Here is a 215,922-nt window from a genome sequence, read left to right as displayed (position 1 = left end):
GCTGGGAACCACGCGGCTGGGATCCACGCGGCTGGGATCCACGCGGCTGGGAGCCACACATGTGGGAATCATGCAGGTGGGAACCACATGGCTGGGAACCACGCAGCTGGGAACCACGCGGCTGGGAACCACGCAGCTGGGGACCCCGCAGCTGTGAACCATGCATGTGGGGATGCACTGCCGATGGGTCCAGTGAATCTAGTAGCCAACAAGCGGCAATAGGTGGCTCGCTACAATCAGTAGACATAGCTAATTGCTCTGTATGTCCCAGCAAGGGAGAAACAGGGTAAATCCATGAAAACGTGGTAAAATAGTGCACACCCTCTGCAACGTGCCTGCCTGTGATTACCACCAGAGTTCATAATAAATTGTCTGTCTGACGTTTGAGCTCACACCAATATATATCTCCCTCGACTCTATCAATTCCAAAGGCACCAATAACACACAACAGCCTCCTCTCAGCGGAGACTGTGCAGGAACTAATCACGGATTCTTTATACCCACCCTTATAAAGAAAAGCAAACATAAAAAATGGGGAAAAAAACAGTTTGATGAGTGTGATTCTCCAGCCTCGTGGCGCTCTCACTCAAGTGTACCCAAGCCGATGAACAGCGGGAGAGGTTGAAAATGAGAACCGTGCCAGGCGCCAAACAGTTTGCGATGCAATCGGCCCACTCCCTGAGCGAAATTGGGATCCTACCGCAGTACAGCGAGAAACCAACTATCACCAGATAAGCCCTATTTCCATTCAATTAACAGAAGCGTCCACAGGTCCAATGGCCTCCCACCATTCAGTGACCTCCCCAGCAAGTGGTCACTCTGGTGCCGATTAGCGCTCCTTTTGAAAAACGTGAACCTGGCGGAAGGGCTTCTGCGGGGAGCCGAGGAGGTGAGTAGCCATCTTTGCTCACAGGCAAAGAGCCCGGGGCGCTGGTTTTGCCATCCCAGTACTTAGTGGGGGACCCTGGGCTGGGGGGGAGGGGGAGGGGCACCATCAGCAGGGGTGGGGGAGGCGCTGGGGGGGGGGGGGGCAACCCCATGCTGCTCCACCATACCAACCCCTGGATCAACATCTCCCATGCCCAAAGCATCTGAGACTCCGCCAATCAGCTATGGACCTGCTGGAGCGTCGCCGACATATCCCTCTAAATGTCCCAGCCGCTCCCTAACATCTCCATCAGCTCCAGGTATACCTGTTCCATAGGCTCGGCATCTGACTGGGACTCAGCTGAGTCCTGGGATCCAGCAGACCTCCGATTCTCCTGGAGGGATCCTGCCTCTACCTGATGTACTTCAGCAGCTGCGTGGGTCCCACCAGATTGTGCCCAGCAACTTGCCCACTAACGTTTCCCACTGAGCTGCGTGTATCTGCGCTGGTGGAGGGTGGGGATGACAGCTGTGATATGTCGATCGTGGCATCCTCGGAGCTCCCCTATGAGGTGGTCTTGTGGGGCCCACCCTGGGTGGGCCGGTGCCGTCGGCTGGAGGACCCGCGGGAGAATGGACATGTGGTCAGTGGGAGGGATGGGTCAGTCAGAATGGCAATAACAACTCATCTTGACAGGTCCTCCGGATGGTGCCTGGTCGATCCTCACCCCTGCCGCGTGCGGCAACCTCCCCATTGGTGACTGCTCTGTCCTTGGCCATCCGAGCCACCTCCAGGGTCCGTTTCTTGAAAGTGGTGAAGATCCATATGTCCAGCACTCCTCCACCAGTCTGGGCCTTCTCCTGGCCATTGTGGGAGGACCTCTCCTCAGAGACACAGAGAGGGCATCATTAATGTGGTTCAAAGTGGTGGGTGGGGGGGGGGGGGTGAAGGAAACATTGGGGGGAGTTAAAGGTTAAAGGGAGAGTGAGTTGAAGGGAGGGTTGGGGAGTAGATGCTTGCGAGGGGGTGGAAAGGTCTCGGGGGGGGGGGTTGGGGCGTTGGCATCAACCTACCCGTTCTGCCTGTTGACCGTGCGATACTGGAGGCCAGGCCACCTGGTCACACTCCCCGAGCTCACGGCTGCCGCCACTTGGCCCCAGGCAGCTCTGTGACTCACCCTCCGGGACTCTCGGGGCCCAGGACAGAGCCAACATCAATCCATACAGTTATACAGAGAGGGCCAGCACCAACATGTCTGGATGATGATCCAGAGAGCCATCCAGGGCCTCCAAAGACAAACAGAGAAGAAAGAGAATAGAGCTACCAGGAGTAAACTACAGGATAATAATCTTTATAATTGCCACAAGTCGGCTTACATTAACACTGCTGTGCAGTTACTGTGGAAATCCCTTAGTTACCACATTCCGACGCCTGTTGAGGGAGAATTCTGAATGTCCAATTCACCTAACAGCACGTCTTTCGGGAAACCGGAGCACCCGGACACGTGGAGAACATGCAGACTCCGCACAGTGACCCAAGTCGGAATTGAACCTGGGACCCTGGTGCTGTGAAGCAATAGTGCTACTTTGCTACTTTGCGGTGCACTGCCCTGATGTGGTTGGAGGTCCAGCTGGGGTGTGGGTGCACGCCGACCACCCATTCATTTTTTAATATATACATTTAGAGTACCCAATTCATTTTGTTCCAATTAAGGGGCAATTTAGCGTGTTCAATCCACCCACCCTGAACATCTTTTTGGGTTGTGGGGGCGAAACACACGCAGACACGGGGAGAATGTGCAAACTCCACACGGATAGTGACCCAGAGCCGGGATCGAACCTGGGACCTCGGCGCCGTGAGTCAGCAGGGCTAACCATTGCGCCACCGTGCTGCCTTCGCCAACCACCCATTCATGAGGACAACAAGCTGCTCATTCCACCAAGTCAACGTCCTACACCCCCAGCGGGCAACAGGACGTCAACCAAAATACAGGACTCAGCTTGACCCTGCCCCCCACCCCCCCAGTAAAGTGAAGAAGCAATACCCCGCCTCTCAGGATGTCCCGAATACGCACATTCAAGAAGGGACATCCCAAGCACCAGGGGGCAACAGGTTACCAGCCACAGCAACGAACTTGGCTGAACTCAGTACCTCCCCACACACAGGAATCAATGCCCCAGGAGCTGCAGTACACTACCCAACACCCACACCCCAGCTGGACCTCTAACCACATCAGGGCAGTGCACCGCATCCATTGACACTGTAAAGAAAAAGGGACGACTACGCCAGTCCCAGGCGGGGAGACCCCATCACCGAAGACAAGAGAGAGGGCCGATAACCTCCTCCTCAGTACAACTAGCCCGGAACCACTGGACTGGACCACGGTTAGTAACAGCACCACAATGACCCAGATGAAGAGAGGACAAAAAAAAAGGTGGGAAAACCCTGATGGGAAAAATGCCCAGACTGATCTGAAGATATCGGGCTGAATTCACCGCCGCCGGAATTTTCCGTTTCACCCACAACCTGGGACGCGGGGGTGGGGCTGCGCCACAATTGGAAATCCCATTGACCAACCGGCGAGATGGAGAATCCCGATGGCGTGTCTCACCAGAAATCTGGAGCGGCAGGACAGAGAATCCCACCCACAAACCGTCACCCGGCACTGTCCACCATGACAGAAAGGAGACTGAGTACAATCTCTCTCTTCAACAGACCAGCCAAGGTTTAACCAAACCCACCTCAGTGTGTACAACAATCATATCCTCCTCAGTGTGTACCAATATCATATCCTCCTCAATGTGTACCACCATCACATCCTCCTCAGTGTGTACCACCATCATATCTTCCTCAGTGTGTACCACCATCATATCCACCACAATGTGTACCACAATCATATCCTCCTCAGTGTGTACCACCATCATATCCACCACAATGTGTACCACCATCATATCCTCCTCAGTGTGTACCACTATCATATCCACCTCAATGTGTACCACCATCATATCCACCTCAATGTGTACCACCAACATATCCTCCTCAATGTGTACCACCATCATATCCTCCTAAGTGTGTACCACCATCATATCCACCTCAATGTGTACCACCATCATATCCACCTCAAGGTGTACCACCATCATATACTCCTCAGTGTGTACCACCATCATATCCTCCTCAGTGTGTGCCACCATCATATCCTCCTCAGTGTGTACCACCATCATATCCACCTCAGTGTGTTCCACCATCATATCCACCTCAATGTGTACCACCATCATATCCTCCTCAGTGTGTACCACCATCATATCCTCCTCAATGTGTTCCACCATCATATCCACCTCAGTGTGTACCGCCATCATATCCTCCTCAGCGTGTACCACCATCATATCCTCCGCAGTGTGTACCACCATCATATCCTCCTCAGTGTGTACCACCATCATATCCTCCTCAATGTGTGCCACCATCATATCCTCCTCAATGTGTACCACCATCATATCCTCCTCAGTGTGTACCACCATCATATCCACCTCAGTGTGTACCACCATCATATCCACCTCAGTGTCTACCACCATAATATCCTCCTGAGTGTGTACTACCATCATATCCTCCTCAGTGTGTACCACCATCATATCCTCCTCAGTGTGTACCACCATAATATCCACCTCAGTGTGCACCAACATCATATCCACCTCAATGTGTACCAACATCATATCCTCCTCAGTGTGTACCACCATCATATCCACCTCAATGTACCGACATCATATCCTCCTCAATGTGTACCACCATCATATCCTCCTCAGTGTGTGCCACCATCATATCCTCCTCAGTGTGTTCCACCATCATATCCACCTCAATGTGTACCACCATCATATCCTCCTCAGTGTGTACCACCATCATATCCTCTTCAGTGTGTACCACCATCACATCCTCCTCAATGTACCACCATCATATCCTCCTCAGTGCGTGCCAGCATCATATCCTCCTCAATGTGTACCACCATCATATCCTCCTCAATGTGTACCACGATCATATCCTCCTAAGTGTGTACCACCATCATATCCACCTCAATGTGTACCACCATCATATCCTCCTCAGTGTGTACCACCATCATATCCTCCTCAGTGTGTACCACTATCATATCCACCTCAATGTGTACCACCATCATATCCTCCTCAGTGTGTACTACCATCATATCCACCTCAATGTGTGCCACCATCATATCCTCCTCAATGTGTACCACCATTATATCCTCCTCAATGTGTGCCACCATCATATCCTCCTCAATGTGTACCACCATCATATCCTCCTCAATGTGTGCCACCATCATATCCTCCTCAATGTATACCACCATCATATCCACCTCAGTGTGTACCACCATCATATCCACCTCAGTGTGTACCACCATCATATCCTCCTCAATATACCACCATCATATCCTCCTCAGTGTGTGCCAGCATCATATCCTCCGCAATGTGTACCACCAACATATCCACTTCAATGTGTACCACCATCATATCCACCTCAATGTGTACCACCATCATATCCACCTCAATGTGCACCACCATCATATCCTCCTCAGTGTGTACCACCATCATATCCTCCTCAGTGTGTGCCACCATCATATCCTCCGCAGTGTGTACCACCATCATATCCAGATCAGTGTGTGCCACCATCATATCCACCTCAATGTGTTCCACCATCATATCCACCTCAATGTGTACCACCATCATGTCCTCCTCAGTGTGTACCACCATCATATCCTCCTCAGTGTGTACCACCACCATATCCTCCTCAACGTGTTCCACCATCACATCCTCCTCAGTGTGTAGCACCATCATATCCTCCTCAGTGTGTACCACCATCATATCCTCCTCAGTGTGTACCACCATCATATCCTCCTCAGTGTGTACCACCATCATATCCTCCTCACTGTGTACCACCATCATATCCTCCTCAATGTGTACCACCATCATATCCTCCTCAGTGTGTACCTCCATCATATCCTCCTCAGTGCGCCACCATCATATCCACCTCAACGTGTACCACCATCATATCCTCCTCAATGTGTACCACCATCATATCCTCCTCAGTGTGTACCTCCATCATATCCTCCTTGGTGTGTGCCACCATCATATCCTCCTCAGTGTGTACCACCATCATATCCACCTCAATGTGTACCACCATCCTATCCACCTGAATGTGCTACCATCATATCCACCTCAATGTGTACCACCATCATATCCTCCTCAGTGTGTACCACCATCATATCCTCCTCAATGTGCCACCATCATATCCACCTCAGTGAGTACCACCATCATATCCTCGTCAGTGTGTACCACCATCATATCCTCCTCAATGTGTGCCACCATCATATCCTCCTCAATGTGTACCACCATCATATCCTCCTCAGTGTGTACCACCATCATATCCACCTCAGTGTGTACCACCATCATATCCACCTCAGTGTCTACCACCATCATATCCTCCTCAGTGTGTACTACCATCATATCCTCCTCAGTGTGTACCACCATCATATCCTCCTCAGTGTGTACCACCATCATATCCACCTCAATGTGTACCACCAGCATATCCTCCTCAATGTGTACCACCATCATATCCACCTCAATGTACCGCCATCATATCCTCCTCAATGTGTACCACCATCATATCCTCCTCAGTGTGTGCCACCATCATATCCTCCTCAGTGTGTTCCACCATCATATCCACCTCAACGTGTACCACCATCATATCCACCTCAGTGTGTACCACCATCATATCCACCTCAATGTTTACCACCATCATATCCTCCTCAGTGTGTGCCAGCATTATATCCTCCTCAATGTGTACCACCATCATATCCTCCTCAATGTGTACCACCATCATATCCTCCTAAGTGTGTACCACCATCATATCCTCCTAAGTGTGTACCACCATCATATCCACCTCAATGTGTACCACCATCATATCCTCCACAGTGTGTACCACCATCATATCCTCCTAAGTGTGTACCACCATCATATCCACCTCAATGTGTACCACCATCATATCCTCCACAGTGTGTACCGCCATCATATCCTCCTCAGTGTGTACCACTATCATATCCACCTCAATGTGTACCACCATCATATCCTCCTCAGTGTGTACTACCATCATATCCACCTCAATGTGTGCCACCATCATATCCCCCTGAATGTGTACCACCATCATATCCTCCTCAATGTGTGCCACCATCATATCCTCCTCAATGTGTACCACCATCATATCCACCTCAGTGTGTGCCACCATCATATCCACCTAAATGTGTACCACCATCATATCCACCTCAGTGTGTACCACCATCATATCCACCTCAGTGTGTACCACCATCATATCCACCTCAATGTGTACCATCAACATATCCTCCTCAATGTGTACCACCATCATATCCACTTCAATGTGTACCACCATCATATCCACCTCAATGTGTACCACCATCATATCCACCTCAATGTGTACCACCATCATATCCTCCTCAGTGTGTACCACCATCATATCCTCCTCAGTGTGTGCCACCATCATATCCTCCTCAGTGTGTACCACCATCATATCCAGCTCAGTTTGTGCCACCATCATATCCACCTCAATGTGTTCCACCATCATATCCACCTCAATGTGTACCACCATTATGTCCTCCTCAGTGTGTACCACCATCATATCCTCCTCAGTGTGTACCACCATCATATCCTCCTCAACGTGTTCCACCATCATATCCACCTCAGTGTGTACCACCATCATATCCTCCTCAATGTGTACCACCATCATATCCTCCTCAGTGTGTACCTCCATCATATCCTCCTCAGTGCGCCACCATCATATCCACCTCAACGTGTACCACCATCATATCCTCCGCAAGGTGTACCACCATCATATCCTCCTCAGTGTGTACCTCCATCATATCCTCCTTGGTGTGTGCCACCATCATATCCTCCTCAGTGTGTACCACCATCATATCCTCCTCAGTGTGCACCACCATCATATCCACCTCAATGTGTACCACCATCCTATCCACCTGAATGTGCTACCATCATATCCACCTCAATGTGTGCCACCATCATATCCTCCTCAGCGTGTACCACCATCATATCCTCCTCAATGTGTACCACCATCATATCCTCCTCAGTGTGTACCACCATCATATCCTCCTCAGTGTGTACCACTATCATATCCACCTCAATGTGTACCACCATCATATCCTCCTCAGTGTGTACTACCATCATATCCACCTCAATGTGTGCCACCATCATATCCCCCTGAATGTGTACCACCATCATATCCTCCTCAATGTGTGCCACCATCATATCCTCCTCAATGTGTACCACCATCATATCCTCCTCAGTGTGTGCCACCATCATATCCACCTAAATGTGTACCACCATCATATCCACCTCAGTGTGTACCACCATCATATCCTCCTCAGTGTGTACCACCATCATATCCACCTCAATGTGTACCATCAACATATCCTCCTCAATGTGTACCACCATCATATCCACTTCAATGTGTACCACCATCATATCCACCTCAATGTGTACCACCATCATATCCACCTCAATGTGTACCACCAACATATCCTCCTCAGTGTGTACCACCATCATATCCTCCTCAGTGTGTGCCACCATCATATCCTCCTCAGTGTGTACCACCATCATATCCAGCTCAGTTTGTGCCACCATCATATCCACCTCAATGTGTTCCACCATCATATCCACCTCAATGTGTACCACCATTATGTCCTCCTCAGTGTGTACCACCATCATATCCTCCTCAGTGTGTACCACCATCATATCCTCGTCAACGTGTTCCACCATCATATCCACCTCAGTGTGTACCACCATCATATCCTCCTCAATGTGTACCACCATCATATCCTCCTCAGTGTGTACCTCCATCATATCCTCCTCAGTGCGCCACCATCATATCCACCTCAACGTGTACCACCATCATATCCTCCGCAATGTGTACCACCATCATATCCTCCTCAGTGTGTACCTCCATCATATCCTCCTTGGTGTGTGCCACCATCATATCCTCCTCAGTGTGTACCACCATCATATCCTCCTCAGTGTGCACCACCATCATATCCACCTCAATGTGTACCACCATCCTATCCACCTGAATGTGCTACCATCATATCCACCTCAATGTGTGCCACCATCATATCCTCCTCAGCGTGTACCACCATCATATCCTCCTCAATGTGCCACCATCATATCCACCTCAGTGTGTACCACCATCATATCCTCGTCAGTGTGTACCACCATCATATCCTCCTCAATGTGTGCCACCATCATATCCTCCTCAATGTGTACCACCATCATATCCTCCTCAGTGTGTACCACCATCATATCCACCTCAGTGTGTACCACCATCATATCCACCTCAGTGTCTACCACCATCATATCCTCCTCAGTGTGTACTACCATCATATCCTCCTCAGTGTGTACCACCATCATATCCTCCTCAGTGTGTACCACCATCATATCCACCTCAATGTGTACCACCAACATATCCTCCTCAATGTGTACTACCATCATATCCACTTCAATGTGTACCACCATCATATCCACCTCAATGTGTACCACCATCATATCCACCTCAATGTGTACCACCATCATATCCTCCTCAGTGTGTACCACCATCATATCCTCCTCAGTGTGTGCCACCATCATATCCTCCTCAGTGTGTACCACCATCATATCCACCTCAGTGTGTTCCACCATCATATCCACCTCAATGTGTACCACCATCATATCCTCCTCAGTGTGTACCACCACCATATCCTCCTCAGTGTGTACCACCATCATATCCTCCTCAATGTGCTCCACCATCATATCCACCTAAGTGTGTACCACCATCATATCCTCCTCAGCGTCTACCGCCATCATATCCTCCTCAGTGTGTACCACCATCATCTCCTCCTCAGTGTGTACCACCATCATATCCTCCTCAATGTGTACCACCATCATATCCTCCTCAGTGTGTACCACCATCATATCCACCTCAGTGTGTACCACCATCATATCCACCTCAGTGTCAACCACCATCATATCCTCCTCAGTGTGTACAACCATCATATCCTCCTCAGTGTGTACCACCATCATATCCTCCTCAGTGTGCACCACCATAATATCCACCTCAGTGTGCACCAACATCATATCCACCTCAATGTGTACCAACATCATATCCTCCTCAGTGTGTTCCACCATCATATCCACCTCAATGTACCGCCATCATATCCTCTTCAATGTGTACCACCATCATATCCTCCTCAGTGTGTGCCACCATCATATCCTCCTCAGTGTGTTCCACCATCATATCCACCTCAATGTGTACCACCAGCATATCCACCTCAGTGTGTACCACCATCATATCCACCTCAATGTTTACCACCATGATATCCACCTCAGTGTGTACCACCATCATATCCACCTCAATGTGTACCACCATCATATCCACCTCAATGTGTACCACCATCATATCCTCTTCAGTGTGTACCACCATCACATCCTCCTCAATGTACCACCATCATATCCTCCTCAGTGTGTGCCAGCATCATTCCTCCTCAATGTGTACCACCATCATATCCTCCTCAATGTGTACCACCATCATATCCTCCTAAGTTTGTACCACCATCATATCCACCTCAATGTGCACCACCATCATATCCTCCTCAGTGTGTACCACCATCATATCCTCCTCAGTGTGTACCACTATCATATCCACCTCAATTTGTACCACCATCATATCCTCCTCAGTGTGTACTACCATCATATCCACCTCAATGTGTGCCACCATCATATCCTCCGCAATGTGTACCACCATCATATCCTCCTCAATGTGTGCCACCATCATATCCTCCTCAATGTGTACCACCATCATATCCTCCTCAATGTGTGCCACCGTCATATCCTCCTCAATGTGTACGACCATCATATCCACCTCAGTGTGTACCACCATCATATCCACCTCAGTGTGTACCACCATCATATCCATCTCAGTGTGTGCCACCATCATAGCCACCTCAATGTGAACCACCATCATATCCACCTCAGTGTGTACCACCATCATATCCACCTCAATGTGTACCACCATCATATCCTCCTCAGTGTGTGCCACCATCATATCCACCTCAATGTGTACCACCATCATATCTACCTCAGTGTGTACCACCATCATATCCTCCTCAGTGTGTACCACCATCATATCCACCTCAATGTGTACCACCAACATATCCTCCTCAATGTGTACCACCATCATATCCACTTCAATGTGTACCACCATATCCACCTCAATGTGTACCACCATCATATCCACCTCAATGTGTACCACCATCATATCCTCCTCACTGTGTACCACCATCATATCCTACTCAGTGTGTGCCACCATCATATCCTCCTCAGTGTGTACCACCATCATATCCAGCTCAGTGTGTGCCACCATCATATCCACCTCAATGTGTTCCACCATCATATCCTCCTCAGTGTGTACCACCATCATATCCTCCTCAGTGTGTACCACCATCATATCCTCCTCAATGTGTACCACCATCATATCCTCCTCAATGTGTACCACCATCATATCCTCCTCAGTGTGTACCTCCATCATATCCTCCTCAGTGCGCCACCATCATATCCACCTCAACGTGTACCACCATCATATCCACCTCAGTGTGTACCACCATCATATCCTCCTCAGTGTGTACCTCCATCATATCCACCTCAGTGTGTACCACCATCATATCCCGCTCAGCGTGTACCACCATCATATCCTCCTCAGTGTGTACCACCATCATATCCTCCTCAGTGTGCACCACTATCATATCCACCTCAATGTGTACCACCATCCTGTCCACCTGAATGTGCTACCATCATATCCACCTCAATGTGTACCACCATCATATCCTCCTCAGCGTGTACCACCATCATATCCTCCTCAATGTGCCACCATCATATCCACCTCAGTGTGTACCACCATCATATCCTCGTCAGTGTGTACCACCATCATATCCTCCTCAATGTGTGCCACCATCATATCCTCCTCAATGTGTACCACCATCATATCCTCCTCAGTGTGTACCACCATCATATCCACCTCAGTGTGTACCACCATCATATCCACCTCAGTGTCTACCACCATCATATCCTCCTCAGTGTGTATTACCATCATATCCTCCTCAGTGTGTACCACCATCATATCCTCCTCAGTGTGTACCACCATCATATCCACCTCAATGTGTAACATCATCATATCCTCCTCGGTCTCTACAACCATCATATCCACCTCAATGTGTGCCACCATCATATCCTCCTCAGTGTGTACCACCATCATATCCTCCTCAGTGTGTACCACCATCATATCCTCCTCAGCGTGTACCACCATCATATCCTCCTGAATGTGTACCACCATCATATCCTCCTCAGTGCGCCACCATCATATCCACCTCAGTGTGTACCACCGTCATATCCTCCTCAATGTGTACCACCATCATATGCTCCTCAGTGTGTGCCACCATCATATCCTCCTCAATGTGTGCCACCATCATATCCTCCTCATTGTGTACCACCAACATATCCTCCTCAATGTGTACCACCATCATATCCTCCTCAATGTGTCCCACCATCATATCCACCTCAGTGTGTACCACCATCGTATCCCCCTCAGTGTGTACCACCATCATATCCACCTCAGTGTCTACCACCATCATATCCTCCTCAGTGTGTACCACCATCATATCCCCCTCAGTGTGTACCACCATCATATCCACCTCAGTGTGTACCACCGTCATATCCACCTCCATGTGTACCACCATCATATCCACCTCAGCGTGTGCCACCATCATATCCTCCTCAGTGTGTACCAACATCATATCCACCTCAGTGTGTACTACCATCATATCCACCTCAATGTGTACCACCATCATATCCACCTCAGTGTGTACCACCATCATATCCTCCTCAGTGTGTACCAACATTATATCCTCCTCAATGTGTAGCACCATCATATCCACCTCAGTGTGTACCACCATCATATCCACCTCAGTGTGTACCACCATCATATCCTCCTCAATGTGTACCAACATCATATCAACCTCAGTGTGTACCACCATCATATCCTCCTCAGTGTGTTCCACCATCATATCCTCGTCAGTGTGTACCACCATCATATCCTCCTCAGTGTGTACCACCATCATATCCCCCTCAGTGTGTACCACCATCATATCCACCTAAGTGTGTACCACCATCATATCCACCTAAGTGTGTACCACCATCATATCCTCCTCAGTGTGTACCACCATCATATCCACCTCAGTGTGCACCAACATCATATCCACCTCAATGTGTACCAACATCATATCCACCTCAGTGTGCACCAACATCATATCCACCTCAATGTGTACCACCATCATATCCACCTCAGTGTCTACCACCATCATATCCTCCTCAGTGTGTACCACCATCATATCCCCCTCAGTGTGTACCACCATCATATCCACCTCAGTGTGTACCACCATCATATCCACCTCCGTGTGTACCACCAGCATATCCACCTCAGCGTGTGCCACCATCATATCCACCTCAGTGTGTACCACCATCATATCCACCTCAGTGTGTACCACCATCATATCCTCCTCAGTGTGTACCAACATCATATCCTCCTCAATGTGTAGCACCATCATATCCACCTCAGTGTGTACCACCATCATATCCACCTCAGTGTGTACCACCATCATATCCTCCTCAATGTGTACCAACATCATATCAACCTCAGTGTGTACCACCATCATATCCTCCTCAGTGTGTTCCACCATCATATCCTCGTCAGTGTGTACCACCATCATATCCTCCTCAGTGTGTACCACCATCATATCCCCCTCAGTGTGTACCACCATCATATCCACCTAAGTGTGTACCACCATCATATCCACCTAAGTGTGTACCACCATCATATCCTCCTCAGTGTGTACCACCATCATATCCACCTCAGTGTGCACCAACATCATATCCACCTCAATGTGTACCAACATCATATCCACCTCAGTGTGCACCAACATCATATCCACCTCAATGTGTACCACCATCATATCCACCTCAGTGTCTACCACCATCATATCCTCCTCAGTGTGTACCACCATCATATCCCCCTCAGTGTGTACCACCATCATATCCACCTCAGTGTGTACCACCATCATATCCACCTCCGTGTGTACCACCAGCATATCCACCTCAGCGTGTGCCACCATCATATCCACCTCAGTGTGTACCACCATCATATCCTCCTCAGCGGGTATCACCATCATATCCACCTCAGTGTGTACCACCATCATATCCTCCTCAATGTGTACCACCATCATATCCTCCTCAGTGTGTACCACCATCATATCCTCCTCAGTGTGTACCACCATCATATCCTCTTCAGTGTGTACCAACATCATATCCACCTCATTGTGTACCACCATCATATCCACCTCAGTGTGTGCCACCATCATATCCTCCTCAGTGTGTACCACCATCATATCCAGCTCAGTGTGTGCCACCATCATATCCACCTCAATGTGTTCCACCATCATATCCTCCTCAGTGTGTACCACCATCATATCCTCCTCAGTGTGTACCACCATCATATCCTCCTCAATGTGTACCACCATCATATCCTCCTCAATGTGTACCACCATCATATCCTCCTCAGTGTGTACCTCCATCATATCCTCCTCAGTGCGCCACCATCATATCCACCTCAACGTGTACCACCATCATATCCACCTCAGTGTGTACCACCATCATATCCTCCTCAGTGTGTACCTCCATCATATCCACCTCAGTGTGTACCACCATCATATCCCGCTCAGCGTGTACCACCATCATATCCTCCTCAGTGTGTACCACCATCATATCCTCCTCAGTGTGCACCACCATCATATCCACCTCAATGTGTACCACCATCCTGTCCACCTGAATGTGCTACCATCATATCCACCTCAATGTGTACCACCATCATATCCTCCTCAGCGTGTACCACCATCATATCCTCCTCAATGTGCCACCATCATATCCACCTCAGTGTGTACCACCATCATATCCTCGTCAGTGTGTACCACCATCATATCCTCCTCAATGTGTGCCACCATCATATCCTCCTCAATGTGTACCACCATCATATCCTCCTCAGTGTGTACCACCATCATATCCACCTCAGTGTGTACCACCATCATATCCACCTCAGTGTCTACCACCATCATATCCTCCTCAGTGTGTATTACCATCATATCCTCCTCAGTGTGTACCACCATCATATCCTCCTCAGTGTGTACCACCATCATATCCACCTCAATGTGTAACATCATCATATCCTCCTCGGTCTCTACAACCATCATATCCACCTCAATGTGTGCCACCATCATATCCTCCTCAGTGTGTACCACCATCATATCCTCCTCAGTGTGTACCACCATCATATCCTCCTCAGCGTGTACCACCATCATATCCTCCTGAATGTGTACCACCATCATATCCTCCTCAGTGCGCCACCATCATATCCACCTCAGTGTGTACCACCGTCATATCCTCCTCAATGTGTACCACCATCATATGCTCCTCAGTGTGTGCCACCATCATATCCTCCTCAATGTGTGCCACCATCATATCCTCCTCATTGTGTACCACCAACATATCCTCCTCAATGTGTACCACCATCATATCCTCCTCAATGTGTCCCACCATCATATCCACCTCAGTGTGTACCACCATCGTATCCCCCTCAGTGTGTACCACCATCATATCCACCTCAGTGTCTACCACCATCATATCCTCCTCAGTGTGTACCACCATCATATCCCCCTCAGTGTGTACCACCATCATATCCACCTCAGTGTGTACCACCGTCATATCCACCTCCATGTGTACCACCATCATATCCACCTCAGCGTGTGCCACCATCATATCCTCCTCAGTGTGTACCAACATCATATCCACCTCAGTGTGTACTACCATCATATCCACCTCAATGTGTACCACCATCATATCCACCTCAGTGTGTACCACCATCATATCCTCCTCAGTGTGTACCAACATTATATCCTCCTCAATGTGTAGCACCATCATATCCACCTCAGTGTGTACCACCATCATATCCACCTCAGTGTGTACCACCATCATATCCTCCTCAATGTGTACCAACATCATATCAACCTCAGTGTGTACCACCATCATATCCTCCTCAGTGTGTTCCACCATCATATCCTCGTCAGTGTGTACCACCATCATATCCTCCTCAGTGTGTACCACCATCATATCCCCCTCAGTGTGTACCACCATCATATCCACCTAAGTGTGTACCACCATCATATCCACCTAAGTGTGTACCACCATCATATCCTCCTCAGTGTGTACCACCATCATATCCACCTCAGTGTGCACCAACATCATATCCACCTCAATGTGTACCAACATCATATCCACCTCAGTGTGCACCAACATCATATCCACCTCAATGTGTACCACCATCATATCCACCTCAGTGTCTACCACCATCATATCCTCCTCAGTGTGTACCACCATCATATCCCCCTCAGTGTGTACCACCATCATATCCACCTCAGTGTGTACCACCATCATATCCACCTCCGTGTGTACCACCAGCATATCCACCTCAGCGTGTGCCACCATCATATCCACCTCAGTGTGTACCACCATCATATCCACCTCAGTGTGTACCACCATCATATCCTCCTCAGTGTGTACCAACATCATATCCTCCTCAATGTGTAGCACCATCATATCCACCTCAGTGTGTACCACCATCATATCCACCTCAGTGTGTACCACCATCATATCCTCCTCAATGTGTACCAACATCATATCAACCTCAGTGTGTACCACCATCATATCCTCCTCAGTGTGTTCCACCATCATATCCTCCTCAGTGTGTACCACCATCATATCCTCCTCAGTGTGTACCACCATCATATCCCCCTCAGTGTGTACCACCATCATATCCACCTAAGTGTGTACCACCATCATATCCACCTAAGTGTGTACCACCATCATATCCTCCTCAGTGTGTACCACCATCATATCCACCTCAGTGTGCACCAACATCATATCCACCTCAATGTGTACCAACATCATATCCACCTCAGTGTGCACCAACATCATATCCACCTCAATGTGTACCACCATCATATCCACCTCAGTGTGTACCACCATCATATCCTCCTCAGTGTGTACCACCATCATATCCCCCTCAGTGTGTACCACCATCATATCCACCTCAGTGTGTACCACCATCATATCCACCTCCGTGTGTACCACCAGCATATCCACCTCAGCGTGTGCCACCATCATATCCACCTCAGTGTGTACCACCATCATATCCTCCTCAGCGGGTATCACCATCATATCCACCTCAGTGTGTACCACCATCATATCCTCCTCAATGTGTACCACCATCATATCCTCCTCAGTGTGTACCACCATCATATCCTCCTCAGTGTGTACCACCATCATATCCTCTTCAGTGTGTACCAACATCATATCCACCTCATTGTGTACCACCATCATATCCACCTCAGTGTGTACCAACATCATATCCACCTCAGTGTCCCACCATCATATCCACCTCAGTGTGTACCACCATCATATCCTCCTCAGTGGGTACCACCATCATATCCACCTCAGTGTGTACCACCATCATATCCACCTCAGTGTGTACCACCATCATATCCTCCTCAATGTGTGCCACCATCATATCCTCCTACATGTGTACCACCATCATATCCACCTCAGTGTACCACCATCATATCCTCCTCAGCGTGTACCAACATCATATCCTCCTCAGTGTGTACCACCATCATATCCACCTCAATGTGTACCACCATTATATCCTCCTCAGTGTGTACCACATTCATATCCACCTCAGTGTGTACCACCATCATATCCACCTCAGTGTGTACCACCATCATATCCTCCTCAGCGTGTACCACCATCATATCCACCTAAGTGTGTACCACCATCATATCCTCCTCAGTGTGTACCACCATCATATCCACCTCAGTGTGCACCAACATCATATCCACCTCAATGTGTACCAACATCATATCCACCTCAGTGTGCACCAACATCATATCCACCTCAATGTGTACCACCATCATATCCACCTCAGTGTCTACCACCATCATATCCTCCTCATTGTGTACCACCATCATATCCCCCTCAGTGTGTACCACCATCATATCCACCTCAGTGTGTACCACCATCATATCCACCTCCGTGTGTACCACCAGCATATCCACCTCAGCGTGTGCCACCATCATATCCACCTCAGTGTGTACCACCATCATATCCTCCTCAGCGGGTACCACCATCATATCCACCTCAGTGTGTACCACCATCATATCCTCCTCAATGTGTACCACCATCATATCCTCCTCAGTGTGTACCACCATCATATCCTCCTCAGTGTGTACCACCATCATATCCTCTTCAGTGTGTACCAACATCATATCCACCTCATTGTGTACCACCATCATATCCACCTCAGTGTGTACCAACATCATATCCACCTCAGTGTCCCACCATCATATCCACCTCAGTGTGTACCACCATCATATCCTCCTCAGTGGGTACCACCATCATATCCACCTCAGTGTGTACCACCATCATATCCACCTCAGTGTGTACCACCATCATATCCTCCTCAATGTGTGCCACCATCATATCCTCCTACATGTGTACCACCATCATATCCACCTCAGTGTACCACCATCATATCCTCCTCAGCGTGTACCAACATCATATCCTCCTCAGTGTGTACCACCATCATATCCACCTCAGTGTGTACCACCATCATATCCACCTCAGTGTGTACCACCATCATATCCTCCTCAATGTGTGCCACCATCATATCCTCCTACATGTGTACCACCATCATATCCTCCTCAGCGTGTACCACCATCATATCCTCCTCAGTGTGTACCACCATCATATCCTCCTCAGCGTGTACCACCATCATATCCACCTCAATGTGTACCACCATCATATCCTCCTCTGTGTGTACCACCATCATATCCACCTCAATGTGTACCACCATCATATCCACCTCAATGTGTACCGCCATCATATCCTCCTCAGTGTGTACCACCATCATATCCACCTCAATGTGTACCACCAACATATCCTCCTCAGTGTGTACCACCATCATATCCACCTCAATGTGTACCGCCATCATATCCTCCTCAGTGTGTGCCATCACCATATCCTCCTGTTCTAATAGCTCCAGGAAAAAAACGACCTAGAGGAAAATCTCCAAACTCAACGAAGAGTCAGAAGGAACGTTAGGGCAGCACGGTAGCTCAAATGATTAGCACTCTGGCTTCACTTTGCCAGGGTCCCTGGTTTGATTCCCCACTGGGTCACTGTGTGGAGTCTGCACTTTCTCCCTGTGTCTGATGTGCAGGTCAGGTGGATTGGCCACGCTAAATTTCCCTTGGTGTCCAAAAGGTTAGGAGAGGTTACTGGGTGACGGGGATAGGGTGGAAGGGAGGGCGTGAGTGGGTCGGTGTAGACTCGATGGGCCAAATGGCCCTCTTCTGCACTGTATGTTCTATGCTATCCTTCCCAGCAAATGTAATCCGCCCAGGCTATCGAAGGGGAGTCGTAAATGCAAAAAAAAAACCTGATAGGGTTTGCTCTAACTGGGGAGGCTAAACTCAATTTCAGTGAGGACTCGCCTAAAGCTATTATCCAACTCCACCCCTCCCATCCACTCATCACCCCACCCTGCTCCACACATCTTCATTAGGCCAGATAAGGGGTGTCAAAAAGACACTCACCTCACGCAACCGCAAAGATTAGAACACATTATGACAAAAAAGGAAGAAACTGTGCACACACCACATTTCACAGTCGACCCAGTATGATTTTTGCTAGAACTGGGTAACAGATAACTCTCGGCCTCATGCTCACATCTCGCACGTCCTTGGAGGAAAAAAGGCAAGAACAAATAATCAACAGCGTAATCCCAAGGATGTAATATCCAGGATTATAGAAGAATTTCAGGATAATGACACCATCTATGTTGCTCGAGAAGGCCGACATCACTTCAATAAGTTTGAAGGTGCTGTTGGGTAAAGTTAAGCGTCCTAGGGTGAATGTGCTAAATTGGGGGAAGGCTAATTCTAACAATATTAGGCAGGAACTGAAGAATCTAGATTGGGGGCGGATCTTTGAGGATCAATCAACATCTGGCATGTGGGAGGTTTTCCAATGTCATTTGATGGGAATTCAGGACCAGCATATCCCTGTGAGGAAGAAGGATAAGTATGGCAAGTTTTGGGAACCTTGGATAACAAGGGATATTGTAGGCCTCATCAAAAAGAAAAAGGAGGCATTTGTCAGGGTTAGAAGGCTGGGAACAGACGAAGCTTGTGTGGGATATAAGGAAAGTAGGAAGGAAAGAGTCAGGAGGGCTGGAAGGGATCACGAAAAGTCATTGGCAAACAGGATTAAGGAAAATCCCAAGGGTTTTTATACGTATATACAGACCAAGAGGGTAGCCAGGGAAATGTTGTGGCCCTCTGACGGACAGGGGAGGGAATCTATGTGTGGAGCCAGAGGAAATGGGTGACATACTAAATGAATAATTTGCATCAGTATTCACCAAAGAGAAGGAATTAGATCATGAGACCATAAGGCCATTATGGGCAGCACGGTAGCACAGTGGTTAGCACTGTGGTTTCACAGCGCCAGGGTCCCAGGTTTGATTCCCGGCTTGGGTCACTGTCTGTGCGGAGTCTGCACGTTCTCCCCGTGTCTGTGTGGGTTTCCTCCGGGTGCTCCGGTTTCCTCCCACAAGTCCGAAAGACGTGCTGTTGGGTAATTTGGACGTTCTGAATTCTCCCTCTGTGTACCCGAACAGACCCCGGAATGTGGCGACCAGGGGCTTTTCACAGTAACTTCATTGCAGTGTTAATGTAAGCCTACTTGTGACAATAAAGATTATTATTATCAAGACATATGTAGTAATAATCATGGCCTAGTTTTAAGGCCGATGAAATTGGAAATCTTAAATTAAAGAATTGGGCCCTTTAAAAACCACAGTCTGCAGAAGCCTGCAGAATCCGAATATACAGAACTCAGACAAGCTGCCGGGGTCTGTATGAAGCAGCCCCTGAATAACCCATTAAGTAATTATCATTGCTACTAGAGATTCACTGGCCTATTGTCCACAGTTCCTGATATCCCATCAACTGATAGTCGCTCCTACTTAAGATGCATTGGCCTATTGTTCACAGTTCCTAAAACCCATCAAACAATCATCACCCCTCCCAGGGTGGGCTCAGGTGACCTGTCAATAGGTCATCAACCAGACCATTGGGCACTGAGACCCTGCCTCCTGAGACGCCATTGGTCGAAGGCCAAGGGCAGGTGGAAAAAGGAGGTGGGTGGCGACAGGGGATAAAAAGAGGCATTTTCCAGACATATAGATATAGAGAAATACAGCACAGAACAGGCCCTTCGGCCCACGATGCTGTGCCGAACTTTTGTCCTAGGTTAATCATAGAATTTTGGACAATTTTTCATGGCCAATCCACCCAACCTGCACATCTTTGGACTGTGGGAGGAAACCGGAGTACCCGGAGGAAACCCACGCAGTCACGGGGAGGATGTGCAGACTCCACACAGACAGTGACCCAAGTCGAAATCGAACTAGGGACCCTGGAGCTGTGAAGCAATTGTGCTACCCACAATGCTACCGTGCTGCCCTTAAGAAGTTAACCTACATTCCCTTATTCTACCCTAATCCAAGTACCTATCCAATAGCCGCTTGAAGGTCCATAAATTTTCCGACTCAACTACTACCACAGGCAGTGCATTCCATGCCCCCACTACTCTCTGGGTAAAGAACCTACCTCTGACATCCCCTCTATATCTTCCACCATTTATCTTAAATTTATGTCCCCTTGTAATGGTGTGTTCCACCCGGGGAAAAAGTCTCTGACTGTCTACTCTATCTATTCCCCTGATCATCTTATAAACCTCTATCAAGTCGCCCCTCATCCTTCTCCGTTCTAATGAGAAAAGGCCTAGCACCCTCAACCTTTCCTCGTATGACCTACTCTCCATTCCAGGCAACATCCTGGTAAATCTCCTTTGCACCTTTTCCAAAGCTTCCACATCTTTCCTAAAATGAGGTGACCAGAACTGCACACAGTACTCCAAATGTGGCCTGACCAAGGTTTTGTACAGCTGCATCATCACCTCACAGCTCTTAAATTCAATCCCTCTGCTAATGAACGCTAGCACACCATAGGCCTTCTTCACAGCTCTATCCACTTGAGTGGCAACTTTCAAAGTTACATCTGGAGAGAAAGGAAATTAAAATCGCTTATTGTCACGAGTAGGCTTCAATGAAGTTACTGTGAAAAGCCCCTAGTCGCCACATTCCGGTGCCTGGTATAGGAATTGAACTGTGCTGCTGGCCTGCTTTGGTCTGCTTTAAAAGCCAGCGATTTAGCCCCATGTGCTGAACCAGCCCTGGTTTGCTAGGAAGGACTAGAAGCTAAGACTCAAAATAAAGACTCAAAGTAAAAGACTCGAGGCCAAAGACTGGAAGCTTGGTATGTGAGGTGACCTTGACCAGACCAGAAGGAAGGAAGCAAGCAAGGAACAGCCAGCGAGAATCACCTTTACAAAGAGGAACCAGAGGGACTCCGGGATCGGATCTACAGCTTACCAAATCACCTTTACGGGAAGTATAGTCGAATCCTGGGTGCTTCTTGTATGTATAGTGGGTAATTTATGGGTTAGCTATATTTAATAAAGTGTGTTGCATTATATCTGTGTCCTACTTTGTTCTCCTCATAAATAAAGACACCTGGGTAAACTTTAATTAAAGAGCTGGTTGAAGTATCTGAATTGGACAGATATAACACATAGGAGCAGAATTAGGTCATTCAGCCCATCGAGTCTGCTCCGCCATTCAATCATGGCTGATAGTTTTCTCATCCCCATTTCCCTGTCTTCCACCCATAACCCCAAGATCCCCGTTTAATCAAGAACCTATCTATCTCTATCTTAATAACGCTCCATGATGTGGCCTCCACAACCTTCTGCGGCAAAGAGTTCCACAGATTCACCACCCTCTGGCTGAAGAAATTCCTCCTCTTTTCTGTTTTAAAGGATCGACTTGGGGGATGATGAGTCTGGGAAAGGGTGTGTAGATAGTCAGGGTCTCATTGAGATCAAAAAGAAGGACGTATTGGGCGTCCTGAAAAAAATTAAGGCAGATAAGTCCCCAGGGCCTAATGGGATTGACCCCAGAATACTGAGGGAGGCAAGGGAGGAAATTGCTGGGGCCTTGACAGAAATATTTGTATCCTCACTGGCTACAGGTGAGGCCTCAGAGGACTGGAGAATAGCTAATGCCATTCCTTTGTTTAAGAAGGGTAGCAAGGATAATCCAGGAAATTACAGGCCAAGGACACTTACATCAATGGTGGGGAAATTAGTGGAGAGGTTTTGTCAGATAATGAAGCAGTTGTGTCCACCTGCAGCAAGACCGGGGCAATATCCAGACTTGGGCTGACAAGTGGCAAGTTACATTCATGCCATACAAGTGCCAGGCAATGGTCATCTCCGACTAGAGAGGATCCAACCAATGCCCCTTGACATTCAATGGCATCGCTGAACTGAATAGACAACACTTAATGAGCAAGTGTTCATTATTGGGCCTAATGTTGCCAATAATTTATTAAATGTATCCTTGGGAGGCTTCATCACATGGCCATTCGTCAAGGACCAGCTATTAGTTGGCCGGCACATCCATCCTTTTGACGCAGTGCCCTCCTACTCCAGTTGGAAAGCACAAATGGGTGATCTTAGAATCATAGAGTTTACAGTGCAGAAAGAGGCCATTTGGCCCATCGAGTCTGCACCAGCTCTTGGAAAGAGCACCCTACTTAAGCCCACACCTCCACCCTATCCCTGTAACCCAGTAACCCCAGCTAACATTTTTTGGACACTAAAGGCTGGTTTAGCTCACTTGGCTAAATCACTGGCTTTTAAAGCAGACCAAGCAGGCCAACAGCACGGTTCGATTCCCATACCAGCCTCCCCGAACAGGTGTTGGAATGTGGCGACTAGGGGCTTTTCACAGTAACTTTGTTGACGCCTACTTGTGACAATAAGCGATTTTCATTTATCATGGCCAATCACCTAACCTGCACATCTTTGGACTGTGAGAGGAAACCGGAGCACCCGGAGGAAACCAACGTAGACACGGGGAGAACGTGCAGACTCCGCACCGACAGTGACCCAAGCCGGGAATCGAACCTGGAATCCTGGAGCTGTGAAGCAACTGTGCTTGCTACTGTGCTGCCCATAATGCTTGTGTAGTGTGATGTTTGTCTGTCAGCCAAACGGCCTTTTTCTCACTCATTTCTCTATCAGGGTTGCACATGGCTGTGCCCTGCGGGTTGATCTTTAATTCCTGGAGACCCTAATCCCGTGCACAATACCCCCATGCACCATATGGAACCCTTCTTGGATTGGGAACGCCACCGCCCCACCCCCCTGCCCCCACACCCCCAATATCCCGGCCCCACGACTCACGGTTATAACTTATCCTTATGTTCCTTACATCCCATGCTGGACTTCTATTGTCATTTGTACCTTGGAAGAATGCTGTGATAACAAACATGCACCTTTTCTCCAATTGCTACTTCTAAAAGACCTGACCTCAGTAAAGTATCATGGGGCAGACTTCTCCCATCTGGGACTTAGTCCCATGGCGGGGGGTGGGTGGGAATGGGATGTGCTTCCTGCTGTAGAGGCTGGTGGAAGCCACAGTGTATCTTCCAGCCCTGATATCATTAATAATCTACCTGAGGGTTTATAGAATTTACAGTGCTGAAGGAGGCCATTCGGCCCATCGAGACTGCACCGGCTCTTGGAAAGAGCACCCGACTTCTGCCCATGCATCCACCCTATCCCCGTAAACCAGTAACCCAGTAAGTTTAGTGGCCATATTCCGTGGCAGGGTGTCATTGGTCCCGCCATCATATCTGGGCTCCATATTGGAAAGGTGCCCGATATCACTGACCCATTGTTGAAGAAAGAAGCTGAATCCGGGAACACTCTGAGGCTGGAAGATGGGCCTCCTCGAAGACACTGAACCTGGAGTGTAGTAATCCACAGGAGGCAGGAGTTCCGTCACCACACCAATATTTATTTACAATAGCGATATTACAGGAGCAGCTACAAACAGTGCTGCTAGCAGTCCACTCAACTTAAGACTGACTCACAAAGCCTACACAGGTGATTATATGGGCCCCCTCAATGAGCTATCATTGAGGGAGCTCATACTCCAATTGGCCAACCAATAAAGCCAATTGGAGTTCATTAAATGGAGGAACTGGCTGTAGATGTCCCCCCCCCCCCCCCCCCCCCACCCCCCCCCATTGCTGTGGTGTTCCGGGGTCCAGGGTTGCTGGCAGCCTCCATGGTGACCTCCGGAGGCAGCACCAGGTATTGTTCAGGTGAGTCCGGACTTCTCCGCAGGCGTGTTCTGGACTGGCATGTTTTCCCGCTGGGAAAATTGAGCGGGGGTGGGAAAATCCGGTCAGGCCTTCATTTGCATCCCATTAGCAGGATGCAAACCAATTTCATGGTGGCTTCCAGCGGGATTCCCGCTCCACCATGGGGGGGCACTGGCGGAAGATCCTGCAGGAAATTCACATCGATTTTTTGGTTTCCTGCTGAATTCTCTCTCTCTCTCTCTCTCTCTCTCTCTCTCTCTCTCTCTCTCTCTCTCTCTCTCTCTCTCTCTCTCTCTCTTTCCCCCCCCCCCCCCCCCCCCCCCCACCCCGCTGCCATTGAACCCGCCGGGGAGAATTCCACGCACAGACTCATAGCAACGTTGGTCCAATCATCTGTCAGGTTTAGAGCTTACTGTAACGCTCTTCCAAACAGCGGGCCAGGCAGCGTTATTTACTCATGCCAAAATGTCTTTGCGTTTTCTGCAAATACAAATCATAACAAGTTATCAAATATCAGCTTCACTAATAATGCATTTGTAATCAATTTGGAACAGATCAGGACTCATGTGGAAACATGAGCAAAACTAGGTCTCTGTCAAAGTGCAGGCAGCAGCCGTATTCTATTACATTGCAACTGGAGACGAGCATTTGATGAGAAACATTATTCAGCAAGAAACAGAAGTAAAGGAAAGCAAAAAGAAAGATATCGACATTCCTGGGATATGACATCTGGACTTTTGGATTCCCAACTTCCAGCATTTTGTGTTGGAAGTGGTGTCAGTGTAGATTAGAGTAGTTTTTGTTTCAGTGCAGGCTCGATGGGCCGAAGGGCCTCTTCTGTATTGCATGATTCTGTGGGTGTGATTGAACAGAAATGTTTCTACATATCATTTCCGGCGGGTTTTGCTCAGGGTTTCCTGCCGGTTCTGTTGGCACGTTCCCCACCGCTATCTAACGTCAATTTTTCGGGCCCTGGGGAGTTTCTCTCCGGGCTGGACCACACTGAGAATTGTTCCATCACTGGGGAGCTGAACTCACTGACCAGACCCGCTCCTCAGAGGTCAGGGTGCCATTGTGAAAGGGTGGCCCCCCATCTCGAAATAAGCCAGAGGGTCCCACCCCAACCCCCCACCCATGGGAAACGTCAACCACCAAACACATGGGCATTACCCCCAAACCCCCAAATGAGGGCACCCAGGTATGGGGTGGCTGAGAACCTCCTCATTTTCAGGCCTTCCCACACCCCCTTCCGCCCCCCCCCCCTCCCTTCCAGGACCTCCCCCTTTAACCCCCAACCTTCCGGAGCCCCCTTCATACCCGCACTTCACCCCCACCCGTCATTACGCCTTCATCTCTCTTTCATGGGCATGGCCCTCCCCTCAGGCCCTGAGCCTTGGCAGTGCCACCCTGGCACCTGGGGACCCTGACACTGCCACCTGGCACCCTGGCAGTGTCAGAAGGGTGCCCTGTGGCAGTGCCATGATGCCATTCTGGCAGTACCCTGGTGCCCAGGTGCCAGGGGGGGAGCCAGGGTTCCACCTGCTCAGTCCCTGACCACCCATGGGCCTCCAATGGCCTGGGAGACCCCCCCCCCCCCCCCCCAGGTGCTGTTCCGCTGGCTAGATCCAGCGTCAGCGAGGCGCACCGGCCTCTCCCCCCATTTACTGGCCACAACCCGCTCTGATTCTGGGGGGACGTGGCTGGTACATCACGCCCCACGATTCTATGACTTGGGCCTTATTTTCATCTTGTAATCCATTACAACACAAAAACCAACTGCAATTTATCGCAACTTTAACATGTTGCAGGTAGTGCAGCAGTACACCCAGGATTGCCATGTAACCTGGTGGCTTTAGATGGTCAAGGGAATCCCGATCTTGCTAATATTCTCTGTCCCGCTCCCCGCCACCTGCAGACATGGATATCGGACAGTTTGCTGGCTATCTACCCTGGCCGCTACTGCTGTTATGGGTACATGTGAGGCTGCACCAAGAGCAGCCTGCCCCAGATGAATAGGGACCAGTCGATGAGGCCCAGTTGTCATTGGGATTTCACAAACGTCGGCACACAGGGCTGTGATGGATGCCCTATGTGCCCAGGCGGCTAACTACATCACCTTCAACCTGAACCAGGCCTGACATGATGCCTGGGCAGGAGGATTTACCACCATCGCTGGCATGCCCCAGGTCTAGGGGGCGATAGATGGAACACATTGCACCTTCCAAGCACCGATTTGACAAGGGGCGCCCTTGTTCAACAGGAAGGGCTTCCACTCCATGACTGTGCAGTTCGTGTGCGACCACTAGCTGTACAGCATGTCTGCGTCCAATCTCCAGGCAGCGTGCAGGTCACACACAACCTGAGGTTTCTGGGACCTTAGAGGCACTCCCTCGGGTAAGGGGTTGGCTATTGGGCGACGCCCATTGAGTCATGGCAAATGACGTCTGTCCGGAGGTTTTAAAGTATGCATGTTTGTGTCCAGGTTGGGACATACAACAGAAGCACGACTCGGAAAGACGTCCTGCTTGGGGACTGTCATGAACTAGGAACAAAATTAAAGAACAGGTCCTCAAGGGTTATAATCTCTAATTACCTGAGCCACATGCAAATTGGCATAGGGATGAGAAAATTAGGGAAGTAAACACGAGGCTAACGGAAAGAGGAGATCCATTCATAGGGCATTGGCATCAATATTGGGACCTGTACCCTTGGGACGGTCTCCACCTGAACCGATCTGGGACCAGTGTTCTAGTGGAAAGGATAAATAGGATGGTCTCCAGGACTTTACACTAGCAAATAAGGGGAAAAGGATGGGTAAGTCTACAAGAAGTATAATGGTTAATAGGAATCAAAGCAGCAGGTCAGCATATGAGGAGAAGGTAGAGGTTATTCAGATGAACAGGAAGGGCCAGTCTAACGACTATAGAGGGGAAAGGAAATGTAAAAAAAAACAAAATGTAAGGTGACTGTGGGAGTGAAAGTTGGGGATGGGGCTGAGTGTCATCAGAGATTAATAAAGGAGGCCGGAATGTATGGAAAGTGTAGTACACAAGAAAATCCTGTAAGGGAAAGACAAATCAATAGGATATATTTAAAATATTGTACCTAAATGCACGCAGTATTCGGAATAAGGTCAATGAGCTGACAGCACAAATAGAGACAAATGGGTATGATTTGGTGGGGATTACTGAAACATGGGGCGCGATTCTGTGCACCCCACGCCGGGTGGGAGAATCGTGGGAGGGCCGGGTGAATCACACCACGCCGCCCTGGCACCCCCTCGCGATTCTCCCACCCCCCCCCCAAAATGGCATGTCGCGTTTTGTGACAGGCCGCTCGGAGAATCACCGCTCGCCGTTTCTCACAGCGACTGGCGATTCTCCGGCCCGGATGGGCCGAGCGGCCTGCCGAACCCGACCGGTTCATGCTGGCGCCAACCATACCTGGTCGCTGCCGGCATGAACATCGCATGACAGCTGTGTGTGGGGCCTGTGGGGGGCGGAGGGAGGATCGAGCACCAGGGGGGTGCTCAGGAGATGTCTGGCCCGCGATCGGTGCCCACTGAACGTCGGGCCGGCATCTCTAAAAGACGCACTCTTTTCCCTCCGCCGCCCCGCAAGATCAAGCCGCCACGTCTTGCGGGGCGGCGGAGGGGAAGATGGCAACCGCGCATGTGTGGGTTGGCGCCGGCCAATCTGCGCATGCGCGGCTGACGTCACTTAGGCGCTGCCGGCCGCATCATTCCCGGCACGCCGCTTTGACGCAAGCATTAAGAAATTATATTAGCACTAAGGGCCAAAACGTTGAATCGATCTGGGTGGAAATAAAAAACAAGGGAAAAACCTCCTTGGTGGAGTAATTTACAGGCCTCCGAGCAATACTTCCAAAGTTGTTTATAGTATAAACCAAGAATTAATGGGGACTTCTGAGAAGGGTCCATCAGAATCATGGGTGATTTTAATATGCATATTGATTGGATTAATCAAATTGGCAAGGGTAACCTCGAGGAAGATTTCATCGAGTCTATGTGGGATTTCTTTCTCAGAGCAATAAGGAGCCAGCCAGGGAGCAGGCTAGTTTAGATTTAGAATTATGTAACAAAGAAAGGTTGTTAAATATTCTTATCATTAAGCATCCTCTTGCAAGGAATGATCACAGCATGCTAGAATTTCAAATTCAGATTAAACGAGAGAAGGAGTGTCATATTGGAGTTTTAGCGTTGGACAGAGGTAATTGTACAGGCCTGAGGAAAGAGACAGCCCAAGTAGATCTCTGAGCAGGGACAGAGTGTTACATAGCAAAATTTGCAGATGATACTAAAGAAGGTGGGGAAAGCAGGCAGAGATAAAGAGTTTACAGACGGATAAGCTCGGAGATTTGGCCACAATTTGGCAGATGGAGTTTAATGTAGATAGGTGTGAGGTAATCCATTTTGGCCAAAAAAAATAGAAAGGAAATTTATTATCTAACTGGAAGCAGATTCAAAATGCATCTGGGTAGAGGGATCTGGGTGTCTTTACTCATGAATCACAGAAAGTCGGTATGCAGGTACAGCATGTAATTAAAAAGGCAAATGGAATGTTAGCGTTTACTGCAAAAGGACTGGAGTATAAAAGTAGGGAGGGGTTGTTGTAATTGTACAGGGTGTTGGTGAGACCACATCTGAAATATTGTGTCCAGTTTTGGTCTCCTTATTTAGGGAAGGATGTAGTGGCATTGGACACAGTTCAGAGGAGGATCGCCAGATTGACTCCGGGGATGAAAGGGTTGATGTATGAGGAGAGATTAAACAGTTTGGGCTTAAGTGGATCAGTGCAGACTCGATGGGCCGAATGGCCTCCTTCTGCACTGTACGGATGTTCTATTATCGCTGGAGTTTAGAAGAATGAGAGAGGATCTGGTCGAGGTATATAAAATACAGAAAGGGATTGATAAAGTCAGCGTAGATCAACTGTTCCCCCTTGTGGGGCAATCGAGAATGAGAGGTCACAGAGAGGTCCGATGTATGGGGAGTTTGTAGCTGGTGACATGTACATGCGAGGTTCCTGGCTAAAGAGACATTACATTGTGGTACAATTGCCAACAGCCTGAATCTTAGGCCCATTACTGAATTGGATAGTTTAAATGAAAACCGGTCAAAACCACAGTCAGGCATGATGGGAAGTCAAACAGCCAAGCTGAAATATACTGGACAGAGACAGACGGCCGGTGAAAGTCTGGGCTTGTCCTTAAGACAGGAGATCGGGTGATAATCGGCCCCATTCAAATGGATTGATTGTTGTGGATTGCCCAGAAGAAACCACACTTTGTGGCACTTAGACTTCCCACTGTTATCTTATATGGGATAAGGTTACGTGCGGACAATGCTCCTGTGGATGGTACTCTGCATGGGGGGAGTTCCTGGGGTCCTGCACAGTTGCAATGGGGGGGGGGGGGGGGGGGGGGGGGGGGGGGGGGGGGGCGACAGCTCCCCGTGCAGCCATTTTCTTTGCTGTAAAGAGAGTGTCTGGTGACTGGAGCACTTATAAGCAGCTCCAACTTGTCAGGCTCTTTAACGCCAATTCCGGCCACAGTGAAATCGGACAGCAGTGGTGCCGGGAATTGCTTACAGTTCACGTGGGCAGAGTGCTGGCCCATTTGCATCACCTGAATTTTGACTGAACTGCGCACCCCCCCCCCCCCCCAGCTGGAACACCAATTCCACGTGATTCACTTCCCGCAGGACAACATAGTCTCCCAAACGGAGAACCCCGCCCACAATATTTTGGCCTCAACTGCTTTCTGTGGTAGTGAGTTCCACAGGCCGACCACTCTCTGGGTGAAGAAATTTCTCCTCAGCTCAGTCGTACGGTACGTTAGCTTTTATTGGCAGAGGGATTGTGTTTCGGACCCATGAGGTCATGTTGCAGTTGTACAAAACTCTGGTGCGGCCGCATTTGGAGTATTGCGTGCAGTTCTGGTCACTACATTATAGGAAGGATGTGGAAGCATTGGAAAGGGTACAGAGGAGATTTACAAGGATGTTGCCTGGTATGGAGGGAAGATCTTACGAGGAAAGGCTGAAGGACCTGAGGCTGTTTTCGTTCGAGAGAAGAAGGTTGAGAGGTGACTTAATTGAGGCATACAAGATGATCAGAGGATTAGATAGGGTGGACGGTGAGAGCCTTTTTCCTCGGATGGTGATGTCCAGCACGAGGGGACATAGCTTTAAATTGAGGGGCGATAGATACAGGACAGATGTCAGAGGTAGGTTCTTTACTCAGAGAGTAGTAAGGGCATGGAATGCCCTGCCTGCAACAGTAGTGGACTCGCCAACACTAAACGCATTCAAATGGTCATTGGATCGACAAATGGATGATAAGAGAATAGTGTAGATGGGCTTTAGAGGGGTTTCACAGGTCGGCGCATCATCGAGGGCCGAGGGGCCTGTACTGTGCTGTAATGTTCTATGTTCTATGTTCTAAAGAGGTTTAGCAAGGGGTTGGTTTAGCACAGTGGGATAAACAGCTGGCTTGTAATGCAGAACAAGGCCAGCAGCGCGGATTCAATTCCCGTACCGGCCTCCCCGAACAGGCGCAGGAATGTGGCGACTAGGGGCTTTTCACAGAAACTTCATTGAAGCCGACTTGTGACAATAAGCGATTATTATTAGTTGGTCTACCCCGTATCCTTAGACCCTTTGTTCTCGACTCTCCCGCAATCTGGAACAACCTTCCTGTATTCACCCTGTCTGTCCTGTTAGAATTTTATACATTGTGGCGCAGTGGTTAGCACTGCTGCCTCACGGCACTGAGGTCCCAGGTTCGATCCCGGCCCTGGGTCACAGTCTGTGTGGAATTTGCACATTCTTCCCGTGTCTGTGTGGGTTTCACCCCCACAACCCAAAGATGTGCAGGGTAGATGGATTGGCCATGCTAAATTGCCCCTTAATTGAAAAAAAAATAATTGGGTACTCTAAATTTCTTTTTAGCAAAGATTACTGGGATCCCCAACACCATCCCTAGTGCAGACACCAGGGTTCCTCTACAGCTGTCGTTAGACCAGATCTTGGTGATTTGCCGCAGTTGGCAGCTAGTGACATTGGGATACCTCTTTCCCCAGTACAGGTGTTCAATTTGTTCATCACTGATCCAGGATGGAACCTTCTCCCTGCTAACCAGGTGGAGGTTTTCTCTTAATTGTTTGGCCGTCCATTGCCCAAAGATGCTACACAGGTTTCAGTTCTGTTGGCTGGGATCATTCTCTATCCTCCCTTGGGCGTGTCCTTCGAGTAGAGCAACCATAAAGCTAATTGCCCTGTTCCCAGCCAAATCTCCCCTGGCGTCCTGCCAGTCATTTTTACTCAACCTGCCCAAGGTCTATTCAACTAGTCAGGTTAGGACTCTGAGCTTATAGTCCAAATCAGACCAAATCAAGCCTGTTAATGGTGGATAACCCTGCTCCATACGTGGTCCCCAAGTCATTCAGGATTTACCTCCTCTTGTACCCCCTTGACCTGGGTGCCTCCACTCCCTCGTCTCGCCCAGTCTTTTTGCTTAGTAACCTTCGGGTCAAGTTGGAGGTCTCGTTTCCTGAGGAGTGAGGAGGGACCTCAGTGTGTAATTGTGTTCCGGCTAGGTCTAGCACCACTGGTATGGATTCGTAGTGGGTGTTGTCGAATAATATCTTGACCGTGTGTTTTAATCTTAACCCGTTTTGGGGCCCAGGGGTGACTTCAGGACAAGTGGGGAGGGGTGCGCCAGCTGTTGGCCTTAACCCATTTCTAATTACATAATAAATGTGCTCATTCTGAAGTACTTTACCGTGACACCAGTGTCCTAATCCCAGCCCTGTCTCCGGGCCAAGGGCGAGATCGGCCAGCTCCATACACCCATGGTTAGTGTATACCCACCAGTCACCTGTGAGGGGCATCTGAAGGGTAGCAGTAATTGGAGCTTCCATTCTCCTTCCTGTACACCACCCTTTGGTTGTTGCACCTATGGGTGACACACTTATTGGGGCCTACCCAGAGGATGCCATCCTCACACTTGCCTGCATCTGGTGACGTGAATATATATTCGAGGTATCATCAGCTGATCTCCTGGTCTTCGATCGGTGTGGCATCTGTAGCCTGGGGTTGTTGTGTCCATTCCGGGGAAAGTAGGCCCAGGTAGCAGAGCTATATATAGTTTATTCTGGAGAGGAGACCAGAGTAGCATCTGTTATCTTGATCAATTCCTGATTCCATTCCTCCCCACCAGGATATCTTGGGCTGGATTCACCATTTTTGAGCCTAAGTGCGGAGGGTCTGTGGCGCTTTACGTCAAAAACATCGGCGCTGACCCCTCACCGATCCTGCGACCGGTGAGGGGCTAGAATCCAGGACGCGTAAACCCCCCCCCCCCCCCACCCCCACCCCCACCCCCCGGCTCCCACGATAAAAACGGCTGGAGAATGGCCAGGTCCATGGTCGCGCATGCGCACGACGACGGCCTGCAGCGGTCGCACCGGAACACATGGCCGTGCGTGGACCCGACCTGCTAGATGGTGCCCCCCCCCCCCCCACCGGCCACCTCCTCGCTGACCCCCCCAGTCCCCCCAGCCCTCATGGAAGCCCCTCCCCCCATCCCTGGCCAGCAAATCCGCACAATCTGCAGCCGCCACGCCGGGTCCCCAACCACTGAGACCACACGTCAACCGCGTGGGCAAGAACTTGGGTCCATCGGGGGCGGAGCTACGGGGGAGGGACTTCAGGTGACATTTCGGAGGGGGCAAAGAAATCAAAACCTGCATTAACAGCCGGCGCCCCCCATTTCAGAGTCAAAAGGAATTCTCCGCCCGATTACCAGTTACGAAATCGGCTTCGGGGAACGAAGAATCCGCCCCTTATGTCTCTCCCTGCCCCTTTTTTTAAAAAAAAAATGACAATGTTGTTATCAGTCAGATTTCCTTTTGAAATCCGTGTTTAGTTTGGTTGCATTTCCTGGGGTGATGGTTTGGCACAACTTGGAGAAGAGCGTGACTAGCGGGAAGGATTTGTTGACAGCAGAGGCAGCCTGAGCCATCCTGTGGAGTCAGGTAGGCACAGAGCTTCGCAGTTGGAAGTGTACCATGGGGTATAGATGGTGATCTAGTGAAGTGGGAAATGGTTCAGAAGGGCATTTGGCACAGAAGATGGCTGCCTGACACACAAGATGGAGACACAGAGAATAAAGCAGACATAAAGGGTGACAGTGGGACAGATAGGAACAGATCCAGGACAAAGGGAGCCAGATAGGAAGATTAAGAAATACATAAATGCAGGACACCACTTGAATAAAGCTGACTTCAGCCAAGGTGTACACAATGATATGCTAATACGAATGTCTTGGGCCATTTCCTAAAACAAAGGGACAATCGATACTGCTCTCCTGTTGCTACCTGTAACCTGTTTGACCTCTTTAACTATAACCACGTGTAAATGGCAAAACGCTTACAAATAGCGATGTACAATCTATAAAATGTTTAAAAATAACAAGGTGATAATTGTTTTGTATCTGAACTCATTGTGAACCCAAAGTACCTGCAAAACCTCTTTAACTATAACCATGTGTAAATGGCAAGACGCTTACAAATAGCGATGTACAATCTATAAAATGTTTAAAGATAACAAGGTGATAATTGTTTTGTATCTGAACTCATTGTGAACCCAAAGTATAAAATGAATGACTGCCATTCAAACCACGAGAACAGTTGGCTACCGTACCACGGGGTACGTACGCTTTCACCCGAAGCTTCGTGTAACAATAAACTTCACTGATTGAACACAGCAAGTCTGACTCCTGAAGTGGTTAATTTTCCCACAACACTAGGAATTAAGGTTGAAGGAAATCTTGCATCCTGGGATTTAATGTACCTGTGATTTGGGATTTTAATGCAGGATGCAGAATTCCGCAGCTTAGAAACTGCCTTCGGAGAGTGTTGGGGATAGTACAGCTGGAGGTTGTCACGGATGAGTGTTGGAACCCCTTCCCCTGTTCCCTCAAACTTCCTGTTTGGGGATAAAGGCTGGCTTCCGTGAGATGGGGCAGCATGGAAATAAGGGGCTGAAGGTGGTAGATATATTCTTAACTCTACAACCAAAGTACTGTTTGTTGGAGGATCAGGACACAGGATAGCGGACACTGTTTGAGATGCATGGGGTGGGCGGAAATACTTTACAATTAGGACCGAGACCTCCTGATTCCTCCTCAGGGAAGGGAACTCTATGAGGGTGGATCAGTCCCAGGGGCAGAGGGTGGGAGTCCAGTTCCAGTGGTGCGGGGTGGGGGTTAGGAGGGGCCTGGGGTGCAGTTGTGTTGGGAGCCGAATGCCTTCATTTGGTTTACATGTCACCATCCGGCTTTCTTGTGATCTACGATGACCTGAGCTGACAGAGGGGCTGGCCTTATCCATCACCAGATAGGGCCCGACGTATTTGGGGGACAGGAAGGCCAGGCTGGAACACCCGGAGCAAGTTGTTCCACTTCATACTCGATGGGATTCACTTCCCATCAAAGTAAGTCTTATTTTGTTGTTTTCATTTCCCGACCTTAACGGCTGCAGCCGGGATGTTTTTTATTAACGATTTCAAGGCTCTTTCGTGTGTGAGGGCCGCGACTTCGCATCCAGACAGTTCCAACCCAAGTATAGGTTCGATTACAGATGTGTTACAGACTCCTTTGGGCTAAATGGCTAATTCCTTTGCGCTGTGGGGCCAAATTCCCCTCCAGCTCGATTTTCAAATTTGCTGATGAAACCACTGGGGTGGGTCGGATTTCAAACAATGCCGAGGCAGAGTACAGGAATGAGATAGAGAATCTGGTGAACTGGTGCGACGATAATAATCACTCCCTCAATGTCAACAAAACGAAGGAGATTGTCACCGACTTCAGGAAACATAGTGGAGAACATGCCCCTGTCTACATCAATGGGAATGAAGTAGAAAGGGTCGAGAGCTTCAAGTTTGTAGGTGACCAGATCACCAACAACTTGTCCTGGTCCCCCCCACTCCAACACTATAGTTAAGAAAACCCACCAACGACTCTACTTTCTCAGAAGACTAAGGAAATGTGGCACGTCAGCTCCGACTCTCACCAACTTTTACAGATGCACCATAGAAAGCATTCTTTCTGGTTGTATCACAGCTTGGTATGGATCCTGCTCTACCCAAGACTGCAGGAAACTACAAAAGGTTGTGAATGTAGCCCAGTCCATCACGCAAACCAGCCTCCCATCCATTGACTCTATCTAGAATTCCCACTGCCTCAGAAAGGCAGCCAGCATAATTAAGGATCCCACACACCCCGGACATACTCTCTTCCACCTTCTTCCATCAGGAAAAAGATACCAAAGTTTGAGGTCACGACCAACAGACTCAAGAACAGTTTCTTCCCTGCTGCCCTCAGACTTTTGAATTGACCTACCTCGTATTAAGTTGATCTTTTCTCTACACCTTGCTATAACTGTAACATTATATTCAGCAGTCTCTCCTTCCTTCCCTATGTACGGTATGCATTGTTTGTACAGCATGCAAGAAATAATACTTTTCACTGTATACTAATATATGTGACAATAATAAATCAAATCCTTTCAATCTTATGCTTCGCCTTAGTACATAGAACATAGAACAGTACAGCACAGAACAGGCCCTTCAGCCCTCGATGTTGTGCCGAGCAATGATCACCCTACTCAAACCCATGTATCCACCCTATACCCGTAACCCAACAACTCCCCCCCTTAACCTTACTATTAGGACACTACGGGCAATTTAGCATGGCCAATCCACCTAACCCGCACATCTTTGGACCGTGGGAGGAAACCGGAGCACCCGGAGGAAACCCACGCACACACGGGGAGGACGTGCAGGCTCCACACAGACAGTGACCCAGCCGGGAATCGAACCTGGGACCCTGGAGCTGTGAAGCATTTATGCTAACCACCATGCTACCGTGCTGCCCAGGAGACTCAAAATCTAGGCTTTCTTGGGATTTATTTTTAAACCTAATGCAGTGAGGAGGTTCAACAGTTCTTTAATAGTTTCAGATGCTCCCTTCTTTTCTCTGTGAAAGGAGATCGTCTACATACTGCACCAGACATTCTCACAGATTCATAGAATTGCTACAGTGCAGGAGGAGGCCATTCAGCCCATCGATTCTACACCGATCCTCTGATAGAGTACTCTACCTGGGCCCACGCTCCCACCCTATCCCCAGAACCCAGTAACCCCATCTAACCTTTTGGACACAAAAGAGCAATTTAGCATGGCCAATCCACTTTGGACTGTGGGAGGAAACCGGAGCACCCGGAGGAAACCCACGCAGACACTGGGAGAACGTACGTACCCCACCCAGACAGTCACCCAAGACTGGAATTGAACCCGGGACCCTGGTACTGTGAGGCAGCAGTGTTAACCACTGGTTTAGCAAAGCATCCCTCTCACTGATGACGTGCAATGTTTTTTGATTTGCCTTATCATACGGAGTCAGGAACTGGCTCATGTGTATCATGTTAACATGGTTCCGCTCCTCTCTCATTCCTACCTCTGTCTCCCATTGTAGAATGCATGCTGGAGTATCCACCAGGTCTTGCTTTAATTGTGTAATCTGATTTAATTAATTAAGATGTGCTTCCCTATCTAATCTGGACTGGATTATCTGAGTTTCTTTCTCGTGTCTCAACTGTACTATTTGCGTCTCTTTATCCCTTTTTAATTGACTAATCAGCTCTTCTCTGTGTTACTTTACTCTCTGGACTTCTCTGTCCCATTTAACCTTGATTATCTCTGTCTCTCTCTTCCACGGAGCCACTTTATACAACTTGCGATCGCAATGGCCTGACTGAGTTTGGGAGCCCATTTACCCACCTCAGTACGGGCATAGCTCCACCAAATTCCTCCCTCGGATTCCAGATTCCATCTCAGGGCATCACCTGGTTCAATGAAGAGTGCAGGAGAGCATGCCAGGAGCAGCACGGTAGCATTGTGGATAGCACAATCGCTTCACAACTCCAGGGTCCCAGGTTCGAGTCCGGCTTGGGTCACTGTCTGTGCGGAGTCTGCACATCCTCCCCGTGTGTGCGTGGGTTTCCTCCGGGTGCTCCGGTTACCTCCCACAGTCCAAAGATGTGCAGGTTAGGTGGATTGGACATGATAAATTGCCCTTAGTATCCAAAATTGCCCTTAGTGTTGGGTGGGGTTACTGGTTTATGGGGATAGGGTGGAGGTGTTAACCTTGGGTAGGGTGCTCTTTCCGGGAGCCGGTGCAGACTCGATGGGCCGAATGGTCTCCTTCTGCACTGTAAATTCTATTTTTAAAAACCCAGTGAAGCTACAACACAGGATTACTTGTGTGTGCCAAACAGCATCAGCAGGAAGTAATAGGCAGAGCTAAGTGATTCCACAACCAACGCATCAGATTTAAGCTCTGCAGTCCTGCCACATCCAGCCGTGAATGGAGGTGGACAATTAAACAGCTCACTGGAGGAGGAGGCTCCACAAATATCCCCATCCTCGATGATGGAGGAGCCCAGCATGTATGTGCAAAAGACAAGACTGAGGCATTTGCAACAATCTTCGGCCAGAAGTGCCGGGTGGATGATCCATCTCGGACTCCTTCAGAGGTTTCCAGCATCACAGCTGTCATTCTTCAGCCAATAGAATTCACTCCGCGTGATATCAAGAAATGGCTGAAGGCACTGGATACTACAATGGCTATGGGCCCTGAAAATATCCCGGCAATAGTACTAAAGGCTTGTGCTCCAGAACTTGCCACACTCCTGGCCAAGCTGTTCCAGTACAGCTGCAGCACTGTTATCTACCCGGCAATGTGGAAAGTTGCCCAGGTGTGTCCTGTACACAGAAACAGGACAAATCCAACCCAGACAATTACCGCCCTATCAGTCTACTCTCCATCATCAGCAAAGTGATGGAAGGGGTCATCAACAGTGCTCTCAAGCAGCACTTACTCAGCAATAACCTGCTCCCGGATGCTCAGTTAGGGTTCCGTCAGGGTCACTCAGCTCCTGACCTCATTACAGTCTTGGTTCAAACATGGACAAAAGAGCTGAACTCCAGGGGTGAGGTGAGAGTGACTGCCCTTGATATCAAAGCAACATTTGACTGAGTGTGGTATCAAGGAGCCCGAGCTAAACTGGAGTCAATGGGAATCAGGGGAAATCTCTCCGCTGGTTGGAGTCATACCCGGCACAAAGGAGGATGGTTGAGGTGGTTGGAGGTCAATCATCTCAGCTCCAGGACATTACTGCAGGAGTTCAGGGTAGTGTCCTTGGCCCAACCATCTTCAGCTGCTTCATCAATGATCTCCCTTCCATCATAAGGTGAGAGGTGGGGATATTTGCAGATGACTCCACAATGTTCAGCACCATTCACAACTCCTCACATAATAAAGCAGTCCATGTCCAAATGTAGCAAGACCTGGATAATATCCAGGCTTGGGTTGACATGTGGCAAGTTACATTAGCGCCACACAAGTGCCAAGCAATGACCATCTCATGCATGAGACGATCTAATCACTGCCCCTTGACATTCAATGGCATTGATTTCTCCCCTTCCACAAACATTCAAACCCTCCACCACCGACGAACAGTGGCAGCCGTGTGTACCATCTACAAGCTGCACTGCAGTAACTCACCAAGGTTCCTCAGACAGGACCTTCCAAACCCACAACCACTACCATCTAGAAGGACAAGAGCAGCAGATACCTGGGAACTCCACCACCAGGAAGTTCCCCTCCAAGTCACTCACCACCTTGACTTGGAAATATATCACCGTTCCTTCACTGTCGCTGGGGCAAAATCCTGGAACTCCCTCCCTAACAGCACGGTGGGTGTACCTACACCTCAAGGACTACAGCAGTTCAAGAAGGCAACTCATCACCACCTTCTGAAGGGCAACTAGAGATGGCCAATAAATTCTGGCCTAATCTGCGACGCCCACATCCTGTCAATGAAGTTTTTAAAAAACACTGCCCCCATTTGAGCCATTTGTTATTCAAATATGTACGGAGGGCTTCTTTGCACTCGGCATAACTGGCCATTCCTATTCTTTCCTTATTTTGTGAATTGCTGGGGCTGAAGCACTGATCCCCGTGGTACCCGACTAGTCACTGCTGCCAATTTGGAAAAATACCTGCTTATTCCCATTCTTTGTTTCCTGTCTGCCAACCAGTTTTCTATCCATCTTAATACACTACCCCTAATCCCATACACTTCAATCTCTTATGTAGGACATCTCGAAAGCCTTCTGAAAATCCAAATAAACCACATTCTTTGGCTTCTCCTCATCAACCCGACTAGTTACATTCCCAAAGAATTCCTGTAGCTTTGTCAAGCATGATTTCCCTTTCATAAATCAATACTGACTCTGTTTGATCTTGCCACTGATTTCCCAGTACTCTGCTATTAAATCTTTAATAATGGACTCTAACATTTTCCCACTACCAATGTCAGGGTGACTGGTCAATAATTCCTCCCTTTTTTATCTCCCTTTTTTAAATAGTGGGGTCACGTTAGCTACCCTCCAGTCTGTAGGAACTGTTCCAGAGCCTGTCGAATCCTGGAACATGAGCACCAATGCATTCAATATTTCTAGGTCCACTTCCTTAAGTACTCTGGGATGTAGTTTATCAGGCCTGGGGATTTATTGGTCTTCACTCCCATATATTTCCCCCAAACCATTTCCCTACTAATACTGATTTCCTTCAGTCCCTCCTTCTCACTAAACCCTGTTTCCCCCAACGTTTCCGGGACATTATTTGTGTCCTCCTTTGTGAAGACAGAACCAAAGTCTGTATTTAGTTGGTCAGCCATTTCTCTGTTCCCCATTATTAATTCCCCTGTTGCTGACTGTAAGGGGCCTACTTTTGGCTTCACCAATCATTTTCTCTTCATGTAACTATAGAAGCTTTTACAGTCAGCGCTTATGTTCCCCACAAGCTCACTCTCAATTCATTTGTCCTCTTTTGTTGAATTCTAAATTGCTGCCAAAACTGCTGTTTTTTTCTGGCCAATTTGTATGCCTCTCCCTTGGATCTAATACTATCTCTAATTTCCCTCATAAGCCATGGTTTGGCCACCTTTCCTGTTTTATTTTCAGGTCTGGAATGAATAATTGCAGTTCTCCTTTGCGCTCTTTGAATGTTTGCCATTGCCCATTCACTGTCATTCCTTTAAGTAACGCTTCCCAATCCACTATAGCCAACTCACGCCTCATACCATCATAGTTTCCTTTATTTAGATCCAGGACCCAAGTTTCAGAATCAACTACTTCACTCTCCATCTTGATGAAGAATTCTATCGTACTATGGTCGCTCATTTCCAAGGGGCCTCACATAAGTAGATTGCCAATATATTTCTTTCTCATTGCACAGAACCAAGTTGAGGATGGCCTGTCCTAGAACATAGAACATAGAACGATACAGCGCAGTACAGGCCCTTCGGCCCTCGATGTTGCACCGACATGGAAAAAATCTAAAGGCCATCTAACCTACACTATGCCCTTATCATCCATATGCTTATCCAATAAATTTTTAAATGCCCTCAATGTTGGCGTGTTCACTACTGTTGCAGGTAGGGCATTCCACGGCCTCACCACTCTTTGCGTAAAAAACCCACCTCTGACCTCTGTCCTATATCTATTACCCCTCCTCTCATTGGTTCCTCGACCTATTGGTTCAGAAAATCATCCCATACACTCTCCAGGAATTCCTTCTCTAGGGTATTGTTACTAGTTTGATTTGCCTCATAGGTATGCAGGTTAGAGTCACCCATTATTACTAATGTTCCTTCATCGCATGTGTCTCTAATTTCCTGTTTAATGCCATCCCCAACATCACCACTGCAGTTTGGGGGTTTATATACAACCCCTACTAATGTTTATTGCCCCTTGGTGTTTCACAGCTCTACCCACACAGATTCTACATTGTCAGAGCTAATGCCTCACTATGGCATTAAATTCCTCTTTAACCAGCAATGCAACTCCACCTCCTTTTCCTTTTTGTCTGTCCTCTGAAATACTAATACCCCAGGACACGCAGTTCCCATTCCTGGTCACCCTGCAGCCATGTCTCCATAATCCCAATTATAACATATCCGTTTATATCTATTTGCGCGACTAATTAATCCACTTTATTACAAATGCTCCGCATGCTAAGGCACAAAGCTTTTAGGCCTGTCTTTTTAACATTCCTTGTCCTTTCCTGTTATTTTCCACTATGACCCTTGATTTCTCTCCCGTTCACTTTTCTTATTCCCATTCTCTCTTTCATTCTATTCTTTGTTTCCCCCTCCTCTGGCTCCTTGCATTGGTTCTGAACCCCCTGTCATTTTAGTTTAAACTCTCCCCAGCCACTTTCGTAAATTGCCCCCCCCAGGACATCAGTTTCAATCCTGCCCAGGTGTAACCTTCCAATTTGTACTGGTCTCACCTCCCCCAAAACTAGTCCCAATGTCCCAGGAATCCAAAACTCTCCCCACTCGGACAATATCTTCAGCCAAAATTAATCTGATACACCCTGCCATTTCTACTTTCTATTCCTTCTCTGCAGCGGAGGCAACAGTGGTGCAGCAAATTTGGCTGCTGTTGTTTTCCCCTTAGAGGCCATTCTCCCCTACAAAGCGGTATATCTGTTTTACATTGGAATGGTCACAGGAAATTCCTGCACTGCCTACCTTGTCCTCTTGCTCTGTTTGGTGGCTACCCATTCCCTTCTCTCCTGTGGAGTCCTTGGCTGCAGCATGACCACCTCGCTGTGCATGCTATGCATAATACTCTCTACCTCACGGATGCTCCACGGTGTCTCCAGCCGGCATTCCAGCTCTGAAACCTGGGCTTCCAGGAGCTGCATCTAGAGACATTTCCTGCACACATGCTGATCCCGGGCACTAGAAATGCTCCTGGCTTCCCACATAGCGCAGGAGTTGCACACCATGGCTTTGCATTCTTCTGTCATGTCATGCCCATTTAAATTAAACTTCCTGGAAGATACGTAATATAAAATATCAATTACTCTGGTGGCCGGCTTCCCTGGTCCTTGTTTCTACAGAACATAGGCCTTATAAAGAACAAAATAAGAACTGTATCATATATAAGTGCTAAAAGTAGTAAATACTTACCCAATTGTACTCACTCAGTCATAGAATCATAGAATTTACAGTGCAGAAGGAGGCCATTCGGCCCATTGAGTCTGCACCGGCCCTTGGAAAGAGCACCCTACCCAAGCCCACACCTCCACCCTGTCCCCGTAACTCAGTAACCCCATTTAAACCTTTTTGGACACGAAGGGCAATTTGGCATAGCTAATCCACCTAACCCGCGCATCTTTGGACTGTGGGAGGAAACTGGAGCACCCGGAGGAAACCCACGCAGACACGGGGAGAACATGCAGACTCCGCACAGACAGTGACCCAAGCTGGGAATCAAACCTAGGACCCTGGAGCTGTGAAGCAACTGTGCTAACCACTATGCTACTGTGCTGCCCAATCAGCTGCTTCCACTTGCCACATGTAACTTTTGAATCCTGATGTCACCTCAGGAGTTCAAAACTGCAACCCAGCACTGAGATTTCTCAATGCACTCTCGCACTGTTTTCAATCTCCTCTCGCACTCTACTCCAGATGCTGCTGATTGTCTGTCCCAGTGTCCTCCTCTCGCACTCTGCTCCAGGTACTGTTGACAGCCCTGGTGTCCTCCTCTTGCACTTTCCTCTGGGTGCTGCTTACTGTCTGTCTCGGTGTCCTCCTCTTATACTGTAGCCATCTGGGATGGCCACTTCCAGAACACAAAATGGATATTTGCAAAGACTATAGGGAAACATGGACAGTGCTAAGAAAGCAGGCAGGCACCCGGTGGCGGCTATGAGGGAGTAAGTCGCACATTTGGTGGCTCTCGCTCCGGTCTGACTTTAAGACCTTTTCCCCCGACTTTTTTGAACTTTTGAGCGTGGAGTGAAAAGCAATAGCACTCTAGACCTGAATCCATAGAGTTATATGGACTTAAGTAGCAGAAGGGAGCGAAAACAGGCAAAGAAGGGGCTGAACAAAGGTGGTGTGGAAGCTCAAGTGGGAGGAAAGATGGCCGATGAACGGACCACGGGTAGGAAGGTCCAGACAGCACTGGGCAACATGCTGCAGGTCATGAAAGAGAGCTTCGCAGCACTGAAGCGGGATAATCTGGAACCGCTCCAGAAAGCGGTGGTGCGAATTGACCAGAGGCTGGATGCTCAGGATAAGATGGTCCAGGCACTGGAGAAGACAGTGGAAGAGCAGGTGGATTTCCAAACAGTAGCGGACGTGGAAATTAGTAAGTTGAAGGAGCAGCAAGCAAGGCTGATGGACAAGCTGGAGGACCTGGAAAATAGGTCTCGCCGGCAAAATCTGAGAATCATTGGGCTCCCAGAGGGGGCTGAGGGAGTGGATGCCACGGCATATGTGGCAGACATGCTGCAGAAGCTGGTGGGGGATTATTTCTTCCCGCCTCTGTTGGAGCTGGACGGGGCACACAGAGTGCAGGCGAGGCAGCCACGAGGGGGGGCCCCCCTGGGCGATGGTGATCAGGTTCCATAGGTTCATGGACAAGGAGCGGGTTCTACAGTGGGCCAAGAGCACGAGGAGCTGCTCATGGAACAACAGTGTCCTGCGCATCTACCAGGATCTGAGCCAAGAGGTGGCCAGAAGGAGGGCAGCCTACAGACAAATTTAAAAGATTCTGTTTAAAAAGGTCAAGTTTGGGTTACTTTTCCCGGCGCGGCTTTGGGTCACATACCGGGAACACCAACATTATTTTGACGACCCGGAGGAAGCGATGGACTTCGCTAAGGGGCATGGACTGGCGCCGAACTGAGGACCCATGGACTCGAGTTAGAGTGTACTAAGGGATGTCTGCAGTTGTTCACAGATTGCCCTTCGTGTTAGCGATGTCGCTCGGCATGCTCTTTTATTTAAAATTGGGGGTGTTCCTGTGTTTGTGTTTGCCTGTTTGAAAGTTTGAAAGTTAAAGCCAAAGTGATAGTTAAAGTTTAAGTTGCTGGGTGCTGGGGGGCTGTTCGGGTTCTCTTTGCTTTTTTTTCTTCTGGGAATGTTGCTTCGTTCTTTGTTTGTTTTCTCTCTGTCTCGGTCCCAGAGCGATTGCTCGAACAGGGCTGTTCTGGGGAGGTGGTGTTGATGGTCAGGGGGGAGGGGAGCAGGGGGACAATAGGTGGGAGACATGGTGGCGCCGGAGTTGAGAGCCACCAGGCTAGCTGCTTTGAGCTAGTCAACGGGAGCGAGGTGGGGGGTGTGTATACAGCCAGTATATGGCAGGGGTTAGGTTACAAGGGGTTGTTGTTGGGGAGTGGGGGGGAAGATGATCTGCAGACAAGGGAGGGAACTGAACCAGGTTACAGGGAAGGGGTCGGGGGTGGGAGCTGTCAAGAGGCGGACCAGGGGAGGCGCGGCACATGGGCAGGGGGTGGGCCCAAGAAGGGGGATGGCTGATTGGCGTGGGGGGGGGGCAGGGTGCCCTCCAACCAGGCTGATCACCTGGAATGTTTGAGGATTAAACAGGCCGGTCAAGAGGACACGTGTGTTCGCGCACTTACGGGCTCTGAAGGTGGATGTAATGTTAGTGCAGGACCAGATTAGATTAAGGAAGGGCTGGGTTAGCCAGGTCTTCCATTCGGGGCTTGACGCTAAGACCAGAGGGGTCGCGATCATGATTAACAAACGGGTTAAGTTTGAGACGGACAGCACAGTTGCGGATGGAGGTGGTAGATGTCTTATGGTCCGGGGCAAGCTTGAGGGGGTGAGGATGATCCTAGTGACTGTTTACGCTCCAAACTGGGATGATGTAGATTTCATCAAAAGACTTGGATTCGCACAAGTTGATTATGGGTGGGGACTTTAATACAGTCCTCGTCCCCGACCTGGACCGGTCGTGCTCCAGAACGGGCAGGGTCCCGGTAATGGCAAGGGAACTGAGAGGGTTCATGGCACAAATGGGGGGGGTAGACCCCTGGAGAGTCAGCCGGCCGACGGGAAAGGAGTTCTCGTTCTATTCACATGTTCACAAGGTTTATTCTCGTATTGACTTCTTTATTATGAGTCGGGACTTTTTGGAGGGGATGAGGGATACTGAATACTCGGCGATCACTATTTCGGACCATGCTCCACATTGGGTCGACCTGCTGGTCTGCAAAGAAAGTTACCAGCGCCCACAATGGAGGTTAGAGGTGGGATTGTTGGCAGAGGAGAGGGTGCGTGAGAGAGTGGGGAAATGCATGCAGGACTACCTGCAGGTCAACGATACAGGGGAAGTCTCAGCAGCGGTGCTCTGGGAGGCGCTGAAGGCGGTGGTGAGAGGGGAACTAATCTCAATCCGAGCCCATAGGGACAGAACGGACAGTGCAGAGATGGACAGATTGGTGCAGGAGATGACACGGACGGATAGAGAATATGCGGACTCCCCAAGGGCAGAGCTGCTAAGGGAACGACGGAGACTGCAGGCGGAGCTGGGAGTGCTATCCACTGGGAAGGCCGTAGAGCAGCTCAGAATGGCCAGGGGCGCGGTGTAGGAGTATGGAGAGAAAGCTAGCAGAATGCTTGCACAGCAACTTAGGAAGAGGGAGGCGGCCAGGGAGATAGGGACGGTAGTGGACGGGGCAGGGAACCGGGTGGGAGACCCAGCAGAACTGAGCAGGGTATTCAGGGACTTTTACAGTAAGCCGTATACCTTGGAACCCCCGACAGGGCTGGAGGGGATGAGGCGCTTCTTAGATGGGCTGACCTTCCCAAAGGTGGGCAGGGCGGGATGTTAGAGGGGCTGGGGGCCCCAATTAGAGCTGAAGAAGTAATGGGGGCCTGAAGGCCATGCAGTCGGGTAAAGCCCCGGGGCCGGATGGGTATCCAGTGGAGTTCTACAAAAAGTTTGTGGGTATACTGGGGTCGGTGCTGGTTAGGGTGTTTTTTTTTTTTTAAAATAATTTTTATTGAAATTTTTCGACACAAACATTTACCCCTACTACATTTTAAATTATAACACAACAAATCCCCCCTGGAAAATCCTCCCCACGCCCTCCCTCGCGCGCACCCCCCCCCCCCTCCCTCCCCCCCCCCCCCCCCCCCCCCCCGCGCTATCAGTCTAGCAACCAAACCGTTTTTCCCTTTCTGCCGATGGCCTCGGGCAGTCATTGCCCGCGACCCCCCGCTGACGTGCTCCCTTCATTGCTATCCCCCCCCTCCCTTCCCCCCCCCCCCCTTTCTCCCCGGGTTGCTGCTGTTTCGGCCTCCAGTTCCTATCTCTGATCCAGAAAGTCAAGGAAGGGCTGCCACCGCCGGAAGAACCCCTGTACCGACCCTCTCAGGGCGAATTTGATTCTTTCCAATTGGATGAAGCTTGCCATGTCGTTTAACCAGGTGTTAACACTTGGTGGCCTTGTGTCCCTCCACTGAATCAAGATCCTTCTCCGAGCTACCAAGGACGCAAAGGCCAATATTCCAGCCTCCCCTGCCTCCTGTACTCCTGGCTCCACCCCAACCCCAAAAATCGCTAGCCCCCACCCTGGTTTGACCCTGGTTCCCACCACTCTCGCTACCGTCCCCGCCACCCCCTCCCAGAACTCTTCCAGTGCCGGACACATCCAGAACATATGTACATGGTTCGCAGGGCTTCCCGAACACCTAACACACCTGTCCTCACCCCCGAAGAACCGACTCATCCTAGTCCCCGTCATATGGGCTCTGTGCAGCACCTTAAATTGGATGAGGCCCAACCTTGCGCACGACGACGACGAATTGACCCTCTCTAGGGCATCCGCCCATGTCCCATCTTCTATCTGCTCTCCCAGCTCCGCTTCCCACTTGTCTTTCAGCTCCTCTATCGGTACCTCCTCCACCTCCTGCATTATTTTGTAGATGTCCGAGACCTTCCCTTCTCCGACCCAGACCCCTGACAGCACCCTATCACTCGCCCCTCTATCGGGAAGCAAGGGAAATCCTTCCACCTGTCGTCTGGCAAATGCCTTCACCTGCAGGTATCTAAACGTGTTCCCCGGGGGGAGCTCAAATTTCTCCTCCAGCTCTCCCAGGCTCGCAAACCTCCCCTCTATGAACATGTCCCTCAGTTGCCTGATGCCCGCCCTGTGCCAGCTCTGGAATCCCCCGCCAGTGTTCCCCGGGACAAATCTGTGGTTCCCTCTCAGTGGCGCCGCCATCAGACCCCCCACTTCCCCCCTGTGTCGCCTCCACTGCCCCCAGATTTTAAGGGTGGCCGCCACTACCGGACTCGTGGTATACCTTGTGGGGGGGAGCGGCCATGGTGCCGTTACTAGCGCCCCCAGGCTTGTATTGCCGCAGGACGCCCTCCCCATACGTTTCCAAGCTGCCCCCTCCCCCTCCATCACCCACTTGCGCACCATCGATGCGTTCGCCGCCCAGTAGTATCCGGAAAGATTGGGTAGCGCTAATCCTCCACTGTCCCTACTCCGTTCCAAGAAAATCCTTCTCACTCTAGGGGTGCCATGTGCCCACACATAGCCCATAATGCTGCTAGTTACCTTCTTGAAGAAGGCCCTGGGGAGGAAGATGGGCAAGCACTGGAACAGAAACAAGAACCTCGGGAGGACCGTCATTTTGACTGACTGCACCCTCCCTGCTAGCGACAGCGGTACCATGTCCCACCTCTTGAACTCCTCCTCCATCTGCTCCACCAGCCTTGAAAAGTTCAGCTTGTGGAGGGTCCCCCAGTTCCTTGCCACCTGCACCCCCAAGTACCTGAAGCTCTTTACTGCTCTCTTAAAGGGGAGCCGCCCAATTCCCTCCCCCTGATCTCCCGGGTGTATCACAAAGACCTCACTTTTACCCACATTTAATTTATATCCCGAAAAGTCCCCAAACTCCGCTAGTATTTCCATTACCTCCGGCATTCCCCCTTCCGGGTCCGCCACATATAACAACAAATCATCCGCATAGAGTGATACCCGATGTTCCTCCCCTCCCCTTGTCAGTCCTCTCCACCCCCCTGAACCCCTCAGTGCCATCGCCAACGGTTCGATCGCTAATGCAAATAGTAAGGGGGATAGGGGGCATCCCTGCCTGGTACCTCGATGGAGCCCAAAATACTCCGACCTCCTCCCGTTTGTAACCACACTCGCCATCGGGCCGAATACAGCAGCTTCACCCACTTGATAAATCCCTCCCCAAACCCAAACCGTTCCAGCGTCTCCCACAGGTATTCCCACTCCACCCTATCGAATGCCTTCTCCGCATCCAGTGCTACCACTATCTCAGCCTCCCCCTCCACTGCTGGCATCATAATCACATTCAACAGTCTCCGGACATTTGTGTTAAGTTGTCGTCCCTTTACGAACCCCGTCTGGTCCTCATGGATTACCCCTGGCACACAATCCTCTATTCTGGTTGCCAGGACCTTTGCCAACAGTTTAGCATCTACATTCAAGAGGGAGATAGGCCTGTAGGACCCGCACTGTACAGGGTCTTTGTCCCGCTTCAGGATCAAGGAGATCAGGGCCTGTGACATTGTCGGGGGCAGAGCCCCCCCCTCTCGCGCCTCATTGAAGGCTCGCACCAGCACTGGGCCCACCAAGTCCACATACTTCTTATAAAATTCCACCGGGAACCCATCCGGCCCCGGCGCCTTCCCCGCCTGCATCTGGCCTATCCCTTTAACTAGTTCCTGCAGCTCTATCGGCGCCCCCAGCCCCTCCACCCGTTCCTCCTGGACCTTTGGGAACCTCAATCTATCGAGGAAGTTCTCCATTCCCCCCCTCCTCCTGGGCGGCTCAGACCGGTACAATTCCCTGTAGAAATCCCTGAAGACCCCGTTCACCTCTTGCCCCTTCTGCACTACGTTCCCTCCCTTCTCTCTCACTCCCCCAATCTCTCTGGCTGCATCTCGCTTGCGCAGCTGGTGTGCTAGCATCCTGCTCGCCTTTTCCCCGTACTCATAGACCGCGCCCTGTGCCCTTCTCCATTGCGTCTCCGCCTTCCTAGTGGTCAGTAGGTCAAACTGGGCCTGTAAACTGCGCCGCTCCCTCAACAGCCCCTCCTCTGGTGTCTCCGCATATCTCCTGTCCACTTCTATAAGTTCCCCCACCAGTCTCTCCCTCTCCTGCCTCTCCTTCCTTTCTCTGTGTGCCCTTATGGAGATCAGCTCTCCTCTGATCACTGCTTTCAGGGCCTCCCAGACTACCCCCACCTTCACCTCGCCCGTGTCGTTCGTGCCCAGATATCTCTCAATGCCCTTCCGGACCCTTCCGCACACCTCATCGTCCGCCAGCAGCCCCACATCCAGGCGCCACAACGGGCGCTGGTCCCGTGCTTCCCCCAGTTCTACCTCTACCCAGTGTGGTGCATGGTCCGAAATCACAATGGCCGAGTACTCCGTGTCCTGCACTCTCGAAATCAGCCCCCTGCTCAGTACAAAAAAGTCTATTCTGGAGTACACCCTGTGGACGTGGGAGAAAAAAGAATACTCCCTCGCCCTTGGCCTGCCAAATCTCCAAGGGTCTACCCCCCCCATCTGCTCCATGAACCCCCTTAGCACCTCTGCCGCTGCCGGCCTCCTATTCGTCCTGGAACTCGATCTGTCCAGCCCAGGGTCGAGCACTGTGTTGAAGTCCCCCCCCATGATCAGGCCTCCTGCCTCCAGACCCGGAATGAGGCCCAACAGGCGCCTCATAAAACCCGCGTCATCCCAATTCGGGGCATATACATTTACCAGCACCACATTCTCTCCCTGCAGCCTACCCTTCACCATCACGTACCTACCCTCCTTATCTGCTACCACCTGCGCCGCCACGAACGACACCCTCTTTCCCACCAAATCGCCACCCCCCCGGTTCTTTGCGTCCAAGCCTGAGTGGAACACCTGTCCCACCCACCCCCTTCTCAGGCGCACCTGGTCTACTACTCTCAAGTGAGTCTCCTGCAACATTGCCACATCCGCCTGCAGTCCCTTTAGGTGTGAAAAAAACCCTTGATCTCTTGACCGGGTCCGTTCAGCCCCCTCACATTCCAAGTAATCAACCGGGTCGCGGAGCGACCCGTCCCTTTCCCCTGTCTATTAGCCATGTCCTGTCCCCTGTTCGCCCCGGGTCGACCCTCCCCTTCTGACCCGTTCCCCATGGCGATGGCCCCCCCCCCCCTCTCTCCTCCCGTTCTTCCCTTCCCGTCCTCGGCCTTTCCAGCAGCAACCCGGTATCCCCCCCCCCCCCCCCCCCCCCCCCCCCCCCCCCCCCCCCCCCCCCCCGGCTAGGACCCCTCCTAGCCGCGGTGTATCCACCATCGTACTCCCGAGAGTCAGCTGGTTTTCGCTGACCCGGCTGCCCCTGCCACACTCCGACTCCTCCCGATGTGGGGGGGGAGGGGCCTCCCCCCCCCCTTGCCATCCCTCTCTGACCCCGCTTCAGCGCGGGAAAAGCCGCCATTGCTGGCCACACCCCACTCTTCTCTCCTCCCCCTTCCTCCGTCCCGCGCGCGGGAAACAGGGGAAAGCCCGCGCTTTTGCCCGGCCACACCCTACCCCGCCATCTTCAATTCCACCCCCGTCCCCATCCACGCCGATAAAAAAGCCCCCTTAAAACGAGAGGAAGAAAAAAGAGAAAAAGAAAACACGCATAACCAACTTGCTCCCCCCCCGTCCCGCCTTCCCAACTTAACAATATAAATAACAAATCGCAAATAAATACATAAATACATAACTATGCCTGCATAACTAAATAACTAAATAACTACCCAATAATAACGTACTTAACCATCACCCTCCATCGAACAGAACAGTAACCATAACCCTTAAAGAACAGTCAAAAAACAGTAAAAAAGCCCCCCCTACAACAACAATAATTAAGGGAAGTTGGCAACGGAAGAGACACACAAAAAGGAACAAAGAAACCCCCCATAACACAAGTTTCAAAGAAACCAAACGATCCATCAACTTTAACCAAGTTCCGACCTGGCCTAAGAAAGACATGGGCCACTTGATCAGTCAAGGGTACTCGGGCGGCCTCGACCGCCGGCGTTCCCAAGTTCTAGTTCAGGTCCAGCTTTTCCTCCCGAACAAAAGTCCATGCCTCCTCTGGGGTCTCAAAGTAATGGTGCTGGTCCTTGTAGGTGACCCACAAGCGCGCTGGCTGCAGCATTCCGAACTTGATCCTCTTTGCGTGCAGCACCGCCTTCGTCCGGTTAAACCGGGCCCGCCGCTTTGCCACCTCCGCACTCCAGTCCTGATATATCCTCACCGTCGAGTTCTCCCACTTACTGCTTTTCTCCCTCTTGGCCCACCTCAGCACTTTCTCCCGATCGCAGAGACGCTGGAACCGCACCAGCACCGCCCTCGGGGGCTCGTTTGCCCTAGGCCGCCTAGCCATGACCCGATATGTTTCTTCCAGCTCCAGGGGCGATGGACCGGCCCCCTCTCCCATCAGGGAGCTCAGCATCTCCGCTACATATTTCGGGAGATCAGGCCCCTCCAGGCCTTCTGCTAGGCCCAGGATCCTCAAGTTCTTCCGCCTCATTCGCGTGTCCAGCTCCTCAAAGCGGCTCTGCCATTTCAGGTGGAGTGCCTCGTGCACCTCCACCTTTCCCACGAGGACCGTGGCCTCCTCCTCCCTTGCAGTCATCTCCTGCTGCAGCTCTCTTATCGACGCCTCTTGGGTCGCCTGGGCCCCCATCAGCCTTGTGGTCGTCGCGTTCATGGACTCTAAGAGTTCCACTTTCAGCTCCGTAAAACACCGGAGGAGAGCGGCCTGCTGCTCCTCCGCCCATTTTCTCCAATCTTCTAGTGCGCCACCGGCCGCCATTTTGGTCCTCTTCCCCCGCTTTTTTTGGGGAGCTGCTGCCGCTTTTTTTGTTGCCCCACTCCGAGTACCGACCATAAAGTTGGTCTCACTCTCCTCAGGGAGCCTTCCCCCACCGGGATTCGTCTTTACAGTACCGTCGGGGCCCTCCAATCGGCCCTTAAACACCTTTGTCGCAGGAGCTGCCAAATGTGCGACTTAGCTAGTCATAGCCGCAACCGGAAGTCTGGTTAGGGTGTTTAACGAGGCGAGGGGCAATGGGGTGTTACCCCCGACGATGTCGCAAGCCACCATCTCGCTGATATTAAAACAGGTTAAGGATCCAGAGGTCTGTGGGTCCTTTAGGCCAATCTCCCTGATTAATGTAGACGCTAAACTGCTGGCCAAGATCCTGGTGTCCAGAATCGAAGACTGTGTATCAGACGTGATTGTGGAGGACCAAACGGGGTTTGTTAAGGGCAGGCAGCTAGTAGCCAATCTAAGAAGGCTACTCAATGTGATTATGATGCCCCCGGAGGGCAGAGAGGTGGAGGTAGTGGTGGCAATGGATGCCGAAAAGGCTTTTGACCGGGTGGAGTGGGACTATTTATGGGAGGTGCTGGGACGGTTTGGGTTTGGAGAAGGCTTTGTGGACTGGGTTAGACTGCTATATCAGGCCCCGGAGGCTAGTGTAAGAATGAACAGGACGACATCTGAGTATTTTAGACTACACCGTGGGACAAGACAGGGATGACCCCTCTCTCCACTGCTGTTTGCGTTGGCCATAGAACCGCTGGCAATTGCTCTGAGAGCAGCAAGGGGATGGAAGGGAATGGTCAGGGGGGGGATAGAACACAAGGTCTCGCTCTACGCGGATGACCTGCTTTTGTACGTGTTGGATCCAGTGGCAGGGATGGACGGGATTATGGTAATCCTAGGGGAGTTTGGCCGGTTTTCGGGCTACAAGTGGGCAGCACGGTAGCATGGTGGTTAGCATAAATGCTTCACAGCTCCAGGGTCCCACGTTTGATTCCCGGCTGGGTCACTGTCTGTGTGGAGTCTGCACGTCCTCCCCGTGTGTGCGTGGGTTTCCTCCGGGTGCTCCGGTTTCCTCCCACAGTCCAAAGATGTGCGGGTTAGGTGGATTGGCCATGCTAAAGTGCCCGTGGTGTCCTAAAATGTAAGGTTAATGGGGGGGGGGGGTTGTTGGGTTACGGGTATAGGGTGGATACGTGGGTTTGAGTAGGGTGATCATGGCTCGGCACAACATCGAGGGCCGAAGGGCCTGTTCTGTGCTGTTCTATGTTCTATGTTCTATGTTAAGTTGAACATGGCAAAAAGCGAGATGTTTGTGGTGCAGGCGAGGGGTCAGTAGACTAGGCTGAGGGAGCTACCATTTAGGCTGGTTGGGGAAAGTTTTAGGTATTTAGGGATACAAGCGGCATGTGACTGGGGTAAGATGCATAAGTTGAACTTGTCTAGGCTGGTGGAGCAAATGAGGAGCGAGTTTCGGAGGTGGGATGCTCTCCCGCTGTCACTCGCGGAGAGAGTACAGACGGTGAAGATGACGATCCTCCCGAGATTCCTGTTTATTTTTCAGTGTCTCCCTATTTTCATTCCGCCGTCCTTCTTTAAAAGAATCAATAAAATCATCCTGGGATTTGTTTGGGTGGGGAAGTCCCCGCGGGTAAAGAGGGGGATGCTGGAACGGAACCGTAGCGAGGGGGGGCTGGCGTTGCCGAACCTCAGCAACTACTACTGGGCGGCTAACATAGCCATGATAAGGAAATGGATGGTGGGTACGGGGTCGGTTTGGGAGCGGGTGGAGGCTGCTTCGTGCAGGGGCACCAGCTTGGCAGCCCTGGTCACGGCTCCCCTGCCGTTCCTGCCGGCCAGGTACTCCACCAGCCCTATAGTGGTGGCGGCTTTGTGGATTTGGGGCCAATGGAGGAAGCATGCGGGGGAAGTGGGAGCGTCGGTCTGGTCCCTAATATGTGACAACCACCGATTTGTCCCGGGGAAGATGGATGGCGGGTTTCGAGCGTGGCGGAGGGCGGGGGTGGGAAGGATGGGCGACTTGTTCCTGGAAGGGAGCTTCACGAACATGAGGGCGCTGGAGGAGACGTTTGGGCTGGCGAGGGGGAATGACTTTCGGTACTTGCAGGTGCGGGATTTCGTACGTAGACAGGTCCCGTCCTTTCCACGCCTTCCACCAAGGGGGATCCAGGACAGGGTAATTTCCAGGGGTGAGGTAGGAGAGGGGGGAGTCTCAGATATTTATAAGGAGCATACGGGAGCGGAGGACACAGGGACAGCAGGGTAGCATGGTGGTTAGCATAAATGCTTCACAGCTCCAGGGTCCCAGGTTCGATTCCCAGCTGGGTCACTGTCTGTGTGGAGTCTGCACGTCCTCCCCCTGTGTGCGTGGGTTTCCCCTGGGTGCTCCGGTTTCCTCCCACAGTCCAAAGATGTGTGGGTTAGGTGGATTGGCCATGCTAAATTGCCCGTAGTGTCCTAATAAAAAGTAAGGTTAAGGGGGGGGTTGTTGGGTTACGGGTATAGGGTGGATACGTGGGTTTGAGTAGGGTGATCATGGCTCGGCACAACATTGAGGGCCGAAGGGCCTGTTCTGTGCTGTACTGTTCTATGTTCTATGGACCGAGGATCTGAAATTCAAGTGGGAGGAGGAGCTTGGTGGGGAGTTAGAGGGAGGCGTATGGGCAGACGCTCTGAGGAGGTAAATGGAACCGCAACATGTGCCAGGCTCGGTCTGATTCAGTTCAAGGTGGTTCATTGGGCCCACATGACGGTGGCCCGGATGAGCAAATTCTTTGGGCTGGAGGACAAGTGTGCTAGATGTGGGGGAGGACCAGTGAACCATGCCCACCTGCTCTGGGCGTGTCCAGATCTCAGGGGATACTGGCAGGGATTTGCGGACGTCATATCCCGAGTCCAGAGGTGGTGATTTTTGGGGTGTCGGAAGACCCGGGGGTACAGGAGGGGATAGAGGCCGACGTTGTGGCCTTTGCTTCCCTGATAGCCCGGCGACGAATACTGTTGGCATGGAGGGACTCAAAGCCCCCAAAGACCGAAGTATGGCTGTCGGACATGGCAAGCTTTCTCGGCTTGGAAAAAATCAATTTCGCCTTACGAGGGGTGGGGGGGTGGGGGGGGGGGGGGGGGGGGGGTGGAATAGTGTATAGTAGGGGGGAAGAATAGGCGGGTCTATCTGCGAGAGTGGTACTGTTATTGCACTATGTTTTTTGTAATTGGTATCTGCACACTAATGCATATTGTTGCTGTTTACAATGAAAAAAAACCTCAATAAAATTGTCTGTTAAAAAGAAAGAAAGCAGGCAGGGCACAGAGCCTGTATGCATATTGGAGAAGGCAACTGCCAGACGAGACTGAAACTGTAGGTCAATTAGCATATTGATGGCCCATCTCCGGGAACAAAGGAATTACATTCAAGTAACCGGTACTAAGGCAGACACCCCGGCGCCAGAAAGACACAAACAAAACAAGGCCAACGGCCACCTAGGACATGCCCAGCTATCAGGGCACCCACCCCTTTATTGGTCGAGATCGATACCAATGATCAAGATGCGGTCCAATTGATTGGGGCCAAGTTCAAGGCCCGCCCAAAAGCGCGCGAAGCCCCTTTGGGTATAACAAGAAGCCCCCAAGAGAGAATCGCTCTCTTGGACTCGGCTCTCGAAACGGAGAGACCCGTCCACCAGCTGCATCAGAACTAAGTAAGTCCAAGGTCAACGCTCGCCATCAGACGGACGACCTTAGCTGTTCTCCTGTCACCTCTTCGTACCCAACAGCCTCAGATCCGAACAACGGCCATTGTTCCTCTGACTGAGTGGGCACCCAAAGTTAAGTAGAGGAGTTAGCGTTAGAGATAGTTTCCATTCGTATTGTTTGCAATTAGGGATGCACCTAATGCGTCTACCAAATTTAGTCCTTTTGAACTAATTTTTGGTCATGAGGTAAGAGGACCACTTAAATTGATTAAGGAAAAATTGGTGGGTGAGAAATCGGAAATTACAGTATTGGATTTTGTGTGAAATTTTAGGGAACGATTAAATAGAGCAAGTGAATTGGCGAGACAACATTTGACAGTTGCACAAAATGTGATGAAACGGGTAGCGGCCAAGAAATCCAAAGTTCGTAGTTTTGTCAGTGGGGATAAAGTTTTAGTGTTGTTACCAGTGGTAGGGGAGCCTTTAAAAGCTAGGTTTTGTGGACCGTATCAGATTGAAAGGAAAGTAAGTGAGGTGACTTATGTGGTAAAAACACCAGATAGAAGGGAGACTCACCGGGTGTGTCATGTGAATATGCTTAAATGCTGAAAGGGAAGGAGAGAAAAAGGAAGTTTTAATGATTCTAACTCAAATTGACGAACCAAATCCAGATGACTGTGAATTTGACATACCTCAAATTAAATTGGAAAATGAGGATGCTCTTAAAAATTGGGATGAATTGTTAAGTTACCTTCCAGAGGAAAAACAAACTGACCTGAAAGAGTTATTGATATCACATGGGCAAGTTTGTAGAGATAAATTGGGAAGTACTAAAATGGCTACACATGATATAGATGTGGGAAATGCTGTTCCTATTAAACAACATCCATGTAGACTTAATCCTTTAAAATTGGTACAGGTTAACAGAAAGATTGTGAGTATGCTGAAAAATGGTATAATTGAAGTGAGTTGCAGCCAATGGAGCTCACCCATAGTGATGGTACCTAAACCAGACAGCACCCAACGGCTGTGTGTGGACTATCGAAAGGTGAATGAGTTACAAGAACAGATTCTTACCCTTTCCCACGTTTGAAGGATTGCATTGAGAAAATGGGACAATCTGCTTTAATTTCCAACTTCCAGACATGGAAAGAACATTTAAAACATCGTATGGAGTTCTTCGATCGACTTCAGGAGGCGGATTTGGTGATGAACCTAGCCGAAACTGAATTTGGAGAAGCCCGAATCACTTTCCTTGAGGAGTTTCCGATACCCTCAAGACAAATGGAAATAATGCGATTTCTTAGCGTGAGTGGATTTGATCGAACCTTTGTGCAAAAGTTTTGTGGCGTGATTACTCCACTGATGGACTTGCTAAAGAAACGTCAAAAATTTCAATGGACAGCGGACTTTCAACAGGCATGTGACTGCCTGAAAGCTGTGATCACCAATGCTCCTGTATTGGAGAATTGCAAGGGGCTCTGTGATCAGATTGAACTGAAGTATCTAACTTTAAAGAGAATTGCCGAGGCGTAGAGGAATGGATGGATCGTGCATTGACTTTCTTGTTCAAAGAGACTGTCAATCGAGAAGGAATTCAGTTGGAGGAAGAAGAACGGGAAAGATGGACTTTATTAATATGCCTGTTTGCGTGTGTTGTTTTTTTTTGTGAAACGAAAAAGTGTATTTACTGTGTACATTTCTTAGTGGATGGTGCAAAAGTGAAAAATGAAACCATCTTGAAGTTGATGGTTTATTTTTTTCTTGGGGGGAGGTGTCATGTGAGAGTACCTTTAAGAAATAGATGTTTAAGCAATGTACCTTTGAGAAATGAAGCAGCTCATATTACTGGACTGATGTCAGAGGGTGGGGGTAGCTGAGTTGAGCTCACTTCTGCTTTTAGTTTCAGTTTTGAGAAAAAGAGCTTGGGTGTGTCTGTGTTTGAAGTAAGCTGGATCTGCTGTGATCAGGGCCGGCTCAAGGCACCGGCAACTCGGGCAGTCGCCAGGGGCGCCATGTACTAGGGGGCGCCAGAGACTCGGGTCCCGCGCATGCGCAGTTGGGCCGGTGCCAACCAGCGCATGCGCGGTGGCCCCCCCCCCGTCCGCTCCCCTCGGTCCCCCCGGGTCCGCCCCCCCTCGGGTCCGTCCGCCCCCCCTCGGGTCCGTCCGCCCCCCCCCCGGGTCCGTCCCCCCTCAGGTCCCCCCCGGGTCCGCCCCCCCTCAGGTCCGCCCCCCCCGCCCACGGGTCCCCCCCCCCGCGTCCGCCCCCCCGCCCACGGGTCCGCCCCCCCCGCCCACGGGTCCCCATCCCCCCCCCCCAAGGGCGCCGAAGTTCAGCTTGCCCGGGGCGCCAGCAACCCTAGCGCCGGCGCTGGCTGTGATCTCTGCCAGGAAAGACTATCTCTGAATCATTTGGGTAATTTAAACTCATAATAGTAATGTCTTTAACCTGATGTGTTTCTGTTGTTAAAGGTGTTAAGTCTTTTGGAGGTTTGACGGAACATTTTGAGGGATTATTTAGTGTTGTATTATTTTCGGGGTTATCTTTCAAGTAAGAAGTGTTAAGGGATCCAATGTTTATTTAAAAAGGTTAAGTTGAATTCATGGAATAAACATTGTTTTGTGTTTAAAAACCCAAGTGCCCATAATTGTAATGCCAGACCTGGAGAACAAGCCGTGTGCTTCAAAAGCAACAATACATTAAAGGGAGAGGTTGGTTGAACTCCATGATACATTTTGGGGTTCTGAAAACGCCGTTCCCATAACAAGTCCAAGGTCAACGCTCAACATCAGACGGACGACCTTAGCTGTTCTCCTGTATACCTTCGCACCCAACAGCCTCAGATCCGAACAACGGCCATTGTTCCTCTGACTGAGTGGGCACCTGAAGTTAAGTATAGGCGTTAGCGATAGTTTAGTTTGTGATATTTTGTGCATGAGTAGATATTACTATGTGTGTAAATAAATAGTATTCATAGAATTTACAGTGCAGAAGGAGGCCATTCAGCCCATCGAGTCTGCACCGGCTCTTGGAAAGAGTACCCTACCCAAGGTCAACAACTCCACCCTATCCCCATAACCCAGTAACCCCACCCAACACGAAGGGCAATTTTGGACACTAAGGGCAATTTATCATGGCCAATCCACCTAACCTGCACATCTTTGGACTGTGGGAGGAAACCGGAGCACCCGGAGGAAACCCACTCACACACGGGGAGGATGTGCAGACCCCGCACAGACAGTGACCCAAGCCAGAATCGATCCTGGGACCCTGGAGCTGTGAAGCGATTGTGCTATCCACAATGCTACCGTGCTATTGATTTTGAACTAACTAACTGGTGCATTGGTTCTTTGATCAGTATTCGGGTTTGAACCTTGTGGCAGTATCGAGAGATAGCTGGCGACTCTAGAGCAAACATAATTAAGATTAAGGAGGGTGACCATATTGACCGCTATATTTAGAACCAGATAAACAGAGCAAATGTACTCTCCTCTAGGTGTGCTTACCTCGAGAGACTAGAGAGAGACACAAAACTAATGTGCAGAGGAATTTGAATGCCTTGGTAGGCAAAGTACAGAGAGCTGACATGTCAGGACAGCATGCACTTAGGAAGGCAAATGGTATGTTAGCCTTTATTGCAAGGGGCTTGGCGTAAAAGATGTAACGGACAGGAGAGCTTAGTTTATTTGCACACACTCAGAACGCAGGCAGAGGGTTTGCAAGAGGGATAGAAAAAGTAAGGTTTTATAGAGCACAGAGAAAATAAATTTTGGTTGATGTGAGGTCCAGAGTCCAGAATCAAAGCAAAATGAGGTATTTCTTCACAGGTGTGGGTGGGTTGAAAACCAATGCTGTATAATTCACTTTACCGGGGCTGTTGATTTTGTATGATGAGATAATGGTAACATCACTGGACTATTTAATCCAGATTAATACTCTGGGAACAGGAGTTCAAATTCCACCATGGCAGCTGGTGAAATTTAATTTCACGGGCAATTTAAATTCAATTAATGAATCTGGCATTGAAAGCTAGTCTCAGTAATGGTGACTGTGAAACTATCATTGATTGTTGTAAATTTAGGGAATGAGTCTGACATCCTTACCTGATCTTGCCTACATGGGTCCTCAGGCCCACAGCAATCTGGCTGACTTTTGACTAACCTCTGAAATAGCCTAGCAATCCGCTCATTTCAAGGGCATTTCAAGGGAATGGCCAATAAATACTGGCCCACATCCCATGGAGAAATCATAGAATCCTAGAATTTACAGTGCAGAAGGAGCCCATCGGAGGTCTGTCCTCGGTGGAGATATTGAGTAATATTTAGAAGAATGAAAATGAATGACATAATTGTACACGGTTCTTAGAGGCCTTGCCAACTTGTTCTCCCTGGATGAGGTGTCTGGAACTAGGAGTCATGGTCTCAGAATTGTGGCTGGCCATTTTATACTGAGGTGATGAGAAACTTCTTCACCAAGAGGGTTGTGAAGCTTTCGAATTCTCAACCGCAGAGAGCTGTGAATACTCACTTTTTGAATATATTAATATTGAATATATTATGTGGGCAGCACGGTAGCATTGTGGTTAGCACAATTGCTTCTCAGCTCCAGGGTCTCAGGTTCGATTCCGGCCTGGGTCACTGTCTGTGCGGAGTCTGCACACCCTCCCCGTGTGTGCGTGGGTTTCCTCCGGGTGCTCCGGTTTCCTCCCACAGTCCAAAGATGTGCCGGTATGATGGATTGGCCATGATAGTGTCCAAAATTGCTCTTAGTGTTGGGTGGGGTTGCTGGGTTATGGGGATAGGGTGGAGATGTGGGCTTGAGTAGGGTGCTCTTTCCAAGAGCCGGTGCAAACTCGATGGGCCGAATGGCCTCCTTCTGCACTGTAAATTCTATGATAATCTATGATTAAAAGCTGAGATCAATAAATCTCTGGTAAGTCCATGATTTTATGTAAGGCTGATCAATCTGTTAGAATGTCTCTCCATGTTTTCTCCATACTTTCACCACCACCCCTTTCTCATACCTATTGGGAGATAATCCATATTGTAAGCACATTTCAGATACTCGTGACCCTCTGCTAATTGTCCAAGTGTCTATTTTCCACTTGTAAAGCTAAGAGAGAGAATCAGCACTATATCCCATCAGGGTGATGCTGGAGGGAGAGAGAAAGACATAATTGCTGGGTCAACCCTTGTCTTCAACTGATGTACATTCTCCAGTGGGGGTGAAGGGGGGCAAGGTGGTGGCAGGGTAAATGAATGGCAGAACAAAAACTGAAAATGCTGGAAAAGCTCAGTAGGTCTGACAGCACCTGTGGACAATGAAAATAGAGTGAATGTTTTGATTCCATGTGTCTCTTCTTCAGAACTGAAGATAGAATCCCTCCAGTGCAGAATATTATTATTGTTATTAAGGAGGCCATTTGGTCCATTGAGTCTGCACTGACCTTCCGAAACAGCACTCTACCTAGACCCACTCCACTCCACCCTATCCCTGTAACCAGGGTAACTCCCCTTTCCCTTCTCCAGCCGCTGCAAGGAGCCGCTCAAAGGGGAAGCAAGTGTGGCGGAAGAGCGATCCGGTTTGGCGCTGGACACGAAGGGGCAAATTTAGCATGACCAATCCACCTAACCAGCACGCACATCTTGGGACTGTGGGAGGAAACCGGAGCACCCGGAGGAAACCCCAACGCAGGAGAAACGTGCAAACTCCACACTGACTGGTCACCCCAGGTTGGAATCGGAGCCGGTCTCCTGGCGCAGTGAGGCAGCAGTGCTAACCACCTTGGTGTCAGAGCCAGATGGGGGCGGCAGGAGAATGTATAGTGTGGTGAGGGGGGAGGGGGGTTGAGTGGAGGGTTGGGTAAGTACCCACTAACAGCTGGCATGGTCTGGCACAGCAACAATAAAACTGGAGGCGTGTGTGTGGGGGGGAGGGGCAGAGCAGCTGTACAGGCCGCTACGCCCCCTGATTGTGATGGACAATCGGGGTAACCAATCAGGCGAGGTTGAAAGAGGGGGCGGGGCTGTGAGCGGCCAATGGACGGGTGGCGGCTGGAGGGGAGTCCCGCCCCCGGAGCTGTGACCATTTAAAATGGACCAAGGCTGGGCTGCGCTGCAGTGGAAACAGAGGGCACAGCACAGCCTGGATTGCCATCTGACAGCATCCAGGCGGCAGCCAGTGAGTGTATTGTGTTAGTCTGGATGTGGGATGGGGAAGAGGGCAGTGTGAGCTTGGTGCTGGGATAAGAGGCTGAGGGACACAGACTGGGACATCCACAGAGACACAGACTGGGACAGCCACAGAGATACAGACTGGGACAACCACAGAGACACAGACTGGGACACACAGATAGACAGTCACACACACACAGACTGGGACACACAGGCAGGGACACAGAGATACACACAGGCACATACACACAGACTGGGGAACACACAGACAGGGACACACAGAGACAGAGACACTCACAGACTAGGACACACAGAGACAGACACACAGGCACAGGCACATACACAGACAGACACACACAGACTGGGACACAGTGACACAGAGAGAGACGCACACAGAGACAGTGACACAGAGACACTGATACACATACACACAGTGACACAGAGAAGGGACACAGTGGATACACAGATAGAGACACACACAGTGACATAGAGGCAGACACACACAGTGATACAAAGACAGACACACACAGACAGACACACACAGAAACAGGCACACACACATCGGCACACACGGTGACACAGAGGCAGGCACACACACACAGGCAGCCGGATGCCCTTTGATCTGCGGACGTCCCGTCCTGACTGAGGCAGAGAGATGACAGCAAAGGGCCTGAGTGGCGAGGACGGCGACCCTCTGGCGGCAGGGCCGGGGAAGCAGCCGGAGCCGGAGGAGGGGGAGCCCGGCAGCAGCCAGCCGGCCAGCCCGCCGCTCAGCCGCCACAAGGAGCCGCTGAACGGGCGGCTGAGCTCGGCCGAGGAGGGCTTCAGGCTGCAGGTGGGGGCGGGCGATGGCGACCACTGCCCCGGCGGCCAGGCTGCGGACGGCGAGCCTGCCTGCCCCCCGCCCTTCGTGCACCCCGAGGGGGGCTGGGGCTGGGTGGTGATGTTCGCCTCCATGTGGTGTAACGGCTCGGTGTTTGGCATCCAGAACGCCTTCGGGCTGCTCTTCCTCACCCTGCTGGACAACTTCGGAGACTCCACCGACAAGCATCTGCGCTTCAAGACAGGTAAGCAGAGTCTGCCACGCAGATGGCATACTGAAGGTTAGAGTTGGAACCACAGACAGGCCTGTCCCAAGCTCCCCCCCCCCCCCCCCCCCCAGAAACTTTACACCTCACCTCCCGGTGTGGCACAGGGCACAGGCTCTCGTCCCTGCCTCCCTTTCCCAATGATGGCTCCATCCTTTGGGGAGGAGATGTCCATCTAATAATAATAATCTTTATTGGTGTCACAGATAGGCTTACATTAAGGCTGCAATGATGTTACTGTGAAAATCTCCCCCCCCCCCCCCTTGCCACATTCGGGCACCTGTTCGGGTACGCAGGGAGAATTCAGAATGTCCAATTCACCTAACACGTCTTCCGGGACTTGTGGGAGGAAACCGGAGCACCCGGAGGAAACCCACGCAGATACGGGGGGAACATGCAGACTCTGCACAGACAGTGACCCCCCCAAGCCGGGAATCGAACCCGGGACCCTGGTGCTGTGAAGCAACAGTGCCAACCAGTTTGCTACCATGCTGCCCACACTGAGGCCCTGTCTGCTGCTGCCTCAGGTACACCAGGTTGGTGAAGAGAGAGTGGACTTGCCCCCGGTATCCTGGCCAATGTTGGTCCCTCAGCCAACATCGCAATCGCAAATCCTTTGTTTGTGCCTCAATTGGCTGCCTGGTTTTCTCCATTACAACACTGACTATCGCTTCCAGAGTATTTACTTACTCGTCTGTAAAGTGCTTCGAAAACGTCCTGTGCACCTTGAACGATGCTACATAAATGCATTTATTTTATTTTATTTTGCATCCTTTGGGGTGCAATGCCCAAGTGGCCGGTGGGTGAGTGTGAGGGATGTTGGCAGGCGAGGTGGTGGGCAAATAAGTGGTCTCATAATTTTGTTGCCATTAGTACATGAATGTTACTGGTCAGTGATCGAGAGTGCCAACTCTCCCCGATTCTCTCCTGCTAAGGGTAGAAGTTACAATGCAGCTTTTGGTAAACCCAGACCTTTCAGTTCCTTAACTCTTGTTATTCCATCCAATTTGTCCGGCCGGTTCTCCAATTCTCTTGACATCCTTTTCTTTTTTTAATATAAATTTAGAGTAACCAAGTCATTTTTTCCAACTAAGGGGCAATTTAGCATTGCCAATCCACCCACCCTGCACATCTTTTTGGGGTGTGGGGGCAAAACCCACACAGAGACAGGGAGAATGTGCAAAATCCACATGGACAGTGACCCGGGGCCGGGATCGAACCTGAGACCTCGGCGCCGTGAGGCAGCAGTGCTAACCACTGTGCCACCGTGCTGCCCTTTGATGTCCTTATCTAACAGAAACGCATTGATCAGTCTTGAAAATTTCAGTTTACCCAACACGCGCAAACTTTCTGGGAGGAGGTTCCTCTTGACCTCTGTGAGGGAAGAATTCACTCCTAAATAACTTGGCTCGAATTTTAAAAATGAATTTGAAACAGTTTTGAAGCCCCCTTGCTCTGGTTTCTTGCCCTCCCTCCCCAGTAATAATTTTCTGCTGATGGAATCTCTTTATCATTTTTAAGACCTTGAATAAATCACTCATTAAACTCCAAAAGGTATGAGAATATCAGCCATGAATTTGCAGTGCCTAACATGTTACCATTATCTTGCTTTTCCTATATATATGTTAAAGTCCTAGACTGTGACATACAGCGCACAATTTCAAAATCGGCAGATGATACGAAACTTGGAAGCAGTGTGAGAACCGTGTAAACCTTTTTTAAAAGGACAAAGACAGATGAGGTTGAATGCGGAGAAATGTGAAGTGATTCATTTTGGCAGGAAGAACTTGGAGAGACAATATGAAATAATGGGTACAATTCTATAAGGGGTCCTTGAGCAGAGGCACCTGTGTCTGTGTGTGTATAAGTGAGTAAACCATTGAAGGTGGTAGAATATGAAAATGACGGTCCTCCCGAGATTCCTGTTTATATTTCAATGTCTCCCAATCTTCATTCCGCGGTCCTTTTTTAAGTGGGTCAATAAAGTTATAGCGGGCTTTATATTGGGGGGCAAGTCCCTGCGAGTGAGGAGGGTAATGCTGGAGCCGTCGGGGAGAGGGAGGGCTGGCGCTGCCGAACTTTAGCAATTATTACTGGATGGCTAACATAGCCATTAGGAAGTGGCTGGTCGGGGGGGTGGAGGGGTCAGCGTGGGAGCGTATGGAGGCGGCTTCTTGCAAGGGCACAAGTTTGGGGGCGCTGGTAACTGCGCCGCTGCCATTCCCGCAGGCGCGGTACTCCACCAGCCCCGTGGTGGTGGCGGCCTTGAGAGTCTAGGGGCAATGGAGGAGACATGTGGGAGCAGTGGGAGCATCGGTCTGGTCCACAATCTGTGATAATCACCGGTTTGCCCTGGGGAGGATGGAGTGGGGGTGTTCTGAATATGAATATGGCGAGGATTGAGAGGATGGGGGTCTTGTTTATAGAGGGAAGCTTTCTGAGCATGAGGGTGCTGGAGGAGAAGTTTGCATTGGCGGGTGGGGAAACAAATTTTGATATCTGCAGGTGCGGGACTTTCTGCGTCGACAGGTACCAACCTTCCCACTCCTGCCACTAAGGAAGATTCAGGACACGGTAGTTTCCAGAGGATGGATAGGTGAGGGGAGCATTTCTGACATTTATAAGGAACTTATGGGATCAGAGGAGACGCAGACCGAGGAGCTGAAGCGAAAGTGGGAGGCGGAGCTGGGAGGAGAGATAGAGGAGGGCCTGTGAGCGGACTCATTGAGTAGAGTCAACTCGACCACAACTTGTGCCAGGCTCAGTCTGATACAATTCAAGGTTGTTCACCGGGCCCACATGACAGTGGCTGGGATGAGCAGATTCTTTGGGGTGGAAGACAGGTGCGCAAAATGTGCGGGAGGACCAGCGACCATGTCCACATGTTCTGGGCATGTCCAAAGGTGAGGGGATTTTGGCAGGGGTTTGCTGACATCATATCCAAGGTATTAAATACAAGGGTGGCGCTGAGTCCAGAGGTGGCGATTTTCGGGGTGTCGGACGTCCCGTGAATCCAGGAGGAGAAAGAGGCAGACGTTCTGGCCTTTGCTTCCCTGGTAGCCCGGAGGCGGATATTACTAGCATGGAGGGACTCGAGGCCCCCGAAATCGGAGACCTGGCTATCAGACATGGCTAGCTTTCTCTGTTTGGAGAAAATTAAGTTTGACTTGAGAGGGTTACTGTTAGGGTTCGCCCGGAGGTGGCAACTGTTTGTCGACTTCTCCGCGGAGAATTAATCGTCAGCATGGGGGGGGGGGGGGGATTAGTTTAGTGTAGATTAGGGGATTAATTAATGGTGGGACCTGTTGGGGAGGGAGATGGTATTTGCACTATGTTTATATTTTCATGTACATTGTTTGCATTGCTGCTGTTACAATGCCAAAATAACACCTCAATAAAATGTTTATTGAAGTATATGGGGCGGTATTCTCCCCCCCCCCCCCCCCCACGCAGGGTGGGAGAATCGCCGTGGCGCTGCGTGTGCCCTGTCACGCCGCCCCGGCACCCGCACGCGATTCTCCCACCCCACCCCCCAAACTGGCGCGGCGAGATTCACGGCTGGCCGCTGGGAGAATCGCCGTTCGCCGTTTGCTAAAGGCGAGCGGCGATTCTCCGGCCGGATGGGCCGAGCGGCCTGCCCAACACGACGGGTTCCCGCCGGCGCCGTCCACACCTGATCGCTGCCGGCAGGAACAGCGTGGGAACACTGGGGGGGCAGTCTGTGGGGGGGGTTCCTGCACCGGGGGGGGGTCTCAAAAGGGATCTGGCCCGCGATCGGTGCCCACCGATCGGCGGGCCGGCCTCTCTGAAGGAGGACCTCCTTTCCTCTGCCACCCCGCAAGATCCATGCAACATCATCTTCCGGGGCGGCCGCGGGGAGGACGGCAACCGGGCATGCGGGTGACTTCATTTACGCGGTGCCGCTTTTACGCTACGCCAAGGTCCGGCGCGTGTAAGTGACGCAACGCTGCTCCTAGCCCCCCAGGGGCGGGAGAATAGGGGGCTGAGAGCGGGCTCCGACGCCGGAGCGAAACACTCCGGTTTTCACTCAGGCGTCGGCACTTAGTCTCCCGATGGGAGAATTGCGCCCATTGTATCCTAGGCTTTATTGAGCATTTTTTGTGAAGGTGTTCGGCCTCAGCTGGCGGATTGTGTTCAGTTCTGGGCGTCACACTTTAAGAGGGGTGTGAGTCTAATTGTAATTAGTGTCTAGTTGGCTGGAGCTGCCCCCACCCTAATTGCTAAGATCTGTCAATCACCTGAAGCCAATTTAGAGGCAAAGGTGTAAATTGCATTCTTCTGCTTGAAGCTTATCTAGTGTGAGTCATCTCAGTTTAGCTGGGTTCTTTTATAAGAAAGAGGCATAAAGCGCACACTTAGTACGCTTTGTGCACGTGACGTTCGTGAGAGCCTGATTGAGGCAGCCAGAGTGAGGTTGAAAGTTGGTAATTTGGAGCAGAGCGGGAGGAGGTGCTTTTTCCCTTTTGTTTTGATTTCTTTCTTCTGGCTTTATAACTGGTAATCTGCACTCTGCAGGGAGACATCCAGAGAGCATTCTGGGAAGGTAAGTGATATAAAGACCTTTTCAAATTTGGGGGGGGGGGGGAAACTAAGGTGACATCACAGTGAAGTAATGACCTGATTGGCTGGTAGGGAATCTGTTTAAAAAAACATTTTAAAAACTAATTTAAACTGACTAATTAACTAGGTAGTGGAGTAAGTAAACCTGAGGGCAGAGATTAGTATTTAGCATTTAATTTTACAGTAAAAATCTAGCACCAGGGCCATATAGTAACTTAATCTAATAACAATTTCAGAATTTAATTTGAATTAATTAACTAGTGCTTAAATATCACTCAGCGGGGTGCAGTGCTCTAAATGTGAGATGTGGCAGATCCGTGATGCTTCCATCGTTCCGGTCGACTATATCCGCAGGAAGTGTAACCAATGGCAGCCGCTCACAGACCACATAGTTCGGTCGGACCAGCAGTTGGATGTACGTAGGAGAATGCAGGTGGCGAAAAGCGTCATAAATAGGAGTTATAGAGACATGGTCACACCCAAGGTGCAGGCAGACAGATGGGTGGCCGCTAGAAATGGCAGGCAGTCAGTGCAGGAATCCCCTGTGGTTGTCCCCCTCTCTAACAGGTACACTGTTTTGGATACTGTTTGGGGGGGTAGCCTATCGGGAAAAGAACAGCGGCCAGAACAATGGCACCACAACTGGCTCTGTTGCTCAGCAGGGGAGAGCAAAGTGCAGGAGAGCGATAGTTATTGGGGACTCTATAGTAAGGGCTTCTGTGGGTGTGAAAGAGACTCCAGGATGGTGTGTTGCCTCCCTGGTGCCAGGGTCAAGGATGTCTCTGAACGCACACAGGACATCCTGAAGGAGGGGGGGGAGTGAACAGCCAGAGTTTGTAGTACACATTGGTACTAATAACATAGGCAGGAAGAGTGATGTGGTCCTGCAGATGGAGTTCAGGGAGTTCGGCAGTAAGCTAAAAAGCAGGACTTCCGGGGCAAGTGGGACCAGTACAAGAAGGACGGGTTGCATCTAAACTGGAGGGGCACCAATATCCTGGCTGGGAGGTTTGCGCGAGTCACTCTGGAGGATTTAAACTTTATGGCAGGGGGGCGGGTACCAGAATGTGAGCTTAGAAGGTGTAATAACTGAAGGGGAAATAGTGAACAAAAATAAAAGAACAACATCACCCTCAGGCAGAACAAAAAAGGTGACAAGTGTGAAAAGGGAGGTGGTCAATGCAGGATTGAGGGTGCTGTACCTAAATGCGCGCAGTATACGGAACAAGGTAAATGAGCTTGTTGCGCACACTGAAATTGGCCTGTACGATGTTGTGGGCGTCACAGAGAAGTGGCTGCAAGGGGATCTGGGCTGGGATCTAAATATCTAATGATATGTGTCTTATCAAAAGGACAGGCAGATGGGAAAAGGGGCGGGATGGCATTGTTTGTAAGTGAGTGCAGTGGCCATCACTAAGGAGGAGGTTCTGGGGAAACAATGGTTTGAAGGTTGATAAATCACATGGACTAGATGAACTACACCCCAGGGTTCTAAAAGTGATAGCTGAGGAGATTGTGGAGGCATTGGCATTGATTTTCCAGGAATCCCTGGAAGCTGGAAGGGTCCCAGAGGACTGGAAAGTGGCTAATGTAACACTGCTGTTTAAGAAGGGAGGGAGGCAGAAGATGGGAAATTGAAATGAAATGAAATGAAAATTGCTTCTTGTCACAAGTAGGCTTCAAATGAAGTTACTGTGAAAAGCCCCTAGCCCCTAAATTATAGGCCGTTAGCCTGACTTCAATCATTGGTAAGATTTTAGAGTCTGTTATTAAAGATGAAATTGTGGAGAACTTGGAAGTGCATGGCAAAATAGGATTGAGTCAGCACGGCTTTGTCAAGGGGAGGTCGTGTCTGACAAATTGGAGTTCTTTGAGGAAGTTTAAAGGATGTTGGCCAAGGAGAACCAGTGGACGTGGTTTATTTAGATTTTCAGACGGCCTTTGACAAGGTGCCGCTTAGGAGACTGTTAAATAAGTTAAGAGCCCATGGTGTTAAGGGTAAGATCCTGGCATGGATAGAGGATTGGCTGACTGCCAGACGGCAGAGAGTGGGGATAAAGGGGTCGTTTTCAGGATGGCAGCCGGTGACTAGTGGTGTGTCTCAGAGACCACAACTTTTCACAATATACATTAATGATCTGGAAGAAGGAACTGAAGCTTGCTAAGTTTGCAGATGATACAAAGATCTGTAGGGGGACAGTATTGAGGAAACAAGGGGGCTGTAGAAGGACTTGGACAGGCTAGGAGAGTGGGCAATGAAGTGGCAAATGAAATGCAATGTGGAAAAGTGTGAGGTTATGCACTTTGGAAGGAGGAATCTAGACATAAACTATGTTCTAAATGGGGAAATGCTTAGGAAATCAGAAGCACAAAGGGACTTGGGAGTACTTGTTTATGGTTCTCTTAAGGTTAACTTGCAGGTTCAGTCGGCAGTTAAGAAGGCAAATGTAATGTTAGCATTCATGTTGAGAGAATACAACATGAAGAAGGATCTGCGCTCCGAAAGCTTGTGTTTGAAACAAACCTGTTGGGCTTTAACCTGGTGTTGTAAGACTTCTTACTGTGCTCACCCCAGTCCAACGCCGGCATCTCCACATCGAGAGAATACAAGATCAGGGATGTATTTCTGAGGCTGTATAAGGCTCTGGTCAGACCCCATTTGGAGTATTGTGAGCAGTTTTGGGCCCTGTATCTAAGGAAGTATGTGCTGGTCTTGGAAAAGGAGAGAGGTTCATAAGAAAGATCCCTGGAATGAAGAGCTTGTCGTATGAGGAACGGCTGAGAACTCTGGGTCTGTATTGGTTGGAGTTTAGATGGATGAGGGGGGATCTAATTGAAACTTATAGGGTACTTCGAGGCCTGGATAGAGTGGATGTGGAGAGGCTATTTCCACCTGTAGGAAAACTAGAACCAGAGGACACAATCTCAGACTAAAGGGACGATCCTTTAAAACAGATGTGGAGGACTTTCTTCAGCCAGAGGGTGGTGAATCTGTGGAACTTTTTGCCGCAGAAGGCTGAGGAGGCCAATTCACTGAGTGTCTTTAAGACAGAGATAGAAAGGTTCTTGATTAGTAAGGGGATCAGAGGTTATGGGGAGAAGGCAGGAGAATGGGGATGAGAAAAATATCAGCCACGATTGAATGGCGGAGCAGACTCGATGGGCCGAGTGGCCTAATTCTGTTCCTATGTATGTTTTATTACAGGGGATGCAAAAAGATTTGGGCGTGGTTCCAGCGATAAGAAACTTTCGATTATATAGCACAGAAAAGGCCCATCGCATCTGCACTGGTCAAAAACAATCACTGAACTATTCTAATCTTATGTTCCAGCACTTGGCCCATTGGGATCGCAAGTGCGCATTTAAATACCTGTTAAATGATATGAGGGTCTCGGCCTCCAACATCCTTTCAGGTTCCCAACTCCCACCACCCTCTGGGTAAAAATGTTTTGCCTCACATCCCCTCTAAACCTCCTGCCTTAAATCGATGCCCACTGGTCATTGATCCCTCCACCAAGTGGAAAAGTTTCTTCCTGTCTACTCTTATCTGTGCCCCTCAGAATTTTAAACATCTGAATCATATCTGCACCCAGCCTCCTTTGCTCCAAGGGAAAAATCCAAGTCTTTCCAATCTCTCTTCGTAGCTAAATCTCTCCAGCTCCAGTCCTGGTAAATCTCCTCTGCACGCTTTCCAGTGCTATCACATCTCTTCTATAATGTGGATTTGGGGGGGGGGGCTGGTTTAGCTCACTTGGCTAGGTAGGCTGTTTCATGGTGTAGAGCAAGGCTAGCAGCGTGGGGTCAATTCCCGTACCGGCTGTGGTTATTCATGTAAAGGCCTCACCTTATCAACCTGAGGTGTGGTGATCCTCAGGTTAAATCACCACCAGTCAGCTCCCTGCCCTCAAAGGGGCAAGCAGCCATGGTCATCTGGGACTACGGTGACTTTACCTTTCCTTATAACTGTGGCACCTCTTGAGGATTGTTTGGAGAGAGGAGGCTGAGAGGAGATCTTTCGAGGTAGCCCACATCACGAGAGGGGACTCTGCCCCCACTCCTGAAAGGATTGAGAATGAGTGGGCACAGATTTTAAAGTAATTGGCCCACTGTGACACAAGAAGACACTTTTATTTCACGCAGTGAGTGATAAAAGGTCTGGAATCCACTGCCAGCGTGTGTGGAGGAGGCCGGTTCAATTGAAGCATTCAAAAGGGAAGTTGATGGTTATCTGAAACAGAATGTGCAGGGTTACGGGGAGAAGGAATAGCACTCTGTGAAATGCTCATTCGGAGAGCCCGTGCAGAGAGGATGGGCTGAATGGCCTCTTGTACTGTAGCAAATTGTGACATTGCTGCCCGCACTGCTTCAGCATTAACTTATTCATTTTATCTGGGTAAGTGTTTGGTTAATAATAAGGGAAAGCAATGGTGCAGTGGTATTGGTGCACTGCTTCAGCATTAACTTATTCATTTTATCTGGGTAAGTGTTTGGTTAATAATAAGGGACGGCAATGGTGCAGTGGTATTGGTGCACTGCTTCAGCATTAACTTATTCATTTTATCTGGGTAAGTGTTTGGTTAATAATAAGGGACGGCAATGGTGCAGTGGTATTGGTGCACTGCTTCAGCATTAACCTGTTTATTTGACCTGGGTAAGTGTTTGGTTAATAATAAGGGAAGGCAATGGTGCAGTGGTATTGACACTGGACTAGAAACCCGGGTTAATGCTCTGGGGACCGGGTTTCTGGGCCACGGCAGATGGTGAAATTTGAATTCCGTAAAAATCTGGATATAAAAACTCTAATGATGACCATGAAACCATTGTTCATGTCGGTTAGGGAAGGAATCTGCCGTCCTGACCTGGTCTGACTTGCATGTGACTCCAGACCCACAGCAATGTTGTTAAGAACAAAGAAAATTACAGTACAGGAAGAGGCCCTTCGGCCCTCCTAGCCTGCACCGATCCAGATCCTTTATCTAAACCTGTCTCCTATTTTCCAAGGTCTACTTCCCTCTGTTCCCGCCGTTCATATATCTGTCTAGATCAGGGGTGGGCAAACTTTTCCGTGCAAGGGCCACATTCAGAAATTCACAATTCACAAAGGGCCGCATAGTATATTAAGTAAAATAATTACTTCACCCGGTTATGATTCTGGGCGCCTCATATAGAACATAGAACAGTACAGCACAGAACAGGCCCTTCGGCCCTCGACGTTGTGCCGAGCAATGATCACCCTACTCAAGTCAACGTATCCACCCTATACCAGTAAGTAACCCAACAGCCCCCCCCCCCATTAACCTTAAAAAAAAAATTAAAAAAAAAAAAAAAAACATTTTTCAAAAAAAAATTTTTTTTTTTTTTTTTTTAAAATGACTTGGTGGGCCGCAGAAATACCTTTGGCGGGCCGCATGCGGCCCGCGGGCCGTAGTTTGCCCACCCCTGGTCTAGATGCCTCTTAAATGATGCTATCGTACCCGCCTCTACCACCTCCGCTGGTAAAGCGTTCCAGGCACCCACCACCCTCTGCGTAAAAAACTTTCCACGCACATCTCCCTTAAACTTTCCCCCTCTCACCTTGAAATCGTGACCCCTTGTAATTGACAACCCCAATCTTGGGAAAAGCTTGTTGCTATCCACCTTGTCCATACCTCTCATAATTTTGTAGACCTCAATCAGGTCTCCCCTCAACCTCCGTCTTTCCAACAAAAACAATCCTAATCTACTCAACCTTTCTTCATAGCTAGCACCCTCCATACCAGGCAACATCCTGGTGAACCTCCTCTGCACCCTCTCTAAAGCATCCACATCCTTCTGGTAATGTGGCGACCAGAACTGCACGCAGTATTCCAAATGTGGCCGAACCAAAGTCCTATACAACTGTAACATGACCTACCGACTCTTGTACTCAATACCCCGTCCGATGAAGGCAAGCATGCTGTATGCCTTCTTGACCACTCTATCGACCTGCGTTGCCACCTTCAAGGTACAATGGACCTGAACTCCCAGATCTCTCTGTACATCAATTTTCCCCAGGACTCTTCCATTGACCATATAGTCTGCTCTTGAGTTAGATCTTCCAAAATGCATCACCTCGCATTTGCCTGGATTGAACTCCATCTGCCATTTCTCTGCCCAACTCTCCAATCTATCTATATTTTGCTGTATTCTCTGACAGTCCGCCTCGCTATCTGCAACTCCACCAATCTCAGTATCATCTGCAAACTTGCTAATCAGACCACCTATACCTTCCTCCAGGTCATTTATGTAGATCACAAACAACAGTGGTCCGAGCACGGATCCCTGTGGAACACCACTAGTCACCTTTCTCCATTTTGAGACACTCCCTTCCACCACTACTCTCTGTCTCCTGTTGCCCAGCCAGTTCTTTATCCATCTAGCTAGTACACCCTGAACCCCATGTGACTTCACTTTTTCCATCAACCTGCCGTGGGAAACTTTATCAAATGTTTTACTGAAGTCCATGTACATGACATCTACAGCCCTTCCATCATCAATTAACTTTGTCACTTCCTCGCCTATGTCGCAAGCATGAAATCGAACTACATCCGCCAGCGATTGCAAGAAAGGGGTACACTTGGCCTCCGAGAGACGGTGCAGCTCTCAAACATGCTGGCCTTCCAGAACATGGAGGCCGACACCTCTGACCATGCGGCACTCTCGTGGGCGCCGACACCATCTGACTCGAGTGCTGCGCAAGGCCATTCCGCGCAGCAGCCCGCCAACGCCGGAAGCCTGAAGTGCTACTTTTACGGCCAGGATAAGCATCCCAGACAATGCTGCCCTGCACAGACCGCGACCTGCAACTGGTGTGGGAGGAAGGGCCACTTTGCAAAAGCCTGCCAGGCCTGATCTCGCCCCACAACTCCGAGGTCCAGCAGCGCTGCCTGTTGCCTGTCAAGGCTGTGCTGCCCGCCATGTGCTACCCATGGGGACTGTCATCTTGGGACCACTCCACAGCCTCCTGGGAGCCCTGCTCACCAAGTCGGGTGCTGTCACCACTACCTCTGACCAGTCTACCCATCACCTTCTGAAGCTCGTCTCCGTCACACTCGACCAGTCCCGGCCTCATCGCCTCACAAAATCTACGATGACTGTCCGGATCAACGGGCACGAGACGGCCTGCCTTTTCGACTCCAGGAGCACAGACAGCTTAATACACCCAGATCGTGCCTTGGGTATTTGAAGATTCCAGTGTTACTTGGAGGTGACGATTTGACAACAGCAACAATACTTGCTAAAAATAATAGTGAATCCATGTTCATTTGCTGAACAATTTGCACAAATAAAGATAAATAGCAGTGTAAAAAAAAAAAAAACTTTGTCACTTCCTCAAAGAATTCTACAGTATTAGGTTTGTAAGACATGACCTTCCCACAGCCTAGCGAGCCAAAGAGCAATGAGGGATGGGCAATAAATGCTGGCCCAGCCAGCGACACCCACATCCCATAATGAATTTAAAAACAACATTGCCATGACACTTGTTCTCCCATTTGAAAATTCTACCTTGAGTTACAGTAACACGATGCCCCAGCTGAGGCCGGCCATCTCTGCATCTGCAACAACTGGGAACATATCTGGAGCTTCGCTAGACCATGACCAGCTGGACAAAGTCAAAGAAGAACCAGCTGTGTTGATTTTAATACACAATCCTTTTTAATCTTGAAAGTAAATAAGAGCCATAGAAATGCCACAGTGCAGAAGGGGGCCATTCGGCCCATCGAGTCTGCACCGATCCTCTGAAAGAGCACCTTACCTGGGCCCACTCCCCTGCCCTATCCCCGTAACCCCACCTAACCTGCACATCTTTGGACCAAAGTTATGGCAAAGTTTATTGGATGCTGTAAGTTTATTGGGGGTGGGGGGGGGGTGTGATCTGGCCCCGGTAGGTGCACCCACGGTGGCCTGGCCCACGATTGGGGCCCACCGATCACGGACGGGCCTGTGCCATTGGGGCACTCTTTCCCTCCGCACCGGCCGCTGTCAACCTCCACCATGGCCAGTGCGGAGAAGAACCCCCCCCTGCGCATGCGCTGGGGTGACGCCAGCGCATGCTGGCGCTCCCGCACATGCGCCAACGCACGTCGGCCGGCGGAGGCCTTTCGGCGCCGGTTGGCGTGGCACCAAGCCCTTCCGCGTCGGCTGATGCGGCGCCAAACACTCCGGCGCCGGCCTAGCCCCTGAAGGTGCGGAGGATTCCACACCTTTGGGGCGGCCTGATGCCAGAGTGGTTCACGCCACTCCTACGCGCCTGATTGGCCCGCTGGTTCGCAGAGAATCCCGCCCCAGTATTTTCCCAAACAGTGTATACTCTGGGGGAACATAGGTAGCTCCTTTTGCCCAAAGTCCCACGCCTGCCAGTACCCAAACTCACTCCCCCTCTGTAACTCAAACCTCCCCCCACGGCTCATCCAACCCATGGTTCGCACACAATGGCATCAACACCGACATTTGATCTGATTTAAAGTGGCCCTCAGCTGATTCCGAATCTTTCTAGTCGACTCCACCACAGGACTCCTCGTATACTTCCTCGCAGCCACTTACAGGTCTTCTCCACGCCACCTTTTAAGATCCCCCTTAACCTCTTCCACTAACCCCGTCAAGGTCCACCTATGCATTGTGGCCCACTTGTGCGTCACCTGAATCCCCAGATACCAAAACCGTTCCCATGGTATGGTAGTGCCCGAGTTTGCCCCCCACCCTGCCACCTTCACCGGGAACACCTCGCTTTTCCCTACATTCAATTTTTAACCCGAAAATGTCCTGAATCTCTCCAATAAACACATTATTCTGCCAGTGAGTTCAACACAAACAGCTCCAGATCGTTCTCATAGTGATACCTGGTGCTCCCCACCTCCCCTCACAATCCCTCGCCACTCAGACAACGCCGGAAGGGCTATTGCCAAGGGCTTGATCGTCAATGTGAATAGCAACGGCGACAGCGGGCACCCCTGTTTCGTCCCCCTATGCAACCAAAAATACCCCAAACTCGTCTATTTTGTTTGCACAGTAGCCATGAGGGACGAATACAACAATCCAACCCACGCCCAAACCTTCCCAGAACCTCAAACGTGTACCTCCACTGAACCCAATCAAATGCCTTCTCCACATCCATGGACATTATCACCCCTGGCACCCGCACCCCTGACGGAGTCACAATTACATTCAACAACCTCCTAATATCACTGGAGAGCTGCCTCCCCTTTGCAAAACTGGCTTGGTCTTGAGAACCCACCTCCGGCACATACCTACTCAGCAGCACCTGTGCCGGGATTTTCACGTCCGTGTTTAGCAGTGAAATGGGCCTGTAGGACCCACATTCCAGTGGGTCCTTCCACTTTATCGGGATCGACGCCTGTGCCAACGCAGCTCCTCCCTTTCCATCGCCTCACTAAACATACTCAACGAGTGGGGGGCCAATTCTGTCTCGAACTGCTTGTAAAATTCGACCCTGGCGCCTTCCCTGACTGCATCCTACAAATACACTACATCACCTTCCTTAACCCCAATGGCCCCTCTAGTGCCGGCCTCTTTCCCCTCCTCCAACTCTGGGAACTCCAACCCATTCAGAAACCGCGCTCATATCTGCTGCTTTCATTTCTCCCCGGACCACTGCTTTCCAGGCCTCCCACAGCGTGGCCGCTGACGCCTCCCCCCACCCCCCCTCCCAACCCTTAGGGTCTGTCTCCCTGTCCTCAGCCTGAACCGGGCCCACCCAAGGTGGCCGCCCCCCCATCCTGGCCATGACCAAACTCATTCTGCATGTCACTTCCCCCTCCCTCCACCTCCCCCACACTGGCTAAGCATCGCAGCCCCCCCCCCCCCCCCCCGCATCCCACTCCACTTCCGTTCACTAGCATTGCTTGCTAGCGTGGCGACTGCCACTCCAATAATCTGTGCATCCACTCAATCACTGCTCGTGGCGGCTCCCCGCTCTTGGCTTCTGTCTCATGGACCTATGGGCCGGTCCACCTCTGGAGTTTTGCCCAACTCCTTCTCATCCACTGACCAACATTGTCGCGACGTTGCTCATAGCTCCTGTCCCCTCCACTCCCTCTGGCAGACCCATAATTTTGCCACCTTGTCCTATTTTCCTGGTCTTCCACCTTCGACTTGGATAGATCCCCCAGGATTGCTATCACCGCCTCCAAAGACATAATAAGGGCACTCTGGTCAGCCATTACCTTCTCCAGCTCTTGGATCGTCCTGTGACTCGAGGCACTTCTCCACCCATTCTAGGGTCCCGTGAAAGGGTGCCACTGCTGCCCCTCAATTGTCTTCGACCAGTCGCTCTGCATTTCCTTCCTTTGCTGCCGAAACCCCTCTTCAGTGAAGCCCATCGATTGCTCCATCTGCAGCTTTCCTGCTGACCCCCCTTCCCCCTCCGCCATTATCATAATTGGTGCTCTGCCACCAGTCTCCTCCAACTCCTTCGCCAGGTCCCGCACTGTCTGCAGACGGGTCTGATAGCCGGTAGACATGTCAATTCATGGCAGAACGTCTTCCCCTATACTCTCCGCTCCACCTTTCCACCCAATCTCCCCAGAACCTGGGTACAAAGGGCCAAACCCAACATCTTCAAGCAGGAGCGCCCTGTGTGCGACCATTCACTCAGCTATGGTCGCCTTCGGAGGTCCCAGAGAATACAATCATAGCTACTGCCTGTAATGGAAAGGAAGCTTTCATCTCTCCTGTGATGTGATTGCCAATTACCTTGCATCTGTGTTCTCTGGCTATCAGCTCTCCTATCAGCGGAAACCGCTTCTCTTTGTTTATTCTATCAAAACCCTTTTGTCATTTTGAAAGCCTCTATTAGATCTTAACAGGAATTGTCAATATTTTTTATGTACACAACCCTTTCTCAAAGGCAAGCCAGAAAACATGGGACTGGCCCCAGTTAACAGAATCAAATCTGCATCTTGTAACTCATTTCACATCGTTGCCCTTGTGTATCAGTGAATAGGTAAACAAAACCATGTTGTTTAGTAACAGTTCCAATTTGGGCGGCACGTTATCAGCCTCCCCGAACAGGCGCCGGAATGTGGCGACTAGGGGCTTTTCACAGTAACTTCATTTGAAGCCTACTTGTGACAATAAGCGATTTTCAATTTTCAATTTTAATAGTGGCTAGCACTGTTGTTTCACAGCGCCAGGGTCCCAGGTTCGATTCCCGGTTTGGGTCACTGACTGTGCAGAGTCTGCACGTTCTCCCCGTGCCTACGTGGGTTTCCTCCGGGTGCTCCGGTTTCCTCCCACTAGTTGCGAAAGACGTGCTGTTCGGTGAATTGGACATTCTGAATTCTCCCTCCGTGTACCCGAACAGGCGCCGGAATGTGGCGACTAGGGGATTTTCACAGTAACTTCATTGCAGTGTTAATGTAAGCCTACTTGTGACAATAAAGATTATTATAACTATTTCACCCAAGTGCCTTCTATTGTAATTACAAAAACAGAAATTGCTGGATAAACTGCAGTCTGGCAGCATCTGTGGAGAGAGAGAGTCAGTTAACACTTCGAGTCCTGATGATACTGATCAACACTGATGATATGAACTGGAAATGTTAAATTTGCTTCTCGCTCCACATACGCTGCAGGGCGAGCTCGGTGTATTCAGGATTTTCTGTTTTTATTTAGATTTCCAGTACCTGCAGTGTTTTGCTTTTGTTGTCTTCTATTATAGTCTGCTAATTATGGATGTCCATGGATATTTGTTTAAGAAATAAAGTCAGAGTACCCAATTCTCTTTTTTTTTCCAATTAAGGGGCATGGCCAATCCACCTGGCCTGCACATCTTTTGGGCTGTGGGAGGTGAGGCCTACGCAAACACGGGGAGAATGTACAAACTCCACACGGATAGCGGCCGGGATTGAACTCCGTGTCGTGAGGCAGCAGTGCTAACTACTGCGCCACCGTGCTGCCCTATTTGTCCTCATTTACTAGAATAATCAGCACTTGGACCATTCTTAAGCCTGTTATATCTTAGGGTGCCATCTGATGGCCATGTCAAGCCTGACTTTGGACACGACGAGGCCGGTAAGTCTAGCCAGGGGACTCTTGCGAGATTTACGATGCCCGTTATGCCTCGCGAGATCTAATGCAGCCTTGTGAGGCACCGCAATCTGGATCTCACCCTCAATGGGTGTGATCCAGATTTGCATATTCCGTGCCGCCCTAGATTTGCATATTCAAGTAAATAGTTCGTCTGACTTGAATACAGCTACGCTGGAGTTACCCAAGGTGCGGGATCGAACGGAGACCCAAGTGGGCCCCGATTTACACTGGTTACCACACATGGGTGGGGTCTGCAGGCAATGGGGGGGCGGGGTCGGCCCTGGTGGTCGGGCTCTGGTGGTCGGGCTCTGGCAGGATGCTCAGTTGGCATGTTGCCCATACCAGGGATCCGGCCTGGGGGGGGGGGTGCCCTGCTCTTATGAGGTGGGTTGTGGGGGGCTTGAGGACCCCCTAATAGGTAAGGTGGGATGGGGAGGGTCAGGTGACCGCGGTGAGAGGGGGGGGGGTGTCCAGAGAAGTGGCACCCCGATCTCTTCCTACCCTGTGAAACTGAACTCATTAGTGCAGGAAAGTGCAGCCTCTGTGGGGCATTCCTCACGCAGAAACGTTTAATAGCGGGGTCGTTCCCGACTCTGCAAATACCAGGAAACACCCTGCTAAACGTGCCCAAAATGGGACTCTTTCATTTCCACTAAATCGTGCCATATTAAGTTGATCTTTTCTCTACACCTTGCTATAACTGTAACATTAAATTCTGCAGTCTCTCCTTCCTTCCCTATGTACGGTATGCATTGTTTGTACAGCATGCAAGAAACAATACTGTTCACTGTATACTAATACATGTGACAATAATAAATCAAATCAAATCAAAAAGCCTGCTTTGAGACATGTGACAGACATCACCAGTAATAAAAGTGCAAACCTTTTGCTTTTACTTCTTGTCATGAAGCTAGAATTTCCTCAACATTAGTGCTGTTCCTATGCCTTGTATAACAGCTGGTGCCTTGACATGACCCTGCTGATGCTAATCTGTAACCAAAGTGTTCCTATCGTCTCTGCAATGCACTTTTAGAAAACAGGAAATCTCGTACAACCCAGCAGCAGTGTGTTTTAAGGCTAAAATAAACATCTGAGTGAGGAAAGCCACACTGTCAACTCGTGTTGCTGAGTAGTAAAAAGCCCAGCGATGCAGGAGTTTTGCACTCTCTGTCCTCTGAATTAATGTCAAACGTTAATAACTGGATGGCGTTCCGAACCCCCTTGCAGGGGCTCATTGAGGCCCAGTCTCGCACCTCCTCTTCCACAGCAGTCATTGTGTTGTTTGGAGTCCTTTATTCCCTGCGGCCCACTTATATCAACCGGCCGACCTTAGTGACAAACGGCGGCTGACCTTCGCGACACACCATTTTCAATTGCCTTTAATGTGACAGGTGAGCCTGCTTGGTTATCACGATCTAACTCGCTTTGTCATTCAATGTAACATTTCTGCTAAGGACTTCAGCTGATGATTTAAGTTCTCGCTGCATCCTTCGAAAAAAATCAAGAGGTTTGTCCTGGAACTCGCCATGCTTTTTTAAAAATAAATTTAGATTATCCAATTATTTTTTCCAATTAAGGGGGCAATTTAGTGTGGCCAATCCACCTACTCTGCACATTTCTGGGTTGTGAGGGCGAAACCCACGCAGACACGGGGAGAATGTGCAAACTCCACACGGACAGTGACCCAGAGCCGGGATCGAACCTGGGACCTCAGCGCCGTGAGGCAGCTGTGCTAACCACTAGGCCACCGTGCTGCCCCTGAACTCGCCATGCTTAAGTCATCAAATGCCTTTGAAATTTGAGGGTTGTAAACTCATTTGCCAGTACTTCCCTGCATATAACACACATGGGCTTTGCATCCTGATTTCCATTGGCACAATTAACATTGCCATCCCTCAAGAAATCATCTTTATGCTGCTTTGTTCCCAATGTCAGTTTCTTCTTAATTATTTGTTCACCAGAGGCCGTGTAGCTCTGAATACAGCTCACACCAGTCCTGCTGTGGACTCTCCTTATCAGCTCTCTCCAGCAGATTCAGTTGAGATCCTGGCCTGTTTGTGACTCGAGCTCTCTCTTTCTTTATTACAAAAGAATCCATCTTCAGTTCTTCACACAGTCCTGTTGCTTGCTTGCTGGCAGCTACAAATTGGAGGAATCTCTGTGATTTTGCACCCAGACGATGTGATGTCAGTGTACGGGGAGCCTGACCTGCTCTCTGCCGCCAGTGTTGTGTTTGTGTTCAAATGTTCCAGTTACGTTTTGGACAAAGGTAATAGCAAGTCTGTCAAAGTTTCGACTAAATGTTATTTGGTAACCCGTAGCTTCCACTCAGCCAAGGTGGTAGAGTGGTTGTTGACTGTTTTATATTTACCTCCATTTGCTTCTTGACAACAAAGGGAACCACTCAACTGATGGCACTTCTGGGGCGAAATTCTCCGCCACCCGGGAATTGGCGGGGGCGGGAATCACGCCCCGCCGATCGGCGTGCCCTCCGCAACGATTCTCCTGCCGCTGAGAGGCCTCTCCCGCCGCCGTGGTTGAAACCACCTCTGGTGCCGGCGGGATTGGCGACGCGAGCGGGCCCCTGGGGTCCTGGGGGGGGGGCGCGGGGTGAACGGAACCCGGGGGGTGTCCCCACGGTGGCCAGGCCCGCGATCGGGGCCCACCAATCGGCGGGCGGGCCAGTGCCGTGGGGGCACTCTTTTTCTTCCGCCGCCGCCATGGTGGAGGCGGAAGAGAATCCCCCAGCGCGCATACGCCAGTGGTGATGTCAGCGGCAGCTGACGCACCGGCGCATGCGTGAACTGGCGAAGGCCTTTTGGCCAGCCCTGGCGCCGGGCGGTGGGCGTCAAAGGCCGCTGGCGCCGGTCGGCGTGGCGCCAACCACTCCGGCGCGGGTCCGCACCTTTTGGGGAGGCCCGACGGCGGAGTGGTTGGCGCCACTCCGCTACGCCGGGACCCCCCGCCCCGCCGGGTAGGGGAGAATCCCGGCCCTGATCTCTCTCTGCCTTCTCTCTCTCTTTCTCTCTCTCTCTCTCTTCTCTCTCTCTCTGCTTTCTCTCTCTCTCTCCTTTCTCTCTCTCTCTCCTTTCTCTCTCTCTCTCTCTCTCTGCTTTCTCTCTCTCTTTCTCTCTGCTTTCTCTCTCTCTCTCCTTTCTCTCTCTCCCTCTCTGCTTTCTCTCTCTGCTTTCTCTCTCTCTCTGCTTTCTCTCTCTCTCTGCTTTCTCTCTCGCTCTCCTTTCTCTCTCTCTCTCCTTTCTCTCTCTCTCTCTCTGCTTTCTCTCTCTCTCTCTCTCCTTTCTCTCTCTCTCTCTGCTTTCTCTCTCTGCTTTCTCTCTCCTTTCTCTCTCTCTGCTTTCTCTCTCTCTCTGCTTTATCTCTCTCTCTCCCTCTCTTCTCTCTCTCCCTGCTTTCTCTCTCTCTCTCCTTTCTCTCTCTCTCTCTGCTTTCTCTCTCTCTCCTCTCTCTCTCTCCTTTCTCTCTCTCTCCTTTCTCTCTCTCTCTCTTCTCTCTCTCTCTCCTTTCGCTCTCTGCTCTCTCTTTCTCTCTCTCTCTTCATTCTCTCACTCTCTCTCTTATCTTCCCACTGGTTGTCAGTGAAGTCCCAAAAGGAAACAGAGTTTTGCACAATTAATTCAAGCAACATAGAACACTGGGAAAAGCTAAAGAGTCACTTCAAAGAAGTTGGCACAGCTTTAAAAGCTTTTTAGGTCAATACAAGGGACAAATAGTGAATGTAGGAGATTGTTTATATGGTGTCCTATCGATGCACTAGGTGCTCCCAAGTGTTTTGCCTTGAATAAATTATTCTCCACTTGGTCGTGGCATCTGATTTATGTGGGGCCAATGAGATAGATGGCTGGTTAATCTGTTCTCGGTGAAATGGATTGAGAAAAGAATGTCAACCAGGGCAACTCTTTACTACTTTTTGTGAACCTTTAAATTCTCCATCTTGGAGAGGTGTGTGTGCACAGTCTTGAGCACAGTCAGAGATCGACAGATTTGTGGATAATAAGTGAATTGAGGGGTATGAAGATCAGCCACAAGCTTGGCGAATGAACTGGCCTCGGGAGCTAAGGTAAACCGCAGCAAGAGCGAGGCCATGTTTTTTGGTAACTGGGCTGACCGGTCCTTTGCCCCCTTCACCGTCAGGTCAGATTACCTGAAGGTGTTGGGGATATGGTTCGGAGGGGCTGGTGCGTGCACCAAAAACTGGGAGGAGCGCATCGCCAAGGTAAGACCAAAACTGGGCATGTGGGAGCAATGCTCCCTCTCCATTGCGGGCAGAAACTTGGTCATCAGGTGTGAGGTACTCTCGGTGTTACTGTACGTGGCGCAGGTCTGGCCCATTACCCGACCCTACGCCGCAGCAGTCCCCCAGGCCATCTTCAAATTCACCTGGAGATCCAAGATGGACCGTGTCCAAAGGGACTCCATGTACAAATCTCTGGATAAGGGAGGGAGAAACGTACCTATTGTTTCCCTCATCCTGATGGCCCCTTTGTGTGTGGCTGCATCAAGCTGTGCGCGGACCCCCCGGTACGCAAATACCAAGTGTCACTACATACTGAGGTTCTACCTGTCCCCAGTGTTACGAAGGATGGGTCTGGCCTCGTTGCTGCGGAATGCTCCAAGTAGTTGGACCGTGCCATATCACCTCTCCCTCGTGGAAAAATTAATAAGGAAAAACACTTTTTTGACCACCTTGGCAATCAAGCAGTAGTCTGCACGTAATGTCCTCGGGGCCCTTAGGGAAAAGGAGACGGTAGTGAGAAGGGCCCTCCCCAAACCCAAGGTCTCAGCGCCATCACACGCTGCCCTGGGAGTGGCTGTGGGGGAAATGAGACAGTCACCCACCTCCTTGTGGAATGTGCCTTTGCAAAGAAGGTCTGGAGAGAGATGCAGTGATATTGTCGAGGTTCGTCCCGAGCAGCTCTGTGACACAGCACTCTGTGCTCTAAGGACTGTTTCCAGAGACACACACCGAGACAAACGTCAACTGCTGCTGGAGGGTCATCAACTCGGTGAAAGACGCTCTTTGGTCTGCCCGAAACTTGCTGATCTTTCAGTGCAAAGAATTGTCCTCGACCGAGTGTTGCAGACTGGCACATTCCAAGGTCCAGGACTACATGCTGAGGGACGCACTCAAGCCTGGGGCAGCTGCCGCCAAGGCGCAATGGGGAAAGACCACTGTGTAAGGTCTCACCAGCAAATGTACACTGAGGGGTGGGTAACAGTGTAAAACCCCTCTGTCTGGGTCATTAACACTCTAATGTAATAAGCTATAGAAAGTAACATGATGATTTAAATAGTTAAGAAAGAATTGTAACGGAAACAAGAAAATGTGTATAATATGAAAAAATGAAAATCGCTTATTGTCACGAGTAGGCTTCAATGAAGTTACTGTGAAAAGCTCCTAGTCGCCACATTCCGGCGCCTGTTCGGGGAGGCTGGTGCGGGAATTGAACCGTGCTGCTGGCCTGCCTTGGTCTGCTGTAAAAGCCAGCGATTTAGCCCAGTGTGCTAAAATATCCCTATTGAATTGAAGAAAGTGAAGTAAATATGGAACTCTGGAGAAAATGTACAGTTATGACAATTTGAAATGTTCTGTAATGTTTATTATTAGAGATTTTATGAATAAAGTATATATTTTTGAAAAAACAAAATCCTGTCGAATGACAGAGCAGTATTGAGCAGCCAAGTGGCTGCATTTCCTGCATTCTCATGTTTCAATTATTCATGCTGATGCTCTTGTGGAAGCAGCTTGGGAGGTTTTAACAATGTGAAAGATGCTAAATGCGGTATGTTGTTGGTGAAAGTGATTGGGGGACTAAAAGGGAAAGTTTATCCTGGGTTTTGTGCCGGTAGCCTGGGGATGAATGTTGGCGATTGCAGGATGATGGGGATGTAAATTGAGCTGGTCGGTTGTGTGTGGGAAGACTGAGTAGGCAGAGGACAAGACGGGAACTGATGTGGTTCGGTTTCCAAGTTTATTGAAGGTCGGGGCAGGTCTGGGAAGCTGATGGCCACTTGCTCCTGATTTTTATATTTGTTTTAACCGCGGTGGCTTCCTGACGTTTTTTTACGCCCACCTGAACAGCCATTGGTTTAAAATTTCATCTCTGCAACAGCACCTCTGTCAGTGCATCCTTTAACTCCCTTCAGTACTGCAATTAGAATACTGTGAGCAATTTTGGGCCCCACACCTCAGGAAGGACATACTGGCACTGGAGCGGGTCCAGCGGAGATTCACTACGGATGATCCCAGGAATGGTAGGCCTAACATACGATGAACGTCTGAGGATCGTGGGATTATATTCATTGGAGTTTAGGAGGTTGAGGGGAGATCTAATAGAAACTTACAAGATAATGAATGACTTGGATAGGATGGACGTAGGGAAGTTGTTTCCATTAGCAGGGGAGACTAGGACGCGGGGGCACAGCCTTAGAATAAAAGGGAGTCACTTTAGAACAGAGATGAGGAGAAATTTCTTCAGCCAGAGAGTGGTAGGTCTGTGGAATTCATTGCCACAGAGGGCGGTGGAGGCCGGGACGTTGAGTGTCTTTAAGACAGAAATTGATAAATTCTTGATTTCTCGAGGAATTAAGGGCTATGGGGAGAGAGCGGGTAAATGGAGTTGAAATCAACCATGATTGAATGGTGGAGTGGACTCGATGGGCCGAATGGCCTTACTTCCGCTCCTATGTCTTATGGTCTTATGGTCTTAATGACGTTTCAGCCTGGGTTGTATCCAAGACCTGGCGTAGAGCTTGAGGCCATGATGCTTCTGACTATAGAAGAAAAACCGCGTTTGGGAGAGCTCGAGACCAGCCCCGAGTACAATCCCATGGCCAGAATACTTCCAGCAGAGGGGCCCAGAGTATTTACTTGTTACTTTGTTGCTTGTTAACTTTGCAGAAATTATACTGCTATTTACCCTGTGCATTCTAACTAAAAGGTGAATATTATGTGTCCTGATTGTTATCAGGTGATGTTTGAAACGTGTTTTTGGCTGAGTGAGGTGTTAAAGGATTAATATAAAACTGGAATGATTTATTGAATTTGGAAACATGAATATCAGCCTGAATTTAAATATTGTCAGGGTATGTTCCACAGGAAGACAGCGGCTGGGAAGTTCTTACTCGACGTTAACAGCTCGATAGCCGATCTGTCAAATCTTTCTTCATATCAATATTTAGAATGCAGTCATGGTTTTGAAAATTTCACTGAGATTTGGGTAAAGGCTGCTGTACGTTCTCATCCTTGTTTTCAAATTTATCACTGGCCTTGCCCTCCCCATCTCCCATCTCTATGCCCCTCCCTATCTCTCTCCATCCCCCTCCATATCTCTCTCTCCATCTCCATCCCCCTCCCTATCTCTCTCCATCCCCCTCCATATCTCTCTCTCCATCTCCATCCCCCTCCCTATCACATTCTCATCTCCATCCCCCTCCCTATCTCTCTCCATCCCCCTCCCTATCTCTCTCCATCACCCTCCCTATCTCTCTCTCCATCTCCATCCCCCTCCCTATCTCTCTCTCGATCTCCATCCCCCTCTCTATCTCTCTCCATCTCCATCCCCCTCCCTATCTCTCTCCATCTCCATCCCCCTCTCTATCTCTCTCTCAATCTCCATCCCCCTCCTTATCTCTCTCCATCCCCCTCCCTATCTCTCTCTCCATCTCCATCCCCCTCTCTATCTCTCTCTCCATCTCCATCCCCCTCTCTATCTCTCTCCATCTCCATCCCCCTCCCTATCTCTCTCCATCCCCCTCCCTATCTCTCTCCATCCCCCTCCCTATCTCTCTCTCATCTCCATACCCCTCCCTATCTCTCTCTCTCATCTCCATCCCCCTCCCTATCTCTCTCATGTCCATCCCCCTCCCTATCTCTCTCCATCCCCCTCCCTATCTCTCTCTCATCTCCATACTCCTCCCTATCTCTCTCTCTCATCTCCATCCCCCTCCCTATCTCTCTCATGTCCATCCCCTCCCTATCTCTCTCCATCCCCTCCCTATCTCTCTCATGTCCATCCCCCTCCCTATCTCTCTCCATTCCCCTCCCTATCTCTCCCTCTCATCCCCATCCCCCTCCCTATCTCTCTCTCCATCTCCATCCCCCTCCCTATCTCTCTCCATCTCCATCCCCCTCCCTATCTCTCTCCATCTCCATCCCCCTCCCTATCTCTCTCCATCTCCATCCCCCTCCCTATCTCTCTCCATTCCCCTCCCTATCTCTCCCTCTCATCCCCATCCCCCTCCCTATCTCTCTCTCCATCTCCATCCCCCTCCCTATCTCTCTCCATCTCCATCCCCCTCCCTATCTCTCTCATCTCCATCCCCCTCCCTATCTCTCTCCATCTCCATCCCCCTCCCTATCTCTCTCCATCCCCCTCCCTATCTCTCATCTCCATCCCCCTCCCTGTCTCTCTCCATCGCCATCCCCCTCCCTATATCTCTCCATCCCCCTCTCTGTCTCTCTCATCTCCATCCCCCTCCCTATCTCTCTCTCCATCTCCATCCCCCTCCCTATCTCTCTCCATCTCCATCCCCCTCCCTATATCTCTCCATCCCCCTCCCTATTTCTTTCATCTCCATCCCCCTCCCTATCTCCCTCCATCTCCATCCCCCTCCCGATCTCTCTCCATCCCCCTCCTCCCCCCCTCCCCCCCCCCCCCCCCCTCCCCCTCCCTATCTCTCTCCATCTCTCTCAGCTCAGAATTGGATATATTCCGAGTGTGGTATAATTAAGAGCCTATACAGCTGCAACATGACTTACCAATATTTGTATTCCATGCCCCAGCCGATTGAGGGCAAGCATGCCGTATGCCTTCTTGACTACCTTCTCCACCTGTGTTGCCCCTTTCAGTGACCTGTGGAACTGTACACCCAGCTCCCTCTGCCTGTCAATACTCTTAAGGGTTCTGTCATTTACTGGATGTATTCCCAGCTGTATTAGACCTTCCAAAATGTATTACCTCACATTTGTCAAGATTAAACTACATCTGCCATCTCTCCGCCCAAGTCTCCAATCGATCCGTATCCTCTGACAGTCCTCATCGCTATCTGTAATTCCACCAACCTTTTTCAGTAACTTCAGCCTACTTGTGACACTAATAAAAGATGATTTATTATTTGTGTCTCCGCAAACTTACTAATCAGACGAGTTACATTTTCCTCCAGATCATTTATATATACTACAAACAGGAAAGGTCCCAGCAGTGATCCCTGCGGAACACCACTAGTCACAGCCCTCCAATCAGAAAAGCACCCTTCCATTGCTACTCTCTGTCTTCAATGACAGAGCCAGTTCTGTATCCATCTTTTAAAAAAACATTTTTTTTAGAGTACCCAATTATTTTTTCCAATTAAGGGGCAATTTAGCATGGTCAATCTACCTACCCTGCACATCTTTGGGTTGTGGGGGTGAAACCCACGCAGACACGGGGAGAATGTGCAAACTCCACACGGGCAGTAACCCAGGGCCGGGATTCGAACCCGGGTCCTCAGCGCTATAGGCAGCAATGCTAACCACTGTGCCACCGTGCTGCCCGTTCTGTATCCATCTTGCCAGCTCACCTCTGATCCCATGTGACCAGTATAATGGACCTTGTCAAAGGCCTTACTGAAGTCCATGGAGACAACATCCACTGCCCTACCTTCATCAATCACCTTTATCACTTCCTCAAAACTTGATCAAGTTAGTGAGACACGACCTCCCCTTCACCAAACCATGCTGCCTCTAACTAACTTGCTTCCAAATAGGAATGAATTCCCTCCAATAATTTCCCCACCACTGATGTAAGGCTCACTGGCCTGTAATTTCCTGGAATATCCTTGCTACCCTTTAAAAAAAATATATATTTAGAGCAGCCAATTGTTCTTTTTTCCAATTAAGGGGCAATTTTAGCATCCCTAATTCACCTAACCTGCACATCTTTGGGTTGTGGGAGTAAGACCCACGCAAACACGGGGAGAATGTGCAAACTCCACACGGGCAGTGACCCGGGGCTGGGATCAGACGCGAGTCCTCGGCAGCGTGAGACATCTGTGCTAATCACTGCATTACCGAGCCACCCCCTTGCTACACTTCTTAAACAAAGGAACAATATTAGTTACTCTCCAGTCCTCTGGGGCCTCACTTGTAGACAGTGAGGATATAAATATTTATGTCAAGGCAATTTTCTCCTTTGCCTCCCTCTGTATTCTGGGGTAGATTCCATCAGGCCCTGGGGACGTACCTACCCTAATATTTTTCAAGATCCCCAACACATCCCCCGTTTTTTATTTCAATGTGACCCAGGCTATCTACACACCCTTTCCCAGACTCATATACATCAATCCTTCTCTTTGGTGAATACTGATGCAATGTACTCATTTAGTACCTCGCTCACTTCCTCTGGCTCCAGGCATAGATTCCCTCCCCTGTCCTCGAGTGGGCCAACCTTTCCCTGGCTATCCTCTTGCTCTTTATATACATACAAAAAGCCCTGTGTGCTTTTCCTTAATCCTGATTGTCAATTATTTTTCATGACCCCTTCCAGCCCTCCTGACTCCTTGCTTAAGTCCCTTCCTACGTTCCTTATATTCCTCTCAGGATTTGTCTGTTCCAGGTCTTTTGGCCCTTACAAATGCTTCTTTTTCACCCTCGTCATCCAAGGTTCCCAAAACTTGCCATAATTCTTCTTCTTCTTCCTCCCAGGAACATGCCGGTCCTAAATTCCTATCAACTGACATTTGAAAGCCTCCCACATGCCAGATGTTCATTTACCCACAAACATCTGGGCCCAATCTAGTTTCTTCAGTTCTGGACCTTTGAACTGGTCCATTTAACTTTTTCACATTCCAACCCTGACCAACCGAACAGGGGACGCCCCCCCCCCCGGAGGGCATCATAATCACGTTCAGGAGCCTCCGCACATTCGTATACAGATGCCTGCCCTTCACAAACCCCGTCTGGTCCCCATGTATCACTCCCGGGACATAATCCTCAATCCTAGTGGCCAGGATCTTTGCCAACAACTTAGCATCCACATTGAGGAGTGAAATCGGCCTGTACGAGCCACACTGTAGCGGGTCCTTGTCCTGCTTGAGGATAAGCGAGATCAGAGCCTGCGACATCGTCGGGGGAAGGATTCCTTTTTCTTTCGCCTCGTTAAAGGTTCTCAGCAACAGCGGGCCCAACAGCTCCGAGAACTTCCTATAGAACTCAACGGGGAACCCATCTGGCCCCGGGGCCTTGTCCGTCTGCATACTCCCCAACCCCTTAACCAGCTCCTCCATACTCAGCTATTCAAATGTTTGTGATAGAACATAGAACATACAGTGCAGAAGGAGGCCATTCGGCCCATCGAGTCTGCACCAACCCACTTACGCCCTCACTTCCACCCTATCCCCGTAACCCAATAACCCCTCCTAACCTTTTTATAGATATATATTTGCTACGTTCATTTATTTTGCTACTTTGAGCAGCAGAGGTTGTCCTTTGGGGGCTCGGTTCACCTGCCTATTAGGTTGCAAATCTGGAGTTGCAACATGTGGTGAGCACCAGGATCTCTCTGCAGCGTGTCTGAAACTAGTACTTGCTGTTCGGGTTATTGTTTGAACAGTATGAATGTGGGAGTGAGTGTAAGTTCACTGTATTGTGTGTGTAAGTTTGCCAGGATGTTGAGCACTCCAGCAGTTTTGCTACATAACTAAATCAGAGTTCAATCCCAAAGCGAAGGTCTGAACTTTGTCTAAATTGGTGGCAGAGAGATGTAAAGTCTGTTACTCGCTATAATTGCCTAGTGCCAAAAGGAAACATTGTGTAATCTAAAGGTTCATTTAAATTGCACAATTTAAAAAATGATAAACAACTGACTTTGATGTTTTGAAGGTCAAATGATGAAATTGTACGGGCTATTGACCCTGTACCTTTGTTTCTTGATTTTCTTTTTGCACCATTCATTTTTCTTGCTCTGAAGGTTATGATGGCCAGGGTAGGATTTCCTGGGTGCCTTAGCCAAGTGACCATTCTTCGCACGTGAATCTGAAGGTTCAGTTGTACAACATGTAGAACAAAGAAAAGTACAGCACTGGAACAGGCCCTTCGGCCCTCCAAGCCTTCGCCGACCATGCTGCCCGTCTAAACTAAAATCTTCTACACTTCCTGGGTCCGTATCCCTCTATTCCCATCCTATTCATGTATTTGTCAAGATGCCCCTTCAACGTCACTATCGTTCCTGCTTCCACCACCTCCTCCGGCAGCGAGTTCCAGGCACTCACTACCCTCTAAAAAAACTTGCCCCGTACATCTCCTCTAAACCTTGCCCCTCGCACCTTAAACCTATATGTATCCCCTCTTCAGTGTACGTTAAAAAGACCTTATTACATGAGTTTGAACTAGAGTGAGGAAGTTCTCCTCCTGGGCATCCTGGCCAATATTAACTCTCTACCAACATCGCCAAAAAGATCTGCTCGGGATTGTTGGACCTTGTTTCGCCAAAATTAGCTGCCGTGCTTTCTCTAACAGTGTGTAAGGAGGCCATTCGGCCCATCAAGTCAACACCAACCCTTGGAAAGAGCACCCTACTTAAGTCCACACCTCCACTCTATCCCAATTACCCCACCTAACCTTTTGGACATGAAGGGGCAATTTAGCATGGCCAATCCACCTAACCTGCACGTCTTTGGACTGTGGGAGGAAACCGGAGCAGACACAGGGAGAACGTGCAGACTCCACAAAGACAGTGACCCAAGCCAGGAATCGAACCCGGTCCCTGGAGCTGTAAGGTAGCAGTGCTAAACACTCTACCATTGTACCACCCTTCTGAGGTTGTGAAAGTTGCTTTATCAATGCAAATCTTTCCATTTTACTCTTCCATGCGCAAGCTTGTGGTGTGGGTGAAATGTAATACTCGCTCACTGGTTTGCTGTATCCATGGGGCAAGGAATGTTTTCCAGTAGGGAGCCTCAGTGGCCTTGTTGATTGTGGTGAAACAGGAGATGACGCTGGTACCCCTCGCTACAACCTAGAAGGGGCAGGTTTTAGACGGGGCAGTGTTGTCCGTGCCCTGGTTTGAGGCTGATTGGTGGCATAACTCAATTTTTACCTCCTTTTTGAAGGATTGCTCCTCTCAGAGATGTCCATGTAGATGTGCTCTTTAACCCACTATGGGAGTGGCCTCTGTACAGAATCCTACAGTGCAGAAATAAGCCATTCAGCCCATCAAGTCTGCACAGACCCTCCAAAAGAGCACCCTACCGAGGCCCATTCTCCCGCCTTATCCCCATAACACCACCCAACCTTTGGACACCAAGGGGCAATTTAGCATGGACAATCCATCTAGCCTGCACAATTTAGCATGGCCAATCCATCTGTCCTGCACAATTTAGCATGGCCAATCCATCTGTCCTGCACAATTTACCATGGCCAATCCATCTAGCCTGCACAATTTAACATGGCCAATCCATCTGTCCTGCACATTTTAGCATGGCCAATCCATCTAGCCTGCACAATTTAACATGGCCAATCCATCTGTCCTGCACAATTTAGCATGGCCAATCCATCTGTCCTGCACAATTTAGCATGGCCAATCCATCTGGCCTGCACAATTTAACATGGCCAATCCATCTGGCCTGCACAATTTAGCATGGTCAATCCATCTGTCCTGCACAATTTAGCATGGCCAATCCATCTAGCCTGCACAATTTAACATGGCCAATCCATCTGGCCTGCACAATTTAGCATGGCCAATCCATCTAGCCTGCACAATTTAACATGGCCAATCCATCTGGCCTGCACAATTTAGCATGGCCAATCCATCTGGCCTGCACAATTTAACATGGCCAATCCATCTGGCCTGCACAATTTAGCATGGCCAATCCATCTAGCCCGCACAATTTAGCATTGCCAATCCATCTAGGATGCACTCCGGGTGGAGAGGTGGGTAGGGTTATAGAACATCGAACATAGGACATTACAGCACAGTACAGGCCCTTCGGCCCTCGATGTTGCGCCGACCTGTGAAACGAATCTAAAGCCCATCTACACTATTCCCTTATTGTCCATATGCCTATCCAATGACCATTTGAATGAGTTTAGTGTTGGCGAGTCCACTACTGTTGCAGGCAGGGCATTCCACACCCCTACTACTCTCTGAGTAAAGAACCTACCTCTGACATCTGTCCTGTATCTATCTCCCCTCAATTTAAAGCTATGCCCCCTCGTGCTGGACATCACCATCCAAGGATAAAGGCTCTCGCTGTCCACCCGATCTAATTCTCTGATCATCTTGTATGCCTCAATTAAGTCACCTCTTAACCTTCTTCTCTCTAACGAAAACAGCCACAAGTCCCTCAGCCTTCCTCATATGATCTTCCCTCCATACCAGGCAACATCCTGGTAAATCTCCTCTGTACCCTTTCCAATGCTTCCACATCCTTCCTACAATGAGGCAACCAGAACTGCACGCAATACTCCAAATGCGGCCGCACTAGAGTTTTCTACAGCAACATGACCTCACGGCTCCGAAACTCAATCCCTCTGGGTGTGTGGGACGGGGGGTTGATGCCAGGGGCACAGTGTTGCCTACTCGGCCTGGCAGCCCTGGGGAGGTTGTACAGTTTTTTATGGCACTGCTGGCCATTCTGGATGGTGTTGCTGGTACGGCTGACCACCTGCGCCCAGGCACGGCGAATGTCGATGGATGATAGGCCTCCTTCCCAGGCTGGGTACAGGGTGGCTCCGCCTCTCCTCTACCGCGTCCAGCATGGTCTCCAGCCCGGTGTCCGTAAATCGTGGGTCTGCTCTCCGTGCTGCCATCTTGTTGGCTGGGTTGGTGTGTGGGGATTGAAGTGTGTATATGAGGCTTGTCAGCCTCCTGAGTGTCAATCATTAGAATCAATTGTGCTCCACGTGGCACTGGCGCTAGTCCCTTGCCAATAGGAGAATCGGTCCGTGCGGCACCCGTTTTCCTGTGGTGGAACTCCCCAAATTCTGCGCTGGCGTCAACACTCAGGGTGGGATTCTCCGATTGCCGACACCAAAATCATGTTCGGCGATTGACCGGAGAATCCATTTTTACGGCGAAATCGGTGGCGACCGCCGTTTGTCAGACGCTCCGCCACCTCAAAAGCAGCGTAATCGCGGAGTACGGCACAAGCCATTGGGACGGCCTCAGGACGTCACCTGAGGCACCCCCACCCCCCAATACTCCGCCCCGATGGGCCAACGGCGTCAGTCGCGTGTCCTCTCTGTTTTCGGGGACCTCACGTGGCTGCGGACTGTGTCCAGCGCGCCATTGTCGGCGGGGGTGTGTGTGTGTGTGGGGGGGGGGGGGGGGGGAGCCGTTTTGCTGTCGGGGGGGGGGGGGGGGGGATTTCGGTGGGGGCTGGGGGGGGTAACAGAAGGGGGTGGCGAAGGGGGTTACGGGATCTGACAGGCCGGGTCCGCATGCAGCCGCCGTCATGTTGAACTGCGTGGCCACGGACCGCACATTCTCCGTCCGTATCTGCTGGTAAAGCCAGGAGCTTTACGTGGCGAGGCTGCAAGCCCCCCCCACTACGCGGAGCATCGGTGCGGGGGCGCCGCCGACATTTTGGCCGTAAGACCAGACGCTTCCTCCAGACACAGCCTCAAAATCGGAGAATCCAGCCCTTAATCTCCGGAACGGAGAATCCTGCCCCTATTCTTCCCCTTTGGTTACCGTGTGAACCAAAGAGGCTTCAGCAGATCAGCATCCAATGCATTTTTTTTCCTTATTAGTTCATGGCATAGCTGCAGCATTTATGGCCCATCCCTGAGGGCTTTGTAAGCCTGAAATGTGTTGCTGTGGATCTGGAGTCACATGTAGGCCAGATCCCTGAAGGACACGGTGAACCAGATGTGTTTTTACCACAATCTTGATCATCATTAGACTTTTAATTCCAGATTTTTATTGAGTTCAATTTTGATTCAAACCCGGGTCCCCAGAACATTAGCCTGGGACTCTCTGCCTTACTAGTCCAGCGACAATATCACTTCACATCTGCCTCCCCAGTTAATGCACACAGGAGAGGGTGAAGTCCAACCTAACAGCAGAACATAACCTTGAAAGCTGATCACTTTGTGGCAAGTATTGCGAACACTACTCCAACGGACTGGTTCACCTTTTAGCAGATCCTGGGTTATAATTGGAGCAACTCCAATGCCTCATGCCACTCAATGGCAATTTGCATCTGTGGCGGGGATCCCCCCCCCCCACACCGTGACAGGAATCATCATGAGTGGTGTCATGATATGCAGGCATGCACATAATGAGATACAGACAGGCAGCTAATGAACACAGAGAACAGGACATAACCAATTAGTAGGCAGAACACTTGGGGGTGGGATCTGACTATAAAAGGCACTCGGCACTCACACTCCGCCTCTTTCCACTGGGGACATCTACAAAGTGAGTCATGATGTATATATCACATAACACCTCCAGCACGTGGCTAAGAGCTAGTCTGGTTCAGTCAGACAGAGTAACCACACTTAGGTTAGCAGAGAGTCGAACTCACAGAGAACTGTGCTAACTGTGTGACAGGTTCAATAAATCAGATTGAACTAACTTCAAGGTCTGGAGTATATTTCAGTCATAGCTGCATCCAGTTGCAGCCCGTGTTATCTCAGTGTGCTTAACACGACATGGTACCAGTTGACTGCTATCGTAAGGTGGTTTACCTCAATCTGTTCCATGCAAATGTATTCGACCAGCAAATGTATCCCGGCACCATGGAGAAGATCGAGGCTCCTCAACAGCTGCGGACCTCCGGCAATCTCAGTGCCAACTGGTGGACTTTCAATCAAAGGTTTCTGCTGTACATCGAAGCCTCAGACCTCGAGGGTGCGTCTGATGCCAGGAAGATCGCGCTTCTCCTCTCAACTGCGCGGGATCAAGCCATCAAGCTTTTCAATAAAAAGTTTCGAAATAGAAAAGCTATCAACATTTTACGTCAGAAAGCATGTTTAAATTGACAGCTGCTATGTAGATTCCCTGAGGAGGGACATATATAATTGTCAAATTGCAACATGTGTTTTTGTTCAAGGAAGTTAGTTTTTGAGCTATTTTTAAGAAGCAAGTCGAGGGTTGAAACAGCATACTACTTATGTTGCTTATGTGCATTTTTTATCATTTAATCATTATATCAATTATCACCCAATTGTAAGCATTCTAGTTAATTACAATTATAATATCTATAGGAGTATACAGTTATATTATAAAAGTGCTTCTTGCAATTAAATGCAACCTCAAACCTGGAACAGATAGCCGGAGTGTCTAATGTGCTAGTGGAGCACAGGGTGAATCAACGCACATTGCCCTACTTTCAGTTGTTAGTTCTGCCGTACCCTAGCTCAGGTGATCAATGTTCCTGGTCTCCCTGTGCTCACAAATCCCAAGACTTCATCCCAATAGTTCCAGATTCTACAGCTCTTCCCCCAACTGCCCCACTGTACTCCCTGACCCCAGGATGTCTTTGGATTTGGATTTGTTTAATGTCACGTGTACCAAGGTACAGTGAAAAGTATTTTTCTGCAAGCAGATTATTAAGTATGTGAAAAGAAAAGGAAATAAAATGAAATACATAAAGGGCAACACAAGGTACACAATGTAACTACATAAGCATCAGGTGAAGCATACAGGGTGTAGTGTTAATGAGGTCAGTCCATAAGATGGTCATTTAGGAGTCTGGTAACAGCGGGGAAGAAGCTGTTTTTGAGTCTGTTTGTTCGTGTTCTCAGACTTCTGTATCTCCTGCCCGATGGAAGAAGTTGGAAGAGTGAGTAAGCAGGGTGGGAGGGATCTTTGATTATGCTGCTCGCTTTCCCCAGGCAGCGGGAGGTGTAGATGGAGTCAGTATATGGGAGGCAGGTTTGTGTAATGGAAGGGCAGCACGGTGGCCTAGTGGTTAGCACAACCGCCTCACGGCGCTGAGGTCCCAGGTTCGATCCCGGCTCTGGGTCACTGTCCGTGTGGAGTTTGCACATTCTCCCCGTGTCTGCGTGGGTTTCTCCCCCACAACCCAAAACTGTGCAGAGTAGGTGGATTGGCCATGCTAAATTGCCCCTTAATTGGAAAAAATAATTGGGTAATCTAAATTTATAAAAAAAACGGTTCGTGTGATGGACTGGGCTGTGTTCACGACTCTCTGAAGTTCCTTGTGGTCCTGGGCTGAGTAGTTGCCATACCAGGCTGTGATGCAGCCGGATAGGATGCTTTCTATGGTGCATATGTAAAAGGTGGTAAGAGTTAATGTCTACATGCCCAATTTCCTTAGTTTCCTGAGGAAGTATAGGCGCTATTGTACTTTCTTGGTGGTAGCGTCGATGTGGGTGGACCAGGACAGATTTTTGGAGATGTGCACCCCTAGGAATTTGAAGCTGTGATCTGTTGATGTTGACAGGGGTGTGTACAGTACTTTGCTTCCTGAAGTCAATGACTGGGCAGCTCAGTAGCACAAGTGGATAGCACTATGGCTTCACAGCGCCAGGGTCCCAGGTTCGATTCCCCGCTGGGTCACTGTCTGTGCGGAGTCTGCACGTTCTCCCCGTGTCTGTGTGGGTTTCCTCCGGGTGCTTCGGTTTCCTCCCACAAGTCCCGAAAGATGCCCTTGTTAGGTGAATTGGACATTCTGAATTCTCCCTCTGTGTACCCGAACAGGCGCCGGAATGTGGCGACTGCAGGATTTTCATAGTAACTTCATTGCAATGTAAGCCTACTAGTGACACTCATAAAGATTATTAGATTATCACCCTCATTCCCGCCTACACCCTGTAACCTTGGTTTATCAATAATCTATCTCCTTCTGTTTCCACCCTCCTTTGAGAAAGAACCACAACTCCCGAGAGAGAGAGCTTGAGTCGGCTCAAACAAGAACTTTAAAGTAAAAGGGGAAATGCAGGAAAATCTCAGCAGGTCTGGCAGCTTCTTTCGCGAGAGAAAAGCGCTAACGTTTCGGGTCCAGATGACCCCTTGTCAAAGCTGAAAGTACTTGAAAGTCCTGCCTTTCAAATTCTAACAGTAGCTATTTGGGACCTGTCAGTCAGTCTAATGAGCATTACTTGATACAGTCCCATGGGATTATGTTTATAAAGCATTTTAAATCGTAGAGACACAAAGCTTAAAGGACAGGAAAAACATTGCCCAGATTTTAATGCCAACCAATTAGTATCACCTCGCTCCATGTTCGTTCATTGTAAAAACTGTGACCATCCAGATGATTAATGTGGATAGGAATAGCGAGTCTGGTTTGTCTGCATTCTTCTTGTTCACTGAAAGGTTAAGCAAGTTATATTGGAACTAAGCAGTGTGTAATTGCATGGCTGTCTGGCTTTCTAAGAATAAACGTATCAGCGAATGCATCAGCCTCACCGGCAAATGTCAGGTCTCTCAAACACTGAGCATTTCTGACCTCCCTTGTTGCTGGAAAAGCTCTCTCCACCTCTCCACCTAGCTCTCCAGTGGACTGGTGGAGGAAGCAGTCAGCAATTTGGTGATGATTGCATGAGGGCGGCTAATTGGCCCTCTGAATTTGAGTAAGCTGCCTACATCTTTCTCAAGTTCCCTGAACTGAATGTGTGAAGGAATTATTCCCGGCTATTTTCAATGCAGTAACTTCTTGTAGCAGAGGAATTTGCCATAAAATCAATTCTGCCACACAACTGCCTTGCAAACTTGTGGCTCCCCCCATTAACCCCCCCCCCCCCCCCCCCCCCCCCCCCCCCCCCAAGTTTGAATGCATTGGGCGGCGTTCTTTGGCCTTGCCCGCCGGGCGACCGGTAATTCCCACCTGATGTCAATGGACCTTTACATGGCCCGCGTCCTGCCCGTGGCGATTTTGCAGTGGGCAGAGTGGAAGAATCCAGGCAATTGTAATAACTACTGGAGATTACATCACCCAGTTCTCTGCTTTTAAATTCGCAGTGCCCTCTTTCTGCTATACGACTTGACAACTTGGGAGAAGCTATAAGGCCTGGTAGTTACTGACATTAACTGAGACAAGAGGAATTGAGGAATTTCTCTGCCTGAAGAGTCTGAAGTGTTTGGATTGCATGATGCATCTCTGGGGAAACCCTTGCTCCTCATGTACTCTCTTATGGTCACGAGTAGGCTTCAATGAAGTTACTGTGAAAAGCCCCTAGTCGACACATTCCGGCGCCTGTTTGGGGAGGCTGGTACGGGAATTAAACCCGCGCTGCTGGTCGTGTTCTGCATTACAAGCCAGCTGTTTAGACCACTGTGCTAAACCAGCCCCTCTAACAGTCCCACAGGAAAACCTCCAGGCAATGTATTTTTCAGTGGCCAAGTGTAGGGGTGGAATCATCAGTACCCCACAGAACGTCAGTGAACCTTGGTGGGTTTTCCACCATTTCAGTACAGGTCACTTGACAGAATTAGTTGGATGCAAAGTTATCTCTATTTCAGTCCAGCGCTATTTGTGAAGTTCTGCACTGTCAGTAACAATTTCGGGATCCTCTAGGGCAGTGTTTTTCAAACTTTTGTTCCTGGGACCCACTTTTACCAACCGGCTGACCTTCGCGACCCACTCCGGCCGACCTTCGCGACCCACGCCGGCCGACCTTCGCGACCCACGCCGGCTGACCTTCGCGACCCACGCCGGCCGACCTTCGCGACCCACGCCGGCCGATCTTCGCGACCCACGCCGGCCGACCTTCGCGACCCACGCCGGCCGACCTTCGTGACCCACGCCGCCCGACCTTCGCGACCCACGCCGCCCGACCTTCGCGACCCACGCCGGCCGACCTTCGCGACCCACGCCGCCCGACCTTCGCGACCCACGCCGCCCGACCTTCGCAACAAACATTTTTCGCTTGCCTTCAATGTGACGGGTGTGCCTGCTTGGTCCTCACAGTCTCACTCGCTTTGTAACATTTCTGCTAAGGACTTCAGCTGACTATTTAAATTCTCGCTGCCTCCTTTGAAAAGATCAAGAGGTTTGTCCTCGAACTTGCCATGCTTTGAAGTTTGAAACAAAAATAGAAAATACAGGACAATCTCAGCAGGTCTGACAGCATCTGTGGAGAGAGAAGGGAGCTGATGTTTGGAGTCTGGATGACTCTTTGTCAAAGCTTTGCTGAGGAGTCACCCAGACCTGAAACATCAGCTCCCTTCTCTCACCACAGATGCTGTGACCTGCTGGGTTTGTCCAGTATTTACTGTTTTTGTTTCAGATTCCTGCATCCACAGTAATTTGCTTTTTCTCTTTTGAAGATCAGAGGGTTTTAAACTTTAATTTGCCAGTGCTTCCCTGCATATAGCGCACATGGGCTTTGCATCCAGATTTCCATTGGCAAAATGAACAATGCCGCTCCTCAAGAGACCATCTTTATGCTGCTTTGATCCAATTTCTTCTTAATTGTTTATTCACCAGAGGCCGTAGAGCTCTGGAACAGCTGACACCAGCACTGCTTTGTCCTGCTGTGGACTCTCCTTATCAGCTCTCTCCAGCGGATTCAATTGTAAGATCCTGGCCTGTTTGTGTCTCGAGCTCTCTCATCCTTTATTACAAAATAATCCACCTGCAGTTACAGTCCTGTTGCTTGCTTGCAGGCAGCTACAAAATGGAGGAATCTCCCCCCCCCCCCCCCCCCCCACAGTGTATGGGATGGGTGACCTCTCTGCCACTGCTTCTCGTGGGAAGACTCCCATCAATTTAAAAAAAACGTGTGTTCCTGGTGTAGCCACCTAAGATGGACACTGGGCTACCAAAATGGAGAACTGCTAAGGCTGTAGGGAGAAAACAGTCTTAGCCAGGACAAGCAGTTTGCAAAGGCTAATTAGCATTCTGCACGTATCGAAACTAGTTTATGGCCAGGTGCAAGATCTCAACCAAAGGTGTAAATAGCAAAACGCTTTGCATAGTAATGAGGCGATCCAGATCTGGGCCCACACAATAGCAACATTTGAGTTTGAATGGATACTTTGAGTGGACGCCCAGACGAAACGGCACCAGAACTATACATCACAAAGACCCAAAGAGACCGCCCCACCCATCGAGAAGAGACCCTCAGATTGGGGGATTTGTAAAATATCGATTGGGAAAAGACCCAATCGATACATGACAGGTAAAGGCCCGCCCCGAAGAGGCACGGACATTGGGGGACCTATAAAGGTAGATCCCGCACATGGTTCTGTCTGTTGTGCTCCGGCTCTGTTGCTGTTTTTGCTCCGGCCTCGCTGTCTGTTGTTGCTCCGGCTTGCTGTTCTGACTCCGACTCCAGCCTCCAGATCCTGTCTTCCATCACCAGCCGTTGAGCACCAGCCATCGTTCAGTAAGTGCCAAACGACGCTCGCTACGTGACCCCGGCATTGCTTATACATTATCCGACTATTAGAGAACAGAAGGTGCAGCCCAGAAAGGAACAAAGGCCTTGTCCCCTGACCTTGCTGGTTCCTACTTAGATAAGTATTTAGTTGTTTAAATAGTAGAAATAAGTATTAGTCTTTAGCGTATGCATGAGTATTTATTATATTTGTATAATAAATATCAATCGTTTGAACTTACTAATCGGTGTATAGTTTTATTACTTTGAACCTGACCTTGAAATACTTGTGAGGTGTCTAAATACGGCACCTGGCGACTCCGAGCTGAAAATACATACACAGAGCTGTAGTAGTGTTAAGCACATGGCCTTTAAACGGAGGCGTGTTAATACACTCCAATAAACGCGTAATACACTCAAGTAAAACGTGCAACACTGGGACAGCACGCTGGTGTCGGGAGGAGGCGGCCTGCTCTGCTGGGCTTCAGGCCTGCGCACTGACCGATCCGGCTGAGGGAGCACGCATACGCGGGATGTTCGGCATTCTTGAAAGCTGGTCTCAGCCGGTGGGCACTTTTCGTCCTACGATTGGGGACGCCGCGACAGATCGCTCTGCGCCCGCCCCCCCCCCCCCCGCCCCGTCACCTGCCTGCCCTCCGACCCACACGCGGGTCGCGACCCTGAGTTTGAAAATGGCTGCCCCAGGATGCCGCAATGCTGCCATTGGGCGTGTCTCAAATTGGGAGCTGTTCAATAATCTTGCCCTGGAAAATCTCTGCTGAGATTCTTTAGGTCTTTCCATATGTCCGCTTGGTGATGATGCAGGACGGCGATGACTGGGAATGTGGGGGCTCTTCGCTATTCCAGAGTCGTTTTGCAAAGTTAAAATAATGGAGTCAAGCTGGAGTATGCAAACCATTTGACAGCAGCTCTGATGCAACAAGTGTTGTGTTCAGCTGGGCCTCTGCTCCTATTCTGTCTGCCGGCACTCGGCTATTTTGATTCCAGGCCTGTGAGCCATACTTCTGAAATTACCCCGATTTTATATCGATTTAAAAAAAAAAAATTTAAATGTTCAAATTTTGGGGCAAATTATAGTGGCCAGTCTACCAAACCTGCACATCTTTGGGTTTCGGGATTTCGGCCCACGCAGACAGGGGGAGCAAACTCCATAATGACAGTGACCCAGGTCAAACCCGGGTCCTTGGCGCCGTGAGGCAGCAGTGCTAACCACTGTGCCACCGTGCCGCCCGCCCTTTTATGTAGAAGAGTGGAGATGTGTGTGTGAGAGAGAAGCGATCAGAGGGAGAGGCCCTTCAGCCCATCATGTTCTGAGCTGGCCATTAAGCACCTATCTATTCTAATCCTATTTTCCAGCACTTGGCCATGGCCTTGCACACTGTGGCGTTTCAAATGCCCATCTAACCACTTCTTAAATGTTGTGAGGGTTTCTGCCTCTCCCACCCTTTCAGGGCGTGTGTTCCAGATCCCCACCATCTTGAAAAAGGTTTCCCTCAAATGTCCTGTAAATCCCCTGCCCCTTACCGTAAATCTACGCCCCCTGGTTATTGACCCCTTCGTTAATTGGAAAAGGATCTTCCTATCCACCCTCTTTATGCCCCTCATAATTGTATACACCTCAATCAGATTCCCCCACTCGGCTTTCTCGCCCTGGATGGGCGAGGGGGGGGGTTGGTTGTGTGTTTGTTTGTGCTCCTTACAGTTACTGACTGGTTAGTATGGTGTGAATTATTGTGAATATCTTAACGTCCACTAGTTTTAACTTCTGAATTTATTTGAATAAATAGATTGACGATTGAGCCACGGCGTGTCTGAATTTCAGTGCCAGCACAATGCCAGGTGACCATCGATTGGCCGATCTTGAATCTCTGCAGTGCAGAAGGAGGCCATTTGGCCCATCGAGTTTGTGCCAGCCCTATGAAAGAGCACCCCACCCAAGCCCACTTCTCCGCAACCCCTTAGCCTAGCTAAGCTTTGGACACTTGGGGGAAATTTAGCATGGCCAATCCACCTAACCTGCTAATCTTTGGACTGTGGGAGGGAGCCCCGCACAAACACGGGGAGAACGTGCAAACTCCACACAGGCGGTCACCCAAGGTTGGAATTAAACCCGGGTCCCAGGTGCTGCGAGGCAGCAGTGCTACCCACTGTGCAACCCTGCTGTCCATGTGGCAACTTCTATAGTTACCATTGCTTTTTCTCCATGGCAACGCCTTGACTGATCAGGGTTGACATTGCAACCAATCAGTGCCCTTTCAACTTTGGCATTCGTGTGTGTGTTCTGATGAGTGCAGGAAAGAAAGCTTCAGCGCCACGTCTCTGTTTGCAACAACATTCAACATTGCATCAGTTTTTGTGAATTATATTCACGAGTCCTGATTAATTTTAGTCACTGATGTATTATGACCTGGATGGAGCTATATTTTCCATATTTGGGCATTGAATATTAATTTAAATAGCTGAATCATTTTGCAGACCTTTGACGAGCAGATTAACAAATAAACTGTTTTTATGATCACGGACATGAGGAGAAAGAGGATTTAAAAAAAAAAATTCCAATTCCAATTCTGGGATAATTTAGCACGGTAGCATGGTGGTTAGCATAAACGCTTCACAGCTCCAGGGTCCCAGGTTCGGTTCCCGGCTTGGGTCACTGTCTGTGCGGAGTCTGCACGTCCTCCCCGTGTGTGCGTGGGTTTCCTCCGGGTGCTCCGGTTTCCTCCCACAGTCCAAAGATGTGCGGGTTAGGTGGATTGGCCATGCTAAATTACACGTAGTGTCCTAAAAGTAAGGTTAAGGGGGGGGGTTGTTGGGTTACGGGTATAGGGTGGATACGTGGGTTTGAGTAGGGTGATCATTGCTCGGCACAACATCGAGGACCGAAGGGCCTGTTCTGTGCTGACTGTTCTATGTTCTATGTACCCTGCATATCTTTGGGTTGTGGGGGTGAAACCCACGCAGACACGGGGAGAATGTGCAAACTCCACACGGACAGTGACCCGGGGCTGGGATTGAACCCGGCGCTGTGAGGCAGCAGTGCTAACCACTGGAGAAAGAGGATATTTGAGTATATCATGATTAAATTAGCGCAGCAAACTCTACAGAATTTTGGTGTTTTTAAAACTAATGTCACTTTTTTTCATACTGGGTTATTGGCAGCTTTCTTACAAGTGGAACGCTCCTACATTTCAATTCCTTTCTTCACGCCACGCTACCTTCTCGAATTCAGACTTTTACTGAGTGAAGAGCTGTTTATTGGTGGTTACTTTTGATCTATTTTACCGACAGCTGTGTGGATTTGTATTTGTTCATTGCCACTCTCGCCTTACTGCTGGACTGAGGCAACCTGGCCCCTCGAATGATGCATGTCCATCGACCTGATTCTTCATATTAGCACCTGGTTTCTCGTGAGGTTACAGAACCACAAGGGTTTTGGGCTGCGGTTGGGGAGCTGGGGCGGAGGTGGTGTGCAAATTGTACTGGGATTATAATTGTGTTTTTTTCTCCCGTGAAGTGTAAAACTTGCCGATAATTAACCTCTCCAATTAGCTGAGTCAGCGAAGGCCAGGCAGCAATGATTTCTCTCTGCATTCAGCAGTCTGTTTCTAAGCCAAGAACTGGCTGCAGTCTCCCGCAGCACAACCTTCTATTATCACCCTGCTATGACATTGGGTTAATCACTCGGCTGTGAGACCTTCTCAGGGAAACAACACCATTCTTCGCCTAGCAGGCTACATGGGGCAGCACGGTAGCACAGTGGTTAGTACAGTTGTTTCACAGCTCCAGGGTCCCAGGTTCGATTCCCGGCGTGGGTCACTGTCTGCGTGGAGTCTGCATGTTCTCCCCGTGTGTGCGTGGGTTTCCTCCGGGTGCTCCGGTTTCCTCCCACAATCCAAAGATGTGCAGGTTAGGTGGATTGGCCATGTTAAATTGCCCTTAGTGTCCAAAATTGCCCTTAGTGTTGGGTGGGGTTACTGGGTTATGGGGATAGGGTGGAGGTGTGGGTGTGGGAGGGTGCTCTTTCCAAGAGCCGTTGCAGACTCGATGGGCCGAATGGCCTCCTTCTGCTCTGTGAATTCTATGGTCTAAAGGCCATTTGCTTTGCTAATTGTTTGCTGTATCAACATGCTAACTTATTATGTTCCTTGGACAAATTCACCTTCCTACATATCAGCATTTTTGCACACTTAAAAACAAAATAACTCAACAGTGAGGACAGGAGCAGATGCTGTTTATACCTGACATTCTCATAGCAGGCACTAGTTAATTGATCAGGAACGCTAGCTGCTCTGTGTGTTTTTATTAGTTCCATTTCCCTTGCCTAGCCAAGGCCAATGGTATTTTCCCAACCAGCTGAAATCAATAAGTTAGGCACAGGACTTCAGTCGTGACTTCAATTTGTACATGTGGGTGGAAATAACAAATCACCTAAGAATTTAGTTCTTCTAAATGCTGCTTTTAAGGGAAGGGTAGAATCTCCTGGTGGGTAGGTGTGGAAATTTTAATCCTATGACTGACTTTTTGAAAAGACTTTGAATGAAGACCATCAGTACTTTTATTCGCTGGTGAGCTGAAGTGTGGTCTTCGTCCTTCAGGCTTTTTTCGTTGGGCAGGCCGACATAGTACATGCCAACTGGCATGTTCTGGGAATTGTAGTTCTGTTTACAAATTGGCGTGTGTGTGCGAGCGTGCAACAACATCCACTTTTACGTGCATGTTGTAGTCCACAGTTATGGATAATGATGGTCAAGTCTTCCTTTCCCTCACATAATAATAATATGACTTACACTCCCAGCTGAGCTTTGGTTATTACCCACACTTAGTGAAGGAGGCTGGCCAGTCTACGATCATTCGATGTGGGTATCTTCTCTGGGCCCGGAACCCAGGTACCTTCTTCTTGCGATGGTTATCCCTGGAGGTCTCCAAGGTTATTTCTGAAGATCTGTTCCATTGTTCCTTCTTTTATACCAGTTCTGCTAGCATTGAGTCATAGGTATTCGCCCACACCTGACCTGAGTTCTATTGTCCAATCCAGACTTATTAGAGTCATTGACGTTTACAGCATGGGAACAGGCCCTTCAGCCCAGCTTGTCCATGCCGCCCACTTTCTGTCACTAAGCTAGTCTCACTTGCCCGCATTTGGCCCATATCCCTCTGTACCCATCCTGCCCATGGAAATGTCTAACTGCTTTCTAAAGGAAAAAAAATGTACCCGCCTCTACCACTGCCTCTGGCAGCTCATTCCAAATGCTCACCACCCTCTGTGTGAAAAAATCTCCCCTCTGGTCTCTTTTGTATCTCTCCCCTCTCACCTTAAACTTGTGCCCTCTAGTTCTAGACTCCTCTACCTTTGGGAAAAGAACTAGTTAATGGAAATGAACAAGATACTAATACTCCTGTCCAGCCAGGGTGATTCAATCAAGGTCCATTATCCTCAGGAGCACTCTGACCAGCTATTAGCCCATTATGGACTCTGATGGCTTCTTTTGTCTGCTCCTCGTCCTGCTGCAAAGTTGACCACCTGTGTCTGAAAGTTCATCACACATTCATAGTATGGCCTTTTGTTTAAACGTGAGTGGGCCATCACAAAGTCTATATATCGATAATAAATGTGTTGACTTGAGGTCCCTTGCAGGAGGCCAGTATTGATTCCAGCCAGGGCCTCATCTGGCTGTTTCTGTCTGGGCCTAGCTTGTTCCTCGTACCACAAAATGTACCCCATTGGTTATGGGCAAAACTTGGCCAAACAGAGTGGTTAAACATAGCAGTGTATCTACATGTAGCTGAAGGGGTTTAATACATTTAATCTAACCAGTGTCAAACTGCTTGGGCTTGTTCCATTTCCAAATATGCCTGTCAAATCACCTGGAATCAAATTAATTGCGCAATAGATTTGATTTGTCAGTAATCCATGCTGTGGTTTAATTTGTATGGTCTCCAAGGGAGATGAGAGCCTCAATGTCTGGAACAAAATAGTGTAAATTGGATCTGTGATGAGGCTGAGAATTTTGACTTGTTAGCACACTGCCAACAGTTTGCAAGACCCCCATCGGAGGCATAGAAGGGCTGGTTTTAACACTGCCCACCCAATGGTTACAGTTCAAATAGCCTGGCGTGACTCGCCCACATTGATCCCACTGCATTCCCATGTGTTACAACCTTGTCCTGTTCTTCTGAGCAACAGAGGGGTGAGGAGGGAGGCACCTGTCTGAAGGCTCTTTGGGTCTTTAAATAAGCCACTTGGCTTCTGATGAAATTGGCAGGGCCCAGCAGCAATTTTGAGCAAAGTCCTGCTCCAAGAAGCCATGCTTGGTCAATCTTCAAACGTGTGCTGGGTCCTCCTTTTGCATATTTAAATTGGGCCAAAATTGCTTTCAGGCAAGTTGCCAGGGATTCTCACAAACCGGGGGTTACCATAGCAGCAGTGATGCTAACTGCACAGATCAGGCCCACCCCTCACTGTAGAATCGGAAAATGGTAGAGTTTGCGGCGATTAAGCAGTCGTAAGGAGGGGAAACAGGACAATCGGATAGCGAAGCAAAAACCAAAGTGCCAGAAAGCCACTTGAAATTGTTCCTCTTACACCAACACCAGGTCACAACTATTGTGCTGGGGTGGGAATGTCAGAGATTCTGCCCCAAGAAGCAGCACGTTGGCCCAGAGGAGGATGTGAATCGGCCAATGGGGACTGAGTCCAGAGTGAGCCGGGACTGATGGATAATAACCCCACACGAGGACAGTGGGGGATCATTAGGGGACCGTGGGGCTCGTAGAGTACGGGGTTCCCTGGTAATGGGCGGTGGCCTGCCCACCTGGGACTCATTAACTTGGCACTTTAAATGGCAGAGAAAACCTGGACCGGTAGTTTGGGTAGCCTCGGGCTGGGGCTCCATTGTTGGACGGCCATGGTAGTGATTTTAATTTTGAGTTATAATTAAACAAAGTGAACCTTCCTGGCCGTGTTACATGGATTACTACACTGGCGACAAGGAGCAAGAACAAGGTTCTGGCCGGCGTTGCCAGTGGATTCTGGTGAGAAAAGGCTGAAAATCCCAAAATGCTGCATTGGGCAAACTGGAGCCATATGATGTGGGCATGGAAGTTTGGACCGTCCCACCCAGAGATGATATGGTTCTGACTAGTATGTGGGATAAATAAGTTCGCGACTCAGAGGAAACCGCTGGCAAAACCTACCCTGGACCTTTTATAAGAGCCATAGAATTGGCGCTGTCCAATGTGGGAACGCTGGGAAAGGAGCCCAGGAACTCCAGGGGTCCATGGACTTCCTCATCCTACAACCCCCATTAAGGAGAATAGATTTCCCCATGGACAACATTCGTGTGAGGCATTGGTGAGACCCCACCTGGTGAGACCCCACCTGGTGAGGCCCCACCTGGTGAGGCCCCACCTGGTGAGGCCCCACCTGGTGAGGCCCCACCTGGTGAGGCCCCACCTGGTGAGACCCCACCTGGTGAGGCCCCACCTGGTGAGGCCCCACCTGGTGAGGCCCCACCTGGTGAGACCCCACCTGGTGAGACCCCACCTGGTGAGACCCCACCTGGTGAGACCCCACCTGGTGAGACCCCACCTGGAGTACTGTACACAGTTTTGGTCCCCTTATTTGAAGAAGGATGTAGTTGCATTAGAGGCAGTTCAGAGGAGATTCACTAGATTGATACATAGAACATACAGTGCAGAAGGAGGCCATTCGGCCCATCGAGTCTGCACCGACCCACTTAAGCCGTCACTTCCACCATAGCCCCATAAGCCAATAATCCCTCCTAACCTTTTTTGGGGGGCATTAAAGGCAATTTAGCATGGCCAATCTACCTAACCTGCACGTCTTTCGTGACTTGTGGGAGGAAACCGGAGCACCCGGAGGAAACCCACGCAGACGCAGGGAGAACGTGCAGACTCCGCCCAGTCAGTGACCCAGCGGTGAATCGAACCTGGGACCCTGGCGCTGTGAAGCCACAGTGCTAGCCACGTGTGCTGCCCTCTGAAGGGAGATTGAACAGTTTAGGCCTCTCTCGAATGTAGAACATAGAACATAGAACAGTACAGCACAGAACAGGCCCTTCGGCCCTCGATGTTGTGCCGAGCAATGATCACCCTACTTAAACCCACGTAATCCGTATACCCGTAACCCAACAATCCCCCCATTAACCTTACACTACGGGCAATTTAACATGGCCAATCCACCTAACCCGCACAGAGTGAGAGTGAGAGGAGATCTAATTGAGTATATAAGACAATAAAAGGTAGACATAGAGCGGACGCTTCCTCACGTGGGGCATTCTAGAACAAATGGTCATAGACTCAGGAACAGGGGGCGCGATTCTCCCAAAACGGGAGAAATCGTAAAGCTGCCGTAAAACCCGGGCGGGTTTTACGGCAGCGCGCCCCTTCCCGACCGGGGACCGATTCTGGTCCCCGGTCGGGGCTAGCAGCCCGACGCCGTAGGCTCCGGCAAGACGGGCTTAACGAAAATCGTTAAGCCCGCTTGCCGGAGTTAGCGCCGGCTGACGCGTCATATGACGTCAGCCGCGCATGCGCAGTTTGGAAGACTCCAACCCGCGCATGCGCGGGTGACGTCATCGCGTTTTTGCGCGAAACCCGCGCATGCGCGGGCCGGGTTGCCCCTCAGCCGCCCCGCGAATGGATACTGCAGGGCGGCGGAAGGACAAGTAGTGCGCGGGCATCGGGCCCGCTGCCCGCGATCGGTGCCCACCGATCGCGGGCCCATGGCACCCTTGGCACGGCCGTGGTACGGCCGTGCCAATCGGTGCCATGGTTATTAATAGCGAGTTAGTCACGCCGTTTTTACGAACGGCAAGACCAGGTGTGTTTGCCGTTCGTAAAAACGGCGTAAAGGGCTGGGACTTCGGCCCATCTAACAGCTGAGAATCGCTGCTGGCCGTAAAAAAAACGGCGGCAGCGATTCGGGTCGGGACTTCGGCGGGGGGGGGGGGGGAGAATAGCGGGAGGGCGGCAAAAATGTCGGGAAGGCCCTCCCGCTATTCTCCCACCCGTCGTGGGGGGCGGAGAATTTCGCCCTCGGGGAGCAGATTGAAAACAGAGATGAGGAAAAGTTATTTACCTCGAGGGTTGTGAATCAGGGGCTGGTTCAGCACACTGGGCTAAATCGCTGGCTTTGAAAGCAGACCACAGCAGGCCAGCAGCACGGTTCAATTCCCGTACCAGCCTCCCCGAACAGGCACCGGAATGTGGCGACTAGGGGCTTTTCACAGTAACTTCATTGAAGCCTACTCGTGACAATAAGCGATTTTCATTTCATTTCATTTCATTTTCATTTTCATCTGTGGAATTCACTATCCCAGAGTGCAGTAGATGCTGGACTGAGTAAATTTGAGGAGAAAGACAGATTTTTAATTAGTGATGGGTTAAAGGGTTATGGCGATGGACAGGAAAGTGGAGTTGAGGCTGTGAGGAGATCAGCCATGATGGTAATGAATGGCGGAGAGGGCGCGAAGGGGCTGAATTTCCCACTCCTGCTGCTGGTTCTTATCAGCGGTCGTCGTAGCGTTAACATTAAGCCAAGTTAGGGTGGCACGTGGCGCAGCGGTTAGCACTGGGACTGCGGCGCTGAGGACCCGGGTTCGAATCCTGTCTCTGGGTCACTGTCCGTGTGGAGTGTGCACATTCTCCCCGAGTCTGCGTGGGTTTCACTCCCACAACCCAAATGATGTGCCGGCTAGGTGGATTGGCAAATTGTCCCTTAAGTGGGGGGAAAAAAATAATTGGGTACTCTAAATTTATTTAAAAAAACATTGAGCCAAGTGAGACAACACCTGTGTGTTTATGGTGTGTTGTGTGTGTGTGTGCATACAGCATTAAAAATGGTGAACAGGCATGACATTGGTATGAGATCCCCCCCCCCCCCCCCCCCCCCCCCCCCCCCCCCCCGCCGTCTCCAGTGTCCCTTTTACCCACCAAGCACAGTGGCGGATTCTGAGGCAGATAGGTAATGCAGGAACTCGACCTGCTGAACAGTTTATGCTGCCCTCGCTCAGTGCAGTTATTTATTTGTTAGTGACGGAATGGCTGTTCTTGGAAACAGATTGCACTACGTGTGCCATCGAGGAAAGGCACATACGTTTCGGCGGGCAAAGGTACATGATTAACAGCTGTGAATTTTCAGACTTTGTACTGTAATGATTGTTTTCTGCTTGCCTTTAGTGCCTCAGGTTGCAGATGCCGCTACCAAACAGGAAACCTGTCCCAGCAGAGTTTGTCAATGACCTTTTAACATGAGCTGTACGGCAGAGTAAAGAAATTGTTCATTCCCTGCCCCCCCCCCCCCCCGTTTCAGTTGTGTAACTAGGAACAAAATTCTGTTGACTGCCCCCGAACTATATGGGGGCATCGTAATGTTCCTGAAGTCATAGAAGCAGGCAATGGTGGGAGCACAGAAGGAGGCCATTTAGCCCACCATGTACAGCTGGGGCTATTTTAGCACACTGGGCTAAATAGCTGGCTTGTAATGCAGAACAAGGCCAGCAGCGCGGGTTCAATTCCCGTACCGGCCTCCCCGAACAGGTGTCGGAATGTAGCGACTAGGGGCTTTTCACAGTAACTTTATTAAAGCCTACTCGTGACAATAAGCGATTATTGTTATTATTATTATGTCCATGCTGGCTCTCTGCAAGAGAGCAATTCTCTTGGTCCGTCTCCCCTGTACTTTTTTTTTTCTCTCCCCTACCCCAGTCAAGGTTTAGTGAGGGACATAAGAAACGAGAGCTGGGGAAGGACATTTGGGCCTTCTGAACCTGCTATTCAATACAATTGTGGTTCAGCTTTAACCTACACTTCATCTTCCTGCACTTTGTCATTTCCCCTACATCCTTTAATACCCTTCATCCTATTGTTTGATGTGCTAAGGTGAAGTAACCACGCAAGATACACTCCGCAGCATTCCAAATTCACACTACCTCAGGGTTAAATGGCTGACTCCTTATTCTGAGACTTCTATTACTTCATTAATCCATTTGTTAACGACTCGGTCGTTCTTCACAAGCCATGTCGGAAACTCATACTTACTGTAATGCATCTGGGAATACATTTCTGCTGATTCTGTGCCACATGACATGCAGTGACGTCAGCCGAGTGTGTTGTGTGGGCTTTGATCAGATCACCATCTTGACTGTATTGTGCTCCACCCTGAACAAACCTCATTGTGTTTAACAAGACTCGACAGCGTGGGCACTCCGTACCTTTTTTTTCTCTCTTTCTGGTGACAAGGAAATTTAACACTTTTTAAGACTGCATTTTGTGGAAGTAAAGATTGGGCAGGCTAGATCCAGTCCTGAGGCAAAAACTAATGGTTCAGCCTGTGTTAGAGCACCTGTACGAACAGAAATTGTTGCTGAGCATACTTTTCTGTACATCGCAGTTTCATGTATTCATAATAATGTGAGCACAGCAAGTAGAAATCGGAGGACAGATTGCATAAATGTGGGGTGTATTTCCTTGAATACAGAAGGTTTGAGGGGTGATCTCTTGGGAGCAGTGATGGGCAACCTCGGCGAGTGAGCGGGCAACATGAGTGGCACTCCTTCATCTGAGCTGGCCGTAAGATTGAAGTCAGGCTTGTTCATCACTATGGACCCTTGAATAAGACTGAATACATTTAATTCATGCCGAATATTTCATAGCAAGTTATAGAAAATGCTTAATCATTCACTGATTTAATAGAACTGTCATCAGCTTCAAGTGATAAAAACAAAAGTATTTTTACGCTTTGATTGGAAATAGAGGGAGTGTGCAACTCTCACGGTCAATGTTGTGAGCAATCAGCACGCATCTCACTTCACTGGCCCTCACTTTACGTGCGTGTTACTTCAGTCATACAGTAGATAGAGAGTATGAGCAGAAACCCGTGGTGTGGGGCAATGGAAACAAATTGTCTCACAGGCTTCGAATCTGGAAGGCCCGCCATTGCCATGGAACAATTTAATGAGATGGATAAAGGGAAAGCATTTTTTTTTTGTTTAGAGTGATCAAACAAGAGCACAATGTTGAAATTAGAATAAGTTCATTTAAGGGGTGGTTTCGGGAAGCCAAGGATGATAAGTATATGTGATGTCACGGACAGGAGGAGGATCAATTTGAACTGCCCTGATTTCCCCAATCACAACCCGTCCATAAAGAGAAAGGTGTTGGGATTCTCCCCTACCCAGCGGGCGGGCCGTACCGGCGCCAAGGAGTGGCGTAAACCACTCCAGCATCGGGCCGCTCGGAAGGGGGCTAGGCCGGCGCTGGAGTGGTTTACGCCGTGCCATCAGGCACCGAAGGGCCTCCGCTGGCAGGCGCGAGTTGGAGCATGCACAGGAGCGCCAGCGTGTTCCCAGAACAGCCGCCGTGTTTCCTGTGCATGCGCAGGGGGTTTTCTTCTCCGCGCCGGCCATGGCGGAGCTTTACACAGGCCAGCGCGGAGGGAAAGAGTGCCTCCACGGCACAGGCCCGCCCACAGATCGGTGTGCCCCGATCGCGGGCCAGACCATGGCGCCCCCCCCCCCCACCCCACCCCAGGGCCGGATCCCCCGTGCCTCCTTGAGGACCCCGCAGTCCGCTCTCAGAGCCAGATCCCGCCGGTACGGTCCTGGTCTAATACGGGACTAACCGAAAACGGGTGGCCGCTTGGCCCATCATGGACCGAGAATCGCCGGGGGGGGGGGGGGGGGGGGGGGGGGGGGGGGGGACGCTGCCAATGGCCCCCGACTGATGCGCCGCAATCCCTGCCCCCGCCCGAAAACCAGCGCCAGAGAATTCAGCAGCAGGTGGCGGAGTGGCGGGGCGGGACTCACACACCCCCCCCCGCCCGATTCTCCAGCCCAGTGGGGGGGGGGGGGTGTCAGAGAACCCCACCCAAAAAAATTTAAAATTCTGATTTCCCACTTTATAAATGGTGGCATATTTTCCCAATTCTTCAAAGGGAAGAGGAGTCAGGGCATGATCACAATAATACAAGTTAGTGTTTTACATGTGTCCAGAATCCAAAGGCAACTGGGATGTCCAGTGGGACAGATGGTTGGTTGTCGGGTGCTCCCTCTTTACAGAGCGGGACTTCCATGATGGGAGAGTGAGTTCGTCTGGAGACTCCAGTTCCGATGTGGCAGCAGTTTGTAATGAGGGTCCGGGTCTTTGTTGCTGCCGGTTTGATGAAAGACAGCACAGGCTGTTGCCTGGAATTCTATTTGTGTTGGGGGTCAAAACAGTAACTGTCCGTGTTCAATTCCACAGGACAATGTGACAGTACAGCGTGGGGGGTGGTAGGTCATTTGACATAACCTCCCAGCACCACTCCTTGATGCTGTGTAAAGGACGTATGGCCGGGGTTGTGAGGTGTTTAATTGGAGTCCCGATTCCTTTTCTTCCTCGGAGACACTGGCTTCGGGTTAACTAAATGTACATCCTCTTGTTGAAACTAAATGAACGTCCTCTTGTTGAAACTAAATGAACGTCCTCTTGTTGAAACTAAATGAACGTCCTCTTGTTGAAACTAAATGAACGTCCTCTTGTTGAAACTTAATGAACGTCCTCTTGTTGAAACCATTGTCAGAATAGTTGATGCTTCGGCCATTAGCACCATTATTGGAGATTAGCATCTGTAAAGGGTTGTCTTTGTATGAAGTTGGCTGGAACAAAACCATCGTCTGCTAGGTCAATGTGTTGGCTGGGCTGGAATGGTTATGCTGGGCCAGGAGTGATACATTCCAGATGTTTGAAATGATGCCTTTGTTACTTTAAAACTGCTGGAAGGCAGCATGTGGCTTGCAGGAACCATCTTGTCAGCTCAGTAATTGCCCATTTTGAAAAGCACATTAAAATGACTTTATAAAAGTCATCCAGCTGTGGAACAGTCCTTCACGTCGACCATGACGGTCGTTTGGCTTGTTGCCCTTTTGTCATCTGGCTCAATGAGCTTTCTCTTCCTCAGAATGACTTGGAGATAGTCGGTCAGTATTTCACTTTTCTTGAAACTATTTATTTGGAACTATTTACACGCAACGCCTCATGGTAACTACTTTATTCTCTGGACACAGACTGGCCTGTGTCTCGCTCCCTTTGGAGTCTCTTAATCACCTGACTCTCTCATCATGCTTCCATCATCATTGACATCATTGCCCAACGAACATCCTGCTCCAGAGCTCACTTTCCAAATTTTGTGGATGCTGCTAGCACTGTGGATTCACAGCGCCAGGGTCCCAGGTTCGATTCCCCGCTGGGTCACTGTCTGTGCGGTGTCTGCAGGTTCTCCCCGTGTCTGCGTGGGTTTCCTCCGGGTGCTCCGGTTTCCTCCCACAGTCCAAAGACGTGCAGGTTAGGTGGATTGACCATGATAAATTGCCCTTAGTGACCCAAAAGGTTAGGAGAGGTTATTAGGTTACGGGGATAGGGTGGAAATGAGGGCTTAAGTGGTTCGGTGCAGACTCGATGGGCCGAATGGCCTCCTTCTGTACTGTATGTTCTATCTTCTATGGCTCATTTGGAGCTTGAAAGACTGGGATGGATTCATTACTTTTTTATTGAGATGAAATGAAATGAAAATCGCTTATTTTAACAAGTAGGCTTCACGGGCAGCACGATAGCATGGTGGTTAGCGTCAATGCTTCACAGCTCCAGGGTCCCAGGTTCGGTTCCTGGCTGGGTCACTGTCTGTGTGGAGTCTGCACGTCCTCCCCGTGTGTGCGTGGGTTTCCTCCGGGTGCTCCGGTTTCCTCCCACAGTCCAAAGATGTGCGGGTTAGGTGGGTTGGCCATGCTAAATTGCTCGTAGTGTCCTAAAAAGTAAGGTTAAGGGGGGGGTTGTTGGATTAAGTGTATAGGGTGGATACGTGGGTTTGAGTAGGGTGATCATTGCTCGGCACAACATCGAGGGCCGAAGGGCCTGTTCTGTGCTGTACTGTTCTATAAATGAAGTTACTGTGAAAAGCCCCTGGTCGCCACATTCCGGCGCCTGTTTGGGGAGGCTGGTACGGGAATTGAACCGTGCTGCTGGCCTGCCTTGGTCTGCTTTCAAAGCCAGCTCTTTAGCCCTGTGCTAAACTAGCCCCAGATGCACAGAATGGTGGCAAAAAAATGTATTTGAGACGCAAATCAACTATGATCTAATTGAACGGTCAGAGGAGCGAATGACCTAGTCCTGTTTTCTGTTTCTCCAAGGTTCTCCCAGAACATTCCCGTCTTGTAGTGAGCTGTGTTGGCTTCTGCTACCTTAGTAAATGGTCGCTTGAAGGTTCTATCTTTGCTCCTTTTGGTCCTGTGGGATACATTTAAACCATTGTCACTATTGTAATGTAGGGAATGTGGCAGGCTATTTGTGAACAAGCAAGGCCCCTCAAAGAGCAATGTGATAATGACCAGGTCATTATTTTTGAAGTGGTGTTGGCTAGGGCTCTAAATCTGCTGCTTATTTTCAACATGGTACATCATATATGTCCACCTCCAGCTGAAAAGATGGGGTCTCGGTTTAACTTCTCATCTGAAACACTGCATTTCCAACAGTGTAGCACTCGATCAGTGCTGCTTACAGTGAGGCTCATACAGATCATACAGATCTGAAAACTTCCTCTTTGAACACTAGCTTGCGGCAGCCACAGAGGCCTTTTTGGGTGTGACGTTGACCAGGATGTACTCCATGGAATGCCTGTTTCAGCAGTTTTCTGCAGACAATGGGGCAGATCTTGACTTCTGCAACAGGGCAAAAGATATTGTAATGAATTAATAACCTGTATTGCATTGTCAGGTCTGATAATTATATGTTAATTTATTATAAGAACATAAGAACTAGGAGCAGGTATAGGCCACCTGGCCCCTCGAGCCTGCTCCGCCATTCAATGAGATCATGGCTGATCTTTTGTGGACTCAGCTCCACTTTCCGGCCCGAACACCCTAACCCTTAATCCCTTTATTCTTCAAAAAACTATCTATCTTTAAATAATCGCTTATTGTCACGAGTAGGCTTCAATTAAGTTACTGTGAAAAGCCCCTCGTCGCCACATTCCGGCGCCTGCTCAGGGAGGCCGGTACGGGAATTGAACGCCTGCTGCTGGTCTTGTTCTGCATTACAAGCCAACCGTTTAGCTCACTGTGCTAAACCAGCCCCAATCCGGTTCCTGATGTTGAACATCAGACAGTGCGGCCTGCCACTGGTGAGTGGGGAGATAGGCAATCGCTTCTTGCTTTTCCATCGGCGTGAAGCATGGCTTTGGCCTCCCTGCCATATTTTCTGCTCCTGTCTCCGAGCATGCCCGACACGAATGGGAGCAGACGGTCCCGTCCAACCTGACTTGGCAAACTCCCTGGGCCAGTGTGAACGGTAACCCTGTGGTTTAAATTATGATCCACAGTAAGGAGGCTGTTACGGAGCCAAGGAGGGAGCAGAACAAAATGGATTTCATTTCAAACAGGAAACCTGTTACTCATTAAACCTTTAATTGAGTGTTATGGGCCGGGGTTTAGAGAACCCCAAAGTGTATCATGGAGTTCACCTGACCCACAACCTTTAATAGATTGCGGTATGGGGAGCACACGGCCCACTCTACAGGTGTGGTACAGCAGAAATGGAAAAGTATTTTTTAAAGCAAAACAATGTTTATTCTATGAACTCAAGTTAACCTTTTTAAAACATACAGTGAACATCTTAGCAACCATCAATTCAAATACAGCCCCCAAAGAATACAACACTAAGTAATCCTTTAAGTTTTCCTTTCAACATCCATAAGACTTAAAGCACCTTTTACCAGAAGCACATCAGGTTAAAGTCACTACTGTTATTAGTTTTAAATCACCAAAGGATTGATTTGCAGTCTTTAGATTGCAGAGGGAGACTCTAATACACCCTCTGGCTGTGACTGCAGCTATCCAGCTCTGAAAACGAAACTGAAGCACACCCTGCAGCAAACGGCCTTAAACGAAAGTAAAAAGCTGACAGGCAGCCCAGCTCCACCCACTCTCTGACATCACTGCAGTAATAAACACCCATTTCTTAAAGGTACTCTCACTACAGATATTTATATGCATACCCATTTATAAACACCCATATCATAAAGGTATTCTCACATGACATGAGCTAAATGGAAAGTTCTGAATGTTCAGAGAAAACTTTATTATTTTGTGCTGATTTTTGTTTTCAGATTCTTTTGTCTCGGGAATCTTATCATTGGCCCAATAACTGGTTACTTTAAAGCTTCCTTTAAAAAAACTGCAACCAGGGCAGCACAGTGGCACAGTGGTTAGCACTGCAGTCTCACGGTGCCGAGGTCCCAGGTTCGATCCCGGCTCTGGCTCACTGTCTGTGCGGAGTTTGCACATTCTCCCCGTGTTTGCGTGGGTTTCGCCCCCACAACCCAAAGATGTGCAGGGTAGGTGGATTGAACATGCTAAATTGCCCCACAATTGGGAAAAAAATTAATTGGGTGCACTATATTTATAAAAGAAAAAAAAACTGCAACCAACCCGGCCTACACCTCGCCAACTACTTACTTGCACAACAGTTTGTGCAATAGTATTGGATAAACATACGCACTTGATGCTTTCACTCGCTCTGCGGAAGTGAAAGCTGCTCCTGTTTGTGTGAAGCTGCTGCAGTGACCAAGTGCTGAGTTCAGTGAATATTAAATAATGTTAAGCAGCACAGTGTGTTTGTCAATATGGCAAAGCATACTGACTTGCATTGCACGGGGATGGTGGTGCAGTGGTAAGGTGCTGGACTAGTAATCCAGAGGCTAACACTCTGGGGGCGCGGGTTCATGGCAAGTGGTGGAATTTAAATTCAGTTAATAACTCTAGAATATAAAGTTAGTCTTAGTAATGGTGACCATGAAACTATCTGGTTTAGCACACTGGGCTAAATCGCTGGCTTTGAAAGCAGACCAAGGCAGGCCAGCAGCTGGCTCAATTCCCATACCAGCCTCCCCAAACAGGCGCCGGAATGTGGCGACTAGGGGCTTTTCACAGTAACTTCATTTGAAGCCTACTCGTGACAATCAGCGATTTTCATTTCATTTTTTAAAAAATCTTTAATTGTCGTGACTTCCTTCTGAAGGTTTGTTTTGAGTTTGGTTCAATTTTTGATTCTGACACTGCCTAATCCGTCCGGTTTCAAAGATGTAGGATAATTGAAAAGGCATGTTTGTAATGGGGAACACAAATAGCTCACCAAAGGATCAGCAATCATCTTTATAGATGTCTGGATTGGATTGGAGAAGTCACAAGGTGCTGCAGAACTCCGTCACGCTTCCTCACATCAAAGTGTTGAGCCTGTCCCTTTTCATACATATGACAGTCCATGAATCAGCTCTACCCTCAGCTTTGTGTGTGGTTTCTAACATTTCCTTTTTGGTACAGATTTCCAGCATCTGCATTATTTCACTTTGGACTGGGTTCTTAGCCCAATAGGCAGAATAATTCTGCTTGAATTGCAGGCTTGCATTCGGCTCCATGTTTGTAACTTTCTTCTGTTATCTTTCCTCATTTTACTTGGGGTTGCCGGTTGATCCCGTTCCCATTCCAATCCTGCTCTACTTTAAAGTCTCATTAAATCGCATTGTCATGTGAGAGTACCTTTAAGAAATGGGTGTTTAAAAATGGGGGTGTGTATATAAATATCTGTAGTGAGAGTACCTTTAAGAAATGAGTGTTTAAAAATGGGGGTGTGTATATAAATATCTGTAGTGAGAGTACCTTTAAGAAATGAGTGTTTACTACTGCTGTGATGTCAGAGAGGGCGGAGCTGGGCTGTCTGTCAGCTTTTTACCTCCGTTTTAGGCTGTTTGCTGCAGAGTGTGTTTTAGTTTTGTTTTCAGTGTTGGAGCTGAAGCCAGACAGAGCACTGCTGTTCTCTCTGCCATCAAAAGACTATCTCTTGATCACTTGGTGAATTCAGAATTATAAATGTTCTCAGTTGTGAATGTAAACCTAATGTGCTTCTGTTAAAAGATGTTTCTTTTGTCTTCTGGATGTTGTTTGGGAATTTATTAAGGATTACGTAGTGTTGTATTCTTTGGGGGCTGTATTTGAATTGATGGTTGCTAAGATGTTCACTGTATGTTTTAAAAAGGTTAACTTGTGTTCATAGAATAAACATTGTTTTGCTTTAAAAAATACTTTTCCATTTCTGCTGTACCACACCTGTAGAGTGTGCCGTGTGCTCCCCAGACCACAATCTATTAAAAACTCCATGGTACACTTTGGGGTTCTCTAAATCCTGACCCATAACAGCATCTTTCCATCAATCCTGCTGCCTTCTATTCTCCTTCCTGACAGTCCCATCTGCTCACTTGCCTCGCCACATGCCCCCTCTCCACAAGATAAACCATTTCAACTTCTTGGTTACTTTCTTTTGATGCTTCTTCCATTGTCTTCATTGATCCTCTGAAGTGCTGCTTCCTGACATTGTCCTTTCTCATCACTCGTCACATCCATTGGAACGACCATGCCCCATTAGTATCTTGTGTTGCTCCTCTTTTCTTGATGTTGCCCCAGTGCCTGCACTATAATTCAGGGCGGGCCTCATTAGTGCCTTGTAGGGGCAGCACGATGGCGCAGTGGGTTAGCTCTGCAGCCTCACGGTACCGAGGACCCGGGTTCGATCCCGGCTCTTGATCACTTTCTGCGTGGAGTTTGCTCATTCTCCCCGTGCTTGCGTGGATTTCGCGCCCCCCCCCCAACCCAAAGATGTGCAAGATAGGTGGATTGGCCACACTAAATTGCCCCTGAATTGGAAAAAATGAATTGGGTACTCTAAATTTTTTTTAAAATAAGTGTCTTGTAGATCCTTCCTTTGAGTTTCCGTGTTTCTTTTCTGTCACTTCTTCCAACAACACCAGCAGAGCTAATTTGTTGCTTATTTTCCATCTTTTGCCACTTCTATGTCTTCACTGATTAATCTTTACACCTTCGCTCTGATCGACGTCGCCAGGCTGTCAGATTTACGGTCCAAGTGCGTCTTGTTTAAAGTTTTTAAGTGTGAGATTGCTCCTATAGTTGTATGACTGGGGCTGGTTTAGCTCACTGGGCTAAATCACTGGCTTTTAAAGCAGGCCAGCAGCATGGTTCGATTCCCGTACCAGCCTCCCCGAACAGGTGCCGTAATGTGGCGACTAGGGGCTTTTCACAGTAAGTTCATTGAAGCCTACTCGTGACAATAAGCGATTTTCATTTCATGACTGTCGGACAGTGTTAAGGTAGCGATGTGCCTTTTCAGAATAAGCTTCATGATGAGTTTAATTGAGTTCAAACTGTGAAGCTCCTAATGGTTTTTGCTAAATGGCTTTATTGGAAGTTTTCCATGCGACAGGAATAACCTGCTGGGTTTGGTTTCAAGTTTGGAAAGTTAATTTTTAACTTTTTGAGGGGTGGAACCTTTTTTTTACAACATCTCCTTTTGATATGCAGAGGCTAATTGATGGCTAACAGTTGGAAACCACTCTTGTCTCATGAGCCATTGAGTTGAATTGTGGTCATGCTAATTAACGGTGTAGCTCAGGCATCCCGCCATGCAGCCTTTCAAAGCGAGCCCTTTGTTCATTCAGACATCTGATTCCTTGCTACAGTTGTCCTTAATCTGTTTGTTCAAAATCAACTTGTCACCATTACTTCAGTGCTCTTGCCAATATAGGGAATTATGTCCAAATGACTGGCAAAAAGTCAGTCTGATTAGCATTTACCCAGCATTGTAAAGTACATTGCATTGGTCAGGTCCTTGTTAACGTCTAAAGTGGATGTCTGACTTGAAAAATATTCTAGTGGCCGTGTTGACCACGGGCGTTCTAGTGGCTGCGTTCACCACGGGTGCAAATCCCGCAATGACCGCTAAATCTCGCGAGCTGCCAAAAAGTGGATTGGCGCTGGCGAGTCTCAGTTTGAGATATTCCCCTCTGGCAATGTGATCAGGACCGATCAGGACCGGCGTAAAAAACGGCGCCAACCACTCTGGCGTCGGGCTGACTAGAAGTTGCGGTATTCTCCGCACTTCCGGCGGCTAGGCCGCGGCAGAGGGGTTGGTGCCACGCCGGCCAGCACCGAAGGGCCAGCGCGAATTAGCGCATGCGCAGAACCGCCGGTGTAGTTCTGCGCATGTGCAGACCTGCCAGCGTATTCTAGCGCATGCACGGGGGATTATCTTCTCCACAGATAAGGCAATTCTCTACATAGTGAGTGATGTCTTACTTTAAGTGTGGCCACCAACAGAGCTGTCTCAGGTGGGCTGTAGTGGGGTCAATTCCCTCATGTCCATGACTATCATGGAACAAACAAATAAGCTGATTCCTGTCCTGTTCAGGAACCACATAAAGGGTGTCTTTTAGAACCACACCGTCATATGTGGTCAGTGCATTTTTAAACCTATCGTATGGGGCTGGGAATTTTCCTTTTAAAATCTCCCTGAGATTACTGTCTTGCTTCTGGGCCTGCACTAAATCCTCGATATTAGTCTGCGAGACCTGAACTGCATTCACTGGGCCGCTTTCGGAGGGGGTTCCAAAAATGTCTATGCCTGGAACCTGCTTTTGCCAATGCGTCGGCTTTTACATTTCCAGGGGGGGAGGAACGGTGGTGACTTCTTACTTTAACCATTCCAAAGGTCCTGTCCTTTGCTTTATCTAAAATGTGGCGGAGCAATGGGGCTGAAGGGAGGGGTTTACCGTCCGCGGAAACAAATCCTCTTGCTTTCCACAGGGGTAGGAATTCTGTCAGGCTGTTGCAGACATAGAGGCTGTCCGAGCAGATGTCTGCTGGGGTGGGGAAGGAATCTGGGTGCTCTACAATGTACGCAATGGCCGCCAGTTCTGCTTGCGCGCCTAAATGCCCTGGTAGTTTTAATGAGATTTCTTCTACGGGCCCTCAACATAAGTGCCGCATCCTGTAATGCGCTTTCCATCTAATACAGTGGAAGAACCATCCATATATATTCTTAGGGGTGCGCACGTGTCTGTGCGCTGGGGGCTCTGGGGTGAACTTCCTATCTTTCTGGGGGGTGTTTTAGCAATAAAGGGGCCTGTGTTGTGGTGTGGTGAGATGATTTCACATTCATGAAATTCCTGATGCGTAGCCAGGTCCTCCCAATGTGCAGTGGCCGGCTGCAGATGGGCTGCCACCTCGAGCCTCCGTTGACGGGGCAACGCTGCCTTCTCCAGTGTCCGGCCACCTGTGCTGCTACTAGGGCAGCTGCTGCGGGGTCAACATTACCATTCATATTGCTATATGGAATAGGAGAAGGAGCAAGACCGACAATCAGTTAGGGTGTCGACCCCGGGACTCTCAAACACCCCAGACCCACCCCTTACGGGTCCCGCCTTCTCTCGAGTGCCATGTGCCACTCACTGAACCATGGTGCTAGAGGACCCAACCCTGCACACGCATCCTCCCTGCCAAAGCGGGAACCCCGCGACACCAGACCTTAAACCCCTGCCAGGCGCACTCTGGGGACCGTGCTCAGCTCCCCTCCCCTGACCCACACACTCGCCCTCTGGTATCCCCGTTGGGTTATCCCCCTTGATGCAGTTCAGCTCTTGGGTGTTTGATTGTTGGCTTCTGCCTTTGTGTTGTTGACATTCCTGAAGTTCAGTCCAAAGTGTCCAAACCTCACAGTTTGATTGGAATGCGAGGCAAAAACACTTGTCTGTCACATGACACGGAGACTGTTGCATAACTTTAAAAAGGTTTAGCGTATCCAATTCTTTATTTTCCAATGAAGGGGCAATTTAGCGTGGCCAATCCACCTACCCCGCACATCTTTTGGGTTGTGGGGGTGAGACCCACGCAGGCACTGGGAGAATGTACAAACTCCACACGGACAGTGACCCGGGGCTGGGATTCGAATCTGGGTCCTCAGCGCTGAAAGCAACAGTACTAACCACTGCACCACCATGACCCCCTTGCTCTTGCATAACTAACCGTGCCAATTCCTATTAGCAATAGTCTTCACCTGTGCCGTTAGAGGCTGCTTACAGTCAAAGGGGGTTAAAGTGACCGTCAGCATATAACTAGGCACAGGTCTCTGATCAGTAAGTGTTCTGTAGGTCAGGCAGGCAGCATGGGTATGGACATTTGGGGGGATGGCCTTTAGGATCTGGGGTTCCAACCCCCCCCCCCCCCGGCCAGACCCCCTGGAGCCCACCCACACTCCCCATTGTCCCTGGGTTGCAGGAAGATGGCTATTCACCTCCTCCAATCCCCTCAGCAGCTGGTTCCTGTTTGTAAATGGGAGTGTTAAACGGTGACTGTTCTCCAGGGAGCCGGTTCGATCACAGGAGGTTGTTAAATCGGGATTCCACCTCGCTAATGAGATGGAAATTGCCCGTAATTGGCCTCAATTGACTTCGCGCCACGTCTAGGTGGGATCCGGATCCTGCCAATAGGAGCGGGCCGGATAGATTGCGACCGATCCTTGGCCGGCGGTGATCCCGATTTAGACTTCTCCCGTGATTTAACCGCGAGCATGGATTTGCGCTGGGCGCAACGCTTCCGTTAAGTCACGCTCATGATCTGACTATTTTGTTCTGGTGAGACTTAATGTGGTGTGTACAGTGATCATTGAGACCACAATCTAATCTGTATAAATGTGGTGAATTATAAACACTAATATTCCACACTGTATTGTACAACATGTGTTGAGCCTGTACCTTGTACTAGATCATGTGTAGTTGCGCGGCTCTACCCATAGGGGGAGATGAGGAGCTTGTACTGGGCTCCACCCATGGCTCCTCCCCCTAACCAGAAGTATAAACGTTGCTGTTGTGAGCCTGCCTGCCAGTTCATCTGGAGTTCATCTTGTCACAGGCAGGCTCTGTTGTAAGACGATTAAAACCACTGTTCACTTCTAACCACGTGTCGCATGAATTGATGGTCTCATCAATAATCATCAGCTACCTGGGCCCACAGTTCTAAAATTCCCTCCCTTCTCCAGCTTTTCCTTTAAAATGCTCCTTAAAACATGCCTCTTTGAATATGTCTTCGGGCACTCTAATCCTTGTGCCAGATTGTGTTTGTATTGCTAATTTGAAATGCTTTTGTTCAGCTTATTACTATTTTAATAAAGGTTGCTATATCAATACAAGTTGTTTTTCAGTGAGTAAATGTTTCAGCCAGATTGCAGGCAGCAGGGTGAAGAATGAGGCTCACCACCACCTTGTCGAGGGTCATTGGGGATGGGCAATGAATGCTGGCCTAGCCAGCGACGCCCACATCCCATGAATGAATCAAAACAAAGCAAGGCACCAAAGTAGCAAATCAGACAAACAACCCATTATTCTGTGGTGCATTGTGCCGCAGACCTATTTTGTTTCTGTGAATGGTGGTGTGGGACTTTTCTGCATTCTACTGAAAGACAGCACCTCTGCCAATTCCCCCTGTGCTGCACTAGTCTGTGAGCGGCATGGGAGCACAGTGGTTATCACTACTACCTCACAGCGCCAGGGGCCTGGGTTCAATTCCGACCCCTGGTGACTGTGTGGAGTTTTCATTTTCTCCCGTGTCTGTGTGGGTTTCCTCCGGTTTCCACCCACAGTCAAAAGATTACTATTAGGTGAATTAGCCTTGCTAAGTTGTCCCTTAGTGTCCAATAAAGATGTATAGATTAGGTTAAGGGGTTATTGGAATAGCGTGGGGGAGTGAGTTTAGGTGGAGTCCACTTAGGTGGAGTCCACTTTCAGAAGGTTGGTGCAGACTCGATAGGCCGAAAAGCCTCCTTCTGCACTGCAGGGACTCGATGATTATAATAATATTATAATCACTAGTCGGCTTCAATGAAGTTACTGTGAAAAGCCCCTAGTCGCCACATTCCAGCGCCTGTTTGGGGAGGCTGGTACAAGAATGGAACCTGTGCTGCTAGCCTTATTCTGCATTGCAAGCCAGCTGTTTAGCCCACTGTGCTAAACCAGCCCCTAAAGCTTACAGCACCTGGTATTCCCAGGCGGTCTCCCATCCAAGTACTAACCAGGCCTGAGTCTGCTTAGCTTCTGAGTTCAGACGTTTTCAGACTAGTATGGCCGTAGGCACATGTGGTATATATGACTTTATGGGAGACATGCCGCAATGCCTGGCCCTCTTTTTAAAAACTCATCTATTTGACCCCCCCCCCCCCCGTGCATCAGCTGACCCACATGTGACGGCCTGCAGATTGTGCTTATCCACCATCTCGGAATCTATGGAACAGGAGTGGAAGCAAGTCAGCTCGATCCTGAGGGACTGCATAACCAGACAAAACAGAGGCATCAGGATGTCAGCAGTGAACCTCGGGGAAATTCTCAAAAGTGACGGGATAGGGGGTTGGATCGGTCAATATAGATTGAATATCGGGGCCTCTTGCTTTATTGGTTGTGATTTGCTGTGGTCCCTTTTTAAGGTTGAGCCCTGTTAGGTTGCTGATGAGAGTCTGGTACTGACTGTTTTGGGGCATGTCAATATTGCCTGCAACACTCACCAGTTGCCTTATTTGAATGTTTGTTTTTGTCTACAATATTGCAGGAATTGCATATTAAGCTCCAGCTCATTCTTGTCCATGTTGGATGCACGGGCACCTGACGCATCATCCAACTTGTTGGCGGAATATATTGACACCTTTTCTCTCTTTAACTCCCATCATCACCCTCCCACTCAAAACTCAAATTTCACCTGCGATCTGCGGAAGATGCAGAATATGTGTCTTTATTCTTTCAAGGTGTGTGGGAGCCAGCATTTGTTGTTCAGTCCGAATTGCCTTTGAACGGAGTGACTTGCTTGGCCATTTCAAAGGTCAGTTAGGGGTCAACTACATTTCTGTGTGGGTTTGGCGTCATCGTGTAGGTCAGACCAGATAAAGTTGGCAGATTTTAGTGAACCAGATGGGAGTTTACGACAATTGATGAATAGTTGTCATGGTCACCATTATTTTATAGTCTAGATTTGTTGATTGATTTCAAATTCCACCCATTGCCAACCCCATGGTGGGATTTAAACCCATGTCCCCAAAATATCACCGTGGGTCTCTGGATTACTAATTCAGCGGCATTACCACCTACACCTTTAAAGTAAGCAAGTGTGATCCTATCCATTTCAGACCAAAAAAAGGGGAGAGCAGAGTATATTCTAAATGGGAAGAGGTTCGATACAGTGGGTGCCCAAAGAGACTGAGGGGTTCAGGTGCAGAGATCCTTAAAATGTCACGGACAAGTGTAGAATCAAAAAGGTGAATGAAATGCTGGGGCTGGATTCTCTGTTTTTGGGGCCATGTCCCCACTGTGGAGTTTCACCCCAGAAAAACTGGTGTGAAAGGGCTTCGTATTCCTCTCCCTGCAGGGGGCTAGCAGTGAACCAGCGTGAAACTAGCAGCTTTTGCTGCAGACACGGGCCCTGCACTTCTGGGTCAGAGGCCACGTACGCGCATGGCGGTGGCCTCCAGCAGCTGCGCCGTGCCGTGTAAGCCCCCCCCCCCCCCCCCCCCCCCCCCCCCCCCCCCCCCGCCCTCCGATCGGCACACTGAGTCCGCAGCCACCAGGCTAGTACCCTGTCCGTCAGGACCATGTTAGATCCACGCTATCGGAATTTTGACTGGTTGAGGGCGGAGAATGGTGGGTCTCCAGCAATGGCTGCAGTTCGGTGATATGCGGCGCGGTGTGGGTACGCTACTTTACGGGACCCGGAAAACCGGGGAACCGGCGCCGCTCCCGATTCCCTGCGAGGAAATGGATTCTCCGCCCGGAGCGCCGGCCGTAATTTTGGCGTTGGGGTGCGCAGAATCCAGCCCCTTGCCTTTATATCTGGCAGATTGGAATATAAGATTGCAGCTGTACAATACCCTGGTTAGACCCCACTTGGAATATTGTGAGCAGTTCTGGGCCCCACACCTTAGGGAGAATATTTTGGTCTCGGTGGGAGTGCAACGCAACTTTACAAACATTATACCTGGGGCTGAGTTATGAGGAGATTACACAAATTAGACCTGTCTTTGTGTGAATTTAGAAGGTTAAGGGGTGATCTGAAAAGACAAGGTCGATAAAGATAAACTATTTCCACAGGTTGGAGATTCTAAAACCAGGGGGCATAGTCTAAAAATTAAGGCCAGGCCATTCAGGAGAGATGTTAGTAAGGACTTCTTCACTCAAAGGCTGGTAGAGGTTTGGAACTCTCTCCCACAAACAGCAGTTGAAGTTAAAACAGTTCATTTTAAATCTGAGATGGGTAGATTTTTGTTGAGCAAAGATATTAAGGGACATGGGCCAAAGGCAGGTGTATGGAGTTAACCACAGATCAACAGGATAGGCTCGAAGGGGCTGAATGGCCTCCCCCTGGTCCTATGTTCCCAACTCCCTATGGTTGATTGCCTTTCCTTGCTGAGCAATCACCTGGCCGGATTGAAGGCATTTTGCCGTGCTCAGCCAAGGGGATTCGGATAACTGTCATAAACCATTTGTGTCAAATCTTTTGATGTTCTTCCAAATCATTATTACTTTACTAGATGTTAGATCGGCCAACTGCAGTTTTATCGCCCTCGTGCTCTGCCTGCAAGCAAGGCAGCATAGTAGCTAGATCATTCTTGGCACGGTGCATGTCGACTCATTTTGTAATCTACAGATTTGTGTTCACTGTTTTTGAAAAGTACATCCATTGCCACACACTTTTTGTTTTTGCTGACGCGAATGGGTTGAAGTGCCCGAGGAAATGCAGACAGGTGCAGATATGGATTGATTTAATTGACACTGCGATCTGAAGTCAGCTCCACTGACGCACGAATAAAACAGCAGCACCTTATCAGGTCCCTCTTAATAATCGGCACCACTTCAGCAATTTATTTTTAATGGCCGCTATTTCTGTTCTGCACTTTGGAACACAGAGCGGTGAGCGAAGTCATCTTGAAATGGAACTCAAAATGAAAATAAATGTACAAATACTCAAAAGATTACACTGGATTTAATTCTTTGAAACTAAATCTGAATGCCTTTTGCCAAAGCTGTTTAGTTACGGTTTAATATATTTGCTTGCTTACCAGTATGAGTTGCGAAGCAGTAGAACTAGGACCGTGATTGGTGTAACAAGAACGAGGAAGCGTTGCATTTAGATTGCACCTTATCGTACCTCAAATACCAAAGTCCATGTATGTTTCTGACTTCCACTCCTACCTGTAGTGGTACAGCATCTCAAAAAATTGCTTATCCTCCATGAAACTAGAATGAAGAGACCATTACATTAACCCATCAGTGACTCAGTTGGTAGAACTCTCGCCTGAGTTAGAAGGTGTAGGTTTCAGCCCCCCTCGAGCAGAAGACTCCAGAGTGGCATGTGAAGCAATACTGCATTGTCAGAGCTGATGTCCTTCGGATGCCGGGTAAGGTGGGGAAGTGAAGTTGAGGACGATCACATCAGAATCAGGCATCACCTCATTGAATGGCAGAACAGACTCGATGGGCCAAATGGCCCACTTCTGCTCCAATGTCTTCTGGTCTAAACCCATATCCCATCTGCCCTCCCAGGTGGACATCAGAGATTTAAAGATAGTGTTTTCAAGAAGAGAAGGAAGTTATCCCCTGGTGTCCTGGCCAATATGTATGCCTGAATTAAACTTGGGGAAACAGATTGCTTTTGGTGGGAACTATCCTTGTGGAAAATCCGCTGCATGTTTTCCAGGTTGCAAAAGTGATTGTCCTTCAAAAGTACTTACTTGGCTGTTAGTGATGAGAAAGTCACTATATAAATGCAAGTAAATGTTTCTTACTGCCTTGCTGCAATATCTATTATAATGCTATAGCTGAAACCCCAGGTGAACAGACTAATGTATGGATCCTGACCACGGTTCACTGCCGTAATACTGGGGCATTGTGCGGGAATGGTGCTGGCCAGCGCCTCTCAGAGTTCCCAGGGTCAGGTTATTGACACAAAACTCAGTAATATTGTGTGCACACTGTCTGCCTCGTTGGTCTGTAAATTGGATAGATTTTGTTTTCTATTCGTTAATGGGATGTGGGCATCTCTGGCTGGGCCAGCATTTATTTCCCATCCCTGAGTCACATGTAGACCAGACAAAGAGCAATGGATTTCCTTCCCTAGAGGGCATTAGTGAACCAACTGGGGTTTTTGTTTGCTACCATTGACAGTGCTTACATGGTCATCATTTTTAATTCCAGATTTTGTATTGAATTCAGATTTCGCCATCTGCCATGGTGGCAGATTGGAACCCACAGCCCCAGAGGATTCCCCTGGGTCCCAGCAGTTACTAGCCAAGCAGTAATACCACTTACGCCCATGCCTCCTTTACACTCCCTGAATGGAGCCAACGACAGGCCGTCTATTGGTTCATTTTGGATAGTGCCGGAGAGCTGCAGGTCCCAGTCGAAACTCCAGAGGCAGAATTCTCATAAGGGAACCATGTTTGGCTGGTTGAGGCTTTGGTTGAATTTAGGTGTGGACGGGCAGGCCTTTAGGGACCATTGCTAAGGCTGCCTTACCCACATTTTCCTGAATGCAGGTGGCCCAGTATTGGCTGTACGCGGGGAACCCACTTTTTGCAGCGGAGACCTCAAACAGATATTAGGCCCCCATGTGACACACGCCAAATGCCTAATGCATGCCTTTATTTTTTCCTCTTTCTTCATCAATATCGTGGATGGTGCTCCTCTTGCATGTAGTGACTGTTTTCCCAGCCTGACCTCTGGGGCGCTTCAAGAGCCATTTTGCACTGGAGACACGGGAACCTCGCATGTCCTAACGGCACTCGGCACAGGATTGGCGATTGGGTGGGTGTTTGAACAAACAATGAGGGGCTTGCTCTTTTTCCCCAGAGATGAAGTTCCAGTGTTTGAAACCGTTAAGGTGATGTGAAAATGAAAATGAAATGAAAATGGCTTATTGTCACGAGTAGGCTTCAATGAAGTTACTGTGAAAAGCCCCTAGTCGCCACATTCCGGCGCCTGTCCGGGGAGGCTGGTACGGGAATCGAACCGTGCTGCTGGCCTGCTTGGTCTGCTTTAAAAGCCAGTGATTTAGCCCAGTGAGCTAAATCAGCCCCGTTGAGGGATTTGAAGAGGAGCTCAGTAATAGCTTTGTCTCCAAGTTGCCAGTGGTGGTGAGTGCAGGTCGCCGTGGATGAGGGCAGGACTGCAGAGGAGGTAGAGTAGAGGGGGTCACGGAAAATATCTAAGGATGAGGAGTTGCAGAGAGGAGGCAAGGACATTTTGACGAAAGAAGTTGCAAAGAGACTTGGGAGGGCAGCGGGCGAGAAGGACTTTGAAGGAAAAATAGAAATGTTACCGAATGCGATACTCAAAGGAGGATGATACAGGATAGGACATGCCACAGCCTGATGCGTGACGACAAATGTTTCAGTACATCATGGGGCTGGATTCTCCGCCCCGCCACATCACTTTTCAGCCTCAACCCGCTGGCGGGATTCTCCGTTACGCCGGCCGGCCAATGGGGTTCCCCATTGTGGGGCAGCCCCCAGGCACCAGCAAAAACGGAGCATCCCGCCGGCGGAGAATCCCTATATGTCTGCATGAGATGGGGGGGGCGGGATTATCTCAGCCATGTTGTGTCGGGGGCGGCGCGGAGAAGGGAGCCACTGTGCATTCGCGCGTTAACGCCGGCCCCACTGCACTTGCCGCGTTGGCGCTGGTCCCACTGCGCATGCGCGGACCCCGCGGCACCCAGTTGACGCCGGCATCAGCAGTTGGAGCGGCGAGGGTCGCTCCAGTGCCGTGCTGGCCTCCTATAGGGGCCACAATTGCTGATAATGAGGCCATGTTGGCACCGTCAAGAAACGCCATCCCTGGTGTAAGGAATGAGGAGCTAACTACACCAATGGTTTGCATTCTATCACTGCAGTGAGGCAGTGTTCTTATGCTGCTTGTAGCTTGTCATGAGTTACCATAGTCACGCGAGGTCTCTGTGAGGCACTCCATGTGCTGCTGTGTGGCCCGTGCTGAAGTTTAAAAAGCCATTCCGCAACACGTGGCTCATTATAATGATTCCTTTCTTCCACCACTCGGGGAGAGATTTTTATTGAGTGCTGTGTTCAGTATAGTTCCAGTGCTGATTGAAATGTTTGTGCTGCATTCACACCAGTGAATTGTATACATTAAAAATTTTTTAACCTCAGAATATCTTATCTTGGTTAGCGATGTATAATTAATTGCGTCGATCTGATAACCTTTGTTCAAACATAGAAATGTTATTCAATAGCTGTAATGCACTCTGAGGGAGATCTGAGATCACAAAAGGTGCTCTACAAATGCTTTTTGTCCTTCATTCTTAGTGCTAGTTCCACAATGAAACTAGCTTCGCAATAGGGCAATGTGTCCCAAAGTCATTTCTTTTCCTCCTCCCCCCGCCCCCCCAACCCACATTTGGAAATCCATATGGGTGGTGGGTGGGTGGTGGAATTTCAGAATAAGTGCATTTGATGTACCGTTGGACGGCTGGCTGAACCTTTGGATTGACAGAGGTGTGTGAATGGAGCTTCCGGTCTCTTGTTTCAGGGAATGTTGGGAGAACAAGGAACGACATCAAATAACTTTGGGAAAGTGAGGTTCTTTTTCAGTATGGATGGGCCGAATTCTGCCTCTTGTTGCTGGGGCAACAACAAGATGGGAGCGATCGTGCATCATTTACCACCTCCATTCATGCTCACAGCAGCTGCCACTTCCTTCAGCCCCCCCTCCCCAGCAGCTGGATGGTCCAGAAACCCTCCCAGTTTCAGGTGGGATTCCAGTTGTCACATGCAAGGTGAGGTTCTACATTGGTTATGGGACCCTGATTGTTGAGGTGTTGTACATGGGCACAGTGTGCACTAAATTGGTGTTAGGAGCTGATTGACCTGATGGGGACTGCAGCAGGCCACTCCAGAATAGATGGTCATCTTCTCGATTGTTTAGAAAATGGTTATATAACACACAACAGTACAGCACAGAACAGGCCCTTTGGCCCACAATGCTGTGCCGACCACTTATCCTAATCTATGGGCCTAGATTCCACGGAACCCTTCCCGTACCTGAAGATAGCTGGAGTCAGAAGGAGGGTAGCACAGTGGTTAGCACTGTTGCTTCACAGCACCAGAGTCCCAGGTCCGATTCCCGGCTTGGGTCACTGTGCGGAATCTGCACATTCTCCCTTGTCTGCGTGGGTTTCCTACGGGTGCTCCGGTTTCCTCCCACAAGTCCCGAAAGACGTGCTGTTAGGTGAATTGGACATTCTGAATTCTCCCTCTGTGTACCCGAACAGGCGCCGGAATGTGGTGACCAGGGGCTTTTCACAGTAACTTCATTGCAGTCGTAACATAAGCCTGCTTGTGACAATAATAACGATTATTATTATTGTAAGAAGAGTAAAACTCTCAAAGCTCCACTTCAAGCGTGACATAAGGCCCTAAACATTGATTTTTCCATGTATGTGACACGAGCCAGCAACAGAGGGAAATGGCAACGTTACTTGTGGGCTTGCATGTGCCACCATGATGATCAGTGGCTACAGCAGTTAATGACAACTGGTGCCATTGCTGAAAATAGCAACCCCCAATGACACCTAATAACCACCAGTATCAGAACCAAGGCTCCTCGTGGATTGGCCTCTTCAGCCATCGGTCTAGGGGGTCATTTGAAACTATCCCCTGGCCAATGGATTTGTTGCATCCCCAGCACCTCATTGACTGAATCCGATGGCGTGTAACATCAGCCTGTTTGCCGCTCGCCGTGCTGGGGAATGCAACGTACCGAGTTCATTGACTGCAGCGTGATTTTCCTCTCGCTGCTCCGCGTGGCTCGCTGACCGAAGGAGCAGCGAGACCTTGTGGCGAGGCACATTCTCAGCGGTTACGTACTCGCCTGACACGAGCTGGAGACACGCCCATTAACATTCAACTGAAAGGCACTTTTCTAAAAAGCTTCCATAAATTTTTAAACATGCAAGTGTGGCACGTCCGCTCACCGAAGTTCGGCTGCCATTCTGAACCTGGGCCACTATTTTCAGCCACAACATCCGGGCCATTATTGTGATTGTGTATAAATGAATAAATATTGGAGTCTGGTGCGGGGAATGTTTGCCCTGCCTTTTCACACTGCCAGAACTCATTTAACCTCGAGCAACACCCCACATCTTCAGACCAGTTGCTGTCTTGGTGGAAATGGGTGCGCAGAGCGCATCTGATGTAGCGAGTTACTGACTTCTGTACCATCTATTATACCCTCAATATGCCCATTCATTGCAATGATTACAATTCTTTCTGCCGTCTGCCGGGTGAGTGTTGGGGTGTCTGTACTTGTTGGATTATAAATCCTGAACAAAATATTTTTTTGTTATGTCTCTCCTGCCACAACGTCCAATCGTTTAGATTTCCTCTGGGTTTTTTTAAACATTTCTCTTTGAACGTGATTGTTAAGTGATGTAAAATTTAATCGTTGATTTCAATGATTGTGTGTGTGTGTGTGTGTGTGTTTTTTTTAGGGGAAGGAATTAGGGAGGAATCAGTGGGGGAGTGTTGACAATCTGGGGGCCTACTCGGGCCAGAATTCAAATTTTAGGGGCCTCACGGTAGCATGGTGGTTAGCATCAATGCTTCACAGCTCCAGGGTCCCAGGTTCGATTCCCGGCTGGGTCACTGTCTGTGTGGAGTCTGCACGTCCTCCCCGTGTGTGCGTGGGTTTCCTCCGGGTGCTCCGGTTTCCTCCCACAGTCCAAAGATGTGCGGGTTAGGTGGATTGGCCATGCTAAATTGCCCGTAGTGTAAGGTTAATGGGGGGATTGTTGGGTTACGGGTATACGGGTTACGTGGGTTTAAGTGGGGTGATCATTGCTCGGCACAACATCGAGGGCCGAAGGGCCTGTTCTGTGCTGTACTGTTCTAAAAAAAAAAAAAAATTGCACAGGAATCTGGCAGGATTTTAGGGCAGGAGGAGGTTCTAAAGAGGAGGAGTGAGGAGGAGTGAGTGTTTTCGATGTATTTTCAGTTCAGAGAATGTGCAAGGTGAGAGGGTGCCCCAGAGAAGATTAGAATAATGGAGGGGTAACAAAGACAATATGGGTTATGGGTCTCGGCAATGGATGATGCAGGTCAGGTGAATTGGACGTGAAAAAATTGCCTCTTGTGTCCAGGGGATAGGGCGGGGGTAGCAGACCTAGATAGGGTGCTCTTTCAGAGAGTCGGTGCAGACTAGATGGGCCGAATGGCCTCCTTCCGCACTGTAGGGAATCTATGATTGTACGAGCTGATGCAGGATCAGACATGGGCAGAGTTATGGAGGTGGAAGTGGAAATCGGCAGCCTAATTGATGGGGCAGATTTGGATTTAGGAGCTCGGCTCTGGACCGGGAGCCCCTGCCAGCTTTGTGAGCAGTCTGGCTCAGCCGGACAAAATGGGTGAAGTTGGTGGCTCGGTGACTGAATCGTTGGTGGGGACTGAAGAGGGAGTCTCACCAACTCTGATCACCCAGTATGACTTGCCTCAGGAGGAAGATGGCCTTTCATTGCCTTGTTCGCTCTTTTCACCTGGATAATTTTGTATCAAATGGGAACTCATTTGGTTGAGTGAGGGGATTGGCATTGAAAAGTTTACCTCACTGTTCTGTGCCAGTTTGAAGCAATAAGCCACTATTCCAATGATCTGTTGAGAGCAACAGAGGCTCTTACTGGGGCAGGATTTCCAAGCCACGGGGAGAGGTTCAGGTCAGCAGAATGTTGGGGACTTTTCACTCCATGAACTATTCGTACATGGGACGTGGGCGACGCAGGCTGTGCCAGCATTTATTGCCCATCCCTACTTGCCCGTTTTAAAATCTTTATTGTCACAAGTAGGCTTGCATGAACACTGCAATGAAGTTACTGTGAAAATCCCCTAGTCACCATATTCCGGCGCCTGTTCGGGTACACAGAGGGGGAATTCAGAATATCCAATTCACCTAACAGCACGTCTTTCAGGACTTGTGGGAGGAAACGGGAGCACCCGGAGGAAACCCACGTAGACACGGGGAGAACGTGCAGACCCCGCACAATGACCCAGAGGGGATTCGACCCTGGGACCATGGTGCTGTGAAGCCATAGTGCTAACCACTTGTGCTACCGTGCCGCCCCGAGGCAGTTAAGAGTCGAACACATTGCAAGGTCCGGGGGTCACATGTAGGCCAGACCAGGCAAGGACGACAGATTTCTTTCCCAAAAGGACATTAGTGAACCAGATGGGTTTTTACGACAAGCGACAATGGTTTCAGGGTCATCGTTAGACTTTTAATTCCAGATTTTTATTTAAATCAAATTTCACAGTGGTGTCACAGTTGTCAAGTTTCAGTGGTGGGATTTGAACCCCGGTTCCCAGAGCATTGCTCTGGGTCTCTGGATTGCTAGTGCAGTGACAATGCCGCTGCGCCACCACCTCCATGTTTATTTATTTTTATAACCAGTTCCCTATCTTGGAAGCCAGCTGATGGGTGAGGTACTCTCTCCAGTAGGGACCTCAGCACAAGATTAGTTTTCTGCTTCTCAGGTTCGAGGTACCTGGCAATGAATACAGCATGGTTTGGAGTGGTGTGTGAGTGTGGGTGGGGGTGTGTGGGTGTGTGTGTGTGGTCATCGTGTCCAAGAGATTGGGGCAGAGAAGGGGACTAGGGAGGATGGTATAACCACAACATGTGCTTGGTGAGCAGGTTTGTTGGCCCTGGAGCATTGTGGGAAAGGTGTGTACCTCTTTGGCCAGAAGGTCCCACCCTTTGACCCTCTGGATCTTCATGCTTGTTGGATCCAGTCCAGGTAAATCCCTGCAGCACTTATCTTCACTGCGTCAAACATTGTTCACGGTGCAATAGCAAAGCCCTTTGTTGCTTTCAGGCAGATGGGCTGTCTTGTTGGACATCTTGTGTTCAAATACCAAATGGCAGCTTTAGGTTCAATCAGATGCTGCAGAGAATTGCAACTTTTAAAACATAGGGTGCAATTCTCTGGGAAAATTTCCAAGTGTTGTAGCGAGTGGGAATTGCCGCGAGCTTCCTGGCGTTGGCCCAGCGAGGCCGGCAACGCAATTCAACATTGATTGGTCCACTTAACGAGGCCTCACAGGCCTCACACCGCAAATGAAATCTCGCCAGCTGATTCTCCAGCACCGCGCTCGCCAGCACCGCGCTCGCCAGCACCGCGCTCGCCAGCACCGCGCTCGCCAGCACCGCGCTCGCCAGCACCGCGCTCGCCAGCACCGCGTTCGCCAGCACCGCGCTCGCCAGCACCGCGCTCACCAGCTGATTTGCCAGCACCGCGCTCACCAGCACCGCGCTCACCAGCACCGCGCTCACCAGCACCGCGCTCACCAGCACCGCGCTCACCAGCACCGCGCTCGCCAGTACCGCGCTCGCCAGCACCGCGCTCGCCAGCTGATTCTCCAGCACCGCGCTCGCCAGCACCGCGCTCGCCAGCACCGCGCTCGCCAGCACCGCGCTCGCCAGCACCGCGCTCGCCAGCACCGCGCTCGCCAGCACCGCGCTCGCCAGTACCGCGCTCGCCAGCTGATTTGCCAGCTCCGCGCTCGCCAGCACCGCGCTCGCCAGCTGATTTGCCAGCTCCGCGCTCGCCAGCACCGCGCTCGCCAGCACCGCGCTCGCCAGTACCGCGCTCGCCAGCTGATTTGCCAGCTCCGCGCTCGCCAGCACCGCGCTCGCCAGCACCGCGCTCGCCAGCACCGCGCTCGCCAGCTGATTTGCCAGCACCGCGCTCGCCAGTACCGCGCTCGCCAGCTGATTTGCCAGCACCGCGCTCGCCAGCACCGCGCTCGCCAGCACCGCGCTCGCCAGTACCGCGCTCGCCAGTACCGCGCTCGCCAGCACCGCGCTCGCCAGCCCCCCCCCCTGTTAATAAGGTCGAGCAGCACTTAAGCTGCACTTGTTCAGCACCTTGTAACAATGGCGCTGAGGAGACCGGACACTGACCTGGGGAGGCTGCTACAAGCTGTGGAGGCCAGGAGGGATGTCCTGTTCCGTACGAGTGTCCAGGAGGGTCAGCCGTAGGGCAGCCTGGGGCGAGGTGGCGACGGCAGTGAGCTCGGGGAGTGTGATCAGGAGGACGTGTCAGCGTGAGTGAGCAGACACCAACACCCCCCACCTCCCCCAACCATTCCGCCCCCACGGGAGACCTCTCTGTTAACATAGGGCACCCACAGATGGCTCGGTGAGCGAAGGGCGACATGCGTGGCATCTATTACCGCTGGACCTGGGGCACCCCGATAATGGCACAGAAACCTGTTGACCGGGTATTTTGTTGGGCTTGGGCCATGTCACAGATGATGTCGTATTCCGCCTGGGCAAACAGGGCATCTGTAAACTGTCTGATGCACCTGTGGGATGCCACATAGGTCCCCGCTCGAGCCCTGTAATGGCCCCAAGGGGTAAACGTTCAGGGCTGCCATGACCTTGATGGCCACTGGAACATGGTACAGGTGCTGCACCGTCTCCTTGTTGAGGTGGAACCTCCTGTGTCACGCACTGTCTGTCACGAACGACCAGCGATGCCTGTACACCCTGGGCCGGGTCCCTCCCTGGCCTGATGGGTGGCCGGGTCCTCAGTGTGTGGGGCAGGGTCCGGTACGGGGCCGTCTCCTTCAGCATCTGCTGACGCTGCTACTGCTGGCGTCCGGCTGCCCGGCCTAGCAACAAGACTAGGGCAACATCCCTGCCACAGCGTTCAATATCTATAAGGAATTGAGAGAGGGGTGATAGACTGACAAACAGCAGCGGTCCCATCCTGGGACCCTCCATTCCCCCATTGATCCCCGCACTCCTGGCTGCAACAGGCCCTCCCTCATCGGACTCCAGACCTTGTACTACAGACACCCGCTCGTAACGTCACTTGGACCGGGTGCTGGTCCCCTCCCCATGGCACCCGCTCACCCTCCGGTCGTGGGCATGTCTCCGGAGCTGTGTCCCATCCTCTGGGTGTATGGATGTTGGCTGCTGTGTGTGTAGTGTTCCCTCCCGCAGTGTCCAGGCATCACGGTTTAATTGGGATGCTAGGCAATGATTCCACATGCTCCATGGCCTGCCCACCCATGGGAAACCACTTGGGTTGTGTGAAGTGCTCACTTAACCATGATTGCCAATTTCCTGTTTGCGATAGCCTTCAGCCACACGGCCAGAGGCCTCGGCAGGCGGTGGGGGTTCGGGTGGTCCGTAGGCCAGATAGGCAGGAAGAAGGGTTGCCCCCCCCTGATAGGGTAAACACGATCCAGGGATTGGCATGGTGGTGCATGATCCCCACAAAGGCCCAGGGTGTACAGGGGTCGCTGGTTGTACGACCAGAAGATGGACAGCGCGTGACGCTGGAGGCTCCACCTCAACAAGATTTAATTTTATCATTGATGACATTTGTTAGTCTGGGAGGCTGAAGTCATAAATAACCTGGAGCTAGACCCTCCGCTCAAGCAACATTTGTTTTTATTCTGGGGATGTGGGTGATTGCCAAAGTTGCCAATTGTTGATCTTCGCGAGTTGCCCTGAGCGTCTGGTGGATTATCCCCTCTGACGTTCGTCTCCAGTGTCTTCGATTTGGGAGGTGGAAGGCTGCTGAGCCCCCACTGGGGACACTTTGGATCACCGTGGCGATTGACCTTGAGCTGGCATCTTGAGGGCCCTGCCTGTTGCCCATAATCCTAAACTTGTAATTATTTTTGGATGCTGCAGCAGACATTGCTGTTACTCTTGTTGCATTTTAGGATTTGTATTGGTGGGGTTGGCTAAATGAAGTGTGAAGATTCAGGAGATTCCAAATGTATCCTGGGTGGAAGTTAAAAAAAAAAAATGTGTTTCGGAATAACTGGAGTATAGTTGGAAGCTGCGTTGCTGTAATGAACTTTGGGTTTGGCCCACTTAAAAATTTAAACTAATGTCAGCTCTGGTTCAGCAGGAGCCCATCTGCCTCAGCTGAGATTGTGACCCAGCGACAGTGAAGGAACAGCGATATATTTCCAAGTCAGGATGGTGTGTGGCTTGGAGGGGAACCTCCAGGTGGTGGTTGTCATGATATGCAGGCGTGCACATAACTAGATACAGACAGGCAGCTAATGAACACAGAGAACAGGACATAACCAATTAGTAGGCAGAACACTTGGGGGTGGGATCTGACTATAAAAGGCACTCGGCACTCACACTCCGCCTCTTTCCACTGGGGACATCTACAAAGCGAGTCAGGGTGTATATATCACATAACACCTCCAGCACGTGGCTAAGAGCTAGTCTGGTTCAGTCAGACAGAGTAACCACACTTAGGTTAGCAGAGAGTCGAACTCACAGAGAACTGTGCTAACTGTGTGACAGGTTCAATAAACCTGATTGAACTAACTTCAAGATCTGGAGTATATTTCAGTTATAGCTGCATCCAGTTGCAGCCCGTGTTATCTCAGTGTGCTTAACACGACAGTGGTGTTCCCATGTATCCTCCAATCCCGGCCCCGGATCACTGTCCGTGTGGAGTTTGCACATTCTCCCCGTGTTTGCGTGGATCTCACCCCGACAACCCAAAGATGTGCAGGGTAGGTGGATTGGCCACGCTAAATTGCCCCTTTAATTGGGGGGAAAAGAATTGGTTACTTTAAATTTAATTTTTAAAAATCTGCTGCCCTTGTCCCTCTCAATCGATGGTAACGGTTGTGGGTTTTGTAAGATTTTAAGATGTCCTGAAATTCTGAAAGGGGTTATGGAAGGGCAGCACAGTGGTTAGCACTGTGGCCTCACAGCTCCAGGGTCCCAGGTTCAATTCCCGGCTTGGGTCACTGTCTGTGCGGAGTCTGCACGTTCTCCCCATGTATGCGTGGGTTTCCTCCGGGTGCTCCGGTTTCGTCCCACAAGTCCTGAAAGATGCCCTTGTTAGGTGAATTGGACATTCTGAATTCTCCCCAGTGTACCCAAACAGGCGCCGGAATGTGGCGACTCGGGGCTTTTCACAGTAACTTCATTGCAGTGTTAATGTAAGCCTACTTGTTACACTAAGATTATTATTATAGAAAACCATCTTGCAACATTAGCAATTTTTCTGTTAGTCCTTGATAAAAGCAGAAATGTTCTAAATAAACCTTCATACTTCACCCTTTCAACTTGTTTTGTCTTATTCAGATGATAAAAATGACGCATTCGTTTATTTTAACGAGAGATACTCAAGGTTATAAAGTAGAATTTAATTCTATTCATCAAGCTTGATGAGCGGCATTGCAAGGATCGTGACATCAATTGAATTTGGGCAGAACCTGATCTGTCGGGTCAGCATTGCCATTTTCCATTCTCTAGCTGAACCGTTCCTTTTAGTTCTCCCACAATGAGGAGTAAAGGTAATCCTGGCTGCTTTCAACTGTCTCGCCTGACTAATGACTCTTGGTTTTGAAGCAGCCAGTTTTACGAGTTGAAAAGATCTTTCTTACGAGGTTCCTTGCTGGCCTTTTGCTTTATGGCCTTCGCCTGGAAAGACTTCCGTGGACCATCGGGAGGAACTGCTGAAACGTTGACTGGAATGGTCGGAATGGATTGAGGATGTTGGCAGTTTTGTGCCTCCTCACTCACCACATGCGAACCTTCATCCCACTCGGGCCAGCTGAGCTGGATTTTTACACTTCAGTCCTTAAGTGTTCCCTTTCACCATTCAGTGGTTTGCAGTGCAGGTCACCTGGACTGTCCTCGGAGATGATGATATCTCCACCAATGAGTTTGCTTGGCTGCCATTCCTGAGGATTGCTGCCAGTTTTACAAGAGGGAACTTTCTCTGTGTCAAATCGCCCTGCTGGCTGAGCCTCACTTTGTTAATGCCTTCACTGTGCAAGCTGCATTCTGATGGTCCGTCGTTGGATTTTTAATCTTTCTGTGTAATCATCTTAGCAAACCCATTGGGAGTTAGATATTTTGTGATGCCAACTTCACTGTTTTGGTTTCACCTGTAATACACCCCTTCCAGAACACCCCCCCCCTCCCCCCCCCCAAACCCTCCCACCCTCGATAACTGTAAGGAGCACTGACCCGTCGAATGGCCAAAGTCTTTACGTTAATGTTCCTTCTGGAGCTTGGGAGTTTGTTTGTCAAACACTGACCCAATTTTTCTCGCCGAAATGTAATATCTCGCCCTTATGGTGAAGTTCCTTTCATAATTCCATACACATCCTGCAAGTTTATTACTGGACAGTGTTACTCAACACTAATTATACTCTAAACCCATGAATCAGGGTATTATTGTAAGTGGAGCTGGTGGAAAGTCGATGAGCACTAAAGTTCCAACTTGAGTTTTTACTGAAAAATTCTAAGTTAAATTGAATTCCGTTCAGGAATGATCAGGTCCTTGGAGGAACGGCATTACTTTTGGACGATGAGAATGGCCTTTGATTAAGTGAGGAACGAGAGCTTAAGATGATTGTAGTAAGGCAGTGCTTTGGTTAAGCGACCAGAACAAGTAAGCATGAGAGCATGTTCGAAAGCCGCCATGGCAGATGGACGTTTTGAACCCGGCTTTTAAACTATAAATAAATCTCGTCGGAGGAAAATGGCGCCATCACCAATATGCGGCCAGGATGGTCAGTGGCTGCAGCTGCTTGGCAGCAGGCGCCAACCCTGGACACTTTTGAGCACTTGGAAGCTGGAGTACCATGGCATTTCAGCACAGGAATGGTGCGTCCTTATCTACTCTGAAAATATTTGCAGTTGATTACTAGGAAATTCTACTAGTAGCATATGTTATAAATTATTAATCTGATGTCCCAATAGAGATGGAAAAACAAATACTGGCACTATTTATATGTGGAATTGGCCTTCCATGATAACTAATATTTGCCATTCTCCTGCATTCTAAAGCCATAGACTCTTTGCAACAATGTTTTGCAAATGTCTCCAATTGATGACCATGTTTTCTTTTCTTTGCTTCCCAAAGACTCTGTCTTCACTTTGTTTCTGGTTGAACAATCCTCTGTCTGTTTCTCGGGTGTGCTTTTGGTATGTTTGGGAATCTCAGCAATAATGCCAAGAGGTGTCGGAATGATTAAGATGAAAACAACCGCAGATCACCTGCTTGTCTCCTGTCTTTCACCCCCACCCTCCACTTGCCAAAATCATTTAGCTCAGTTTTACTTAGTGGAAGTAAATCGTCCCCGATCTTTGAATGAGTCATGAACTTGCCTGGACTTGAATATGGAAGTTAATATGGTGAAATCTTGTCAGACCTTTTGAAGTGTTTAATTGAAAGCCTTTCTGAAGTAACTTCCAGAAATCTAGAAAGCTGTTATTTGCACACGGTAAAATCAAAGATTATTTGCAAACTAACCACAGCATAAAGCTTGGACTTTGTTTACGCAAATGCATGTTTCCTTTGCTTGCACATACTGTTTGCATGTTTTCTAGATTATCAGCAAGTATCATTTCTGAAATGGGACAGCCACAAACATTCTGTTCAAAAGAACCTATTACCAGACGCCAATGAAATCTTGCACAGCAGAAGGTCGTGGCTCTTGTTTAGTCGGCACCTCATACCAAAATGTACCCTACATACTACACACCTCATGTAGCACCAATGCTCACTTGGGTTGGCAGATAACGGCCAGGGTGAGAGGCTCGTCTATTTTAAGTCCTGGGTGTCATAATATCCACTCATGTATATAATGAGATGCAGACAGGCAGTGATTGACACATGGGATAACCAATGAACACACAACACAGAATAACCAATCACCAGACAGGACACCACCACTATAAAGCCCACAGGGCATTAAGACTCCCGCTCTTTTTGGTACCCAGACACTGAGACAGTCAGTGTACACAAGTCAGTGGGCACAACTGCCATGTGGTAGCTAGTAAGTCTGGTCGAGCCAGTAAGAGGTCATCAGTAGAATTAGTAGAGTCAACCCACAGCTGAACAGGTACAGCCGTTCATAGTTAAATAAAACCGTGTTGGATCATCTCCGGTGTCAGACGTTTGTTTCTAACTTCCCTGCAGTCAACGTCGAACCAACCTGCTTAGCACATCACTGGGTGTGGTGTAAATTTGCCCAAAGCCAATGGGGGTGATGTTTTAAGCTGATGGGTGAGGCTGGGATTTTGGGAGGCAGGCGTCACCGCTGGGGATCCGAGGGACTGGTAGTTCATTGGGACGGAGGTTGGGATTGGGAATCCTTTGTGTTCGGAGAAGGGGTCATGGGGAGGATGGAGGTCCGTTGTGCTGGTGTGGGACGCCCTGATTAGCAAAGGCTCCAAGCTTTCCTCGTGGGGCCAGGAGGAACAGTCCTAGAAATCCGTTCAGAGTAAAATTGGAAGGTGTAAAACTGGCATCTCTGTTGATCCCGTCCATTGCTCACAGCGAATTAGATGACCCCTGTGTGTAAAAAAAAACTTGCCTTGCACATCTCCTCCAAACTTTGCCCCTCTCACCTTAAACCGATGTTCCCAAGTAATTGACCTTTCCACCCAGGGAAAAAGCTTCTGACTATCCACTCTAAACCACGGCACTCAGAATTTTATAAACCTCTATCAGGTCGCCCCTCCATCATTCCATCCATCATACCCATTGTCCTTTGATTCTGCATCATTTGTTAATCTTTCAGTGGTTAATCTCTCAACCATTTGGGCCTTTGTTCTCTGAAACTCCTTCAGTAAAACTCCGATTTTCACCGGTGCCTCCTGTCATCTCTAACCATCAATGCCCACACTCTTCATGTGAAGCTCCTTGACACAAAGGCAAGAAGTAAATCACAGGGTAATGAAGACGATTGCATTGAGCTTAATTGTCTTCGTTTCTGGGTTCTGCTGTAACCATTAATGTGTGCCCAAAATTTGATGGAATTGAATGGCCGGGAACATTTTGGGTGTCCTCATTGATGTCCGATATTGGGATGCTGGGAGATGGAAACAGTAGCAGCTACAAATAGGAAAACTTTACTTGCATTCTATGTGTTGTATTAAGCAATGTGTGTTCACTCTCTTTGCAGCATGGGTAGGTTCGCTGTCCATGGGAATGATTTTCTTCTGCTCTCCTATCGTGAGTGTTTTTACGGACCTGTTTGGATGCAGAAAAACTGCAACAGTTGGGGCTGCTGTAGCTTTCATTGGACTCATTGCAAGTTCATTTGTCAAGTGAGTTTTCAGCTGCATATTTCAACTATTTTGTAGTAATTTATAGTAACTTTTTCTCTGTCTCCGACAGTGTTCCTACCGTTACTTTTGTTGAACGTGCTTTGAGGAGCGTTTTTTAAAATGGGCTGCTCGCCCACGTACCACAAGTTGAACTAAAAAGTTTGTCAGGTAACAATTGGCAGAATCTTGTTGGGGTATGGGCTGGAGAGCTAGCGAGAGACCCATGCTGCCTCTTTTCGGGAAGGCCCAGGCTGGCCAGAAGTGGGATCCCCATCCCAGGGGAAGGTCCCCGGGTCAACCCTTTAACTCACAGTCCGAACCCGCCCAATCCCCCCCCGGACCCTTGGGGGAGCCCTTGACTGCAGCCTGACAGTGGCAGGGAACACATTAACAATGGGGTGACCCCTTTGACCCCCACTCTGGGTCCACTGCACCAGGGCTGTGCTTGGCCATACTTACACCAAAGCCCCCCTGGTGGATTTTCCAATGTGGGGGGGTTGGAGCAACATATGGGGGTCAGGTGGGGGCGGGGAATGGGTAATCCCGGCCAAGCTCTCTGCTCGATGGAGTTCTGATGAACTACCTGAAATGTTAACCCTATTTCTCTCACCAGATGCAGAGCGCTTCCAACGTTTTCTGTTTGGATTTCATATTTCCATCATTGCTTCTGTGTCACCATCTCTTTTCTGCCTTCTTGGGGCTCCTGAAGCACTGTTTGTCTTCATTGAGAAGTGAAAAGAAAAAGAAGTCAGGGTCATGGGTTCATCCACTCCAGCTCCCCCCTCCTCACAACATGAAATCAGTCCAACCCAAGTCCTAGATCATCCATTGTCAGTAACCATGATGGTGTATTATCGCTCCTCACCCCGTCTCGAGTATTCAACACAGTCAGCGGCAACACCTTTCTCCAATACCTCCCTGACATTGTCCAGTTCAGTGATCCAGCCTTCATGACCCGATCAAGTCCTGAAATCAGTTTCCAAGTGGAGGATCATCAGCTGCATTGAATTCATAGACCTGCTGAGTTACCTTTTTCCATGAGGAAAGAAAGCAAGAACAAGCGCCTTCCTTGCACTGCTGCCATAGCTCTGAGTAACTGAGTGTTTCCTAGGTCGATATTGTGGTGATATGCCTGTAGATAATATTACATGTACTCAGCAGTGTGACCTCCCACCAGCAGGTGGCGTCAGACATCAGTCAGGTGACATCCAGTGAGCAGAAGAAGGTTGTAAGGCGTACACAAGGATAGTCGTACATGAGGATAGTTCCAGGAGAGTCTAATGTAACTTTGTCTGTATAAGATTCTGATCGTCACCTTACCACGTGTACATTAATAAAGCAGCGTTCTGGCTAAGTCACCAGCAGTGCTGTAGAATTACTGCAAGACAAGATCACAGAACACAACATGGTACCAGAAGTGTTGAAGATTTGAGGGTAACATTGGAAAAGGTGAAGTTAAATCGGCTGAAGAGCCGTCCTGGTGAACTCCGACCAATGGTGACTCAACACCGTAAAAGAGACTGAAGTTCGAGACGGAAGGCTTGAAGCACCCCACCAGCTTTAAGTATCGGGTAACGTAGACAAAAACTGGCATGTCTTCAAACAGCAGTTAACCTCTATGTATGGACCCTTGGCCTGCAGGCACAGCCTGACAAAAGGCAAATTGTTTTGCTGCTCACAGTGGCGGGTCCACAAGCACCCCCCCCCCCCCCCCCCCAAAAGAATGAGACATTTGAGAGATACATTTTTCATACACGTACCCGGAAGACTGCTGAATCTTTCGACAGCTTTGTCACTGAGGCTGAAGGCCCAGTCCTGTAATTTCAATAGTCTGAAATCTTCAGTGATCCGCGAGAGGTTGCTGCGGGATGAAGATTTGATATTGGAACAAGCAATAAAGATTTGCCATTCGAGTGAGTTAACTGCGCAGCAAATCAGCACACTCAGCTTGAAGCATTCTGGTGTCAACAGAGGAAGACGCCAGTGCCATTAGCGCTGTGACGCACGCCATAAAGAAACGTGGTCTCAGTGCAGGTGGCCATTTTAAGTCGCTGTCAGGAGCCGCCATCTTGTGCCATAAATATGGCAATCGACATGGCCCAGGGCAACATCCAGCCTTTGGAAATCTGTTCCAGATGCGGCCGTGTTGGGCATTTTGCGAAAAGTGTTTTTCGCCTCCTACGATGGATCAAATGAGATCAGTCGGCCAGCTGGAGTCGATAAAGCAGTTAACGAGATGACCCTTGATGAGTTATTGTTCGTGGATTCAATCGCTACCAAAGACACGATGAGTCCCAAAATGGAAGAGGAAGATGTTTTGATAACCAATTGGAATGACCGTTCTAATCAGCTGATGCCGTTGAAAGCAGATGGACCATTCCAGTGATGTTAAACGACACACTGATAAAATACAAATTTGACACTGGAGCGAAGGCCAACCTCCTCAGTCTGGGTGATCTGCACGGCCTGTAAGTGCCGCCGAAAGTCGTCACCCGGCCAAGAATGCTGATCGACTACAGTAAACATGAGTTTCAGACGTTGGGCGAATGTGACCTAGAAACATGGGTTCACAACAGAAGACAATTCCGTTCTCCATTGTGGACATGAAACGAGAGTCTATCCTAGGGGCAGATGCATACGAGACGCTGAACCCAGTGGAGCAGTTGTTCATCCCAGTCAGCGAGCCGACAAACCGTTACACCGACGCGCAGCCTCATACAGTGGTGCAATTATCCAATGAGATACGAGCGATAGTGAAAGGGGAGGGTATTCAACCAGAGACTGCAATGGAGAACCCGAAAGACACGGCAGAGATCTGGTTATAGGTCTTTGAAAATGAGGACACAGCAGCATGATGAGCCCATTTTAAAGAAGCACGGAGCCCATTTTAAAGAAGCACGGAGCCCATTTTAAAGAGGCATGGAGCCCATTTTAAAGAGGCATGATGAGCCCATTTTAAAGAGGCATGGAGCCCATTTTAAAGAGGCATGATGAGCCCATTTTAAAGAGGCATGGAGCCCATTTTAAAGAGGCATGATGAGCCCATTTTAAAGAGGCATGGAGCCCATTTTAAAGAGGCATGGAGCCCATTTTAAAGAAGCACGGAGCCCATTTTAAAGAAGCATGGAGCCCATTTTAAAGAGGCATGATGAGCCCATTCTAAAGCATCTACAGGCCGTTGCAATAAACTTTTTGGATCCTGGACAGCCAATGAGCTTCATTCTGGAGTTCAGGTTTGGGTCGAATGAGTACATCACGAATGAAGTGCTCGTAAAAACACGTCGGATGGAGTCGCGGCCTGATGGGGCAGGCTTCTTCAAATTTACAATTACGGGGTGCACAGGCTGCAACATTGACTGGAAAAATGATAAAAATGTCACAAACCATTAAACTGAATCAGTCGCATGATACTCATAAAGCAGTCACAAAAACTATGCTAAATAACTCTTCACTCCCCCTGAGGTTCCAAAACATGGAGTGTTAGATGGAAGATCTGCAGCAAGACTTGCTGCTGGTTTAAAAAACAGGGGTCAAGTCCTGCATGAGCACACGCTCCACGAGCAGTGTTAAACTGCATGGAAGATGATGATGAAGAGTACGAGGATATTGATGAAAAGTACAAGGCTATCAACTCCGATGATGAGGACTATGACGACACATACGAAGAATATGAAGAAGAAAATGACGACTCCGAGAGTGAGTCAGCGGAGGGCAATGAGGTGATAGCGCTGGACATAATATCAGTCTTAGGGAAGCTTGTTCCACATGGTGAATCATCTTGGGTCTCTGAAATAGTTTGGATAGTCGACTCCCTGATCCTCAAGAATACTCCACCGGAAGATGAGTTTGAGGAGCTAATGACTCTATTGCTATGCAGCTCCATGGATCACACATACTAGAGCAAGACCAGGACGACCCATCACCTGGATCGTCAGGGCCAGAGATCGTTTGTATCGTGATCTCCAGTGATGATGAGCCATTGATCATTGTTCCGACAAGTCAAGAAGGGACGGCACCTGATGTTATAGATGTGACTTCCACCCAGGCACCAGAGAGTGAGCCTCCAACCTCCAGTTGAGGGCAGAGAATTAGGCGAGGCTGCACAATCCCTCGGAAGCACGCTGGTGCCAAAGGTCCCAACTGAGGATCCATAAACATCTATGTACCGGGTGCAGACCAGCACCAAAACAGGGATTGCCAAACCCAAACGCAAAAAGCAAAGCACTCACCAGATGATCATGAAAACAGGAAAAGAGGAAGAGGAGTGGGAGAGCGAGCACTTTCCCACTGATGAAAACAAAAGAGAAGATGTCAATATCGTGACTGACAAGTCAGAGATAGAGAACAGACAACAAAGCTGCAAACAGCGTCATGGGAGGAATCTGAAAAGGGAAAAAGCTGGTGACGCATGTGTGGCCATCAAGGATACAGGCCTTCAAAAGGCATCGTGTGGAAAGGATACAAAGCAAGAGACAGGCAGATAAACCCGTCTTCAAATAGGCTGGCAACAGCCCAAATGATCAGAGGGGCAACCCCATGAAGGAGGCACAATGAGCTGTGTGCAAGGGACATACACTGTACAGGCATATCATGATCATGTCTATGACCATAAGGGACATACACTGTACAGGCATATCATGGTCATGTCTATGACCATAAGGGACATACACTGTACAGGCATATCATGGTCATGTCTATGACCATAAGGGACTTACACTGTACAGGCATATCATGATCATGTCTATGACCATAAGGGACATACACTGTACAGGCATGTCATGATCATGTCTATGACCATAAGACAGAGGAGCAGTATTGGGCCACTCGGCCCATCGAGTCTGCTCCGCCATTCAATCATGGCTGATATTTTTCCCATCCCCATTCTCCTGCCTTCTCCCCATAACCCCTGATCCTCTGATTTGGCCTCCACAGATTTCTGCGGCAAAGAGTTCCACAGATTCAATACCCTCTGGTTGAAGAAATTCCTCTGCATCTCTGTTTTAAAGGATCATCCCTATAGTCTGAGATTGTGTCCTCTGCTTTTAGTTTTTCCTACAAGTGGAAACATTCTCTCCACGTCCACTCTATCCAGGCCTCGCAGTATCCTGTAAGTTTCAATAAGATCTCCTCTCATCCTTCTAAACTCCAACCAGTACAGACCCAGAGTCTTCAACCGTTCCTCATACGACAAGCTCTTCATTCCAGGGATCATTCCTGTGAACCTCCTCTGGACCCTTACCAAGGCCAGCACATCCTTCCTTAGATACAGGGCCCAAAACTGCTCACAATATTCCAAATGGGGTCTGGCCAGAGTCTTAAACATCCTCAGAAGTACATCCCTGGTCTTGTATTCTAGTCCTCTTGACATGAATGCTAACATTGCATTTGCCTTCCTAATTGCCGACTGAACCTAACCTTAAGAGAATTGTGAACAAGGGCTCCCAAGTCCCTCTGTGCTTCTGATTTCCTAAGTATGTCCCCATTTAGAAATTTGTCTATGCCTCCATTTCTCCTTCCAAAGTGCATAACCTCACACTTTTCCACATTGTATTTCATTTGCCACTTCTTTGCCCACTCTCCTAGCCTGTCCAAGTCCTTCTGCAGCCCCCTGCTTCCTCAATACTACCTGCCCCTCTACAGATCTTTGTATCATCTGCAAACTTAGCAACCGTGCCTTCAGTTCCTTCTTCCAGATCATTAATGTATATTGTGAAAAGTTGTGGTCTCTGAGACACACCACTAGTCACCGGCTGCCATCCTGAAAAAGACCCCTTTATCCCCACTCTCTGCCGTCTGGCAGTCAGCCAATCCTCTAACCATGCCAGGATCTTACCCTGAACACCATGGGCTCTTAACTTATTTAACAGTCTCCTATGCGGCACCTTGTGAAAATCTAAATAAATCACGTCCACTGGTTTTCCTTTGTCTAACTTCCTTGTTACCTCCTCAAAAAACTTTAACAGATTTGTCAGACATGACCTCCCTTTGACTAAGCCGTGCTGACTCAGTCCTATTTTATCATGCACTTCCAAGTACTCCTCGATTTCATCTTTAATAACGGACTCTAAAATCTTATCAATGACCGAAGTCAGGCTAACCGGCCTATAATTTCCCGTCTTCTGCCTCCCTCCCTTCTTAAACAGTGGTGTTACATTAGCCACCTTCCAGTCCTCTGGGACCCTTCCTGCCTCCAGTGATTCCTGAAAGATCACCACCAATGCCTCCACAATCTCCTCAGCTACCTCTTTTAGAACCCTGTGGCTGGTTTAGCACAGTGGGCTAAACAGCTGGCTTGTAATGCAGAACCAGGCCAGCAGCGTGGGTTCAATTCCCGTACCATCCTCCCTGAACAGGCACCGGAATGTGGCGACTAGGGGCTTTTCACTGTAACTTCATTGAAGCCTACTTGTGGCAATAAGTGATTATTATTGTAGTCCATCCGGTCCAGGTGACTTATCCACCTTCAGACCTTTCAGTTTCCCCAGAACCTTCTCCTTAGTAATGGTCACTGCCCCCTGGTTCTCCTGGAGCTCTGGCATCCCACTGGTGTCTTCCACCGTGAAGACTGGTGCAAAGTAACTATTCAGCTTGTCTGCCATTTCTTTGTTTCATATTATTACTTCTCCAGCCACATTTTCCAGTGGTCCAATGTCTATTTTTGCCTCTCTCTTACCTTTTGTATATTGGAAAAATCTCTTCCTATCTTCTTTTATATTACTAGCTAGCTTGCACTCATATTTAATCTTCACCCCCCCCCCCCCCCCCCCCCCCCCCCCCCCCCACCACTGCTTTTTTAGTTGTCCTCTGCTCACTTTTAAAGGCTTTCCAATCCTCTGGCTTACCACTAATTCTCGCCAATTTGTAAGCTTTTTCTTTTGCTTTTATGCTGGCCTTGACTTTCCTCGTCAGCCATGGATGCCTCGTCCTCCCCTTAGCATGTTTCCTCCTCCTTGGGATGAATTTCTGTTGTGCCTCCCAAATAATCCCAAAAACTCCTGCCATTGCTGTTCCACTGTCTTCCCTGCTAGGCTCCTTCTCCAATCAACTCTGGCCAGCTCCTCCCTCATGTCTTTGTGTTACCCTTATTTAATTGTGATACCATTAACACTGATTGCAGCTTCTCCCTCTCAAACTGCAGGGTAAATTCTATCATATTGTGGTCACTGCTCCCTCAGGGTTCATTCACCTTAAGTTCCCTAATCAAATCTGCCTCATTGCACATCACTAAATCCAGAATTGCCTGTTCCCTAGTGGGCTCTACCACAAGCTGCTCCAACAAAACATCTCTTAGACATTACACAAATTCCCTTTCTTGGGATCCACTACCAACCTGATTTTCCCAGTCCACCTGCATATTGAAGTCTCCCATGATTATTGGAATATTGCCTTTTTTACATGCCTTTTCTATCCCTTGATTTATTTTCTGCCCCACATCCTGACTACTGCTAGGGGGCCTGTACATAACTCCCACCAGGGTCTTTTTACCTTTGCGATTCCTCAACTCTACCCACAGAGAGTCTATGCCTTCTGATCCTATATCGCTCCTTGCTATCGATTAACTTCATTCCTTACTAACAATGGAACCCACGCCCCCTCTGCCCATCTGCCTGTCCTTTCGATAGGACACATATTCTTGGATATTTAGATCCCAGCCCTGATCCCCTCGTAGCCACATCTCTGTGATGCCCAAAACATCGTACTGGCCAATTTCAATGTGCACAACAAGCGCATTTACATTGTTCCGTACACTGCGCGCATTTAGGTTCAACACACTCAATCCTGCATTGACCGCCTCCCTTCTCACACTTGTCACCGTTTTTGCTCTGCCTGAGGGTGATGTTGTTCTCTTATTTTGGTTCCCTCTTTCCCCTTCAGCTATTACACCTTCTAAGCTAATATTTTGGTTCCTACCATACTAGTTAAATTTACTTATATTGTTTATGCATATACCAAATGTGTAAAGTAAAGAAATTAATCATGTTTGTACATAAACATCTTCTGAGGAGGATGGATGTGGTGATATGCCTGTAGATAATATTACATGTACTCAGCAGTATGACCTCCCACCAGCAGGTGGCGGCAGAGATCAGTCAGGTGACATCCAGCTCCCGACAGAAGGTTATGAGGCGTGCACAAGGACAGTTGTACATAAGGGTAGTTCCATGAGAGTCTAATGTAACTTTATGATAACTTGGTCTGTATAAGATTCTGATCGTTACCGTACCACGTGTACATCAATAAATCACAGCATATATTAATGCTGCTGCACCAGGCCCTGTCTCTTAGCTGTAGGAAATGTATTTCTTCAAGCAAGATGAGAAGGGAGCAATGGAGCAAGAGTTGGAATTGGTGCAAGATCTCTCAAAAGTAATTGAGATTTATTTTGGAATGTCGGAGTTTTAACAATGTTTTTGTGCCCGGCTGATCATCTGATAGATTGGAGTCTGTTTTTTGAGCAAAAGCTGCACATGCATACGCCTGATATATTTTCTCTGATTTGCAAAGTTGTAGAAATGCCATGGTATATGCAATAGAATATAGTGCATTGTATACTGTGTAGTTTTGCTTGCAACTTCAAACTTAATACTGATGTTTCTTCTCCCCCCCCCCCCCCCCCCCCGCCCCATTTCACTTTGTGTCAAATGCAGGTCTCTCGAGCCCATGTATTTTACATATGGAATTGTATTTGGTTGTGGTTCTTCATTTGCCTATCAACCATCTCTCGTGATTCTGGGACATTATTTCAAACGTCGCTTGGGCCTGGTGAATGGTATAGTCACAGCGGGCAGCAGCGTCTTCACCATAGTCTTACCCTTGCTCTTGACAAAGTTGCTGCCAAAGATTGGACTCAGCCATACACTGCGTGTCCTCAGTGCCTTCATGTTTGTGCTGTTTCTGGCTGGATTTACTTATAAACCCCTCATCCCAGAGAACAGCCACTCTAAGTCCTCACGACGAAAACTGAATCTAAAAAAAATTTTCAACATAAAGATATGGAAATTCCTAGGATATCGAATCTGGGCTTTTGGAATCCCAACCGCACTCTTTGGATACTTTGTGCCTTATGTTCATCTTGTAAGTACTTACAGCACCAAAGATTAACATGCACTTTTATAATATCTGCTTTAACATTTGACAGGAGTGTGAGCAATCGCAATTTGACATGGATGAAGATAATTTGACATGGAAACAGGTTTGGTCAGAGAGACAGGTTCTGAAATGTGTCTTGAGAGGAGAGGAGAGGTGCAAATGTTTGGGGGGGGTGAGGAGAATCCCACACCGTGCAACCTAGGCAATTAAAGGCACGGCTGCCAATTATAGCATGAAGAAAATCAAAGATTATGGAATACAAGGAGGAAAATTAAAATTTGAAGCACTGCTGGACTGGGAACAAATGCTTGGATAGATAGCAAACGGTATTTTAAAAAAACCATGCGGCTTGGCAATTTCCTCACCTCGCCAGTAGAAAGCATAGAAAAGCAGAGTGTTTATTTTGATAAGGTGACTAGTTTGCACACAGCTATACAAGCTGAAGAGAGGGAACCAGACTTGGGAGGAATCCCTTCAGGTCACAGCTTCCATGCTGTCTGTCAAGATTCCAAATGGCAGGAAAGCTTCTGCATCCAGTCAAGATATTTGGGGAGACGCAAGTTTAGTGAAGACATTTATGCAAAACAAAATTAAAAGGCCCCTTATAGTAAAACCCGGTGAAGTATAATTTATCTCTCCTCACTGCAACCAGGCCCAACCGCATGGGCACTTACCCTGACCGTATCACAGGAAAGTGTTGGACTCTCTCTACCATCTGTTTCCTTTGCATGTTTATCTAGTGAACAGGTATCGGAGGGCAGTAATTGGTGATGTTAACAATATTCCTGGGGATTCGGGCATCTAAGGGAGAGATGAGAGTTGAGAAACGGAGAAGCTGAAAAGAAGTATTGTGACCATCTGAGGATCAAAGGCAAAACTTTTGGGGGTTGAAAATTAATAATAATAATAATAATAATAATCTTTATTGCCACAAGTAGGCTTACATTAACACTGCAATGAAGTTACTGTGAAAATCCTTAGTCGCCACATTCCGGCATCTGTTCGGGTACACAGAAGGAGAATTCAGAATGTCCAAAAAAAATGTTTAAATGTATTTTATTACGAACATGTATCAAAACAGGTTACAGCGAATAAACACCCCGGGAAACATACTTCCCAACAATCAACTATACAGTCTGTACAGATTTTTCTCCACACGGCCACAAACATCCCCCACTTTTCCTAAAACCCCCCTGAAGAGCCCCTTAACTCATACTTTATCTTCTCTGATCGCAGGAAATCGTACAGGTCACCCATCCAAGCCGCTCCCCGGTGGCGATGCCGACCGCCACTCCAGCAAAATTCGCCGCCGTGCAATCAGAGAGGCGAAGGCCAAGACATCGGCCTTCCTCCTCTCCATGAGCTCCGGCTTCTCTGAAACCCCAAATATCGCCACCAAAGGGTCCGGGTCCACTCCCTCCTCCACTATCCTGGCTAAGGCCACGAACACTCCCGCCCAGAATCTTCCCAATTTTTCACAACCCCAAAACATGTGCGTGTGATTCGCTGGCCCCAGCCCACATCTCTCACACTCATCTGCTACCCTCTGAAAGAACCCACTCGTTCTCACCTGAGTCATATGCACCCTGTGCACCACCTTAAACTGTATCAGGCTCATCCTTGCACAAGAAGAGGTCCCATTTACCCTACGCAGTGCCTCACTCCATACTCCCCAATTGATCTCTTCTCCAAACTATGCTTCCCATTTCTCCTTGATCTTCACCACCTGCTCGCCTCCCTCCTCCCCCAGCCATTTGTATATATCCCCAATTCTTCCCTCCCCTTCCACATCCAGAGCAGCAGTCGCTCCAGCAGGGTGTATCCCAGCAACCTAGGGAACCCCTTCCACACCAGCAGATACCTGAACTCACTCCCCCGCGGCAGCTCTACCCTCTCCCTTAGCTCCTCCAGACGGGCAAACCCTTCCTCCAAATACAGATCCCTCACCTTGGCCAGCCCCACTTCCCTCCACTTCCTGTATATACTATCCATCCCCCCAGGATTCTAGCACAGCAGCGTTAGCGTTAGCACCGACATTCCTTCCACCCTAAAATGCCTCCTCAGCTGATTCCATATCGTCACCGTGGACTGCACCACTGGGCTCCCTGAATACCTACTCAGAGCCATTGGTAATGCTGCTGTCACCATAGCCCTCAAACTAGACCCCTTACAATCCACTCTACCCCTTCTTCCCACCACCGCCACACCTTGTCCACATTCACCGCCCAATAATAATGGAGCAAGTTCGGCAAAGCCAACCCCCCCTGCTGCCTCTGCCTCTGTAGCAGGGTCTTCCCCACCCTGGGAACTGTCAGAAATGATCGTGCCCACTTTCCGAAAAAAGGCCTTTGATATAAAGATCGGGAGAGCTTGAAAGATAAACAAGAACCTCGGCAGAATATTCATTTTCACCACTTGGACCCTCCCTGCCAGCAGGGTAGTGCAGTGTATCCCACCTCTTAAGATTCTCCCTAGCCTCCTCCACCAGCTTCATTAAGTTCCACTTCTAGAGCCCCGTCCATTCCCTCGCTACCTGAATCCCCAAATACCTAAACCTATCCCTCGCTACCGTAAATGGCATTCCGCCTAAATCAGCCCGCTGTGCCAGCTTATCAGAATGTCCAAATTACCTAACAGCACGTCTTTTGGGACTCGTGGAAGGAAACCGGAGCACCCGGAGGAAACCCACGCAAACACGGAGAGAATGTGCAGACTCCACACAGACAGTGACCCAAGCTGGGAATCGAACCTGGGACACTGGAGCTGTGAAGCAACAGTGCTAACCACTGTGCTACCGTGCCACCCATTGGATTGTAAGTGACTGGCTGGTAGGGGGGTTGTGGGGGAGTTTCCCTGGGCTAGGGGCAGACTGAAATGGGTTGGTCAAACCTGTTCAACGGTAACTGATACCAGACTGATATTTCGAGCCGTAATGCAAACCCAGACACTTCCAGCGATGACCATATACTGCTTTCCTGGTGTTATTGGCCTGTCATGAGCTGTTAGTTGTGGTTTTCTCTGTGTTAATGGTACGACGAGGAACTCCGGAAAGTGGAGCAGTGAAAAGATTGGTGCTTGCTGAATAATTTTGTGGCTGAGTGCACAGGCATCACAGTGACTTAGTGCCAGATAAGACCAGGAGATGAAGGGATAAATGTTGGAAATTTTAAATAAAAACAAGCGATTGGTAGTCACAGCAGATCTGTCCGCATCTGATCAGAATTAAACATCTTTCCTTGATGATACCGGCTAATATTTCTGTACACCTCTAGGTTTTTGTAGCACTGAGCTCTTGGCATCCGAAATAAACTCTTTCCTCCTTAACCTATCTTGTTTGGCCCTTGACGTCCGGGGGAGAGCGCGAGGGTCTAGATTTGAGTATCCCATCCTTTTTCATTGCGATATCTGTGCCAAAGCCCTTTTCACTTCTGGTTGAGTGCCTCCCACTGCAAACAAGTGGTCATTTCCAGCCAATTGACCAATCTCATCACAGCTCAGTAAAATTGATGGGTGGCACGGTGGCGCAGTGGTTAGCACTGCTGCCTCACGGTGCCGAGGACCCGGGTTCGATCCCGGCCCCAGGTCACTGTCCATGTGCAGTTTGCAACTTCTTCTGTATCATGTTTTAAATAAAAGTTAGGCTACCCAATTATTTTTTTTCCCAATTAAGGGACAATTTAGCGTGGCCAATTCACCTACACTACACATCTATTGGGTTCCGGGGATGAGACCCACACAGACAAGGGGGGAATATGCAAACTCCACACAGACAGTGACCCGGGGCCAGGATCAAACCCTGGTCCTCAGCTCCGTGAGGCAGCAGTGTTAACCCTCCCCCCACCCCCAATCTGCGTGGGCCTCACCCCCACAATCCAAAGATCAGCAGCGTAGGTGGATTCCCCCTTCATTGAAAAAAATAGAATTGGGTCCTTAAATGTATTTAAAGAAAAACTAGCTCTTCCCTTGTTTAAAACTTTTATTCCAGGTCTACCAATATCCCTTTCTGTAATTATTCCAAACCGGACTGAATTATGATCGCTACCACTAAAATGCTCTCCCACTGAGACCACTGCCCCCTGCCCAGATCCCTTTCCTAAATCCGAGTCCGGAACTGCCCCGTCTCTTACTGACCTTCCCAAAAATCAACAAAAGGTGCCTCTGACTAAGTTCTAAAGAATTCTGCACCCTCTTTACCTTTTTCGACTGAATATTTCCCAGTTAATATTACGGTTCACATATTTGATCCTCTTTCTCTGTCTGACTGATCGGGAGTCCCTTTACATCGTCCTCATTGATTGTGCAAAGCAATGCTTCTTTGGAACTTTAACCACGTTTTAGATGTTTTTTTCCTGATCGGTACACAAAATAACAGTCACTGTTCGCCAGAGTTCATCTAATATTGTACGTGACTGAGTTCCCGCGTGCATTTGGCCACTTCTCAAAATGAAGTCTCAGTTTCACCTTTTTAACTGAAAACCTGTTTTAGTCGTCATTTCCATGGCTCCACTTCCCATCGTTGTTGTTTATTAACGGCAAGTTCCAGCACTGGCTTGTGCACAATGGATGCTGTTGCCCTTTAACACAGCTGTATGTGTACTTGGGTGAAAAGGTTCCTAGAATTCCTTTTCTTTGTCTTGGCAGGTACCAGATAGCCTGATGATTGAGGATGATTACTGCTGGGTATGAATTTGAAAGGGCAGGCTTGGGGGCTCTGCCTTCAGCCCGGAGACTGAACTTGGCAGAGATCGGATGTGGATCCTGTTCCACGCTCAGTGCCTGATTCTGGCAGGGCTGCGAAATTAAATCCGAGAATGCTCAGCAGGTCAGGGACAGAATCTGTGGAGACAGAAACAGAGTTATTTTTTTGAAATTTAAAGTACCCAATTCTTTCTTTCCAGTTAAGGGGCAATTTAGCATGGCCAATCCACCTTACCTGCACGCAAACACGGGGAGAATGTGCAAACTCTACACGGACTGTGACCCGGGGCCGGGATCGAACCCGGGTCCCGGTGCCATGAGCCACCGAGCCGCCCATGAGAGAGCTGACCTTAGGACAAAAATAATACTGTGTGTGTGCTGCCAAGACGAAACCTTTTCAGCATGCACATAGAAGACCAACTGTTTACTAGCACTTGTCAACCTTGATCGGCTGGTTCATAGATCATCAGAGAATTTACAGTGCAGAAGGAGGCCATTCGGCCCATCGAGTCTGCACTGGCCCTTACAAAGAGCACCCTATTGAAGCCCACATATCTACCCTATCCCTGTGACCCAGTAACCCCCACTTAACGATTTTTGGATACTAAGGGCAATTTATCATGGCCAATCCACGTAACCTGCACATCTTGGACTGTGGGAGGAAACCAGAGCACCTGGAGGAAACCCACAGAGACACAGTAGAACAGGGGTGGGCAAACTTTTCCGTGCAAGGGCCACATTCAGAAATTCACAATTCACAAAGGGCCGCATAGTATATTAAGTAAAATAATTACTTCACCCGGTTATGATTCTGGGCGCCTCATATAGAACATAGAACAGTACAGCACAGAACAGGCCCTTCGGCCCTCGACGTTGTGCTGAGCAATGATCACCCTACTCAAGTCAACGTATCCACCCTATACCAGTAAGTAACCCAACAGCCCCCCCCCCCCCCCCCCCATTAACCTTTAAAAAAAAAAAAATTTTTAAAAATTTTTTTTTTAATGACTTGGTGGGCCGCAGAAATACCTTTGGCGGGCCGCATGCGGCCCACGGGCCGTAGTTTGCCCACCCCTGCAGTAGAACGTGCAGACAGTGACCCAGTTGGGAATCGAACCTGGGACCCTGGAGCTGTGAAGCAACTGTGCTAACCACTGTGCTACCGTGCTGCCTTAACGGGGGTTTGGCAGCTTAGGAGCTGAGGAATTTACCTGTTCCCTTTATTGTTGCAACTTATCAGGAATAAAGCAGTAATCCAATTTTTGTTAAAATGGATTAAATCAATTTGTTAAATGTAGAAGCTGACGTAAAACCGTATGTGGAGTTTTGGAAAGAAAGAAACTCGTGTCAATTTTCATCCCCTCTCCCACAGCCCCTTGTAGGGACGAGGAAGATCACATCGTGGCTATTTCTGGTGCTTTGAGAATACGTACACTTCTGTTTGGCACAAGCCATCAGAATGACTTATGGTAGTCCTGATCTTTAATTCCCAAGGGTACAGTCAATCACACCCAGTACTTTGTGAATGCCTGGAGGAACATACAGTACTTGGCATGGGCTGACTGTTCTCTCTGTGTTAAGAGCAGCCGCTGAACCGTTGGGTCGCTACTTCTATGGCCATTGACCCTCTCCTTCCTTTTAAAAGCTCCTCTCCTCCAACCATACTTTCCGACCCACAGACACTTTCTTCCCTCTCACCCTGCCCTATTGTCCACTTGTAGCCTGGTACCTGTAAAACAGAAGCTTTTCTCGATCTGCAGAGGTGTGGGGCAATGAGAACACCATCCATCCAAAATATAGAAGGCTGAACAACAGGGCAGGAGGGGGGAGGAGGCACATGTGCCCCCCCCCCCCCCAGCCCCATACACACACACACACACACACCCACCTCTCACAGAAGCATTGTCAGCATGGAGCCAACCTGCCCCATGCCAGCCTGCCCCTCAGCCATTACATGCTGTGGACAGGTTAAACCAAGGTTCTGTGGGACTTCCCTCCTACCTGGGGAGGAAGCCGAGGCCGCTGGAGCCTCCAGCCAACCGGATCAGTCCCAGCAGCACCCTGAATGTGTTAGTGGCCAATGCTGTGACTGCAAGAGGAGGAGGAGGCAGGCCCAATGGATCTCTGGAACCAGATAAGTCCGGAGTCTTAAGTAGGGAAGGGGGTGGGCGGGGTGCTGGGGGGGGGGGGGGGGGGGGGGGGGAATTGGGTTTAAAGCTGTGGACCAGTTGGAAGAAAAGGGAAGGTTCCATCTGATGGGGGCTGCAATCCGATATGCAAAGGACAGCTCCAAAGATAGAACCTCCCCCTTTCTTCCCGCCCTTTGAAAAGAGGATGTAAAAACATTTGACAACTGGTTCCCGCCAGACAGTCCATGCCAAATATTTAATGGTGTTATTGGGATCAAAAAACAAAAATAGTATCTTACCTTTATGCAACCACACCTTCTCCTGCTTCCCCTGCCTTGTGACCTACACATCTTTGTTGCAAACTCACCCAGCATCCGCCAATCATCGACCTTGTCCTCTTGTTCAGCTGCTCTGCCCTCCTCGTTCGGACACAGTACAGAATCCATCACATTTCTCCCTCTCTTCATCCCTGAAGAAGAGTCCTGTAGGCCTGAAGCATGAACTCTATTTTCTCTCGCCACGCATGCTGCCAGACCTGCTGAGTTTTCCCATTTAAGATCCCAGCATTCCCAGTATTTTGCTTTTATTTTCAGGTCAATAGGCTTGTCAGTGAGTCTAATTGACCCTAGATTAACTATTTAAACATGGTGGGCGGTCTGCCAATTTCAGCACACCGCTGAGCGAGTGCAAATAAGATGCAGCCCAGAATCCGACCCGAATGCAAATGATCGCACCACCTTGAAATCTCCCAACGACACGGAAGGAGAGTAGAGGCAAAAACAACACCCCAACCCCCTTCTCCTCAACCCAAATGGAGCACTCACCGAGGCACTCTCCACATCTGTTGCTAACGTTTGATTTATCATTGCTTCCCCAATCACGTTAACCTACTTTCAACATCAAAACAAACTTGCACACTAGTGATCGTATATGCTACTGCTGCTGCTGCAAATTCAGCTCACTGGCTGCAGTTGCAACAAAGAAATACACGTTGGGAAATTCTCAAAAGCTTTGCATTTTTGTCTAGCTGATGAATAAATAATGAAACCTGCTTAGGGGCCTCACGGTAGCATGGTGGTTAGCATCAATGCTTCACAGCTCCAGGGTCCCAGGTTCGATTCCCGGCTGGGTCACTGTCTGTGTGGAGTCTGCACGTCCTCCCCGTGTGTGCGTGGGTTTCCTCCGGGTGCTCTGGCTTCCTCCCACAGTCCAAAGATGTGCGGGTTAGGTGGATTGGCCATGCTAAATTGCCCGTAGTGTAAGGTTAATGGGGGGATTGTTGGGTTATGGGTATGTGGGTTTAAGTAGGGTGATCATTGCTCGGCACAACATCGAGGGCTGAAGGGCCTGTTCTGTGCTGTACTGTTCTATATTCTATGCTTCTGCACTTGTAATAAACAGCCATCGGAGCTTTAAAGTATCAAAGTGTGATTGGCCAACATGCATTCATGCGTTCTGCCCTTTTGCAAATGTGGAGCTGGATCATTCACAGTTGAGTTTGACTCTATAGCCAACCACGCCAGTGCAGTATTTCATTCATTTTGGATTGAAATCGCAGGGAAAGGAAACACAACTTGTTGAAAACGGATTCCTCAGTTTGAGCATCTCGACCTGAGCATTTAATTTGAATGCCCACTGAGTAATGATCCCGATTGGCTGATGGGACCTTGCTTGTGGCCACTCCACAGATTGGCCACGGTTTGATCAGCTGATAGGTGGTGAGCTCCAGCTAAGCACACCCATTCTCATTCCCCTGTACAATCTATGATGTTTACCTTCAACCTCCATATGGTAGCCAGAAGCAATGAGGGGGTGGGGGCTGTGACAGGTAGCCAGAGTGGGGAGGGGTGTGTAGTGAGGTGTGTTGTTGGGGGGGGGTGTGGGGAGAAGGTGTCGGTGAGGGCAGGGGCTGCAGGTAGTTTATGGGCAAAGGCAGGGCAGAGGGGAGGGGGCAGCCATTTTGTGTGGAATTGGGCAAGAAATGGAAATATGGGCAGAGATGGTTTTGTGATGGGTTGGTATGGCAGATTCAAATGTCAGGAGTCAACCCCCAAGTGAGGATAGTGACTTGGAACGTGCAGGGGTTGAATGGGCCAGTGAAGCGACCTAGGGTGTTTGCACATTTCAGAAGTTTGAAGGCGGAGGTAGTGTTTCTTCAGGAGGAACACCTGCAAGTGAAAGACCAGGTGAGGTTACGAAAGGGGTGGGTGGAAGGCATTTCATTTGGGATTTGATTCCAAATCAAGAGAGGTTGCGATCTTATTTAACGGGCGGCACAGTGGTTAACTCTACGAGCTCACAATACCAGGGACCCGGGTTCGATTCCGGACTCGGGTGACTGTGTAGAGTTTTCACATTCTCCGTGTGTCTGGGTGGGTTTCCTCTGGGTGCTCTGGTTTCCTCCCACAGTCCTAAAATCTGCAGGTTAGCTGGATTGGCCATGATAAATTGCCCTTATTGACCAAAAGGTTGGGTGGGGTTACGGGGATAGGGCGGGAGATTGGGCCTAGGCAGGGTGCTCTTTCAAAGGATCAGTGCAGACTCGATGGGCCGAATGGGCTTCTCCAGCACTGTAAGGATTCTATGATTCTCTAATAACAAATAGGTTTACATTAACACTGCAGTGAAGTTACTGTGAAAATCTCCTAGTTGCCATATTCCGGCACCTGTTCGGGTACACAGAGGGAGAATTCAGAATGTCCAATTCACCTAACAGCACCTCTTTTGTGACTTGTGGGAGGAAACCAGAGCACCCGGAGGAAACCCACGCGGACAAGGGGAGAACGTGCAGACTCCGCACAGACAGCGACCCATGCCGGGAATCGAACCTGGGACTCTGGTGCTGTGACGCAACAGTGCTAACCACTGTGCTACCGTTTACTGCAACCCATCATGTGCAAGGAGTCCGAGGACTCTTGCCTGTGTGTCAGCGTGTTTAACTTTGTGTGGTAGTACAGTGGCCAGTGATTCAGAGGTACGAGTCCAAATCCATCATGCAGTTTGGGCATCATTCCTGTTTTTTAAGGATCTGGAAATGAAAGTAACTTTTTGTTCTATGACCATTTGGATTGTCATTTTTTAAAAAAAAAAGAAAAACCCAACTGTTTCATTAATGTCTTTTAGGAAAGAAACTCTCTTGTCCTTACTCGCTTTGCCCGACATGTTTTGAGATGCTCCACTCAAGCTGACTAATCTAAATAGAGGAATGCTGTTTGAGAACTCATTCCATTTGGTTACTCTCCTCACGTAAATGTCATGCAATACAATAGCGCCAAGCTGCTTGAAGCCCATTGGAAATTGCATTCTGATTAGTAAATTATAAGATCAACAATAGGATCATCTCTTCAATCCTTGCCATCACACAGCAATATGCAGGTGTACTTTTAACATATTTGTGTATTTGCTGATAAAGATGAAAACAAGAGTGGGCTAGTGTTTTTATTGGTTGTTCTGTATGCACTTTATGAGCTGAAAGGTATGTAACATGCTGCAACGGCAAGACTTTCGCAATGGAGAAAAAACAGCAACGTTGTATGGAGGCGAGAGCCTCAATTTGTAGTTGGATCATCCAACCGGTATAGCAGCTAGAGATCAGTAAAAGGAAGTAACCAAGACCAATAATGAACAGTTCCAGCAGGAACATCTCCAGCAGGGTGTGTCACAGCAAATTGGGGGTCTGGCGTTTTCAGTCACACAATCTCTAGAAATGCATTGTAGGAGTGAGTCCCACTCCCACCTACTGACCACTAATCCAGAAGCTGCTGCCAGGAATGCGATGTTTGATAAATGCATTTCAGAATTCCAAACTTTGGTAAAAGAGAATGAATGCAAAATGTCACGTTGAAAGGGCGCTAGATATTTCAGTAAATCTTCATCGGCAGTTTTCTCTTCGGTTGTATCTTTGAGTTTGCCACAAAGAATAAATTTACAGAGGGGCCCAGGCTCGAAATTCTTACAAATGTGATGAGAGAGATTTTATTCGGGATAGAATAGAATATAGAATAGAATAGAACAGTACAGCACAGAACAGGCCCTTCGGCCCTCGATGTTGTGCCGAGCAATGATCACCCTACTCAAACCCACGTATCCACCCTATACCCGTAACCCAACAACCCCCCCCCCCCCCCCCTAACCTTACTTTTTAGGACACTACGGGCAATTTATCATGGCCAGTCCACCTAACCCGCACATCTTTGGACTGTGGGAGGAAACCGGAGCACCCGGAGGAAACCCACGCACACACGGGGAGGACGTGCAGACCCTGCACAGACAGTGACCCAGCCGGGAATCGAACCTGGGACCCTGGAGCTGTGAAGCATTTATGCTTCATACAACAGGGATGTTGCTCTTACAATGTAAGATGGAGAACTGAAGCCCGCGCAATCGCGCCGATGTCGCTACAAATTACGTGCCTCTTCATCAGAAGGGATGTATTCTCTGATACATAATGTCCCCTCTCCTTCTTTAGTACAACATCAACTGCTGAACATCCATTCAACAGATCCATTTATGCATTCTCTCTCTATACATATGTATACAACTTGAATAAGAGAGTCGTTCAGGCGGACATTCATTCCTTTGAGGTTGTTTTCAACATTCTGGAACCTGACTACTCGAGACCTTGAAAGTGTCCCCTGTTCCTTTAGCAGATGGCACTTCCTGGGAAGCTGCTCTAGTGTCCATCACTATAGGCATTGGGAAGCTCTCCGAAACAGAATCTGAACTTCTCTCTGCGTCTGGCCTCAGTTCCATAGTATCGCTATCTAGATTTTCCAAGGGAAACATGTCTGGAGAAGTTTTTGCGATTTCATTTTGTGAAGCTAGTAGCGGGTCAGTATGACAATTTCCAAAGTCTTTCATCATCCATCTGTGCGGTGTTCGATATTCAACCAGAATTTGCTAAGATCACAGCATTTCTTATTGGTGGTCAAGCTTCCGGCTAGTACTCGCGCTCCTTGATTAGTAATAATAACTATGAATAAATAAGCAGCCAATATAGCTGGTTAACCTATCTAATTCCTAACCACCCCCACCCTTCAACTTATATACACACACACACACACACACAAGGCAGACACAAAGCGGAAAGAGGAATGTGAAGAAAAATAAAAAGGATGAAAGTCTGTTTCAAATGGTTGTCTTCCTGCTCAGGTTTCTTCAATCTAGTCCTTCAGTTGGAGGTTTTTGCTTCCAGTTTGTAATGGTTTTCATTGCAGATTCATAGAACATAGAACAGTACAGCACAGAACAGGCCCTTCGGCCCTCGATGTTGTGCCGAACAATGATCACCCTACTTTAAACCCACGTAACCCGTATACCCGTAACCCAACAATCCCCCCATTAACCTTACACTACGGGCACTTTAGCATGGCCAATCCACCTAACCCGCACAGCTTTGGACTGTGGGAGGAAACCGGAGCACCCGGAGGAAACCCACGCACACACAGGGAGGACGTGCAGACTCCACACAGACAGTGACCCAGCCGGGAATCGAACCTGGGACCCTGGAGCTGTGAAGCATTGATGCTAACCACCATGCTACCATGAGGCCCCTTTCATCCAGGTCCAAACCTTCCTGCAGGTTCCGAAAACAATGGGTGGGTAGCCTTTCTAGAGAGAGAGAGAGAGAGAGAAACAGCAGCACACAGCTTCTCCTCTCAACCCCCAGGACCCGACTGTCCTTTCCTGGGTTCTCTGAAAACCATTCTGCATGGATCGGACACAATCACCGCCTGTCACCAGGCAGCATACTGCCTTTGGCCAATTCATTGACCCACCAGCCAGCGCATTGAACCGATTCCCTCCGATCTCTCGGGTTCCAGAAAGTCTTGAGTTCTGCTTTTCGAAAGCTTAAATCTCCAATAGCACAGTGCACTGTTTTGCAACTTTGGAATTCCTCACTTCGTCTGCTTGACTTAAAGAAACGTGTCCATTAAATATCTATTGATCAAAACGATGACAACAAAGTATAAGAAATAAGGGAATCAGCAGGAACGGCCCTTACATACGTGCTGCATACTGATTCCTCTAAAGTAGTCCTTGAACCTCTTTGAAGTGAACTGAGTCCAATCTGCTCCAGTGTACCAAATCTTACAAATATTTCATCCCATTCCTCAATGGTTTGTTCGGTGGTGCTCCTAAGATTGCTGTCATATTCTTTGACTCCTAATTTCAGCCATCTTTGTCGATGAAGTGGCCCAGATAATTTCTGCATGTCTTGGAAAAAGTCACACTTTTCCTTTTTAACTAGGAGATCATGGTTTTGTTTCAGATTAGTTTCCAAGTTCTTTAAGTATTGCTGTTCACTTGAACCGTTGATGAGAATGACATCTAAATAACATTGCAGCCTGTTTCGCCCCCGCAGAATCTGGGTCTCTGAAAAAGAACAGGAGCAAATGTTATTCCAAAAGGAGGTTTTCTGTAATGAAATAGACCTTTGCGCTTCACGATAGTGAGTAGTGGTTACGATTTTGCAATCACATTAATTTGTAAATAGGCCTGTGAGAGATCAGTTTTACTGAATTTCTGAATTTCTGGGGCTGGTTGAGCACACTGGGCTAAATCGCTGGCTTTTAAAGCAGACCAAACAGGCCAGCAGGAGGGTTTGATTCCCGTACCAGCCTCCCCGGACAGGCGCCGGAATGTGGCGGCTAGGGGCTTTTCACAGTAACTTCATTGAAGCCTACTTGTGACAATACGATTTTCATTTTCATTTCATTCCTCCACAAAGTCCAGCAAATAAGTCTTCAATCAGAGGCAGTGGATAGTGATGTGGGCACAATACTGGGTTAATATTTGTTTTAAAATCTCCACATATTCTTATTGAGGCGTCATGTTTCAGTACAGGAATTATTGTTATGCCCAATCACTTGTAGCAATTGTTTCGATGGCTCCTGTTTGGACTAGTGTGGTGATATGAGTGGGAGCACTGCCATTGGTGCAGACCATTGGTTCCCCATTGGCTCTGGCTGGTCATGTGCCTCTCGTCTGATTGGCTGGGACTAGTCATGCGACTGCTCACCAATTGGTCGAGAGGCAAGTAGACCCCGCCTCTGAGGCAGGGTATAAGTACCCAGGTTTCCCGGCGGTCGGCCTTTCTCTGTAGTCGACCACCGGGCTAACAACTAGCTGATTAAAGCCACAATTTGGATCTTTGTCGTGTCTCGCATCCAATTGATGGTACATCAACTAGCCTGTCTAGTTCGGCTTCGACCTTTGGCCTGATGGTCCATTGTATGGTTTTAGCTTTGAGACAATTTTGTGTGATGTTTGGCTTGACCTTTAATTGTACTTCAACTCCAGGCATGGAGCCCAGTGAATCTTCAAACACCTTCTCTACTTCTCTAGGAGTTGGTTGTTCTCGGACGCTATCAGTTGATTTATTGCTCGCTAATTGAGTTCAAGCTTTGTCAACCATACTTTACCAAATAAAACTTCCACGGACAACGTGAAGAGGCAACTTTGCCATCTGTCCATTTGCTTCTATTTTCACCTCGGCGGTGAGCCTCTGCCTTCAGACCCTTCAGCGATATGTTTATGTTGAGATAGAGGTTGGAGTGAATATCCACAAAACAGATACCACAAGAAACAAGAGTACAACCACGTCACCGATATACACAGGTTGGACACTCAGCGACAGGAATGCTGGAGTAGAGAAAGTAAGTGCAAGAACTGTGCCATAAGGGCATATTGCCAAAGCATGCTGGGCCTGGAAAACCTCATCAATGCCAAGGATGCACAAGGAAAAGAAACATCTAACCGGACTAGTTGTGTCTATAAATTAGTAGGCGAAGGTCAAGCCCGCTCAGCTGTATGTGTGTGTGTGTGTGTGTGTGTGTGTGTGTGTGTGTGTGTGTGAGAGTGAGTGTAACAATGTGACAGTGTGACCCCGTGTCCGTGAGCGTCCAGTCCCGAGAATTGTCTCTGCTCTCAACGCCGTCTCCACCAATTTTGTTGACCAGTTTTCATTTGCTCGGCTATTCCATTTTCTTGCCTCAATGCTCGTGGGCAGTTTTCGCTTTTTGAGTTATAACAAAAGGTATGCGGGTGGCCACGCTCTGGATTCTTGCACACACGATGAGAGGGTTTTATTAGGGATGTTGCCCATGCAATCCGAGACGGGGAACTGAAGCCCACGCAAACACTCACTGCTGACGTCAGATCGCGTGATGCTTCACCAGCAGGGACGCTTCATTCTCTGATACCATCACAATACTGAAATACATTTATCTGTTCTGTTTGAGTGGATATGTGTTGCTGATGAAAATTATTGCTTATGATGTGCCATAGCCAGATCTGTGATCATTATTAGACATTATTGCTGTACAGGAGGATCAAGCATTTGTTTGTTAACCTGCCTTTTTGTTGACCTTTGTGGTTTCATTAGAGTTGTGAAATGGAAACTTATCGGGTAATCTTTGAGTCAACAAAAATAATCTGGATCAAAAGTACCAGACTGTACTCTTTTTTAAAAAAATAATAAATTTAGAGTACACAATTCATTTTTTCCAATTAAGGGGCAATTTAGCGTGGCCAATCCACCTAGCCTGCACACCTTTGGGTTGTGGGGGCAAAACCCATGCAAACACGGGGAGAATGTGCAAACTCCATAGGGACAGTGACCCAGAGCCGGGATCGAACCTGGGACCTCGGCGCAGTGAGACGCAGTGCTAACCACTGTGCCACCGTGCTGTCTCCCAAACTGTAATTGAAAGTATCCAATTCTTTATTTTCCCAATTAAGGGGCAATTTAGCGTGGCCAATTCACCGAGCCTGCACATCCTTTTGGGTTGTGGGGGTGAGACCCACACAAACGGGGAGAATGTGCAAACTCTACACGGACAGTGACCCGGGGTTGGGATCAAACCCAGGTCCTCGGCAGTGTGAGGCAGCAGTGCTAACCACTGTGCCACCTTGCTGCCCACCGCACACACAGTCAATCTAATACTGCTTCTACACAGTTGCCATTGAGAAATTATGCTTTCAGTCCTCACAGTTCATAAAACTCCTCCAGACCTTTCCAATCCAGTTAAAGTAAAAAAACAATATTCAGATTTTGTCATCTGTAACACGGTAGATTTGTGGTTAATATTCTCCAGGGTGGTTGGTATTTTGATGCCCAGTTGTGTTTTACAATTGTTTTATTTGTTCATGGGTTGTTGCCCGTCCCTAATTGCTCTTCAGGAGATGGTGGCGGTGAGTTGGCTGTTTGCACTGTTGCAGTCCTCGTGATTCAGATACACTGTTGGGGAAGGGGGCGGCAGGATCTTGGCACATTGACGGTGAAGGGACGGCGACCAAATTCCAAGTCGGGATGGTGTGTGACTTGGAGGGGGAAGTTTTGAGTTGACGTTATTCCCATGTGGCTGCCGCCTTTCTTCTTCCAGGCGGTAGATGGTGCAGGTTTGGAGTCCGAATGAAAGTCAAATTTGCTCCAATTTTTCAGAGCACAGCTGGTTGATTTTTCTTTTATCAGAATTAAACTTTGAAAAGTGATAAGAATCTAATTTTACCCAGCGACTAAATAACCCACTGTTAAAATGGCAGTGACATGTGGCTCTGAAAAAATTTATTTTAAAATTTAGAGTGCCCAATTCATTTTTTCCCCCAATTAATGGGCAACGGGGGCGGTGCACGCATCTGCACCACCATCTCCCACTGGCCTGGGACCCCGCGAGGAGACCGAGGAGATCCCGCCTGTCGATGATCCCGGTGGCAGGATCAAGGCAGCCCCTGGGTTGGTTGGTGGGCCCGTGTCACCCATCACCCTCAGTGTGGTGGAGGATTCGGGCCTGGAGGGTGACTGTCCGAAAGCTGCCAGCCGCCCAGTGTCGGGAGCGCAGGGTGCACGAGGCGCTCTGTAGCTGCGTGCGGGTCTCACTCGTGTCTGACACTGTGTCGCCCCTCACCCCCTCTGGGGACTCCCAGAATCTGGCACATCATAATTGAAGGTTCTTTTGGTTTTCTGCCTCCGTCGATATTCAGGCAGTGTCCAATTGCCTCCCTCCACCAACACCCCGACTCCCTCCCCACCACCCTCCTTTCCCCTCTTCCCCGCCCCCCCCCCCCCCCCCCCCCCCCGCCTTCCTTTCCCTTCTGTTGGTACAGAGACGAGGATATCTAATCGCTCCAGCTTAGTGCTTATGCCATTTGTTTTTTTTTTTGTGCAACTGTGTTGTGAACTGTTTTAATAATCAGAGTATCCTACCCCCCCCCCCCCCCCCCCCCGCCCTGTACGTTGGTACTGAGGGGAGGGTACACTGTTTCTCCAACACAATATTGGTCCTTGTACCGTCGGCCTTGTATATATTTTTACTGTTTTAATAAAAAGATATGGGGCGAGATTCTCCGCAAATGCGGAGAATCGTAAAGGCTGCAGTGGGACAGGCCGTGACCCACGGCAGCCTTCACGCCCACATCCGGGGTCGATTCTTCCCCCCGGGCGGGGCTAGGAACGCGGCCCCGTGCGTCAGGGCAGCGCGGCCTTGACGACGGTCGTCCAATCTGGTCCAGTTTGGACACCGCCAACCCGCGCATGCGCAGTTGCCGTCTTTTCCCTCAGCCGCCCTGCAAGACGTGGCGGCTTGATCTTGCGGGGCGGCGGAGGGGAAAGAGTGCGTCTCTGCCCCCCTTGGCACGGCCGTGGTGCTGCCGTGCCAATCGGGCCCCCAGATGACCCAAACGGGCATCTGGCGCCCGTTTCACGACAGCAGCAAGCAGGTATGTTTGCTGCCGTGTTGAAACGGGCGTGAAGGCCCGGCCGCTCGGCCCATCGGCCTCGGAGAATCGGGGGCGTGAAAAATGTCAGGAGGCCCTCCTGCTATTCTCCCATCCGGCGTGGGGGGCGGAGAATCGCGCCCATGGCCAATCCACCTAACCTGCACATCTTTGGGTTGTGGGGGTGAGACCCACGCAGACACGGGGAGAATGTGCAAACTCCACCCGGCAGTGACCCAGGGCTGGGATCGAAACTGGGACCTCGATGCCGTGAGGCAGCAGTGCTAACCACTGCGCCACCGTGCTGCCCCATGAGATTGGAATTAATACGTGATTAACTACAAATTAGGGGGCTTGACAGGGTAGAAGCTGAGAGGTTGAAGCTCAGACTCTGAGTGAGTCCAGGACCAGAGCTATAATCTGATTAAGGGGTCACCCATGTAAGTCAGAGTTGAGGAGGAATTTCTTCTGTGAGGGTGGTAAGTCTGTGGAATTCTTTACCGCATGGAGAGCTGTGGAGGCTGGGCCAGTAAGTCTGTTCAAGGCTGAGATAGACAGGTTTTTAACCAGGAAGAGAATCAATGTTTCTGGGAATAAGGCGGGAAAGTGGAGTTGAGGATTATATCTGATCAGCCTTGACCTCATTGAATGGCAGAGCAGCCCTCGAAGGGCCGAAGGGCTTGCTTCTGCTCCTCTATCTTGTGGTCTAAAATACCATTGGGCGTATTTTTCGGCATTCATTTGGGAGCCCCAGTAAATTACTGCAATCTTTCTGACAAATTTGTTACATTTCTGTAACTTTCTCAATGAACACCGTGCGATAGTTTGAATGTGCAACATTGTTGCAAAAAAAGTTAGGACATATCAATGTAGCAAACTCGAAGCTACTGTCTGCCTGAGTCCTTTTTTATGAAGGGGGATTTGACAGGGCAAAATGATGCTGCACGTGACAGAATATTCCAGAAGTCTTGGTCTGTGACTTGAGTCGCCAAATGGATGAGAAGTGCTGTGCTTCCAACCTAATTGCGGAATGGAACAGAAGACGAGTATGCATAAGCAGGGGATAGAGTAGATTAGATTCTCGCAACCCCACCTAACCTGAGCATCTTTTAACACTAAGGGGCAATTTTATCATGGCCAATCCACCTAACCTGCACATCTTTGGACTATGGAGGAAATCGAAGCACCCGGAAGAAACCCACACGCAGACACGGAGAGAATGTGCAAACTCCACACAGCCACCCAAGGCCGGATTTGAAGCTGGGTTCTGGCACTGTGTGGCAGCAGTGCTAACCACTGGTGATAGTGGCATGTGTGAAACTCCTGTCTTGCTGCAGAAAGTGATGTGGGGTATCGTGTCAGCAAGCTCCTTGAGCACAGACGAACATCCATTCTGCTCCTATCTACGTCTACAGATGTCACTGACCAAGAGAATACGGTGGTCAGGAGCGTTGTGTCTCTATCCTCAGGGATGTAAACTGTCATGTTAGGTACACTGGTAAAACACTGGCTGCAACTGGATGCAGCTTAGATCAAAAAGATACTCCAGACCTTGAAGTTAGTTCAATCAGGTTTATTGAACTAATAGCACAGTTAGCACAGTTCTCTGTGAGTTCGACTCTCAGCTAATTTAAGTGTGGTTACTCTGTCTGACTGAACCAGATTAGCTCTTAGCCACGTGGTGGAGGTGCGAGATTGTAACAACACCCTTGACTGACTCTCTAGATGTTCATCAGTGGAAAGAGGTGGAGTGTGAGTGCCTCGTGTCTTTTATAGTCCGATCCCACCCCTGCGTGTCCTGCCTGCTTATTGGTCATGTCCTGTTCTCTGTGTCCATTAGCTGTGTGTCTGCATATCATGACATTGCCCCTTTTTTTAATGTTTGGATGACATATCTGAACGTATTTACAAGAATAGGCCAATATTAACATATATACATGCAGTGGATGTGAACATACGTACATGTGAAAACAGCTGTCTAATGCGAGAACACAGAACATGGCAAACAGAACAAATGTTCGTAAGTCCAGTCTCTGTGGCTTGCGTCTGATCCTGGGCGACTGCCGGAGAGATGATAGTGGGGAGGACAGCGCCTTGGTGGGCGGGATTGAAGCCTGACTGGTAGCCTCGTGAGTCGAGGTGGCAAAACAACAGAAGGTAACGGAGAAGAATGTGGCTGCGGGCAGGCAACTTTGCGCAGTGCCCATCTGTTTCATTGCACAACAGAACCATCAGCCAGACGTACAACATTCGAGCGGGGGGGGGGGGGGGGGGGGGGGGGGGGGTGGGAGGGGGGCAGCCTGCAGCCTGCAGCCTGTCGAACAATGACAGCTGGAGCTAACCAGCCTCCATCATGGATCTTGACCCGAACAGTGACGGGGATAACACAGGCAAATTGGTGGCATCAGCATCAAAGCCCTGTTTTTGCCGGTCTCTGAGTTCCTGCACCTTCTGCAGCACCGGGAAGTGATCCAGGTTGGGCACGTGTATGGCTGGAAGTGTCGTCCGCATGTCCCTGTTCATCAGGAGTTGAGCCGCTGACATGCCAGTGGACAGTGGGGTCGCCCTGTACGCAAGCAGCACGAGGTAGATGTCAGAATCAGAATCCGCGGCCTTGCTGATGAGCTGCTTCACTATGTACACCCCTTTCTCAACCTTCCCATTGGACTGTGGATAGTGTGGGATGAAGTGACATGTTTGAAATGGTATGACTTGGCAAACAGAGATCATTCATGGCTGTTGAACCATGGGCCATTGTCACTCATGACAGTGACTGGGATACCATGCCTGGAGATTGTCTCCTTACAGAGCTTGAGGATGGTCCGAGATGTGAGGTCTGAGAGCTTCATGACTTCAGGGTAATTGGAAAATTGGTAATTGGATTAACACGTAATCATGACCATTTGCATGAAAGAGGTCGATTCCAACCTTGGACCACGAGGTTTTGATTTCATGCTGCTGAAGTGTCTCCTTACTCTGCGCTGGCTGGAAGCATTGACAGGTCGCACAGTTAAGGACCATCTTCGCGATGTCCTGGCTAATCCCGGTCCAGTAGACAGCCTGCCTGGCTCTGCGTCTGCACTTTTCCACACCCAAGTGGCCCTCATGGATTTGACGGAGCATAAAGCTCTGGAGACTGTGTGGAATTACAATCTGGTCCAGTTTGAGGAGGATACCATCAACCACCGTCAGGTCGTCCTTCACATTGAAAAATTGAGGGCATTGCCCTTTTTGCCAGCTGTTGGCAAGGTGTTGCATAACACGCTGCAAGAGGGGGTCTTTGCCTGTCTCCTCACGGATACAAATCACCTTCTCATCAGATGCTGGGAGGGCACAGCTGCACCTGTGACTCAATTTGCTGGATGATGTTCAGTGGTTCACTAGGCACGGTGAGGGAGCGAGACAGTGTATCGGCAATGGTGAGCTCCTTGCCAGGCGTGTAGACCAGGTCAAAGTTTGAGTTTGAGGAGGATGCGCTGCAACTGGGACGTCATGTCATTAAGGTCCTTGTGGATAATGTAGACCAGGGGCCTGTGATACGTCTCAACTGTGAATGTCGACAGGCCGTAGACATAGCCGTGAAACTTGAGAATGCCAGTGAGGAGGCTGAGGCAGTATTGCAGTGACACTGCCTGATGGGCTGCCTTCCACTCGAAGGTAGTGGACTTCTTCACTAGGTTTCGTAGGGCCGTGGTGTGTGAGGCCATGTTTGGGATGAACTTGCCCAAAAAATTGACCATGCCTGGGAAGCGCAATACCGCCTTCTTGTCTTCTGGGACCTTCATGGCTGTGATGGCCTTGACCTTGTCTGTGTCGGGGCACATGCCCTGCTGAGAGATCTGGTCTCCTAGGAACTTGAGTGTTGACATGCCGAAGCAATATTTGGCCCTGTTCAGCTTCAGGCCATTGGCATGGACATGGCGGAATATCTGCTGGAGACGGGAAACATGCTCCTCAGGGGTCGTGGACCATATGATGATGTCATCCACGTACACACGCACCCCTTCGATGCCCTCCATCGTTTGCTCCATGATGCGATGAAATATCTCCGATGCCGAGACGATGCCGAACGGCATACGGTTATAGCAGTACCTGCCAACCGGTGTGTTGAAGGTACAGAGCCTTCTGCTGAACTCATCCAGCTGGATTTGCCAAAATCCATGTGATGCATCTAACTTCATGAAAAACATTGCATGTGCCATCTCACTGGTGAGTTCCTCCTGCTTCAGGGTGGGGTAGTGTTCACGCATTATATCCTTATTGAGATCCTTGGGATCAATGCAGATGCGCAGGTCTCCAGACGGTTTTTTAACCACCACCATTGAGCTGACCCAGTCAGTCAGTAACCCTGGAAAAGATCCCCTGCTGCTGCAGATCCTTGGGCTGTTCCTTCAGGCGCTCCTTCAGTGGAGCCGGGACCCGGCGTGGTGCATGGACCACTGGCTTGGCATCAGGTCGCAGTAGGATCTTGTACCGATATGGCAACGTGCCCATCCCGTCAAACACAGCTGGATACTGAGCGAGGATGTCGTCAATGCCAGCCTGAAGGTCTACATTGGAGGATGTTGTTGAATATACCCGCTGCTCCAGGTTTAGCTTGTTGCAGGCATGCGCGCCCAGTCGGGATGCCCTGTCCAGCTTGACAATTTCAAACCTCAGCCGTGCATGGGTACTCCAGTTGGAGTAGATGGCAGGACCCCAGTGCCGTGATGGCATTACCGTTATAGTCCAGGAGCTGGCAGGTTGCTGGAAGGATCCTGGGGGGCTTCTTGATGCGTTGGAAGTCTGTCTGTGAGAGGGGGTTGGCAGAAGCACCTGTGTCCAGCTTGAACTGGATGGAGCAGCGGTTGACCTGCATACCGCACGCCATTCGTCCTCTGAATCCGCAGCGAGGATGGATTGAATGCAAGATGAGTTAGGTGTGGCATGTCCACGTATGTTAATGATGCTCACTTGGTCGGCGGACTACAGGCACTCGTCCTCTGGACCCGTTGTACTGCCAGGATCAGAATCCTGTAATCGGCGTTGCACATTCTGGATGCGCAGCCGTCGGAATTGGGAGCGCTGGCCTCTGACTGGTGGTGCAGACCTGCACAAGGCTGCAGTGTCCAGGCTTCCCGCCGTTTAAACATCGCCTTAAACATCGCCTGCCTCTTGCAGGACAGTGTCCCTTTAAGTGGGCGTTGCCACAGTTTGGGCACGTCATGACGTCAGTGACGTGACGCGGTGTAAGTCATCGCACATGCACAGTGCGGTTGGCAGGCGTCTGCACCTGTGCAGTGTGGGTGTCGGCCGCTTTGTTATCCCGTTCACATCGCACATGAGTGGGGCTCCGGGAAAAGCGTGCAAAATGGCCGCTGTCTTCAATGCTGAGGCGCTGCATCCGGGAGATGGCCTGCACACTCTCTGCCTCGTGGGAGGCAAGTTGCTCATTTTCAGCCGATTTCGAATTTGGAAATATTGTATTGGGAATACCAATTTTTTTTTTTTTGTGTGCTCATGTACTGTACATGTTTCAATCGCGACTGGCAGGGTCATATGCTTGATTTTTAAGAGCTGCTCAGAGGATCAGAGTGAACTCCAAACACGATTGGGTCTCTGATCATGGAGTCAGCAATATCACCAAAGTTGCAGGACAGCGCTAGCAGGTGGGGGCTAGTTAAGAAGGCATTGAAAGATTCATCTTTACCTTGAAGATGTTGTTTGAATGTGTAGCACTCAAAGATTTCATTGGTGTCCACTTCACATGACTGTCAAACTTGTCCAGGATGGTCTGAAACTTTGTCTCGTCCTGGCCTTCGGTGAAGTTAAACAAGTTGAAGAGTTTGATGGCTTGATCACCCGCTGTTGAGAGGAGAAGCACGATCTTCCTGGCATCAGGCACATCCTCGAGGTCTGAGGCTTCGATGTACAGCAGAAACGTTTGCTTGAATGTCCGCCAGTTGGCACTGAGATTGCCGGAGGTCCTGAGCTGGTGTGGAGCCTGAATCTTCTCCATGGTGCCGGGATACATTTGCTGGTCATCACGGAATGGACTGAGGTAAGCCACCTTAAATTAGTAGTCTTCTGGTATCATGTCGTGTTAGGTACACTGGTCTAACACTGGCTGCAATTGGATGCAGCTTAGATCAAAAAGATACTCCAGACATTGAAGTTAGTTCAATCAGGTTTATTGAACTAATAGCACAGTTCTCTGTGAGTTTGACTCTCTGCTAACTTAAATGTGGTTACTCTGTCTGACTGAACCAGATTAGCTCTTAGCCACGTGCTGGAGGTGTGAGATTGCAACAACATCCTTGACTGACTCTCTAGATGTTCATCAGTGGAAAGAGGTGGAGTGTGAGTGCCTCATGTCTTTTATAGTCAGATCCCACCCCTGAGTGTCCTGCCTGCTTATTGGTCATGTCCTGTTCTCTGTGTCCATTAGCTGCTTGTCTGTGCCTGCCTGTATATCATTGTGTGTGTCTGCATATCATGACAAACCATCCCTCCCTGAAATCTGCCCAATTAGTACAGGACTGTGTATTGAAAGAGGTCTTGTGTCATCGCACTAACTGCCTCAGCCAGCCAAGTTATGTCTATATTGTTAGTGTTACATTTCACCGTTACCCGAGCTGAGGCCAGCCTTGATGTGCTCATGTGATGTTGATGAGTTGTCTGCTGCCTGGAAATGATTACATCTGCTGTACTTGGATGATAAATGCATTAGCGTCTGTCTCTTCCGTACTTTTTATCCACTGTTTTCCACTTTAATCATCATAAATTAATAGAGAATCTACATATGGACAGCTAACAGATGAGTCGGCATCTCAAATTTCGACCTGTCAAACTGAAAACACGGCCCACAGCCAAGCCAATTGCCCCATGGGGGTGTCAACCCTCCAGGAGTCAGGACTGTTCTGGATTTCCAGAAACCTCCAGTGTTCTGCTGTGAACAATTCGGTAGGAAAAACCATAGAGCCATTTAATTAATTATTAGTTTAAAAAGTTTTCTATGTACACTCCTAATTATGAAAATATTGGAAGTGAGCGTGACAGCTGGTTTAACGGATAGTCGAGTGACCAGCCAGATGATAGAGTTTGTTTCTGCGCAGAAAGATGGTGTGGGGAGATGGATTTGTCAAACTCCCAATAGCAGAAACGTGGGCTGGCTGAGGGCGAGGCGTCATGTGATGAAACCTCCAGGAATACATTTGACCAGAGTTGGCAACCCTGCAGTACAGTAGCCTGCAGTTGATAATGGCCGTGAAAAATACCTTTTACTTTTCGCATTGGGCATAAATTAAATTACAGTTGGAAAGGAATGTTCAAGTTCAAGGGCTGGTTTACGTTTCAAGGGCTGGTTTAGCTCAGTGGGCTAGACAGCTGGTTTGTGATGCAGAACAAAGCCAGCAGCGCGGGTTCAATTCCTGTACCAGCTTACCCGAACCGGCGCCGGAATGTGGTGACTAGGGGCTTTTCACAGTAACTTCATACTTGTGACAATAAAAGGTTGTTATTTTATTATTATTATTATTAAGTTCAAAAGTGCCGTCAGCAGCAACCCTGTGGCCATTGGGTGTCAGCATTTATAGTTTGTGCAAAGAATTCAGGGTTCTGGTCATGTTCAGAAGAGTGACCATGAAATCACTTTGCGTTGTCCCTCCATGTCCTTGCGATCAAAATGAATGACTCCACATTTCTCTACATTGAATTCATCTGCCACCTGTCTGCCCATTCCGCCAACCTGTCTCTCTGTTCTTTTGAAGTTCTACACTGTCTTTCTCAGAGTTCACATTGATTCCAAACTTGTATCGCCCACAAATGTTGGAATTATTCCCTGAACACCACTGTCTTGGTCATGAATATATGTCAGAAACAGCTAGGGCGCCAACACTAAGCCCATGTGCTGTGAGGTGGCGGGGAGGTGGGGTGGGGGAGGGGGGAACTATATGACGAGCCTTCCTCCAACCTGAAAAAACATCCATTGACCATACTCTCCTTCCACTCAGCCAATTCCATTTCCACGTTGCTACTTTTCCTTTAGCTTTGCTCACAAGTCTGTTGTGTGGAACTGTGTCAGATGTGTTTTGGACCGCCATGTGCACCACATCAACAGCATTGCCCTCATCTACCCTCTCTGTCACCTCATCAAATGACTCCAGTGAGTTAGTTAATTGCCCGAAAGAAATCCATGCGGGCTTCCCTTAATTAACCCGCATTTGTCCAAGTGGCCATTTTGCCCCGAATTACTGTTTCCTAAAATTTCCCCAACAGAGTTAAACTGACTGGCCTGTTGTTGCTGGACTTCTCCCTCCCGCCCTCTTTTGAACACTTTTCCAGTCTGCAGGCATCGTCCTCGAGTCTAAGGAAGACTGCAAAAGTGTGGCCAGTGCCTCAGCGATTTTCACTCTCACTTCTTTCAGTATCCTCAGATGCTTCTCATCAGATCCTAGTGCCTCATCAACTTTTATCTACCGACAGCTTGTCCAATACCACCTCAATTTTAAACCTTGTTCCTGTGATTGAATTAGCCCCTCTTAAACCATGACCTGAGTTACATTTGTCTGCCTTGGTAAAGACAGGTGCAAAGTAATTGTTTAATACCTCCGCGATTGCCCTCCCTGTCTCCATGTGTAAATTCCCTTTTTGGTCCCTAATAACTCCTACTCCTTTTACTATTATATGCCACGCACAAACAGACTCAAAAACAGCTTCTTCCCCGCTGTTACTAGACTCCTAAATGACCCTCTTATGGACTGACCTCATTAACACTACACCCCTGTATGCTTCATCCGATGCTTATGTAGTTACATTGTATATCTTGTGTTGCCCTATTATGTATTTTCTTTTATTCCCTTTTCTTCCCATGTTCTTAATGATCTGTTGAGCTGCTCACAGAAAAATACTTTTCACTGTACCCCGGTACACGTGACAATAAACAAATCCAATCCAATCCAATCCAGAAAAATTTGGGAATCCCTTTAATGTTAGCTGCCGGTCTCTTTTCATACTCCCTCTTTGCTTCTCTTACTTTATTTGAAATATATCTAGTGGCACTTAACCCACATGGACCCCCACAGCATTTCCATGAGTTGTGCGTCTGACATCCTCCTCCGAGGGAGCGGGCGACACAGCTTCCAGAGGCACCAGGTTCTACTTTGAACAGTCAGGTAGGGCTCTGATGATGTCGTTGAGACCTGACAGACATTTTAAACACCAGACCTGTTCCTCCACTCGCCAACCTGGTGATAAGAGGAGCCAGAAGAATCTCAGAATATTTTTTCAAATAAATTTTGAGTACCCAATTCATTTTTTTCAATTAAGGGGCAATTTAGCGTGGCCAATTCACCTAATCTGCAAATCTTTGGGTTGTGGGGGCGAAACCCACGCCAACACGGGGCGAATGTGCAAACTCCGCATGGACAGTGACCCAGAGCCGGCATTCGAACCTGGGACCTCGGCGCCGTGAGGCAACAGGGCTAACCCACTGCGCCACCGTGCTGCCGGAATCTCCGAATATTAAGCGGATTGATTTCTTTTCGCTCTGGGCCCAACAAGAAAATAATTGGCCTCTCCCCTTACCAGAGTGTTCCAGGAATGGTTCCTCTTGCCGTCCATGATTTTGCTTCTGCCCACTGGTGAGCTGCTGCCTGCCTGGCACGGAGTTCGATCTGGTGATTGATGGGGCCTGTTCAAATTAGGAGGCCTGGACTGTTTCTCTGTCCACCTCAGCCTCTGCCCACACAGCTCCTGCTGGGTTTCAAAATCATCCGTCAGTCCTCGGCTGCCACTTCAATACAATGTTGGGGTTGCAATTCCAGGTGAGATATTCAGCTGAGTTCGGGTCGATGTAAAAGGTCCCGATGGTCCAGGCTAATGTTCGTCACTCAACCAACGCGATTGAAAACAGGTTAACTGGCTGAATGCTTTTGAGATCTTGCTGTGGGTGAATTGACTGTCACATTTACCTACAATCCAGGGAATGCACTTCAAAAGTAATTCTTTGGCTGGCTGGTCATCAAAAGTGCTATAAAATGCAAGTTCTTTCTTATTAGTCCAACAATTGTTCTTTAATATTACTGCTGTACAGTTTTGTACAAGCTTAAATGTCTTGGTGTCAAATGCTTCTGCTAGTTCAACAGAGGTAATAATCCAATAATAAACAGGTTCACTTCAGCATTTTCCAAAAATGCGAGCAGTGTAACCGCTATGTCTTAAAGGCCATAATAACATCATATAATTTTTGTTTCTTTCTCGCTTAACAGATGAAGTATGTTCAAGAAACTTTTCAATTGCAAAACGAAGAGGTTCTTCTGATGTGCATCGGGGTCTCATCAGGAATTGGCCGATTGGTTTTTGGCAGGGTTGCTGACTATTTACCTGGTACATACAAGGTTTTCCTTCAGGTAACGCAGATTGCTGTTACAAGGGGCAGGTGGCTACGGGGAAAGAGGTACGCTCTGTCACTGAGTAACCTGAGAGGTTGGGAGGATGGCAGTGACGGAGACTGTTTCATTGTGAGCAATCCTGTTTGCCAGAGCCTGCACAAGGATTTGAAGTAAGCTGTTGTTGATCAGCAAATTAATTGTACGATGCTGGACTGGGACATGCGATGGAAGCTCTGTCGCGTGCTGAACTGTCTTAATGGGCAGTGAGGAAGCACAGAGTCTGAGGATCAGAACTGCTGGAGCTGGGTATGAAAGCACATGCTCATTTGTGCAAGATATGGTGCTTGCTATGTTTGATTAGTGACTGGCTCCTGCCTGAAGCTCAGCACCTCCAATTAATGCAATTAGTTATTTGAATCAATGGGATTTGGGACAGAGGTTCTGTGGTTAGAGGGATGATGGTAATTCACTCGCACATCTTGAGGTGATCTTGTGCTGTTGGGATACTTTTGGTATCGATCGTCATTTATTTGATGGACAACCTGTGACTTATTTCACTGGTTAAGTGGAGAGGGGTAATTGCTCTGTGTGTCTGGGTAAGGGGTAATTGCTGTGTGTATCTGGGTAAGGGGTAATTGCTGTGTGTCTGGGTAAGGGGTAATTGCTCTGTGTGTCTGGGTAAGGGGTAATTGCTGTGTGTATCTGGGTAAGGGGTAATTGCTGTGTGTCTGGGTAAGGGGTAATTGCTCTGTGTGTCTGGGTAAGGGGTAATTGCTGTGTGTCTCTGGGTAAGGGGTAATTGCTGTGTGTCTGGGTAAGGGGTAATTGCTCTGTGTATCTGGGTAAGGGGTAATTGCTGTGTGTCTGGGTAAGGGGTAATTGCTGTGTGTCTGGGTAAGGGGTAATTGCTCTGTGTGTCTGGGTAAGGGGTAATTGCTGTATGTGTCTGGGTAAGGGGTAATTGCTGTGTGTCTGGGTAAGGGGTAATTGCTCTGTGTGTCTGGGTAAGGGGTAATTGCTGTGTGTCTGGGTAAGGGGTAATTGCTGTGTGTCTGGGTAAGGGGTAATTGCTGTGTGTGTCTGGGTAAGGGGTAATTGCTGTGTGTGTCTGGGTAAGGGGTAATTGCTGTGTGTCTGGGTAAGGGGTAATTGCTGTGTGTGTCTGGGTAAGGGGTAATTGCTGTGTGTCTGGGTAAGGGGTAATTGCTGTGTGTATCTGGGTAAGGGGTAATTGCTGTGTGTCTGGGTAAGGGGTAATTGCTCTGTGTGTCTGGGTAAGGGTAATTGCTCTGTGTGTCTCTGGGTAAGGGGTAATTGCTCTGTGTCTGGGTAAGGGGTAATTGCTCTGTGTCTCTGGGTAAGGGGTAATTGCTCTGTGTGTCTGGGTAAGGGGTAATTGCTCTGTGTGTCTGGGTAAGGTGGAAGGGGTAATTGTTTTTTGTGTGTGGTGATAGTGCCGCTGAAGGAATGTTGAAACCAATCTGCCCTCTTGTGTAGACTCAGTAATCCGATACTTGAACAAGAGATCTGACCAGCCTCCAGGGCCCCTGGCTTTTTCACAATTCCTACATGGGGATGTTAGCTGTGCTGGGCCAGCATTTATTGCCCATCCCTAACCCTTGGGCTGAGTATATAGAGTCAACCGCACTGCTGTGGGTCAGGGGTCACATGTAGACCAGAGCAGGTGCAGTAAGGACGATGGATTTCCTTCATCAGTGAACCAGATGTTGTTTCCATGGCAATCCAGAAGTTTTATTGAATTTAAATGTCACCATCTGCCATGGCAGGAATTGAACCCGGTTTCCTTCCAGTGACGATACCATTACCCCACTGCCTCCCCACTGAGGTTCAGATAGTCCTGTGCTGGCCACTGAGGCTTCCAATTTGTGCCAAGATATGGCCGGTTTTGCGGAGGAATTACTTTGAGTGAGATTAACCCATTACATTATTCCCAGTCCTTCAAATGGAGATTTTCTCATGATGTCCCTTTCAGTGGCACGTGCTAAGATATATATCTGTGCACCAGTTGCATTTAATCACAACTTAAGGCCACCAATATGAATTCTGACCTTGATGTCAGGAGACAGTAAAAAGGGAGAAGAGATTGGAGCAGGGATAGGCGATAATGACTCCCTTCAGATTGTTATGCCATTAAATCAGATCATTACTGACCTTTGACTCCACTTTCCCGCCCTACCCCCATATCCCTTGATTCCGTTATGGATTGGCAACAGAAGCAGAACCGAGAGGCTGCAGATTTCCCTGCACTCTTGATTAATGTTTCCATTGCCTCCAGTTATCTGAAGCATGTGCAATGCGGAATTTCCCGCATACATATTTACCTGCATGTCCACAGCTTCATTCACTGATCTCCGGTTGTTTGAACTATGGAATAGCTACTCCAAAAGTGGCACATTGAGTACTTCCCTGAGTTGTAAGGAGTCTGCTCTACATCAGCTAATAGTGGAATGTTAATACTGCACATTGCTGCAGTGTAGTGCATGAAAATATGCAACACCGATACCCCAATTATAATATAATTGGTGTATCTTATTACTGAGTTTAGTGGAGGTAGCCTACATTCTGAAAGCTACTGAATAATACTGCTAAATATTCAGACTTTTCTTGATATAAACAGGAGCAGGTGAAGAGGATTTGTTTTGTTGTTGTTGTCATTTTAGGTGGCATCATTCGTTGTCATTGGGCTAATGTCCATGATGATTCCACTTTGCCAAAACTTTGGAGGCCTCATTGCAGTCTGCCTTTTCATGGGTTTATTTGACGGATGCTTCATCTCGATCATGGCCCCCGTCGCGTTTGAGCTTGTGGGTTCGGAGAATGTATCGCAGGCTATAGGATTCCTTCTCGGATTGATGTCCATTCCAATGACAGCCGGTCCACCTATCGCAGGTATGGCGCATTGTTATCCAGTTGTCACTAAAACTGTGCTTCTAATACGGAAACTGGTGACTACGTAATAACTTTAACCATCTGAGTTTTGATATTTGAAAGTCAGACAATCAACATGTGATGGATAAGACATCATCAGAGACTTAGACCTGCGCTGCTGAACATGCAAATGGTGAAGAATAAATTGGAAAACCTCCACTTTACCAATTTAGGGACTGTTTGAGCAGATTAACAACAACTTGCATGTATATTGTGCCGTTAAATTAGCAACACTTCTTCTCCAGCTGCTTTTGTTTGTTTTCAAACACAATATGACACCAATCCCCTATCGCCCCCTGCTTGTTATCTTGAATGGCAGTGTCACATTTATGGCTTTTCAATCTGCTGGGACCTTTTCAGAATCTTGGGAATTTTAAAGATTACAATCCATTTTTCACCACCACTGTGGCCACTTTCCTTTCAGACCCCAGGATGCAGGTAATCAGATCCCGGGACTTGTCGGCTTTTGTCCCATCAGTTTTCCAATGCATTTTCCCTGGTGATTGCTGTTGTTTTCAGTTCCTCCCTCCCTTTTTCCTCTTGATTTTCTACAATTCCTGGGATGTTTTCTGTGTCCATTACTGTGAAGACAGGAAAAAAAAACTTGTTCAAAGTCTCTGCCATCTCCTTGTTTTCTATTAATAATTCCTAGTCTCACCCTAACACTTTAGCTACGCTTTTTCTTTTAATATACTTTTAGAAGCATTTCTTGTCTGTTCTATACCTCTTGCTAGTATTTTTCTTGTGCTCCAATTTTTCCTTGTCATTATCCTTTGCTGGTTTCTAAAATTTCCCAATATTCTGTGCTGCCACTTACTTTTGCAGCATTGTGCACTTTTCCTTCCCAATTGATACCACCCTTAACTTCATGAGTTAGCCACGACTGGTGCATCCTTCTTGTGGAATCTTTCTCACTCAATGGAACATATCTTTGCACTTGATGAAATATCCCCTTAAACACCTGCCGTCGCTTCCCTTCCCATTTCGCCTTTTAACCTATTTTCCCCACCTGGCCAACTCTGTCTTCATACGCTTGTACTGTTCGCAACTCTTGTTTAAGCTTTAAGACTCTTCTGATTATTGTTGAATCTGGAGAAGATTGGGTTCTCCTTCAGAGCAGCAAAGGGGGAGTTGATGAGAGGTATTTCAAATCATGAAGGGATTTAGATAGACTTAACGAGGAGAAACATTCTGATGGCCCAATGACGTTGGTTTAAAGTGCTCAGCAAAAGAACCCGAGATGGCGTGAGGTAAAACTTTTATTCTGCCTGAATCTAGAAACTGCCGGAACGCTGTTACCAGACCCGGCCCGGGGCTGTCTGGACCAAAGGTGTCACCGATAATTGATTGTAATCCTTCCTCCTCCAAGTCCCATGACGGGTGGACGTGTGGGAAGTTTAAGATAGAGGCTGGGCCCTCTCACCACGGCCATCTTGTTTTAAAATAAATTTAGCGTGCCCAATTAATTTTTTTCCAATGAAAGGACAATTTAATGTGTCCAATCCACCTGGCCTGCACATCTTTGGGTTGTGGGGGTGAAACCCACGCAGACACGGGGAGAATGTGCAAACTCCACACGGACAGTGACCGGGGACCTCGGCGCAGTGAGGCAGCAGTGCTAACCCACTGCGCCACCGCGCCGCCCTCGCCTCGGCCATCTTAACTCCCAGGGTTCAGGAAGCAAGCGAGGCTCTAGCCCCAAACAGTAAAAAGCTTCAACTAGTCAGAAGTCTGGATCTTGTTGGAACCAACAATTCTACGGACATGTGCTTGTAGGATTAGAATAGCGGTTTTAATATACTTACAACAGAGCCAGCCTGTTAGCCGTTGAACTTTCGGTGAACTGGCCGGCTGACCCTGTGGCACTGATCTTTATACAGCAGCTCCCGGGGGAGGAGTCCTGGGCGGAGCCAAGGGAGGAGCCCCGTACAACTCTCAAGCATTCCCAGAGCTGCTCCCCCTGGAGGTCAGATAGTGCAACTGCACTTACAATATACTTACAATATAGACACATGTATATACAGGTTATGATCCGGTGTGAATCACATTCACCACAGATCTGATGGCTGAGATTATAACAAAGAGGTGTCTTTCCTGGCCCAGAGAGCAAGGCCTTCTGATTGTGATCCCTGTCAGATCATTTAGCTTCCTTGTGGTGTACTTGCCTGACTGGGTGTGCCATTCCCCCAGCTGGGGGTGGTGCTCTAATATAGTGGCAATACCTCATCTACTCTGGAAATTCATTGTATCCTCCATGAATGCAGGAAATAAATAATTCATTCAATTTACATTTGTTACACCCCCTCGGTCACTTGATTTGTTATCTTTGGGATCCTTCAGTTGCCCCATCATTCCTTTTCCTCACCACAGGAAAATGGATTGCGCGTCCTTTACTAAACTAACTGCAGGCAGCAGAGTGAGGGATACGTCCGCTACTCTGGTGCCTGGAGCTCAATTTGTCCTGTTTGGTGGCTTAATTGAATCTGCAGGTTGTATTAACACTCCAGTGTATAAACAGCATCAGCGATAGCACTGCTGGACAAACTGATTGCACAGCACTGAGAGAGGGAAGAGGAAACCGGTTATCTGAGGCGGGGACCATAAATCACGGCCAGCAGCACATTATCAGAAGGAAATAGAGTCTGGAGTCGATAACTCTTATCAACAAAAAGGACAAATGTTAGGAGATTAATACCAGCTAAGTAAGGGAGACTGTGAGGAAATCTGATACCATATGCTGACACCGATGATCTGCTTTAATAATCTTTAATGTGGAGATGCCGGCGTTGGACTGGGGTGGGCACAGTAAGAAAAGCCTTTCAGCACCAGGTTAAAGTCCAACAGCTTTGATTTTTTAATAAATGTTTTTTATTGGATTTTTGAATAAAGTATATTTACAGTTATGTACACAGAATAATACATATAGAAGAGAAGACCACACACAAACAAAATAAAATAAAATAACTGGTAGGGTATTATGCACCAGCGCAACAACAGCAACTCTACAATTGGCAATATTATTTTTAATGCATAAGTAGGCATCTGTTTGTGTGTGTGTGTGGGGGGGGGGGGGGGGGGGGGGGGGGGGGGGGGGGGGGGGGGGGGAGACATATTGGTTATGTCCAATACAGGGAGGGCAATACAAGAATGGATCTGGTGTTGGTATTGTCACTTGCTTCTCCCGGACGGATTTCGCTGCCGTTGTCGTCTCGCGTTCACATCCGCTTCAGCTTTTCGTCCCGTCTTTCGCCCGGATTTTCCTTGCTCTCTGTTCCTCTAGATGCCAAGTTTGTTATCGTTTCCCGTTTCCTATGCCCTACTTCCCACTATCATTTCCCTGCCTACCCCCCCACCTCACTGGTTCCCCTCTGTTGTTCCCTGTCTCCTCACGTTTCCCCTCCCTCCCACCCCTTCAGCCCCCTTCGCCCCTACCCGTCTCCTGTGGTTCGCCTTTCTTTCCTCTTAGGTTTAGCTCCCCCCCCCCCGCCCCGGTCTATCCCTCCCTCTCATGCCTTGGCTACTTTTCCCTGATTCTTGGCTACCTGGCTATTCTTCTGCTTGTTAAAGACCAACAGGTTTGTTTGGAATCACTAGCTTTCAGAACACAGCCCCTTCATCAGGTGAGTGAAGAGGTAGGTTACACAAACACAGCATATATAGAAAAAGCCAATAATGCAAGTTGCTACTTTGAAGCGATTCTTTGCAGGTAATTAAGTCTTTACAGGTCCAGACAGTGTGACTGGTGACAGAGAGAATCACAGGTTAAAGAGGTGTGAATTGTCTCAAGCCAGGACAGTTGGTAGGATTTCGCAAGCCCAGGCCAGATGGTGGGGGGTGAATGTAGTGAGACATGAATATATCCAAGAGTCAGCTAGATTTAGCACTTGGGGAGAATGGGATCAAAGGCTATGGGGAGAAAGCAGGATTAGGCTATTGAGTTGGATGATCAGCCATGATCGTGATGAATGGCTGAGCAGGCTCGAAGGGCCAAAAGGCCTCCTCCTGCTCCTATCTTCTATCTATGGATGAATCCAAGGTCCCGGTTGAGCCTGTACCCGTGTGCGGAACTTGGCTACAAGTTTCTGCTCGGTGATTCTGCGTTGTTGTGCGTCCTTAATAATCTTTATTCGTGTCACAAATAGGCTTACTTTAACACTGCAATGAAGTTACTGTGAAAATGTATTTGTGTGTGTGTGTGTGTGTGTGTGTGTGATCAGATAGATGCAGTCAATAATACTGAGGTAAATTTATCAAATGGAAAGATTTAAAGGGATAAGGTGTGGGAGAAGTGGGTGTCTGCTTGATAGGTACTGATACCTGCACTAGGAAAAGTGGGGGGGCTGTAACATTGGGACAAACTTCACCTGAACCCTGCTGGAACTTATGAGATCCTGAGGGGTATTGGCAGGGTGGATGTGGAAAGGATGTTTCCTCTTATGGGAGAATCTAGTACTGAGGTCACTTTTTTAGAAATAAGGGTTTGCCCATTTAAGACTGAGATAGAGGGGGGAGGCAGAATCGCCGAAATCGCGATCGGTGCGGGGACGGAGAAAGGGTGTTGACGCTGAAAAATTGGCACGACACCGCCCCCGCAATTCTGCAGTCCCCGGAGAATCGCCGTGAATCACGTGCTTGCGGTCTACACGGCCCGGGTAGGGGCCATTGACAGAGGTCCCCGCAGCGATTCTCCGAGGGCAACTAGCCAAGTTCCAGACGGCATGGTTCTAACCGCGTTTTTCCTATCGGGAAAGGCTGGAGGCAGCTGCGGGGTCAGTCCGCGGCCGCCCTGGTGGGGAGCAGGCGGGTCCTTCGGGGGGGGGGGGGGGGGGGGGGGGGGGGGGGGGGGGGGGGGCGGCCTCGGGGACAGCCAGGCTAGTGATCGGGGGCCACCGATCCGCGGGTGCACGCGATCTCGGGGGGACCTATATTTTCGGAGGCCGCCGCCATGCGCACGCGCGGACTCCCAACCTGAAGTGCAGGGCCCCGTATCGGAAGTGCAGGGCCCCATATCCTTGCGTGGAGCACTCTGGGGCCCTGCTAGCCTCCTTCAGGTAGGCGAATCACATTTTGATGCTGGATTGGGAACATAGCCCCATTATTGGAGAATCCTGCCCGAGGAGTATTTCTGTTTTTGGAGGGTTGTGAGTCTTTGGAACTCTCTTCTTCAAAAGGCGGTGGAAGCAGAGCCTTTCAATATCTTTGGGGCAGAGATTCTTGATAAACAAAGGGGTGAAAGGTTATTGGGTTAGACGAGAATGTGGAGCTGAGGTTAAAATCTGATCAGCCACCATCTTATTGAATGGCGGAGCAGGCTCGAGGAGTCGAATGGCCTACTCATGCTCCTGATTTATATGATTGTAATGAGAGCATGATGGTTTGCAAAAGCCCAACATTAATGATACTACGTTAAATGCAGGCTATTGTCATCATCAGTCAGACAGATCTTTTGGTCGTTATTACCATTTGCTAACAGCAATAATCAGCTTTCAGCCCAAAAGGCCATTCATTATGATTAGGGTTAATCATCCAACTCAATAGCCTAATCCCCCCTCCCCCCCCCCCCCCCCCCCTCCCCCCCACCACTCCTCCCACATAACCTTTGATTCCCTTCGCCCCAAGTGCTCACCACTCTCTGGGCGAAGACATTTCTCCTCATCTCCGTCCTAAATGGTCTACTTGGTTTCCTCAGACTGTGACCCCTGGTTATGACACCCCCACCATCAGGAACAACATCCTTCTTGCATCTCCCCTGGGGTAGCACAGTGGTTAGCACAATCGCTTCAGAGCTCCAGGGTCCCAGGTTCGATCCCGGCTTGGGTCACTGTCTGTGCGGAGTCTGCACATCCTCCCCGTGTGTGCGTGGGTTTCCTCCGGGTGCTCCGGTTTCCTCCCACAGTCCAAAGATGTGCAGTTTAGGTGGATTGGCCATGATAAATTCCCCTTAGTGTCCAAAATTGCCCTTAGTGTTGGGTGGGGTTACTAGGTTATGGGGATAGGGTGGAGATGTTAACCTTGGGTAGGTTGCTCTTTCTGGGAGCCGGTGCAGACTCGATGGGCCGAATGGCCTCCTTCTGCACTGTAAATTCTATGTATGTAGTCCTGTTAGAATTTTATAGGTTTCTATGAGATTCCCCCCCGCCCCAGTCTTCTGAACTCCAGCAAATACAATTCTAATTGTTTCAATCTCACCTCATAAGTGAGTCCCGCAATCCCAGGTGTCAGTCTGGTAAATGTTCGCTGCGTTCCTTCTGGAGCAAGAACATCCTTCCCCAGATAAGGAGACCAAAACTGCACACAGTTATCCCAGGCTGACCACACCCAGGTCCTGTATAACTGCAGAAAGACATCCCTGCTCCTGTACTCGAATCCTCTCGCAGTGAAGGCCAGCAGACCATTTGCCTTCTTTACCTCCTGCTGTACCTGCATGCTTACCTTCACTGATTGCTGTACATTCCCCTCTCCTAATTTATGGCCATTCAGTTAATAGTCTGCCTTCCTGTTTTTGCTACCAAAGTTGATGACCTCACATTTCTCCAAATTATATTGAATTTGCCATTCATTTGCCCACTCACTCAACTTGCCCAAATCACACTGAAGGATCTCTGCATCCTCCTCACAGCTCACCCTCCCACCCAACTTGGTATCATCTGCTAAACTTTGTGATGTTATATTTTGTTCACTCATCCAAATCATTAATATATATCGTGAATAGCTGGGGTCACCGATCCCAGTGGCACCCCACTAGTTACTGCCTGCCAATTTGAAAAGGACCTATTAGTCCCTGCTCTTTGTTTCCTCTCTGCCAACCAGTTTTCTATCCACCTCAATACATTTCCCCCAATCCCATGCGCTTTAATTTTGCACAATAATCTCTTACGCGGGACTTTGTCAAACGCCTTCTGAAAGTCCCAATACACCACATCGGCTGGCTCCCCCTTGTCAACTCTACTAGTTACATCCTCGAAGAATTCCAGTAGATTTGTCAAGCATGATTTCCCCTTCATAAATCCATGCTGACTCACGGTGCCGAGGTCCCAGGTTCGATCCCGGCTCTGGATCACTGACTGTGTGGAGTTTGCACATTCTCCCCGTGTTTTCGTAGGTTTCGCCCCCCCAAACCCAAAGATTTACAGGGTAGGTGGATTGGCCATGCTAAATTACCCCTTAATTGGAAAAAGTTAATTGGGTACACTAAAAAAAATTTAAAATAATAAATAAATCCATGCTGACTCTGTCTGACCCTGCCACTATTTTCCACGTGCTCAGCCATAAAACCTTTGTTAATGGATTCTAGGATTTGCCCCACTACCAAAGTCAGGCTTACCGGTCTACAATTCTTTGTTTTGTCTCTACCTCCCTTTTTAAATAGTGGGGTTACATTAGCCACCCCCTAAACTGGAGGAACTGTTCCAGAGTCTGCAGCATCCTGGAAGATGACCACCAATGGATCTACTATTTCTGGAACCACTTCCTTCAGCACTCTGGGATGTATATTATCAGGCCCTGGGGATTTCTTTGTATGTAGGTGCTAATTGTACATTGGAAAGGCAATTGCTATAATGGTTGAGTTTAGTAGAAGTTGTGAGAGCTGTAAAACTGGCTGCTGTTTTTATGTCGCACATTGGACAAAGTTAAGGGGTGCACCAATAATTATTTATATATGAGGATGAACTCTGGGACACAGTGAAAGTGGAAAATCGGAGCAAAAACTGAGAGCAAAAATTCAAGATTAGTGCGAATGGAACTGAAACATTTTTGTGGGCTGGATTTTATCACTTCCCCATGGCTGTCTTTTCAGAAGGAGGCAAGTGAAATATTACAGCTGTGTGGGCAAGATGCCAACTCGCCCGCCTGCTCTTCTACTGTGGCCCTTCTGTGGCTAAGTCATGACCATTCAAAGACATGAATTTGCCTCCGCTGCCTTGATACACTGGGCAGTAGACTGCTGGCGAGCGTTTGAAGGCTGTTGGTGGAAGAGCGAGCTGGGGCAGGGGAGGGTGCCATCTGTTTTGGGGGTGGCACCCCTCCAGGTTAATACCCACCCATCTCTGTCTGGCCTCCAAAAACCCAATCCTTCGCCGCGTTCCAATGCCAGCCAAAAGGCTCAGGATTTAACTGGGTCTGGGGCGCCCATCTTCAATCTTGATGGGCCTCCTTTCGATCCCAGCCACTATCGAATTGTGATGCTGCTGGGACTGTGAGCAATACACTTTCCCGTATAGTTTAGCTCCACGTGTTTACTGCAGGTCTTGCCTCTCAGTTTATGGCCCTCTTTGTCATATTTTACTATCGGGATGCTCAATTTTCAGCTATGTATCTGATAAAATGTTTTCATTCAGTATATTGGTCTGTAATATCACCAAACACTTTGTGTGCAATGAATTGCTGTGGAAGACAAGTATTAGGCAGACAAACTGGGGCTGGTAATGTAATGTCCAGTGCCTGTTTCACTGACGCACATGAAGAACCTTCTTCATAAGATTTGATTTGAAAGGTTAGGTCAGTTTCTCTCCAGCGCCTTCTGTTTTTATTTCCTGTTTCTGAATTGTCGGGTGACAATAATGAGAGGGAGGGTGAGCATTCTCAGGGCGGAGAGCTCTCGCATTGGTGGAGGGGGTGAGCTGTGTTCGTCCGGGTGGGGAAACGAACTGAAAAGTTTGAGGGGCGCATCTTCATCATAAGAAAGGGGTCGTGACATTGCTTCAGTTGTCAGAAGTCGAAAGGCTCCAGGATAAAAGTTTAAACAAGACCAGCGATGCGCACTCAGCCGCTGGCTGGAGGATCTGGATGATTGAGCATAGAACATAGAACATAGAACAGTACAGCATAGAACAGGCCCTTTGGCCCTCGATATTGTGCCGAGCATTATCCGAAACCAAGATCAAGCTATCCCACTCCCTGTCATTCTGGTGTGCTCCATGTGCCTATCCAATAACCGCTTGAAAGTTCCTAAAGTGTCTGACTCCATTATCACAGTAGGCAGTCCATTCCACACCCTACCCACTCTCTGAGTAAAGAACCAACCTGGGATATCCCTCCTATATCTCCCCCTTGTAACAGCTCCATCCACCCAAGCATGTTTACAGATGTGACTAAATTCAGAAGCCTCATTATTTTTCCAGCCACTAAAATACCCTGGTGCAACGACATGGGATATTTTATTCATTGGATCAGAAAGTTTACAACCAAAAGAGAGACCATTTAGCTGAGGCTGCTTGTGCTGGCTCTCTGAAAGAACAGTCCATTTTATTTCACCCATTTTTACCAACCGGCCAACCTTAGGGACCCAACCCGGCCGATCTTTGCGACCCACGCCGACCGACGTTCGCGACCCACGCCGACCGACCTTCGCGACCCACGCCGGCCGACCTGCCACCATTTTCTCTTACCTTGTTTGCTGCTGACAAAAATGGAGGAAATGGTTTTTGGTCCCTTTGGCCCTCGTACACGCTCCTCCAATGGAACCTGTTGGATGAAGGTGAAGCCTTCCGGTGTCGGAAAGTATGGAGTCTCCATCTGTCCAAAGTTCTGCATTTTTTTTCCTGTAAAATTTTATCAAATAAAAACCCCCCAAACTTGTGAAAAAAATAAATAAATAAAATGAGGGAAAAAAATGAATAAAACCCCCCCTGAAATTATTGAAAAAAAATAATTGAATAAAATAAATGAAAAAAAAATAATTAAATGAATAAAATAAATGAATAGAAACCATTACAAAACTTGTAAAGCAAAAAACTGCAACTGTTTAAAAAAAATAGCAGCTGCACTGCGCATGCGTGCCCGATTTGCGCATGCGCACCAATCATCGTGAGCGCATGCGCAATGCGGCCGAATTTGATTTTTAACACGTTCCCGGCTGCTTGCAGTCGGCATTTTGAAAAGCCGGCTGCTCCGCAGGGATTTGCGCAATCGGGAGCGCCGCGAACAACGGCTCCGCAACCCTGCCGACAGCCGCCTGCGACCCACCCGCGGGTTGCACCCCCGACTTTGAAGAACACGGTGCTAAGGTATAACAGGCTGGGCGGAGTTGGGGTGGGGGGGGTGGCCTGGGTGGAAGTGCGCCGGAGTAGATAACAAGGAAAGTTGGCTAAACATTACCAGATGTGACCTGAGCAACGTGACGACATTGTAAGGGCAGGAAAGTTAAAACAGGAGGTAGTACTGTACAACCCATTATATCAGGCATGACACCTGCTGTGAAACTTAGAAAGAGACGAAAGCCAAGCTACCTCAGGTCTGGAGGACACACTCTGAATGTTTGAAAACAGGGAGGAAAAAAACAAGGGGCTGGATTCTCCAGTCACCGATGCCGAAATCATGTTCGGAGAATCAAAGTTCCCGACCAAATCGGGTGCAGTGCTGCTTTCGCGATGCTCCGTCCCGTCCAAAGCAGCGTATTCTAGGAGTACGCCGCGTCACGTATCGACGGCTTCAGGACATTGCCTGAGGCCCACTCCCTGATGCTCCGCCGCCGACTGGCCGAGTTCCCGACAGCGGCGCTCAGCGTGGTCTCATTCGTCGGGAACTCAGCGTAGCAGCTGTGGACTCAGTCCAGCGCCGCCACAGGTGGGGGAGGGCCGATCTGTGGGCGGGGGGGGGGACTTCATCAGGGGCTCGAGGGGGGGTGGTCTGGGGCGCGCGAGCCGGCCGGAGGGGGGGGGACTATTTTGCGTGCTGGGTCCGCAGGCCCCCACCGTGTGCATGTGCTGCCACGGACCCGGCAATTCTCCGGGCCGTATTGGTAGCTAGAGCCGGGTGCTCTATGCTGCCGGCAAGCTAGCCCCCAGCCAAACGGGGAATCGGCGGCCCTTTTACGCCATTTTTCCTGGTGTAAAATGTCACCGTTGCCACGCCGGCGTAGGGACATAGCCTCAAAATCAGAGAATCCCCAGCCCAAGATCGCAAGAAACGGGTGTTGAGACCCCAGAGTCGGATCCCAGAGTGGAACCCTGGCTGACTAGTTGTAACTTTTGTTTTTGTCTAGAGATATGGATTGACAGGGTTAATGCCCATTAACCTTTTTAAAAATATTTTTATTCAGTTTTTAACATTTTATACATAAAACAATAAACACAAAGAAGTACCCCCCCCCCCCCCACCCCAGTCTACCAACTAATACATATATGGCTCAAAAGAAAATCCACCCCTGCTCTCCCCCCTCCCACCCACTTTGAGCAGCTGATGGTGATAAACTCTATAAAGTGAAGAATAAACAGACTTCAACTCTTATTTAAAAAAAACAATCGTCGTCCCCCCCCCCCCCTCTCAAAGTGAATTTAACCTTCTCAAGATACAGGAACCGCCAGCAGGTCCCCCAGCCACACTGAGGCACTAGGGGGGGAGGGGGGGAAGCTGACCTCCACCCCAACACAACCCACCTGCGAGCAATCAGCGAGGCGAATGCTAACCCCCCCCCCCCCCCCCCCCCCCCCGCCCCCGTCGTCAGGTCCGATATCCCAAATCTGGCCCCAGAGGACAGGGCGCCAAACCAAGTCTCAGTGTAAGTTCGGCAACATGGTGCTGAAGACAGAACCCCCAAATTTCTCCAACTTCGGACAGGATCATAACGTGTGTCAATGGTTGGCCAGGTCCCTCCCACACCACTCGCAAGCGTTCTCCACCCCGTCAAACAGCCGGCACAACCTTGACCTCGTCAGGTGCACCCTATGCACCACCTTCAATTGTATTAACCCCAGTCTTGCTCCACGACACCTCCTCCAGTTCCACCCCTGGCTCCTCCTCCCACTTGGCCGTAACCCCCTCCAACGATGCCGTATCCTCCTCCACAATCCTCCCATACTTTGCCAAAATGATCCCCCCCCCCCCCCCCCCCCCCCCAACCTCGTCACTGACAAACCCCGTCCAACAACAAGGAGGTCGGTATCACTGGAAACGTCGGGAACACCTTCCTTGCAAATTCCCACACCTGCATATACCTGAAGGCCTCCTTCCGTGGAATCCCAAACCTCTGGGCTAACTCCTCCAAACTCGCAAACTGCCTTTCCAGGGATTGTCTCTATATCTTCAGTGTGGCCACCACTACCGGACTACCGGAATATGTCCCTGGGGCAAACAGGAGGGCACCAATGCCAGCTCCAGCAACCCCAACCCCCTACAAGGGCCTGCCTCCATCCTCACCCACATTGATTCCGGCTGCCTACCCCAACCCTGCACCACCTTGGCAGAGCCAACCCCCCCTGATTGTGGTCCTCTCTGAAGCACCGTTTTCTGAATCCGAGCTACCTTGTCTGCCCAGACAAAAGACAAAATCAGCCATTCCATCTGGGTTCAATTCCAGCCTTACATCACTGTCTGTGTGGAGTTTGCACGTTCTCCCCGTGTCTGCGTGGGTTTCCTCCGGGTGCTCCGGTTTTCTCCCACAGTCCAAAGATGTGTGGGTTATGTGGGTTGGCCATGGTGAATTGCCCTTAGTGTCTAGGGATGTGCAGATTAGGTAATGGGGATAGGACAGGGCGGATGGGCGAGTGGACATGGGTAGACTGCTCTTTCGAAGGGTCAGTGCACACCAAATGGGCCAAATGGCCTCCTTCTGCACTGTATAGATTCTATAAAGAATGCTTTTGGCAAGAAGACCAGTAAATACTGGAATAAAAATAAAAATCATGGCAAAACATTAATCTTTACCGACTGTCCCACCTCAACAAATCCGCCCTGACCCTGCCCACTGGGCCCAATCCCGAGCCATCTGCACCCCCAGATACCTGAAGGGAGTGATCGCCACACGAAACGGCAATCTCCCCCCCCCCCCCCCCCCCCACCCAGGCCAGCTCCCTTCTCCTACAGGGTGACCAAATATACACTCGCTCTTCTCTGAAATCAATTTGTATCCCGAAAACGCCGCTAATCGCTTGAGCAGCTCCATTATATCCCCCGCCATGGGAATCAGAATCAGGTTGGAAATGTACAATAAAAGGTCGTCGGTACACAGGGGCACCCTATGCTTCACACACACACACACACACACACACACACACCCCCCCCCCCCCGTCACTATTTCCCTCAACTTGCCCAAGCTCCTCAGTGCAATGGCAAGGGATCTATCGCCAGCGCAAACAAAAGGTGGGACATGGGGCACCCCTGTCTCGGACCCCTATGCCGTTGAAAATATCCCGTGTACCCCATTCGTATGAACAGTCACCTTCGGATCCCTTGTATAACAATTGGACCCATGCCTCAAACTTGGGCCCAATCCCTATACCACAAACAAATAACTGCACTCTTCCTGATCATATGCCTTTTCCACATCCAGCACCACCACCTGCCCCTTCCCCACCCACCCTCCCTTCTGATGGGGAGAGCACCGCGTTCAAGGACATCTCCCTACCCTTTACTAAGCCTGTCTGATCCTTCCCTACCACCTGCAGGAGGCACTTTGGCAAGAATCTTGGCATCCACATTTAACAGCGATATTGGCCGATATGACCCACACTCCACTGGGTCCTTATCTTTTTTTTAACAAAAATGAAATAGATGCCTGCCCCATCATCTCCAGAAGCAGCCCGTCAGCGTCCTCAAACATCTCCACCAACAGCGGTGCCAGCCTGTCTGAAAAATTCCATCGGAACCCATGCGGCCTCGGTGCTTTACCCGTTTTCATTTTCCCTATCGCTGTCCGAACCTCCTCAATCCCCATTGGCTCCTGAGACCATGCCCTCTCCTCCTCTTCCAATGTGGGACTCTCCAGCCCCTCCAATAACTCCCTCATATCTGACTCGTCTCCCAGGGGCTTTGACCTATACAACCGATCACAAAATGAAATGAAATGAAAATCGCTTATTGTCACGAGTAGGCTTCAAATGAAGTTACTGTGAAAAGCCCCTAGTCGCCACAATCCGGTGCCTGTTCGGGGCGGCTGGTACAGGAATTGAACCGTGCTGCGGGCCTGCCTTTGTCTGCTTTAAAAGCCAGCGATTTAGCCCTGATCATCTTGCCGTACTCGTACACCGCTCCTTTTGCCAACCTCAGTGCCCATTAACTTTTGAAGCATTTATTAAACAAGAAAAGATTAACTATAATACGGCCTTTTTAATATAAGCACTTTTGTCCCGCCTATATCTTTAAGTATATACACGATTAACACATTAGAAAATCCATCTTGTACTCTAATGTTCTCCGTAGGTACACAATCTAAAATGTAGAAAAAAGTGGGCAAAATGTGGTCAGACACACCAGACGCTGATGGGATTTTCCTGCAGCAGGATCATCCAATCCCACTGACATGAAACCACCTCTGCAGGTTTCCCGGCAGCAGAGGGTGTGAACAACAGGAAACACCATTGATAGCGATGGGACCATCAGGTGCGGCGTGTTGGAAATTCCTGCCCTCTAAAACCAAGAGGCAGGTGGCACCCAAAACAAGGTCTGTGGACTCCCGCTCGATGCTCATCACACTGTGAGCCCACTGTTCTCATGGGAACTCTGACTTCCACACCAGTGTTACTCAAACTTCACTCTTGAAAAAAATATGCCTTAGAATCATCTTGAGGTCGCCTTTGCCAAGGATCCATTTCCAGGATTTCAATCTCTCCTTTCAGTATTCCTCTGCCTTGCATTCATTGCCTTGTAGGGGCTGGTTAGCTCACTGGGCCAAATCGCTGGCTTTGAAAGCAGACCAAGCAGACCGGCAGCACGGTTCGTTTCCGTACCAGCCTCCCCGGACAGGCGCCGAAATGTGGCGACTAGGGGCTTTTCACAGTAACTTCATTTGAAGCCTACTGTGACAATAAGCGATTTTCATTTCATTTCATTTTGTACCCAACCACACCAAAAGAACTCCACTTCTTCCCAGGCTGTATTAAGATGCCACCAAACATTTGATTTATCTCCGATGTATAGCTGACTTTAAAATCCGGTTCTTGCAGCTGTCTCGTAAACTCCGAGCACTTTCTCTGCTTTTTACTTTGAATTCTCCTGAACAGGACCTTGTTCAGCTCCTTATTCTCTGTTCCTTTAATGTAACTCTCTTTCTGAGACATACTCCTGCCCCACCTCCCTGATTATGGACTTTTCTTTGTTCTATTGGAGAGCCTACTTTCTGCACCTGCTTTAGTCCTGCCCAGCCTCTCCTGGGTCCAGTATCAGGAATGCCTCCCTGCTGGTGAAGCATCACGTGATCTATAGTGACGTCAGCAGTGAGGGTTTGCGTGGGCTTCAGTTCTCCATCCTGGATTGTATGAGTAAAACATCCCTCATAAAACCTCTCATCATGTTTGTAAGAATCCAGAGCGTGGGCACTTCCTTTCTGTTTCTCTTTGCGGCAAACATAAAGATATAACAAAAGAGAAAACTCCAAAATTATTTCTGTCCTAGGGTGGCCCCTGGTTGCTGAGCAACAGCCTAGTTTTCCTTTAAGCCCTATTTGCTTTCACGTCGTAAATCCTCATTGCCTCACAGGCATCATGAGATCATTAACTCTTTAAAATACAAAATTGAACCTACTTAAAGCTATTCCCTACTTCTAATCCCCACAAATATAGATTATTTAAGACTGCCCCTGTTTCCTGACACTGCTGACTCCGTCATCGGGTCTGACCATCCAATACACCTGTGGAAATGAATAGGGTCTGTTCCTCATTACTTTCAGTTCCTTGTTATCCTCTTTTAAACTTGTTGGAGTGAACTTTCACTTTTACTGTTGGGGGCGAAAGCAGACTGTAAAGCCAACCAGCCATTTCACAGTGTTGTAACCTTCACGAGAGTCACGGAGTGTGGACTTTCAGATTCCCTGTGACCTCAGTAGAGTACCAGCTTCCCCGTTAAAAGGGAGGCGGGGCTTTCCCTTAACAAGAGTGGCGCAGTGGGTTAGCACTGCTGCCTCACGGCGCTGAGGTCCCAGGTTCGATCCCGGCTCTGGGTCACTGTCCGTGTGGAGTTTGCACATTCTCCCCGTGTTTGCGTGGGTTTCACCCCCACAAGCCAAAGATGTGCAGGCTAGGTGGATTAGCCACGCTAAATTGCCCCTTAATTGGAAAAAATATAATTGGGTACTCTAAATATATTAAAACCCAGGAAAGCTGACCGGAAATAACCCTGTCCTGGGGGGGGGGGGGGGGAAGAAGAAGAAAGACCCTTCGGGGAGTGGAATTGTATATTGTAGTTTATCGTGTGATTAAAACTTTCTTCATTGCTTCCTTGTGGTCACTCTGTGTGGATCTAACAAACCCCCTGCCTGATTTGTGTCTACCATCAACCTTGAAAATTGGATGATGTGTGAAATAGGCAGCTGGACTGCTGCTGTCCAGGGTAAAAACCAAAGCTGTTCGCACCTCCCACCACACTGTCCAGTGTCTTTAAATATGCTCTAACATTGGCATTGGAGAGCCAAGGCCAGCTACTAACTCCTGCTTCTAATCAACATCAATGTACTATTGCAGGATTCACTGAAATACGATTGCTACTGACTGTAACCATTGGTAACTGACCGACAACCTTGAACACTAATATGTAAGGTGCAGGAGAATCTCTCTTTTTGGGGGCGATTCTCCAATATGGAGCTCAAGTGTTCGCGCCATCGTAAACTCCATCGCATTTCACAACGGCGCGGACCGGGCCCGGGTACGCCCGATTCTGTCCCCCACAGGGGGCCAGCACGGTGCTGGAGCGGTTCACGCAGCTCCAGCCTCCTTTCCCAGCACCAAATGTGCGTCGCGCCAACTCGCGCATGCACGGGGGACTTCTTTAGCGTTCCGGCCCCGACTCAACATGGCGTCGGTGTTCGGGGGCCGGCTGTGCCAGAAAGTAGGCCCGGGAGGGGAGAGCCAGCCCACTGATCGGTGGGCCCCAATCGCGGGCCAGACCCCATCGGAGGCCCCCCCCCTCCGGCCCATCGCGGGCTGGAGAATTCGGGCGGTCCCGGCGCTCATTGAGTCATGCCGGACCCCGCCATTCTCCGAGGTGGGTGGCGCGACTCACAGCGGGCCCGTTTTTGGGGGGGTCGGGAAAATTGGGAGGACGGCGGGGCGGGATTCACACCGACCCCCGGCGATTCTCCCACCCAGCGGGGGGGTCAGAGAATCCAGGTCACTACGCTTTAGGAAGAATTGGGGAAGCAAAGCTGGGACTGTTCCCTTTGGAGGAGAGAAGATCAAGAGGAGATTGGACAGAGGTTTTCAAAGTTGAGGGATCCGGATTGGGGTCATTGGGGTAACTGTTCTGACTGGCGGAAGGGTGACCAATCCGAGAATGCTGATTTGAAGCGGTTGGCGGTTTAGGGTGGCAGGAATGAGACATGAGGACACCTTGTTAGGGCAGTGTTTGGTTAGACTTGGAGTCCAGGAGCAGCGCGGTGGCACAGTGGTTAGGACTGCTGCCTCACGGCGCCGAAGACCTGGGTTAGATCCCGGCTCCGGGCCACTGTCCATGTGGAATTTGCACATTCTCCCCGTGTTTGCGTGGGTCTCACCCCCACAACCGAACAATGTGCAGGTGGATTGGCCACGCTAAATTGCCCCTTAATTGGAAAAAAAAAGGAATTGGGTACTCTAAATTTTAAAAAAAGAACCTGGAATCTAAGCTCTGCCTGAGAGTGCGGTGGAGTCAGTTTTAATCGAGGCTTCATAATGAGAATTGGAAGCGAAAAGGAATTTCAGGGCTTTGAGGAGAAGGTAGATGAGTGGGAGCAGCTGAGTTCATCCTGACAGCCGGCACCGCCATGATGGGCTGAATGGCGTCCTTCTGAGCTTGTGACCAGTTTATAATTCTATACAAGGACCGATATGTCTTAGCCGGGAGGAAGATCGAAGAAACCTGGGACATTCTGCCTGGAAATGAGGATCCCCAAGAGTACTTTTGCTTCGATTCATAAGAAAGTTGAAAGGATTGCTCCACAATATTATTTTGAATTAAACTGTGAGAGCGGGACAAGGAGGGGGGGGGGCACAAGGTCATTCGAATAAAATGCAAATCAGATGGGCGTCAGGAAGAATTTTTCTTCGCAGATTGGTCGATGCTTGGTTAGATGCCTGGGGAAAATAGTCCAGGCGGGAAAACCCTGGAATCAGTAAAGAAGCGATGGGAAGCTGTGGTACATGGCCCGTAGGGTCTCTCTGGAATGGATGAATGAACCAAGGTGGGCTTGAATGGCTTCCTTCATCTGTAATTATCCTGGGACGTTTGTAAGCAGAGTGACTCATACCACTCTCTCTTTTTTTTTTCCTTTCCCAGGTTTACTGCGTGACTCTCTGGGGACGTACGACCTCGCCTTCTACCTTGCCGGGGTACCCCCGCTGGTGGGCGGGGCCATTCTGTGCACCATCCCCTGGATCCAGTACAAGAAACTCAAGAAACAGCAGAAGCTGAAAGTGTCAGCGGGAGAAACGGCAACCAAGATTCTGGACGCCGATTCCAAGAATGTCCTCGTGCCCGGTAGTGGCGAGCCGCAGAAAGAATATGCATCCAGTATTTAATGTCAAAATTCCAGACTGCACAGACTGATGGCCATTCAGGTCTTACAAAATGAATCTATTTTATAAGTTAGTTTTTTTTTTGTCGCAATAAAACCACAGCAGTTAAGAATTCCCAAGGGAGGAAAAAAAATGAAGAAACTAATCAAACCTGCGAAACAAGTTGAGGGAGTCTCCCCAGAGAAGGTCTTTATAATCATGCTACATTAAGCCATTTAGTACTCCAGTTAGTTTTAGTTTATCTCTCTGAAATTGGATGTAGTTCTTTAATCCGAGTTTAATTTGTAATAATCCCACAACCGATCCAATTAAGCATGTCGCTTCGGAAATACCGGTAGTGGGGCAGCACGGTAGCATAGTGGTTAGCACAGCTGCTTCACAGCTCCAGGGTCCCAGGTTCGATTCCAGGCTTGGGTCACTGTCTGTGCGGAGTTTTCACGTTCTCCCCATGTCTGCGTGGGTTTCCTCCGGGTGCTCCGGTTTCCTCCCACAGTCCAAAGATGTGCCGGATACGCGGATTGTCCATGCTAAATTGCCCTTAGTGTCCAAAAAGGTTAAATGGGGGTTACAGGGATAGGGTAGAGACGTGGGCTTGAGTAGGGTGTTCATTGTAAGGGCCGGTCCAGACTCGATGGGCCGAATGGCCTCCTTCTGCACAGTAAATTCGACGAAAAGCGGTTGCAGTAACCATGACTTTCATTGACGATCTATTCTCTGCACTGCCACATCAGCCCAATCTCCATTTGAGGCGCTAATTTGATATGGGAGCTGTCAATAAGTTCTCAAAATAGCCTATTGCCATCGGGTAATGCCCGTGAAGGTGGTGTCCCACCCGTTTCGACTGTTAAATACGACCCGGGAAAACCAGCTGAACGATACAGAAGGCCAGAAACATCTCCTCCTTCCCAGTGCTCTTGGGAATAACTGAAAACTCTTGATTTGCTGTATTGTCCAATGCAAATCAATACTCTTCAAAAACTCATCCTGCCACAGCCACGGTGGTTCGCGTATCTATTGACGGTGATGCTGACCGGACTATAACAACGACAACTTTTAATTTTCTAAAGTGGTTTTAATATGATGAAACATTCCAAGCTGCTCTACAGGAGCCTTTTACACCGAGCCACCTGAGGAGATATTACAACAAAAACTTGATCAAAGAGGTACGTTCTTGAAGAGCCTCACAAAGGAGGAAGCATGGTTAGAGAGGCAGCGAGGAAAGTTCTCTCGTAATGGACCCAGTTTATTGTCATTTGGCTTGATTAGACAGTATTTGGCTTTGGGTTTTGTGTACAGCTTTTAACAGGCCAAGTAGTATTACTCTGGAAATAGGCCTGCTTCAAACCTCCTCTGTAACATGGGTGCTGAGGGAAGAGGTTTATTCTAGCACAGAAGGTTCGTTCAGTGCTTGCAGCTGTTGTTCCTGGCAGCCGGAAGGTTGATTCCGTGCGGTGCAGCGATCCTGACTTGGGACACTGTGAAGTACTTTCTAGAGTGTGGTGTTGGTAGTGCTGAGAGTGGTGCGCAGTAAAGTTGGGGTAGGCTGTGTAATCGCTTTGTTATATCGCGTGACTCCCTTGAGCGATTTACTTGTTCAGAGGAACGGAGGGGCAAACTATTGCTCCTTCCAGCAAATTAGGTCAGGGTTGCTAATGTCGAGGGGTACGCGCTGCATTGTCCGACTCGCGCCTCTCCCTCCGCCACTCCTATCGCCGCTTTAGCGAGCGGATGATGCATTTTGGGCCTACAAGTAGGTCTCACGTTATCGTGAACTTGTTGGTATAAGACGACCAATGACCCACTCAGTCCCCATAAAATACTCAATTTATAGACTACCTCATTTAATGTTGCAATGCTGCCAGAGCTGAAAGGAATTCACTGTACGTTTCAAAAATGATTGTCAGAAAACTTCTGATTTTGGTTTAGAATTTTAGATGGCAGGTGAGAGACCTGCCCAATTTTTTTTTTTTTTTCTTTTGACTGTGAAGAAGACATAAATGTACTTTCAGTTCAATATTAAAATAACCTACCATCCAGTGACCAAACACTTCCACCGCCCCCCCCCCCCCCCACCCCCCCCCCCCCCCCCCCCCCCCCCCCCCCCGCCCCCCCACCTCTTAACTGTGCAAAGAACATTTGAGCAGGGAAAGAATACAATGAGGTAAATAAATGGTGGTGATTGGAACTGACCCTGTGTAGAAAGTCAGTGAGGGAAACATTAGAATTTTACACATTTGACAGGGGGAGAAGCTGCATTTACAAATAATGATTTTGAAAGCACAAAATGTTGGGTTGAAGTGGGGAATCTGTTTGTCCGACTGAAATACTGCTCAGCATATGCACAGGGTATTTAACAAAACTGGGATTGATCCAGTTTTCCAGTTGCACCATTGGCATTGTAACAAACGGCGGTGTGCTGACATGGTCATTCCCTCCTGCTAAGGCGTTAACGATAAAACAGTGTTTCCCCTTTGCATCTTCTGCAACTGAACACGCACAACATTATCCTATTGAGTCACATACCAAAAGCGAAAGTCAGAATTCATGTTTTTCTCCGAACCTGCGCGGCCAGAAATAACTCGACATCAATGTGAAATGTTATCTCTTGCAGTGAAATATGTACACGGACGCAAGGAATAGAACCGGTCAAACAGCTTTCTTCAATACACTGACGTTTCGCTTCATTCTCCCAACACCGCTTTGATTTTGTCCCGGTTTTGATTTGTTTTAATTTAATTGTCCATATGTTAATGAAATCTTGCAACCTAAATTAGTATCGGCGGCACAGTGGTTAGCACCGCTGCCTCACTGCACCAGGGTCCCGGGTTCGATTCCAGCCTTGGTGACTGTCTGCGTGGAGTTTGTACATTCTCCCCGTGTCGGCGTGTGTCCCGGCTTCCCCCCCTCGGTGGGGATTCATGTGCAGAAGGAGGCCGTTTGGTCCATCGGGTTTGCACTGGCCCTCTGAAAGAGCACCCTACCCAGGCCCACTCCCCTGCCCTATTCCCCTAACCTCACCCTCAGAGGTAATTTAGCATGGCCAATCTACTTAACCTGCACATATTTGGTGGGAGGAAACCGTGCTGGCCCTATCTAACATTCTACCTAACATAGTTTGATACACAATTGCACCTATGGTTAGAGAATGGGTCGGGCATTTTATCCACGGCTGAAGTTTTCAACAGACGTGATCTGTAATGTTTTAGCTAATGTTTACAGTATCCATGGGGGTATTAATCATAGAATTTACAGTGCTGAAGGAGGCAATTTGGCCCATCGAGTCAACACCGGCCCTTGGATAGACCACCCCACTCAATCCCACACCTCCACACTAAAATCTGGTGTTTCAGTCAAGCGGAGCCTCCAGGTCCCAGTGAGAGGACCTTTGTCATTGGAAAGTAACTTTGAGGTAACTATCTTGTTACCTTTGTATCTTGTTTCATTCTTTGAGTTCTGTTGGCACTTTAGCTGCTGGTTACAGGACTCCGTTTCAGGCCTATTCTTGTTTGAATGGAGATTTCAGGTATTCCTATTTATCGACCCTCATCTGCTTTAAGGGTGAATTGAAAATCGCTTATTGTCACAAGTAGGCTTCAATGAAGTTACTGTGAAAAGCCCCTAGACGCCACATTCCGGCGCCTGTTCTGGGAGGCCGGTATGGGAATTGAACCCGCGCTGCTGGCCTTGTTCTGCATTACACGCCAGCTGTTTAGCCCACTGTGCTAAACCAGCCCCTTCTGTTAAATCAGGTGTAAGCATTGACAGAGATTCAATCCAGTGCTGCATGGTGGGGCTTGTGTTGGGTGTATTCAGGTGATAGTTCACACTGTAATTATTATTTATAGGTCTGGAAACTATTGGGCGTGATTACACGGGGGTGGGGGGGGAACAGTCCAGTTTCGAGCGCAAATAGCGGAGTGTTTCTCGGAGCTGGCGACACTGAGAACAACCCCCGCTATCAAACGGGACTTTTGTCCTGGGCCAGGAAGACGCCACCAAGGCCGCACGCACCTAATTTCCATGCACGGGAGATCAGGGCGGTATTTTAACAATCTCTGAACATCCCACCATGCCCTCTAGACCCCCCCCCCCCCACCACCAACCCTTCCCCTGAGGGGTCTTTGAGCCACTCCCTTCCCCACCTCTGAAGGGCAGAGCACCCCCAATCCCTAGCATGGGCAACCTGGCATCTGGGCACCATGGCACTGGCACCCTGGCAGTGCCCCTGGTAACCCAGCAGGCCAAGGTGCAAGAGTGGCACAGCCAAGGTGCCCCATTTGGCAGCAAGTGTGCCAGGGGACCACCCTGCCCGGTGTCCAACCACCCGGGGGGGCTCCGATAGCCTGGCCTGGGAGACTCCCGCAACTCCAGGTGCCGTCACACCTGGTCCACGGTTGTGGGGAACAGTGCTAATCGGTGGCGGGTCAAGGCCTTGCTGGCAGGCCGATCATTCCCGGGCGGTGGGATAATCCAGACATATTGAAATGAGCCTAATCTGGGTCCCCCCGAGATCCCGTTACATCTTGCGAGGTGTTCAGAGTGTCACAAATCTTGCCAGAGACCTCTTGAGAGATGTAACGGACTCCTCGCATCACCAAGTTGGGCACAATGAGGCTGTTCGATCGCGCCCACTGTCTCTCTTACCCCCCCGTGAGTCGTCAGACAGGCAGTTTTTCACCTGTTGTAAATAATGAAAAGTTGTGAGAATCAGCACCGAGACCAATTGAGGATTCACCAGGATTGAAGCACAAATTACTTTTACTTCTCTGAACAATTGCTCAAAAGTCATGATTGTTTATTCCTATTCCATTTTCATTTCTGTAGCTTTAATGATAAAACCTTGTTTGGAACACAACAGGGCGCAATTGCTTTCATGTCACGTACTCTTTGCAATGCTAAACACACTGTACTTGGCTACTGTGACCTGCATTCCAACTAGTCTGAAACACAATGTTCAAATATATCTTTTTTAAAAAACATATGGGGAGGGTGTGGCGTCTAAAACGCCTGTCTTGGCGTTTATGTGAATGGGCAGCATTGTGTGGGATTTTGCTTCCCACTCCCCGAAAGTCAGTCCTCGCCTAAGCCACTGTATCCTATCTGTGACTTTGACCTTTCTGCCATGTCATCCAGCTTCACCTCTACTTCTTCGAGACATGCCACAACCTTTACAATCACCTTTGTTACCTCGAGGCTCATTGTACATGCTGGTAGAATGCCTGCTATCTCTGTGGTGAAAGCATAAGTTGTAGTTTGCTGACTCGCTTTATTGCTGCTGCTGATGACGATGAAATCTGACTGTTAAGCTGTCGAAATGTATTAACACCCGAGGAAGGAGCTGCGCTCCGAAAGCTCGTGTTTGAAACAAACCTGTTGGACTTTAACCTGGTGTTGTTGTAAGACTGCTTACTGTGCTCACCCCAGTCCAACGCCGGCATTTCCACATCATGAAATGTATTAAAGCAGGCGTTTGCCTGCCAGTGGTGTGAAGCAACACAGACCACTTGCCAGCAATATTGCTTATGCCAATGCCAACCTCACACTTTTATACCAACCCTTTGCCACCAATCTGCAGCTCCAAAGATACCAGCTTGACACCAGCATTAAGTACAAGTGCCGTCTATAATGTTGGCACAAATGGCTGCAGGAGGTTATATATGCTGCAGGGCCATTTAATCTTCTCTGTTCAACTATAAAAGCACGGTCACGATCTGCTTTCCCCTGGTGTGAGTTTTATTTCCGTGAGCATTAATTTGAAATGCTTAGGGCGATTGCAAACGTTCCATGTGACTTTGTTTTCGTTTTCTGGAAGCAGTCAGCGGAGGAACAAGTCAGTTTCCAAATTTCATAGTCCACCAAATAACCCAGCATAGTTTCAAAGACCATGTGACGGACCTACCCGAGGGGTTAAAGGGACTGAAGACTGACGAGGTGCCTTACGCCCCATGGCTTATAGTCAATGCGACTGGAGATGACGTTTGGCACTAGCTATGGAAAGAATTATTGTTCATTGGTGTAGTTCCACAAGATTGCCAGCCTAGGGAACCTAGAGCATGTATTGGGGGGGGGGGGGGGGGGGGGGGGGGGAGGCAGGTCAGTAAGTGGTGCAAATGCTGGGAATTGTTGGAGGAGGCCTACCGACGATCAGAAGCAGTCAGCGTGAAATTCAGAGTGGGACGATCCTGGCAAATACATTTCTTCCACTTCAGAGGAAGTTGTAGATAGAACAACAGATCTTTTGTTGCATTGCTCCTGGTAGGTCAGAGAGCAGCTCTGTTTGACAACAACAAGGACATAATTGGCTGTGTATTAACATGAATAGTTCTGTTGCAAAGGCATTGCTGTGACTGCCTTAAGGTCTGATGGTGAAATGGCAACGGATTTCCATGTCCTGTGGTCAGTTAGTGAGCCATTTCTTTGTAGGCTAGCAGTCAGCAGCAGGCAAAGTCCTTAACAGTTTTAAACCTCTACCCAGTGCAAGTCTGAACTTTTATTTCTTTCCTTGCTGTTGTGTATTTGGAAAATGTCAGAAAATACGCTGAGCTTGACTGCTTGAGGCCCCTTTTTTTGTTTTCCAAATTTTAGATAATGCTGAAACCAATTATAGGGGCGGCACGGTGGCACAGGGGTTAGCACTGCTGCCTCACAGCTCCAGGGACCTGGGTTCAATTCCAGCCTCGGCTGACTGTGTGGTATTTGCACTTTCTCCCCATGTCTGCATGGGTTTCCTCTGGGTGCTCCGGTTTCCTCCCACAGTCCAAAGATGTGCAGGTGAGGTGGGTTGGCCATGCTAAATTGCCCCTTAGGGTCCAAAAAGGTTAGGTGGGGCTACTGGATTACGGGGATAGGGTGGAGTTGTGGCCTTAAGTAGGGTGCTCTTTCCAAGAGCTGGTGCAGAATCGATAGGCTGAATAGCCTCCTTCTGCGCTGTAAATTCTATGATAATGTTGGTCAATCAAACAAAGGAACAAACAGTAAAACAGAGAGGGCTTAGATTAATGCCTTAAGTCTTAATCGATGGAAGGGTTCAAATCTGTAATGCTATTTGGCAGGCAAACGCTGAATGAAATTTCAGTGAAAAATGAAGTGTGTTGCATAAATGGGAAAAACGTGCGACATATGTTTACAGGAATGAAATGGGTTTAGCTGAGGGAGACTCACAAACAGCTCCGAGATCAATGGCGCAACCACAATGGGCCAAGGTCTCTTTTTGTGCCGTAAGCGCACTTTGATTCTCTGAATAACACTAGAATCATCACTTTGAACGTCATTCTCTGGATGCTTGACTGACAAGAGTTAGGATGCTAGAGGGTCAAACCTCAATGAGCTACATTTCCCTGTCCTTGACATATCCTTGTGTTCCTTATACGTCCACTTGAAGCGATGTGATTGCACTAAATTAGAAGTGATGTTGGAACCAATGTTTGCGGCAGAATGATTGCACCTTGTTCACTGTGTTATTGTAGAATATCCATTATTCTGCCAAAGAGTATTTGCCGGATGATCTTATTTTGGGACCAGCTGTCACCAGAACGAATGCAGGATTCTATGCACCAAAAATAAAAACTGATTAATGCAAGGGATTATCTCCAAAAAATGGAGACACTCCTCGCTTACAGCAAAATAAATTCAGGTCAGATATTTCAGGGTCTGCATTGTAATATCATCAACCACCCACAAACGTTCAGGGCAAGACTACTATGACCAGGAGCAATACAAGTAACCCGGATGTTTTTCTCCCCACTTTCTGAGACGCTCTTTGGCCACCCGTTGCTAAGTGTGTAATTAGTCATTCTTCAAACACAAACTTTTTTTATTAAAGTCTTAATATCAAATGTGTTTTCCGTTTGTAAAATGTTGATTTTTGAAATGCTCTATCATGCCATTTGCAGCGGGATTGTTTACTTTTCAGTTGTCCACATCTTTTACTATGTGTCTGTTTACGATTCATGCTTTGTAATGTGAAGCCGCTTGGGACTTCCATCTCCAACATTTGACGTTTGCCTGCATACTGTGTCTACCTGCTAGTCAGCTACCATGGCGGATTGACTCCAACCTTCATTGGTGGCTTCTCTAGAATTGCACTGCAAAATGTTCCATTTTTCTGCCCTTGGAGCGAATCCAGTAGTTCGATGGATGATTTGCCGTTTGTTGACAAAGTATTTTGTTGATTGATTCTCCAAAGCGACAAAACTTGTTTTCAGTCAAACATAGTTCAAAAATGAGGTCAAACACCTTCTGGCTGCAATCTCTTCTTTGCTGTTCTCAAACATGTCGACTAAAACGCTGTATTCTTCGCATGAAGGAGCTGACTCATTTGTTGTCCATGCTGCTGATACACCTCTGCCTCCATGTTCCCAACACCGATAGCAAATTTGCCAACTGCTCCCGTTGTCTGCAAAGGCGGTTCATTTTTCAATATGCCCCAAAACTACCAGCAAAACGTTCACTGGGCTCAAGCTGTTTGGTGAATTCAATACACAGGAATCAGTTTGGGGTTCAATCTGCAGGGAAAATGCCTGCAAAAAAAAAAATGACTGAATGTATCACTCAATCATGTTTGCGTGCTAATTATTTCTACATAATGCAAAGCTAAAAATCTGCTAATGCAAATTTTAGGAAGAAATCTAAGAAATCCACTCGCCGGTGTAAATAAAAAATGAGTAGCAGGTTATTGATTGATTAGACTTTCTAAGTACTGGTGTAATCATGTTCCTAATCAGTGTTTCAGCATGTATTAGAATTTGCAGATAATTGTACTCCGACTTGTATCGTACATTGTTTACATCTTCATATCTGTGAATTTTTTGACTCTTCAACAATCCAGATTTGTGACAAACAATCTATTTAGGAGAAAATGGCATTCAAGGAATTTGTCAATAAATTTTTCCAGTTTTTAAAAGGACCAATGCTCACTTGTATTTAAGGATATGCAATAAAGATATTATTCCAAGTTGCGTGTATGTGTGTCGCGCTGATTTGTGGAGGTTGTGGAATAAACATTTGTGGAGGTTGTAGAATTAGGAGGTGTGAGTGCAAGTAACTGAGCCATGCCGGCAGTCTATGTTGTGGGATGTAGCCCTCAGGGAGTTGATGGATGCATACGATACACTGCCTTGCCCCTCAAAAACGAATCCCACTGCCCTCCCTTCCCCGAGTCCTGCTTCTCGCCATGTTCAGTCTCATTCTTTGCTCCTTAGATCCTGAAGCAGTCCGTGCCCGCTTGCAGCAATACCGAGACAACTGCGTGGGTTTCCTCCAGGTGCTCCGGTTTCCTCCCATAAGTCCCGAAAGACGTGCTGTTAGGTGAATTGGACATTCTGAATTCTCCCTCTTGTGTACCCGAACAGGTGCCGGAATGTGGCGACTAGGGATTTTCACAGTAACTTCATTGCTGTGTTAATGTAGGCCTACTTGTGACAATAATAAAGATTATTATTAATCAATATCCTTGGAGTTATTGACGAGAAACTGAACTGGTGAACTGGACTAGCCAGATAAATACTGTAACTACAAGAGTAGGTCAGAGATTAGGAATACTGTGGGAAGTAACTCGCACATTAAAAACAAACGAGAGGCAAAAGTAGACATTGGGCCGCTCCAAAATGACGCTGGTAATCTAGTGATGGGAGACAAGGAAATAGCTGAGGAACTTAATAAGTACTTTGCGTCAGTCTTCACAGTAGAAGACATGAGTAATATCCCAACAATTCAGGAAAGTCAGGGGGCAGAGTTGAATATGGTTGCCATCACAAAGGAGAAGGTGCTAGAGAAACTAAAAGGTCTGAAAATTGATAAATCTCCGGGCCCAGATGGGCTACATCCTAGAGTTCTAAAGGAGATAGCTGAAGAAATAGTGGAGGCGTTAGTTATGATCTTTCAAAAGTCACTGGAATCAGGGAAAGTCCCAGAGGATTGGAAAATCGCTGTTGTAACCCCCCTGTTCAAGAAGGGAACAAGAAAAAAGATGGAAAATTATAGGCCAATTAGCCTAACCTCGGTTGTTGGCAAAATTCTAGAATCCATCGTTAAGGATGAGATTTCTAAATTCTTGGAAGTGCAGGGTCGAATTAGGACAAGTCAGCATGGATTTAGTAAGGGGAGGTCGTGCCTGACAAACCTGTTAGAGTTCTTTGAAGAGATAACAAATAGGTTAGACCAAGGAGAGCCAATGGATGTTATCTATCTTGATTTCCAAAAGGCCTTTGACAAGGTGCCTCACGGGAGACTCCTGAGTAAAATAAGGGCCCATGGTATTCGAGGCAAGGTACTAACATGGATTGACGATTGGCTGTCAGACAGAAG

The 215,922-nt window shown here is 49.0% G+C and overlaps 1 protein-coding gene and 1 pseudogene across 1 annotated transcript; one reads left to right on the top strand and one right to left on the bottom strand.

Moving 5' to 3' along the window:
• The first annotated feature begins 63,640 nt into the window (after window positions 1–63,640).
• Window positions 63,641–205,750, top strand: slc16a10 (solute carrier family 16 member 10). The gene is made up of 6 exons (XM_038799150.1): window positions 63,641–64,210; window positions 147,099–147,243; window positions 155,892–156,318; window positions 184,124–184,264; window positions 186,928–187,156; window positions 205,379–205,750. Exons 1-6 carry the CDS (start codon window positions 63,799–63,801, stop codon window positions 205,618–205,620), a joined length of 1,596 nt encoding a protein of 531 aa, XP_038655078.1. The 5' UTR covers window positions 63,641–63,798; the 3' UTR covers window positions 205,621–205,750.
• LOC119968072 lies at window positions 128,105–128,213 on the bottom strand (annotated as a pseudogene).
• Window positions 205,751–215,922: the final 10,172 nt, after the last annotated feature.

This window comes from Scyliorhinus canicula, chromosome 6 (assembly GCF_902713615.1).
Source record: "Scyliorhinus canicula chromosome 6, sScyCan1.1, whole genome shotgun sequence".
NCBI classification, from domain to species: Eukaryota; Metazoa; Chordata; class Chondrichthyes; order Carcharhiniformes; family Scyliorhinidae; genus Scyliorhinus; species Scyliorhinus canicula.
This window is presented reverse-complemented; position numbering and strand designations above follow the sequence as displayed.

Coding starts and splice junctions, on each gene's coding strand:
- slc16a10 (XM_038799150.1), top strand. CDS start 63,799: ATGACAGCAAAGGGCCTGAGTGGCGAGGACGGCGACCCTCTGGCGGCA. Junction 147,244..155,891: donor ATTGCAAGTTCATTTGTCAA/GTGAGTTTTCAG, acceptor TGTCAAATGCAG/GTCTCTCGAGCCCATGTATT. Junction 184,265..186,927: donor CATACAAGGTTTTCCTTCAG/GTAACGCAGATT, acceptor TTGTCATTTTAG/GTGGCATCATTCGTTGTCAT.